We start from the raw sequence: 224,794 nt of genomic DNA on the forward strand, positions 1-224,794 counted from the left end.
TTTATTTTGTACTGTGTTTCCAAATTCCTTTGTTGAATATATATTTTTATTTTATTTTAAATTTCTTTTCCAATAAATTGTTCAGAGAGGATGATTACCTAGTTGTACTTCCTCTTAAAACAAAAATCACCACCACCACCACCACCACCACCTCTAGTCTGTCGAGGCATTTTTATATGGAAGTTATTCTAAATTTCATAGAGTCCCTGGTAATGATAGTAGAATGATGTGTCCCTTTGCAGATGATGTGCAAAGAAGAAACAACTCTAAACTATGAAATAAGGTCTTGTCCCTGCATTTCTTTGCTTATCAATTGGAGACATATGAAACGTATAGCCAGTTGTTGAAAGATAATGGATATGATACTGTGAAGAAGTCCATACCTTAGATGGTACAACCACCAATCAATTTGTGGATACTGTAGCAATGAAAAACCATTCTTAAAGTATCTATATTCTTGACCCAACAATATGACTTTTAATGTTGAATGTCCGAGAACATGATAGTAATTTGCTAAAAAAATTAAATGAAACAAACACAATCAATCAAGCTGAAAAGGTTGATAAAGAGAAAAAAAGAACGTCAACGAAAGCTGCATTCCTCTCTTAAAGTAGAAATATCACGGAAGTAATGGCAACAGAGACCATTGTTGTTCATGGCCTTCTGTTCAGTACAAGGGGAATGTTTTATCAATTGGTGGCAAATGTACAGTTTAGTTTAGTGTTATATAAGAATTTTTTTTTTTTCCTTAGTGAAACACATTGTTGCTGACTACAGCAATTGTTCAACACATTTATATACTGAGCAAATATCATTGTTATTTATGATGGATGTCATAAAATATGTCTCTGGCATGTTGTAGCAAAACAAGCAGCAACACTATACATTACCGAGCTCGATAGTTGCAGTTGCTTAAGTGCGGCCAGTATCCAGTATTTGGGAGATAGTGGGTTCAAATCCCACTGTCGGCAGCCCTGAAGATGGTTTTCCATGGTTTCCAATTTTCACACCAGGCAAATGCTGGGGCTGTACCTTAATTAAGGCCATGGCTGCTTCCTTCCCACTCCTAACCATTTCCCATCCCATTGTCGCCATAAGACATTTCTGTGTCGGTGCGACGTAAAGCAACTTGTAAAAAAAAACCTATACCATCGTTGCCGGGACAAAACCTCCTATGTGATAATATTTTTGGAGATATACTGACCCGCAGCACATACATTATGAAGAGCGAGAATGCCTTGAAAATGTTCACACAATATTGCACCTTAGATGACGGAACCTTACCGGCCAAAGTTCTAAGCTAAAATATTTCACATAGGAGGTTTTGTCCCGGCAGCGACGATATATTACATGTTCTCTCTCTGGAATGACAAAATTACAGAAAAACTGCCTACTTACCCTACAGAACAGAGGAACAATGGCTACTTAGCATATGAAGTAGCTAGTTAAAGATGTCCTAACAAGATTTTTTTTCTGTTTGCTTTACGTCGCACCGACACAGATAGGTCTTATGGCGAACTAACAAGATAAAGGTAATAAAGTAGCTAACAGTAGCTTGACTGTCCTCATTCTAGTCATCACAGACTCAGCAGGTGACCTACATTTCATGAGACATTTGTGACAAATTTGGGGTCCGTCCATTAATGAATCTATCCACAAAATTCACAAATTCACTTTTTAGCACAAATCAATTCTAAATGGGTAGACACACTGTTTACTGCTAAAAGGGAATTGCTGCCATCATTTTTATAGGTATTGCAAGAGTCTGAATTTTGCTTTTACTGTAGATAGGGAACATGTCCGGGACTTGTTCCTTTTCTGCTGTAAACAATAATTTTAAACCACTGGTTACTGTTCTAAACACCAGTGGCGCTAGTGGCAGCTACTATCTGCTGATAAATTATTCCATTTTCTCTCAATATTTCTACTTGCAGTCACTAATGGAGGTTTACCCAGTTGACCGTCAAAGGCCTAGACCAGGTTCTTCTTCAGCAAAACCTAAATGTTTCATAGTGAAGTATCACATTATGCACAAGGGGGTGTGTACTAAAGTGTGTAAAAATGGATTTATGAAATCATATGGGTGTACTTCCAAACAGTGTTACAGACTCTCACATTTTTTACAGCTAAACAAAACTCCAGTAGATAAGAGGCAGAAGTGTTTCCGGTAATGCCATTCCTGGCTCTGTAATCACTCGTTTGAGAGCTCATATTGAACAATATCCAACAGAAACTGAACACTATACTGGAAGAGATATGGAATACTTACCAACTAATTTGGATGTAAAAACCATGTATGAGATGTTTATAAACAAAGAGAAAGATTTTCTTTTAACTACACTTGGCAGTGAGAAGAGACTGTCATATAAATTTTTTGGCAATATTTCAAAGAAACTTACTCATTAGGTTTTGGTCATCCTGCAAAAGATGCATGTGTGACCTGTGAGGAGCTCAAGCTGAAAATAAAAAGTCCTTTTCTTAATGACAATGCAAAAAGAGCCGCAATAGCAGAGCTTATGGCCCACAATAGGAGGGCTAAAATGTTTTACAGAAAATTTTAAAAATACCACAGAGGAATGCAAAAAAAGGCCCTAAATAAATTGGATTATGTGGCTGATGTGGCATTACCATGCATACCAGTACAAGATACTTAATATTTCAAGCAACTCACAGTGAACGTCTTTGGAATTCACGACATTGCTTCCCGAAAAATGACTGTTTTTATTTATTATGAAGGGGAAGGCAGTAAAGGTTCGAATGAAGTATGCTCTATACTTATGTGGCACATACAAAACAAAATTTCAGATGAAGTTAAAACTTTGCACCTTTTTAGTGACAACTGTGCTGGTCAAAACAAGAACCACACCCTTGTTAGACTTATGATGGTTCTTTGTGAAACTAAGAGATTTGACAAAATAAATTCGGTGTTTCCTGTTAGGGGACATTTGTTTATGCCTAATGACCAAGATTTTGGAATTATAAGGAGAAAAATAAGGAAAGTAGAGAGGTATTATGAAACTGATGAAGTAATTGTACTGATTAACGCTTCCTCAAAAATTCCTGGAAAGTTAACAGTGAAAACAAATGTCATTTGAAGATTTCATTGACTATGGGGCTTAGTGGCCTAAGTTTTACAAGAGAACATGCTTAAGCAATGACTCTTATGGGGAAAATGTAGTAAAACCTAACAAAATAACATTTTTAATTTCAAAATACCGCGAGATGTCAGTTTCTTCTGAGATGTCGGGAGATAGAATGCAGTATGCATATTTCTGGATTGACAAGTGATATTTTTCGCTTATGAAACACTATAAATGGCTTGGAACTACCAAATAATAAAGCCTATTCAGCTGTATAACCCATCAACCACTCAAAAATTGTGGATATAAAGAAAACTTTGGTTTATATTCTGGATGAAAAGCTCCAATTTTGGAATGAACATCATGGCCTGTAACTACTGTGTCCACTCAAGAAGATCAACCAGCTGAATAAATGAAGCTCTTAAATAGTACTTAACATCAGTTATTATGATATTAAAACAACAAAATAACATTATAACAATAGTGTTGCATAAATAAAGCATTTTTCAAGATTTTAGAAAGTTTTTTCATTTTTAAACCTCATTTACTACAAAAATGGGGTCATGTCCATGTTTTAAAAACAATATTTATACTTAAAAACAAATGCTTAACAAATTATGTATATATCCCTTAGAACCAAACTAACTGTTGAATAACAATAAAAAAATTGAAAAACATGAGTTTGAAAATAAAGTGTCAAAACAGTTTTTTGTCATTCCTGTAAAATCAGGATTTGTGGACTTGTTGCCTTTCTGCAGTTAGCAATTCAATGAAGGTATTGGCCAAAGAAAGAAAAGGCCCACGAAGGGCATGAAAATGAAAGACTCTCTAGCCCGTGGAACCTAATAGCATTAAGAGAGGTTGGATAGAATAGATGAAAGTGAAGAGCGTGGCACAAGGAAATGGAAGCAATGCCAGAAGTCAGCTAAGAGCCCCATGGTCGCCAACCCACACTCCCAAGTTAAGAGCCCTGAGGCCCCTTTTAGTCACCTCTTATGACAGGCAGGGGTAATGTGGGTTTTATTCTACCACCACCCCACCTACAGGGGTTTCTTAAAACAACAACAACAACAACAACCATCATTCTATGCAGATTAGATTTGAGGAGCCAATGGCACATTTAATTATCTTTCATGTCACTTTTTTATTGGATACCTTTAAGGACCTGGCTAGCTGGCTATATAGTTCAGCTGCTGCAACTCTATTGCCAATGGCACTGAAAATGGTTTTCCATACTTTTCCACTTTGAAACTAGGCAAATTCTGGGGCTGTAACTTAACAGTTGCAATATTTCTCCAGCTCTAACTTGGTACTAATCCAGTGTCACCAAAAACCTATCTGTTAGAGCAACATGAAACAGCATAAAGGCATAAAGGAAATAAATGAAAATTATTTGAAGGTTGGAGCGCGCACACACACACACACACACACACACTCTCTCCTACTCCTACATGACCAAACGATCAGTGCGTGAAGCGCTATAATTGTGAAACAATTGTCACTCTCTCTCTCTCTCTCTCTCTCTCTCTCTCTCTCTCTTTTTTTTTGAACACATACCTTCTCCAAAAGTAACAGATAAAATGGGTAATAAAAATGTCTGGACTAACCTATATAATAAATTATGGGAATGCCCTACAACAACTTCTGAATACTTCTGTGCAAGTCTTAAAATGTTCATATACTGTGTGGTTCCTTGGTGGATATAATGCAGTTGATATTCCTGATGTTATTCTTGAGTTCCTCAATAGTATGAGCATTCTGCTTGCACACTTTTCCCTTCACATATCCCGTTAATTAAAACTCACGTCGACAAATCTGGTGACAGTGATGGCCATAAGCCTTTGCTTGCAGTCTGCTTAACAGTAAACATCTCATTAATAAGGGTAAGTAATCTCTCAGATATGTGACATGTTCCTATGTGACAATTGTTTCACAATTATAGCGCTCCACGCACTGATCGTTTGGTCACGTAGGAGTTGCTCATGCACTAGATTGGGATTTTCCATTGCTAAATACCTGCTGTTTTGGGAGGTTACAAATCCTGATAAATGTAACCGAGCCTTGTCAGTCATGATTAAAAATAAGGGGTCTAAATAACCATCTGTAACCATATTCAACAACCAGCAGCAGAAATTTACATGTTTATCCTTAGGATGAAATGAGAATTCATAGAGGTTAAAAGGAAAGACAGATTCATGTCCAGACCTTACCAACAGTTCTGCAAAATACTATATGTTTGTTGTCTTCAGCTAGTTGGGGAAATTCTTAATTTGCTACTGCATATCCCTGGACACTGGTATTACTGGGTGCAACTGACAAAATATGCCCCTTCTTGTTGCTGTGGGATGCTTTAATCACCAGTTCCTTGTACTTTTCCGATACTGTGCCACTGTGATGTCAGTACTGGTTTATGATACACAGAGGGTTATAATTGTGAAGAAAGCAGTCATGACTTACATCTTAGGTACCATTGTGACATTTATCTGTAGTCGAAGGAGGAAGACCATGGAAAACTACTACTAGGATGACTGAGAGTGAGATATGGATCTATTTCTCACTTAGGCTGCCTAATGTTGAGTCCACAATCATTCCTGTCAATCAAACCAATCTGAAAGTGAAGGGAGAACCTCAAATTAGACCTGCCCCAGTGGACAGGAGATATTCGTAAAATTCTTCCGTTGACATATTGTTGATAGTATAATTTCCATAATTTCCATTCCTTTTGTAACATAATCTGTTGATTATTTTCCTGTAAAACAGTAATTTTCCATAAGGGTTCATGATGTGTGCATTAGAATTATTTAAGGGGAATAATGAATTAAGTAAAAGGCCTAGGAATTATCTGCAGATTTTTTTTTTTATCCCTCCACCAATGGTGCTACAATCCTGAATGGCCTTGGCCTACTCTTGCAAACACTGCACAGCCAGAAGATCTGCAGATTAAGAAGTGATGCGTAATCAGCACGATGAATCCTCATGGCCATTATTCTTGTTTTTCTACACCGGGTCTACCATCTCATTGTCTGATTGCTCCTATGTTATAATCATGTAGGCTCAGTAGACTATGAACCAACCCTCAGAGCCAGGTAAAAATCCTCGACCTGGCCAGTAATCGAAACTGGGGCCTCCAGGTGAGATACAGAAATACTACCCCTAGACTGTGGGGCCAGCAAACATTTTAAAATATCTGCATATTATTTTTTTACAGCTAAATGGGGTGTATACTATCAATAGTATAGTTCACAGAATATTTACATTATTATTTTGCTGAGATGGTTTGAAGACATATCAAAAATATATTGTAGAAACTCCAGAATGTTTCTTAAAATTATATTGTTCATAATTATTACCTCATATTTTTCTTCAAGAGCTATGTTCGGTACACTGAACCTTGACTATCGCTATGCCGAACATGTTTCTGTCTTCTACTAACCTAAACAATTCTCCAGCAGAGTGAATCTGTGACCACTCCTTTCTACTTTGAAGCCAGGACATTTGTCTTCCATCACACACTTGTCTGCATTTTATTTTGTTTTTCAGTATTAGATGCAGCAGCTGTTATTTTTGGACTCTAGGCACGTCATAAATAGACAATTTTTCTTTGTTTATTGGCAGACAAGAGCTGGAGTTCATTATTTGCTCGTCCTAGGGCGTCTTTGTTCATCATTTCATCAGTCTAGGGTATTTTCAACTTTCTTCAAGAGATCTGTATTTCAAATGTTTCTAGTTTACTCATGGTAGTGTTAATAAATCTCATAAGTTTTTCTCATTTTTGCACTATTAGTTATGTTTCAAAGGTTAAGTTACTTCTAAAGAGCCTAGAGGATGTAATTTATACAAATAAATACATAAATACATACACAAATACATACAAATAAATAAATAATAAATACACATTTTGCCTCCCAAAGCAAATTATTCATACTCAACTGGAAGGATGGCTGACTACATCGGAAGGAAAAGGTTTAGGGACATACCAAAGTCAGACAAGAAGAAATGCTATATCAGCATTGTTAACTGGGGAAACTAATGCACTAAGCCTGACGCGTCATCTTCATATCCATTGAGTTCCTAAGAACATTGAACATTAATGTTGGATAATTAAAAACAAGAAGTGAAATGCTTGGAAAGAACAGGCATTCCTGAGGATGAGCAGCATTCCTGAAGATTTTGACTTTTGCAATTTTTGCTACCAATGTAGAAGAATTGGTGGATTGAGGATTGGCCTCTACAGTCACCTTAGAACTCGTAGACTCAATCACTGGTATTCAAGGAAGATAATCAAACTCATCAGTGAGTGATAAGATTACCAATATATTTTGAAATCATTAATATTTTTCATAATTCAGAGAATCATGTTAAATACTTATCGTAGGGTACAATGTTTGTGCCAGCCTCGTAAGCCTTAGTTAGGCATTTTTATGATGAATGAATAAGCGTATTACAATGAATACGTTTCTTAAAAAATTAATTAATTTAACGTTTTTCTTCTTCATCATAAAGTCAGACAAGATGGTTATGGATGTTGCAGGGCTGCACACGTGACAATCCATTATCTGCAGTCTTTCATCTTGGCAGGTTACGGCGTTCGGAGTTCTGTATTTGCTACGGTATACAGTATTTTAAATATCCTTATAAGGATTATTAAGTCAGCAACATTGTCACCGGCTTAGAGCTTAATGTATGATGTTAAAGCAGGAAATGTAATGAATGGCTGCTTAAAGAGATACAACCCAGAGTACGTTTTTCTTCATTACTTTCCACTTGGACTTTTGTTCAAATGTCTGATGCGAATCAAAGTCCTCGGCCTTATATATAAAACAGATTTTTCTATCGATTTCAGGAAATTTTGAGTGTGCAGGGTAGATGTTAATGCTTCCATCAGAGTAATTTGTTTCACTTTGAAATTCAATGTACATGGAAGGATGCAAAAAAATAACTTCAAATTCTATTTCTGTAGCCAACCACTCAGGGAAGGAAAAGTGAGCAATGAGAGTAAACAGAAATAATTGTGAACCAGTCTTGTTAAGAGGATAATCTCGGGTCAAGACAGCGATTTTCTGTTTGTGTTCCGAATGAATTGTCAATTCGTTTACACTTGAAGGCGACGTAGCCTTCCAAGTATTTTAAAGCATCGAACGTTACATCTTCATTGGGAATCGATAAATTGTGCAAGTCAGTATCCAATAGCAAGTTGTCATCACTTCCATCAGAACTAAAACCATAGGACATGTTTTCAGTCATTTTGATGCAAAGTTCGCTGGAAAGAAAATTCTGGAATTCTTCTTCAGTTTCTTCCTCAAGTGTATGGAATCAGAAAAGGTAGAAGGTTGAATTCTGTCCTCGGCAACAGAAGCTCCATGAGACAGAGGTAGATGGTTTGCATTCCCATTCTATTATTCACTTCAAAAGGAATGGGATTGTTATAAAATATACCGAGACCTCAAACTCTAGAAAAATAATTTTCTAGTCAGTTTAGAAGCCCAAAAGTATCCTTCTCCAGATATTTTCACCTCTCCAAAAAGTACAATAGGTGAGCTGATGGATAATAAAAATCCTTTCTGGAATGGGAAGATACTGCTCCTTTGTCCAGTCGCATACTCCAGCAAATGTCTAAAAATCATTTTAGGATGTTCTGTTAACTTTGATGGTAGAGGCCATAACCACAAGGGGAGCTTTTTCATCGTTAAGAACACTTGACCTCAAAACATCAAATATATCATTTGTTAGTTCAATAATTTTCCCCTCATGGTCATTGTGTATAATATATTTCTATTTACTTGGGCAGTGCGACATAAAAATAGGTGTCCATTCTGACATTTTGTTGAGGATCCCCAGTAACGTTCAGGTGAGCCAATTATATATGGTGTACGATATAGAGGACACTTTTCTGGTGCTTTAGGAGATCTTCTATTACATACTAAGTACCGGGCGAGTTGGCCGTGCGGTTAGGAGCGCGCAGCTGTGAGCTCGCATCCGGGAGATAGTGGGTTCGAACCCCACTGTCAGCAGCCCTGAAGATAGTTTTCCGTGGTTTCCCATTTTCACACCAGGCAAATGCTGGGTCTGTACCTTAATTAAGGCCATGGCCCTTCGCGATGGGAGTTACTACTACTATTCTATCCTCTTTGGTTACTACGCTCTCAAATAACACAAGAGGCTTGCCTCTCTGGGGTCTAGACCTTGCAGTGAGAGGAGAGCGGGCGGTAAACCTATCTTCCCTCCACCACTCCGCGCCAGTCGTCAAGCTGACTGAAGGGAAACAAAACAAAAAGTCCTTACAGACTGCCTCCCTGTCAGAACAAGTGGTCTGCTGTCGCCATCTAGCGGGGCGATCAGCGAAGCACATCATCTGCTGTCATCTTGTAGCACATATCAAAGAGATTACTGTTGATTTAATACAATAACAACAGCAGATAAATTTGTTACGATATTTATGTTTAATCGTATTTCTTAGGGTAGGCATTGCCTCAAATGACTCCAAGTAGTTTCGCCACTGATCAAACGTTTCTTACATTTAGCATTCTCAGCACAGAATATTTTGCTCCAGGAGAGGGTTTTTTTTTTTTTCCGCAGAATCAATCACTCATTCTTTCTTTAGCTCTGAACTTTCCTGGTCTTTAACTAATATAGCTGAATGAGGAGTGGGTTCTGTGTTTGTTGTCTGGTTACAGTTTCTACAAAGATCAGGAGTCTAGTGCTGTTACTGCCCTTTTCATTACCGGTCTTGTCACAAGGGCTCTTTCGCTCCGTTATACCCTGCACACAATAGAAAATTGCGCTAGGAAAATATTGTCAATTTCTGAGCATGTTAATGTTCATAGCCTAACCTAACCTAACCCCATGGCACTACAGCCCTTGAAGGGCCTTGCCCACCAAGCGACCGCTGCTCAGCCCGAAGGTCTGCAGATTACGAGGTGTCATGTGGTCAGCACAACGAATCCTCTCGGCCGTTATTCTTGGCTTTCTAGACCGGAATGTTCATAGCAAGCATTTCAATTTTGAAATGTTAGATTAAAAAAAAAAGATAATAAAATAAAATTTGCAATTTAAAAAGTTATTGTGACTTGTTGCCCTCAGTTTTACCTCCATGCCAGTTCGATATTTTCTGGGATGGACCAGCGTACTATTTCAATATCTTCCGTATTGGGACACTCACTAGTTCTGGTCTCCTTTATAATCATGTGAAAGAAAATGTTCTGAACATATTCTTGCATTATTAAAACTCATCTTGTCCATCCGCTTATACCGAGCTACCCATTTACTCTGGAGTGCCTCATTCTTTGGAAATGGACCGTGAACCATGTCCTGAGTTTCGTAATTAGTATTGTTACACAGAAAAACGGCATAATTCGTCCTTATTTTACTCACATTACTAACACAATTAGAATAAGTAAACCTATCGTCTGTTAAAAGAGAACTGAAGTGTTTTACTCCAGAAAGGTAGCTGTTATAATGCAGAACTCACTATTTGTCGCATACAAGTGGCGAGTTCAAAGCACACCGTATCTTTCCTGTGATGTTACGTTAAAGACTTTTCTAGTTGGCCGCCAAAAGTGGGGGAAGCCAGAATACACCCCCCTGGGATACAGTATTCAAAATATAAAAAGTAAAAAAAAGTGCTATAATCGCAAGAAAACTGTCTTTTTCAACATGTTCCGGGTTGATTTATACTGTGCTTGATATAAACAGTTGATTTTATTATATTTTATTATATTAATGAATTGAAATAAACCTGTCACATAATTTTTGTGTTACAATTTACAAAGATACAGGGTTTGAGCATACAAGCTATGATTTACAATTCCTTGGATAGAAATGACAGAATGTCCATTTAAAAAAAAAGTATATAATTCCTGTTATTCATTCAGCAAAACGTATTACAGTATAGTATGCCTTCAAATAAATAATACTGAGCTTGATAGCTGCAGTCACTGAAGTGCGACCAGTATCCAGTATTCGGGAGATAGTGAGTTCGAGCCTCACTGTCGGCAGCCCTGAAGATGGTTTTCCATGGTTTCCCCATTTTCACACCAGGCAAATGCCGGGGCTATACCTTAATTAAGGCCACGGCCGCTTCCTTCCACTTCCTAGGCCTTTCCTATCCCATCGTCGCCATAAGACCTATATGTGTCGGTGCGACGTAAAGCAAATAGCAAATAAATAATCTAATTGATGTTATTCCTGGTAAGCATTAGTTTGATATAGATGTTAATTTACCAGAAAATTTAAACCCAGGCAACCACAACACACAGCTTATCAACATTAACTCCGTATTATATTAGAAATGTTTCTAAAGTGTCCGCCTCTGTGGTGTAGTGGTTAGTGTGATTAGCTGCCATACCCAGAGGACCCGGGTAGATTCCCGGCTCTGCCACGAAATCTGAAAAGTGGTACCAGGGCTGGAACGGGGTCCGCTCAGCTTCGGGAGGTCAACTGAATAGAGGGGGAGTTCGATTCCCTCCTCAGCCATCCTCGAAGTGGTTTTCCGTGGTTTCCCACTTCTCCTCCAGGCAAATGCTGGGATGGTACCTAACTTAAGGCCACGGCCGTTTCCTTCCCTCTTCCTTGTCTATCTCTTCTAATCTCCCCATCCTTCCACAACGCCCCTGTTCAGCATAGCAGGTGAGGGCACCTGGGTGAGTACTGGTCCTCCTTCCCAGTTGTATCCCCGACCAAGTCTCTCACGCTCCAAGACACTGCCCTTGAGGCGGTAGAGGTGGGATCCCTTGCTGAGTCCGAGGGAAAAACCAACTCTGGAGGGTAAACAGATTAAGAAAGTTTCTAAAGTACCTCTTAAAATATAATATTGAAAATTGTAATTCATTATGTACCATACAAAAATAATTGAGGTGGTTGGCCTCTGTATTGTATCTGGTCAAAATGTATAAACTGCAATGAACATAACTTACTTCTTACAATGTAAATTGAAAGTGTCGACCTCGGTGGTGTAGTGGTTAACGTGATTAGCTGCCACCTTAATAGGCCCGGGTTCGATTCCTGGTTCTACCACGAAATTTGAAAAGTGGTACGAGGGCTGGAATGGGGTCCACTCAGCCTCGGGGGATCAACTGAGTAGAGGAGGGTTTGATTCCTACCTCAGCCATCCTCGAAGTGGTTTTCCATGGTTTCCCACTTCTTCTCCAGGCAAATGCTGCGATGGTACCTAACTTAAGGCCACGGCCGATTCCTTCCCTGTCTATCCCTTCCAATCTTCAAATCCCCTTCCCCCCCCCCCCCCCCCGAGGCCCCTGTTCAGCATAGCAGGTGAGGCCACCTGGGCGAGGTACTGGCCATCCTCGCCAGTTGTATCCCCTGACCCAGAGTCTGAAGCTCCAAGACACTGCCCTTGAGATGGTAGAGGTGGGATTCCACGCTGAGTCCGAGGGAAAAACCGACCCTGAAGTGTAAACAGATAAAAAAGAAGAAGATAACAAATGCATTTATATATACGATATTTTAATATAACACAAATCCCTGTTGAAAACTCACTCCACAAGCCACATGGTGGAGAGGGTTGCCAGTTCCCGTTCCTGCTACATAAGATTAGGCCTAAGTGGTGGTGCTGATTATTGTTTTAAGAGAAAGTACAACTTGGTAACCATCTTCTATTAACACTTATCAGAAGGAAAATGGGAGAGGTCTGACACAACGAAAAATGAAGTTATCGGCAAAATAAAGGAACGACATGAAAATAATTAACTCCCTAAGGTTTGAAAACCTAATACCGTTGGGTCGGAAAAGAACAAGAGTTGACCAAGTGAGTTCGGGTATGAAAGATAAGAAAGAGGAACCTGACACAAATAACTCAAAGAAACTCAGCTAGGAGAACCGTGGTTGCTAATCCACACTCCCAAGTTGAAAGTCCCTGTTCCCCTTATTTAGTCGCCTGTTAAACTGGCAGGGGGTACCGTTGATGTTATTCTATCACCCCCACCCACAGGGGGACGTAAGATTAAGTAGTAAAATGGGATGCAGATGTGCATTAAGTGACTTTCATCAAATCATCTTTATTATTTTAGGGCCCATTTTTGTCATTATAAATGCCTATTTTAATTATTTTACTTTGTATTTCCTAAAATTCAACTGCTTATTGTCCTCCACGAACCTACTGCGCTGACATAGTAGGGGGGGGAAGGTGATACTCCCACGTGGCTCGTCCCAGATGGCGGATAGGGGGTTTCTAACCAGCTTGCCGGCGGTTTTGAGGGAAATAAAATACCTCTCGCGGACCAAATACACAACCCCCGTGGGTGGGGATGCATATGAAGAATACATCCACATTAACCCTTGCCTGTCGTAAGAGGCAACTAGAAGGGGCGACCAAGGGATGAGCAAATTAGAACCATGATACTACTTGTATTTAGTACCACCACGCAGGGAACACCATGGGTAGCTTTTACTTACTCGTAGTACCACTATGTTAGGTACCAAATAGGTTTGTGATTAGTAGGAACAGAGCGCATTGCCAGCTTCTACAGTACCTGTGATTAGTACCCAACGAGTACCACTTTAGGAGCGACACCATGGTTCTGACTTGCCTATGATTAGTACCTACCCACTGTGTGAGGAACACCACGGGATAGTGCGGGTCCATGTGCTGTGATGAACACCTTAGGTTTGCGTTGCCTGTAAATGGCACCAAAATGTGCGAAACACCATAGGTCTGTATTCCATGTGCGAATTTCATTACCTGTAATACCATACTGTGTGGAACGCCGCGAGACTACACTACCTTTGACTAGTACTGCAACATGACAAGTACCATGGTTCTGCTTTCCTAGCGATAAGTACCATTATGAGGGGCCGATGACTTGAATTTTGGACCCCTTTAGACTAACAGCATCATTGATTCAGTATTATGCTATAGACGCAGTCCCTTGGTCAGTAATACTATTGTTTCACGTCAGTTTATGTGAATGCGAGACATTGCGGGTTGGATCCACTGATTGCTTTTTTTTAAATTCATATCCATCCATTCATTCTTCATCCTCACGTTTTGAATTCTGGTCAGTGGAGGATTTTGGACTTTTAATTTGTCATTCCATATCGTCTCATTTCGTACCATTAGGGCCGATGACCTAGTTGTTAGGCCCCTTTAAACAACAAGCATCAATCATCATCATCAAGCTTATTGTCCTGCCTATTTTAGTCAGAATAAATGCCTGAACTTCCGGGCTCCAATTATTACATTTCAGTCAGAGCCAGATTTAGACCGTGCCAGCTCGTAGGCTGAACACGTGATGCACCCCTTCTCCTCCCAGCGATGGATCCAAAAACATTTTAGTAGTGTACAAGGATCATATTTCATTTCCTTTTTCATAAATTTGTCCACTATAGGCTACGTAGCGTGTTTTTTCTTTGTAAAATATGCATGTTTAATGTAGTTCAGTAAGTTAATTACTTGTATTCTAAAACTCATTTTACATGTATGCCAAATCCAAGCGTCGCTAATATAAGTGAGCGAGCTTCTGAATGATTTCTTCGGCCAGTATCCAGTATTCGGGAGATAGTAGGTTCGAACCCCACTGTCGGCAGCCCTGAAGATGGTTTTCCGTGGTTTCCCATTTTCACACCTGGCAAATACTGGGGCTGTATCAATTAAGGCCATGGCCGCTTCCTTCCCACTCCTTGCCCTTTCCTGTCCCATCGTCGCCATAAGACCTAACTATGTCGGTGCGACGTAAAGCAACTAGCAAAAAAGAAATTATTTCTTGAGGATTAGTGTTGATGTGGGTTGAATGTGAAGAAACACTAACCCGTTCAGCAGTGGACGAAGCGTAAATTAAGTTCAAGCTGAAGGCATGAACAATTAAGTTAAGCCTACATCAATTCATATGCAGATTATAACAGGGCCTATTATAAATTTAATTTGAATTTTGTAATTAATATAATGTGAATATTATAATCTATACTAATATACTAATATATAAAGGGAGATTGTGAGTTTGATGTTATGTAAGGGGTAATTTCAGAAAGTGCCGGCCCCGTGGTGTAGGGGTAGCGTGTCTGCCTCTTACCCAGAGGCCTCGGGTTCGATTCCCAGCCAAGTCAGGGATTTTTACCTGGATCTGATGGCTGGTGATTACAATTGAGGAGCTATCTGACGGTGAGATAGCGGTCCTGGTCTAGAAATCCAAGAATAACGGCCGAGAGGATTCGTCGCACTGACCACACGACACCTCGTAATCTGCAGGCCTTCGGGCTGAGCAGCGGTCTCTTGGTAGGCCAAGGCCCTTCAGGGCTGTAGTGCCATGTGGTTAGTTAAATAGTTAGTTAGTTCGTGATCTCAGAAACGACAGGACCGAATTTGAAATTTCTTCTTCTTCTTTATCTGTTTACACTCCAGGGTCGGTTTTTCCCTCGGACTCAGCGAGGGATCCCACCTCTACCGCCTCAGGGGCAGTGTCCTGGAGCTTCAGACTCTGGGTCGGGGGCCTTGCGGGTGGATGGGAAGATTTGAAGGGACAAACAAGGAAGAGGGAAGGAAGCGGTCGTGGCCTTAAGTTAGGTACCATCCCGGCATTTGCCAGCAGGAGAAGTGGGAAACCAAGGAAAACCATTTCCAGGATGGCTGAGGTGGGAATCGAACCCACCTCTACTCAGTTTACCTCCGGAGGCTGAGTGGACTCCGTTCCAGCCCTCATACCACTTTTCAAATTTCGTGGCAGAGTCGGGAATCGAACCCGGGCCTCCGGAAATGACAGCTAATCTCACTAACCACTACACCACAGAGGCGGACGAAATTTATTTCACCATCTGAAATATCTTTTTCACATGCCGGTACCGTATTGACTCGGGATCCAACCCACCAACTTGACCACAGAAGGCCAGCGCTCTGAGCTACTCAGTCCAAGCAAAATTATTCTAAAAACCTACGCCTATAAGTATACAAAACATATAACATATAAAATTAAAAACCTTACAAAGGTCAGTGAAGTGTCATTCAAAGTCTTAACCTAGTGCCCACCTTTTCTAATGTTCAAGGACAAAACCTCAATGTGTTCAAAACATGACTAACATCTGCATGTCTACTTTCCTGGTCAGGAGTATACCTATCCGCCTGCTTTCATTATCGTAAAATGTATGTGCACGTAAGTGCCTCATCATATCTATGACGCCTACTTTCTAACATTGTAACCTTCAAAGTATTTTTCTACTTCGTATCGACACGGACATGGCTTAAGGTCAAAATGCGATAAATGAAAGTGCTAGTAGTGGGAAGAAAGTGGACTTATTTGAGGTGCAGCCCCAGCATTTGTCTGGTGTGAAATTGGGAAACCATGAAATACCATCTTCAATGCTGCCGACAGTGGGGTTCGAACCCACTTTCTTGCGAATGCAAGCTGATAGCTACGTGACCTAAACCGCACAGTTACTTGCTCGGTAGTCTCTCCGTACTTCCGCACCCATTCCTAAATCTCTTTCTGATCTGCACCTCCTCCTTAATCTCTTTACCTCCCTGTTATAATTGAAGAAATTCACCAGGAATTTAAGTTAGCGAAGAAACCAGCTAAGGATAACATGATGGCAAGCGTTATTGGTAGACATGAGTATTAGCGAAAAATGGAAGGGGATATACAGATACTTAAGGCCAGAAACTGGTTCCAGGAACGATATTCCGGGAATTATAAAAGACCAAGAGGAGTGTACATGTGAGGATTTAGGGAATGCAGAAGTATTTAGTCAACAGTATGTCAAGATAGTTGGATATAAAGATAAGGTCCAGGTACATAGAGGATGTGGCTAATATTGGTGAAGTACTGGAATTTTCCTTTGATAATAAAGATATTTACAAAAAATACAAAAAATTGAAAGCTAGATAAAACAGCTGGGATTAATAAGATTTCTGGGGAGATACAACAAGGCAATAGGTTGGGATATAGTGCCATATGTGAAATATTACTTCATTACTGTTTGCATGAAGGAGCTATACCATTTGAATGGAGAATTGTAATTGTATACCCAGTGTACAAAGAAAAGTGTGATAGACATAAAGCTGATAATTATAGACCAGTGTGTTACATGCAAGGTTTGGGGGAGTATACTTTTTGATTATATTAGACACGTTTCGGAAATTTCTAATTGGTTTGATAGAAGACAGTTCGGGTTTAGGAAAGGTTATTCCTGTGAGGCTCAACTTGTAGGATTTCAGCAAGATATAGCAGATACTTTAGATTCAGGAGGTCAAATTGACTGTATCGCTATTGTCCTATCCAATGTCTTTGATATGGTAGATCATGGAAGATGATTGACAAAAATTAGGGCTATTGGAATAGACAAAAGGAATTACTGAATGGTTGGCTAAATATCCCGAAATCAGAACTCTAGAGAATTAGAGTAAATGAAGCGTTATTGACCCTGTAATGATTAATAGGGGTGGTGCGTATGTTATTATACTGTGTGGAGTAATAAATAATTTACAGAATTGAGGATTCTGGGAGAGAATGGTACAAACAGTGAAAAGCTGTTTGAAGAAAGTCTTAGGAAGCAGGCGGTTCGATGATGAAGAAATTTACACAGTTCTCGTCGGAATTGAAGCAACAATCAACAGTAGACCCTTGACGTATGTGGAAAATGATCCTCAGCATTGTGCGCTAACACCAGCACATTTTCTTATTGGTGATAAGTGATAACACAACAAGGCTACCAGACAGAAAGACCAATGTTGAGGATAGTAACAAAACAAAAGAAGAAATGAATCAGATGTGGATAGAAAAACAGTCTGCACTGAACAGATTTTGGAAGCAGTGGAGGAACGAGTATCTATTGGATCTAAATCGTTTCCATGAAGTTCAGCAACGGAACCAGAATCGTCCACTTCTTCAACAAGGAGATCTGGCGCTGCTAAGCGACGATAAACTACCAAGGCAAATTTGGAAGCTAGCTAGAATCTCCAAACTCGTCAAGGGACGAGATGGGAAGATTAGGTCCTGTGAGCTGACTGACAAAGAGGGAAGCGTGTTTCGAAGACCCATTCAACTGGTACATCCATTGGAGTTGAGCAACCGTGATACGGCTCAAGGTGGGGAGTGTGGAGAATTATCTAATTGACAGTACCTGTTCGCTACACAGCTAAGGAGTTTGAGCCTCCATGGACGTTAATATACTCTTTGCTATCTGCTTAATATGGACTCCATGAAAGTAATAGTATAGTAGTCATTGTGATGTTTTGATGATGATGATGTTGTAGCAGAGGATAATTATTTTGTAAGAATAAATCAGCAACCTATGACATTTCAGTGTTCTTATGAAGTAAAACATTACATGATCTCGACAAAATTGTGAGATGGACTGCAGGCAATGGTATGATGGTTAACGGGGTGATAAGTCAGGTTGTCAGAGGCGAAGTCCTCTGAGTTCTAATTACTCTATTGATGGGATGACACATGGCAGTAACTCACGGGAATCACTAAGTACCTAGCTGTTAATATAACAAAATATCTTCATTGGGGTAATCACATAATTGGGTTTGTAAATAAAGGTTACAGATCTATTCATAAAGTTATGAGGGTACTTAGGGGTTGTAGTAAGGTTGTAAAGGAGAGGCCGTATAAGTCACTGGTAAGACCCCAATTGTGTTGTGGCTAGTTGCTTTACGTCGCACCGACACAGATAGTTCTTATGGCGACGATGGGACAGGGAAGGGCTGGGAGTGGGAAGGAAGCGGCCGTGGCCTTAATTAAGTTACAGCCCCAGCATTTGCCTGGTGTGAAAATGGGAAACCACGGAAAACCATTTTCAGGGCTGCCGATAGTGGGGTTCGAACCTACTATCTCCCGAATACTGGATACTGGCCGCACTTAAGCAACTGCAGCTATCGAGCTCGGTAAGACCCCAATTAGAGTATGGTTCTAGTGTATGGATTCCTCATCAGGATTACTTAATGCGAGAACTGGAAAAGATCCAAAGAAACGCAGCACAATGTGTTCTGGGTGATTTCCAACAAAAGAGTAGTGTTACGAAAAAAAATTCAAACTTTGGGCTGGGAAGATTTGGAAGTAAGGAGACGAGCTGCTCGACTAAGTGGAATGTTTCGAGCTGTCAGTGGTGAGATGGCTGGGAATTATATTAGAAGACGAATAAGCTTGAGTGGCGTTTTTAAGAGTAGAAAAGATCATAAAATGAAGAAAAAGTTAGAATTCAAAAGGACAATTTGGGGCAAATATTCGTTGACAGGAAGAAGAATTAGGAATTATAATAATGTATCTAGGGTGATGTTTGATAAATTTCCAACTTCTTTGAAATCATTTAAGAATCTGGGAATCTGCCACATGGGCGACAGCCCTAAATGCAGGTCAGTGATTGATTGATTGATTGATTGATCCTTACCATTCCTTACCACTTTTAAAGATACATATATGTTTTCACACTCCTCAACAATTGCTCACCGAGCTCGATAGCTACTGTCGCTTAAGTGCGGCCAGTATCCAGTGGGGTTCGAACCCCACTGTCGGCAGCCCTGAAGATGGCTTTCCATGGTTTCCCATTTTCACACCAGGCAAATGCTGGGGTTGTACCTTAATTAAGACCACGGCCGCTTCCTTTCCACTCCTAGGCCTTTCCTATCCCATCGTCGCCATAAGACCTATCTGTGTCGGTGCGATGTAAAACTTTTTTTGTCTGTGTGTTGAATAGCAGATAGGGAAAATGAACTACCGAGCATAGACATAATAAATAATGCTTAAAGAAAGCACGAGAACTCCAGCGACCTCATGTGAGGTCCTCATGCACGAGAATTCATTTTCCCTATAAGGTATTCAACTTCATAGGCAATCTTGTTGTTGCTAATTTGCTTTACGTCGCACCCACACAGATAGGTATTATGACGACGATGGGATAGGAAAGGTCTAGGAATGGGGATGAAGCGACGGTGGCCTTAATTAAGGTACAGCCCCAACATTTGCGTGGTGTGAAAATGGGGAACCACGGAAAACCATCTTCAGGCTGCCGACAGTGGGAGTCGAACCCACTATCTCCCGGATGCAAGCTAACAGCTGCGCGCTCCTAACCGCACGGCCAACTCGCCCGGTCTATAGTCAGTCTTAAGACTTACCAGTATATAAAGCCGCGTACTAAGCGGCTCCCTGACACGCTTCGTTTCTTTCTGACGTATTCCCATTTGTTTTTATATCTATAGGCTTACCGTAAATTAACTTATTAAACCGAATTAGTCATTGGAGCCATGAGCTAAATAACCATTATGACATGCTTGTTGACCAAGCTGAGTAGCTCTGGCGGTAGAACGCTGGCCTTCTACGCCTAGCTTGACAGGATCGATCCTGCCTCAATCAGGTGGCATCTGCAGGTGCTCAAGTACGTCAGCCTCGGGCCAGTAGATTTAACTGGCACGTAAAAGAACTCCTGCGGGACAAAATATCAGCACCTTGGCATCTTCGAAAACCATAAAAAATGTATTAAGTGGAACGTAAGCCAAATAATATTATTATTGACATTCGATGAAGTGGCTGACTTATGATTGGCCACGAAGTTGAATAAAAGGGCAGCATGCCTAGATGATAGTGTGAATCTCACTGCGTGACCCAGTGTAGCGAATCGAGGCTTGTAATGAATTGTTTTCTCTGTTAAAACAAAATAATGTCGCCATCATCGAAATGCTCGGTGCCATAGTAATCTTATACATGGTGGGGCTGTATTCGTATCCCATCATCGCCGTAAGACCTGTCTGTGTAGATGTGACGTAAAACCAAAAACAAACAAAAAACAAACAAATAAATAAACCAAAAACAAAAAAAGAAAACCTTATCACATGATCTCAAAATAAGACCTGGAGTCTTTTTGAATTTCACGTTACGTGGGTAACTGTACTTCCCAGTTTCGTATATCTGTCCTAGACTACCTAGCATGGTACAGTTGTACGGGGTTTTCCGAAACCGTCAGACTCACTCTTGTCTTCCTGAAGTGATAATAATAATAATAATAATAATAATAATAATAATAATAATAATAATAATAATAATAACAATAATAATAATAATCATAATAATCATAATAATCATAATAATCATAATCCGGTTCCTTGGCTGAATGATAAGCGTTCATAGGGTCTGTTTCAATTCTTGGCCAAGGCGAGGATTTGTCTGGTTAATTCTTCGGGGACTGGGTGTTTGCGTTCGTTTTAATACACATATTCATTTAAATACAACACATTGCTTAAACACGCAGTAGGTTATATCCTACATCTCTTCACATAAGTTTGGCGTCAGGAAGGACATCCATCCGTAAAACTGGGAATAATCCACATTAGTGCCGACCCCAGACAATTGGGGAAAAGACCAGGAATAATAATAGTAATAATCATCATCATCATTTTTGGCATGATCAGTTTCGCTGATAACATTCTCATCCTGGCAGACAACGAGTAGTTGATGAAAGTACTGAAAGAGATGAAGTCCACTCGGCACTTGGTACAACATGACAATTAGAGAGCAAAACTAAAATATGAGTAATAAGCAGCATAGACACACGTGCTGACCTGAGCGTGGAAGGAGGACACCTAGAAAACTGTATCATGATAGCATAATTAAATCGGATAAACACAGTACGGCCTCCGTGGCTCAGACGGCAGCGCGTCGGCCTCTCACCGCTGGATACCGTGGTTCAAATCCCGGTCGCTCCATGTGAGATTTGTGCTGGACAAAGCGGAGGCGGGACCGGTTTTCCCTGTCATCTTTCATTCCAGCAACACTCTCCATACTCATTTCATAGCATTTATCAGTCATTAATAAATCACTTTGGGAGTGGCGACCCCATCGTACTAATAGCCTATATCTGCTTCATTCATTCCATCCCTGACCCGGCCAATGACTGGAAAACAGGTTGTAGGTTTTCAAACACAGTACAAAGGAAGTAGTGAGTCTCATCCATCAGTAAAATGATCCTACAACTCACAAAGGGAAGTTCTTCGCCTCCACCAATAAACTCAATCTAAGGAAAAATCTGGTTGGGACCTTTGTGTGGAGCGTGTTACTGTAACTCAGATAGTAATTAAACTAGAAAGCTGAAGTTGGAGGCATTTGAGGTCTGATGTTACAGAAGGCTGTTCAAGATATCCTGGGAGGATCGAGTCACCAACGAAGAGGTACTTCGTAGAATTGCAGAGAAACCACAACTAAGTTACTTAGCATGTTACAGAAGAAAATAAGCGCCTCAATTGAATATATCATGAGGCACGAGGACTTGTTTACACCATTCTAGAGGGCTCAGTAGAGGGAAAGTAATGTATGGGAAGGGACCAGATTAGCTTACATCAGATAGCTAATGAAGGATGTACATTGCCGTTCGTACACAGACCTGAAAAGACTTGCTCAAGAGCCTATCTCTTCCAATCTTCCCATCCCCCACAAGGCCCCTGTTCAGCATAGTCGGTGAAGCCACCTGGGCGAGGTAATGGTCCTCCAGCGCATTTGTATCCCCTACCAAATGTCTCATGCTCCAGTACACAACCCTTGAGACGGTAGAGGTGGGATTCCTCGCTGAATCCGAGGGAAAAACAATGGACAGTAAACGCACTAAGAAAGAAAGAAGAAGAAAGTTGACCTGCTGAGGTGACACGCCTCCTGCATTGATGATTCCATCGTCTGGTAGTGTGATCAAGGAAATATGATGGCGTGAATCATTTAGAAAATTCCTCAACCGCATGGGCTTACCTTTAGACGTTCACCTTCCTACGAGATAATGGTCGCTATTACTTTCTATTACCTTCGTGCTGACAAAATCCTCGTCAAGAGCTTATCAGACGTCTCTGAGTACAACCCCGACCGCACCTTCACACGTAGCAGAAGGGATAATAGAGCGTCGTGAAAAACAAAAGTCCTCCGTCCGTTTTATAGCTATAAACGGCTTCCAGTGCTCTGATATAGGAATCTGTTATTTGTATCATCGTTCGTATTTTCCGTGTCCGACTGTGACGGCTATCGCCTGTGGGTGGAGGCGGTAGAATATATTCACGGTATCCCCTGTCTGCAGTAAGATGCTACTAAAAGGCGGAATCCCAGATACTCTCATCTTGCAGGCATAGATTGGTGAACAAGGGACCTTTAGCTGAGTCTGGCGTTGCTCCCCACGTACTTGTGCCAGCCTCCTCACTTTCATTTTTTCTAGCTTACCTCGCTCGGTCTACTCTTGTTCTATCTAACCCGACGGTATTACGTTTGCGAGGCCAGGGAGTCTTTTATTTCCATGTCCTTCGTGGCTCTTCCCTTTCTCTTGCCGATACCTTTATTGTTCGAATAATTGGACCTCTTCCTTTTTTCCTCTTCATTAGTCGCCCAGTTGTACTTCCTCCTGAAACAATAACAACCACCACCACCAAGCGATGTCTGTTTTTAGGCACATCACTTTCTAATTTATGTAGGCCTACGTCTTGACAGTGAGTATAGAACTATAACTGCTGCACAGAAAATGATTCATTCTTTATTTTACATGGCTATTGTTTGACTTATCTCTGTTTTCATTATCTTAGGCTATATCCTTCACAGAATTCAACACATCATGTCTGCCTGAGTAACTGCGGGAATCCCACCGGGAATTATCTCTAACTAGACTGCCATTATAGTTTATTTTCCCCTTACATAGTAGAAGATAACAAAGGGCTTATCTTTATGCAGTTATATTTACTAGAGCTTTGCATTTTCCGGGTAATGAATGCTTAAAATGGAACACTTCATGAAACACTATTAAAAAATGTCTGAAATAATTTAATATTTTTGAATGTTACTCTAATCTTCCAAGTAAGGTTTTTTCCTCAGAGCGGTCAAGTGAATTCCAGAGCAAGAATACTAACCACTACCGCCGCGACGGCTGTAGTGAAATAGTAACCTAACACTTGTTCATATTTCAGGCGAACTCCAAAAGAACACGCAGTACCATACTGTTGAGAAAGAGTTATGCTAATCTCGTTAATGCACTGGAGGAAATGCGGAGTATTTAAGAAGTGCGTTGCGTTACGTTTCATCAGCACAGTCAAACGTGAGAACTTTCGTCGTTGCAGTTGTCAACATGCGTCTTCAGTTTCTTGTACGCGATTAGATTGTTGTCAAATTCAAGACTTCAAAGAATGTTCAGTACTTCACAAGTTTACTTGTCAAATCGCTTGCAATACTTGTAAAGTCTTCTAGTCTTCAAAAGTCTTGAAAGTCAATTAGAACATGTTCTAATCGATCAAAAAGAATTGCCAGGTCTTTGACAGAATTGGCCAATGAAATTTTGAGTATTATCGGTGCGCACTAGGCATGCTGGGATTGCCGGGAATCCTCCTTGATCAAAATAACAAAACTGACTTCGTCTTTCAAACTGATGTTATGTGTGTACAGGAAGGTTTCCTATATCGGACCGCCAGTAGCCTATATGTTTGATAAAAGTGTGGATGGTATTGTGCCCTGGCGGCTAATAAATGAACCAGTGTATGTTCCCACCAGACCGGAAGAATAACACTGTGATGGACGCACGTTGTAAATCAATCAATCAATCAATCAATCAATCAATCAATCAATCAATCAATCAGCATTTAGGGCAGTTGCCCAGTTGGCAGATTATCGATCTGTTGTTTTCCTAGCCTTTTTTTTTTTTTTTTTTTAATGATTGCAAAGAATTTGGAAATTTATTGAACATCTCCCTTGGTAAATTATTCCACTCCCTAACTCCCCTACCTATAAACAAATGAAATTGAATGATAACCTACAACCTGTTTTTCAGTCATTGACCGGGTCAGGGATGTAATGAATGAATCATATACCGTATAGGCTATTAGTACGATGGGGTCGTCACTCCCAAAGTGATTTAGTAATGACTGATAGATGCTATGAAATGAGAATGGAGAGCATTTCAGATCCATTGGGACCCGAACCTCGGCCGTTTTAATGGAAGGCCGGCAGCTAAGCCAATTAGGTTAACTCCCTCCCACCCAATTACCCTGCGTCACAATACAACCTGGTTTTCACTATGTACTTGCCTAATCAGAGGTCTGGCTGAACGGTCAACGTAGTAGACTTCGGTTTGGAGGCCCTCGGGATCGATTTCCGACCGGGGATTTGGTCTGCATTTGGAAGGTTTCTCTATCTTGGAGGCTGGGTGTTTGTAACAGTCTTAAATACCTCTTCGTTTACGTAAAGCATATCGCACTACAACCCACCACAGGAAAACCCAGTAGTGAATACATTTCTCCACATAGGATTGACATCAGGAAGGGCATCCGGCCGTAAAACTGGACTTAATTCGTATTACTGACAACCCCAGATAGCACTGGGAAAGAAGAAGAGGAAGGTGATGATTCAGCTAATCAGAGGCCATAATTCATAGCTCGCAGACTAAACGGCAGTTTGCTTTATTTCAAATTCTTATAATAAAAACGATTATTGATAAACTGAAAAACATTGCCCAAGAAATTGCTCCTATTAGAAGGAGAAAGAAACACGCCTGGTGGAATGAGGAATGTGATATGGCAATACAGAAAAGGCACAAAGCATGGCTAAATTACCAACAAAAGAAAACCGAAAAATCTCGAGAAGAACTAACCATTGCTAGAAGACAAGCGGCCAAAGAAATTAGAAGAATCAAAAAAGCCCATCAAAAGAAAACCTAAACATCATAGATGAGTCATTCAAATAACATAAGACAAGGGACCATTACAGGACATTTATACAATATCAATCAAAGTATACTCCACCCACACTCGTGATGAAAAATAAACAAGGGAAACTAGCACACAATAATCAAGAGAATACCAACATTCTAGCCGATCACTTCAAAGAATTACTAAATGCTGAGGAACCAAAATAATACTTAGAATTTGAGCCTTATCCAAAAAATAAAACACGTTTAGAAATGGTTATGCCACCAGATTTCAATGAAGTAATCAAAGCGATTGGTTGGCTAAGGAATTACAAGGCAGCAGGAGAGAATCAAGGGTTGTGTCCCATTTGCGATCAGTCTCATTTGCGATCACAGCAAAAGTTGTCCCATTTGCGATCACTTCCATTAGAGTGGAAAACAAGAATGTGAAGAAAGACCGGTTCGTGTCCCATTTGCGACTACTGTAAAATTATCAGCAGCCTATCAGGGTTTCGTGGGTTCGAATCCCCCGTCAGGAAGTCGTAAAATTTAGGAAACGAGATTTCCACTTCCGGAGGTGCATACGGCCCTGAGGTTCACTCAGCCTACACCGAAGATGAGTACCAGGCTAATTCCTGGGGGCAAAGGCGGCGGGGCGTAGTGTTAACCACTCTACCCCCATCACGTGCCGAGGTTAGCAATGGTGGAAGCCTTTACCTTCCACTCCTCCAAGGGCCTTCATGGCCTGTACGGAGGTGACTTTGCTTTGCTTTGCTATCAGGGTTTCCCAACGTCCATGCAGCAGGGAGTCTGCTAATTAGGGCTTAGTCCATACCACCTCTCCCTTGAAGGTTTCTCGAGGTAATATTAGTCTGTTGTGATTAGCTGCCACCCCCGGAGGCCCGGGTTCGATTCCCGGCTCTGCCACGAAATTTGAAAAGTGGTACGAGGACTGGAACGGGGTCCACTCAGCATCGGGAGGTCAACTGAGTACAGGTTGGTTCGATTCCCACCTCAGCCATTCGGGAAGTGGTTTTCCGTGGTTTCCCACTTCTCCTCCAGGCACATGCCGGGATGCTACCTAACTTAAGGCCACGGCCGCTTCCTTCCCTCTTCCTTGTCTATCCCTTCCAATCATCCCACCCCCTACCAAGGCCCCTGTTCAGCACAGCTGGTGAGGCCACCAGGGCGAGGTACTGGTCATCCTCCCCAGTTGTATCCCCCGACCCAATGTCTCACGCTCCAGGACTCTGCCCTTGAGGCAGTAGAGGTGGGATCCCTCTCTGAGTCCGAGGGAAAAGCCAACCCTGGAGGGTAAGCAGATTAAAAAAAGAAAGAATATTAGTCTATAGTTTTTAAACATAAATTATTCCGCTGTAGACATCCATCGTTGATGTACCTTTTATTGTTATGTTGTTATCTGCGTATTTACTTACGACATGCATGTCATTGAGACGAAGAAAGGCAAGCCTTGTACTTTATATGATGGATACGCTTACATACATTTACGGAAAAGTCAGATGTTTGGCAAATAATAATTTCCCTCCGAAGAGGGTGGGCGGCATCTGCCTTGTGTAGGTAACTGCGTGCTATTGTGGTGGAGGATAGTGTTTTGTGTGGTGTGTGAGTTGCAGGGATGTTGGGGACGGCACAAACACCCAGCCCCCGGGTCATTGGAATTAACCAATGTAGGTTAAAATCCCCGACCCGGCCGGGAATCGAACCCAGGACCCTCTGAACCAAAGGCCAGTACGCTGACCATTCAGCCAACGAGTCGGACAGGGATGTTTGGTAACATGAGTTTTTTTATCGCTGGCTTTACGTCGCACCGATACAGATAGGTCTTATGGCGTTAATGTGATAGGAAAGGGCTAGGAGTGGGAAGGAAGCGGCCGTGGCCTTAAGGCACAGCCCCAGCCTTTGCTTGTAAAAATAGGAAACCCACGGAAAAACATTTTCAGGGCTTCCGATAATGGGATTCGAACCCACTATTTCCCTAATGCAGTCTCATCTTTTCGCGCTATCATTATAGAATTATAATTTCTTCAACTTATTTTAATCTAAACATTTTCTTAACATTAAGTTCCGGAATCTTGTACATCTAATCCGAACGTACAGACACAAATTAACTTATCATTTTATTTATATAGGTGAAAGTAGGCTGAGTGGCCGCGCGTTTTAACGCGCTATGGCTATGGCGCTATGCATTCGAGGAACGCGTGCGTTCGAACCCCACCGTCGGAAGTTCTCAGGATGGTTTTCTGTGGTTTAATATTTTCACTTCCAGGCAAATGCCGGTACAGTTCCTATTCATAGGCCAGAGGTGAGTCCTCCCACCCATTACCCAGTTTCATTCACCATAACACGTTTCATCTTCATTAGCTCCTCGACTGAGGTAGGTACCAGGAAGGGCATCCGGCCGTAGAAACATCCCCTATAAATTAATCTCACCTCATCCCGAACCAGTATGAAGAAATGAGACTTGGGCCTAGACAGACATACAGATAGATGAAAGTAGGCTAATTATATTTTGAGCAGCTGTTTACTTACTGTAAGTGTCACTATGAATGGTTGAACAGTTTGAGCATTATTTAAGCAGTAATTTAATAGTGTCCCCTATTGTATAAGAAAGTGTTAAGTCTGAGATGACCTACAATTGCTTCAAAAAGGGTAGCACTATCGAAGAAGCAAAGTGTTACAGCAAAAACTGTTGTTTTGAAATTGGAAAGTGTACGTATAATCCAACGGTTTTATTACGCCCATCATTTGTCTTACTTCTTAAAACTCATTTAACCGCCTTTACACCCACAACCATCTGGTAACTCTAAATAAAAGGTTCATTTTAGTCCTTTTTATTCTCTGCCAATCCCGATATTAATGCATCAGTCTCAAACGGTAAATATAAGTAATTTAATGAGTTTCAACATACGATTCGCAAGAATTCTAGTATGTAGTTTCGACATTTACTTGAGGGATGTCTTCCTTTACCAGTCCTTCAGTAGGGAATTCTCTGACAGCAACCTGACTGTTGGTATGTCACTGATAAGAGTGATCCCAAACGGGACAATGCTTAACCCGACAAAATAAATTAGTCTTGTATTCTACCTGAGTGATCGCAAATGGGACGACACCGAATCAAGTGGTTGCAGAGCTGTGGACGAATGCAAATAAACAAACATTTCAAAACCTCCACAAACACTTCGTACCGGTAGACATTTGGAATTCTGAAAAAACTGCCTGAAGAATGGAACACAGCTATACTTCATCCAATAAACAAAAAGGGTGACAGATTGGATCCAAATAATTACCGGGTGATTTCTTTACTTGATATCGGGTATAAGATACTGTCTAGAATTATCCTAACAATAATTCAGGAACAACTCGACCAAGAACTTGGAGAATATCAGGGAGGATTTCGACCTGGAAGGAGTTGTCCACATCAAATCATCAGTCTTAAGTGGATCATTAAACATCAAAGAGTGAGAAACAAAAAGTTAGTCATCACTTTTTTTGACTTCAAGAAAGCGTATGACAGTATCCACCGTGAGTCATTACTTAAAATCCTCAAGGAATTTGGATTACACCAGAAACGTATCAACCTTATTGGAATTACCATTAAGAACACTAAACCAAAAGTTAAATTCAGAGGGCAGTTGTCTGAATCACTTGAAATAACTTACGGACTGGACTTCGACAGGGTGACGATCTCTCACCATTACTATTTGACTGCACACTGGAGAAAATCATGCGAGAGTGGACTAAGATATGCCAACCAAACATCAAGATTTGCAAAAATATCAAACTTAATTGCCTGGCATTTGCAAATGACCTTGCGCTTCTCGCTAATAGTGTGAAATAGGCTTAACACCAAATTAAAGAACTCGAAAAAAATAGCAGCAAACGTCGGACTACAAATCTCGTTTTGAAAAGACGGAAATTATGCCATCTTTCAAGGTTGAAACACCAACTATCACAATGAATAATAACAAACAAATTAAGATTTGTAAATAAATTCAAGTATTTTGGGGAAATTATTACTTGGAACTTAAACGAAAAAGTATCAGTAGAAAATAGAACAACTAAATTGAAACAAGCACAACATATCACTCGGCCAACCTACAAGAAGAAATCTCTCTCGATAAATGCAAAATTCAAAGACTGCAACTCTGTTATTAAACCTGAAGCAACCTAAGTTAGTGAAACACTGTTCAATTTGAACACCAAATCAACAACATATAAATTACAGAAGACAGAAAGAAGAGTCATTAGAACAATCATAAACAAAAAACACCAAGTAGATGGACAATGGCGATTATTACCTAATGAAGTTTTATACGGTACCAGGAAACTGAGTCAATGATAGACACAATGCGGAAAAGGAGGGTTGCATTTTTTTCTGCCACATACCAAGACTACCAGAAACCAGGGTACTGAAACACCTTTTCAACTACTTTTGGAAAAGTGAAACCAAGAATAATTGGTTCAAAGAAATCCAAGATGAATTAGATGAGTTAGGCTTGACAATGCTACACATTGAAGACCGAGAAGGGAAGAGGATCCTGAGGAACTAAAAACTTTCACACGTACACGTACACCGTAACTGACGAAAGTTCAGGCAGGTCGGAAAGGATGAAGTAGTTCTGGGAGCAAAAGAAGAAACATAAGCCAAATTTGAAGCTAATACTCTTAAGACTTCAATGTATATGGATTGATTTAAGTGCTCCAATGTGGGCGTAAAATAATTAAAATATAGAGTAATCTTCTTTATCTGTTTTTTAACATAGCCTGATTTTCCCTACAAAACTTGCAGGGTATTTCTAACATACTCTATGACGTCACACGACCGAAGTATTAAAAGCGAAGCCGAGTGCTGGTGGGTATCAGTGTAGCAGAACCCAAGCCACACAATGAACACCAGGTAAGTGCAGCTTATCAAACTAGAGTTAAACCACTGCCTACATTGAGGGTTTACACTCTGTTCTCCTGCGTGTGTGATATCGCCAGTTTAAAATATTATTAGTCCATTGCTTGTAGGCATTTCCTGAAGTGAGACGTCATGCGAAAAATAGCTCAGGTGTTACTCGTATATCGACAAAGATTGCCTACGAATGACTCGGAGATTCCCCGCTGCATATTTTTAAAATGTAGGATACACCAATAGCATCAGTCACTTTTTGAGGTTTTATTGGGAACATTGAAAGCAGAGGAAGCTTGAAGGTTTACGTGATTGTTGATATCGTGATCATAGTCATGAAATATCAAGTTTTGCATGGAATCTGAACCATCGAGATATGTATCTTTTATTTAAAGTATTCCGTATACATTGGCTGGGTTTCGAACCACGGAAGTCTTGTTGAGAAATCAGAGACTACGCCTCTCGGCTATCAGAACCCTGGGAACATCCCTTTATGTTTTTCACGAGGGTAGATCTGTACATTGGCTTTGTTTTTATGATGGTGATGATAATGACATTAAAGCTGTAATAATAATAATAATAATAATAATAATAATAATAATAATAATAATAATAATAATAATGTCCGCCTCTGTGGTGGAGTTGTTAGTATAATTAGCTGCCACCCCCCGAAGGCCCGGGTTCGATTCCCGGCTCTTCCACGAAATTTAAAAAGTAGTACGAGGGCTGGAACGGGGTACACTGAGCCTCGGGAGGTCAACTGTGTAGAGGGGGGTTCGATTCACTTCTCAGCCATCCGTGGTTTCCCACTTCTCCTCCAGGCAAATGCCGGTATGGTACTTAATAATAATGCTATTTGCTTTACGTCCCACTAACTTCTTTTACGGTTTTCGGAGACGCCGAGGTGCCGGAATTTAGTCCCGCAGGAGTTCTTTTACGTGCCAGTAAATCTACCGACACGAGGCTGACGTATTTGAGCACCTTCAAATACGACCGGACTAGGCCAGGATCGAACCTGCCAAGTTGGGGTCAGAAGGCCAGCGCCTCAACCGTCTGAGCCACTCAGCCCGGCGGGATCGTACTTTAAGCCACGGCCGCTCCCTTCCCTCGTCCTTGTCTATCCCTTCCAAACAACCCATCCCCTCACAAGGCTCCTGTTTAGTATAGCAGGTGAGGCCGCCCTGGCGAGATACTGGTCTTCCTCCCCAGTTGTATCTCCCAGCCCAAAGTCACACGCGCCAGGACACTGCCCTTGAGGCGGTAGAGGTGGGATTCACCGCCGAGTCCGAGGGAAAACCCTGGAGGGTAAACAGATTAAGAAATAATAATAATAATAATAATAATAATAATAATAATAATAATAATAATAATAATAATAATAATAATACCGAGCTCGATAGCTGCAGTCGCTTAAGTGCGGCCAGTATCCAGTATTTGGGAGATAGTAGGTTCGAACCCCACTGTCGGCAGCCCTGAAAATGGTTTTCCGTGGTTTCCCATTTCTACACCAGGCAAATGCTGGGGCTGTACCTTAATTAAGGCCACGGCCGCTTCCTTCCCACTCCTAGCCCTTCCCTGTCTCATCGTCGCCATAAGACCTATCTGTGTCGGTGCGACGTAAAGCAACTAGCAATAATAATAATAATAATAATAATAATAATAATAATAATAATAATAATAATAATAATAATAATAATAATAATAATAATAATAATAATAATAATAATATCGGCATTGCCATATATCCATGTGTACGAAGAATCCACATTTCTTAAAAGTTTGCTCGTTGACTACTATAGTCTGATATTTATAAGAAGGCTCGTGGTAGAGGTCAGTACAATGACCGCTTGCTTGGTTCATATTGACTGTTAGGTGACAAGTGTGCCAGTGCGTGTATGCATGCTGCTGGTATCATGCAGTCACTCCATAATCACAGTTCCTATTTGCTCAAAGTCCGACTCATTGGCTGCATGGTCAGCGCACTGGCCTTCGGTTCAGAGGGTCCCGGGCTCGATTCCCGGCCGGGTCAGGGATTTTAACCTTCATTGGTTAATTCCAATGGCCCGGGGGCTGGCTGTTTGTGCTGTCCCCAACATCCCTGCAACTCACACACCACGCATAACACAATCCTCCACCACAATAACACGCAGTTACCTACACATGGCAGATGCCGCCCACCCTCATCGGAGGGTCTGCCTTACAAGGGCTGCACTCGGCTAGAAATAGCCACACGAAATTAATTTGCTCAAATAAATACCTGAAGTACAGTGCGGAAATAAATATAGACTGTATATTAATTACTGTTTGTATCGAAGGAAATTGCATTGGCTCTACGTCGCGAGACTTTTACTCGTGTGTTAACGATTAACAATATGTTCTTTTGAGCCCGTTGGTTTTTGCTGTAGTTATTTTATTTCTTGTTCTTAAGTAAAGTAAAACATACTATTCGTGAATATCTATCGTTGATATGATTGTGTGCAAACGATGCTTAGTTCAGTGTCTTAACTGATGGCTTCTCTCTCATCCAGAAGGCTGAGGTTCGAATCCCGGTCAGTCAATCAGTAAATACTGATCTGCCTGTAGGACTGTCACCCACGTGGCGTATTTCCTATCAGTTGTTTACTTAGTCCTTTCTTAAATGATTTCAAAACGTTGAAAATTTATCGGAACATCTCCCTTGGTAAATTTTTCCAATCCCTAATTCTTTGTTCTATAAACGATTATTGTTTCAGTTTTGAATTCCAAGTTCATCTTCATATTATGATCATTCTTACTTTTAAAAACTACATTCAAGCTCATTCGTGTATTAATGTCAGCCCATACCTTGCTGAGAAACCAGTGACTACGTCACTCGGCAATCACACTCCCGGGAATATCCTTTTGTTTGATGATGCTTGTTGTTTTAAGGGGCCTAACATCGAAGGTCATCGGCCCTATCCCTTTGTTTATTGACGACGATGATGATATTGAAATAATGATAATAATAATCGGGGTTATAATAGATCTATGCGCACAAAGAATCCTTATTTCTCAAAAGGACGTCGATCCTGGGATGACATTTTTAATCTCAAAAATCGCGTGGCATCAGGAGGGGCCAAAATCAGAATGTGCCTGGATGGCTTTAGCGACCCCGGACACAGCTGTGATAACGCGAATAAAGTTAGAATTTGATCTCTCCACGAGGAATCTTCCTCTGGCCGTGGTAGGTCTACCTAGATAAAACCAGGCCCCCATTTACAAATGGGCGGACTGGGCATTTGCCCAGGGCGCCAGGTTTTGAGGGGCGGCGGCCGGCGGATCGAGTAATTATGACCTGCGTGAATTACGTCGTAAATTCATTACACTCATATTACTTTTACATTCCAAAAATTATTCCAATTATTTTACTAGACTATATAAACCACTTTAAATTATTCTTTTAAACCTGAATTTAATATATATATATATATATATATATATATATATATATATATATATATATATATATATATATATATATATTTAAATTTTATGAAGAAAACGTGTCTTATTTCTAAAATTATTTACTTTGAATAACTGAACCAACGGCTTTAAAAAATAAAAAATTAAAACAGCCTCATTCTTATTTGGCTGTTATCTTTATTTGGCTTGATAACTTTAATTATGAGAATTAACTGTATTTGCATAATGTGCTGTTTTAAAACTCATAATCTTGAAAACTGCAATATTTAATTTGTAAACAATTATTTTTTAGAACGAGCAGAGGGGCGGGCGGCTAAATATTTTTTGCCCAGGGCTCTAACTACTTGAAATCGGGGCCTGGATAAAACACAACTTAAAAAAAAAAAGATGCGTTATGCAAAAGTTATGAGAAATATATAGGCCTGTTAAAATATTTCCTGCTTTCCGAGAATCTGATAAACAGAGTGATGCTTCCAATAACTTGCAAATAGTGGAAGCACTTGAAATGTGAATAACAATGCTGTGTTTGAGGATATTATGGCATTACTAGTGTGGCGGCATTGGGAAGAATGAACTCGCCCCACATACAGAACGCACCCTTGTGCACGATGCAACATTGCATCAGAAGCTTGCTAAACTAGCGTCATTCGGCTGCGTGGAGTGAGCATGAGCACCACGTCTCTTTGTGTCTGGTTGGTGTAATCAGTGTAACCTATCTCACATGCAAAGGTGTAGGCGTACTAAAACTGTATGTGGTGTAAATGAGGGATGATTTATTTATGGACGATGTGGAGCCGCCTACAACCAAGACTCCATACTAGTGTAGTCAGTGTTCTACAGCTGATTGGAGCAGAAATATCAGGCAAAGTTATTTATGTCTTGGTCTTGTTGACTATTCACTGAACTTTCCCCAATTACTGGAATATTATAGACACTGCGTCGTCATCGCCCAAATAGCGTGAAAAGTATGCAAGGGCTACTTATTCAAGGTCAGAGTTGGACAAAGTAGTTACTCCAACATTTGTGAGTAGGGCCTACTGTACTTATCATCAGTTACGGCACACTCGCTGGCTGAAGCTGCGAACTTGAGTCTGTCTTGAAGAGTCGACATATTGACGTACCTAGTACTGTCCGCACACTTTATCTTGATGCATTTGTGTACGGGGTGAGGAGTAAGGAGCGAGCTGTCCCGGTATCGATAGTGCTGCCTGGTGCTGCCAACTGAATGAAAATGAAATCTGAATTGAATCGAGAATATGATCTATCGATATGAAATTTCTAAACCGTTATCATCTTAAACCAACAACTATGTCACATACAAATTATATAACATTATAAAACATATCTCTCGATGCGAATCTTGTTCCTAGCATGAATTCTATACTTTGACTTTGATGTGTAAACAACAACAGTACTAGTACGTAAAGTTTACGCCAGATGTCGCACAATGATGCTTAAGCGATTCATAGTTTGTGTTGCAAAGGTTGCCAGTATGAATCTCGAAGATCGCCGAGGTCGACCGATTCAGCACTAGGATGTAAATGCACCAAGATAAAGTGTTAACCTCAAGATCAGCAAAAGTGCTCAAGAACCTCTACATGAACTTCTATTTTTTATTCAAGAAAAGTGTCATAAGTGCTACAATTGTGTTAACTTCTTGCCATTTTTGTGTAGGCTGATGATGACATGGACAGATGTCGAAACCGGTCCCTTAATAAATTAAATATGTTGCAACATTGATTTGTGCAACAGTGTTTTTGTATTGAAAAGGTGGAACATTTTTCTCTTTTTAGCATTGTAAAGTTTATTTAAAGTACAATGCGGTCATGAAAATTTAATATTCATTAATTCTTCTTCTACTCGTGGCTCAGTATGGATCATTAGCCTATTGTAATCTTGTTTTGCAGATCCTCAGAACAGCTAGGCAGAGGACAGTTCAAATCACCTACAGAAGTTTTTAGTCGGGAGATCCAATAACGTCCAGGGCCTCCTTTCTCAAAAATCTTGGCTTTCATGATAAGCTAGAGTATTTGGTATTTCCCCTCATTGTGCAAAACAACTGTCATGCTGTGATGCACAAGGCCAGGAAAAACCACTGCATTATTAATTTCCCTGGATAATCACCATGGCTGCAAAGTTTAACGACGGCCTTCATTACAGGTGCTAAGAAACTCATGGTCAGCCAGAAAGATATGTATCTGGAATGTCCATAGTATGTTCCAAACAGGCAAAATCCACAATAACACTCAGCAGATGCAATGCCTTGACATTGGCATGATGGAAATTGGTGAGATGAAATGGCCGTGTGCATAATGTTGGAGCAAACAGTGTGCTATGCAAGTAGGGCCTAATGATGATCAGGAACACAGGAAATAAATTATAAGAACAACAATGAATTATCATTATCATGTTATTAAAGTCTTAACATATTTTAAAATTATAATTTTGAACACTGTTAAATACCTAGGTGTACCAATTTTTTCACTTTCCCAAATGTATGCTGTTTAAATGTTATGTTAATCATTTATGGTCTTTTATATAAATTAAGTAAATTTGTGTGTTTTTGATGCCTGTTCTTGTATTTCTGAAGGGTATGGAATTTGCAATCATTTAAACAAAGCAACAAAATGTCAATGTGGCATTTAATAAAGAAAATTATAGTTACCGGTATTTTTAAATACCTACTTAATTGTTTAATTTGTCAGTGTTTTTCCAGTGGCAACATTGTTACATACACACACTGTTCCTATGCTGTTTACGCATAGATCCTAGAAAATCTTTCCACGTCAATGAATTAATTAAATATTCAACTTATAATAATGGTTTTCATTTTTAGAAACGTTTAGCAGTCTCTTAATAATCTAGCCTTACAAATAGAGATTTTATAGATCAATAATAAACTGCTCTTAATCCTTAAATATAGAGTTTTATTGTTCTCCTGTTGGCTTCATTTACTGTATAATACAATAGAAGGGGTGCCAAAATGGACTGTTGCCAGGTTTCCAAGGACCCTAAATCCAGACTTGACTGAGCTAACTTTGAAATCCAACCCTATGACTCTATCCAAGATCAAACTTTCTTTATCAAAGATAGAATTCACGAAGAGTAGCGACAAGCATATTCACTGGACTAGCAGATAGCAGGAAGTGGTTGCACAAATGAGAACACAAATATCTGCACTGTGATAATGGTAATTTGTCTGAAACATTTTGTTGAGAGAGTTGAGCTTGATTCATTTTCAGAATTGAAAGTCCTGTATTACTTCTTCGTCTCTCTATTCCACCTTTTATCTTGCATGCACCATAAGTTACTCTATACTGCAGATGACGGTATGGTAGCACCACACGAAGTGAGCTGGTAGAATTAGTTTATCAAGCTCATAGCTATATCATAGGCTACAGATAATAACTGATTATAGTTGACGAAAGTTTGGGACAGTCTGGTGCAAAAAGAAATTGGCCAGGGATTAATAAAAATGATCATGACATTGTATAAGGAATGTTGTAGTTGCGTGCAAACACAAGTTGGCAGGACAAGTTGGTTCAAAATAACTAGTGGGCTGAGACAGGGAAGTGTTCTATCACCAATCCTGTTTACAATAGTAATGGATGACATCATGAGAACGGCAAAAGCAGCATATGGAGGAAGAGAAATGAACATGATGTTATTTGCAGATGATATTGTGATTTGGGGAGAAGACGACAGGAAGGTTCAAGAACAGTTGAATGTGGTGAATGGGAAGATTGAAGAATGTGGATAGAAAATAAGTTTAGAAAAGAGTAAAACTCTTGTTATGACTAGAGGGGAGAAAGAAGGGAAAGGTCAGATTAGACTTGCAGACAAGCCCCTGGAAGTAGTGGAAACGTTTAAATACCTGGGGAGTGAATTAATGGAGAATGCTCGACTGGATGCTGAGATTAGTAAAAGGATTCAAGCTGGAAGTTGTTTCTATCATAGTGTAAGAAATATGTTATGGGACAAAGATGTGCCAATGGAAGCAAAGGATACTATGTACAAGATGTATTACGTACCCATAACAACTTACGGAGCAGAAACTTGGACAATGACAAAGAAGGATGAGAGTCGAATACAGGCAGCCGAAATGAAATTCTTGAGGAGTATGATACAGAAGAGTAGAAGAGACAAAATAAGGAATGAGAAAATCCGGGAAGAAATTGGAGTGGAAAAAATGAATGATAGAATAGAGAAGAGCCGACTAAGATGGTTTGGGCACATAAAGCGAATGAGCGACGAAAGAATGCCAAAAAAGGTGATGGAAATGCAAATCCAAGGAAGGAGAGGCCGTGGACGACCACGATTGAGATGGAAGGATACCATCCAACGCAGCATTATAGAAAGAAACCTGGACTGGGACACAGTGTTGGAGGAGGAGTGGTGGAAAGACCAAAGAAAGTGGAGAGGAACCATATTTGCCCCTACCCGGCTACAGCTGGATAAAGGGAAATGGTGATGATGATGATGATATAGTTGAGCAAAATTTAGGACAAAAGAATATGGAAATTAGTCTTCCGACAATATAATAATATATAACAATATTAAAACCATGTTTGGCACATGACTAAAATTGCTCACAATTTAGGTAAAACCAAGGAAAAGTTATCCCCACTATTACACCGTGAGGAGTACAAAATTCCCTGTACTTGCAGCAAAGTGTACATTGGCCAAACATGCCGGTCCATTGGTACTCGTATCAAGGAACATGGACAAAATATTCGCCTCAACCAGCCAGACAAATCAGTAATAGCTGAGCACGCCCTATCGTCGGGTCATGATATCATGTTCCAAGATGTTCAAGCTCTTACCCACACCAAACACTACAGATCTAGGAGTATACAGGAAGCTGTGGAAATATTTATAAATCCTAACCATTTCAACAGGGACACTGGCTATCAATTAAGTAATACGTGGTTGCCAGCCACTAAGGATCTACACAGGTAGTTCTCTTACCTGTCCTTTCACTACCGTTATTTTATTTCATTGTTTTCCAAATTGCCGGCCCCGTGGTGTAGGGGTAGCGTGCCTGCCTCTTACCCGGAGGCCCCGGGTTTGATTCCCGGCCAGGCCAGAGATTTTTACCTGGTCCTGAGGGCTGGTTCGAGGTCCACTCAGCCTACGTGATTAGAATTGAGGAGCTATCTGATGGTGAGATGGCGGCCCCGGTCTAGAAAGCCAAGAATAACGACCGAGAGGATTCGTCATGCTGACCACACGACACCTTGATATCTGCAGGGCTTCAGGCTGAGCAGCGGTCGCTTGGTAGGCCAAGGCCCTTCAAGGGCTGTAGTGCCATGGGGTTGGGTTTGGTTTGGTTTTCCAAATTTGTACGTTCCTAATCACCAGATGTTCCATTCCAGGCTTGTGTTAATGTCGTAGTTTCATAACGTATGGATACCTGTTATACCCCCCTCCCAGACCAACTACTGTATACGTCGATAGTGCTGTCAGCTGGCACTTGGAATGCTAGTGCTGTGCCAGCATACAGTGATCCATATGATGATGAATGAACATACCACTTCCTACAGCTAACAGCTAAATCAAACCTTCACTATTGGAGAAGTCTTCCTCATGAACAGTAAAGATTTTCCTGAAGATGTGGAGCAAAGTTCTCTGTGAAACGTAAAGACTTTCACCGTATTTTCTTGACATGGCATAAGCTCAAAAAGCCTACATCATGTCTACAGTATAATATATATATATTCGTTTACGGCCATTAGAGACCACGTTAGATAACAATTACATGTTTCTGGAAGCCTTCCTCACAGCCCAGAACTTCAGCATCCTCTCTCTGGCAGCCTGTCTTCTTTCGTCCGTCCACCCACGGTTAAGTTTTGGTTCATCATGGAATCCCTGAAATCTGTCGATCACTGACCTAAACTTTGTTCGGTTTGAGATGTCTTCCGAATTTAGTCCCACCTGTCTGAGATCCTTTCTCACCTCCCTGAACCATTTGTCCAACACTTTAGGTCTGCTGTCTAGTATTGTGAAAATCCTTTTCGTTAGTCTCTTCTCATCCATTCTAAATAAATGCCCATAGAATTTAAGTCTCCGTTTTCTCATGGACTCACTTAGCCTTTCATTGTCTCGGTAAAGTTCTTCCCTTCCTCGCAGCCTATACTGTCCATCCACAATCTTTGGACCCATTATTTTGCGAAGGATCTTTCTTTCAAATTTCTCAGCTTCTCTCAGTCCTGCTTTTCCTGTCATTTGGAGGCATAATTATACATCCTGAAACAATAAGGCAATTGGAGAGGAACTTCATTGCAGCTGAACTCTGGAAGTGTGTTGGTAGCAAGGCTTACCGAGATTGCTCAGAGCATCTGGGGAACAGAGGAACAGAGAAGTTGCCATCTGATTGGACCTCAGCTTTGATCCACCCTCTTCAACAAAAGAAGACCTTAAAGCTGCTAACAATTGCTTTCCATCCAATAACATACAAAAGACCTTACTAATGAGGGCAGGGAATCAACTGGGAGAATACTAGGGAAATCCTGTACTAAGCAGATCTTCAATCTCAAAACAGTACAAGCCTACTCCAAAATAGGAAGCCGCAAGGGGATAGTCACCTTTGTTGATTTTAGGAAGGTCTGTGACTCCATAGACAGACAAACCCTTTGTAAAAGGAACTAGGACTAAACAACAAAACCCAAAACCTCATTCCACAAATCCTTACTGACACACACTCCTAAGTTAAATTCAGAGGCAAAATCTTGGAAACCTTCAAGATCAAAATGGGTCAGTCAAGGGACAGACTTTCTCCACTCCGCTTCAACTGAGTGCTTGAAAAAGTTAAGAGAATGGTGCAAGAAACTGGTCAATTTGGGTGTCCACAGTGGGGTTTAACTGGGTCACAAGAGGAAGGGCTGACAGTAGATTCTACCACTACTAAAATGTTTTCATTCCTACCCTGAAGGGGGAGGTGGGCCTCTTAGATCGGGTCGTCATCTCTCAGGCCAGGAGATTTGTTATGGTGAAGGAGATACTTGGAGAACGTGAGGGCTTGGCGGCTGTGGCCTATATTAGGAACTATCCCGGTATTCGCCTTAGTGCAGGAAAATGGAAAACCATTCTCAGCACAGCCAACGGTTGGGGCAAGCTGTGAGATCCAGCCCTGTCCTGTCTCCCGAACGCAGAGGTGTAGAGCTACGGTAGAGTCATGGCCACCCCTCCTCTGCTCGGTTGGCCGGTCAGAGTGCAGAGCTGTTGAACCACGGTCCAGTCTTGGCCAATTATTGGCCGAGACCCACTCTGTATCTACTGACCCAGTAGATTCTCTGGCCTTTGCAGGTGATGTGGCACTGATTGCTGAATCTCTGGAATCCGGGTCAATCATTTCAGAAGACAAGCAGCCAAACTGGGGCTCCAAGAGTCACTGGAGAAAATAATCCTTTACCAACATCAAAGAGGCTAACACAGAGATGTCACTAGAAGAGTGTAAACTCAAATTAGGGGGAAAATTAAAGCACTTCATTGACTGGATTGAACCCAACTTGTCAGAGAAAGTAACTTTCTCCACACATAAGTGAGCTGGAATTGACCTATTGACTGACTCAAAACACCTACAACAAGTTATGCCTGTCATATAATCCGAAGCAGAATCACTATAAAAATCATCCACCTGGAAGTTCTGTATGCCTTGGAGTGTCAGAAGCTGTGTATGCCATGGAGCGTGTCACTAAACAGAAAAGGCTCAATTGTAAAATTGAAGGTCAAAGAGGGAGAATTCTTAGATAGATCCTTGGCCCTGTACTGGAAGAAGAGGAATGCTGGAAATGTCACAGTTCACAGCTCTACTCTCATATAGAGAGGCTTTGAAAAGAAACTTCCCCATAATTAGTAAGAATAGGCTATTTAGGATAACCTTTAACTTGGTATATTTAGGGAATATGTCATAGAGGAGTATAATTTTACCGACTGGTTTTCTTGTCTTGTTTCAGGGTTGCAGATTTTTGCCAATTTACTATCAATGGAAAGTTACACACAGGTAATGACAACTTCCTATTCAGGAAATTAACAAACACTCAACAGTGTTTATTTAGACTATACATTGTATAATGATGGCTGATCTGGTACAGGATGGCCATTCACAGTGGTCCAGAGACTCTGATAACCTGACCAAAACCTCTTTCTACTTGTTTGAATTAAATCCTGCAGTTTTTCTGGGCCAAAAATCTTTCTTTCTGGGCTGCTTTTGTCTCCTTTTGCCTCCCAGAGTATAATTTTATCAATTACTTCTTTGTTGTTTTGTACAGCATATCTGCAAACAGGAAGAAAAACTGTATTAGAGTAATATTATCTTTTCTTATTCTTCTTGAAAGAACTATTCTTGTTGTCTACCATCAAAATCTTGCTTATCATTGCTCTAAACAATGTACCATCCATGGTATTGTAAAATTTTAAACTATTATTAGAGCTGGTTTATGAACTATTTAATTTAAAACCATTATTAAAAATTGTATATGCTTTTGCTGGCTCTATATCTTCTGGTATGGGGTAGAGTAATTTTGTTACTTTCATTGATTTGTCTCAATCTGATCTGTGGCTTTGACAATATGAAAGTGCCTGAGGTATAAGCAATGATAGTATTGCCATTTCTTATGCAATCAGTCCCTGCTATGAAGAGTGAAAATGTTGCTCATAGGGTTGATTGGTGTATGCATTTCAGTGGGCTTGGTAGACTGATATGTAATAGCAACTTCTGGCTCAGTGAGGAAGGCAATGAAAAAAACTACCTCACTCCTAATTTATGTAGTATACCTCTTCAGTGATGCCTAGGCCATCTGTGACAGCTAATGGTGTAGCTGTTAAGGATCCAAACAGCCTGAGGACTGAATATACACACCAAAATTGTGTTTTCTCTAGTCAATAAAACTAAGGAAGTGGTTGTGTCTTTGAGTATGACCATGTGTAGCCCTTCTTCATCTCGGCACAGTATGGTAAATTATTTTAATTTCCTATGTGCCAGACCTCAAGTCAATCATCTTAAATCTAAAATGAAAACCCATAACAATTAGTGAACTATTTATGGACAAATAGAATTGGAGAGTCTGATGTAGATGCAGACTTACAGTAATGAAACTTTTGCTTGGCTGCATGCAGTGATTTAGTTGGAACAAAATATTTACAGGAACTCACCTTATTAATTCAGCAATTTCCAAATGGACTCGTATTGAGTGTCAAAATCAGCGGCCTCATGTTTCCGACAGGTTGTTTCATCAGCTGAACGTCTTCCCTTTCGTAGCCATGACTTGACATATGGTTGTGGGTTAAATATATGCACAGGAGATCGAACCCTACTTATGAAAATAAGTCCGCTTGAATTTGCAACCAGCAGCCTATTTCTCTTTTCGGTGTGGATTTCATTCATGGTACTTTAAGCTCTTTCAGCTTCTGCTGAAGAGATGGGAATGGTCTGTACAGTCTTGATTAAAGGCATTGGCTCCACTGGAATTTCCTTGGTCTCGACATACTTTTTAAAAGCATTAATGACCTCCTCTTGTCTTCTGTGTGGAAAAAGTCACAAAAGTTGCTAACACTCTCATCACCATATCAGATATCCAAAGTAGAAGTGGAGGGCCAATTATTTTTGTATAGTACCTTTGAATCACTGATAACTTTTGTCATTCTCTCATGTCTCTGCTGACTAGAGCTGGAACCAAGATGAGATGATGCGGACACATTTTCCATAAGCCTGTTACTTAAATTGTTTACAAAATTTCTAAAAATCTGTTTTTTCTCAATTTTTACAACTTTTTTAGAATCATGTAATCCTATGCTTCTAAACTTTTTGTTTTCTGCTGCTTTAAGAACTGTTCTGTAGTATTCTCCAGAAGCTGAGTTACACATAGATTCAAACACTTTTATAGTGCGCTTGACTGCATTTTGAGCCTCTCTTAGACTTGTCTCTCTTTTCTGCAACTATAATGACAAATCAGCTAACTCAACAAGAGCATCATACATAACTGCAATCTTTTCTAGAAATTTTACATATGTTAACATTTTTTCTAGACTTTGGAATTTTGCTCTTTCTTTAGAGTCTCTCTGGTGGTCATTTTTGGTCTAACTAAAATGTTTTACTAGTGCACTATAGTTTTTCCAGACAGCTTTTACAATTCTCTGGCTTGATGCTACCCATCTTATTGTAAATATTTTCCCAATCTTCTTAACTCTTTGTTCCAGTGAAGCAGCACAAATGTTGAGATCCCTTTGATTTTTGGGAGACATGCTGTATAAAGAATACACTTTGTCAAAGAAAGAATGGAAATGGTGAACACCTGTAACTTCATTTCTTGTATCAGAAACGGCCAATTCCAAGCAATGTTTTCAATAGTGTCAGATTACTATATCTGGAAATAACTTTAAAAACTGTGCTCCAACTCCATTTTTTCTACCTAACCTAAATGTTCTGCCAGAAAGTTTTCATTCATCCCATATGAAGAAATAATCTTAAATATCTCTCAAGTAATAACATCTGCTGTAGTTGATTCAAGTTCTATCAAGTCCCAGAAAAATGAAACAACTTCAGAATTATCTGAAAGAGCACATCTCAAACATAATACTAAAACAGATTTTACACTAACTGTTCTTGATTCGTCTATCATAATACTGATTCTCCTCTGATTTTCTGTTATAGATTTTTCTATTTTATTTCTCATTTCCAGTGAGATGTGTTCAATAATATTAGCACAACTAAAATTTGTATGAAGAACTCGTCCCATATCTAAACAATTTCATTGTTGAAGTTCATCATAAGCCTGTAGGTCTACGAAGGGTCTATTTCTTTTCACAATTGAGTATGCTGTTCGAAATACTCGAACGGTGGTTTCTAGGTGTTTGACATTCATAGTGTCCAAGGAATCTGCCACCTGGGCGGCTGTCCTAAATGCAGATCAGTATTGATTGATTGATTGATTGATTGATTGATTGCAACTTTCAAGTATCTTTTTATTAGATTCTGATTTTTGTAACATAGCTTTCTTGTGAGATTCTGAAATTTTGTGCTCAAATATTTTTTTCCCGAAGGCTTGTTTGTTGTTGATTAATATTATTTCCGTTGGGATGAACGTTGCATTCTACCCATACTTTCATTAGCTTAAGTCCTACCCCTTTAGCAACTCCTAATCCTAATTTACTTTCCTCCTTACATATATTGCAGCCTAAATTTTTATTTTCTGCAAATAACCACTTGTTCTGTGACAAAAAATAACGGTACCGAGACTTGTTCCAACAGTCTGGAAAATCTTGATTTCGGTAGCTAGGTCCTTGAATTTCACAGTCGATGGTAGAAGGTGTAGAACCATAACCTAGATTCTCCCTTGAATCTGCATCACACGTTTCAGCAACATTTAACCCAGGCTCTGTCTTCATACTCGCGTCTTTAATGAAACTAATGTTCTCGGAACTCCATTCAGTTTCGTTTTTACTTGAGCCATCACACGCCTTTTTAATATTCTTTGATTCTTCATCTTCATCCCCAGCACGTTTTTTTGAACCCAGTAAACTCATGGTCACACTCACAAATCACTTTCACAGCCACTGGAAAACTTGGAAGGTACTACGGTTCTACTGATGTTCATTAACTGCAAAGAGATTCCATAATATCTGCTTCACAGTAACACATTGAGCAAAACATGAAATAAAATTTGCATTCACACAAACATAACGAGTGGAAGAAAGTAGTCGTGCTCACTTCCTGCTCTCCGGATCCAATAGCAGTGTAGCCAACCTTAGAGAACCAGAAAACCGCCCAGGAGTGTAAAAGCGACCGCATCTTACGAACATAAAACCGTAAGGTTCGATATTAGTCCGCTAGAGTACACCCATGACGATTCAGCGCTATGTATAGATTATAAGATTTTGTTACTGAATGTAAAAATGTTACGTCATTCTAAAGTGGGAAAATATTTTCCGGAACGGCGTTCCGGCCCGTTCCGGTCCAACTAAACCACTGGCTGCATGGCTGCTGTTCGTCTTGTGGGCTATATAGGCACTGAATATGGTCAAGTTTATTAATTCACTGCTACTTGTCACAGTTTTTGGGAAAGTACATTTCAAAATAAATACTGAATCAATGAGATGATTGTCCTTCAATTATGGTAACAATATCTATAGTACCTAACGTCTATTTCGTTTTCTGTTACAAAATGCTGCAAACATGGAAAGTAGTCCATTTCTCCTCCTTAATTGATTTTTCACTTTTAAGAAGAAGACTGCATGTAGAAAAGGAAATTAGAGTAGCTTATCTCAGTTAGTACCAAGGTTTGACAAGCAGAAACTTTATCAATAAGCCCTTCCTTGCAGAGACTTATTTAACGAGTTCAATTTTGCAAAAATTATCACTTAAATAAGCAATTTTCAACAGAATGTCAGTGTCCAGAAAGCACTTACAGTCCCGTGCAAATTTATCTGAACACGGCAATAAAGTACACGTTTTTCATTTATTTTCATTTATTTACATAATACGTACCTTGAATACCTTCTAATAGCTAATATGTCCTCTTTTGTGTTTTATATGTTCTTTCACATGATATGGCATTGATTCCACATGCTTTGAGCACATATTTTTCAGTTCATCATCATGAAACCACACTTTAATTAATTTGATAGAAGGCAGTTAGGGTTTAGGAAAGGTTATTCCACTGAAGCTCAACTTGTAGGATTCCAGCAAGATATAGCAGATATCCTGGATTCAGGAGGTCAATTGGACTGTATCACGATTGACCTATCTAAGGCATTTGATAGGGTAGATAATGGGAGACTACTGGCAAAAATGAGTGCAATTGGACTTGACAAAAGAGTAGCAACTAAGATTCGTAAATGGAGCTAGTCATTCATGACTTCTGGGGTTACTTCCATACATGGCCAGTAACGAATTCACACCAAAAAAACAGCAATGCTTTGCCGCTTTTCTGATCACAGAAGTTTGTTTTTTGGTTCCCATCATGTTAGCTCCCAGCATCACTGTAGCCCATCCTTTACTTGTTAACTGCTCCTCACAGACTACAAATGCTGTATTGGACAGTCAATGTTGTACAAAATTCAAGTTACAGAGTATTTTTTGCTTCAAGTGAGGAAAAATTTGCTTCGAAAAATCAAGAAATTTGTGAAACCAAATTTCGAGTAATAGAGAAATAAATACACGTGAAGAATAGGACAAACAGCTGTAAAATTGAAGTTACTTTGATATCCTGAAAATTCGAGTAATGGAGGTTCGGGGTTCAACTGTACTACCACCTCAAAAATCCTCCAGAGTGACTCATCTCAAAATAAATACTGCTTTTATTCACAACAATCACAACACAAATTAAACAACGCTGAATAACAGTGGAAATAATGTATAGAGAGTGCAGGAACTAAGAATAAATCATGTGTAACACACTATCGCTAACCATTAGGAAAATAATGAAAAATGTTCCATTGTTCCAATTAATTCACACGGGATGTAGCACTGACATGATTTTCTTTTTCTAGATGACAATAGTTTTCTCACTAAATTTCAAAAATGCATGATAATGTATTTCTTCTGGGAAGCCTGCTGTGCTGCTATAAAATAAGAGAGACATATGCTCAGCCCTGTAATTTGGCACAGTTTTCTGAAAAATCTAACTTTAAGAAGTAGAGTTTTAAAGGAGTTCACCACATTTATGACAGTTTGGAGAACTTCATTCAAATTATCACTGCACAGGATTCTGAGGTAAGCTCACACATGATCCAATTCACACAAATATGCAAGTCCTTGAGAGCAGGCAAAGAAGGAAAATAAAATTGAAGGGGGGAAATAAAATATACAAATATTTGACAGTTTCACAAAGACGAGAAAAACTTATTTCTTTACAGTTTTCTTGTAAGTTTACACAGCTGTTTTCATCATTAATAAGGAAAACTCCATGGCACCTCTGGAGGTCATTCAAGCCGCCCGAGGGTGCCATGGCACAGCGGTTAAAAACCTATGCTCTAACAAAAATAAAAATTGAATGGAAGTTTTTGCCACAGCTTGCTTAAGTGTAACCTTCAGTAGAACAGTAAATTGAAATTGACAATTCAGAGTACAAAAACAAATGTATAAAAAATACATACTGTCTCTAAAGTCTTGAAACTCCAGTCACCAACTTGAAAAGCATAATTATTTGTGGTGTTCATGCAACATTTCACTTTCAAAGTCTCTGATGGACTAAACAGTGGGAACTTTGTGACTATTCTGTAGTTTGGAACATTGCAGGGCCTTAACTCCTAGAATTGTTTCCCTAGCAACTGGTTCTGAGAAGTTAGCATTTTGAGGTTTTACTCAGATTTTCAGAGTCTCTGGACCACTGTGGCATGGCAGCTTCAGAATTAGAGGGCCAAAAGAAAGGATTTTTGTTTCTTTTTTAGACTATTTTCCCTATAGGATGGTTCCACCTGAGGTGAGGATATCATTCACCTTCAACCTTTTGAGGACAGTGTTTCTGAGCAACAGACATGATCTTGGATACAACTGGGGATGATAAGTTCATCACCGCATATTTTACAATGAAATAGGGTTTTGTTTTTAATACTCATTGACTTGTTAGGTAATAAATAAGGAGAAAGAAGTGAGTTAACAGGCAGGCAGCCACAAGGACCTTGAGAAAAAGTCTTGCACTAAATCACGTACAATACATACTTTCGGAGGAAACAACTAATGTCATCTACAAGAAAATTTCATAAGGCTTATCACCATAAATTCCAAATTGCTCCCTTGGCTGGCCTATCAAAGATGATAATTGATCATTGTGGCTCAGTATTAGTGATTAGGGAACTTTTGTAAATTATGTGCGAGCAAAGCTATTATTCATAAGCATAGAAGTACACTAGGCAGACCTATCACATTGATTCTACAAACTTTGCTGTTCTAACTGAAAAGATAAACTTATACAAAATATTAATTTATGTGATATAATACACACAGTAAATGAACAAACAATAAACAGACTCAAGAAACTGGCAGTAAGTTAGCAATGCACATGCCTTAATACCCAGTACTAAACTGCATCTTTCTTCTATCATTCTTTGAAACAAAAATCATACCTCAGTATTGTTTCTACCTGGCACTTGGCATTGCCACCCAATGATCCCGAATTATTGGAAAGAAGTCATCAGAATCAAGTTTGATACAGACATGTCAAACCTCAATCAGCACATTAGAAGAAATAAAACATTAATATGAGACATGATGCAGAACAGGGTATGAAAATGAGATTGGTCCAAATGGCTTAAACAGGAACCAAGAAAGTAAAGATTTGCTGGACTTCTGTCTAAGGAATAACCTCATAATTAAGAACACTTTTTTCCAGAAGAGATCCAGCCATAAAGTAACAAGATACAGTTGAGATGGACAGCAGAAATCTTTAATCGATTATATTATCTCTGATAAGGAAGCTAGTTTGTTTATCACTAATGTGAAAGTATTGCCAGGAGAAAGCCTGGACAGTGACCACAGATTACTGATGGCAACCTTTAGAAACATCCCAGTGGAAAATGTGAAGACCAGGCAAAAACCCAAAATAGGGGTGTAGAAATTGGATGAACCTGAAGAAAAGGAAGAATTCCAAAGAAGGATTTGTGACCCGCTCCTGACAGATGAGATAGAAATGGGAGAAAAGGAATGGACCTGATTCAAGAAAATACTTGTGAGCTCACCTGTTGATATTGTAGGAAAAACAAGTTGTATACCAAAATAAAAGGAAACTTCTTATGTGCAGCAAGCATAAAATATAGCAATACGGCAAGACGAGAAAGAGATAAAGAGACCCTAAAAGGCGCAGATAAGAATTACGTAAAACTGAAAGAAGTAGAACTGAAGTATAGACACCTAAAAATCAGAGCAAGGAGAGTAATTAAATCTGAGAAAGAGTAAAACTGGTTTGAATTTACTGACAAATTAGTAGAAGACAGTAAATTATATAAGAAACTTCTGTACAGAATTGTGAAAAACAAAAGAACTATTCATCTACCAATTAAAGCATTGGAAAGATGATTGAATTATAACGTGGAGAGAGGAAGACATTAGGGAAGAGATGAGAAGGTATTTTTCTTCCTTGTACAATGGAACAGACCCAGCAGAAATCGCTCAAAGAGATTTGGAATTAGATACTGGGAACAAGGTTGGAAAAAGTTAATCCCCATTGACTTGGTTTGAGACTGAAAATGCTCTGAACAGTATGAGCAAAGGCAGATCACCTGGCCTCGATAAGGTGAGCTCAGGCGTGATTAAAGCTGCTGGAACTCATGGACTTCAGTGGCTATTTAGAGTGATGATTGTTGTGTGGAATGAAGAAAAAATCCTGATTGACTGGACTAAGGGTTGTATAGTCCCCCTTTTCAAGAAATGAAATAGATGGATATGTGGCAATTATAAAGGAATCGTACTCCTGTCTCATGAACTTAAGTTGATGGAGAAAGTGATAGAGAAAAGACTACGAATGATCATTGAACCACAGCTTGAGAAAGAACAATATGGGTTTCGAGGTAACAGATCAACAATGGAAAACCATTGGGAAAAGGGGGAAAATGTCATCTTTATCTTTCTGGACCTGGAAAAAGCCTATGACAGCATACTGAGGTATAAACTTCGTGCTTGCTTGGGAAGGAGAAATGTTCCAGTATCTCTCATCAGTAAAGTAAAAATATTGTATAAATAATGACAGAGCTGTGTAAGGATAGGAAATTGCTATTCCAACTGGTTTGTAACAAGTAAAGAAGTGCAAAAAAGCAGCACTTTGTCACCTCCACTATATATCACAGTGATGGATAAGATAATGAAAAGAGTGAAACAGCACAGCAAGAACAGTGCATTCAAGGCATTTGCATTTGACGTGGTGATTTGGGGTGGTAATGAGGAAGAAGTTCAAGGAAAGATTAATGCTTGGAATTGTCATTTTAAGGAATTTGGTCTTAAAATCAGCCTTAATATAACAGTTGATATGAAAGTCAACAGACAGAAGTCAGGAGCAAATATCACAGTAGACAGACAGAAATAGCAAGAAGAATATCTTTGTAGTGTCCTGACTGAAGATAACCAATCAAATGCTGAAATCACAAATAGAGTTCAAAGAGGAGCTGTCCTTTACTATCAGGTTAGAAGCCTTCTCTGGGACAGCCAAATTCCAATACTACCCAAACAAACACTTTATCAAGCTTATTTCTTGCCCATAACAACCTATGGCCTTGAAACTTGTTTCATCACAGGCAGGGGTAAAAGTAGACTCCAAGATGCAGAAATGAAATTCCTCCGGACAATGTTACAAAAAACCAGGAGAGATAAGGTCCACAATGAAAGGATTCGCCAAGAGATTCAAATAAGAAAGTCGTTATGTGATACTATAATCAGATTAAGATTGAAATGGTATGGCCATGTAATGAGAAAGGATTCTTGCTCAGCAGCTAAGGAATGGTTGTAAAAAACCTTAAACGGCAAAAGATCTAGAGGCAGACCTCGAAGCAGATGGATCGAACAAGTCAAACAAGATCTAGAACATAGAGGAGTGGATTGGAACCAAGTACAGGAAGAAGAATGGTACCTGAATTGACTGAATTGGTGAGCTCTCATACACCGCACCTAGGAAACTGGAGATGGTTAGCTGATGATAATGATGGTGATACAGAAAATTGAGTGGGACATGTGCTACCTGTTCCCATCTCTAACAATGCCCAGGGTTGTGTGGATGTCTGCATATTTGTGTCCTGCATTTACTAAGTGGTTGACAAAAGGAGATTTTGTATTATATTAGAGAACTCTGATGTGTTGTTCTGTGTACCTAATTTTGATTCGTTTGTCCAATGTAGAGATTTAGACATATATGGTAGGAAATGTGAGTTAGTAAGCATCAGGTAAGTAATATATCTCTGTTTAGTGGATGCTGTTACTAGGTTGAATTCTGTTAAGGGCACTGGTCTTTGTTATAGATACTGTCTTGTGTACTAATTTTCTGATCTCTTGACCAAGTTTTTGTGTACGAGGAATGAAATATGTTAGGTACCTGTATTGAAATAATTTGTAGATTGAAACCAGTAGCAACTGTCAAGCACATAATACTGTATATTGTTCATTTTAATTTATGGAGAGCAGAGTGGTGGTGGCGAGTCTGTATAATGCTTCTAGTAGCCTAAATCAGCACAATCACTGATAATTCTGATTCATGTTATAACAAAGTACACACTCTTAACACTATAGAACAGTATGAAATACAGTGTATCCCACTTGCTACTGAAACCAACATAAATAATTGTAACATTAATTAATATATTGCAATGCAATTTGAACATGAGTATGTTCATTGTGTAGGAAATGAAAAGGAATGTGTCTGTAATGTAGTAGTACATATGCTTTTGTAACATGGAGTAGCAGTCCAAAACCAGCAAATCACTATCCTGTTTCCTGCCTGATATAGTTCACACAGAATAACTGAAAAATGTATTGGTATACTTCAGAGGAGCGAGTGTTTATTGTTCACACTTGTAGGAAAATAGAATCAATTGAGTCATGTCAACAGCAATACTTGGAGAAGATTGGAGACAGACATCTATCGAGCAAGTCAGAACATTTGGAGCCTATCAAAGAAACTGGAAACTGAGGGAACTTCATTGGATGACCTTGCATGTCTATCCAGAATGAACAGGGCCAACTATTGGCATCTCCCAAGAAGTCACTGTGCCAACTTTCATGGGAATGAGTGTTAGCCACAAACACTTGTTAACATGCTATGATGGGCTGAGTAGCTCAAACGGTAGAGTGCTGATCTTCTGAACCCAACTGGCAGGTTCAATCCTGGTTCAGTCCGGTGGTATTTGAAGGTGCTCAAATACGTCAGCCTCATGTCTGTAAATTTACTGGTGCGCACAAGAACTCCTGCGGGAAAAAAGTCGTAGTTTGTGCAATGTAAAAACAATAACATTATCATTATTAACAAGCTATAAAGAACCTGAAACATAATGTGTACTATTATTCCATAGTCCATGAATTAAAAGAGTCTTATCAAGTGAAAAGAGTGGCATACTGTCGATTGATTCAGACATTTCTTCAGGAATATCCCTGCATTCTGGACAACACCTGGTTCCTGCTTGAGGCATGGTTGCACCTATCAGAATACATTTACTGTATTTACAAAATCTATGTGGCCGTGATTTGAATCCCAGCCAATGCATGTGGGAGTTTTGAAATGAAAAGTCACATCCTTGTGGTTCAGATTCCATGTAAAACTAGAGGTCCCATAGCTATGATCACCATATCAACAGCCACATAAACACTACAACTTGCTTTTCAAAATTTAGTGTTGTGTTTGGCAACTGCCCCTTTTTTTTTTTTTTTGCTATTTGCTTTACATCGCACCGACACAGAAATGTCTTATGGCGACGATGGAATAGGAAAGGCCTAGGAATTGGAAGGAAGCGGCCGTGGCCTTAATTAAGGTACAGCCCGGCATTTGCCTGGTGTGAAAATGGGAAACCACGGAAAATCATCTTCAGGGCTGCCGACAGTGGGGCTCGAACCCACTATCTCCCGATTACTGGATACTGGCCGCACTTAAGCGACTGCAGCTATCGAGCTCGGTACTGCCCCTTTTTGAGGGACTTTAGTCACTATGCTTTCCTAGTCTGATCCACATGGTTATTTTGTACAGGGATATCTGAAAGGGAGAGTTTACCAAAACAAACCACAGTTCACAGCAAACAAAGCATCAACCAAGAAATTCAGACAGTGACTTCACACAAACTTTCTAAAATATAGTATGCTGGCTTAATCTTGCGAGGACATGCATGGTGGCCTTTTCCAGCACATGTTATGATGTTATTGCATTTTACACAAAATGAAATAAGTCTGCTTCAGTTATTGTTACCATTATTAAAGAAATGTCAGGTTCAGTAGCAAGTGTGTAAGAAAAACCTAAATGGTAAGCTTACAAGCAAAACACATTAAGTTAGTTTTTGAGTTTTTGACATTTTCACAGTACCCTATGTGATTATTTTCCACTCTATTCACTAGTGATATCCATTAAGTCATACAAGGTCAATTTGATTACTAATTTTTTAATTTTTATTTTCCTGCTAAGTCTCAAGAGAGGTAAAATTAGGTAATTTAGGTAAAATATGTTAATACAGTTTCAGCCAGTCAATACTATTGCAGATACTCTAACAAGCCCAGTGCATAATTTTAAAGATAAATTCTGTATTCTTATTCTCAGAGCAGATATTGGCAATGTAAGACTGTGAAAACCTTCAAATACTTTTTAGTCAAGGGTAACATTATACAGTACTTAGGGTAATTTGTTTTGCTTGTAAACCAACATCATATAACAAAGCATCAACATTCTCAATGGACAAACAAATTTAAATTACATGCACAGTACAGCTACACCATACAAAACCGCCTTTCTAACCACAATGTTGGTAATCAACACAGGACATCAAGAGGTCCTGTCCTAGGAGTCAGTTGCTGAAGATGACCAATGAAAATCAATTCAAATGATTTTTATACAATATATTAACAAATATTAGCATGCAACGTAGGCAGCTGAAGTTTTGTGGGCATCATCTGAGAATGGTCAACGGCAGACTTACAAAGATCTTCTCACTTACCAAAAGTTACAAAACTGGAAGCATATGGTTCAATGAAGGAAAAAAAAAAGACAGCTTCTCAGGCCGCCCCAAATTTTGTAAAATGGTAATCTCGTGGCCTCCTCTACCAAAGCTTGTCAAATCTTGAAAAACTCTTTGGCAGGAAAGGAAGGAAAAACTAATAGCAGGGCTAAAGAGGTATTGGGAATGAAAACAAGCATCCAAAAAGAACTAGTCATAAGCGCTCCATAGTGGGCTTAATTAACTAATAATAACTAACAAGTATGAGACAAATGAAGTTAGAATATTTCCTTTTAATTAGTTTTTAGTATCTGAAATATTTAATCCTTATTAATGACATTTTATTCTAGTGGATAGCAGTGTGCCATTTGAAATGTCACTCAACACATACTTACGGGAGGTCTGTAACCTACGTGGGACCAAGTACATGTGCCAAGAGGGAGGCTGCGGTACATGTGTCGTGTCTCTAACTGTCCAGGACTCTACTACTGACAAGAGTAGAACCATTGCTGTCAACTCGGTAAGATTTTTTCCTAAAAGAGAATGTCTCTCTTTCTAGCTACAGTATCTAAGGGTCATTTCATTAGTCATGGAAACTTTGTTATAACTTCTAACAGAGGTGCAGCAATGAAAATCCACCATATGCATCTGAAGGTAAATGGAATGTGCTTCTCATTGCTAGCACCAAATAGGGCTCAGACACAGTAGCTGACAATAGGGGCTAATAGATCTTTTCCTTTTTGAAAAAATGTAAAAAATGTAAACCTACAACCTGTTTTCCAGTCTTTGACCGGGCCAGGGATGTAATGAATGAACGATATATATAGGCTATCAGTACAATGGGGTCGCCACTCCCAAAGTGATTTATGAATGACTGTTAAATGCTATGAAATGATAATGGAGAGTGTTGCTGGAATGAAAGATGACAGGGAAAACTGGAGTACCCGGAGAAAAACCTGTCCCACCTCCACTTTGTCCAGCACAAATCTCACATGGAGTGGCCGGGATTTGAACCACGGTATCCAGCAGTGTGAGGCTGATGTGCTGCCGTCTGAGCCACAGAGGCTCATTTGAAAAAATATATTCAACCATTATTTACAGTAGGCACAGTTGTTACTCAAATGCATAGCTTGGTGGTGCATCAAACTCCTGCCCTCGAACATGGCTTCTCACAGCGCAGTTTCATTTCAGAACAGAATATAGAAGATAAATATAGATGGGTAGAGAAGAACTTGGATTGATGAGGAGAGAGTCTATCTGTTTGAAGACAACAGTGCATGAAGATGTGAATATTGTTTTTGTCCTTTTGTGTTTTCATGTCTGTCCTTGCTTCCTATTTCTGACACTGACTGATCATTGTGTTTGTCCTATTGTATGTTCCTTCTCATATCCTTATCTTTCTATATATGCAACCAACACTAAAAACTTCATCTCTGGTCCATATTGAAAGGAGATAACATACAATAGAGGGAAATTTGATTGATTGGTGGTTAGTGGTGCGCAGCTGTGAGCTTGCATTCAAGGGATAATGGGTTCGAACCCCACTGTCGGCAGTCCTGAAGATGGTTTTCCATGGTTTCCTATTTTCACACCAGGCAAATGCTAGGGCTGTACCTTAATTAAGGCCACAGTCACTTCCTTCCCACTCCTAGCCCTTTCCTATCCCATAATCACAAAACCTAATGTACCTGTGTCGGTGTGACATAAAGCCGCTTGTGAAATAAAACTTTATATATGACCTTGTTTGCCACTTGTTTGTCCTTTCCCAGCACTTACAGTGACAAGTTAGCATAGGAATCCAAATTCCTACAATGGTGGGAGAAGGGGGTGAACACTATTTAACAGATACTGAGAAAGCAAACCTCTTTAGTAGGGAATTCAGAGATTCAGTAGAAGATTGTCAGGACTTGGAAACCGTAACAGAAGATAGAGAGGGAGAGACACACAGGGAGAAAAGAAGCTTCTCATTCACAAATGAAGATATTTTCAGAGAAATCCAACTGCTTCAGCAAGGAAAAGCAGCAGGAAGTGATCAAATTACTGGGGAGGTATTAAAGACAATGGGGTGGTATATAGTGCCTTATTTAAAATTTCTCTTTGACTATGTCATAAATAATAGTGTGATACCAAAGGAATGGAAGGAATCTATAATAATACCAATTTATAAAGGAAAGGGTGATAAAAGGAAACCAGAGAACTACAGACCAATCAGCCTGACCAGTATAGTTTGTAAAATACTGGAGAGTTTAATATCAAAGTACATCAGAGAGATATGTGATGATAAAAATTGGTTCATGAGGAGCCAGTATGGATTTAGAAAGAAATTTTCTTGCGAGGCACAACTGGTGGGATTTCAGCAGGACATATCAGATCAGTTGGATTCAGGAGGCCAGTTAGATTGCATAGCCATAGATCTTTCCAAAGCCTTTGATAGAGTGGAACATGGAATATTATTAAAGAAATTGGAGGGAATAGGATTGGACATAAGGGTTATACGTTGGATAAGAACATTTCTAAATTCAAGGGTTCAGAAAGTCAAAGTAGGAAATAATATATCACAGGAAGAGAAAGTTTGGAAGGGAATTGCACAGGGTAGTATAATCGGTCCATTACTTTTCTTAATATACGCAAATGATTTAGGGAACAATATAACATCGAAAATAAGATTGTATGCAGATGACATAATTGTTTATAGGGAAATAAATAACATTGAGGATTGTTCAGAATTACAAAGGGACCTTGAGAGTATCCAAGAATGGGTTGAAGAAAATAATATAAAGATTAATGGAGGCAAATCAACTGTTACAACATTTACAAACAGGAGCTTTAAAACTGAATTTGAATATACTTTGGATGAGGTAGTTATCCCAAAAGATGGCAAGTGCAAATACTTGGGTGTGAGATTTGAAAGTAATTTGCACTGGAAGGGTCATGTGGATGACATTGTTGGGAAAGCATACAGATCGTTACATGTCATAATGAGGCTACTTAAAGGATGCAACAAAGAATTAAAAGAAAAAAGTTACTTAAGTATGGTTCGTCCATTATTAGAATATGCAAACAGTGTTTGGGATCCTCACCAAGAATACCTAATAAAAGAACTAGATGGTGTGCAGAGGAAAGCAGCAAGGTTTGTAACAGGGGATTTCAGGAGAAAGAGTAGTGTATCAGAAATGTTAAAGGAACTTGGGTGGGAAACTTTAAGTAAGAGAAGAAATAAAACTAGACTGATAGGATTATATAGAGCCTATACAGGAGAAGAAGCATTGAGAGATATCCGTGAGAGGTTTCAGTTGGAAAATAATTATATTGGTAGAACTGACCACAAGTACAAAATTAGAAGGAATTTTAGCAGAAGCGATTGGGGTAAATTTTCATTCATTCGGAAGGGCGTGAAGGAGTGGAACAGTTTACCAGGGGTGGTGTTTGATCCTTTTCCAAAATCTGTACAGATATTCAAGAAGAGAATAAACAACAACAGAGAAAATAAATTAAATGTTAGAGGGCATTCAACCAGTGCAGAATATTGTAAATAAAAAATGTGTGTTTAAAAAAAAAGAATTAATTCCATCCCCTGGTCCATGGAGTTTGGACAGCCCAGGTAGGGGACTGCCTGTAGGGGTGAAGTACAGTGGGGAATTCGAGGACCCTGGGACCGCTACGGTAGCTGTGAAGGCCCTTCAGGAACTCTGAAAAGTGGTGGCAAAAGGGGCTCTGGTTAAGACACAGCAGGTCGTTATGCTACTTAGGTTGCAAAATGTGTAAAATATAAATATGTAAATAAATTCAATGTTAATTTTAATCTTATACCAGTTGTATAGTATTATTAGAAGTAATTTCACATACTGTATATGAGTTGACTATGTTTGTAAGATATTATAAGTAGAATTCTGTAAACAATATAAATTTATTAAGGATGATGTGTGTGTTTAATAGAAAAAATTATTAGCGTAAATTGTATAATATTGTATTCTAGGAAAATTTTCTTCGTCTCCTGTTAATTTAAAATTTAGTGCTTGACAATAATGTATTTTAGTATACCATTTGCCATGGAGGTGGACACCTCATTTGCAAATAAAGAGATTTTTTTTTTGAAGAGTGAGCCATAGAAAGAGCATACAAGGACGATAATGGAAACACAAAATGACAATTTCCATCTTCAGATAGGTGGATTTTTTTCTCATTAATCGCAGTTCTATAACTACTCTGCTTCCAATCAGCTTGTTTCTGCTTCCCAGCTTCATGAGGAGGGGAGGTATAAGCATTCATTGAAAAACATTTAATCTGGAGAGGTTGGGCATCTGATTTGGGTTCCAAGGGTGATAACTTTTTCATCTCTTTTGCCTTAGATTAATCCCATCCTCTAAAGCCATTTATACTGTAAACTATCACTTTATTTACAGTGTCTACTGCCTGTGTTCTCATGTAGTGGTAAGAGTGTTACCACAGTGGAAGGACTTGGTTCAAAGAAGACTGGTTACAGCCTAGAGCAGCGCACCCTTGCAGACTTCAATGGCTCCCAGTGCGGCTACTGCAGCCCTGGTATGGTCATGAACATGCATAGGTTGGTTTTCTTATATAAATTATCAGGTAAACAAATTAGGGGATGTATACTGCATGTACGTAAAATCATTGTTGAACAAGAATGAAGCTTTTAGGTAAGTTCAAGATCAGGCAGTGAATTCTCTCAGAGTGGTAGTAGGTACAGTACAATATCCAAAGTCAAATCATGATGTAACCAAGCTAATACTTAAGTTCTTAACTGTGTTCTGTTACACCTTTTTAGAAGGAATCGATTTTCAGCCATCCTAGGGTGCCACTAATAGTGTAGCATGCAAATTGATTCAAACACATTTGTTTTTAAGACGTTTTATAACTAACTAGAGGGCCCATGCTGCTCCACTGCATTTGTTGTGAATAGGTGAAATAATGTGTTTTGATATGAAACTGCTCCATGGGTACTTTCTTGAATATTTATTTTTCGGATTTATATTACCTGTTAATTTTGTGTCAAGTGAAGTGTTACAGATTTCTTTTTTGTGAGGCTGGTTGATATTTTATGAACTATTTTGTCATTTTAGAGTTGTTGTTGTTGTTGTTTGTTTGTTTTCAAGCTTGGTTAGCAGAAATAATGAGGATCCAGGGTGTTTTTTAATGTGTTATAATATCATTGATGAATTATGAAGGATTCTATCACGTCAGTGATCACTGATCTGCATTTAGTGCTTTAGCCCAGCTGGCAGATTCCCTATCATTTTACCTGTCTTTTCTTCAATTATTTCAAAGAACTTGGAAATCTATCAAACATTTCCCTCAATAAATTGATCCAATCCCTAACTCCTCTTCTTACAAATAAATATTTGCCCTAATTTGTCCTCTTGAATTCCTACTTTATCCTCATATTGTGATCTATCCTACCTTTATAAGCTCCACTCAAGCTTATTCGTCTACACGCCAATAGCAGATCAACTTATGGGAGGGGGCTTATGATAGAACATAATGAAGGTGCTTGTGCGTGTGCAGCGCACGCATTGCATGAGTGTCATTATAAATACATGAATACAAATTAATTACGTTGATATTCAGATTGCAGTACACTACAGAATCTTACATTAAAATACAGAAGAACAGTATGATCAAGCTCAGTAGTTTTACAGCGAATGGTATTTTCAGTTTGCAATCTAAAATCCAACTGTCAAGACTTCTTAGAAGATAGAATTAAGAGATTTGTCGGTTTTACAATTATGTCTCTGAATGTTCAAAAGAGTCAACTCACTGAGAACATGGGCCCCCATAGGATAGTTTGAGGGGGGGGGGGGGGGAGGGGGCTAGACCTGCGCGTCTGTAGTATTTTTAATATTTTGGAAGATGAATGGCGACTTGTATTCCATGGTAGAATACCACACACGGTATCCCCTACCACTTGTATGTAATACTGATTTTTAAATCATTTTCTTGAAAGAAAAACACCTGACCATATTAGATTCTTTTTTCCTTTCCCTTAGAGCTAGGGGGGGGGGGGGGCCTCCCCACCTTGCACCCGGGCATGGGCGCCCATGACTGATAATAAATGTATTGATTAGGTGGAAAGTTCCTGTCTTTATATTTGTAAATACACTACTCCTTTGTCGGAAATCACCAGAAGAAATTATGCTGTTTTACTTTGGATCTTCTCCAATTCTTGTATGAAGTAATCCTGGTGGGAGTCTCACACACTGAAACTATCCTCTGATTGGGGGTCTTACCCTCTGATTGACCTCCTTACTACAACTCGCAAATACCCTCATAACCATATGAGGGAATGTGTAACCTTTATGTACTACCCTATCTCATTAATGAATGAAGATCTTTCCTTACATTAACACCTAGATTTTGATTCCTATGAGGTACTATCATCTGATCAACAGTGTAATTAAATCTGAGAGGACTTTTCCTCTTTGTGAAATGAAAGACTTTTCATCCCATTTACCCCATCATACACTTGTCTGCTGTCCATCTCACAACATTGTTGATCTCTTTTTGAAGTCGCTTATAAACCTATAATGTATTTAACATACACAGTATAACATCAGAAAAAAAGCCTTATCTGTGATTCCAGATAACCATTTCAGGATCAGATAATGCTTCAACTACTCTAATTCTATGAGTTCTTTCTAAAAATTTAGCCCCCCCCCCCCCCCCATTCAACCACTCTTTTGTCCATTAGCCCTCATTTTCGTCAGTAATCTCTAATGAGCTACCCTATCAAAATCCTTGAATCGATACCCATGTGGGTGGGGGCAATAGAATACACCCATGGTATCCCCTGCCTGTCATAAGAGGCAAATAAACGGAGCCCAGGAACTCTCAACTTGCAAGCATGGGTTGGTGACCATGGGGACTTTGGCTGACTCCTGGCATCACTTCCCTTTTCTTGCAAACCATGTTCTTCACTTTCATTTAACCTGTCCAATCTCTCTTGGTCATTTCTTTCTCAACAATTGCTTTAAACCCATCCCAGAGTCTGTTTACATTTTTATTTACCGTTTTCCACCGATCATAGTTACTTTATAAAAACGCCCTCATGCCTGTTTTATGAGCCATATGGTACTACCTAATAGTTCTAATTTTAATACCTTCCTTTCTATCATATTTATTTTTAACTTCAATAAAAACAGCTTTGTGATCACTAATACCATCTATTACTTCGGTTTCTCTATAGAGCTCATCTGGCTTTACTAGCACCACATCCAAAATATTCTTCCCTCTAGTTGGTTCCATCACTTTTTGAATCAGCTGCCCTTCCCATATTAAATTATTTGCCATTTGATGGTCATGCTTCCTGTCATTCGCATCACCTTCCCAATTGACATTTAGTAAATTGAGATCACCCGCTACAATCACGTTCCTTTCCATATCGTTTCCCAAATAGCTGATTATCTTATAAAATAATTCTGAATCAGCGTCAGTGCTACCCTTTCCCGATATGTACACTCCAAAGACATCAAGTTGCCTATTATCTTTAGAGATGAGCCTTACACCCAGAATTTCATGTTTGTCATCTTTAAGTTAATTGTAGCTTACAAATTCTTCTTTCAACAGAATGAATACTCCCTCTCATACCATTCCTATCCTATCTCTATGATACACACTCCAGTCCTGTGAGAAAACTTCTGCATCCATTATATCTTTTCTCAGCCATGATTCAACTCCTATTTCAATATCTGGTAAGTATGTATCTATTAAATTACTTAATTCTATTCCTTTCTTTACAATACTTCTACAGTTCAGCACTAACATTTTTATGTCATCCCTACTTGATTTCCAGATCCTTGTACCATTATCACCATTTCCTAGACCACACTGTTTCCCTGAATGTACCTCTCTATAAACCTTCTAAATAAATTTCTTAACTTGTATGTACCACTGCGGTTTAAGTGAAGGCCATCTGAGCGCAGATCCCTATTTCCTACCCACCCATTAGGAACTAGAAATCTCACTCCCAGTTTCCCACATACCCACTCTATAGTCTCATTTAAATCCCCAATCACCTTCTAGTCAGTATCCCTCCTACACAGTATTCCACTGATAACAATATCCGCTTCCTTAAACTTTACCCGCGCTGCATTGACCACACATCCCCAACTATGTTGGTACTTATACTTGCTTGCCTTATGCTGTTAGTACCAATGTGAAACACTGCCACCTTCTCCTTTCCCTCCTCTTTCTCTTCTACTTTCCTCAACGTCTGCCTCAACCTAATTCCTGGATAACACTATACCCTGGTTCCCTTTCATCCACACACTTTCCCCTCATGTCTAACAATGGAATCCTCCATGACTAGAGACTCAACCTAACTCACCTCATTTGATCCCCTTCCTTCCTGGTCAGCCCAACTTTCTTCACTGCTGCAGAAGCTACTTCCTCCTCCCTTTCCTCCCTCCCATGATCCTGTTCCACCTATCTTTTCCTATCCTCTGTTCTACATTTCACTTTCCTACCTTTTACTTTCCTTTTATGTCCACACTTCTCAGCAATAGTTCCCTGTTCCTCATTTTCTCTCTGTTGTTCTACCTGCAGTGACATACTGATTTCTTACAGACACCTTTCCGGAATTATGATCTTGAATAGAGCACTTAGCCTGCAATTTCCTTCCCCTTAAAACATTAGACCATCTGTCTTTTACAATTCCCCCCCCCCCCCTTTCCTTCCCATCCCTCTTTTACACCTACAGTATCCTGTACATTGTTTGAGGGAGGCCTATTTTCCTTCCTGTCCTCTGAGAGAATCCTAATCATCTCCCTCAAACTCTCCAACTCCTCGCTCATACTCCTTAATGCCTGGCCACACCCACAGTTCCTACACTTGCACTCCTTAGCCATTCTTTACGGAATAGTGAAAAGAAAAAGAAAATAACTTATTCTGTGCTAAATAAAAATGAAAGGAAAGAAATATTGTCTGGGTTAGTACACAAAGATCACACGACAATAAGGTAATTAATATAGGCTACTACAGCACTACAGTACTACTTAGTTGCACTAAATTGTTATCCTATAGCACCCTAACTGCATGACCACTTACTCAGGAATAAACTAAGATGATTTGGACATGTAAAGATGGAGCAGAAAAGAATACCAAACAGATGATGGAGATGTAGTTCGAGGGAAAGGGAGTGAGAGGGAGACCTACAGTAGAACAAGGTGGATCAATTCAATCAAGAGGAGTGCAAGAAGAAGAAACTTGGACTGGGACAAAATGATGGAAGAGGAATTAAGGAAGTAGAGAGGAAGGTCGATAAATACCATAAATGCCCCGACCTGGCTGGATAAGTTGAAAGAAGGATGATGATGAAGATGATCATCTGAAATATTAACTTGTTTACTGTTTGCTTGAAGGAGCTATACCAAATGAATGGAGAGTAGCTCTTGTAGCCCCAGTGTATAAAAGGGTGATAAACATAAAGCAAATAATTACAGGCCACTCAGCTTGACATGTTGTTTGTATGCTCTGGGAAAGCACTCTTTCTTATTATATTACACGTTTGCAGAATTACTAACTAGTTTGATAGAAGGCAGTTCACGTTCCGGAAAGATTATTCCAGTGAAGTTCAATTTTCAGGATTCCAGCAAGATATAGTAGATATTTTAGATTCAGAAGGTCTAAATGGACTGTATCGCTATTCAGCTAAGGCTGTTGATAGAGTAGATCATGGAAGACTGCTTATGAAAGTGAGGGCTGTTGGATTAGGCAAAAGAGTGGTTGAATGGATGTCTAAATTTCTAGAATATAGAACTTGTAGAATTAGAGTAGGTGAAACATATCTGATCCTATGGTGATTAAGAGAGCAGGTTTTGCAAGGCAATGTTATTGGGCCTTTATGTTTTATTTTTATGTACATAAATGATACAATTCAAGAATTGGAAATCACTGATAATTGAGTTAATCACATTACCAGGGTTTGTAAATAAAGGTTTCAGATCTCTTCATATGGTTATGGGGGTATTTAGGGGTTGTAGTAATAATGTAAGGGGGCCGCCTAGCCGAGGCGGTAAAAGCGTGCTCGGTCCACCCGGAATGACGTGGGTCCGAATCCCCGTCAGGAAGTCGTAAAATTTAAGAAATGAGATTTCCACTTCCGGAGGTGCATATGGTCCTTAGGTTCACTCAGCCTACACCAAAAATGAGTACCAGGTTAATTCCTGGGAGCAAAGGCAGCCAGGCATAGAGCTAGCCACTCTACCCCATCAAGTGCTGAGGTTACGGAGAGTGGGAGCCTTTACTTTCCACCCCTCCAAGGGCCTTCATGGTCTGTACAGAGATGACATTTTTAGTAAGAATGTAAAGGAGAGGGTATTTAAGACATTTGTAAGACCCCAATTAGAGTATGGTTGCAGTGTATGGGACCCTCACGAGGATTATTTTATTCGAGAACTGGAAAAATTCCAAAGGAAAGCAGTGTGATTATTTTTGGGGTGATTTCTGACAAAAGAATAGAGTAGCACAAATGTTGCAAAATTGATCTGAGGAGACTTAGGAATAACATAGCAATCTGCTCAACTAACTGATATGTTCTGAGCATTCAGCAGAGAGATGACGTGGAATGACATTAGTGGATGATTAAGCTTGTGTGTTTTTAAAAGTAGAAAAGATTGTAATATGAAAATAAAACTGAAAATCAAGTGGAGAAACTGCGGTAAATATTCACTTATAGGAAGAGAAATTAGGGATTGGAATAATTTACCAATAGAGACATTTGCTAAATTTCCAACTTCTCTGAAATCATTTAAGAAAAGATTAGGATTGTATCACTATTGACCTATCCGATAGGGAATAGGCCCCATGGGTGACAACCCTAAATGCAGATCAGTGGCGACTGATTGATACTGTTGTGGCTTTCAAGTGAATTGTGTTATAGGTATATGGCAACATTATTGTTAATATTATTGGACATAACTGGATGTTCTTTACAATATAGTCATTAATTGAATGTCTCAGAGTAAGGTTGTATACACTTTCAGTATTTTGTCATGTTATTGTACTGCTAATTGATAATGGATACCACCTGTGGAAATGCACAAAAAGTGTGACGTTAGCTGAACAAACCTCTGTGATACTACGATACAAAGACAAATTGCTTCACAATGTGGTGTTGAGGTGGGTACTGTAAATTCAGTTTTGAAGAGATGCCAAAAAGCTGGGTCCTTTTCATCACTGAAGGTGGGTAACTGTGGTTGTAAGTGTGAATCTACACCATAAAGAACACTGTTCACTCATTAGGAAGAGTAAAATAAACCCCAGGCTCTCAGCCGTTGACCTAAACTGAGATTTAAGTCAGAGTAGGTGAAATGTTCACGTTATAAACAGTTCGCTTGCAGACTGTTGAAGGCAGGAAGAAGAGTACATAATCCAGCAAAGAAGGAGCTTTTGATGGACATAATGCACAAAAAGCAATTGATACTGTGTAAGATTGGAAGAAAGTCCTATTTTCAGATGAAAGCCATTTCGAATCTTTTTGCCAGCACATTCCATATGTGCATAAGAAACATCAGAGAAAACGTCACCGGTCCATATTCAATAAACACGTAAACATCCTCTAAAAGTTTTCTTCTGGGGATGTTTTATCTACAAGTTCCTGTTAAGGGTGTGGTGAAACATGACCAACACTCAGAAATCCTTTGGAGGAGAGTGGTACCCGACTCATAAAAATTCCCTCCAGATGATTTTAGTGTTTTTCAGCAAAATATTGTACTTTGTCACAGGTACAAAATAGAGAATGAATTCATTGTACAAAGACATTCAAGTGTTCCCTTAGCCCAGCAGCTTGCCCGATTTTAATTTCATAGAAAATTTATGAGCCATTTATAAGAAGAGAATGGTGTATTCTTCTTCAGATTAATTTGCATCTACTGCAGATCGGTATTAAGATCAAAACTGCTTGTAGGTGAGCAAAATCTAGTGGTTTAGGAATTAGGATATTTTATTCATAAGCTGGTGGTTGTGGACATAAAACTAGACAAAAGAAATGCAAGGATTAATTGGTGGAATTTTGGTAGAAGTGTATTTATTACAAGTAGGTAAAGACAAAGAATGGCATTCACTCCCTGGATGTTGTTTGAATGAGGAGGCTTGGATGTTGGATCCATGTAATTAGGAAGTATGTGATGAAAGTGTCTGGAAAAGTAAAAGAATGATATTGTATAAAGTAAAAGAGAATTAGGCTAGGAGATGATGGTTAGACACATTATTCACAATTTTTCATTTTTCCTCTTGTAAGAAACGTGTGTTCAAACTATACTGGGTGGGCCACTTGCCCATTGCAATCTAGTTTTATGCAGTCTGCCATGTTTACTACAATTCTGAAATACATTGGTCCCTCTCCTTAAACCAGAGTAATATATTGAGATGTATGATTATGGGCTAGAAGACTGCAGGAATCATGAGCACCACTTTTAATTCATTATAGATACGTCGAATGAATCCGTAAAACAAGCACAGAAATGAAGAACATGTACCTTATAACAGGAGGTGCACCCACAGACCAGGAACAGGTATTGTATAGGTTGGGAACTGCCTGCAACATCTCAAGCCATGCAATAGCTCACTTGGCAGGTACACGATTGAAGATGTGGTAGTGGACAGAGCTCAAAGGTGCAGAGGCTTGAATTCCATACAAGTTTTTTTTTTTTTTTTTTTTAACCGCCAATTGCCTGGAATGTGGTAAGGTTGCATACATAATCGATTCCACAGAATAATTTGTTTATTTAGCCCTGAAAAGGGCCGTTGGTATCATGGCATATGGTATGAAACTGGGTTGTAAGAGGGTTAGAAACATGACAGGATTTCAGTTACCTACGTTGTTCAGTGCGGCACCTGCTCGAACTGCTTCCCTCCTTGGTCAATGCAGAGCTGCGTGCAATGTTGTAAGAACCGTCTGGCATGTTGCAACATCTCCATGATGAGCTGTCTGAGGTGACCAGGATTGGCCAGCTCCTGTGCATACACCAGTTCTGAGTGACATGAAATGGTGCCAAAAATCAACTGTTATTTGGAAGGGTATATTGGTCCTTTCCCATGCTCATTTTTCATACACACTCATTGCGAAACAGTGCCATGAAAACGGGTTAATATTCAGGGTGAGTACTGCGAAAGCTATCAATGCCCATTATACTCAGCAGGACCCTTTAGTGAAAGACTCCCACAAAAACCACCAGGAAGAGGGCTCCAAAGAAAGTGTCACTTTTAAAGCTTTAGCGGATGTGCCAATTGGCACGCCAAGAAAATCTACTGGCCCAACATGATCGTTGACAACATGCAAGATTGAAAAACATGAAAGTGAATGTCAGATACTTCCAGGAATCCATTATGACACCTATCTTAACAGCCAGATATATCACAGTTGTACAGAGTGGACTCCAACCAGATGCAGATCCATATGGACAACGCCTCTGCTTATGCGTCTAGAAAAATCTCTGTATTTTTATTAGAAATGGAACAGCAATTAGGAATCTGTGTGATTCCATTTCAAGACATTGTCAGTGCAATGGATTTCTGTGTATTTGGAGTGTTGAAAAGACATCTCCAACATCGCTGTACGTGCACTCTGGATGGTTTATGAAGTTTGCAGGGTGGAATGGGACAGAATTCCCATGTCTGTACTCCACTAGAATTTAGTTCAAAGGGAACTTGCTGCCACTCATCTCCAATAGATGTGCATTGCTGCTGCATTTACAAAAACAAACCCATCAACAATGAATACACAATAACTAGTCTTAAATAATCCTATTTTCATATGATTAAAGGTCACCTTTGGTCTCATGATCACTTTTAATAATGGACATACGAAAGCAGCAATTCAAATGTTGCCAGAAATTATATCAGAAAGTTTACTAAATTATGAATTCTTTTTCCACGTTGTTATTTTCCTCCTTGCACAGTTTTCTTTACCCTTGCTACTGCTGACAAAAGATTAATACATTTGACTCATAGTTTTCCCAAATGAATTTTACTTCTGGAAGTTGACTGCTATAGTTTTCTTTTCTTATTTGTTCTTTATTGGTTTTGTGGTAACAAATACAGAAAAGGATTATTTGTTCCAGTTTGCTAGCTGATAAGAAAGTGACCATGGCTGAAGTAGAGAACTCTTTTGGAGGAAACATTTGTCGCTGTACAGGATATCGTCCCATCCTGTACGCTTTCAAGTCTCTGGCTTCAGATGCACCACCTGACCTTCGTTGCAAATGTCTGGATATAGAAGTAAGTGTCTCAAGCATTAGTCTTATTTTAAGGAATAAACTTGGTATGCATAAGTTAGTATCTGCAATGAGAATATGTTAGTTCTTAGCCATTTTACCTAACGTGTCTTTGTCATGCCACAAGCAAATTATGTGACGATATTGTTTCTTGAACCCAGATCTCTGATCCTCATCAAAAAAAGTTATCTACATCATCAATGTCCCTTCTCCAGCTCCTTCTTCTTCCTGACCTTTTCCCAATTATTTGGGGTCGGCACTTGATATGGGTGTGGCCTAGTTTTATGTTTGGATACCCTTCCTGACATCGACTCTATGTGGAGGAATGTATTCACTGTTGTGTATTTCTATGGTGACTGGTAATGTGGTGTGCATATGAAGAGAAGTGTATTGAGACAAAAACAAAATAAACCAAGCCCCAAATCAGAGGAATTAACCATACACAGTTAAAATCCTCAGCTCGGCCAGGAATTGAACCCAGGACCCTTTGAACTGAAGGCCAGTACACTGATCATTCAGCCAAGAAGCTGGATTTAATGGCATCTTTTCATCTTCCTCAATTCAACCACAGTTTCTGCTTCTCAACTCTGTTTCAATGCAGATTTCTTTTTGTTATACTGTTCTTGACAGTGCAACCTTAGTCTGGGACTACCTCTTGTCCTTCTTCCTTCAATTTTATCCTCCATCACCTGCTTTAGAATCCTTCCCTCTTTATCCTTTTAACATTTCCAAACCATCTCAATTTATTTCAATCCATTCTGCCTGAAGGAAACTATTGTTAAGAAAAAGATAAAAGATCAGTATGGGAAAAGGGAACAACAAAAGAAGAAACAGGCAAAAGAAGTTTGAGGAAAAGTATTCTTATGTTTCTCTATTTAACTTGATATGTCACTTGTTGGTTCCTTATCATTACTGGTACTTGTTTATCACAGAAAAGATAATAGGATTAATGCAATGACAGGGTAGTATGGGAAGAGGGAGCAATTAGAACACAAGATGAGGGCAAACTTGTAACACAAAAAAGGACAAGGGCAATCCCCACATCTTCCTTATCAATCCCAATTACTCTGCATCTTCAGCCCCCGATACGCTTGATTGTGTTTTTCACCTTCATGAGGAGGGTGGGCATAAACACTCATTGAGGGACCATCTTTATAAATCTTCAGTCTCAATGAGGGAATTGTAAGTAGGAAGAAAGCTGGGTAAAGATAGGATAAGGGCAGAGACAAAATTGATACAGAATACAGGTGTTAAAAGACCATGAATACAGGACAAACACAGGTTGATATAAATAATGGAATCGAGTCATATAGAGAAAGGTAGGAACAATGACTTAAAGATGCTAATATCAGATAAATTCCTTTTCTCCTTTTGTGTTTGTCCTGCGTTCCATCATTATCTTTCTGTCTCTTTATTTTTTCCTGTGTTTATCTAGCTTTGCCCTTATCCTACACTTCCCACATCAAGACTGAAGCTCTGACAATATTATATTATATTATATTATATTATATTATATTATATTATATTATATTATATTATATTATACTAGCAAGATACCCGTGCTTCGCTACGGTATTATACTGAAATTTATAATTGAATGCTTATTGTTTTAGATATATAATCCGCCGAAATTCGCGATCTGACTCGTTTTCTGCGAGAATCCACCAAAATTCCCGATCTGACTCGTTTTCTATTAGATTACGGCACGTTTCCTCAATCTTCCTTTCCAGCAATCGATTTCGTACTTCCCGGTCTAGGCTCAGTTATTCCTCCCGGTTAGGTGGGTCCGTAAATCTTTGCCATCTTTTCCTATAATCATTTTAATATGTATAAATTCCTTCAGGAGATCCGGCGTGGTGTCATATTGGGTGCTTTGGCGGCACTGAACCCGCGGCCGGACTGCATTCTTAGTCATTACCCGTCCAGGAGCCGTTTCCAGCGCGGTCCGCACATTTGACGACGGTCCGGAACATTATTATTATTATTATTATTATTATTATTATTATTATTATTATTATTATTACTATTACTATTATGTGTTGCTGGAATGGGTGATGACAGGGAAAACCGGAGTATCCAGAGAAAAACCTGTCCCGCCTCCATTTTTACCAGCACGAATGTCACATGGAGTGACCGGGATTTGAACCACGGAACCCAGCTGTGAGAGGCCGGCGCGCTGCCGCCTGAGCAACGGAGGATACTTATAAGTGCATTAAGAACAGTAAAATCAATTGGTCTCACCTCCTTCTACACCCCACCGCCGTTAAGTTTATTTACCGCCACCCCCGCCCCCCCCAAAAAAAATTAAAAGAAGGCTTGTTTCTTTATGTTTAAAGGAGATTCCAAACACCAATGTTCACGTCTATTGCCTTCAGTTTTGAGATATAAGTATCCCCATAAAAATTATTTATTTTTTTCACTTCATTTCACACTAATCTCCCCCCTCCCCAAGTGAATTTTCCCGCAAAAAATACATGTTTCTTTAATAGTAAAAGATCTTCTAAATACCAATTATCACGAGTCTAACTTCTTCAGTTTTTGATTTATGTGTCCCCATGAAAGGAATTCAACTCCTTTACACTCCCACCCTCCAAGATGGTTTCCCCACCGAAACGCGTTTATCTTTGTTTTTAAAGGAGACCTAAATACGAATTTTTCACGTCTGTAACAACTTTAGTTTTTATTAGATGTATGCATTCTCATACAATTAAGTCAATTAAATTTTCAATTCTTTCACCCCCCCCCCCCTTCATTGGATTTTCCGAGAATACGTCTTTCTTTACTTTTAAAGCAGATTGCAAATATCAAATTTCACGTCTGTAACATCTTCATTCTTGAGATATCAGTAGCCTAATTAAAAGAATTCAACACCATTTTCAGTCACTTTTACCCACCCCCCCCACCACCCAAGTGGTATTTCCGAAAACTAAAAATACACGATTCGTTATGTATAATAGAGATAAAAAATACCATTTTTCACTTCTGTAACATGTTAAGTTTTTTTAGATATACTGTAAAAATTCTCATTTTAAAATTTCACCCCTTTTGAGTTCCCCTTAAGAGGAGTTTCCAAAAACAAATCACCTATGTTTCTTTACATTTACAGGAGATTCCAAACACCCACTTTTTACGTCTTTAACATTTTACGTTTCCAAGATATTCTGTAGATATAGCCTTTCAAAAAATTCACCCCAATTTGTCACTCCTGTTTAACCGCCATTAATTGGATTTTCCAAAAACTAAAAAATACGTGTTTCTTTATTTTTAAAGGAGGTCCCATATACAAATTATCAGTTCTGTAATATCTTCAGGTTCTGAAATATAAGTATCCTCATTAAAGGCATTCAACCCATTTTTCACCCTTTTATACCCCTCCTAATAGGACTTACAGGAAACAAAAAAATATGTGTTCCTTTATTTTTAGAGGAGATTCTAACTACCAATTTTTACATCTGTAAATTTTAAAGTTTTAAGATGTAGACACACTCATTTTAAAAAATTCACCCCCCCTTTTCACCCCCCAATATTTGAATTTTCCAAAAACGAAAAAATATGTGTTTCTTTACTTTTAAAGTAGATCCCAAATACCAATTTTCAGGTCTGTAATATCTTCAGGTTCTGAAATATAAGTAGCCTCATTAAAGGCATTCAAATCATTATTCACCCTTTTACACCCTTCCTATTGGGATTTTCTGAAAACAAAAGAATATGTGTTTCTTTATTTTTAAAGGAGATTCTAAATACCAATTTTTATATCAATACACTTTAAAAGTTTTGAGATATAGATACACTCATTTTAAAAAATAACCCCCTTTTCACCCCCCCATTAATTGGATTTTCCAAAAACAAAAAAATGCGTGTTTCTTTATTTTTAAAAGAGATCCCAAACACCAATTTTCAGGTCTGTAATATCTTCAGGTTCTGAGATATAAGTAGCCTCATTAAAGGCATTCAACCCCTTTTTCACCCGTTTCACGATTCCTATTGCGATTTTCCGAAAACGAAAAAATGTGTGTTTCTTTATTTTTAATGAAGATTCTAAATACCAATTTTTACAACTGCAAACTTTAAAAGTTTGGAGATATAGATTCACTCATTTTTAAAATTCACCCCCTTTTCACCCTCCCATTAATTGGATTTTCCAAAAACAAAAAAATACGTATTTCTTTATTTTTAAAAGAGATCAAAAGTACCAATTTTCAGGTCTGTAATATCTTCAGTTTCTCAGATATAAACACCGGTATCCTGATTAGGCATTCAAACCCTTTTTCACCCTTTTTCACCCCTCCTATTGGGATTGTCTGAAAACAAAAAAATACGTGTTTCCTTATTTTTAAAGAAGATTCTAAATACCAATTTTCACATCTCTAAACTTTTAAAGTTTTGAGATATAAACACACTCATTTTAAAATTTCACCCCCCTTTTCACCTCCTTAGCGATGGAATATCCAAAAATCCTCTCTTAGCGAGCACCTACATCTTAATATGAATATATCCCCAAAATTTCATTTCTTTATGTCCAGTTGTTTTGGCTCGGCGATGATGAATCAGTCAGTCAGTCAGTCAGGACAAGCTACTTTATATATTATATTATATTATATTATATTATATTATATTATATTATATTATATTATATTATATTATATTATATTATATTATATTATATTATATTATTAACTTTATTACCACATTGGACCATGTGAGTCTTTCATATACACATTTTCTTTGAAGGTTGTACTGTTTAATTCTTCTTAACTGCCCAGTACTTCTTCATTCATTCTGATCGCAGTGTTCTTAATTTGTCTGAAATCTCTACAGGCCTTCTGTGCATCATTTCAGTTGAAAATTTGTGATTCTTAAGAAGGGTGGTAATTTTAATCTTGTTCTCTGCATCAATTCCAATAATAATAATAATAATAATAATAATAATAATAATAATAATAATAATAATAATAATAATAATAATAATAATAATAATAATAATAATAATAATAATAATAATAATAATAATAATAATAATGGTGTGTAGCCTTTAGAGTGGACTGGTGCAGGTCTTTTGATTTGACTCCCGTAGGCAACCTGCACGTCGTGCTGAGGATGAAGTGATGATGAAGATGATACACACTCAGTCCCCGTATCAGGGGAATTAACTAATTATGATTAAAATTCCCAACCCTGCCAGAAATTGAACCCAGAACCCCTCTGACCAAAGGCCAGCATGCAAACCATTTAGCCATGGAGCTGGACATTGGGATTGATAAACAGAGTGTATACCTATTTGAAGACGGTAGTTTATGAAGATGTGGAGATTGCCCTTATCATTTTTTGTGTTTTCATGTTTGTCCTTGTCTCCTTTTTTTATTGCTCCCTCCACTGATGCAGACCTGTCATTGTGTTTATCCTATTATGTGTTCCTCTTCATGTACCTATCATTCTATATATGCTTTAATATTGAGTAAGAGTGCAAACTGTATTTTAAAGAAAGTTTGTATCTTCAGGACCTATGCAGTGTTCCATGCAATAAGGAGTGTGTCTGGCAGCCTCACGAGGAAAGCGTTGTGCAGATAAAGAAGTCACAAGCTACTTGGAATAAGCCCAAAACAATAGATGAAATATTTACAATAATGAGCCAGATGCCACCTGGGCCCTATATGCTGGTTGGGGGAAACACTGCCCATGGTGAGTTATAATCATATTGGAAGTTTCTGCTGTTATGGAATTATTACCTGGGAGCCTTCATGGCTGAGGTGTTCAGTGCACCAGCCTCTCACCGCTTGGTTCCATGGTTCAAATCCCAATCACTCCATGTGAGATTTGTGCTGGACAAAGCGCAGGCAGGCCAGGCTTTCCTCCAGTTTTCTTATTTGTATTATATACTTTTTATTTCTGACTAGCAGTTACCCGCGGCTTCACTTGTATGAATTTCATAATTTGTTAAAAGTAATTGTTCCTCGGTACTGTACTAAGACATTATCTGAAATCCCTAAAGTATAAAATGTCACCGAAAAATGGAATTTCATTTACCCCAGAAAGTCTTTGTAAACCACGTTTGTAGTATTGCCTTTTGAGGCTAAGATGACCATGGGACATAGAACCGTACATGTGAAAAACAGTCTTCTCTCAAGTCAGAAAAATGTCTTTATTTTTAAAAGCGATTCCAAATACCTATTTCCACATCTGTAACATCTTCAGATATAAATATCCCCATAAAAGGAATTCAACCCCTTTACCAGTTCTTCCCCCACCACCAGAGTGGATTTTCCAAAGACAAAAAAATACATGTTTCTTTATTTATTTATTTATTTATTTTTTTTTTTTTTTTTTTGCTAGTTGTTTTACGGCGCACCGACACAGATAGGTCTTACAAGTAACAACTCTCATTATTGTTCCGTATTGAAGATGACGTTAGGCATAGATATCAAGGATAATTAAATAAAAAAACACCTATTCAATACTTTCCACGTTTAATGTGGTTATTATCTACATGATTTTATGTAGACTCATTTGGTCAGGTACATGTTTCACCCATTATTTTGGGCATCTTCAGCCTGTAAACAACCTTTAGGTCAAGGTTTGGGACCTTTTTAACTAATATAAACATACTAATATATACACTATATACAACATATACATTATATACAATATATACGAACATAAGTCAATACAGTAAAGTTTTTTGGTCCTAATCTATTTAATATGGAAAATGTCCAAAACTAAAATGGATCTTCTTTTCGGTGAAGAGGATTGCAAATCGGGGTTTATGTGACCCCTATATCATATTAAGTACTTGACGTATCGTGTCTGGTGACAGGATGTGTCGTCAACAATAAGAGGAGATTTGAACTGATTGTAGGTTGGTCAAGATTGAAAATATAAATTTAAATTGAATGTGTTTTAACTTGGCAGTTCTGGTTAACTTAAAATGTTCAAAACTAAAAATAAAATGAAACGGATCTTCTTTTTTCTTCTTGAGAAGGGGTGATATTAAAACTGGAGCTTGTTTGACCCACGATTTTCATTTTCATGTTCTTGACGTAACTAATATTTAAATGTGTTGTCGTGTACAAGTGGAGATTCAAAAGTCGATTGTTGTAGGTAGACTGGTCAAAAACGTTGTGAATGAAACTGTTAGCGTCTTGACTTTGGGTCTCATGTAACGTCAAGGAATTGACAAGAGTACAATATTTAGCTGTTTCATAGTTTTAGGCTGCTGCTTAATTGGGAAGAGACATCCTAGACACTTGATACAGTCTTGTGTGAAAATTGTTCCCGTTGATGTGTTGCTTGGTCTTTGGGAGGGATCTTAAGAATATCTGTAATGAAGTAGAAAATAATTTTGAATTAATTTTTTTTTTTTTTTTTTTCTTTTTTTTTTTGAGCACGCGTTGTGATAAAATGTATTAAATTAACACCTCTTAACTGTAAAGTGACTTACTTGTTCAGTTAATACTAGATGGATCTGTCTGTTCCGGCAGCGCCTGTCTTGTCACCATTTCTACTCCTGGTGTTGTAATGGTGCGGTAATGGAGGGGCGGGGCATGGAGGGAGAGTGGGGGTAGGCTGGTCTATGGGCGTGTGTGCTGTTGCTGGAGGGGAGTTTCTAGAAGCAATATGGGCGGGTTTAACTTTTGGCATGATGGATGAAGCATTTGAGTGTGGAGATTTAAATAATTGAGGGATTTTGTTTTGATCTGAATTCACGTTATTAATTAATCTAGGTGTTAATTCGTACAAAGGATTTTTAATTTCATTGACGTCGTTGAGATTTTTATTTTTATTGTAGGTTTGGTCTAAAAAGATGTGTAGGTTTTCCAGTTCATTCATTAATTTCCCTTTACCTATGCTTCTAATGATGGTAAGATCTTTCTCTATGGATGTAAAGTGGTGGCCCGTTTCTCTCATATGTTGGCTCATCGCTGAGTACTTATTGTGTTTTTGAGCGTTATAATGTTCCAGATATCTCGTGTTAAAGCTGCGGCCAGTCTGTCCGATATAAGAAAAACCACATTGTGTACATGTTAGTTTATATATGCCGGACCTTGAATAATGGTTGCTATTGTGATTGACCTTGTTGTGGTTAAAAAACATGTTTCGATTAGTGTTAACTGTCCTGAAGGCTATATTGATATTGTGCTTCTTTAAAGTATTTGCGATCTGATGGACGGCTGGGTTGTTATATGTAAATGTGGCGAAACTGGTTTTTTTAGGTTTTTCTGGGATGAGGTTAGTGGACAATTTAATTTTGATTTTGTTAATCAAACGGTTGACCATATCTATTTTAAACCCGTTCAGTTGAGCAAGATTCCTTATGTACTTCAGTTTTTGACCAGTCTACCTACAACAATCGACTTTTGAATCTCCACTTGTACACGACAACACATTTAAATATTAGTTACGTCAAGAACATGAAAATGAAAATCGTGGGTCAAACAAGCTCCAGTTTTAATATCACCCCTTCTCAAGAAGAAAAAAGAAGATCCGTTTCATTTTATTTTTAGTTTTGAACATTTTAAGTTAACCAGAACTGCCAAGTTAAAACACATTCAATTTAAATTTATATTTTCAATCTTGACCAACCTACAATCAGTTCAAATCTCCTCTTATTGTTGACGACACATCCTGTCACCAGACACGATACGTCAAGTACTTAATATGATATAGGGGTCACATAAACCCCGATTTGCAATCCTCTTCACCGAAAAGAAGATCCATTTTAGTTTTGGACATTTTCCATATTAAATAGATTAGGACCAAAAAACTTTACTGTATTGACTTATGTTTGTATATATTGTATATAATGTATATGTTGTATATAGTGTATATATTAGTATGTTTATATTAGTTAAAAAGGTCCCAAACCTTGACCTAAAGGTTGTTTACAGGCTGAAGATGCCCAAAATAATGGGTGAAACATGTACCTGACCAAATGAGTCTACATAAAATCATGTAGATAATAACCACATTAAACGTGGAAAGTATTGAATAGGTGTTTTTTTATTTAATTATCCTTGATATCTATGCCTAACAGATAGGTCTTACGGCAACGATGGGACAGGAAAGGGCTAGGAGTGGGAAGGAAGCGGCCGTGGCCTTAATTAAGGTACAGCCCCAGCATTTGCCTGGTGTGAAAATGGGAAACCACGGAAAAACATTTTCAGGGCTGCCGACAGTGGGGTTCGAACCTACTATCTCCCGAATACTGGATACTGGCCGCACTTAAGCGACTGCAGCTATCGAGCTCGGTCTTTATTTTTAAAGGAGATTCCAAGTACTAATTTTCACATCTGTAACATCTTCAGTTTTTGAGATATAAGTATCTTCATTTAAAAAATCAACTTTTTTTCACATTTTTCACCCCCGTAGAGTGCCTTTTCCGAAAACAAAAAAATGCATGTTGCTGTATTTTAAAGGACTCTCCAAATACCAAGTTTCACGCCTTAACATGTTAAGTTTTTGACATATACTGCAGATATACTGGTACTCATTTTAAAAATTAATCTGCTTTTGAAATTCTGTTCACCCCCTTAAATGGATTCTCCAAAAACAAAATAAAGTGCTTTTTTTTTTTTTGCTATTTGCTTTACGTTGCACCGACACAGATAGGTCTTACGGCGACGATGGGATAGGAAAGGCCTCGGAATTGGAAGGAAGCGGCCGTGGCCTTAATTAAGGTACAGCCCCGGCATTTGCCTGGTGTGGAAATGGGAAACTATGGAAAACCATCTTCAAGGCTGCCGACAGTGGGGCTCGAACCCACTATCTCCCGATTACTGGATACTGGCTGCACTTAAGCGACTGCAGCTATCGAGCTCGGTGTGTTTATTTTTAAAGGAGGTTCCAAACACCAATTTTCATGTCTGTAACATCTTTCATTTAGATGTAAGTATCCTCATACAAATAATTCAACTAATTTTTTCAATTCTTTCAACCCCCTTGAGTGGATTTTCCAAAAACAAAAGAATGCATGTTTCTTTATTTTTAATGGAGATTCCAAATACCAATTTTTCACACCTGCAACATCTTTAGTTTTTTAGATATAAGTATCCTCATACAAAGAATTGAACAAATTTTTTAAAGCTTTCGCCCCCCTTAAGTGGATTTTCCAAAACAAAGACATACTTATTTATTTTTAAAGGAGATTCCAAATACCAATTTTCACTGCTGTAACATCTTAATTCATTGAGATATCACTATCCTAATAAAAAGAATTCAACCCCCTTTTCAGTCCTTTTTATGCCCCCCCCTCCCTCAAGTTTTTTCTGAAACAAAAAAATAAAATTTCTTTATTTTTAAAAGATATTACAAATACCATTTTTCACATCCGTAACATGTTAAGTTTATGAGATGTTCGGTAGATATTCTCATTTTAAAACTTCACCCCCTTTTTCAATTCTCCTTAAGTGGATTTACCAAAAATAAACTATCTATGTTTCTTTACTTTTACAGGAGATTCCAAATACCAGTTTTCACGTCTTTAACAGTTTACATTTCTGAGGTATACTGTAAATATAGTCTTTTTTTTTAATTCACCTCCTTTGTCACTCCTGTTCACCCCCCCCCCCCCCACCCCCATTAATTGGATTTTCCAAAAACAAAATATATATGTTTCTTTATTTTTAAAGGAGATTCTAAATACCAGTTTTCATAGCTATAACGTCTTCATTTTTTTTAAGATACAAGTATCCTCAAAAAAGATATTCAACCCCTTTTCCACCTCCCTTAAGGGGATTTCCCAAAAACAAAAACAAAACATGTGTTTCTTTGTTTTTAAAGGAGATTCTAAATACCAATTTTTATGTCTGTAAACTTTTAAGTTTCTGAGATACAGATATGCTCATTTAAACAATTCAGCCCCCTTTTTCCCACCTTAGCGACAGAATATCCAAAAATCCTCCCTTAGTGAACACCTACACTCTAATATAAATGTATCCCCAAACCTTCATTTCTTTATGTCGAGTAGTTTTAACTCAGTCAGGACATATCTATCTATATATATATAAAGTAGCTTGTCCTGACTGACTGATTCATCATCGCCGAGCCAAAACTACTGGACATAAAGAAATGAAATTTTGGAGATATATTCATATTAAGATGTAGGTGCTCGCTAAGAGAGGATTTTTGGATATTCCGTCGCTAAGGGGGTGAAAAGGGGGGGTGAAATTTTAAAATTAGTGTGTCTATATCTCAAAACTTTAAAAGTTTACAGATGTGAAAATTTGTATTTAGAATCTCCTTTAAAAATAAGGAAACACGTATTTTTTTGTTTTCAGAAAATCCCAATAGGAGGGGTGAAAAGGGGTGAAAATGTGGAAAATGGGTTGAATGCCCTTAATCAGTATACCAGTACTTATATCTCAGAAACTGAAGATATTACAGAGCTGAAAATTGGTACTTTTGATCTCTTTTAAAAATAAAGAAACACGTATTTTTTTGTTTTTGGAAAATCCAATTAATGGGGGGGTGAAAAGGGGGTGATTTTTTAAAATGAGTGTATCTATATCTCAAAACTGTTACAGTTTATAGATGTAAAAATTGGTATTTAGAATCTCCTTTAAAAATAAAGAAACACGTATTTTTTTGTTTTCGGAAAATCGCAATAGGAGGGGTGAAAAGGGGTGAAAAAGTGGTTGAATGCCTTTGATGAGGCTACATATATTTCAGAAACTGAAGATATTACAGACCTGAAAATTGGTGTTTGGGATCTCCTTTAAAAATAAAGAAACACGTATTTTTTTGTTTTTGGAAAATCCAATTAAATGGGGGGGTGAAAAGGGGGTGATTTTTTAAAATGAGTGTATCCAAATCTCAAAACTGTTACAGTTTATAGATGTAAAAATTGGTATTTAGAATCTCCTTTAAAAATAAAGAAACACGCATTCTTTTGTTTTCGGAAAATCCCAGTAGGAAGGGTGTAAAAGGGTGAATAATGGGTTGAATGCCTTTAATGAGGCTACTTATATTTCAGAACCTGAAGATATTACAGACCTGAAAATTGGTATTTGGGATCTACTTTAAATGTAAAGAAACATGTATTTTTTCGTTTTTGGAAAATCCAAATATTGAGGGGTGAAAAGGGGGGTGAATTTTTTAAAATGAATGTGTCTACATCTTAAAACTTTAAAATTTACAGATGTAAAAATTGGTAGTTAGAATCTCCTCTAAAAATAAAGGAACACGTATTTTTTGTTTCCTGTAAATCCCAATAGGAGCGGTGTAAAAGGGTAAAAAATGGGTTGAATGCCTTTAATGAGGATACATATATCTCAGAAACGGAAGATATTACAGAACTGAAAATTTGTATATGGGATCTCCTTTAAAAATAAAGAAACACGTATTTTTTTAGTTTTTGGAAAATCCTATTAATGGCGGTTAAACAGAAGTGACAAATTGGGGTGAATTTTTTGAAAGATTATCTTGGAAACGTAAAATGTTAGAGACGTAAAAAGTGGGTGTTTGGAATCTCCTGTAAATGTAAAGGAACATAGGTGATTTGTTTTTGGAAACTCCACTTAAGGGGAACCCAAAAGGGGTGAAATTTTAAAATGAGAATTTTTACAGTATATCTAAAAAACTTAACATGTTACAGAAGTGAAAAATGGTATTTTTATCTCTATTAAACATAAAGAAACGTGTATTTTTAATTTTCGGAAATACCACTTGGGTGGAGGGGGGTGAAAGTGACTGAAAATGGTGTTGAATTCTTTTAATTAGGCTACTGATATCTTAAAAATGAAGATGTTACAGACGTGAAATTTGATATTTGCAATCTGCTTTAAAAGTAAAGAAACACGTATTCTCGGAAAATCCAATGAAGCGGGGGGAGGGGGGTGAAAGAATTGAAAAATTAATTGACTTTAATGGTATGAGAATATATACATCTAATAAAAACTAAAGTTGTTACAGACGTGAAAATTCGTATTTGGATCTCCTTTAAAAACAAAGAAAAACGCGTTTTGGGGGGGAAAGCATCTTGGGGGGCGGGAGTGTAAAGGAGTTGAATTCCTTTCATGAGGACACATAAATCTAAAAGTGAAGAAGTTAGAGTCGTGATAATTGGTATTTAGAAGATCCTTCACTATTAAAGAAACAAGTATTATTTGCGGGGAAATTCACTTATGGGGGGGGGGGGAGTAGTTTGAAATGAAGTGACAAAAGTAAATTATATTTATGGGGATACTTATATCTCAAAACTGAAGGTAATAGACGTGAACATTGGTGTTTGGAATCTCCCTTAAACATAAAGAAACACGCCTTCTTTTAATTTTTTTTTTTTGGGGGGGGTTGGCAGTAAAAACTGACGGCGGTGGGGTGTAAAAGGAGGTGAGGCCAATTGATTTTACTGTTCTTAATGTACTTATACGGATCCTCCGTTGCTCAGGCGGCAGCGCGCCGGCTTCTCACAGCTGGGTTCCGTGGTTCAAATCCCGGTCACTCCATGTGACATTCGTGCTGGACAAAACGGAGGCGGGACAGGTTTTTCTCCGGATACTCCGGTTTTCCCTGTCATCATTCATCCGAGCAACACATAATAGTAATAATAATAAGAATAAGAATAACATTAATAATAATAATAATAATAATAATAATAATGTTCCGGACCGTCGTCAAATATGCGGACCGCGCTGGAAACGGCTCCTGGACGGGTAATGACTAAGAATGAAGTCCGGCCGCGGGTTCATTGCCGCCAAGGCGCCCAATATGACACTACGCCGGATCTCCTGAAGGATTTTATCCAGATTAAAAATGATTATAGGAAAATACGGTATGGCAAAGATTTACGGACCCAACTGACCGGGAAGAATGCCTGAGCCTAGCCCGGGAAGTACGAAATCGATTGCTGGAAAGGAAGATAGAAAATTGGGAGGAAACGTGCCGTAATCTAATAGAAAACGAGTCAGATCGGGAATTTTGGTGGATTCTCGCTGAAAACGTGTCAAATCGCGAATTTCGGCGGATTATATATCTAAAACAATAAGCATTCAATTATAAATTTCAGTATAATACCGTAGCGAAGCACGGGTATCTTGCTAGTATATATATAAAATAACTTGTCCTGACTGACTGATTCATCATCGCCGAGCCAAAACTACTGGACATAAAGAGATGAAATTTTGGGGATATATTCATATTAAGACGTAGGTGCTCGCTAAGAGAGGATTTTGGGATATTCCTTCGCTAAGGGGGTGAAAACGGGGGTGAAATTTTAAAATTAGTTGCTCTATATCTCAAAACTTTAAAAGTTTACAGATGTAAAAATTGGTATTTAGAATCGTCTTTAAAAATAAGGAAACACGTATTTTTTTGTTTTCATAAAATCCCAATAGGAGGGGTGAAAAAGGGTGAAAATGGGGAAAATGGGTTGAATGCCTTTAATCAGGATACCGGTACCTATATCTCAGAAACTGAAGATATTACAGACCTGAAAATTGGTACGTTTGATCTCTTTTAAAAATAAAGAAACACGTATTTTTTTGTTTTTGGAAAATCCAATTAATGGGAGGGTGAAAAGGGGGTGAATTTTTAAAATGAGTGAATCTATATCTCCAAACTTTTAAAGTTTGCAGCTGTAAAAATTGGTATTTAGAACCTTCCTTAAAAATAAAGGAACACGTATTTTTTTGTTTTCAGAAAATCGCAATAGGAGGGATGAAAAAGGGTGAAAATGTGGGGAAATGGGTTGAATGCCTTTAATCAGGATACCGGTACTTATATCTCAGAAACTGAAGATGTTACAGACCTGAAACTTGGTACTTTTGATCTCTATTAAAAATAAAGAAACACGTATTTTTTTGTTTTTGGAAAATCCAATTAATGGGAGGGTGAAAAGGGGGCGAATTTTTAAAATGAGTGAATTTATATCTCCAAACTTTTAAAGTTTGCAGATGTAAAAATTGATATTTAGAATCTTCATTAAGAATAAAGAAACACGTATTTTTTGGTTTTTTGAAAATCGCAATAGGAATCGTAAAAATGGGTGAAAAAGGGGTTGAATGCCTTTAATGAGGCTACTTATATCTCAGAACCTGAAGATATTACAGACCTGAAAATTGATGTTTGGGATCTCTTTAAAAAATAAAGAATCACGTATTTTTTTGTTTTTCGAAAATCCAATTAATGGGGGGGGTGAAAAGGGGGTGATTTTTTAAAATGAGTGTATCTATATCTCAAAACTTTTAAAGTGTATGGATGTAAAAATTGGTATTTAGAATCTCCTTTAAAAATAAAGAAACGCGTAATCTTTTGTTCTCGGAAAATCCCAATAGGAAGGGTGTAAAAGGGTGAATAATGGGTTGAATGCCTTTAATGAGGCTTCTTATATTTCAGAACCTGAAGATATTACAGACCTGAAAATTGGTATGTGGTATCTACTTTAAAAGTAAAGAAACACGTATTTTTTCGTTTTTTGAAGATATAAATATTGGGGGTTGAAAGTGGGGGGTGAATTTTTAGAAATGAGTGTGTTTACATCTTAAAACTTAAAAATTTACAGATGTAAAAATTGGTAGTTAGAATCTCCTCTAAAAATAAAGGAACACGTATTTTTTTGTTTCCTGTAAATCCCAATAGGAGGGGTGTAAAAGGGTGAAAAATGGGTTGAATGCCTTTAATGAGGATACTTATATTTCAGAACCTGAAGATATTACAGAACCGAAAATTTGTATATGGGACCTCCTTTAAAAATAAAGAAACACGTATTTTTTAGTTTTTGGAAATCCAATTAATGGCGGTTAAACAGGAGTGACAAATTGGGTGAATTTTTTGAAAGACTATATCTACAGAATATCTTGGAAACGTAAAATGTTACAGACGTAAAAAGTGGGTGTTTGGAATCTCCTGTAAATGTAAAGAAACATAGGTGATTTGTTTTTGGAAATCCACCTAAGGGGAACTCAAAAGTGGTGAAATTTTAAAATGAGAATTTTTACAGTATATCTAAAAAAACTTAACATGTTACAGAAGTGAAAAATGGTATTTTTTATCTCTATTAAACATAACGAACCGTGTATTTTTATTTTTCGGAAATACCACTTGGGTGGTGGGGGGTGGGTAAGAGTGACTGAAAATGGTGTTGAATTCTTTTAATTAGGCTACTGATATCTCAAAAATGAAGATGTTACAGACGTGAAATTCGATATTTGCAATCTGCTTTAAAAGTAAAGAAACACGTATTCTCGCAAAATCCAATGAGGGGGGGGGGGGTGAAAGTATTGAAAATTTAATTGACTTAATTGTATGAGAATGCAAACATCTAATAAAAACTAAAGTTGTTACAGACGTGAAAATTCGTATTTAGATCTCCTTTAAAAACAAAGAAAAACGCGTTTCGGTGGGGAAACCATCTTGGAGGGTGGGAGTGTAAAGGAGTTGAATTCCTTTCATGACGACACATAAATCAAAAGCTGAAGAAGTTAGAGTCGTGATAATTGGTATTTAGAAGATCTTTTACTATTAAAGAAGCAAGTATTTTTTGCGTGAAAATTCACTTACGGGTGGGGGGGAGTAGTGTGAGATGAAGTGAAAAAAATAAATTATTTTTATGGGGATACTTATATCTCAAAACTGACGGCAATAGACGTGAACATTGGTGTTTGGAATCTCCTTTAAACATAAAGAAACAAGCCTTCTTTTAATTTTTTTTTTTTGGGGGGGGGGTTGCCGGTAAATAAACTTAACGGCGGTGGGGTGTAGAAGGAGGTGAACCCATTGATTTTACTGTTCTTAATGTACTTATAAGTATCCTCCTTTGCTAAGGCGGCAGCGCGCGGGCCTCTCTCACAGCTGGGTTCCGTGGTTCAAATCCCGGTCACTCCATGTGACATTCGTGCTGGAAAAAACGGAGGTGGGACAGGTTTTTCTCCGGATACTCCGGTTTTCCCTGTCATCAGCCTTTCCAGCAACACATAATAGTAATAATAATAATAATAATAATAATAATAATAATAATAATGTTCCGGACCGTCGTCAAATGTGCGGATCGCGCTGGAAACGGCTCCTGGACGGGTAATGACTAAGAATGCAGTCCGGCCGCGGGTTCAGTGCCGCCAAAGCACCCAATATGACACCACGCCGGATCTCCTGAAGGATTTTATACATATTAAAATGATTATAGGAAAAGATGGCAAAGATTTACGGAGCCAACTGACCGGGAGGAATACCTGAGCCTAGCCCGGGAAGTACGAAATCGATTGCTGGAAAGGAAGATTGAAAAATGGGAGGAAACGTGCCGTAATCTAATAGAAAACGAGTCAGATCGGGAATTTTGGTGGATTCTCACAGAAAACGAGTCAGATCGCGAATTTCGGCGGATTATATATCTAAAACAATAAGCATTCAATTATAAATTTCAGTACAATACCGTAGCGAAGCACGGGTATCTTGCTAGTAATCTATATATATATAAAGTAGCTTGTCCTGACTGACTGATTCATCATCGCCGAGCCAAAACTACTGGACATAAAGAAATGAAATTTTGGAGATATATTCATATTAAGATGTAGGTGCTCGCTAAGAGAGGATTTTTGGATATTCCGTCGCTAAGGGGGTGAAAAGGGGGGGTGAAATTTTAAAATTAGTGTGTCTATATCTCAAAACTTTAAAAGTTTACAGATGTGAAAATTTGTATTTAGAATCTCCTTTAAAAATAAGGAAACACGTATTTTTTTGTTTTCAGAAAATCCCAATAGGAGGGGTGAAAAGGGGTGAAAATGTGGAAAATGGGTTGAATGCCCTTAATCAGTATACCAGTACTTATATCTCAGAAACTGAAGATATTACAGAGCTGAAAATTGGTACTTTTGATCTCTTTTAAAAATAAAGAAACACGTATTTTTTTGTTTTTGGAAAATCCAATTAATGGGGGGGTGAAAAGGGGGTGATTTTTTAAAATGAGTGTATCTATATCTCAAAACTGTTACAGTTTATAGATGTAAAAATTGGTATTTAGAATCTCCTTTAAAAATAAAGAAACACGTATTTTTTTGTTTTCGGAAAATCGCAATAGGAGGGGTGAAAAGGGGTGAAAAAGTGGTTGAATGCCTTTGATGAGGCTACATATATTTCAGAAACTGAAGATATTACAGACCTGAAAATTGGTGTTTGGGATCTCCTTTAAAAATAAAGAAACACGTATTTTTTTGTTTTTGGAAAATCCAATTAAATGGGGGGGTGAAAAGGGGGTGATTTTTTAAAATGAGTGTATCCAAATCTCAAAACTGTTACAGTTTATAGATGTAAAAATTGGTATTTAGAATCTCCTTTAAAAATAAAGAAACACGCATTCTTTTGTTTTCGGAAAATCCCAGTAGGAAGGGTGTAAAAGGGTGAATAATGGGTTGAATGCCTTTAATGAGGCTACTTATATTTCAGAACCTGAAGATATTACAGACCTGAAAATTGGTATTTGGGATCTACTTTAAATGTAAAGAAACATGTATTTTTTCGTTTTTGGAAAATCCAAATATTGAGGGGTGAAAAGGGGGGTGAATTTTTTAAAATGAATGTGTCTACATCTTAAAACTTTAAAATTTACAGATGTAAAAATTGGTAGTTAGAATCTCCTCTAAAAATAAAGGAACACGTATTTTTTGTTTCCTGTAAATCCCAATAGGAGCGGTGTAAAAGGGTAAAAAATGGGTTGAATGCCTTTAATGAGGATACATATATCTCAGAAACGGAAGATATTACAGAACTGAAAATTTGTATATGGGATCTCCTTTAAAAATAAAGAAACACGTATTTTTTTAGTTTTTGGAAAATCCTATTAATGGCGGTTAAACAGAAGTGACAAATTGGGGTGAATTTTTTGAAAGATTATCTTGGAAACGTAAAATGTTAGAGACGTAAAAAGTGGGTGTTTGGAATCTCCTGTAAATGTAAAGGAACATAGGTGATTTGTTTTTGGAAACTCCACTTAAGGGGAACCCAAAAGGGGTGAAATTTTAAAATGAGAATTTTTACAGTATATCTAAAAAACTTAACATGTTACAGAAGTGAAAAATGGTATTTTTATCTCTATTAAACATAAAGAAACGTGTATTTTTAATTTTCGGAAATACCACTTGGGTGGAGGGGGGTGAAAGTGACTGAAAATGGTGTTGAATTCTTTTAATTAGGCTACTGATATCTTAAAAATGAAGATGTTACAGACGTGAAATTTGATATTTGCAATCTGCTTTAAAAGTAAAGAAACACGTATTCTCGGAAAATCCAATGAAGCGGGGGGAGGGGGGTGAAAGAATTGAAAAATTAATTGACTTTAATGGTATGAGAATATATACATCTAATAAAAACTAAAGTTGTTACAGACGTGAAAATTCGTATTTGGATCTCCTTTAAAAACAAAGAAAAACGCGTTTTGGGGGGGAAAGCATCTTGGGGGGCGGGAGTGTAAAGGAGTTGAATTCCTTTCATGAGGACACATAAATCTAAAAGTGAAGAAGTTAGAGTCGTGATAATTGGTATTTAGAAGATCCTTCACTATTAAAGAAACAAGTATTATTTGCGGGGAAATTCACTTATGGGGGGGGGGGGAGTAGTTTGAAATGAAGTGACAAAAGTAAATTATATTTATGGGGATACTTATATCTCAAAACTGAAGGTAATAGACGTGAACATTGGTGTTTGGAATCTCCCTTAAACATAAAGAAACACGCCTTCTTTTAATTTTTTTTTTTTGGGGGGGGTTGGCAGTAAAAACTGACGGCGGTGGGGTGTAAAAGGAGGTGAGGCCAATTGATTTTACTGTTCTTAATGTACTTATACGGATCCTCCGTTGCTCAGGCGGCAGCGCGCCGGCTTCTCACAGCTGGGTTCCGTGGTTCAAATCCCGGTCACTCCATGTGACATTCGTGCTGGACAAAACGGAGGCGGGACAGGTTTTTCTCCGGATACTCCGGTTTTCCCTGTCATCATTCATCCGAGCAACACATAATAGTAATAATAATAAGAATAAGAATAACATTAATAATAATAATAATAATAATAATAATAATGTTCCGGACCGTCGTCAAATATGCGGACCGCGCTGGAAACGGCTCCTGGACGGGTAATGACTAAGAATGAAGTCCGGCCGCGGGTTCATTGCCGCCAAGGCGCCCAATATGACACTACGCCGGATCTCCTGAAGGATTTTATCCAGATTAAAAATGATTATAGGAAAATACGGTATGGCAAAGATTTACGGACCCAACTGACCGGGAAGAATGCCTGAGCCTAGCCCGGGAAGTACGAAATCGATTGCTGGAAAGGAAGATAGAAAATTGGGAGGAAACGTGCCGTAATCTAATAGAAAACGAGTCAGATCGGGAATTTTGGTGGATTCTCGCTGAAAACGTGTCAAATCGCGAATTTCGGCGGATTATATATCTAAAACAATAAGCATTCAATTATAAATTTCAGTATAATACCGTAGCGAAGCACGGGTATCTTGCTAGTCTATATCTATATATATATAAAATAACTTGTCCTGACTGACTGATTCATCATCGCCGAGCCAAAACTACTGGACATAAAGAGATGAAATTTTGGGGATATATTCATATTAAGACGTAGGTGCTCGCTAAGAGAGGATTTTGGGATATTCCTTCGCTAAGGGGGTGAAAACGGGGGTGAAATTTTAAAATTAGTTGCTCTATATCTCAAAACTTTAAAAGTTTACAGATGTAAAAATTGGTATTTAGAATCGTCTTTAAAAATAAGGAAACACGTATTTTTTTGTTTTCATAAAATCCCAATAGGAGGGGTGAAAAAGGGTGAAAATGGGGAAAATGGGTTGAATGCCTTTAATCAGGATACCGGTACCTATATCTCAGAAACTGAAGATATTACAGACCTGAAAATTGGTACGTTTGATCTCTTTTAAAAATAAAGAAACACGTATTTTTTTGTTTTTGGAAAATCCAATTAATGGGAGGGTGAAAAGGGGGTGAATTTTTAAAATGAGTGAATCTATATCTCCAAACTTTTAAAGTTTGCAGCTGTAAAAATTGGTATTTAGAACCTTCCTTAAAAATAAAGGAACACGTATTTTTTTGTTTTCAGAAAATCGCAATAGGAGGGATGAAAAAGGGTGAAAATGTGGGGAAATGGGTTGAATGCCTTTAATCAGGATACCGGTACTTATATCTCAGAAACTGAAGATGTTACAGACCTGAAACTTGGTACTTTTGATCTCTATTAAAAATAAAGAAACACGTATTTTTTTGTTTTTGGAAAATCCAATTAATGGGAGGGTGAAAAGGGGGCGAATTTTTAAAATGAGTGAATTTATATCTCCAAACTTTTAAAGTTTGCAGATGTAAAAATTGATATTTAGAATCTTCATTAAGAATAAAGAAACACGTATTTTTTGGTTTTTTGAAAATCGCAATAGGAATCGTAAAAATGGGTGAAAAAGGGGTTGAATGCCTTTAATGAGGCTACTTATATCTCAGAACCTGAAGATATTACAGACCTGAAAATTGATGTTTGGGATCTCTTTAAAAAATAAAGAATCACGTATTTTTTTGTTTTTCGAAAATCCAATTAATGGGGGGGGTGAAAAGGGGGTGATTTTTTAAAATGAGTGTATCTATATCTCAAAACTTTTAAAGTGTATGGATGTAAAAATTGGTATTTAGAATCTCCTTTAAAAATAAAGAAACGCGTAATCTTTTGTTCTCGGAAAATCCCAATAGGAAGGGTGTAAAAGGGTGAATAATGGGTTGAATGCCTTTAATGAGGCTTCTTATATTTCAGAACCTGAAGATATTACAGACCTGAAAATTGGTATGTGGTATCTACTTTAAAAGTAAAGAAACACGTATTTTTTCGTTTTTTGAAGATATAAATATTGGGGGTTGAAAGTGGGGGGTGAATTTTTAGAAATGAGTGTGTTTACATCTTAAAACTTAAAAATTTACAGATGTAAAAATTGGTAGTTAGAATCTCCTCTAAAAATAAAGGAACACGTATTTTTTTGTTTCCTGTAAATCCCAATAGGAGGGGTGTAAAAGGGTGAAAAATGGGTTGAATGCCTTTAATGAGGATACTTATATTTCAGAACCTGAAGATATTACAGAACCGAAAATTTGTATATGGGACCTCCTTTAAAAATAAAGAAACACGTATTTTTTAGTTTTTGGAAATCCAATTAATGGCGGTTAAACAGGAGTGACAAATTGGGTGAATTTTTTGAAAGACTATATCTACAGAATATCTTGGAAACGTAAAATGTTACAGACGTAAAAAGTGGGTGTTTGGAATCTCCTGTAAATGTAAAGAAACATAGGTGATTTGTTTTTGGAAATCCACCTAAGGGGAACTCAAAAGTGGTGAAATTTTAAAATGAGAATTTTTACAGTATATCTAAAAAAACTTAACATGTTACAGAAGTGAAAAATGGTATTTTTTATCTCTATTAAACATAACGAACCGTGTATTTTTATTTTTCGGAAATACCACTTGGGTGGTGGGGGGTGGGTAAGAGTGACTGAAAATGGTGTTGAATTCTTTTAATTAGGCTACTGATATCTCAAAAATGAAGATGTTACAGACGTGAAATTCGATATTTGCAATCTGCTTTAAAAGTAAAGAAACACGTATTCTCGCAAAATCCAATGAGGGGGGGGGGGGGGTGAAAGTATTGAAAATTTAATTGACTTAATTGTATGAGAATGCAAACATCTAATAAAAACTAAAGTTGTTACAGACGTGAAAATTCGTATTTAGATCTCCTTTAAAAACAAAGAAAAACGCGTTTCGGTGGGGAAACCATCTTGGAGGGTGGGAGTGTAAAGGAGTTGAATTCCTTTCATGACGACACATAAATCAAAAGCTGAAGAAGTTAGAGTCGTGATAATTGGTATTTAGAAGATCTTTTACTATTAAAGAAGCAAGTATTTTTTGCGTGAAAATTCACTTACGGGTGGGGGGGAGTAGTGTGAGATGAAGTGAAAAAAATAAATTATTTTTATGGGGATACTTATATCTCAAAACTGACGGCAATAGACGTGAACATTGGTGTTTGGAATCTCCTTTAAACATAAAGAAACAAGCCTTCTTTTAATTTTTTTTTTGGGGGGGGGGGTTGCCGGTAAATAAACTTAACGGCGGTGGGGTGTAGAAGGAGGTGAACCCATTGATTTTACTGTTCTTAATGTACTTATAAGTATCCTCCTTTGCTAAGGCGGCAGCGCGCGGGCCTCTCTCACAGCTGGGTTCCGTGGTTCAAATCCCGGTCACTCCATGTGACATTCGTGCTGGAAAAAACGGAGGTGGGACAGGTTTTTCTCCGGATACTCCGGTTTTCCCTGTCATCAGCCTTTCCAGCAACACATAATAGTAATAATAATAATAATAATAATAATAATAATAATAATAATAATAATGTTCCGGACCGTCGTCAAATGTGCGGATCGCGCTGGAAACGGCTCCTGGACGGGTAATGACTAAGAATGCAGTCCGGCCGCGGGTTCAGTGCCGCCAAAGCACCCAATATGACACCACGCCGGATCTCCTGAAGGATTTTATACATATTAAAATGATTATAGGAAAAGATGGCAAAGATTTACGGAGCCAACTGACCGGGAGGAATACCTGAGCCTAGCCCGGGAAGTACGAAATCGATTGCTGGAAAGGAAGATTGAAAAATGGGAGGAAACGTGCCGTAATCTAATAGAAAACGAGTCAGATCGGGAATTTTGGTGGATTCTCACAGAAAACGAGTCAGATCGCGAATTTCGGCGGATTATATATCTAAAACAATAAGCATTCAATTATAAATTTCAGTACAATACCGTAGCGAAGCACGGGTATCTTGCTAGTATATATATATAACTTGTCCTGACTGACTGACTGATTCATCATCGCCGAGCCAAAACTACTGGACATAAAGAAATGAAATTTTGGGTATATATTCATATTAAGATGTAGGTGCTCACTAAGAGAGGGTTTTTGGATATTTCGTCGCTAAGGGGGTGAAAAGGGGGGTGAAATTTTAAAAAGAGTGTATCTATATCTCAAAACTTTCAAAGTTTACGGATGTAAAAATTGGTATTTAGAATCTTCTTTTAAAATAAGGATACACGTATTTTTTTGTTTTCTGAAAACCCCAATAGGAGGGGTGAAAAAGGGTGAAAATGGGGGAAAATGGGTTGAATGCCTTCAATCAGGATACCGGTACTTATATCTCAGAAAGTGAAGATATTACAGACCTGAAAATTGGTATTTTTGATCTCTTTTAAAAATAAAGAAACACGTATTTTTTTGTTTTTGGGAAATCCAGTTAATGGGAGGGTGAAAAGGGGGTGAATTTTTAAAATGAGTGAATCTATATCTCCAAACTTTTAAAGTTTGCAGATGTAAAAACTGGTATTTAGAATCTTCATTAAAAATAAAGAAACACGTATTTTTTTGTTTTCGGAAAATCGCAATAGGAGGAGTGAAAAGGGGGTGGAAAAAGAGTTGAATGCCTTTAATGAGACTACTTATATCTCAGAAACTGAAGATATCACAGACCTGAAAATCAGTGTTTGGGATCTCCTTTAAAAATAAAGAAACACGTATTATTTTGTTTCTGGAAAATCCAATTAAGGGAGGGGGTGAAAAGGGGGTAATATTTTAAAATGAGTGTATCTATATCTCAAAACTTTTAAAGGTCATAGATGTGAAAATTGGTATTTAGGATCTCCTTTAAAAATAAAGAAACACGTATATTTTGTTTTCGGAAAATCCTAATAGGAAGGATGGAAAAGGTTGAAGAAAGGGTCGAATGCCTTTCATGAGTCTACTTATATTTCAGAACCTGAAGATATTACAGACCTGAAAATTGGTGTTTGGGATCTCCTTTAAAAAAGAAACACATAATTTTTTTGTTTTTGGAAAATCCAATTAATGGGGGGGGGGGGGTGAAATGGGGGTGATTTTTTAAAATTTGTGTATCTATATCTCAAAACTTTTAAAGTTTATAGATGTAAAATGTGGTATTTGGAATCTCCTTTAAAAATAAAGAAACATGTATTCTTTTGTTTTCGGAAAATCCCAATAGGAAGGGTGTAAAATGGTGAATAATGGGTTGAATGCCTTTAACGAGGCTACTTATATTTCAGAACCTGAAGAGATTACAGACCTGAAAATTGGTATTTGGGATCTACTTTAAAAGTAAAGAAGCACGTATTTTTTGGAAAATCCAATTAATGGCGGTTAAACAGGAGTGACAAATTGGGGTGAATTATTTGAAAGACTATATCTACAGAATATCTTGGAAACGGATAATGTTACAGACGTAAAAAGTGGGTGTTTGGAATCTCCTGTAAATGTAAAGAAATATAGGTGATTTGTTTTTGGAAACTCCATTTAAGGGGAACTCAAAACGGGTGAAATTTTAAAATGAGAATTTTTACAGTATATCTAAAAAAACTTAACATGTTACAGAAGTGAAAAATGGTATTTTTTTCTCTATTAAACATAAAGAAACGTGTATTTTTAGTTTTCGGAAATATCACTTGGGTGGAGGGGTGGGGGGGTAAAAGTGACTGAAAATGGTGTTGAATTCTTTTAATTAGGCTACTGATATATCAAAAATGAAGATGTTAAGACGTGAAATTTGATATTTTCAATCTGCTTTAAAAGTAAAGAAAGACGTATTCTCGGAAAATCCAATGAATGGGGGGGGGGGTGAAAGAATTGAAAAATTAATTGGCTTAATTGTATGAGAATACATACATCTAATAAAAACTAAAGTTGTTACAGACGTGAAAATTCGTATTTGGATCTCCTTTAAAAACAAAAAACAAAAAAAACTGTTTTGGGCGGGAAACCATCTTGGAGGGCGGGAGTGTAAAGGAGTTGAATTCCTTTCATGAGGACACATAAATCAAAAACTGAAGAAGTTAGAGTCGTGCTAATTGGTATTTAGAAGATCCTTTACTATTAAAGAAACGAGTATTTTTTGCGTGAAAGTTCACTTAGAGGGGGGGGGGGGAGTAGTGTGAAATGAAGTGAAAAAAGTAAATTACTTTTATGGGGATACTTATATCTCAAAACTGAAGGTAATAGACGTGAACATTGGTGTTTGGAATCTCCCTTAAACATAAAGAAACAAGCCTTCTTTTAATTATTTTTTTTGGGGGGGTGGCGGTAAATAAACTTAACGGCGGTGGGGTGTAGAAGGAGGTGAGACCAATTGATTTTACTGTTATTAATGTACTTATAAGGATCCTCCGTTGCTCAGGCGGCAGCGCGCCGGCCTCTCACAGCTGGGTTCCGTGGTTCAAATCCCGGTCACTCCATGTGACATTCGTGGTGGACAAAATGGAGGCGGGACAGGTTTTCTCCGGATACTCCGGTTTTTCCTGTCATCAGCCATTCTAGCAACACATAATAATAATAATAATAATAATAATAATTGTTACCGTGTTTTTGTGGTAGTTAGAGGTGAAAGAAGGTGCGGGGTGGTGAACAGGTCTCAAGCTACGAAAGTAAAATTAATTTAAAATTTAACAAGGTTATATTTTCTTTTCAAACTCAGAAATAACAAGAATGGCAGGTACAGAGAAGCAAGGCAACAAAGAGCAACAATAGTATTTACAGGTTTTGGGCTTCGGGCCCCGAACTTCCAATTCTCGAGCAGTTAGCCCGAATTTACATGTACATAAGGTTTAGCAAAGGGGCAGAAAACCCCAATCATGCCCAGGAGCACTTGCTCCGAATTACACAGTAATACCTCCTAGAGGCACGCAGAAACAAATTGCAAAAGAGCGATCCGCTCTCAAAGTTTTAAGCCTATCACAAGGCCACACCTAACTCTACTTTCAAGCTGTCCTCTAAGGACGTAAGCACAGGGGTAAAATACCCAACCTACTGAGGTCTATTAAGCGATAAAAGGATAATTACATGACCTCTAAAATAACAATTTGAGAGGAGGCGATCTGCACTCCTAATGTATTTGTTTCAAAACCTAATTTGGCTCTAGGCCACTGATGCAAGGGCTAATCCCATACTAACGAGGTGACTTTAGAAAGAAACAAATTTACATAATGTTAAGGAAGAATAGGTTGAGAAAATAAGTTCACCTCAAAACAATATGAGGTCTATTAAGCGATAAAAGGATAATTACATGACCTCTAAAATAACAATTTGAGAGGAGGCGATCTGCACTCCTAATGTATTTGTTTCAAAACCTAATTTGGCTCTAGGCCACTGATGCAAGGGCTAATCCCATACTAACGAGGTGACTTTAGAAAGAAACAAATTTACATAATGTTAAGGAAGAATAGGTTGAGAAAATAAGTTCACCTCAAAACAATATGAGTGGGAGCTCGAGAGGGTTAAGCACTCTCTATCCCAATATGTAGTTTAAAAGATAGAATAGATACAAGTTTCTTTACATTTTAAGGAAGGTTACATAATGGAAAAACTTCGGACCCGCCCCGAGAGTTAAACTGCTGAGCAAGCAAGAAAAGAAGTAATTAATCGGCCATTACCTGGTTGTTGACTGCCGCCGAAGAAAGAGGTGCTTCCCGCCCCCTGCTATGTACTTTACACACGAAAAGATGGAACAGAAGTCGCGCAGAGACCCTAAAATCAGCAGTTTATATACTCTCGCGGAAAGTTCGAGGCGTTTTAGGAAGGAAAACACCCGCCCACAATCTTTTATTGGTGGTTAAAGAAAACCCCTACACAAGATGAAGAAGAAACACATCATTGGTGGAAAATTAATTTAAGAAATTCGGGATTGGCTAAATTCAAAACAAGGGGAAAGAAAGGGTTAATATTGCCAACTTAAACAATGACTGAAGGAAATTTAGCAAAGAACAAACTTTTGAAATTAAATTTTCTTCAAAAAAAAACCAGTTCTTTCACTCCGCACTAGGGTGCACTATTGTTGATCTTCAGTAGTGTCCTCTAGAAGAGAAAGTTCACACTTCTTACTACAAGCAAAACAAAAATACGTCGAAAATGACACAGTTCAAAAACTCCAAAATTTCCAGGTAGTGACATCTTCTGAGAAAGTAGAAAATTAATACCGTAGATAAAGTTCAGACTTCCTCCAGCAGAGGAGTTTCAACTGGCGCAAATTTTAAATAAGCGGCGTGGAGGTGTCCCGCCCGGTACAATAATAATAATAATAATAATGTTCCGGACCGTCGTCAAATGTGCGGACCGCGCTGGTAACGGCTCCTGGACGGGTAATGACTAAGAATGCAGTCCGGCCGCGGATTCAGTGCCGCCAAGGCACCCAATATGACACCACGCCGGATCTCCTGAAGGATTTTATCCATATTAAAAATGATTAAAGGAAAGGATAGCAAAGATTTACGGACCCAACTGACCAGGAGGAATACCTGAGCCTAGCCCGGGAAGTACGAAATCGATTGCTGGAAAGGAAGATTGAAAAATGGGAGGAAACGTGCTGTAAAATAATAGAAAACGAGTCAGATCGGGAATTTTGGTGGATTCTCGCAGAAAACGAGTCAGATCGCGAATTTCGGCGGATTATATATCTAAAACAATAAGCATTCAATTATAAATTTCAGTATAATACCGTAGCGAAGCACGGGTATCTTGCTAGTTTTATATATATAGATTTACATATGTCATTATTACTTTCATCTGTTCTTATGCATGAAAGAGATATTATTATCTTCACATTTCAGAATTTCATTGGGCCTTGGAAGAAGTATTCTTTCTGTTATACAGATTAGGATGTATAAATACTCAATGAACTGATCCTTACATGTTGTTCACTTCTGCAGGTGTATACAGGAGAACTGTGAATCCTCACACGTACATAGATATATCTAGCGTAGACAAACTACGCAGCTATACTGTTGATACTATGTTGAAACTGGGAGCAAACATGACTTTGACAGATGCTATAAGCACTTTACATTCAGTGAGCAAAGAGCATAGCAATCTATACAGCTACACTGATGAACTCTCCAAACATATTGATCTCGTGGCAAATGTTCCTGTTAGAAATGTAAGTAAAATTATCTTTATAGCTTTTCTATTCAAGAAACATCATATTTACTTATTGAAAGTTTGTTAAGAAGGAAGCCATACTTTTCAATGTAGACTCAGTTTCAATGTAAACTTAAAAGCTTTCCAGTATGCTGAACACACAAGTTCAATATAAATATTATGCTGTAACATACCTGTAAAGAAAAACATTATTATCCAAAGAATAAATACACACTATTAAACAAAGACTGACATGTTTCATTCTTAAAAAAACATCACAAGATTCTATCAAGTCACATTCAGTATTTGGAAATATTGATGTTTATCTCTGTGCAAACATCTATTTTTATGATTGTAAAATTGTACAATTTTTCAAATTTCCCCCTTATTCGCCCTACTTAATCAACATCTGAACAACATTTTACACTTTTTGCATTAGTGCTTAATGAATCCCACAGGAATTAATCTCTGACTTAAAGGTCTGGAACATGGGTTTGGATATTCTTTGCTGCTTGAGATTTAAGTAGATTATCATTTATCACTAAAAATGATATCTCACAAGAATAAAAATCAGTAATAATAATTTTAAAATTACCAGTATATTAGGCATTAAGGCATTAGGCATTAAGGACCTTAACATAGTTTTTAAGGAATAAAATACAAGAAATAATAATAATGATAATACAGATAGCAATACCAGTGATAATATTAAGGGAACGTTAAGGGTAAAGCACCTGTAGGGGAAGTGCAGCATGTCATTGACCTGACCAGGGTGGGGAAGTGTGACATAATGGAGGGACAGCGGACTGACAGATTTTGGATTCGAGCCAATGAAGGAGCAATGGTTTTTTTTTTTAACACCTTGCATTGTATGCTGGAGTGGTGACAAAGCAGGGCTTCATTAAGATAAGTTACAAATTTCAGATTCATAGATGTTTGGACAGAAATAATCACAAATATTTTGAAATATTGAACGTGACTTGATAGAATCTGATGATGTTCTTTTAAGAACAAAACATGTCGTTCTTTGTTTAATAGTGTATTTATTCCTTGTTTAATAATGTGATTTTTTACAGGCATGTTATAGGGTAAATTTATATTGAAATTGTGTGTTTGGCAGGCTGGAAAGCTTTTAAGTTTACATTTAATACTGAAATTATTCTTCTGCATATAAGTACTCAGATAAGAAAACCAAGTATCTGTGGCTTAATGCAAGGAAAGGCAACAGGTAGGCTACTGTAAGGTTGCTAGATTTGTTTTGCAAAATAAAGGAAGATTTTCACAAATAATAAGGAAGATACATGCAAACTTCAAAGGAATGCAGTAGTTATCAGATCATTGTATTTTACTTAATTTTTCAGCTATGAAATCAATGAAAATAGTCACCTTCCACAAACTCGGTTGGCAATGCTGTATTGTTTGGTTCCACACACTGCATTTCTTTTGTTTCTTACATACAACAATAAACCACTGCTGCCAATTTCAGAGACAAGCCACTAAATCAGTTACCTACTGAAGTGTTATAAATTGCAAAATCCACGTATTATTATATTTTGTAGGAAAAGGCGTAAAGAACCTTCAAATTATGGAAGTTGTATTTTCAAGTAGGGAAAGAGTGAAAATAGGGAAAAAACATACAAAATGACAACCCTAGCAACAGAAAGGATCTACTTAACTGGCAAGAATGTGGCTGATGGTAGAATAGATATTGGAACAGCCTTCATTTGTGGGGGAGGGAAGAATGGTTCCCATTTGACTCCTTGGCTGAATGGCACAAGGACGTGCATCCAGCCATAAAACTAGGACTAATCCACACAAAATTCCAAACCCAAGTAATTGGGAAAAGGCCAGGGAAGGAAGAGTGGTTCTTTACATATTTGTATTGTTGGATACTAATGGGATGGTGGAGTGAGAGCAGCGGGAGTGTGAAAGGACAATAGAAGAGAGAAGAGAGCCAACTAGAATTAATTTGGTATGGAGCTGTTTGAAACATGCCTGTTAGCTATCATGTTCATACCTGATATTTTGCTATTCTCCAGCTATTTTCAAAAATTATACTCTATGTTTAGACTAATTGTTTTGTACCAAATTAGAAACTGCAATGCCTTTTAGACCTTGTGAAACATACAAACATTAAGTTACTAGTTGGGGGTTTGTCTGTGTAACCACACTGGACCTATATGAAACATTAAGTAATCTTTAATTCTAGAATCTATTGTATTTCCTTAGTATTAATAACTAGCAAATGTACCCGTGCTTCGTTACGGTATTCTACATTGTATTCGAATATCGAAGTAAATAAGATTGTTATAAAATTGCGTGTCTCTTAGCATTATCCGAGAAACCGTATGGGGAGAGAAACAGCATGGGGAGGTCCCCATATGCTGTTTCCAATGTAAAGTGTTTGTTACGGATTTGTGATATAACGGCTGGCTCAGTTGCCTACTGCCATTCACAATCGAGTTGGGAAGTTCACATTATAATTGCAGGCCCCATTGCCTACTGTGCAGTCACAATCGATTTGGGGAGTCTTTGTTACAATGGCAGACCCCTTTCCTACTTCCAGACAGATAACAGTTGAGGAGTTTTTATTATAATGGCAGGCAACTACCCTATCAGTCAAAAATTAATTGTGCAGTTATCGTTATAATGTCAGGCCCCTTTTCCTGCTGCCAGCCAGCTCACTGCCAGTCACACCAAGCTGGTGAGTTTCTGTCAAAATAGCAGGCCACTATGCCTAATGCCAGTCACATTTTAGATGAGGACATTTGTTTATAATTGTGGGCACCCTTGCCTACTGCCAAACACAATCGGGTAGGGGAGTTTGAAACAAAACTGCATGCTTCCTTTCCTTCTGCAAGTTTAATTGAGAAGTGAACTATTCAATACAATGGTAGTCCTTCCTTACTACTGCCAGTTACACAGGATTTGGAGAAGGACCCCATTCCTACTGCCAGTCAAAGTCGGTGTGGGGAGTAATGATTACAATAGCAGACACACCCTTTCTCGATCGCTACAAATCGACATCAGTGAATATGTATAGATCAACGTATGAAAGTATATATGTGCGTTTACAATATTGCAGACCTTCATTTACAGATTAACTGCTGTGAGCTTGCATCCAGAAGATAGTAGGTTCGAATCCCACTATCGGCAGCCCTGAAGATGGTTTTCCGTGGTTTCCCATTTTCACACCAGGCAAATGCTGGGGCTGTACCTTAATTAAGGCCACGGCCGCTTCCTTCCAACTCTTAGGCCTTTCCTATCCCATCATCGCCATAAGACCTATCTGTGTCGGTGCGACGTAAAGCCCCTAGCAAAAAAAAAACAAAAACATATTAACTGTTGCTAAACGTACATCATATTGATAAAGGATTGTACTATAAGACGCCGGATTTAGTGGCCTGAATGGCTGGTCCTATGATATCTTATCTATTCTTGGGTCAGATTGAGTTAGAAACATTGAACAGGGTAAAGTTTTTGTAAGATTATGTCACGTTGCATTACTTTTCGGATAATTATGTGACAGCTACATACCATCTGGCTCATATATGGCTACTGGGTGGGCCAATTTTTGTGAAGAGTTTGATGATCCTATATTTCCTATAAGTGATTGAAAGTATGAATTATGCATGTGAAAAGTCCAAATTTACTTAACATCGATTAATAGAGAAAAATCAAATGTAGAAAGGATACAGATACAACAAAAAGTCATAAGAGCAAGGTTGTAGATCATTCCAAATTGAACCGAGGTTGTGCAATCCGTTATGTGATGGTACTTCCCGAAGGTCTGCACCATCATTAAAATTGCCTCCATATTTCAATATTCTTCGAGGATAAAAAGTGAAAAGCCGGGCTGAGTGGCTCAGACAGTTAAGGCGCTGGCCTTCTAACCCCATCTTGGCAGGTTCGATCCTGGCTCAGTCCGGTGGTATTTGAAGGTGCTCAAATACGACAGCCCCGTGTCGGTAGATTTACTGGCACGTAAAAGAACTCCTGCGGGACTAAATTCCGGCACCTCGGAGTCTCCGAAGACCTTAAAAAGGTAGTTAGTGGGATGTAAAGCAAATAACATTATTATTAAAAAGTGAAAAATTTAAAGACCTTGGAAGTTTTCCATCCGTTACAGGCTAAAACGTATTTTGTCAAACTTCCATTTTCTTTTTCATCTGGCAGATTATGCCACAATCTGGATTTTGGGCGAGGAGGGTAAAAATTAGGACTTTCAGGAAACTAAACCAAAAAAATATGCAGATGGTCATTATCCCTTAAACAGGTACCTGTGCAAAAATTTTGCCAAAATAGTCAATGTAGAAGCACACAGTTGTTACGATAGATAAGGAATCTGCTCCACGTATGACACCTTTTGGGCTATGTCTGCTGGACTTCACCTGCAAAATGACCATTCATGAAAAAATGCACATGAAAAAAAGTTTTAAAGATGGAATTGCATCATGTTTGATCAATTTCCGGTCAGGTTGGTCTTGTACTGTATATATTGTAGAAGAGTAAAATCACCATTTCGGTTCCCTATCAACCATCAGTCCATTCCGGGAACATGAAATGTTATTGACCTTTAAAACCTACCTTTGGTCAGGTGGATGCTAAATATAAAGTTTGGTTTGAATATCTTCAGTAGTTTTCAAGTTGTAAGAAATACGCTTTACACGCACCCGCTCTTGAGTTAAGTCCGGAGGGACTTGTACCGATAAACGGTCCGTTAATGATATCTCCCTTATTAATCCTCGTATCAAAATGATGCACATGTGAAAAGAGGTTTAGAAATTAATTTCCATTAAGGCAGGTAGATTTCCATTAAGTTTGGTTGTGTATATTTTGTGGGAGCACAAAATCACGGCTTCGGTTTCATATAAACCCCCAGTCATTTCAGGGATTCAGAATCAATATTTGCCCTAAAACCTATCCAAGGACAGGTGGATTCTAAATGTGAAGTTTGGTGGATATATATCTAGTAGATTCTAGCACTCGCGTACATACGGAGTTATTAAGGAAGAAAATAATACAGTTTAGAAAATTGAAATTAATAGAAAATGGATTATAACTGAGGACAGCTGGATAACGACAAATATGTAAAAGATATAGATGTTGATTCCCATAGGGAATCTGAAATATCTGTTCCAAATGAGTAAATTTATAATACCAACTAGCTGATGTACCCGTGCTTCGCTGCGGGATTCTCAGAAAGACTGACTTTGTGGTTTTCCTAACCTGAAATCAACACAGGTCATTACAAAAACGTAAGTATGAATGTAGCGATTAAAAGCAATGCTATCATATAAAATACTCGATCAAATGGAAAGCCACACATTTTATCACTTTTAACGAACAATGCTGCGGTTAGATTGCGGTGGCAAAGTTCCAGAGCTGGGATGACCAGGCCACAGTAGCCCAAATGCTATGATGATCCAGTGTGTTACGTACCAGTAGTATCAGAAAATTTATAAAGCAGGGGAATGGCATGCTAAAGAAGAAAGTTATCTGACTCCCCAGCTACTTCCCATCAATATTCAGGCAGGCTTTTACACTCTGTATGAATGGGCGAGTTGACCGTGTGGTTAGCGGTGCACAGCTGTCAGCTTGCATCCGAGAGATAGTGGATTCGAACCCCATTGTCGGCAGTGCTGAAGATGGTATTCCGTGGTTTCCCCACTTTCACACCAGTCAAATGCTGGGCCTGTACCTTAATTAAGGCCTAAGGCACTCCTAGCCCTTTCCTATCCCATCGTCGCCATAAAACCTATATATGTCGGTGCGACGTAAATCAAATAAAAATACTCTGTACGCAGCAGTAATCCTATCTACCGGAGATGAGGGGCAACAGAAGACACAAAGCACATCACGACAAACAATGGTCAATGTAATGTTATTGTTGATCAATGTTATGAGCTTTCTATATTGTAGGCCTTCACATTTAGTTTTCTTTCGACTCTGTGATTTGTAAAATATTTTATACCATAAACTGTAGTTTCTTATTCTCCGACTTTACACACCGATTTTCATTAAATACTGTTTACCCATTTTCTCGTTACTTTGCACAGATATGGACTTCATGAATATCTTTGTGATCATAGCCAGTACGGTAACAATGTATAAGACATGAATAATAGGAAATTTAATACTATATAACCCTTGTTATGTAAGATTCATAGATTACACCTCTAATAAGAAATATTTGAGAATTGAATTTTAGGCCTTCCCCTAAACTACCATTTCACTCAGCGTGAATAAAATAATTTACAGCCTAGACTATAGCGACTTATTTCTTGACTTTGCATACCGATTTTCATCAAGATAGGACTACTAATAACAACAATATTTGAGAATTATATTTTAGGCCTTCCCCTAAACTACCATTTTTCTCAGCGTGAATACAATTATTGATACCCTAGATTGTAGCAACTTATTCTCCAACTTTGCACACCCATTTTCTTTAAAATACGACCACTCATAACATAAATAGTTGAGAATTCAATTTTAGGCCTTCCCCTAAACTACCATTGTACTCAGCGTGAGTAAAACAATTTATAGCCTAGATTGTAGAGGCTCATCCCCCGACTTCACATACCTATTTTCATTAGACCACTAATAACATAAATAGTTGAGAATTCAATTTTAGGCCTTCCCCTAAACTACCATTTCACTCAGCGTGAGTAAAATGATTTATAGCCTAGATTGTAGAGGCTCATCCCCCGACTTCACATACCGATTTTCATTAGACCACTAATAACATAAATAGTTGAGAATTCAATTTTAGGCCTTCCCCTAAACTACCATTTCACTCAGCGTGAGTAAAATGATTTATAGCCTAGATTGTAGAGGCTCATCCGCCGACTTCACATACCGATTTTCATTAAATTATCTTCAACCGTCTTCTCGTGATGCGTGTACATACATACAGACAGACAGACGGACAAACAGACAGACAGAAATTAAGGAAAAGTAAAAAGTGAATTTTCTTGTTACTATGGACATGACCGATACAGAAATACCATTATTTTCAAATTCTGAGCAATGTACAGACAAAACTCTTATTTTATATATATAGATATAAATGGTCCGTTATTGGACATTATAAATTTTCCAGCTATCTCATTCCTGGCTGTGTCCGCCTCCGTAGCGTAACGGTTAGTGCTATTAGCTACCGTCCTCGGGGGCCCGGGTTCGATTCCCGGTACTGCCAGAAATTTAAGAATGGCAGGAGGGCTGGTATGTGATTCAAATGGTACACACAGCTCACCTCCAATGGGGGTGTGCCTGAAAAGAGCTGCACCACCTCGGGATGAGGACACGAGTTTCCGGAGGGTCTGCCTTACAAGGGCTGCACTCGGCTAGAAATAGCCACACGAAATTATCATTCCTGGCTGTCAGCATTTCGCCCCTGTATGCTAGGCTGGGCTCATCAGTTGGTACCTAGCACACCTACCAAGGCGCTGGCTAGTGCATACCGTGGAGGACAATGCGTAGGCTAATTGTAGCCACCGACAGTGCCAATGCTCTATGAGAGACTTTGTCTCATTATCAAGAATTGATGCCTGCTTCGCCATCAGATGATATAGATAACAGACCATTTATATTGGTATTATAAATTTACTCATTTGGAACAAATATTTCAGATTCCCTATGGGAATCAACATCTATATCATCTCATGGCCAAGCAGGCATCAATTCTTGATAATGAGACAAAGTCTCTCATAGTGCATTGGCACTGCCGGTGGCTACAATTAGCCTACGCAGTGGCCTCCACAGTATGCACTAGCCAGTGTCTTGGTAGGTGTGCTAGGTACCAACTGATGAGCCCAGCGTAGCACACAGGGCGAAACGCTGACAGCCAGGAATGAGTTAGCTGGAAAGTTTATAATGTCCAATAACGGACCATTTATATTGGTATTTTAAATATGTAAATGCCAAGTGAATGAATTGGAAAATCAAATGCCCCTCAATAAATTATGATGGTGTGAGTCATGGATATAATAAAGCAGTAACAGAGGAGAAATTTAAGCGCAGTGATTCTTAAGTAAACCGATGAGAAGATGACTAATGGTGTTATTACTTAATCTCTTCGAGGTCAGTTATAAACTCCAACGATATTCCACCAATATCCCACAGACAGGCCAATTGACGCCTCTTTTGCCGTCTACTGAAGGAACAACCACAAATTTTAAAGCATGATGAGGAAAATAGCAATACGTTAGTTCCCTGCTGGCAAGCAGTCAGAGACATTGCCATGGTAACCTGTAGGTTTGTTGTCGGTCTGTCGGTCACTCAATGCAGAGAATGATACCTGCAGAAAATAGTAAATTTTTCCGTCATGTGAAGAGTAAAGTAAATTATGAACATAACAAAAGTTGTTTATAATGAAGAGACGTTTCACATACAGTCCACAGAGTTTACAGAAAATCAATAGTATAAGAGAAAATGGAGGAAAACCGTTGTAGTTTTTCAAAGATTTGAAAATGATATGCATATGGAAACCTTCCCTGGGATAAGTATACTCTAAATATGAAGTTTGGTTGAGATCTATCCAGCCGTTTCGATGTGATGGTGGAACAGACAAACAGACACGAAAAGTAAAAAAACACCGATTCGGTCTTGAGTTGACCTAAAACAGATAAATATCTGAAAAATTGGCAAAACAAAAGAAATTACAGACAGCAGACACCCTACAACTTTATTGATATAGATAATGATAAACCTACTAAACATGATTTTAACCAAGTGCTAGGCCAGGAAATTAAATGATTCCCTAGAAGTAATATTTCAGAAATGTTCCATTACTGCAGTGAATTTAACAGAGGAAGTATTTTTTTCTTCCACTTTTGTCCTAACAATTTCTGTCTTCAATTCATATTTTTTCAGTACAAAAATATATGGGATTCCAGGTAGGTGGATAAGATTATACGCTAAGATAAACACTGTGACACACCAACCGAGTAGGCTATGCTGGTTGGGTCACATAGCTGTGAGCTTGCATTCAGGAGATAGTGCGTTCAAATGAAAGATTTTTGGAACATTGTGTATAGGTAATCCTTCCTTCCTTTTTTTCTCCTGAATGTACAGTTCTTTGTGTACTATTTTCTTGTAATGGTGATATTCCACTCATAGAAGTCCAACTCGTTGACTGAATGGTCAGCGTACTGGCCTTTGGTTCAGAGGTTCCCGGGTTCGATTCCCTGCCGGGTCGGGGATTTTAACCTTTATTGGTTAATTCCAATGGCCCGGGGGCTGGGTGTTTGTGTTGTCCTCAACATCCCTGCAACACACACACACCACACATATCTCTATTATCCACCACAATAATACGCAGTTACCTACACATGGCAGATGCCGCCCACCTCATCGGAGGGTCTGCCTTGCAAGGGCTGCACTCAGCTAGAAATAGCCACACGAAATTATTATTATTATTATTATTATTATACTCATAGAAGAAGTTATATTATGTTTACATTAAAATTGGATCATTAAAGTTAAAATCTCTTCCTATAAGCTATTAATTTGTGCTTGATGTTGAAGTGAAGATTATAGGTTTAGCCTATCAAGGGAAACTCCTCTCAATATTAACTGTATTGCAGTACAGATGTTACAGATTCACTGGTATAGCTTGAATATTTTCCAAGATATTTGTTGAGGAGTTTCCCTGCTGGTCCCTGGCAACATGATATAAGGATGAGAATGGGCACTAAGTCCTGCTGGAGTATCAAGTGCTTACTCATGAAGAAGCTTGTGCTTAAGTCCTCACTTCTCCGGTCAATGGACTGACTAGCCAGCTGGAGTCTCACCAACGACAGAGTAACGGTATTGCAACAATTCATATTCTGTGCTAGAGTAAAGAGAAGTGAGGACTTTGTTAAGTTCCAAATCTTTAGATTTTAAGGATTTAGACAGAAATAAACGTAAATGTTTATACATTTTTCAGTATGATTTCATTGAATCTGATGATGGTCTTTTAAGAACAAAACATGTCTTTTTATTTTAATTAAGTCTCTTTCCTTTTCAGGTAGTTTATACATTTATTTATTCAAAATTAATTTTGGTGGACAGAAGAGCGTAACAGTTATCTGTATAAATAAAATCGTAATGACCATGTGTCTGTACATTGACTATTTTGGCAAAGTTTCCGTGCAGTTATCCGTTTCAGTTGTAATAATGTCCATCTGCATATTTTTTAGCTTTGATGTTGTTTTTTTGTCTGTTTGTCTATAACTTGAAAAATACTGGATATATTTCTACCAAACTTCATATTCAGAATCCACCTGTCCTTGGGTAGGTTTTAGGGTCAATATTGTTTCTAAATCCCTGAAATGACTGGGGGTTTATACAAAACCAAAACCGTGATATTGCACCCCCACAAAATATACACAACCATACTTAATGGAAATCAGTTTCTAAACCTCCTTTCTCATATGCATCATTTCAATATGAGGATTAATAAGGGAGATATCATTAACGGACCATTTTTCGGTACGTAGGAGCGGGTGCGTGTAAAGCGTATTTCTTATAACTTGAAAACTACTGGAGATATTTCAACCAAACTTCATATTTAGCATCCAGCTGTCTAAAGGTAAGTTTTTAGGTCCATACCATGTCAGATTCCTGGAATGGACTGGGGGTTTATAGGGAACCGTAACAGTGTTTTACTCTCCCGCAATATACAAGACCAGCCTGACTGGAAATCGACCAACCATGATGAAAATACATTTCTAAACCTTTCTTTTCATGTGCATTTTTTTGATAGGAGGATTAATAGGGGAGATATCATTAATGAACGATTTTTCAGTACAAGTCCCATTGGACTTAACTAAAAAACAGGGGCGTGTAAAGCCTATTTCTTATAACTTGAAAACTACTGGAGATATGTCAACCAAACTTCATATTTAGCATCCACCTGTCCATAGGTAGGTTTTTAGGTCCATACAATTTCAAATTCCCGGAATCCATACCATTTCAAATTCCCAGAATGGACTGGGGATTAATAGGGAACCAAAATAGTGATTTTACTCTCCCACAATATATACCAGAGCAACCTGACTGGAAATCGACCAACTTTGATGGGAATCCATTTCTAAAACTTTTTCTCGTGTGCATTTTCTCAATAGGAGGATTAATAAGGGAGATATCATGAACGGTCGGTTTTGCTGGTTAAGTCCAGCAAATATAGCCCAAAAGATGTTGTACACAGAGCAGATTCCTTATGTGTATAAATAAAATCATAATGACCATGTGTCTGTACACTGACTATTTTGGCGAAATGTTCATACAGTTATCTGTTTCAGGTGTAATAATGACCATCTGCATATTTGTTAGCTTTAGTTTCCTGAAAGTCTCATTTTTAACCCCCCTCCCCCAAAGCAAGATCGAGGTACAATCTGCCAGACGAGCAAGAAAACTGAAATTAGCCAAAATTATATGTCTTAGCCTGCAATCGATGGAAAGCTCCCAGGATATTTAAATATTTCATTTTCTACTCCCGAAAAATATTGGAATGTTGAGGCAATTTTAATGTCACTGCAGACCTTTGTTTTGAGGTATTTCGTGGCTAAACTGTAAGTCATATCAAAATAATGATGGCACAATCTCAGTTCAATTTGGAGTGATCTACAACTTTGGTCCTATGATGTTTCGTCGTATCTCTATTCTTGTATGTTAGATTTGTCTCTATTTCTCGATTATACCTACATTTTGCTCTTTGTACATGTATAATTCGTAGTTCGAATAACTTATACGAAAGTTAAAATCATCTGATTCTACACGAACATTTGTCCACCCAGTATCCATACGTAAGCCAAATTCAATGTTTGTAGCTGTCATATTAGTACCCAAAAGTAATGCACTGTGAGAAAACTGTACCAAAATTTTACCTATTCAATGTTTCTAACTCAATTTTACCCATAAATAGAAGAGACAGGAGAAAATATCTTAAGACCAGCCATTTAGACCGCTAAATGAGGCATCTTATGGTACAATCTGTTTGTCGATATGATGTATCGTTTAGCAGCAGTTAATCTGTAAATGAAGGTTTGCAATAAAGTAAACATGCATATACTTTGAATGTCGATCTATATATATTCATTGAAGTCAATTTGTAACCATGTAAAAAGGGTGTGTTTACCATTATATTTAATATTTTACATCGATAGTGACTCTCAGCAGGAGGGTGTCTGCTTTTGTAATCATTACTCTCCACATCGACTTTGACTGGCAGTAGGAATGAGATCCTTCTCCAACTCCTTTGAAACTAACATTAGTAAGGAGGGACTACCATTGTAATTAATAATTGCCTTCTCAATTTGACTGGCAGAAGTCAAGGGAGCATGCAATTTTTTCAAAACTCCCCTAACCAAGTGTGTTTGGAAGTAGGCAAGTGTGCCCAACATTATAAACAAATTTACCCATATAAAATGTGACTGGCATTGGGCATAGTGGCCTTGCTATTATAATGGAAACTCACCAACTCGGTGTGATTGTCATTAAGAAAAGGGGCCTGTCATTATAATGATAACAGCACAACTCAATTTTGACTGGCAGTAGGGAAGGTGCCTGCTATTATAATAAAAATTCCTCAACTGTAATCTGTCTGGAAGTAGAAAAAGGTGCTTGCCATTGTAATGAAAACTCTCCAAATCTATTGTGACTGCACAGTAGGTAATAGGGCCTCCCATTATAATGAAAACTTACCTACTCGATTGTGAATGGCAGTAGGCAAGTGAGCTACACGTAGGTTTAACCTCATATTACCCTACACGTGACCCCTGCGTGGTGTTAAGAGAGCAACAACTTTGGCTGCTGGACCCTAAGCTCTTCTTTGTGGATATCCCAGCAATTCAGAGTATTCATTAACTCAATATGAGAAAAATGATTAAAATCGTAAATGGCCCTTTTCAGAGCCCCACTGAAAATCATGATTCTACTTTAAACATTCTGCAGCTCAATATCGAAGGAGCAAGTCGACCAAAAAGTGACTATCTAACAAAAATACTGACTGATCACAAGGTGGATATTGTTCTATTGCAAGAGACCCATTGTGAAAACCAGGACCAGCTTTATGCCAGATGTAGGATTCCCGGATACAATCTGCTCAATGCAACGTTTCATAAACAGTACGGAACAGCAACATATGTAAAAAATGATATAGAGGAAGCTGAAATAATAAGCACAAATACTGATAACAACATGTTTTGCTCTAAAACAAAGATTGCAAATACAGAAATTGTAAACATCTACAAACCACCTTGTCAACCTTGGAGCCTAAACGAGACCATCCTGAATATACAGCACCCAGCCGTAATCCTTGGAGATTTTAACAGTCAGAACACTAAATGGGGTTATAACTATACCAACAAAGAGGGACAAGATGTGTCTGAATGGGCTGATGCCGAAGATCTTTTTCTATTGTTTGATGCCAAAGAAAAGGGCTCCTTCCACTCTACCAGATGGAATAAGGACTATAACCCTGATCTGTGTTTTGTATCAAAAGACTCTCTTGGAAGACCTCTACACTGTACTAGGAAAATTCTGAACAACTTTCCCCGAAGCCAACACAGACCAGTGCTTGTCAAAGTCGGCCTGGAAATACCTGCCATCAGATCAGTCCCACTTCCCCGCTGGAATTTTTCCAAAGCCAACTGGTCTAAATTCACCAGCGAACTGGAACATAATGTACAGTTGATTCCTCCTACAACAGGAAATTACGAGCGCTTTGTCAAACTAACATCCGCCATCGCGAAAAAGCATATCCCAAGAGGATACAGGAAGGATTATATTCCTGGATGGAACCCACAATGCAAAGAGCTATACGAGGAATATATGCTCAGCAGTGACCCTGAAATTGCAGATGAACTGATCCAGTCTCTAGATTCATCTAGAAAAGAAAAATGGTTCAATCTCATGGAAAATATGAGTTTTCAACATTCCAGTCGAAAAGCATGGTCACTTCTAAGGAAACTTGGCAACAGCACTCCCAAATTCGGTCCCAAGAGCTCTAAGATAAAACCAAACGAGGTGGCAAACAGATTAGTTAACCTGACAAGAAAACCAGTCGGCACAAATAAGAAAGAGTCAAAAAGAATTCAACAAGAGCTAAAATCGAGGATAGCCCAGGCCAAAGCAGTCTCTCAGTTTTCCTCTGATTTCACAGCTGCTGAGATCTCAACTGCGCTAAAAGAAATAAAGTCAGGAAAAGCAGCCGGATTGGATGGAATATACCCAGAATTCCTTATACATTGTGGCCCCCGAACAACCGAATGGCTTGCCAAATTTTACAGCAATATCTTACATGTTGGACAACTACCATCAATACTCAAAAGAACAAAAATAGTAGCAATCCTTAAATCAGGGAAAAGTGGAGACAATGCAGAAGATTACAGACCCATAGCCCTTTTAAGTGTCTGCTACAAACTACTGGAGAGAGTAATATACAATAGAATCTCAGCCAAAATCCTAGAGCACATACCACTTGAACAAGCTGGCTTCAGAACAAGCCGCAGCTGTACCGACCAGGTGTTAGCCCTAACCACCCATATTGAGAGGGGATTTCAAGATCGAAAGAAGACCGTAGCAGTGTTCGTAGATCTGTCATCAGCATATGACACAGTCTGGCGAAAAGGAATGATCCTCAAATTCCTGAAGTTAATCCCTTGTAAGACGCTTGCCACCCTGCTGAATAATATGTTGGCTAATAGAATGATTGAAGTACACCTACATGGCAACATAAGTAAAACTTACAAACTGAGTGACGGATTACCACAGGGATCGGTATTGGCCACGCATATACAGCAGATCTACCTTCAACTAATGCTAGGAAGTTTATATACGCTGACGACATCTGTTTGGCAGCCCAGTCTAGTGATTTTACTGGAGCAGAAACCACACTCACTAAAGATCTCTGCAGAATTGATAATTATTTTAAAACCTGGCGACTGAAACCAAACATAACAAAAACAGAGGTCAGCTGCTTTCATTTGAGCAACAGACAAGCTAATTATGCCCCTCAGGTTCAATTCAGAGGTCATATACTGAAGTTCAATCCTCATCCAAAATATCTAGGCGTTACCTTGGATCGATCTTTGACTTACAGCGAACATGTACGCAAAACATCTGCCAAGATCAAAACCCGCAATAACATCCTGCACAAACTCACAGGAACAAGCTGGGGCCCATCTGCATCCACCCTCCGAACTACAGCACTTGCGTTAGTATACCCAGTAGCCGAATACTGCTGCCCAGTATGGCTCAACAGTGCCCATACAAAGATGATAGACACTCAGTTAAACGATACAATGAGGGCTATATCAGGAACCATCCAATCCACACCTTTGGAGTGGTTACCAGTTCTTTCAAATATTCCACCTCCTCATCTCCGAAGACAAATGGCACTGAAGAAAGAATGGGTTAAATGCTGTGACAATCCTCTTCTACCAATACATCAAGACTGCCTACGTGAAGATCTCAGGCTGAAATCTAGGAAACCTTCTTGGTTACTAGGAAAGAGGCTAGTCCAAGATGAATTTCATACTAACACTGCCTGGCGCTATGGGTGGGCAGCTTCAAACCCTGACAGATTAGGTCTAATTTCGGATCCAGTTATGCAACCTCCTGGTTTCAACTTACCCAGAAAAATCTGGTCATCACTTAATCGGATCAGAACTCAACATGGCAGATGCAACTTCTGGAAACACAAGTGGAAGATTACCAGCGATCCTTATTGCGACTGCTCTGATGTGCCTCAGACCGTTCAACATATCGTCACAGAGTGCCCACTCCGAAGATTCAGTGGGACAATAAAGGATATCCACGAGGCCAGTGATGAAGCTGTGAGTTGGCTAACAAAACTGGACATTCAGCTTTAGCAGCAATGCAGATATTGATGAGCTCAAATGTATAAATATAGTTAATAACCAAATTGTAACAATGTATCCTCATGCCATACGAAATAAATAAATAAATAAATCAAAACTCCACAACTCGCACTTTACATTGGAAACAACATATGGCAACCTCCTCCTGCTGTTTCTGGATAATGCTAAGAGACATGAAATTTTAAAAAATCTTATTCACTGCATGTACAGTAATTTACTTCGATATCCGTATACAATGTAGAATTCCATATTGAAGCACGGGTACATTTGCTAGTATATTAATATAATCTGGCTCCTCGGCTGAATGATCAATGTAGTGGCATTTGGTTTTAAGGGCTCTGGGTTTGATTCCAATGGAGTTGGGATTTTAGCTGTGTTTGGTTCAAGGACTGTATGTGTGAGTGTCAGTTTTATACACTTCTTCATTTACCCCCTACACTACCAACCATTACAGCGAGTACATCCCTCTACATAGAATGAGAATCAGGAAGGGCATCCAGCCATAAATCTAGCCTAAAATCTATACATGGTGCCATTTCCAAGTAACTAAGAGGGCACAGAAATTTGGCTAACTGGTACTAGCCACATAGCCATTATCCTAATATCAATTTATTGTGTGTTGTAGGCTGAGCAACCAAGAGTCATCCTCCATTCAAGTGGGAGTTTTGTTTGATGGTGAATTACACCCCTGACCTTTGTATTGAACCAAACTCATATTGATCAACTTATACAGAGAGTCCCTATACAACACAGTAGTTTATGTGTAAGAAAGAAAAATAATATTAAATAATTCTAACTCATACTCAGCTTCATTATGAATATAACTTTGTGCCTTTCATAGATTTTGATCAATGTGTTCTCAATCTGACACTGTTTGACAAGTTCTTTGAACTTCCTAATAATCTCAAGATATCTCTTGAAAAGTATTTTGGAGTTTTGATAGTGAGGCACAAGGGAAGCAAGTTATACCATTACTATGTAATATACTTTTATAACTTTGTATTTAGAAGAATATTGTTTTTATCTTTAATTCAGACTGGTACTCTAGCAGGCAACCTCTCCATCAAACACCAGCACAGAGAGTTCCCATCTGATATCTTCCTAACCATGGAGACAGTGGGGGCTAAGCTTGAGATAGGTGAGTGCAATCTAAACATTTTACTTTCCCTGTCCAAGTGTAATAAGGTTGCAAGTCATTCCAATGCATTCATTACCACTGTCCTCTTAATAGTACCTGGTAAATGTCATGTTTCAACAGGTTCATCACGCAGTTCTATCCAGACAGTGACATTACCTGAATTCTTGGATATGGAAATGGATCGGAAGGTTATGCTCAGTTTGAATTTGCCTCCGTTAGATTCATCTTATGTAGTACGCACATACAAGGTAAGTTAAGAATAGTTATGGCCACTGAAATAACTATTAATTTATTAGCTCAACATTATACTGGGTATTTAACTTGTGTTCATTCACCTTGATCATTCCAGTACGACAATAGGAGCTGTGGTTTGTTTGGAGTCGCAAGCAATATCAGTTTCCCCATTCGCAACTTGGCTTCACCAAGGAAGATGTAAACCTTAATACCAAGTGAGCTGGCTGTGCAGTTAGGGTTGCATACCTGTGAACTTGCATTTAGGAGATGGTGGGTTCGAATTCCACCATCAGCAGTCCTGAATATGGTTTTCCATGTTTTCTCATTTTCACAACAGGCAAATGTTGGGGCTGTAGCCCTTTCCCATCCTTGCATCGCAGAAAACCTTTTGTGTGTTAGTGCAACGCAAACCACTAGTAAATAAGAAGAAAACCTTAACCGCCCCTATTTCTTCCTCATTAATTTTAATGTCTGTATTTTCTGCTCTCACCATGATTTTATTCTTGACATCTAAGTACAGTCCAAACTTCTCATTTTTGTCCTTTACCATCCTGAACAAATATTCAAGGTCCTTCTTGCTCTCTGTCAGTCAGTCAGCAAGGTGGTATCATCAGTATAGGTGGCAAGGGAAGTGTTACATCCTTCATGCTGAAACAGAGGATTCCAACTTTGATGAAATAATTGATGTGTTATGGGAGGAGCACATGCAAACATTACCGGTTTGTTTCCAATGCATGGCTCCAAAATAAACCCCTGAATTACACATATTAGCAACAGCAAAGTTGCCATAGGTTTTATTGTACAGCCCTCACTGTGGGTAAGCCAGCACAGGAGCGGTAAACCTGCAAGTCAAGGTCATTAATACAAGTGGACAGCAGTGAGCAAGTGAGACAGGAATGTCAGCTGCACCTGATTATCATCTGGCCATGTGGAATTCCAGCTTTAATTTCAGAGCCTTGCATTGGAAATAGGCAGGTAATTATTTTTCATGTGGTCTTCTTATAGCAAATTGGTAATACACCAAAGTTTCAAGATAAATTTCAGTATGAAGGGTGTGAAACTTCCTTTGTGAAGATTTTAATATTTCTACCACCATTTTCATACCCATCCTAGACTCAGTCAGACCAGCCAACGCTGAGTGTTTGATTGATCTGAGGAGCCTTCTTAAATATTTAACTTTCCTTTTACTGCACTGGTGATATTGTTGTATTTGCTAGACATTGATCATTATGTCAATTGGGATTATAGTATTTGCATCACCTGTATACAGTAGACCAGGCTCATGATATCCCTCACAAACTTGAATCATATCAAACTTTATTTTTTGTGTTGTAGATCATGCCTAGAGCACAGAATGCTCATGCTTATGTGAATGCTGGCTTCTGCTTCAAACTGAATAGGAAAAATAGAGGACAGGTGTTAGAGAGGCCTCGTATTGTCTTTGGAGGAATCAACCCTGCATTTGTGAGTACAAATATATTTTCATAATAATTTACCTCTGATGAGTAATCCATAAAGGAGGAAAAATAGAAAATTACCAATTATTCATTTTTCTACTTGTGACAAAGCTAGATCAGATTAATAAAATTTTCAAGAATATCAAATGTTGACGACTGTGCATTACATTACTAAGCATGTCCATTTTTTAATTTTTATTTTATTTTTTTATTTTTTACTTTTAAGAAGGGTATCTTTTATGTTATGATACAGCACTGTGTTGTATTTTTTTCAGTTTGCAAGTTTTGAAGACTTTTCCTACATAAAAGTCTTGCAGTAAAGAAATGAAACAATATTATATACTAGGCTTATTAAAAGAATAACCCAACTTTGAATAACTCTTCAGAGCAGGCTAAAACTGTTCCAGCTTGAGTGCTAGCCAAAGGGCAGCAGAGTACTCACACTTTGCAGGAATCTGCCTGCAGCATGCAATACAGCTCAGCACTGGGGCAAGCTGTCTTCACGGCCCGGTGGATAGTGGTGCAGACTGGTGATAGGAAATACCATTGAAAGGAATTAGGAGTAGAGAAGATATTTAACAAAAAATTCCAAGATACAGAGTACAATATATTTACTGTATTGGGTATCAGAACATACATGGTTTACTTTGAAAACAAGTGCTGATATATTGGGAGTCAATCATTTGCTGATGTGATGCGTAGAGCACTCTAATTTGTTGGATCTCTGAAAATTGATCTGTCTTTGCTTTTTATTCTGTTCATGGTCGAGAAAAGTGCTCACAGCAGTATGTGGACCCAAACATACATATGATCTATGCTGCATTCATGTGCAGCCTAGGAAAGGTGTAATAAATGATACCATCGTGGCAGATCCAGAGTGTTGTAATATCTGTCTTTTAGTATGGTAGAATTCTGTTAGTCTGTTTCCAGTTGCGTTGACGGCAGGAAGTCATCAGTGGTGCTGAACCATCTCATTTCTTTTTCCAAAACATCAAGTTCTTAGAAGTTCTCTTCAAAGGACTGGATAAACTGAATGATCTTCTTTACTTAATTGTTCAAAAAGGTCTTAGGAAGAAAGTTTAAAGAGGCGAGACAATTGAAAAATGTAAATCTTCATTTTGAATTTGCCGCTCAGACAAACGGAATTGTCCTGTGAATGCTCTGACTTTATCATGGATTTCTATGATTACTAGATCTTTCCCTTGCAGTGACTTATTCAGGTGATTTAGGATCAGACAGACATTGGTTTGCTTGTCCTTCCATTTCCAGCAAAAGGGTGATTTTTTTGCGAACAGCAAAGTCACATTAAGTTTTCTCTGACTTAGGCAGCGAACAGTGCTGTGGTAGGGTATATTACCATAAGCCACTTTGAGATATTGTAAAAACCCTTTGAACTGACAATGATTAACACTGACACCGGACAAAATGTGCATGTCACGACAACTTTCATAACAGATTCCATTCTACTGCTGCAGCACGAAGTGCCTCTGGGTGAATAATACCGTGATTACTCACCACGTCCTTCCTGCAAGAACTTATGCTATGGCCTTCACTCAGTGACATATTGTCCATCATGCTTCCCCTTCAACCATACTCCAAAGTACTCGTACTCAATCGAGCAGAGTTGGAACAGGCTGCTTTAGAGGGTGCTTACCTGCAGCCTAGTTAGCTTTGTCTCCTTTGAAGTACATCCCTTCTCTATTATACAGTGCTCTCAATGCAGTTTTCACTAACACGCAGATTAGGGATCACGTACGGTTCTGTGAGCGGTTTCAGTTTAATCTCTTCAGTCGAGTTGTTTGTCCACAAAATTATGTTCTTCTTCTGGCAAACTTCTCAAGACTTCAAGATAATACCAGCAGTTTGCTGTTTGACCCTCGGGTAGGAATTCATGTTGCACGAAATTTTCTTTCTCTTGGCCTTTTTCCCAATTTATTATGGTTGGCACTTTTGCCCAGTTTTACAACCAGATGCCCTTCCTGATTCCAAACCTATGTAGAAGGATGTACCCGTTATTGTACTTTTCTGTGGTGATTGATACAGTGGTGTGTTGTATGAAGATCAGTGCATTAAGATGAATAAAAATATCCAGTTTCCAAACCATAGAAGTGAACTATATGCAATTAAAATCCCCAGCCTGACCAGAAATCAATCCTAGAACCTTCTGAACTGAAGGCCATTATGCTAAACATCCAACCAAGGAGTTAGATGCTACACAACATCATTGACATAAAGAAAGACCATCAACAACACTTTCATGTTCCACCTGACCTCCTGTGATTTCTATGGTCTTGCAGTGAATTTTTTCCACACAATTAAGTGTCTCTGTAAATACTTCCTTCAGTCTAAAGCAGAAGCGATTGTTGGTACACTTCTTGTAATGTTCAGTCATTTTGATAATTGCAAGCAACATGCGGACTAACAGCGATAACTAATTGTTTCAGAAATGTGTAGAAAATGGTTAGTCACATAGGAAGGATATCACTACACAGTGTCAACAGAGCCACTTACCGGAATCTGTTAAGACTTCATATTTGTGTAATATATTCAAAGTTTGGTTATTTCTTGTACAGCACTTGTATGTATGTTGCTTCCATATCTCTGACATCTTAAATGTTCTGATACTGCTGCTATTTATTGACCAAGTTTGAAACATTATCATAATTCTCCAAAAAATCTTTAATAGAACATGAGTATTGAGTTGCTTGGGAATTTTGATCATCACATTTGAGAATTAAAACAAATAGAATGAAATACAGAGAAATGGGGTCTTTTTGCTGAGCCATTACAGTAAGATTGCCTTCAACAGATCCATGCTGTTCGCACTGAGGAGTACCTCCAGGGAAAGCAACTCTTCAATGAGAATGTGCTGAAGGCTGCTCTGCATACTCTTAATTCTGAACTGACTCCAGATCATGTCCTGCCTGATGCATCACCAGAGTATCGCAAAGGATTGGCTCTAGCTCTCTTCTATAAGGTAAGAACAAATACAGCAGCACAAATTGAGTTGTAGAACACTGAAAGAAGTATAGGAGTAATGGAAAGAAGAAACAAGTAATACAGCAAGTCATCGGTAGAGAGATATGCCTTTATTAGTGTTTACAGTGCAATATGTCTTCTGGTAGGGTGTAGAACAAATTTGTTATTTTCATAGACATATCTCAGTTTGACAAGAAGAAAGTGATTGAAGTATGAGTGATGCTAGTATTGGCACTCCTTATGTAGTCAGTCCCCATTTTTAATGGCATGAAAATTTTGCTCTTATGGTCAGTTTATGCATGTATTCCAGTGGGCTTGGCAGACTGATTTGTGATGGCAACTTCCAGCCTTGTGAGGAAAGCAACAGTTAATTTTCTCACTCTTCATTTCCTTTGTATGCCTCGTCAGTGCCACCTAAGTCATCTATGACAGCTGATGGCAGAGAGGTTGAGGATCTAACCAGCCTTTCGACTGAATACTCAATAAACAAACAGAGAGATAGGTTCATAAATAGGAACACATAATAGGATTAACAAAAATGACAGATCAGCATTAGGGAGGGAGCAATTGGAAAGGAGTAAAGGACAAACATGAAAACAAACAATCTGTTACAATATGTATTAATCTTCATCTTTTTGTCTGTTCCCTTCTCCTGTATTTATCTGTTTTTCTTCTCATGCCACATATCAAAACTAAAATTCTGTCAGTATAGTCCCTGAGTGAGCATTGAAGTCCACCTTCTTGATAAAGTTAGGAAGCAGAAAAGGGTTCAGAAGTAATGTATTATGACCATAAATGCTGTACTTGGGCTAGAAGAGGATAAAATTCAATGAAGGGTGTGTACAGTACAGAAATGGAGTGCTACAGAGGGAGAGAGGTTTGTTGAAATAATGTCTGATTCAAAGAAAACTGAGTTTATTAACAAAAGTTCAAATTTCATATCACCTCTGCACAGAAGAAATACCGTACTGAGAAGTAATCTTTCCTTGTCCTGCAGCTGGCAATGTTCCTTGATATTGGTCACGTATAGGATGAACATGAATACGTGCACTAATGCTCTGGACGTGTTCATTTGGAAAGCAGCTTCTGCACAGATGAGAAAGAGATATAATAATCTTAAACAAAGATTATAGAACGTAGAAATCGTGTACTCAAAAAATTAATAAATAACTATCACACGGTAGAATGTCACTGGAATCTACTCCGTATTCTATCACTAATCATTTAATGCAGCCGAATGTCAGTAAAATCGAACACGCAATTCAGTCATAACACTTGAAAGATAAGTAAGTGGAGTTGAATGTCAATAAAATCAAACTTGCAAAATAAATAGCCACTTAGAATGATATGATAATGTAACTTCACATTGTCGAATGTCAATGAAATTGTCCTAGTAAGTTCGAAGAATGTGACACTTGGCATAGTTGAAGTTTTTCACTTGATAAATATTTCTAAGTTTTTACACAGTTTTGAAGACAATCACTTTGATCGGATGGAAACAAAAATATTGTATTTGTGAAATTATTCCTGTTCACACATGTTAATTGGAAAATAAATTGAAACTGACTCTGTTCGTTAACAGTCCTTGGTTCGATCACTCATAAGGTTGATAAATACAAGTTCAGTTATGCAGTTCACAGTCTATCACCTACGAAAATATTCCCAAGTGTTTGAGAATTATTTACACGTGCAAAAATTGCAAGCCTGGCGACATAGATACAGGGTTTAATTTAACGTGATAATCAATCACCTGTCCATGTTCGACACTTGAGAAATTATAAGTCTTATAGCACCATTATGTCAATGAAGACTCTCGAAATATTTTAATCACTTGACGAAACACAAGCATTGGGCAATAATTTATCACTGTTCAGAACATCTCATTCACTTTGAAATATGAGCACTTGGAAAATAAACACAAGTTCTAAACACTCATCCTAAATAATCAATCACATGTAAATGTTAATGTCGGCGAAGCACAAGTTGTATTCTATCACTCACGAACTGAAGAAAATTGATAAGTTCTACTGTCAACACTGAAGAACTTAAACTATCACTTGATGCTCCATCATGACTGCCACGAGACGACCAACCAGGTTCGACCGTGGTTACTGACACATTGATCTGCCTTGGGAATTAGCCCTCCTTCTATACACAAATCGTGAAGATAGCAGTAATTGTACCTCATTGAATATCTCCTTTAGCTTTCATCGAATTTGCACCAAACTTGGTGGAAATGGAGACAAAAACTTCAGCAACATGATGATGTTGTTCTCATAATATAATTCTTATCCTAAAGAAAGTTATGAGGCATAGAACATTTCAAATGTTCTCTGGCTGATGCAATCTTTCTGTCACAAGGGGAGGTGGACTATGATATCATAAGCTCCACGTCACACACGAACTTCATGCTGTAGCTAGCTGTTGAGTCAGTGCGCAGTGCATAATTCAAATTTGAAGTGCGGGGACTCTATCTTGGACCAGCGTTCCTGGTACAATATATAGGATTGGAATCGGTGATCAGAGAGCCTATCAATTTGAAGATGGCACTGTATGTATGTGTGGAAATTGTCCTTCACCTTTTGTATTGCATGTTTGTTCTTGTTTCAGTTTCTATTACTCCCTCTTTCTGATGCTGACCTGTCATTGTGTTTGTGTTGCTATTCTTATTTCTATCTTACTATGTATGGCTTGAAATAAGTAAATGCTTAGGCAAAATGGTCAATGAAGAGCTCTGTTACATTAAGAATATATATCTCTTGATAGTTAAGGCATTACAAAAAAGAAATTGGAATATGTAATCATAATTATCACCACAATCATCATCATCATAATCATCATCATCATCATCATCAACATCATCATAATCCTTTCTATTTTCTAGCCAGTCATTGTAAGGGAAAGTTGCTATCTTCACCGTTTGAGCGCGTTCTGTTTCAGGGTTTCATATTAACTTAGTCCACCTTCATGATTTGTGTATCATCAGAGAACCAGAAGGGCAAATTGATTGACTTGGTCTTGAACCAGAGCAAATTTTGGCAGCTTACCAAAGGTTTCATTTACTCTCATTACAGGCAAATATACTTTATTGCAAATCCTTATGCACTTTTTTCATCATATTCCACAAATGAACAGAATATGTAACATAAATTTGTATTCTCATCCTGACGTGGTGTAGCTCCTTTCAGGCACACCATCAATGGAGGTGGGCTACATGCACCTTTTTAACCACATATTAGCTCTCCTGCCAATCTTAAATTTCTCACAGTACTGGGAATCGAACCAAGGCCCTGGAGGATGGCAGCTAGTAGTGCTAACCTTTACACTATAGAAGAATTGCACACATCTAAAGCAAAGAGCTTGATATTCCTAGAACATGAAGAAATAAATTGATATCTTTTTATATCAAACCGACAGAATGACCACTGTCTCTTTTTGTCTTAGGACTTGAATAAAGTAATTTCTTCTCATCAGTAGTGGTGAAAGATTTCAGTCATAATTGGAACATCAAGAATAATACTGCTATAAAGTGTAAATGAGAAAAGAATCAAATGTAGAGCTTCAAAACAATGGTAAGACTTTGATGTCTGTTGAGATGTGTAGAATACTGGTATATTCCAAGTTGGAGGTTGTGGAGATACAACATTCCTTCATTGAGGTTTGTAAGTGAGTATTGAAAGAAATGATACTACTGTATTTTTAAAATAACTGTGTGTTTGGCTGCCTGAAAACCCCCAACAGTTGCATATTTTTCAGTTGATCAAAATCAAATTAATCTAGTCAGTAGTGAGAATTGGGTTAATTCCTGGAGGCAAAAGCAGCCTGGCATAGAGCTAATTGCTCTATTCCACTGCCAAGGTTAAAGACTGTGCAAGCTTTTACATTGTACTCATCCAAGAGACTTTCAAGGCATGTGCGGAAATGGCTGGCAAGTTTAACTTAAAATTCACTTTAGTGTAAAAGCTCTTTTAAAAGTAAAGGTTTCAATACTGAATAGAAATTTCCTAGAAACACTTTATTTTTTTAAAATTTCAGTCTCCAGTATTTTCTACTGTTTTCAATCAAATGAAATCCAGAAGAGTAGAATTTTCTGAATTAAGTTGAAGTTTCCCAGGTAGTCTCCCAAGTTTAAAATGAAAACATGACGTATTTTCTAATTTCTCAGTTCTTTCATTATTTTGAGTAATGTTGTGCTTCAGTGGCTTATAAAATGCAGTGATTTCACAAATAAACATACTGTCTATTATGACTGGAATATCCTCTTAAGAATAAGGTATTAACCAAAAATAATATTTCATAACCATCACACAAGAAATGCTGCAGAGGTACAATGAAATAATATTCAGCTCAGAAAATATGGCCAGATTGCTCGGAATGAGAGTGCTTCCTTACCTAATACCGCAAACTTCCTGGCACAAGAAGTGGTGAGTTGAAAAGTTCAAGTCCCAGAGTACAAGGACAATAGAATGAAAGGATCATGGCAGTATTATCATGGTGGTTTCTTGGTTTTTAATACTCAGAGGTTCGTCCACACATCGCCAAAAAACAGGTGAACTTTGGTACTTTCTAGAATGAGTTTAAATAATAATATTTCACTGCAAAATGCTCTAATGCTGCTTATCACTTTCCTAACATGATAGAACTATGCAAGCTTATTGGAAAAGTGCATATTGTACAGATGTATTTTAAATAGTGATATGAGAAACATTTTATTGTATTTATCCTACAACATGGGATAAAATATATAGAGTTTGATTTTCCATACAAGAGTCTGCTCAGTTTTTGTGTCAGAAAGTGTGCGCTATATCAGCATCCTTTTAAAACAATGTGGTAATTGGCTGAGTACTGCATTCCAACAGGAGCCTGTATCCTGAGTTCAGTTCCAAAACTGTAGGTTGACATTTGATTGAAAGTAAGAGATGCATGATTTACAATACCATTTGTCTTGTCATTTGTTTTTATATGGGGATAGCACTGCAAGCTCAAGTTTTTGATGCTCCCATAGCTATCTCATTTGTTCTGAAGATATACTTTTAGTCTTTGAGTCTAGTTTCCTCTTGTATATGCTCTATAGACTTTTACTTGCGTATTAGTCAAATATTTAACATTTTGGTCACATTTTAGTTTTGGTGTTTTCTAATGTATTCTGTCAAGTCAAATCAAATTTTTCCCCACTTGTGTCTATACATCAACACGAAGCTACAGTATACTGCATGGTAACTGACTTACAACTGCCAAAATCATACCTTAAGTGAGTGGCCATCTTGTGATGACATCATGCTAATTATGTCAGCAACTGTGGTCCTGTCTCGTGAATTCTTCCTTCTGCTTTAAATACAAATCATCCCCATGTACGTAACACTTTTGAGCTATAAGGCATGATCAAAGAGTTTCCGTTTGAGGGCGTTGCTGCAGCAGATACACAACGTGCCGCTTCTCCGATGTGGGTACATAAGTACGGACATTTAGGCAAAGGGTTTAATGTGTCAGTTGTGTTATACCGAGATGCATGAGTTAAATGCAGCCACGTGAACTACGGCGACATTATTACCAAATGCGTCCAAACAGGACCTACGTGCTGTTATTCTCTTCTTGGCTGCCAAAGGACAAGCACCGGTGGACATCCATTGAAGAATGAAGACTGCGTATGAGGCAGCATGTCTGTCAAAAACGACCGTTGTGGAATGGTGCACCAAGTTCGGTGCAGGTTGCGTTTCGACACAACGCCGGTCAATCTGTGAGGCCAGCCTCATCCATTACAGATAACAGCAAGTGGGCAAGCACCCGCCCTATAGTCCTAATCTCTCCCCATGTGATTATCATGGCTTCGGTCCCTTCAAAAATGCCTTGAAAGGTCGACGCTTCCTGTCAAATGAGGATGTGCAGCAGGCAGTTACGGAGTTCTTCATGCGCAGGACATGGTGTTTTACCACATGGGGATCTTCAACCTGGTGCATCGGTGGGATGAGTGCCTTAATGCTCACGGCAATTTTGTCTGATGTACATCCCAATTCTAGACTGCATGGCTATCAAACGGGAACTTTTTGATTGCCCCTTATATAATAACGTTTTGTGTTACATGAAGAGCCTTCGCAACCATTTTTCACCAGAGAACCCGTCCCCAGTTTGAACTATTTTTCACATCAGAAAAGAAACTAATAATGTTATTGGGTTAGCGTCCTACTAAGTACATTTTTACAGATTTTGGAAAAGCCAAGGTGCCAGAATTTTATGCTGCAGGATGTTTTTTACATGCCAGTAAATCTACCGACACAACAAGGCTGATGTATTTGAGCACCTTCAAATGCCTCTAGACTGAGCCAGGATCGAACTCACCAAGTTGAAATCAAGAGGCTCTATCGTCTGAGCTAGTCAGCCAATCAGAACAGAAACTATCTATGAAGAGGCGGAGATGGAGCTGCAAAATTCTTAACAGAATGGAAACAATCTAATTTGAATTTCTGTACCTATGCACCAAGCAAGTGCCAACAAAGTGCTCTTAGTAATGCAGGCCTTTTTTTTAATTTACAGTTTGTTCTGAGCCTGAGACCACAAGGCCTCAAAACATCCCTAGTGAGCGGTGGTGAACTCCTGACAAGAGGCTTGTCTTCTGGGAGACAAAAATACCAGACTGATCACTCGGAGTGGCCAGTCAACAAACCTGTCATCAAGTTGGAAGCACATAGACAAACTTCAGGTAATAAATAATAATACCCAGTACACGTATGGCCTCAGCTACCATGTGCAGACATTTTTTTAATTTGAGGCCATCTGACTGTCTATTTTGATGTTATGTTTTACTCTAGGCCTACTAGATAGCAGAATAAACCAAACCTCTCTTGGGCATTTATGGCAGAGTTTTAATTAATTTTATTGGGTAAACACCAAGTGTCACACCAGAGATCTTATATGTGTCGACATCATATGACATGGAGTGTCAAATGGACTTTTTTCCACCCTTCAAAAATCCGACTACCTCTGCCAGGTTTGAACTTGCTATCTGGGGATATGGAGGCTGACACTTTACCACTGATCCACAGAGGCAGGTAATATAATATAATGTTCGTGTACAAATATGCACATTCCAAAAATAAAATTGAAGGTCTGTTTGTTTGTTTGTTTGTTTGTTCCTATACTATCCTATACTGTCCCTCTGATCACAACTAAATTTTGAAATATAAAGTTTTACATTATTTACACCTGAGCTTTGATATTTTGGCAGTATTAGACTGAAGTGTGAAAGTTGCCATTGAAGAATGATCAAAATCTCGTTTTAATCCCTGTGATGTGACAAGAGTGATGTGACTCTACAAACCATGTTTTAAGGTCATATCATACATAGTTTCCAAGAAAATCATCTATAAATGTATGCCACCAGCTCTCAGTCCCTTTCATACTGCAACATTGAGGATTCCCATCTCCACCACTCCAAGACTAGCACAGACATTATGCTTCCTATGCTAGGTTTACAAGCAAAACACATTAAGTCAGTGTTGTAGTTTCTTACATTTTCACACTGTCTTACGGTGCTGCTTTAAATACTCTAACAAACACATTGGATAATTTTAAAGATAAATATTCTTATTCTGAGAGCCGATATAGGCAAAGAAAGACTGAAAACTTTCAATTTTATTTTTTTCTCACCATAAGATTTTTGACATGAAATGCTCTTTACTCAAGTCTTAACCTTTCAGCTGGTTCAAAGTACCAGTGAATATTGAGAACATCAGAATATAAAAAGAAGGCTCTTGAAGACTGATTTACAATATATAAAACACAAATTGAAAATTAACATGACCAAAAGATTTGGCCATGTGGTTAGGGTCATGCAGCTATGAGCTTCCATTCAGGAGATAATGAGTTCAAACACCACTGTTGGCAGCCCAGAAGATGGTTTTCTGTGGTTCCCATTTTTACACCAGGCAAATGTTGGGACTGTAGGCCTATCTTAATTAAGACCGTGGCCACTTCCTTGCCAATCCAAAAGAGCATTATGATAATTGTCATTATTAGGAATCATTGTTTCTGTAACAGCATAAGAAATAAATTAGCTTTGAAAGCTGAGTATCAGTCAATCAAGCAATCAAGCAATCAATCAATCACCACTGATCTGCATTTAATGCACCTGTTGTTTACCTAATCTTTTATTAAATAAATGCAAAGAATTTGGATTTTTTTTTAAAATTTAACATCCCAATTGGTAAATTATTCCAGTCCATCACTCCTCTTCCTATGAATGAATATTTGTCCCAATATGTCCTCTTCATATTATGATCCTTCTTACTTTTAAAAACACCACTCAAAACTTATTCCTCTACTAATGTCACTCCACACCATCTCTCCACTGACTGCTCAGAACATACTACTTAGTCAAGCAGCTTGTCTCCTTTCTCCTAAGTCTTCCCAGTCCAAACTTTGTAACATTTTCGTAAATCTGCTCTTTTGTCAGAAATCGCCCAGAACAAATTTGAGCTGCTTTCCTTTGGATTTTTTCCAATTCTCGATTCAAGTAATCCTGGTGAGAGTCCCATGCATAAGAACCATACTCTAGTTGGGGTCTTCACAGAGACTTATATGCCCTCTCCTTTACATCCTTACTACAACACCTAAATACCCTCATAACCATGTGCAGAGATCTGTACCCTTTATTTACGATACTGGTTATGTGATTACCTCAATGAAGATCTTTCCTTATATTAACACCTGGGTACTTACAGTGATCCCCATAAGGACCTTTCACCCCATCAATGCAGGAATAAAAACTGAGTGGACTTTTCCTCTTAATGAAACTCCTGTTCATAGGAATGACGATGATGTAGGTGAGCACTCATTCAACAAATAAATTACTTCTTAAGAAAGTGACCCACAATTAAGAGGCTGTCTGAATGGTATGGTTGCCTTCTTTAATTCCATTAGCAGTTATCTTCTTTAAAATAGTGGTAAGTTTTATAAATAAAATCTGAATATAGTTGAGTGTTAAATTTAAACTTATTCCTTGTTTCAGGTGAGGCCCAGTATGTGGATGACATGCCAACAATATCTGGGGAGTTGTTTGCTAGTTTCGTTCTAGCTAAAGAAGGACCAGGGACCATTGCAAAGATCGATACGTCTGCAGCTCTGGTGAGTTGTGGTGTTTTAAGTTCTTTCTCTTCGGTTTTAAATACATATAAAAGCTATGCAAAAGTACTAGATCTCAGAGATACAGTGTAGTTGGCCCTAAGAAAATGGATGTTGACTGATGTAAAACAGAGAAAAGGAATTACGTCTTCATCAATATGATGTGGCCTATCAGAGCAACAGTGATCTCTCATTTTTAATATAGGAAGATATTCGATTTACAGCTGATGATCTCAATGTCAGGCACCTTAAAACAACCATAATCATCATCAACATCATTGGTCTTTGATTTACAATATTACTTCCTTTGAAATGCAGGGATGTTGTTTGTATCAAAATGTATTAGACTGAAGTGATCATATCTGAAGCCCTTTCAGATATGGCTACTTTATATTAAGATTGCTGAAGGAATATTACTCTTTTACAGATATCTTAATATAATCTCTATATAACTTGCTTTAATTAATACAATAATATATATATTGTCCATATTTAGTATATTACAGCCATGCAATATCTGAATATACTTCTGAAAAATTATCATCCTAACATGTAAAAAGAAAGAAAAAAAAAAGTACTTGTCACTTTACAGAAAAGCCATTGTATATGAAATGTAATTATTGTGTTGCCTTAAAAAAGTATGTACTGTATTGTCCCTATCACGAGCCAGAGGCTCATGGGACCTTTTATCACCAATAAATAAAAAAAAAATAAAAAAAAAAAGATTAACTAAAAGAACTGGGCTAATGATAAATTGCTAATAAGCACTCAGATACAGAGTTTTAAATATATTCCAGTTTTGTGTGTTTTTCTGAATCAAAAGCCTACTTTTATACGAAAAGTCTATTTGTATACAGTTATCAAGAATTATATGGTTTGTCAAAAAATTATTTAAGTGCACAGAAAACATAAATCAATTTCTCCTCTTGAATTCCAACTTGATCTTCATATTATTATCCTCCCTACTTTTAAACACTCCAGTCAACATGAGAAACTAAACCCATAAAATTCCTCATAAGAAATCTATTGTCCTTCAAAACTCTTCAGTTTCTTTGATATTATATTGTCTGCCATAAAGTTAGCACTATTTTATAATTTATCGTAACTTCAGTTTTCTATATTTCCTTCAGGCAGTACCTGGTGTGGTCTCTTTCTATGCAGCTGATGACATCCCAGGAAAAAATAACTACACCTTATTTTCTCCAGAACTCTACGATATGCCAGATGCTGAGGAGGTAACATTTTCATCTTTGCTGATTATTCTGATGTTAGAAACACATGTATACAAAGTTAAATCAGTTTTAACGTTACATTATTTCTGACTAAAACTTGGCCTCATTCAGTGTATTTTGGCTGTCTTGAAGTAGGTTATCTTCTGTACTTGAAGGTGAGCACTAAAACATGTGCTTGAGAGCTGCATTCAAATAATAATAATAATAATAATAATAATAATAATAATAATAATAATAATAATAATAATAATAATAATAATAATAATAATAATAATAATAATAATAATAATAACAATAATAACAACAACAACAACAACAACAACAACAACAACAACAACGACGACGACGACGACGACGACGACGTTTTTATGTTCCACTGACTACCAGTACTTTTGATGGTTTTTGGAGATGCCAAAGTGCTAGAATTTTGTCCTGCAGAAGTTCTTTTACGTGCCAGTAAATCTACCGACACAAAGCTGACGTATTTGAGCCCCTTCAAGTACCACCGGACTGAGGCAGGATCCAACCTGCCAAGATGGGGTCAGAAGGCTACTGCCTCAAATATCATAGCCACTCAGCCCAGCCATTCAAACTCAATCGTGGCTTAACCGTACGGCACATGTTCATAGAGACTTTTGCATTTGTTTGAAACGTACAGTTCACCCCTTGATTGATCTTCCCATATGTTTGGGAACACTCTCTGTAGCCTAGTGCAAAGTTTGGGAAAGCCTGACACACAGAAGCATTGACAAGGAACTGATAACAATGACAGAAACAATATATGATAACTGTTACAGCTGTGTGAAGAAGACAATGGGTAGAACAGAATAGTTTGGAATCAACAATGGGCAAAAGCAAAGGAGTGTGTTGTCATCCTTCCTGTTCATAATGGCAATGGATGACAACATAAAACCAGCAAGGGAAGATTATAGAGGGGAAAGAATAAGTGTAATGATGTTTGCAGGTGATTTTGTGATCTGAGGAGAAGATGAGGAGGAGGTATAACAACAGCTGAATGTACTGAATAGAAGGATTGAACAATGGGGATTGAGGATCAGGGTGGAGAAGAGTGAGACAATGGTGATTAGTACAGGAAATAAAGAAAGAAAAGCAGCTGTCAAAATTGGAAACAAGGAACTGGAAATAGTAGAACACTTCAAATACTTGGGAAGTGAACTTGCAAAAAATGGAAGACTGAACTTGGAAATTAGTAGAAGGGTACAACTGGGGAATGCCTTTTATCACTAAGTACAGCCATTAATATGGAATGAAGATATACCAATGAAAGTTAAAAATGTAATGTACAAGGAATATTAGTACTTACCTATAATTACAATGTGCAGCAGAAACCCAAACAATGACTCTGAGAGAAGAAAGTAGAGTACAAGCAGCTGAGAAATGAAGATATATGAAAAGAGCTAAATGTGCAAAAACTAAATGACAAACTGGGGCAGGTGAGATTGAGTGGTTTGGACAAGAGAAGCATGTATGAAAGAAGATAGACTGCAAAGTCAAGCACTGTACAGAGGACTGGGAAGAGAGGATGAGGGATATTGAGATAACGATAGATGGACTCTGTGAAGAACAGCATAGGACAATGGAGCCTGGACTGGAACAGAGTACTGGATGAGGAATGGTGGAGAGACAAGACGAAGTGGAGAGGAACCATATTTACCCCCACCCAGTGTCAGCTGGAAAGGGGGAATTGTTGATGATGATGTTTGGGAACACTTTGTGTAGCTTAGTGCACACCCCAGCTGTCCCTGAACCTAAATACCAAGTTGCAAGAAATTTTGTTTAGCTGTGTTCCCTTGATATTGACACAGACAGACATTGAACTGAATGTATTTTTGACTTCGATGTGTCAAGTGTGACGTTACACCATCAGTAAAAAAAAAAAAATCAAAACAAAACAAATCTGTCACCAGATATCTCTTACATGCCAACATTGTATGACATGGAGTGTTGAATGGACTTTTTTCCACCCTTCAAAACTCTGACTGCCTCTGCCAGGTTTGATCCGAGGATTTGAAGGCAGACACTCTACTGTACCACTGATCAACATAGGAAGCTACAGTAATGATAATGATAATAATGAGAGACTAAAATATGTTTACATAGCCTATAGCTTTACTGTGAGTGAATCAGCCCTGATGTACTTGGAGAAACTTAATTATGAAAATCAATTCTATTTTTCATGTTGTAGATCTTTAGTTCAGGCAAGGTTTTGTTTGCTGGTCAGCCAGTGGGTGTGATAGTAGCTACCACCCAGGAAGTGGCAAGAGCTGCTGCAGATATGGTGATAGTAAACATCACAGACTTGCAGAAACCTGTCCTGACAATCGAAGACGCTATTGCATCAGGAGACAAATCTCGTTTTAAAGAGGAAGTGAAACCCACATCCATAAATAACACATCAGCAGGTTAGAATTCATCCTATCTTACTAATATAAAAGAATGTAGCATCTATCCATGTTCAGGATTTATTTCTTATTTTTTCAAGTTTGAGAGGGTTAATAGTATTTACAACGTGGAGATGATATCAATCATTTTTGAAAGTTTTGTGTATCTGTCTGTCACTCTGTTTCTATTTATAATTAACATTTCCTATATTAAAGTAGAGAATCCAGAATTTCTCTGCACTTGGTTGTACCTCAGTCTATTTAAAAGGAGTTAAAAAATATCACTTTAATATTGAGAATACCATCTTCGAGCCAGATAGGAGCAAACAATTAGTTCAGTGACTTCTCTTGGGGAACACGAATGCTACGCACAGGTCCACAGTTGTTTTCTTGCTAATAATAATGGTTGGTACATTCTTGCTTTCTCTTTATTGTTTAGAATACAAAGTCATTAGAACTAAACTGTGTAATGTCCTTCACATGCCAGACAAACCAAACCCTATGGCACAACAGCTCCAAAGGGCCATGCCCTACCAAGCGATCGCTACTCAGCCTGAAGGCCTGCAGATTATGAGGTGTTGTGTGGTCAGCATGATGATCCCTCCTGGCTGTTATTCTTGGCTTCCTAGACTGGATCCCTCACATGCACAATACCAATAAAATTACTCCTGTAATGTCAAGTAAAGAGTCTAATGATAGGTAATTAGAGAATAAAACCAATAATAGCAACTGACTACAAAAACTTGTCTGAAAATATGTTATATGAAATGTTATTTCAAAATATATTAAGTGGTACAGTTATGGAGCCTCATTTGTCATATGGAATAAGAAAAGCATATAAATGTGATTTTCATGTAAAAACCAGTGTGTGATGATATGGAGTTTATCTTTAGTATATCCTACACTTGTCTCTACATTTTATGCGGGTTTGCTGCATATACCAAAAAGAAGAAGATAGAATGGATAAAATAATCAATTCATATATTTTTACAAAGTAAAAAATGAGAAAGTAACTACATGTTTTATTATTAGTAGTAGTCTCCAAAAACCATAAAAGTAGTTACCGGGACGTAAAGCAAATATTATTATTATTATTATTATTATTATTATTATTATTATTATTATTATTATTATTATTATTATTATTATTATTATTATTATTACATTACGCAACTATTGATGGGTCACGGATACTTCCGGCAATTTCTACATAGAGTAGGTAGAGCGAGCGACTCAGTGTGTATTTATTGCAATGATGTAGACGATGTATTTCACACATCCTTCGTATGCTATCATTGGTCAACTCAGAGAAGATGTTTAGATACTGAGCAAGGAGAGTTGATGCCAGAAACTATTGTGCAGGTGATGCTACAAAACCAAGAATGTTGGGATCAGGTAGCAGTATATGTAGAAGGCATCCTGCATCAGAAAAAGAGGGATATAAATGCTCATGAATGGCAGTAAGGAGAAATACAAGAAGAAGAAACCTGAGAAATTAGCACGACACCACCCTGAAGTAATGTGAGAGCGGTCCTGGGGTGGAGATATAAATCGTGGGAAAAGGGTGTGTGGGTTTTAGTGAGTAGGAATCTCACACGCTTGTGGAGTGCGGACCCTCACAAGTATCTAATGAAAGATTTCCCACACTTCCCCGTAAAGAAATCTTTATTATTATTATTATTATTATTATTATTATTATTATTATTATTATTATTATTATCATCATCATCATCATCATCATCATCACCATCATCATCATCATCATATCATCATCATCATCATCATCATCATTATTATTATTATTATTATTATTATTATTATTATTATTATTATTATTATTATTATTAGAGGAAGAATACCCTCTATCACAACGACACGTCTCTGATTGATTTTCTGCATCTATGCATATCCCCCATACCCTGCTATTTCTAGAAAGGCAGTACTGCGTTTAACAACTTACTTGTTTATTTTACATTTTCTGCTTGCACACAAATGAAAATGAAGTAAAGAAACAGAGCTAATATAGAAGCTGATCTTCGGCTTTGAGTAACTATGCTTGAAACAGACCCAAAACACTTGGCCTCTGGAAAATAGCATCATCTGCCCATTCATTCAACAACTTCTTCTTCTGTGATGTTCAATCCGAAGACTGGTTTGTAGTGGCTTTCTATGAACTCCGGTCTGTGGCTAGTCTCTTCAAGTCCAAGTAATTATTACAATGAATGATTTGTTTTATATATCATAGCTGTGGTATACCTCTACAGTTCTTTCCTTCCACACTGCTCTCCAGTATTCTGTGCAATCCAATTGTCTCTTCAGTGAGTAAGCATATCCCATAAACATAGACTTCTCTCCAATCCTTTTTAGCATTTCTTCATTGGTGATTTTGTCCACCCATGGATTTTCCTGTAGCACTATATTTCAAAGGCTACTATACATTTCTTATCACCCAAGCCAAGAGTCCAGGTTTCACTACCATACAACAGTACGCTTCACACACATATATATCTTCACAAGACGTTTCCTGAGGCTCATATTAGCTTTCCTTTTCTGTTGAATACTATTTTGACTTGGTTAATGCAGCTGACTATTTCTCTTCTACTTCTTCCATCTGCTGTTATTTTGCTACCAAGATAAGTGAACTCCTGTACATTTGCCAACTGTTCTTCATTTAAAGTACAGTGAGAAGGTTCATACTGCTGGCTACAGAGAAGGACTTTGGTTTTCATTTTGTTGATCTTCATGTTATAATTGTTGAAGGTGGATTCCATTTCTGCTAATGTATAATTCAGATCATCTTCGTTTTCTGACAGGACTGCGATATCATCTGCAAAGCAAAACATGGTAATTCTTTCTTCTCGAGACCTCCAGTCATTGGCAAATTATAATTTACTTCATCTATTGCTGTTTGAATGTATGCATTAAAAAGAATTGGTGAGAGCAAACAACCTTGCCAAACTCCTTGCTTAATGTTGGCCTCTGTTTCCAAATTGTCCTCCTGTCCTTGTACTTGACACCCAATTCTTTCGACACCATGAATAGTTTATTCCACTCAACCTTATCAAATGCCTTCTCCAAGTCTATGAAAGCAATGAATGTATCAAGATCTTTTCATAGTCGTTTCTCTATAATCATTCTTAAAGCCAGAATTGCTTCTCGAGTCGCTCTACCCTTTCTAAATCCAAATTGATCTTCTGTCAATGCCAACTCCACTTTACCTTCAATGCGTCTCAAGGTAATACTGGTGAGTATTTTAGAGGCTTGGGTTACAAGGCTCGGTGTGTGATATTGGTCACATTTATTAGCAGATGCTTTCTTTGGAATGGTCACTATGACACACTTCCTAAAGTCCGATGGGATATGTCCCGTGTTATACATTTTGAAAATCAGATCAAAGAGGGCTTTCTTCACATTGTCCCCAGTGGCTTTTATCAGCTTTTCTGGTACATCATCAACCCCAGAGGCCTTTCCGTCTTTCAGCCTTTCCATTGCTTTATTAAATTTATCCAAGAGTAGTTCATCTCCTTCATCTTCTTTATCTACTAACTCTTCATTTTCTAGTATTTCACAAGGTGTACGTCTTCCTCCATATACATTTTCAATGTATTCCTTTCATTTTGAGGCAATTTCAGAATCTTCATACACCAGTTCTCCATTATCTGTCTTCAGTCAATTGCACCTAATCCTCTTGCCCCTGAAGAACCTTTTGACTACCTTAAATGCTGTCTCAAACTGATTATTCTTAACTAGTTCTTCTACTTCGATGCATTGCAATTCCAGAAATTTTTCTCTGGCTGCCTTTCCCTCTTGATTTATTTTGTTTCTCATTTTCCTGTATTGTTGTCCTTCTTCAATCACAGAGTTCTTTCTTCTTGTGTCTATCTTTTCAATGATTTCATTAGTTATCCAGGCACTGGACGAGTCGGCCGTGTGGTTAGGAGCACGCAGCTGTGAGCTTGCATCCGGGAGATAATGGGTTCGAACTCCACTGTCGGCAGCCCTGAAGATGGTTTTCCATGGTTTCCCATTTTCACACTAGGCAAATGCTGGGACTGTGCCTTAATTAAGGCCACAGCCGCTTCCTTCCCATTCCTAGGTCTCTCCTATCCCATCGTCGCCATAAGACCTATCTGTGTCAGTGCAACGTAAAACAAATAGCAAAAAAAAAAAAAAGTTATCCTGGCTTTTCTATTCTGTGGTTTCAGCTTTCCCACAATATCTGTTGCTGCTGTTAGAACACTTCCCTTCCAAGCATTCCACTTATTCTCCATACTTCCTAAGTCTATTGCTGATATTTCTGCCAGAAGTTCAGTTGTCTTCTTCTTAAAATCTATAGCAAGGTTTTGATCTCTGAGAGTTTCAGTATTCCATTTTTGACTGTTATTCTTTCTCAGTTTCTTCAGTTTTAGTTGACATTTGCTCAAAACCATGTTGTGGTCGCTACCAATATCTGGACCAGGGCAGCTTCTACAGTCCTTCAGCTGTGTCTTAAACAGCCGCTTTACTAAAATGTAATTGATTTGAAATCGATTCCCACCACCTGGCATTGTCCAAGTATAATGTCTTCATGCATGGTGTTGAAATAATGTATTTGCAACCACCAGCTGATTGTAAGCACAGAATTCTAATAAATGGTTTCCTCGATGATTCCGTGTGCCAAGCCCAAATTGGCCCACAACCATTCCATCTTTACCCTCTCCAATAACAGCATTTCAGTCTCCAAGGATTTTCAGATTCTCATCTCCTTTAAAACCTTCAATTCTGTCAGATCATCATACACTCTTTCCACTTCTTCATCTTCGTGGGCAGTGGTTGGCATGTAAACTTGAAAGATCATGGTGTCCTTTGGTTTAGTATCTAATTTCACTAAAATCAGTCCACCACTCTGCTGAATGTATCCTTTAACTCGGTGACCCATTTCCTTTATCAGCACCACTCCAACTTCTGCCTCTCCTGGTTTGTCCATAATGATTCCCGTGTGGATTATTCTGTAATCTCCACTCCAAAAATCTCCATTATCAGGCCACCTCGCTTATGCTATTCCTAACACATCTACATTCATCCTTCCAATGTCCGGCTCTATGGCTAAATGGTTAGCATGCTGGCCTTTGGTCACAGGGGTCCTGGGTTTGATTCCCGGCAGGGTCAGGAATTTTAACCATAATTGGTTAATTCCCCTTGCATGGGGACTGGGTGTATGTGTCGTCTTCATCATCATTTCATCCTCATCACGACATGTAGGTCGCCTACAGGCGTGAAATCAAAAGACCTGCACCTGGCAAGCTGAAGTCCTCGGACACATCCCGGTACTAAAAGCCATATGCCATTTCATTTCATTTCATTTCATTTCATTTCATTTCATTTCATTTCATTTCATTTCATTTCATCCTTCCAATCTCAAGCTTTAAGTTTTCCAGCTTTCCACATTGTAGAAGTGATCAAACATTCCATGTTGCAATGGGTCTCCTACGTTGAACACTTGTACAAGCACACCCCGCCCAGAGATCCGATTGTGGGGCTAATCTGGAAACTTTTATGAGTACAGGTTTCGTGACATGAGCTGCTATTCCTCGGGATATACAGAGGATCCTTAATGCAGTGGTTTCTGGTTGCCATCTGCATTCTATGCTGTTGACGATTCCTTGTTCGTTCATCCGCATTTAGGGGTGATTTCTCACCCCAAGGACAGGAGGGTGCCCTGTACCTCTTCCACACTTGAAAGAGGGAGACCACTTATACCAGTGGTCACTCAGTCGGACGCAGTTTAACGTCATACCCGAGGCAAAAACAAATATAATCACTGAAGCCAGCAGCAACCATCACGCATCACAAACAAATTCACATTTAAAACAGAGTATAATTCTTAGTTCAAACAATTTTGCACTTACTAAGTTGTAAAAACATATGAATTCACTATTTTGAAACATAATTGTTTGTTCCGAGCAGAAGAAATATATATTTTAAAAGTAACCATTCAATAACTGTACCAAGTGAATGTTCTCAAGTAAGTTCAAATTATTAACCAAATGTCACAATGTTTTATAATTTGTATGTAATTAGGAAGTATGTTGATGAACTTTAAATTAGCATAAGTTAAATTAAAGTTTAAAGGAAAATAAATATGAGGTTTATATTATACGAATAAAATTAAACATTACAAAATTCTCTCTTTTGCACACTGAACTAAGTATTATGTTCTGTGGCTAGGGGGTTCTTGGACATGCATGCGATAAGCTGTGGGGTTCTCAGATACAAAACGTTTGGGAAACCCTGGTCTAGAGTAATAAATTAATTACAGGCTTCTGAGCAACTGCAAAATGAGCTCAACAATGTTGTGAGTTGGACAGCAAACAATGGTATGATGGTAAATGGAATAAAAAGTCAAGTTGTAAGTTTCACGAACAGGAGAAGTCCTTTCAGTTTTTAATTACTGTGTTGACAGAGTGAGAGTACTTCATAGGGATCGCTGCATGTACCTAGGTGTTAAAAAGAATGATCATCATTAGCGTAATCACATTAACAAGGTTGTAAAGAAAGGATACAGATCTCTTAACATGGTTACGAGGACATTTAAGGGTTGTAGAAAGAATGTGTAGGAGAGGGCTTATAAGTCTTTGCAAGACCTTAATTAGAGTATGGTTCTATTATATGGGACCCACACCAGGATTACTTGATACGAGAACTGGATAAGATCCAAAGGAAAGCAGCACAATTTGTTCTGGATGCATTCCAACAAAAGAGTAGTGTTACAAGAACATTGCAAACCTTGAGCTGGGAAGACTTGGGAGTAAGGAAACAAGCTGCTTGACTAAGCAGCACATTCTGAGCTGTCATTGAAGAGCTGACATGGAATGACATTAGTAAACAAGTAAGCTTGATGGAGCTTTCAAAAGTAGGAATGATCATAATATTATGAAGATAAAGTTGGAATTCAAGAGGACAGATTGGGGCAAATATTAATTTATAGGGCGAGGAGTAATTTATTGCAGGTAATGTTCGATAGAGTTCAATGTTCTTTGAAAACATTTAAGAAAATTCTAGGTAAACAATTTTGATATGGAATTTTCCACCTGGTGACTAAATGCAAATCATTAATGACTGTTGGTAGGGTAAAACAAAACATCAAAATTGATGTGCAGGCAGTCTGGATGCTGTTAAGTAAAATACCTGTGCATAATGATAGCTAAGGCCATATGATCATTAATAATAATAATTGCGTGTGGCTATTTCTAGCCAAGTGCAGCCCTTGTGAGGCAGACCCTCCGATGAGGGTGGGATTATTACCTATTTATTTAAAATAGTGAAATGCCCTTTTAGTTGAGATCATTAAACAATGCTACTGCTTCCTGCCCAATTCTGACCTTTTACAATTCTTTCACTGCTGAAAACCTTCTATGTGTTAGTTTGATGTTAAACCACTAGGAAAGAAAAGCCCTTGAAATTTATTATGTGATGCGTAAGTTGTTGATCAAATGTATGATGCACTGAATAAGCCTTTAAACAAGGTTAAATATGCCTACTTAAATAAATAATACAGTACTTAATATTATTGATTGGTTATAAGAATTCATCCTTTTTCTAACACTCCAATGTTACATAGGTAGAGAAAACTTTGTAGTACCTAACTATAAAGATGATTCTTGCAGGTGGTGGTATCATGGACTTGATGACAAGCTGGTGGTCAAGTGCAGAAGCAGCAACCCATGTTCTCAAAGGAAATTTCCATGTTAACACCCAGTACCACTTCACTATGGAGACACAGACTTGTGTCTGTGTGCCTGTAGAGGATGGGATTGATGTATATTCTTCAACACAGTGGATGGACCTTGTGAACTGTTCAGTTTCAGAATGCTTGAACATCCCCGAGAACAGGTGAGCAGTTCAATACATCCCTCAGTGCATATAATGTACAGTATTTGCTATACTGTATTCCTTCCAATCAATAGTAAATAAACAGGTTTATTAGTAAAAAATTGCACTTCAAAATAACCTTTTGTGCAGAAGATATTACTAAATAGTAATGAATAAATGAACATTTGATGCTCTGGACTGAATGAGTTGGCTGTGCAGTTTGAGTCGCATAGCTGTGCGCTTACATTTGGGAGATGGTAGGTTTGAACTCTGCCATCAGCAGCACTGAAGATGGTTTCCCATTTTTACACCAGGCAAATGCCTTCATGTTTGTGCAATGTTAAATCACTAGGAAAAAAATAAAGCACTTGAAATTTGTTTGTTGATGGAAGAATTATTTAAGTTTGAATACTAGGGTTTCTACATTGTATGCTTATTTCTATGTTAAAATGTTTGCTTAAAAAGGGCTCCTTTCTAGTGATGGTTCTGGCTTTCTTCTGGTGTAGCAAGAATTCTAAAATAAACTGGAAATATGGTGGCACAGTTCAAGATTTTTACCTACACTCACATTTCATATCCAGCTATTTACCTAAGAGTCAAAGTGAGGGCCTTTCATGCATGGGTTCTTCTTCTTCTTCTTCTTCTTCTTCTTCTTCTTCTTCTTCTTCTTCTTCTTCTTCTTCTTCTTCTTCTCCTTTTTCTTCTTCTAGTTCATATCCACTATCCAGTTCTCTGACTTCTACATTTCTAATCTTATCTCTTCATGTCTTCCCAATTATTCCTTTAGGGAACTCCATCTCAGCTGCTTGAATTCTGCATTTGTCCATGTGCCCGCTGCGTGCAATTCGCAGAGTACAGAACTTTGTTACACATCTATGGGACTTCCTGATTCTACACTTTATATCTCGCACACTGGTAAAACCCATTGGTTTCTTTCCAATTTCTCCATTTATTTTTCCATCTTTTGCAAGTATATTTTCCAAACATTATTATCATAGAATATTACTAATCAGAAGACATGTTTTGCAGCATTAATATTTTTGTGCGTCGCATGGGCGGTGCATATGGCTGCAAAGTGTCAAGAGCTGCTCAGGTAGCCTGTGCCTGTGCCCTAGCTGCTTACAAATTGAACAGACCTGTTCGTTTGACCATGTCCATTGAACATAATATGGAGGCAATGGGTAAACGTTTTCCAGGACTTGTTGAGTACGAGGTAAGTGAAGTTTAAAAAACAAGAGTCCTTATTAGCCTAAGCATAGTCTTAAGAAAGATTCTCAGTTGAGTTTCTAAATTTTAAAGATATTCTACTAAACTGTCTTGTGTTACTTTATTATTACCTGTTTTATAATGCTACAAAGAAATTAACAATCCTCTGCAATAAAACCTGTATAAACCATACTTTTTTTCCTGATAATGGAGGTTTCTAGTTTACAAAAGGTTGTGTTTTAAGACTATTGTATCACTCTAAAACGTGGGAGTATAAGTCACTGGTAAGACCCCAATTAGAGTATGGTTCTAGTATAAAGAACCCTTACAAGGATTACCATATTTCTCTGAATCCAAGGCGATGCTTTTTCTTAGAAACTCATGTGACAAGTCAAGGGTTGTCTTGCATTTGTGACCTAACAGTAATGAACACCATCAGCAGCTACCATGGAAACCATGCTGCTTCCCTTCATCTCCCTACCCCTGCATGCACATTAAACTCTACCTTCAATGTCCATGTCCTTATTAGGCCTATAGGTTACATCGCTAGCCACAGCAACCAGTTTTACAGTGCCTCTGTGTAATGTCATTGATTCTCGGGAAATAGTGAAGAGAGAATGACATTCTACTTGGTGGGAAACAGGCTCACAGTGCAGGCAACCGGGCAAGTGACAATTGCCTGAATAAATTTTAAAATGTCCCTGTATTAGCCTTTACAAAAACGTTTCTCAAATCGGCAGTATGACATCAAAGTATGCAAGCCTTCAAATTCTTAGAAAGGCCATGGCTACTCAGTGCCAGAGTTATAACATGTCTACGGTACCTGACACTCAGTAAAATTAACAGTTTTACAGACAGCAGGAATATTTTCGTGATGGATCGTTGTATTGTGAAGACATGTGGAACAGGTTTTGCTGGCATATTTTCAATGGGTTCTTGTCACTATTATGATGGAAATTTTAAATTAATGAATATGCAGAAATGAAGAATAATTGTGCAGCCACAAGAAAATACGGCACAACTAAAGCCAGTGTTCTGTGTTAGCATAAAGATGAAGATAGCTTAAAAATGCATAATGTACAAAAAATTTCATTCAGTTGCCTGCAACAAGGACTCTTTAAAAAAGTCAAAGATTAAATTGTGAGGTATGTGCGTGATAAATTCAATGGTGGAATGGCCATACCACAGCGCAATAAACTCGTTGACCTTCAACGTCCACGTCTTCATTACTCATCACTAGCCGCTGAAGTCGGCCGAAGCCGGCAAGCGAGATGTGCATCTAGCAGCAGTCAGTGTACTTGACACTTAGTAAAAGTAACAGTTTTATAGACAGCAGGAATATTTTCCTGATGGATCGTCGTATTGTAGTGACGTGGAACAGGTATTGCCGACAAATTTTCAACAGGTTCTCTTTGATATTATGATGCCAATTTTAACTTAATGGTTATGAAACTTGCAGAAATAAAGAATAATTGTGCAGCAAAAAGAAAATACAGCATAACTAAAGCTAATGTTCGGTGTTGGGGTGAAGATAAAGATAGTCTAAAAATGTGTACTGTACAAGAAAGGCATTCATATGATTTCACAAAGCACTTTTTAAGTATGATTTAATTTTTTTGAAGGAAAAGGTGGGGGTTGTCTTTTATTCGGGGTCGTCTTGGATTAGGAGAAATACAGTACTTGATTAAAGAACAGGAAAAGATCCAAAGGAAAATAGTCCAATTTGTTCTGGGTGATTTTCAATGAGAGCAGTGTTACGAAAATGTTGTACACTTTGGGCTGGGATGACTTTGGGGTAAGGATGGGCAAGGAAACAAACATCTCGACTAAATGGAATGTTAATTAAGAACTAGTGTTAGGTTTAATGGTCCACCCAATCAATACACTTCATTTTACAAGTGAGAACACTCCATGTTAAAATATGTTGAATAAGCTGACAGCGGAGTGATGGCTTGGAATGACATTGATGGACAAATAAGCTTAAGTAAAGTTTTTAAAAGTACATAGGAAAGATCATAACAGTAAGATAAAGCTGGAATTCAAGAGGACAAATTGGGGCAAATATTCATTTATAGAAAGAGGAATTGGGGGTTGAAATAATTTACCAAGCGAGATGTTTGATAAATTTCAGACTTTAAAATCATTTAAGAAAAGACTATCTGCTTCCTGGGGAAGTGCCCTAAATGCAAATTAATGGTGACTGATTGATGAAGAAAATGGAAAAAAAATTCCTAAATCAACTTGCATGGTTGCAGTCTCTCCCAGTTTCTATGTTATGTTATGTTTTAAGACATTTTTTTTTTTCTTAAAAAAATACAGTACAAAGTCGAATTGACTACAGTTCACAGTTCACTGTTATTCCACTCATTGCAAGAGACATAGAAGGATTAACAGTACACTATTTACATCCAGGAGGGATCAGGAATATTTTGTAACCTTGTGTAGCACAAAAGAGGAAGTACTCTGCCAGGGATCTTGAAGAAGACAGTCACCAAGGGTGGGGTTAATGATTCCTAGAAGTCGAGTACACCCAGACTGAAAAATACCTTGCTTGCTATCTTTGTTACACAATTAAAAATGATTTGATAGGATTTAGTAGCAGTTATGCTTAAATTGTTCAGTTTTGATCAGGTTATTTACACAAATGGTACAAAAAAATGTTTCTATTTCTGTGTTAGGCAGTTTTGTTTTTGAAATATTATTTTACATAGGAAAATTTTATTCCTCTATTTAAAATTTATTTTCCATTTTTACAGATTTCTGGTATATGTGAGGTATGGTTTCAACAGGTTTTACTGTAATACCAGAGGGAATATCGAATTGCCTGTGCATATATATGAGGTGGCCAACTGTTTCCAATTCCAACTTCTCATGATATAGTAAGGGTTTATTTTCTTTGATGAATGATAATAAAGTGTGCATGAAATAACTTGCAGTGTTTCTCCAATGCTAGAATAATCACTGGAGTAGTAACACCAACTTATTATTTTTTTAAATGGATTTATACTAATTTCTGTTAGCTACCCAGTAGGATTTTGATAGCCACTGCATCAACATATGTTGTAATATAATCGGACAACATGCATTAGCCCATATTGAATCGGCAAACATATAGGCTTTCCTTGAGATATATATCTTTTAACAATAAGTATATATATATCACTTAGGTGGTTTCTGCATGATGGATGTCTGACCCATACTTTAGTTGCACAAACTGCACTAAACTTGCTATTCCCAAATCAATCTTAGATTTCCTGTGCAATCAGCTGATCTAACCCCATCAATTTTTTTTTCTGGAGACATAAAGAATGTGGTTTATGTGGTAGTTCCTGTTTGAGCAGCGCGAGCTACGAGCTCCAGGTGACATTCAAGCAGTTGGGTGTGACATAGGCTGGTACGTCACATCATCCTGTGTGTACATGTATATGGAGACATGCAGCAGGGACAGCAGATCGTCTCACCAAGGCGAGTGGGCATGCCGGTCCAGCGATACCCTTATACTTGACGACTCATGGTCGAGTAAAAATGTGCACCAGCTAGGTGGACGGAGTGGTTGTCATGGGAGTTCCACTCCGGGACATAGTACAACTTGTTTTACTTATAAGCTGAAGAGTATTGGAGTGTAATCTATTGGTGGACTTATAGGACTTGGTTTGTCAAATATTTCTGCGCTTAGACTGCCTGACTTTTGGACAGTTTTCCTTTTAGACTGAAGGTTATCTTTCAACTAAAGCTGAATGTTAGTGCTTATCTTGTCAGACTCTTGTATAAGAATACACTTTTGTTCCTTTTCGTTCTGAATGTGTGCAAGAAAGAAGTGATTTTAGTTCATTCCAGCACAGAAACTCTTATAAGTTATGGTTAAAGTGATTTCTCCATTGGAAGAAGTGTACGTGATTGTATCACTATTGTTTAATATTCAAGAAACGCATAACAGTTTAGCAACAGATTACTGTGGAAGGCATGAAAGACGATATTGCTACTGCATGTGCTGTAATACCCCCAGAAGTGCACTGAGAATGGGGAGTCAGTCAGTAATTGAGCATACACAGCAAGCTGCAGTGCAAATCTCTGAAACAACCACTATGAGAAAGAAAGTCTGCATACTGCAAAGATTTCCAATTCTTTATAAAGGTCTAAACCAGTTAAATTAACATTCTTGTAGCCAACAATGTAACAAATATAAAATGACATAAAGTAACCAGTACTTAGGAAATAAGCATGTCATTTACTAGATTTCAACCAACCTGTTATATTACTAGATTTTACATAACATTTCTCTATGCTTTTATTGCAAACATTGATGAGTTCTGGTTCAGACAGCTACACCACCAAAATAATCAATTGGGCCGATGACCTTCGATGTTAGGCCCCTTTAAACAACAAGCATCATCATCATCATCACAAAATAATCAATTATGTTAACTAGCTAACATAGAGTCCAATGCTTCCCCTCTCCAGATTATTAGTTTTGGTAAAATACAAATATTACCAATTCTCATCTCGTCTTTGTCCCACTCGTTGGCTGAATGGTCAGCATAATGGCCTTCGGTTCAGAGGTTCCCGGGTTCAATTCCCAGCCGGGCCGGGGATTTTAACCTTGATTGGTTAATTCCAATGTCCCAGGAGCTAGGTGTTTGTGCTGTCCCCAACATCCCTGCAACTCACACACCACACATAACACTATTCTCCACCACAATAACACGCAGTTACCTACACATGGCAGATGCCGCCCAGCCTCATCGGAAGGTCTGCCTTACAAGGGCTGCACTCAGCTAGAAATAGCCACACGAAATTAAAAATCTTGTCTTTCCTCATCATCTGGAACTGGCTTCTGAACAAATACACCTTTAAGTAATAAATCGTTTTTGTCATCCTTCGAGCTCAAAGAAGACCACTAGATACTCTGAAAGATTTACAAGGACTACTTCCAAAAAAGATAATGATGGCAAGGTTTAGCAATTCCTTGTTGTCATATCAAGATTGGCAATCTTCATGTTATCTCTGCATAAAAGTGATTGTGTTGTTCACAATATTCATAACTTTATCTGAATCATAAATACTGGAATCAGCAATTTCATAATCCATATGCTGAACAGTACTTCAGACACACTGTAATAGCTCTGGCATGAGAAAGCACCCAACTGCAAAATAACTATGCACTGCTTCTAGAACTGATCATCCCATCATGCTACCACCACTGCCACCACCACCACTGTTTCTAGCATGATCTCTATGATAAGATGATGACAGACCATTTTCTCTTGCTTGAGTAGATACATGCTCTACTCCTCAGGTCATTGTTTACAGCAGTTGTCAAATCGTGTTTATTTTATTTTGTCACAAAGTTCCCTGGATAATCTGTTTCATAAATGACCAAAGCTGTTGATTCTCCAGTTCTAGAAATAAGTTTTGGAACTGTGAGGAGTTAGTCAACATTGCTCCCAGGTATCAGAATGGTTATGTGATTATGCAGGGTGTCCGAGAAGTCCCTGTACCCCTAGTTTCATACGTTTCATATTATAGTGGAGTACTTACATATAAAAACTATGAATCCAGGGAATCTGTATGTGCACCATCATGCCTTACACAGAGTTCTATCTGTCTCTAAGTCCTCATTGACATCTTGCGGAGCATCTCAGGAGTTATGGAACGAAAGGCTTCCTCCACACTTTGGCGCAATTCTTCATTAGTCATGTACCGACGTTGAGCCACATGGGACTTGATTATTCCCCATAATGAGTTGTCTGGCGTGGTAAGGTCTGGGCTTCGTGGTGGCCATTTCAACAGGGCTGGAGATGTTGGTGAGCCACAGCCAATCCAGCGGCCTTGAAATTGTTCATCAAGGAACTCGTGCACCTGAATAACAAAATGTGCTTTAGCCCCATCCTGCTGTAACCACATATAACCCATGATTCCCTTGTCTTGAAGCTGAGGTATTAACCAAGATTGTAACATATGCAAATAAGATTTTCCATTCACATACCCATCAAAAAAATATGGTCCGCACAAGTGATATGAAGATATCCCGCCCCATACCATAACATGAAGGGGGTTCCTTTCCAACTCTTGCACATAATGAGGATTTCCCTTAGACCAGAAAACCACATTCCTCCTATGTGAACTACGATATATCGCACATTCATTAGAAAATAACACTCTTGAGCGAGACACGGCAGTTGGGAATTGTTTCAACAAAGCACGGCAGGCTGCAACTCGTTGCTCCATGTCATTGTCAGATAATTTATTCACATGCATCGGCCTAAATCCTTTCATTTTCAAATCTCTTTCAATGTGGTCATTCATTGTTGACCACGGTACTTGAAGTTCAGCTGCTCTTTTGCGAAAGGATCAATGGAGACTGCTCAATTGATTGAGCGATGGCGGCACACGTTTCTTCCCGCGTCTTCTTACATCCACTACACGGCCTGTCTTTGACACTGCCTGAAGCAAACGCACGTTTCTCCCAATCGAGCATAGTAGCTTTACGAGGTGGAGGTTTACCAAAGCGATCTCTAAATGCACTCATTATCACTGTCATTGTTTGCCCCGTATGTGCTCGTTCGTGCACCTACACACATGCTGCTAATCGCTCCTCAACAGTGTAGCTGTGTCCGCTCACGTCTGCCATGACTTAACAACTGAAATGAGACTGACAACAATGCTAGCAGCAGGGATACCAATACCAATAAAAGAACTATTGAATTCCCCAATTATACAAACTCAATTGTCCATGCCATAATGTAACAAAATAATAATATGAAATGTATGAAACTAGGGGTACGGGGACTTCTCAGACATCCTCTACAGCAATATATTCTATTAATTATTTTATCCATACATCCACAGAAACAAAATACAAAATTCTTCTGCTTTGCACTTGGCTCTGTGTTCATGTTGGGCAACCTAAATATTTTCCTGATCATACTGAACATAATATTTTACATGTGCAATCAATGAATAGATCCCAAAAACATTATACATGCTGAAATCCAAAAATAAAATACATACTTTCATTATAATTGATTTCATAAAATAGCTCTATTTCTGTTAGCAAGATGATGTGCAAGTGGCTATATAGTGAACATATTGTTCTTTTCCTTGTAGCCTCTTGTGTGTGGTACTAAACACTTCAAGTGTTTACTATTACAACTAATTTGTGTTGTGAGCCTGCCTTACCCTAGCTAGCTGATCTGTTGCCATAAGATTCTGTGAACCTCCAGACAGGCCCACACTCCACACCATGGCTTACCAGGACAAGGTAGCTTAAAACGCATGCTTCAACTCAGCAACTTGAATTCTGCTAGGGTAGCTCTCTTCCTTACCTGCAAATAAACCCAGCTCATGGGGAGTGAGAGCTGGACTTCTGTATATCAAGTTGAAAACAGCTTTACTTAGCTTGACTTAGCTGTTTGAACTTCTTTAAACTTTCTTAAAAACATTATAAGGAATAACATGAAAATGTAAATAAAAAATTATTTGCCCTAGCAGATGGGATACAGTGCATGCCACTGCTTTTCCCTTGGCAAAAGAAGCTAAAGCTAGAGCTATGTCTGCAAGGCAATTAGCTGAATCTCCTGCCCAACGCGAGGCTCACCTTGTCAGACAGGCTTCTAGACAGGCTGAATTGCAGGGATCTGAAACTCCCGATCAACACAAAGTTTGTCTTGCAAATCAAGCCTTGAGACAGGCTAAATTATGGGTATCTGAAACCCATGGCCAACATGAGGTTCATCTTGCCAGTCAGGCCTCGAGAAAGACTGAATTGCATGCAACTGAAAATCTTGACCATAGCCAAGCCCTCCTCACAATTTGTGCTGCAAGTCATTCTTCACAATAAATGTCTTGGTATCAGGAGGAGCATTAATACCAGCTCCTTGACAGAACGGAGCACTGAGCTAACTCCATACGTATGACATGTGATACTTTCAGGAGCTTAGGGTTTTGTTATGATCCTGAAATCCTGAACAATACATATGGAATGCTCCAGGTAGGCAGTATGTCTGTAAGCTGCAGACGAGAGAGCATAGATGTGCTGTACTGTTGGAAAAGTGAAACTTCCTTATTGAAAGAGCCATTAGAGCTACTAAAGACATTGCATATCAGAGAAACATCTCCGTCCAAAGAGTTTCTGAAGAAAATACAACAGTATAACACTTGCTTTCATATTGCAGCATTCAAAACAAGTGGCCAGATCATGTCTTACAACTATCTCACCACTGCTACTGTTCAAGGAAAGATATTTCACTGCTTCTGTTCATTATTGCCTCAATCTAATAAACAATACAATTGTTTGGTTTTTTACTTTTTTATTTCATGGGTGATCATCACGCCAAGACTGTCAGATGATACAACAGTATTCATACCGATATGTATCCTGATAACTTAAGAATGCTTTTGTCAGCTCTTGCATATTGATGCGTAGCCCCACATCCTTCCAAGACTTGAGAACTATAGGGAATACAGTCTATAACACCTACAGGGAGACGTGTAAAACTTTGGGTCTTCTGGTAAGCGGTTATCACTGGGACACAGTGGCGTATACTGAGGGCTACCAAGGCTATCAGTGAAGCCCAAACCTCAATTGAGAATGATGGAAGTTTAAAGCACATTATAATGTAATCATCTGATACACTGCTCCATTTACAAAACTTGAAAACAGTGAGAAAAAACGTCGCACATATTCCTGAGAGGAAGGCATCGGAGACTGAAATTGCAGCCCAGACTCTCGCGTCTCTCCCCTCGACACGCCATGCGTGACTTGCTGCTGTATATCAGTTTAGGAGTGGGGACCGGGGCAGACAGATCACCACTGCTATCAACCGTGCGTTACTCATCGTATATACTTCCTCACCTCATACTTCTGACTTAATTATATAGATAACAGAGTGCTGGTATGTCACTTCCATTTACTTCTGCATCCTTGTAGGAAGACAGTGCAGGGCTGCTGTTATAGGAGTAATGTAGTTTTCATTTTATTCGTAGATCTTGCTAAAATGAAATGCAATCTTTCAGGTTAAGTGTTCTCTTTTGTTGGTTGGAATCGAACCCGTGATCATGGATTGGACACCACCACTTATCTCCCAATTAAGCTAATTAACCAGTGAATGATGGGCATGACCGCTGTAAAATTCAACATTTTTATTTATTAATAATAATAATAATAATTTTTTTTTTTTTTTTTGCGAGGGAGTGTGGAAAATCTTTCATAAGACGCTTGTGAGGGTCCTCACTCAACAAGTGTGTGGAGATTCTTACCCACTAAAAACCACACTCCCTTTTCCCACGACGTTTATCTCCGCCCTGGAAACCGCTCTCGCATTACTTCAGGGCGGATGTCGTGCTTAATGCATCTTGTGCTTCATCTTCCTTCTTCTGCTTTACTATCTGTTGTAATCGTCCAGGTCCTTCTTCTTCTGACGCAAAATATTTTCTACGTAGACTGCCACCTGGTCCCAAGATTCTCGACTTCATAGCATTACTGACACGATCCCTTCTGGCGTCAATTCTCCGTGCATAACTCCTAAGCATCTTCTTTGTGGCAGCCAATGAACACACACAAAGAAAGTATGTGATACGTCATCGATATCGCCGCAGTATATGCACACCGGACTAGTTGCTAGCCCTAGCCTATGAAGAAATTTTCGGAAGTATCCATGACCTGTCAAGAACTGTGTGAGATAGTAGTTCACTTCACCATGATTTCGGGCAACCCATACGCCCAGAGAAGGTATCAGTCTTTTCGTCCATTTCCCTCTAGAATCATCTTCCCATCTTGTTTGCCATCGTTGCATTCTGCGACTATGAGCCAAAGCCTTTGCCCTTTTCCTTCCTAGCTCTTCTTGTGTGAGCCAAATTTCTTGTCTTTCGAAGGCCAACAAGTCAATGGGAGCTACTGCTGCTACTACTAGAATCGCGGGTTCTGATACTGTGCAATATGCGCAAGCAATTCGTAAAGCTGCTCTCCGTTGTACAGCCGCAATTCTTCTCCGATATTTCACAATTTTTTAACGATTCAGCCCAAATTTCCGAACCGTATAGCAGTATCGATTGAACAATCGACATGAGAAGCCGCCTTTTACTAGATATCGGTCCCTTGATATTTCCCATGAGTCTGCTCAGTGCAGTCATGGTTTTCGCTGCTTTATCTGTTACCCGTTGGATGTGGTCCCAATATGTAAGGTTAGTATCAAGCGTTACACCAAGATATTTTGTGCTCCTAGTTGTTTCAATGGCTATCTGTCCGATCTGCATCGGTACAACAGTATTAATCCTTTTCCTCGTCAGGAGGACAATTTCCGTTTTGTGATCTGCGAGTTCTAACTTGTGATTTATCATCCATTCTTTGACACGTCGCATCACCTGATTCAATTTAAATTGAGCCAGCTCTAGGTTACGGGTTACTATCACAGCAGCCACATCAACGGCATAACCCACAAGTTTTACATCTTCTGGCATCTCCAGCCGTAATAAATCATCATACATGATGTTCCAAAGGTGTGGTCCGAGAATTGAGCCTTGCGCTGCACCAGCTGTGAGCCGTTTTCTTCTCTGACCGTCTTCCGTGTTGTATAACAATGTACGGTCTTTCAAATAGTCTCACAGTATATACATGAGATATTCTGGTAGCTTGAAAGTTTCTTCTAGAGCTTCCAAAATATCACTCCATCTTGCCGAGTTGAAGGCATTTTTAACATCTAGAGTCACAAGAAGCGTCAGTTTCCTAGAATAATGATTACCCCTTTGAGCTCGTTCTGCTGTCTTCACCACTTCCTTCACAGCATCTAGCGTTGAGTGACCTCTGCGAAATCCATGTTGTTGGTCGGATAGGTCGCCAGCTAATCGGACTGCTGCTAGTATTCTCGGTTGTAGGAGCTTCTCTAAACCTTTCCCGGCAGTGTCCAGCATACATAATAATAATAATAATAATAATAATAATAATAATAATAATAATAATAATAATAATAATAATAATAATAATAATAATAATAATAATAATAATAATAATAATAATAATAATAATAATAATAATAATAATAATAATAATAATAATAATAATAATAATAATAATAATAATAATAATAATAATAATAATAATAATAATAATAATAATAATAATAATAATAATAATAATAATAATAATAATAATAATAATAATAATAATAATAATAATAATAATAATAATAATAATAATAATAATAATAATAATAATAATAATAATAATAATAATAATAATAATAATAATAATAATAATAATAATAATAATAATAATAATAATAATAATAATAATAATAATAATAATAATAATAATAATAATAATAATAATAATAATAATAATAATAATAATAATAATAATAATAATAATAATAATAATAATAATAATAATAATAATAATAATAATAATAATAATAATAATAATAATAATAATAATAATAATAATAATAATAATAATAATAATAATAATAATAATAATAATAATAATAATAATAATAATAATAATAATAATAATAATAATAATAATAATAATAATAATAATAATAATAATAATAATAATAATAATAATAATAATGGCATCTGTATAGGCTTGGAGGTGACTTAATGAGGATAAAATGACTGGCAAAGACGTCATAAATACCCAATCCCCAAGCCAGGGGAATTAACAGTATGAGGGGGTTGATTTTGTAAATTGAACCAGAGCCATCGGACCAAAGGCAAGCATTTTATCCATTTAGCCACAAAGCTGAACTTAAAACTGCTAAACCTTAGGCTACCATCTCCCAGAGGCCTTGGCAGTAGCTTGTGAAGCAGCCTTTACAACACAGCAGGCTACTTGCGGTGGCTATTGGCTGGATCTCAAAACGCTGAATACTTGATGTTCACTAAACCAACCATCGAAAAGGGGTAACCTAAGTCTAGTGGTAGCCCACGTCTTGATCCCAGCATACGCCACTGCTGGGACAGCACCTTGGAAGAAGTAGTCTTGATTTTGTTAGTCTCCTACGTAAGCTAACTGTTTACAATCCTCCTCGGTTCATGTGGCCACAACCCTCAAAACTTCTGTGACAAATTCAAAGATCGCATGACAGAAGACATTCTCAACAGGTTCGGAAATGAAGCATCTAAAGTGGAAGCAAATGACATGATATATAATGAAGCACTTCTTGACATTGAGCAGAGAGTTATGGCAAGATGTGGGAAAGACCTGAGTGACTTTGGGTTACCAACACCTCAAGAGGGTGAGTAACCCAACACTGAAGTACAAAAAGAATTAATGTTGTATAACACAATTCAACTTAAGCTGCTTCATGAGCAGCAGGTTGTCTTCAACTGTGTTATTGGTAAAATCTCAAAGTCAAGAGGGTGCTGTCTACTCTAGTTGCCCCAAGAGGAACTAGCAAAACTTTTGTCATTAACTTTTTTTTTTAATGCTATTTGTTAGGGGCATTGACCCATGTGGATCTTTTGCTCCTACTGGTACCATATTGTATGAACCTGCATGTAATTGGAATGGCGGTAGTGTGGAATGTTGTGTGTGAGGATAGGAATATTAAGGATGTCACAGACACCCAGTCCCCAGGCCAGGGATATTAATGTTTACGATGAAAAACCCCTGACCCAGCCGGGAATCGAACCCGGGGCTGCCGGGTGACAGGTGGACTCGTTGCCCCCTAAACCGCAGGGCCGGACTGTCATTAACCTACTGCTGGCTCAAGTTAGGAAATTGCATTCACACTGATACCTGGTGGAAGAACAGCACAGTCTACCTTCAAAATGCTGCTGAATTTGATCAAGACCAAGATGGCTACATGCAATATCAGCCAGCTGAAGGGAGGCCTGGTAGTTCTGTTGGCAGGGGACTTCAGACAGACATTGCCAATAATACAGAAAGGTACCCCTGCTGATGAGATCAACACCTGTCTGAGAATGTCTGTCCTGCATGCGTGTTGTTTTGGCGCATGAATCAAATGAATTGTTGCACAACAGTTTATTTCCATCAGTATTCAGTAATCATTATGCAGTACAACTGGTATCGCAATAATGACGACAAGTTTGAAAGTGCTTGTAGACAGTGTTTTAGATGATGATTATGGCAGTAATGAGTTTTGGGAAAATTAATCCGAGTTTGAGGGTGGCGATAGCAACAGTGAAAGTTACTCGAGTGCAAAGAGCATTGAAGAAAGTGAGAGTGCTGCACCAGGTCCTTTAAAACGCATGAAGCCAGTGACACAAAATAACCGTAGTGGCTAGAAATTTGAGAATAAAGGCAAAAATCCTGATACATATCCGTTGCGTGGATACAGCAGTGTTTCAGAAATACAAAAAATTTAGATTGTGGTCACCATTAAATTTTGTGATATTTTCAGAGTACATGGATCTGCTCTTTTTAAAATTATTTCAAATGAAACATTTGTACCACAATCAGCAGTCATTCAAGGATTAAAGTATGGGTAAGTCATAACTTTCAATGGCATGAATGAAAAATTTGAGGGAATAATCTTCATTATTGAGTATTTTATGCAGATATTTGTGTGACATTTACGCTCAAACTACTGGTGGGCAGATTAAATCTGATACCACAATGTGGCCATTTATTGTGGCTTGAAAGGGTTAAGATAGACAGAGGGAAATTTGCTGCTGATGACCAGCAGAGAATAATACTCATTCTGAACTTTGGCACCTTGGTCAATTCTACCAATAACCTTATTTTCTCCATGTTTTCTGATGTACGTCACAACTACCTATCATCTGACTGGTTGTGTGATTTGGCAATACTCCAAAATATGAGCACATGAACTCAACCAACAAGATCATCAAGCTGTTACCCACCTTCCTCTCCATTGACACCATTATGGATGATGACCAGGCCATTAGTTATCCAATGGAATTTTTAACTCATTGGAAATATCTGGGGTTCTATCCCACAAACTCCATCTCAAAGTGGGCATACTGGTCATGTTGACCCACAGTTTGGATGCACCCAGATTGTGTAATGACACCAGATGTTTTGTCAAAGACATCACGCTTAAAATCATCAAGAGTATTATTTTGACAGGCTGTGCTGAAGACCAGTGTGTTTTCATTCCATGCATCCCATTAATACCATCAGACTTGCCATTCAACTTCAAGAGATTGAATTTCCCTGTCAGATTGACCTTTGCAGTGTCAATAAACAAGTCTCATGGTCAGACATTGAAGGTAGTAGGACTGTATCAAAAGAACCAGTATTTCAGTTATGGCCAGTTGTATGTGGGGTGCTGTCAAGTGTCGAGTTGGCATAACCTATATATTTATGTACCCGATGAGAAGGTTGTGAATATTGTCTACAAGAGCATGTTGTTAGACACACACATACTTGTGGTCCACCTTAAATCCTTGCTCATAAATCCATACAAAGAATGAGTACATAAGTTCATAAATGAATGAATACTCTTATCTTCACCTGCGGGGGCTGTGTTTTCATGTACTGTCCTGCATATTGGTAATTTGTGAATTATGAGAATTCCACGAATTGCTCATTTTGTAGCCTTTCTCTAAATTAATATTGTTTAAGTGTTTAGTTATTTCTATGGCTTCTCCAATATTTCTACTGAGATTTCAGGACAAAGTTGCTAAAATCTTAGTTTAAAAAATATATATTTTGTGATTTGTTTTGAAGGAATGCTTAGCCATATCTGAAATTTCTGTTTCATGATTCTTGGTGTGACAGTTAAGTTCTTTGAGTCTGGTAGATATCAGTTACTTCATTTCACCAATGTACCGGATACCACAGCTACATTTAACATGGTAGACTCAAGGAGAATGTAATTTATAGTATCTTTAACTGGCTACAGATAAGGAGCCATCTTCCTGTGTGACTTGTAAATGGTCCTGATAGTATATATGCCCAATATTTTCCTGATTTTTCTCTGTTACAATTTTCTTATTTAGGGTAGTATCGGTGTCTTCATATGGCTCTGTTCCTCTCCTTATATGTTTGTTTCTGAAGTGACCTTTCCTTTACATAGCTATTCTAGTTTCTTTATGATACATCCAGTATTGTTTACTTAGTGTCCATTTCTTTTAAGGCTTCTGGTTCAGTGGTTTTACTCTTGTACATAGAGTTCTAGAGAGAGAGAGTTTTTTACTGTATGGCTCAAAGTCTCATGGAGGTTCCATTTCACCAAGACATCCAGAGGAATGATAACTTCCCATCTCCCATCTATCTTAATTTTCATGCTGCACTGAATATTCCCATTAATGAAGTTTAGATGGTTCAGAAATGATTGAGTATTATTATTACTATCAGACCAAATGACAGGTGTGTCTTTGGCTAAAAGTATTATGTTTTATAACTCATTGATCAATCGGTCACTACTGATATGCATTTAGGGAATTTGATGATGAGTTTTGTGAATTTACGTAGTTGTTTATTGATGAGTGGCAGACTAGCTATATGAATTAATACTACAATATCCCCCAAATCACTGTCATCAAAGAAATAAGAAAGTTCATAGCATTAATTATTTCCAAGAATTGTGTAAGGAAAGAGACATGGGATTACTAGACCCCAAAGAAATGTACTCGGATGCCTAGTTTGGTAAAATTATGAATTGGAATAGCTTTGAACAAATTTTGTATTTTGGACATTTTAATAGCAATTCACCCAACATACTCTACATAATCTAAAACATCCGACTCATTGGCTGAACGGTCAGCGTTGAGGCCTTCGGTTCAGAGGGTCCCGGGTTCGATTCCCGGCTGGGTCAGGGATTTTAATCACCTCTGATTATTTCTTCTGGCCCGGGGACTGGGTGTTTGTGTTTGTCCCAACACTTTCCTCTTCATATTCAGACAACACACTACACTACCAACCACCACAGAAACACACAATAGTGATTACATCCTTTTATATAGGGTTGGCATCAGGAAGGGCATCCAACCGTAAAACAGGGCAAAACCCCCATTTGCAACACAGTTTGCACCCATGACCCCACAGTTGTGTGAAAAGCAGTATAAGAAGAAGAAGACTCTACATAATCTAAAACATTATATCTATTTTAGATAATTTAGTAGCTGTCTTCATCTATCATAAGAAATACTCCACCATGCTGGTTTACAGAAGATATAGTGATGCCAAGTTCAGTCAACAAAGTGTTACATCTTTTGAGTATTCTAGTTGGATTTATTTAATTTACTCGAATAGCACATATAAAATCACTTTACTCTTTGAACAAAAAAGTGAATACTTGTTTTAAAACAAGTGTAAATTACAATTATAAGCAAACAAAACTAGACATCTTGGCTACAATAGTATGAAATCATTATTTGCACTGTCAAGACAAGAAAAGTCTGCTAATGTGGTCTGTTGATGGCAGGCAGCCAGCATATTATTGAACACAAGGGAAGAAAATGGGATGAATCACCAGATATGACTTACAAGGGAAGGGTTTTGTATTATGGTTCCATCATGTGTGTAACTCAGATTCTTTGTGGCAGTGGAACACAGCCTTACATGTGCTTATAAATGTTAGAAAATTTTATATTTGGTAGCAACATCTAAAATCTAATGAAATGTAATTCAATTTTAATTTTTTTGTTTTCCAATGAAGAGAATCAAATGAAAGGGTGCCTTAGTTTTAGAAATCTAAACTTAGACTTTATACACTACTGTAATATATGAGTGTTGTTGTGGTGCCCGTCATGAAACTGGTGTGCTACAAAGAAAGTTCCAGTTTGTGCCAGCTTGTGAGCAGTCGGCTGCGCTCACATCATTGCTTAGCCCGGTATATAAAGAAGAAGCACAACAGGAGAGAGCAGATACTCGTCCAATGGTTGACTATACTGTACTGTACTGCAGATGCATAGGGCTACTCCCTATTCTGAAGTGTCTGCACAGGTGATTGAAAGTCAACCGAGAGGTTTCACCTCAAGGTGTGCTCATTTTCAACAAAAAATAACTTACCTTTCTAGATTTCATCTTGACCTGCAAGCTAGTTTTTGAAACATCTAACTAAATTGATAGTAATGCGTTCACCAAATATTTCCTTCCAGAGACTTCATACTTTAGCTACAAAACTTTAGTTTGTGTTCTGGCAACATCGAATTGTGTACATTATATATATCATTTGAGAGAAGTTGCAGATGACAGCAGTTTGTGTCACATTTATAGAACTTTAATTAGTATGTAGAAAATAATTTTTTGTGTTGTACTTTGAACATTTGTATACAACACATGTGAATACATTGATTAATATTTACTTTTACAGGTTCATTGCGATAGTAAAGGAAAGATTACTTCCTTGAAGGCTGATATGTTTGAGAACAATGGCATTAATTTCAATGAAACTAGTCTATCAAGCCACACAGTGACCGCTATCAAGAGCGGGTACAATGCCTCAAAGTGGTTGATATCAGGAACTGGAGTAAGGACTGATATCCCTAGCAACACTATGACTAGAGCACCAGGGTCATTCGAGGGAACTGCTTTTGTTGAAGCTATCATGGAGCACATTGCCCAGGAATTGGACCTTGATCCTATCCAAGTGAGACTTACAAACATGGATCCAGAAGAAACTAATATACCGCGACTAATGCAGGAGTTGCGCACCTCTAGCAACTTTGACAAGCGTAAACAAGCTGTAGAGAACTTCAATAAGGTAAGAAAAGAAGTTTCTAAGATTGTTGAGCAAAGGAAAATGAAATAATCAACTCCTTTTGTATATCAGAGGCTGAAATTTATAGTTGTTGATCCTTCAGTACAAAGTAGTTTCTGCTGTCCATATATTTAAAATACTAAACTATTTAAATACCTAATCATGTATTTCTGACATCCTAATCAACTAATTTAAATTATTCTCTCTGTGATTAAACTCTTTAGTTGAGTATTTTTGTAAACATTTCCTAGAATGCCACTTTCATTGGCCCTTTATTTTTGTCAAGGAAGCTTACATTTTAGTTAGCCCGTTTCCCTCCTCCTGGCTCAGTAGGATAACATGCATATGTGTGACACTGAACTGAGCATGTACAATCCATTCGCGCATACAAATGTGTCAGTGCTTCTCTTGAAACTTTGTAGTTATTCTTTCACAACTTCTGGAAATACTTTCTATCCTTTACTACAACCTTAATTTACATTTTGTAATCTTTTTTCCTAACATAAACGTTCTTATAACATGCGTGATCAGTCATGCATAGTTTTCTTCCTTTCAACAGATTATTTCAATTATATGAATCACAATAGAGCATAAGCTAGGAAGGAGAATACAAAGACAGCTAACGCTAAATAAATTGTTTGGCTGATGTGAGCTGAGAGAGCAACAAAGAGTGACAAGGATAAACATAAGAATGCAAAAGGACAAATACAAGCTCCATACTACAATGAAAAATTGTCTTCTTCTTCTTCTTCTTCTTCTTCTTCTTCTGTCCGGCTCCATGGCTAAATGGTTAGCGTGCTGGCCTTTGATCACTGGGGTCCCAGGTTCAATTCCTGGCAGGGTCAGGAATTTTAGCCATAATTGTTTAAATTCGCTGGCACTGGGGCTGGGTGTATGTGTCGTCTTCATCATAATTTCATCCTCATCATGATGCGCAAGTCGCCTGTGGGTGTCAATTCAAAAGACCTGCACCTGGCAAGCCGAACTTGTCTTCGGACACTCCCGGCACTAAAAGCCATACACCATTTCTTTTCATTTCATTTCATTTCTTCTACTTCTGCCTGGTCTGGATGTTGGCAGTCATCACAGCAATCCTACTCCTCTGAAAATTTCAGCGGACAGTCTTAACTATTGGTAAGATGCCTGAGCCTTGAAATGTGGTGATGCCCTGGGCCTCTTCTCTCGAATATTTTTCTCTGGATCACAAGTTGAAGTATGCAGTATCACTCTTCATTCTGTATGATATGACCAAAATCTTCCAGTTTGACAGCATTCATAAGCTCTTTTCCTTTATTGATCTGCTGTAATGTTTCTATAGTAATCACATGATCCATCCGGGATATTCTCAGTAGTCTTCTATACATTTAAAATGAGTCAATTTTCTTCTTTGATACTTCAGTTACTCCAGGCTTCAACTCCATACACTAAGACGAAACCTAGAGAGTCAGATCTCTGCAGCACAGCAGTCATTTCAACTAGATAAATAGTTTGTTGAAAACTCACTTATTTATTGTTAATTTTTATAATATATTATAGTATGATAGAGATCATTGCTTCCAGTTGTCTGGTCACATATTATAAAACCCTGTGTATTTCCATGAAGTGACAATGACTGACAAGGTCATAGATCTTGAATATGTAAACATCATAGAGAGTGAAGAGACTTAAGTGGTTAAAATTTTAATCCATTCATCATAGAAAATAGTTTTGAAAGAGAAATTATAACAAGAATTTTTGTGATAAAATAACCAATAATAAGTAATGCAGATAGAAAAATTGTGCAAGAATTGTATGAATTATTGACAAAATACATTACAATTAATACTATGATCTTCAAAGACAACTTGCTTGGTGTGATAGTGACAAAGACACAACACATAAGGATGAAATGGAAATGTTATAACTACTCAAGGACAGCAGTTCTAGCTCATATCATACTTAATTTTATAATATGCAATGTTAGTTACTGAAATTCTTGTGTCTGTGAATACAATGGAAATTGTTTTCCAGGTTATAAAATAAGAAACGGTGTATTTCTGCTATAGGCATAATAAATCTGATTCTATTCTATATCCTCACTTGAGAAATTCACAACTTATTGACCAACTGGTTTATGTCAAGTGAAGATGGTTCCACTCTGAAGCACACTCTTGGAAATGACAGTTCCGCAACATCTGGTGAAACTCATGTGGAATCTGTATGTAAACAATAAGGCAGCAGTCATGGTAAACCAAACCATCTCCAACAACCTGACAGCAAAAGCTGGCACTAGACAGGGATGCATCCTCTCCCAGACATTGTTCAATGTCTACACAGAAAAGATCATGTAGGAAGTCTTGAAGAGTTGGAAAGGAGGATTAATCAGTTAGTGGAAAGAGATCAACAACTTATGGTACACCAACTACACTCTCATGATAGGAACCAGTGCTGAGGAACTGAAGACCATAATGGGAGCTTTGGAGTGGATGAGTAGGGAATATGACCTTGATATCAACAGAGGCAAAACCAAGGTGATGATCATTGACAGAACAGCAGATAACCAGCCCAGTCTACAAGAGATGGAAAATTTTCAGGTTGTAGAGAAGTACGGTATGTGATGGAATAGTAAATAGCACATTTAGCTTGTTTGTACTTGGTGCAAGGCTTAATTGGGACCAGGCATATCTGTTGTGCCATCTGTAAGAATGAGGTAGATGCTAATTAAACAACATTTAGCTTATCTCAAGTTATGTTTTGACTGTAATTGTTATGTACGAAGTAAATATATTATATGATTTAATGTAGGATAATAAATTTGAGTTATAGGCAATATAGTGTTCTATATTATTTCTGTCACTGAATAACAACAGTATGTATACCTGGGCTTCCTTATGTCCAATTAGGAGGAAACTCTGAAGAAATCCAGAGAAGAACAGCTATGATGAGATTGGGAACCTCTAAGCTGAATCAGATTTAGAAAGACACAATACAGTAATAACAAAGAACACCAAACTCCATCTGGTCATCTGGTCTTCCCAGTCTCAACTCTAACTGTGAACACGGGTGGTAGAATACATCCACGGCATCTCCTGCCTGCCGTAAGAGGAAGATAAAAGGGGACCCAGGAACTTTCAGTTTTGGAGCATGGGTTGGCAACCATAAATCCTCTAGCAAAGTCTAGTATGGCTTACACTTACCTGTGCCAAGCTCCTTACCTTCATCTTGCCTATCTAATCTCCCTCAGTCAATGCTCATTCTTTTCTGACCCTGATGGTATCAGGTTTGCATGCCTTCATAGCCCTTTTTTTTACCGATACCTTCATTCTTTGAAGGATTGAGCCTTTTCCTTTTTTCCCCTCTGATTAGTGTTAAGAGAGGATGATAGCCCAGTTGTACTTCCTCTTGAAACTATAATCACCACCACTTTCCCAGTTGTGACTTACATTGTTGAGACCTTGACCCTGAGAAAAGCCAATAGGAACAAGATCTTACCTTTGAGGTGTGGATGATCTAATGCGTCCCGAGTGTTTCTTGGACCAAACGTTGTGCTAATATAATTATCCTGGAAGATGTATGAGTTAGAAGTAAGACTCTTGAACCAAATCCAAATGACCTACTACCGATATCATGGGCACGTCACCTGAAGAACAGATGCAATGGAAAACTAATTGTTCAGGGGAAGATTGGTGGCAAGAGACCCAAAGGCTGGACGCCAATGAGATGGGTGAACCAGCTACAGTCCCTAATTAGGAAGTATCTACATGAAGCAATGGTAGCGGCAAGGAAAGAGGCAATGGGTGTGAGAGAATAAGACAATTGCCAGACTGAAGAGCCACCACACCCTTCAAAACCAGGTCTGTGCTTTGTTCAAAAAGTGGTGCACAGTGGGATCTGTCTCAAACAGAAAAGGCATTATGAAAAAGGATCTTAAGTGATGGAAACCTTGAAGATATGCAGAGCCACACTTCAAGTTCACTCTTTTTAACCATGTAGTTATTTAGCACAGGACACACCTCCACAAGAATAGTGACACAACTCAAACAATGAATGATTTTGAGAATACAAATATAAAAGTTTAAAACACCATATGGAATCAACGGTAATATTTTATCTGACTATTTCTACATGATAAAATTGAACATTTGTATTACATCACGTTTGCACACAGTTTCAATGAAATAAATCAACAAAAGTCAGTATTCTCGAATGACGATGTTCAGTATGCTCAAGTGGTATAACAGCATTTGTGATTTTTCCGAGAAAGAATTTACACTTATGACAGTTTTCTAGATTGAAAGAGAGATTATTTTTGCATATGGAGCATATCATAACTAAAAATGACATTTTTTGAGTTGTGCTACTATTCTTGTGGGGGCGCGAGGAGTGTGGTGTCTAACACATCTCAGTGCTGAGAGGGCTTAAAATTCTAAAAAAAAATTCCGATAAGGTTTTGGTAGTGCACAAGTTAAATGTAGCAGATCCTATCTCTCAGAAAATTCTATGTACAGCTGAAGCAAATCCTTGGAAAACTAAATTAGGAGAGTGATAATTGAAATAACAGAAGACTTTTTTTGCTAGTTGCTTTACGTCGCACTGACACAGTTAGATCTTATGGCAACGATGGGATAGGCCTAGGAGTTGGAAGGAAGCAGCGGTGGCCTTAATTAAGCTACAGCCCCGGCATTTGCCTGGTGTGAAAATGGGAAACCACGTAAAACCATCTTCAGGGCTGCCGATAGTGAGATTCGAACACACGATCTCCCAGATGCAAACTTACAGCCAAGCGCTCCTAACCGCATGGCCAAATCGCCAGGTAACAGAAGACTAATGACAATGTTGTCCGGCCCTGCGATGTAGGGAGCAACGTGTTCGCCTGTCACCCGACGGCCCCAGGTTCGATTCCCGGCTGGGTCAGGGGTTTTAAATTGTAAATGATTAATATCCCTGGCCTGGGGACTGGGTATTTGTGTCGTCCTTAACGTTCATTTCCTCACATTCAACACTCTACACTGCCACAATTCCACTTACATGCAGGTTCCTCTCAAATAATGAAAGTAGTGGCAAAAGATCTATAGAGGTCGACGCCATGAACAATATATTTTTTAAAAAAATTATGATGTTCATCACAGAATTTCCTTCGAAGATGTCAGATCTACATAAATGAAAATGGAAATAATTTTCAGCAGCTGCTATAACGTTAAGATAAGAAAAAGAAAATCATTGCATGCTTTTCATTTCTTTCCTGCGTTTTAAATGATAATAAGCTGTTTCCTAATTTCTTCTTGTTGAGGAGGACAGTAGCTGTGTCCAGCAGGGAGGACCGGTAGGGCTCTGGGGAAATACAGCCTTTCCTTCCCATCTGGAGTTTTTCATTAACTACTGTTTGGGGGGCACTGTATTACCCAGAAACAATGTGTGTGGTAAATCTAAATAAATCTAAATTATAGAAGGGAAAGATAGATTATTACTATTTTTTTTTTTTTGCTAATTGCTTTACGTCGCACCGACACAGATAGGTCTTATGGCGATGACGGGACAGTAAATGGCTGGGAGTGGGAAGGAAGTGGCCGTGGCCTTAATTAAGGTACAGCCTGGTGTGAAAATGGGAAACCACGGAAAACTATTTTCAGGGCTGCCGACAGTGGGGTTCGAACCTACTATCTCCCGAATACTGGGTACTGGCTGCACTTAAGCAACTGCAGCCATCGAGCTCGGTATTATTATTATTATTATTATTATTATTATTATTATTATTATTATTATTATTATTATTATTATTATTATTATTATTATTCCTGGCCTTTTCTCAGCTACATGGGGTGGTACTATGTCTAGATTTGTTCCAGTTTTACAGCTGGTTGACTTTCCTGTTGCCAACCCTATGTGGAGGGATGAATACATTATTGGGTGTTTGTAGTCTAATGTGCTGTATGTAGATGAAGATTGAGATGAACACAAACACCTAGCCCTCAACAAGAATAATTAACAATATATAAAGTTATAATCCCTGACCCCACCAGGAATCAAACCCAGGGACCCCTGAACTGAAAACCGGTATGCTGACCATTTAACCAAGGAGCTGGAGATGTTTTTTTTTTTTTTGTTACAATTTGTTTTACGTTGCACCGACACAGATAGGTCATATGGCAATGATGGGATAGAAAGGCCTGGGAGTGGGAAGGAAGCAACCGTGACCTTAATTAAGGTATAACCCCAGCATTTGCCTGGTGTGAAAATGGGAAACCATGGATAAAAACCATCTTCAGGGTTGCCGACAGTGGGATTTGAACCCACCATCTCCCGGATGGAAGCTCACAGCTACGTGCCCCTAACCGCATGGCCAACTCGCCCAGTAGGTCATTGCTGTTTTTATTTTTATTTTTATTATTATTATTATTATTATTATTATTATTATTATTGTTGTTGTTGTTATTGTTTACTTGATCTGTTTTGTACCTTTTCAAATATTGCTTCATATTTATAAGATTAACCGGTACATTTTTCTTGAATAGGAGAATCGATGGAAGAAACGAGGAATATCATTCACAATCATGAAGTTCCCCATAATCAGTTTTGGAGGTTTCTATTCATTGGTTTCAATATATCATCAGGACGGCACAGTGTCTGTGTGTCATGGTGGCTTAGAGTGTGGTCAGGGAATCAATACAAAGGTGAGTACCGGGTACCTTCAGAGTTTGATATTAATCAATTCATGGATGTACTGAGAGCATAATCTTGTATTTTCATATTGCAGGTGGCTCAAGTTGCTGCTAAGTTCCTGGGTATTGACTTGGATATGGTGAAAGTGAAGCCTTCTAACAACCTGACAGCTCCTAATAGCATGGCTACTGGAGGCAGCATTGCCAGCGAGTCTTGTGCATATGTAAGGATAGAAATACATTACATATTCTAAAGTTAAGGAGAAGTGCTCACAATGGTTATGGAAAGTTACATAGACACAATTCCTTCCTTCTACTTTGCAGCAGTTCTGGGCAAACTGTCAACGGTTGTTGGGTTTCCCCTACATCTCTGTCATATGTGTGTGCATTTGTTGCCATGTCATAGTACATAGATTAACTAAAGAAATTAGAATATTCAAACATATTAATGATGATAATAATAATAATAATAATAATAATAATAATAATAATAATAATAATAATAAATATTATATATTATAATATTACATTATGAAAATTTATTATTATTATTATTATTATTATTATTATTATTATTATTATTATTTTTTTTTTTTTTTTTTTTTTTTTTTTTTTTTTTTTTTTTTTTTTTTTTTTCATGGCATGATTCAGGCTATGAAGTCTGCTATTCTGCCAAACCATGTCTTGCAACACTACAGTGTAGCCTACATAGAGTTTAATAATGTTTTGCACATATTACATTTCCTACTATAATAGGAAATTCTACATAGCTACACAAAAAAACATTAAAGGAAAGAAAAGGAAAAAAACTTATATGAAATATCCCAGAATGAAGAAAATTGTCCTAATTTGTTAATAAAAATGAATTTAACACAAAACTTAGTAACACGCGGAATGAAATAAAACACACAAACTCAATTCATGTATTTACACTCAACTTAATCTAAGTACCGTTGCCAACATTTAAAAAAATATATCAGTTCAGATATGGTGTCCCAGGCATCACAGGGCAATGAATTCTATGTTTGACTCGTACTAACAACAAAAGAATTATAGTAGACGGTGGATGTGTGATTCAGTGTTTTGAGGATTATGTTAGCAGCAGTTCTGGTTGGGTATGAATGGTTGAAAGCAAATGGGAAGTATGTGCTAGATAAGAAGGGGCTACTTGTATATTATTTTATAGAGTAGAAGCAAAGAGTGATAGCTACGATGCTGATTTAGTTAAAGTCAATTTAGCTCATGGAATTCATGAGTTATATGATGAAATTTTGGAATGTTCATTATAAGTAGACACAAGCATCCTGAGCTCTCTGAAATCTATTAGATAGGGTGCACTTAGTTTGCTGTTCACGATGTCACAATAGTCAAACAGAGGCATTATTAGCTGTTGAACCCCAACAATTTTCTGACCTTCAAAGGAAGTAAATCTTTCCTTGTTTTAAGTGAGTAAAGGGAGGAAAAATTCTTGTTGGCATATAACTGTTATGTGTTCTGTCCAGTCAAGGTTTTTGTCCAGTATTAATTGTAAATATTAATAGTAAGTGGAGGCTGGATCACTAGTTATGTTTCATGCCTACTATATTTGTAAGCTAAGCTAAATTGCATCCATTATGCCACCCAGTATTAGGGGGCTCAGGGTACAAATTCATGTTTAAGTGAAGAACTTGATACATTTGATTTCTCTAGCCTTGTGTTTAATGTGAATAAGTGGTAGCTTGGATACAAGTGTCTTACAGTTTTTTGGCATAGATGGATTACAGATTTACAACATAACATGTGAATACCAACAATTCTAAAATGTAAATGTTAAGGTTGAATAACCAACATCACTAGTATCAGCATCTCTACATAAGAAGGACATGTATTCCTTCTTTAGTTACTGTAATTTCCTTTACATACTAGTAGAGTCAAAAAGTAACCAAACATGTAGAACTTTTATTACAAAAACATGGAACCTTTTACACAACATCACCTTCAAGGTAATCCTTTTGGCCAGTCACACGCACTTCTGCAAGCGTCTGTACCAGTTTTGGAAACAGTCCTGCAGTCCATCATTGGTTACTTCCCACAGAGCATGCATCACTTCAGCACCTTGATTAGGATTTTGACTTAACAGTTTGTAAGCCTCTGGAGCAGGTCTGGAAAATATAGAGAATGTGGAAGGACTTACTGAGTATCCCATGTGCAGGGGTGTTGTATGATTGCTGTCCTTGCCACAAAAATTAGACAGTTTTCATCACATCATCATCATCATCATCATCATCATCATCATCATCATCATCATCATCATCAATCATCATAATCATCATCATCATCAGTTTGCCCTTCCAGCGAGCCAGGTAGGTTTCATTACACTTCATCAAAAAGGATGTAAAACATGTATCCCTAGCGATGATTAGACATTCAGGAATGAATTCAAAACGTACCTCTCTCTGCATAATGAAGAACACTTCGAGCATAGCTTTTCCCTTTGATTGGTCTGCATGAAATTGTTTTTAATGTGGTGAGGCAAGTGATTTCCACATTGATGACTACTGTTTTGATTGAGTGTCATAGCAAAATTGCTACCTCTTCATCTGTAATTGCCCTCTAAAGAAATTCTAGTCTGTTAATCAGTTTTCTCCTAACTAGTTGTTCCTCTTCCCCTTGCTTATCAGTTAGGCTTTCTGGAACAACACATTCACACACATGTTGTATCTTCAAATATTGTGAAGGATGGACTGTGTAGAATCATGTGAAATGTCTGATACATATGTCATGGCATCTATCAACTGTCGTGTGTTGCCTTCATAGCAAGGTGTAGCCGGTGAAAGTTTTGTTACTTTTTGATTCTACTGGTATAAGGTTTAATCAGAACCATTTCAGTCGAAACCATTTCACACTGAAAGAAAATTTAAGACTACATTTATTTTAACTCCATTAACACAATACAGAGGTACTGAAGTAAACTGTTCTTAACTCCTGTGACTCATTCAGACCTTAAGAAGGCCTAGGTCCTCCTAAGACAACTACTGTTCAATAATGATGTTACTGGTTTTTCAACCTACTAATTATTTTTACAGTTTTTGGAGATGCAAACTATTGATCTGTAAAAAGACCTGCAGCTAGTGATTTGGCAACTCCCTTATCCATACATACCCTCTGTCCTAAGCTCAAATAATATCCCTAATGTATTTACTCAGAAATAGGATAATGAGTTGTTGTTCTTCCTTTGGATGACTAATTGCAGAAGTTAGTTGTTTTTGTTTTTCTTTTTCTCCTCATTATATGCCTATTTGTATATACTAAATTGCTTGAGTTAATGGAGTGAATAATCTCAGTTCCTTTATTCATCCTTTCCATCATCTCTCTGTACTACTCTTATCAATCCATGAGATCCAAAGCATGCATACCTGTAATGTCATATTTCAAACGAGTCTTGGTATTTACGGCCATTCTGTGTGCTGCATTTCAACTTTCTGTACTATACAGCAATGGTGGAAAGACATAACATTGAAGAATGTGAACTCTAAGATCTTGGCTTAGTAGTTTACTCCATAGTAAATATTGATTCTAACAAATGTGCTTGTTGCTGCCAAACAATCATTCACTACTGATCTGCATTTAGGGCAGTCGCCCAGGTGGCAGATTCCCTATCCGTTGTTTTCCTAGCCTTTTCTTAAATGATTGCAAAGAAACTGGAAATTTATTGAACATTTCCCTTGGTAAGTTATTCCAATCCCTAACTCCCCTTCCTATAAACGAATATTTGCCCCAATTTGTCCTCTTGAATTCCATCTTCTGCTTCCAACATCTGCTTGATATTGATATTTCTCTCTCTTCTTTCTGAAAATGAGCTTTGTCCTTTTAATATTACTGTTACAGGCAAGATTAACTTTATCATGCAATGCTTGTAAAACTTCTGTTTTTTCAGCCTTCACTGCAATATCATCTGCGTAAGAATGTTGTTATGTTCATCATTCACTCTGATGCCTTCAGTTGAGGATGTTTTAGGTGCATCAGTTATCATTGCCTTGTAGTAGAAGTTAAACAAAAGGGCGAACAAAATACACCCTGACACACTCCACGACATACTTAATTTTCCAGAGGTACATGTCTTTCAGTTCTGACATTGATCTTTTCATGACAGTAAAGACTGACAATGATTTGTATATCTCTAAGTCTGACCTTTTAAAGAATTTTGACTGAGCTCGATAGCTGCAGTCGCTTAAGTGCGGCCAGTATCCAGTATTTGGGAGATAGTAGGTTCGAACCCCACTATCGGCAGCCCTGAAGATGGTTTTCCGTGGTTTCCCATTTTCACACCAGGCGAATGCTGGGGCTGTACCTTAATTAAGGCCACGGCCACTTCCTTCCCACTCCTAGCCCTTTCCTCTCCCATCGTCGCCATAAGACCTATTTGTGTCGGTGCGACGTAAAGCAACTAGCAAAAAAAAAACATTTTGACAACATTCTCATGCTGAATCCCATCAAATGCTCTCTTGTAATCTACAAGGTGAGCATACACATCATTGCTTTATGTCTTGATATCACTGAACTGACTTTGCATAATCATTCTTGTTTTTTTATAAATGTCACAAATGAATAGATTGAAGGATTGGATCAAATTTGCAGAGAGGCATGGAAAAGATTAATATAAATTGGATAAATGTATTGTGATTAAAATATGTAATAATGATGGTTCTTTTGCACTTACAGGCTACAATGATGTGCTGTCAGGAACTGCTGAAACGTTTAGAGCCAGTGAGGAAAAGTCTCCATGAACCGACATGGAAAGAGCTTGTTGGTAAAGCTTATGAAGAGAATATAGATATGTGCGCTAGCTACATGTGAGTGAATTAGAAAATAATCTTTTTTAGTGATTGTTCAAACAATAGTTGCTTATACAATACACACACCAGAAAGAGAAGCAGTTCAATGTATTGATAGCTGCCATAACTCTACTTTTATATTTTACATGGGTTTTTCTACATTCACTCATGTGGTTAGTGGCTGCAGCTGGAAGTTTGCATTTGGAAGATATTGGATTCAAACTCCACTGTTGGCAGCCCTGAATATGGTTTTCTGTGGTTTCCCATTTTCACATCAGTCAAATTCTGGGGCTGTACCTTAATTAAGGCCATGGCCGCTTCCTTCCTACTCCTAGCCATTCCTATTCCATCATCTCCATAAGACCTCTCTGTGACATAAAGCAGATTGTAAAAACCTACATTTACTGGGAGTATTACATTTCAAACTGTAGGTCAACTTCTCCATGTCTGACCTCAATTACCGTGTATCTTTTAGTATAAATCCAACACACCGAGCAATTTGGTTGCATGGTGTGGGCTATGTAGCTGTTAGCTTGGTCAGTGTGAACCCTCTTAAACCCACTGTCAGTCGACCTGAAGATGGTTTTCTGTGGTTTCCCATTTTCACAAGAGGCAAATGCTGAGGCTGTACCTTTATTAAAGCAATGATCACTTCCTTCTCAACCTTAGCACTTAGTTATCCCACTCTGACATAACACCTGTCTGAGTTGCTGCAACATTAAGTTAAATGGAAAGAAAACTATAGTTCACATGAACAAAATTAGAAATGTTACTGCATGCTATAAATGAAGCAGTTTTTGAAGGAAGCTTTAGTAGAACAGACTGTTCAATCAACCTCTTATTTCAGGTCTAACGGTACTGATATCAAACCATATTCTGTGGAAGGAGCAGCTGTTGCTGAGGTGGAGGTAGATGTCCTGACTGGTCAGATGATAGTGAGTTTACTTTCTTGTTATATTATTACAGTTATAATGAATGAAATTTTTTGTTTTGCTACCATCACAATATCAAGGTAAGCTGATTTAAGGAAAGAAACTAGAAAGCACAAAACATCAGCCTTGAACTTTTGTTTCCAAAATATTGGTAGCTCACAAAGTTCAGTAGCGGTGATTAGGGGGGGCGAGGGGGGGCAGTCGCCCACCTACTTTGTGGAGAAAACTTTGCATTTGTATTCCATTTTAGCTGGATGAAACAAGGAATTATAGGAATTATTAAAACAAGCTATTTGTACAAGCCCTGTTGTCTTATCAGCTAATTATTTGCTTTAATTAATAACAAAATTATTAGCGGAAATACGCAACAAAGTCGTTCACGCGGTTAACCGATTTGTATAGCGCCACAGAGAGTACTGTAGTGTAGACTTTGTATGTGCTGTGAGGAAGGGTACACGTGCATTCATTAGTCTGGCAGTCTATTTAGTGTCAGTGTTTTTAATATAATCACGCCGTACGTCTATTTAATTGTAATACATGTGTAATATTGTTCCTCTCGTGAAAGTTTTATTGTACAGTATTGAATCAACAGGTAAGTTGGTAGGCTGAGAATCTTTACCTCTCTGTCGAAATTTCATTTAGTAGTTTTTTTTTTTTTCTTCAGTTTTAATGTATAATGTATATACTCCCCATCCCCACCCCACCCACTATATCCCACAAACTGGGGTACTTTGTTGTCTTTACATTTTTTTGCCCCCCTACTTCTAATTCCCAATCGCCGCTACTGACAAAGTTATCTTTAGCCATATTACTTACATCATTATAATCATTATCATCCTCATCCTCACTGATGCATTTTATTATAAATATACCATGAACACAATGACCATCCTTGAATCTGCTTCACGCATCAGTCTCACGACCACTTCCTTCTACTGGTTGCCTGGCTTAGCTGCACAAACTCTCTCCTTCTTCCTATATCTCTTCAGCAAACAGGGACTGTAAGTGATAATTGATCAATCAATCAATCAATCAATCAATCAATCAATCAATCAATCAATCAATCAATCAATCAATCCTGATTGGCATTTAGGGCAGTCGCCCTGGTGGCAAATTCCCCATCTGTTGTTTTTCTATCCATTTTTGAATGAATTCAAAGAAATTGGAAATTTATTGAACATCTCCCTTGGTAAGTTATTCTAATCCTCAACTCCCATTCCTATAAACGAATATTTGCTCAAATTTGTCCTCTTGAATTCCAACTTCATCTTCATATTGTGATCTTTCTTACTTTTAAAGACGCCACTCAACATATTCGTCTATTGATGTCATTGCATACCATCTCTCCACTGACAGCTTGGAACATACCACTTAGTCGAGCAGCTCATCTTCTTTCTCCCAAGTCTTCCCAGCCCAAACTTTGGACCATTTTTGTAACGCTACTCTTTTGTCAGAAATCACCCAGTACAAATTGAGCTGCTTTTCTTTGGATTTTTTCCAGTTCTTGAATCAAGTAATCGTGGTGAGGGTCCCATACACTGGAACCATACTCTAGTTGGGGTCTTACCAGAAACTTATATGCCCTCTCCTGTACATCCTTACTGCAACCTCTAAACACCCTCATAACCATATGCAGATATCTGTACCCTTTATTTACAATCCCATTTATGTGATTACCCCAATGAAGATCTCTCCTTATATTATGACCTAGGTACTTACAATGATCCCCATAGGGAACTTTCACCCTATCAACACAGTAATTAAAACTGAGAGGACTTTCCCTATTTTTGAAACTTACAACCTGACTTTTAACCCCTTTTTTCACCATATCATTGCCTGCTGTCCATCTTACAACATTATATAGGTCATTTTGCAGTTGCTCACAAACTTGTAACTTATTTATCACTCTATACAGAATAACATCATCTGCAAAAAGCCTTATATCTAATTCACTTTTCTATTCATATCATTTATATTCTAAAACAAATAAAATTTTCTGTAAAAGATGCCCTTAACATTACAGTTAAGAGAATTCTGTAATCATAGTACCAAGCATTTCATGACAACAAACACGCAGAGTGCTTGATTCTGGGACTACCGAGTTTACAGATACTGAAATTCTACAAGATTGACAACAGATGCTTAACATGTCCATTAAACTTACAAAAGTTTTGTTTGGTACAAGTAAATATCAGTCAGTCAGTCAGTCATCTGCATTTAGGGCTGTTGCCCAGGTGGCAGATTCCCTATCAGTTATTTACCTCATATTTACATGTATTTACAACTAGCGAATGTACCCGTGCTTCGCTACGGTATTCTACATTGTATTCGGTTATCGAAGTAAATAGTGTACATGCAGTAAATAAGATTGTTTTAAAATTGCATGTCTCTTAGCGTTATCCGAGAAAGAGCATGGGGAGTTCCCCGTACGTTGTTTCCAATGTAAAGTGTTTGTTACGGATTTGTGATATAGCGGCAGACTCACTTGCCTACTGCCATTCACAATCGAGTTGGGATGATTACGTAATAATTGCAGGCCCCATTGCCTACTACGCGGACAAAATCGATTTGGGGAGTTTTCGTTAATATGGCAGCCCCCTTCCTACTTCCAGACAGATTTCAGTTGAGGAGTTTTTATTATAATGGCAGGCAATTACCCTACTATCACTCGAAATTGAGTTGTGCAGTTATCATTATAATGCCAGGCCCATTTTCCTACTGCCAGTCAGCTTACTGCCAGTCACACCAAGTTGGTGAGTTTCCATCAAAATAGCAGGCCACTATGCCTAATGCCAGTCACATTTTAGATGAGGACATTTCTTTATAATGATAGGCACCCTTGCCTACTGCCAAACACAATCGGGTAGGGGAGTTTTAAACAAAACTGCATGCTCACTTGCCTTCTGCAAGTCAAATCGAGAAGGGAACTATTCATTATAATTGTAGGCTTTCCTTACTAATGACAGTTACACAGGAGTTGGAGAAGGAACCCTTTCCTACTGCCAGTCAAAGTCGGTGTGGGGAGTACTTATTACAATAGCAGACCCACCCTTTCTCGATCGCTAAAAATCGACATCAGTGAATATATATAGATCGACATACGAAAGTATATGCGTATTTACAATATTGAAGACCTTCATTTACAGATTAACTGCTACTAAACGTACGTCATATCGACAAAGGATTATACCATAAGACACGCCGGATTTAGTGGCCTAAATGGCTGGTCCTATGATATGTCATCTATTCTTGGGTCAGATTGAATTAGAAACGTGGAACAGGGTAAAGGTTTTGTAAGATTATCTCACATTACATTACTTTTCGGATACATACATAGCATTTGGCTCACATATGGCTACTGGGTGGGCCAATTTTCGTGAAGAGTTTAATGATTCTGTATTTCATATAAGTAAATGAAAGTATGAATTATGCATGTGAAAATTCCAAATTGACTTAACATCGATTAAAGAGAAAAATCAAACGTAAAAGGGATACAGATACGGCAAAAAGTCATAAGACCACGGTTGTAGATCATTCCAAATTGAACGGAGATTGTGCAATCCGTTATAGGATAGGAATTTCCGAAGGTCTGCACCATCATTAAAATTGCCTGCGTATTTCGATATTCTTCGGGGATTCAAAGTGAAAAATTTAATGATCTAGGAAGTTTTCCGTTCGTTACAGGCTTAAACGTATAATTTTGTCTAATTTCAATTATCTTCTTTTTCTTCTGGCAGATTATGGCGCAATTTGGATTTTGGGCGAGGCGGGTAAAAATTAGTACTTTCAGGAAACTAAACCAAAAATTATGGAGATGGTCATTATTACCCCTTAAACGGAAAGCTGTACGAAAATTTCGCCAAAATAGTCAGTGTAGAGGCACACAGTCGTTACGATTTGATTTATATAGATAAGGAATCTGCTCCATGTAAAACACCTTTTGGGCTATGTCCGCTGGACTTAACCTGCAAAAGTGACCATTCATGATATCTCCCTTAGTAATCCTCCTGACGAAAGAATGCACATGAAAAAAAGGTTTAGAGGTGGAATTCCATCACGTTTGGTCGATTTCCAGTCAGGTTGGTCTTGTTCTGTATATGTTGTGGAAGAGTAAAATCACCATTTCGGTTCCCTATAAACCGCCAGTCCATTCCGGAACATGAAATGTTATTTACGTTTAAAACCTACCTTTGGACAGGTGGATGCTAAATATAAATTTTGGTTCGAATGTCTTCAGTAGTTTTCAAATTGTAAGGAGTACGCTTTACACGCACCCGCTCGCGAGTTAAGTCCGATGGGACTTGTACAGATAAACGGTCCGTTAATGATATCTCCCTTATTAATCCTCGTATCGAAATGATGCACATGAGAAAAAAGGTTTAGAAATTATTATCTACCAAGGTAGGTAGATTTCCATTAAGTTTGGTTGTGTATATTTTGTGGAAGTGCAAAATCACTGTTTCGGTTTCGTATAAACCCCCAGTCAGTTCAGGGATTTAGAAACAATATTTGCCCAAAACCTATCAAGGACAGGTGTATTCTAAATATGAGTCTTGGTGGAAATACATCCAGTAGTTTGTAGCATTCGCGTACATACGGCGTAATTAAGGAAGAAATAATACAGTTAAGAAAGTTGAAAGTAATAGAAAATGGATTATAACTGCGGACAGCCGGATAACGACAAATATGTAAATGCCAAGTGAATGTATTGGAAAATCAAATGCCCCTCAATAAATTATGCTAGTGTGAGTAATGGATATAATAAAGCAGTAACAGAGGAGAAATTTAGGTCAGTGATTCTTAGGTAAACAAATAATAAGAAGATGACTAATGGTGTTATTACTTAATCTATTCGAGGGCAGTTATAATATCCAACGATATTCCGCCAATATCCCGCAAATAGGCCGATTGACGCCTCTCTTGCCTTCTACCCAAGGAACAACCACGAATTTAAAAGCATGATGAGGAAAATGGCAATACGTTACTTCCCTGCTGGCATGCAGTCAGAGACGTTGCCATGGTAACCTGTAGTTTCGTTGTCGGTCTGTCGGTCACTCAATGCAGAGCATGATACCAGCGGAAAATTGTAAATTTCTCCGTCATGTGAAGAGTAAGGTAAATTATGAACATAACGAAAGTTGTTTATAATGAAGAGACGTTTCACGTACGGTAAACGAAGTTTACAGAAAATCAATAGTATAAGAGAAAATGGAGGAAACCCATTCTGGTTTTCCTATAAACCACCCTTCTATTCGACGATTGTAAAATAATATGCATATAGAAACCTTCCCTGAGATGAGTATTCTGTAAATATGAAGTTTGGTTGAGATCTATCCAGCCGTTTCGAAGTGATGGTGGAAAAACCACTCAGGTTTTCCTATAAACCCCCGTCTATTGAAAGATTTTAAAATGATATGCATATCGAAACCTTCCCCGGGATGAGTATACTCTAAATATGAAGTTTGGTTGAGATCTATCCAGCCGTTTCGAAGTGATGGTGGAAAAACCATTCTGGTTTTCCTATAAACCCCCGGTCTATTCAAAGATTTTAAAATAATATGCATATCGAAACCTTCCCCGAGATGAGTATACTCTAGATATGAAGTTTAGTTGAGATCTATCCAGCCGTTTCAACGTGATGGTGGAAAAACCATTCTGGTTTTCCTATAAACCCCCCGAGTATTGAAAGATTTTAAAATGATATGCATATCAAAACCATCCCCGGGATGAGTTTACTCTAAATATGAAGTTTGGTTGAGATCTATCCAGCCGTTTCGACGTGATGGTGGAACAGACAAACAAACAGACAGACAAACAGACAAACAGACAAACAAACAGACACGAAACGTAAAAACCACCGATTCGGTCTTGAGTTGACCTAAAACGGATAAATATCTGAAAAATTGGCAAAACAAAAGAAATTACAGACAGCGGACCCCCTACAATTTTATTTATATAGATTGTTTACCTTGCTTTATTATCAAATTTTGCTTGGGATAATTTATTCCGTCCTATAAACGAATATTTTCCCCAATCTGTCCTCTTCAATTCCAACTTAATCTTCCTCCTTTTAAAAGCTCCACTCAAGCTTCCTCTTCTTCTTCTTCTTATTCTTCTTCTTCTTCCGTCATTTCATGCCAACTCACCACATTCTCATGGAAAGAGAGTCAACTTGATCAGAGTATTGTCTATTCAACTTCTTTTAAAAATGTTCCACTTGGTACTGTATAAGTAAATAGAAGGTCACACAACTCCCCTTTTTCTATGGAAGTCATCTGAGAGGTATAGATGACGTTGTCAGCAAGAGAGAGGGTTTGGGAGAGTGGAATGTACATGAATAGGTTCTTGATATCAAAAGACACTAGTTTATGGGAAGATGGAGCAGGGTATTCTGTTTTTTAGAGGTGAGTTCTAAGGTGATTTTGATGCTGTGTTTAGATCTGAACTGAATTTGCTCTTGGAAGATAGTATCCACTCAGTGGGCTAATTTTGTCCAAGGAGTTTCTGAATATGATACCATTGATCTGATGGGAATTCCAGGTTTGTGTAATTTCGGCTGATCGTATAACCCTCAGCAAGCGTTGTGAGGTCCCTGAGACCTCCCGTAGATTTGTTTGTTTGCTCTGTCCCATTCCTTTCGCTCAGTGACCCTGGCAGTTCTTGTACCTTCAAGCTACTCAGGTTCAGGCAGCTGTTGCGGTAACATTGAAATGTGCTCTGTTGTACTAACTGCAGAACTCGAGCAGTCTGCTGGACCTCGTAATGTCAGTTATGTACTGTAAGCAGGGGTGTAGCCAAGTGAGGGTTACTGGGGGTTTAGACCCTGCCACCCCCCACCATAGAAATTTTATAAAAAGAAAATAAACAAACTAACAATAAACTAAATAAATATTCAGAGACATAATTGTAGGACCAACAGATCTGTTGAATATATTTTCTAAGAAACTTTGAAAGTTGGATTTTAGATTGTAAACTGAACATACCATTCACTGTAAAACTGTCCACCTTGATCATATTGTTCTTGTTCTGTATTTTAATGTAAGATTTTGTAGTGTACTGCTGTATGAATATCAACATAATTCACTTGTATCAGTGTCCTTATAATGACGAGTCTTTTATGCATGCACCACATGCACTTTAACTCCCCACCATCGGCCAATCCCAGCTATGCTACTGACTGTAAGTTTTTTGTTCTGGTGCAACTTTCTTTCTTGTTGTACGAAAATCGTTTTGAAGTTATAACTATGGCTAAACCAGGACCATCAAAGTTGTGTATTGGCAGTGCTTCTTATGTAGATGTGTTAGCGATATTGATGAATGCACCAGTGGTGTAGAGGATTCTGACAATACTATACAAAGTGACCGTGGGTCAAGTTCAGACTTATACATGATCTTCAAATTAAATGATATTTTAACTTTTGACTGAAGTAAATGGGGAAAGATCATATATACACATTTCACCTTGGTGTTATGAGTAATATCGATTTTAATTTTTCAAGTGTTTGCATGAATGACTATGTAAAATAGGTTTCAGAAGTACCTAAAATGTAAGATCTGCTGGTTTTGACATAACTATGGTTTTTGAATAAATAATTTCATAATTTCATTGTTGGGACCTTTGTTGATATTTCAATTGCACAGTTAGACATCTTTTATATGTCTTTAATCACTTCATTTCATTTTTGACGTACTTGATTGAAGTAGACATTAGGTACATGGTATTTCAAAAACGTATTAATAACTGCCCTACAGAGTTATTTCTTTATGAAATTAGGACAAATTATGAATTAATAATAAGTAAAACACAGCATTGTTGAGCTAATTATGTTTTTTCAGAAATTACAAACCTTATTTGGCCTTAAACAGCCGGACCTCACAACACCGGTTATGTTCCACATGTGTCACACGATGCTTGCTGAGGGGTATTCATGGAGAGTTAGGATTCATTGGAACTATGGTTTTCTACTCTTGTTCGCTTAGGAGGTAATTTACATTACTAACAACCAAAAACTTCACTAACTCATAAACAGTTCACAGTCACATACTGATAAACCTAATGTCTGTAAGTTTAGCGCAATATGTTATATGAATTCCCTAATGTTTCTTTTACTGCTTCAGAAAACTAACTTCTTGAGAAATCTACCAAATTCAACCCTCCAGATTCTGATATACCAAACCTAGAAAGACTAACTGCACACATAGATACTCATTTTATCTGCAACCATGACCAAACACTAGAAGTTAAGTTCACATCACTCATCCAGGCAGCTAAGAAGCAGCAGCAATCATTTAATTACAATAGTACTGGTACTGAATATAGCAAATTGAAGAATAATATCAGCAATAACAATCTCATAATTATCAAGGCTGATAAAGGGAATTCCTGTGTCATTCTAGAGAAAAACAACTATGTTGAGAAAGTTGAAGAGTTTATTCCTTCTAAAAACTCAGACTACTTAACAACACATTACCTTAGTGTCACCAAGATACAGAATCAATGCCACAGTCGGCAGCCCTGAAGATGGTTTTCTGTGGTTTCACATTTTCACACCAGGCAAATGCTGGGGCTGTACCTTAATTAAGGCCATGGCCACTTCCTTCCAATTCCTAGGCCTTTCCTATCCCATCGTCACCATAAGACCTTTCTGTGTCGGTGTGACATAAAGCCACTAGCAAAAAAAAAAAAAAAAAACTACAGTTAGTAATGTAAATTACTTCCTGAGCAACAGAGAGAAGAAAACCATACTTTCAATTAATCCTAACCCTCTATGATTATATGGTTAACCGAAAATACACAAACCTGGAATTCCTATCAGATCATATTTTTCAGATTACTATCAAAGGGTAGAGAAGGGTCCACCTATTCAATACCATTAGCTAATTATCAATGAAATTCATAACTTATGATATATTAAGATTATACGAGGGGGTACCCAAAAAGACCAGAATTATTTTTTAAAAGCTATGTATTTTTTAAATTTTTTGGCAAAACAACTTTATCCCCTCAAAATACTTTCCATTACAACTAATAAATTTGTCCTACTGGTGCTTCCACTGTTTGAAACCATTTTTGTAGTCATCTTTACAAATGGCTGACAGCTGACAGCTCTCAAAATATCCACACCTTAGAATCTACAGGAAACCCACTTCTACAAATTTAATAATTCTATATAGTTCATGCCACCCCTCATGTCACCCTTTCCATAGCATGATTCATATACTTCTTTCTGTACCTCATAATCAAGCAGATTTTGATAAAGTACTTCAAATTATTAAAGAAATCGCTGTGAATTACAGCTGTAAGATGAACCTCATTGACAAATTAGCAACACAAGAACAGAAGAAATTAAATGTGATTTCAGTGTACTCATCACTCCATCAAGAAAAGAAGCTCTACCATATTATCTGCACACTTCTTGGTGCATTTACACCCTAGTGCTGAATCGGTCGACCTCGGCGATCTTCGAGATTCGTACTGGCAACCTTTGAAACAGAGATTATGAATCGCTTAAACATCGTTGTGCGACATCTGGCGTACACTTTACGTACTAGTACTGTTGTTGTTTACACAACAAAGCCAAAGTATAGAATTCATGCTAGGAACAAGATTCGCATCGAGAAATGTTTTATAATGTTATATAATGTGTATGTGACATAGTTGTTGGCTTAAGATGATAACGGTTTAGAAATTTCATATCGATCGATCATATTCTCGATTCAATTCAGATTTCATTTTCATTCAGTTGGCAGCACCAGGCAGCACTATCGATACCGGGACAGCTCCCTCCTTACTCCTCACCCCCGTACACAAATGCACCAAGATAAAGTGTGCGGATAATACTATGGTCTAGTTTCTGAAAAACTAGGAATCTGCTACAAAGACAGAGTTACTCTGTAGCATGTAAATGTAGTTCTTATTTCTCAAAATTATCTAAAACAAAGGACATCATCAGTGGTGTTTATAATTTACAGTGCAGTGACTGCAACTCTGTTTATGTCGGTCAAACAGGATGAAACTTTTAAATCAGGACGAAAGAATATATTAGATCATGGAAATTACATAAGCCTACAGAGTCATGGTTTTCCAAATACCTTGTAACAAACAATCATTTCTTCAATTTGGATCAGCACCTTAAAATTTTTCGTGTTGAAATCAGGGGCTCCATATTAAATTCTTTAGAATTATAGAAATACAAAAGTGTGTAAAAAATAAACAAGAGGCTCATATAAATGAGCAAACATTCTTCTCTGAACACTTGTACAGTTCCACCCTTTAACTTATTTCTGGTACCGGATTCTCACTTGTCTGTAACTTGTATTGACGTCTAACATTCACAATACAAAAGGTTTATCCACTGATTGATTGATTGATTGATTGATTGATTGATTGATTGATTGATTGATTGATTGATTGATTGATTCATTCATTCATTCATTCATTCATTCATTCATTCATTCATTCATTCATTCATTTTCAAAATATGTTTCTTATTTTATGTTTGATATTTATATGCACCTTAGGTTGTAATACTAATCTATATTGTCTGTATTTATGTAACAAAACTTAGCATGTTCTGTTGATTTATAGGCTGAAGATGACTTTGAACCCATGAGCAAATCCACAAACATACACTTCTAACAGCAAATGCTTTCATTAACATTTTTTTTCATTTTCAGTGCCAAAATAGGTAGGTGTGAGAATATGATGATATGTGTGGTGGTGGTGGTGGTGGTGGTGGTGGTGGTGGTGGTGGTGGTGATTGTTTTAAGAGGAAGTACAACTGGGCAAGCATCTCCTATTAACACTAATCAGAGAGAAAAAATGGAAGGATTCCCACACTTCGAAAAATAAAGGTATCGGCCAAAGAAAGATAAGGGCCATGAAGGGTGTGAAAATGGAAGTCTCCCTGAGCCTCAATACCTAATACTGTCAGGGTCAGAAAAGAACAAATTGACCAAGGCAGGTCAGATAGGGTAGATGAAAGTGAGGACCCTAGCACAAGTAAGTGGAAGTAATGCCAGGACTCTGCTAAGGGCCCCATAGTTGCCAACCCATGCTACCAAGTTGAGGGCCCCTGGGGCCCCTTTTAGTTTGTGTGTGAAGAAGGTTGGAAAATTCCCCATTACATTTCTCAGCTAGTATAGGAGTAGCTGCTTTGAATTATTTCTTTAAACAAATTTGATGTTACACTTGAAAATAGACTAGGCCTATGTACATTTGGTTCATCAGTCCATGGACTGGTTTGTCATAGGTACATATCGTCGTTGCTCCTGCAAAAACCACTATGTGAAATATTGTAGCTTAGAACATTGGCCGGTGATGTGATGTCATCTAAGGTTCAGTATTGGCCGAATATTGAAGAATTCTCGTTCTTCGTAATATATGTGCTGCAGGTCAGTATTTTTCCAAAAATATTATAACATAGTGGTTTTCGCAGATGCAATGATGATATAAAGTAGCTTATGCATCCTACATCTACTCTAATATGATTGTCATATTCATATATTGGCCTGTTTAATGACCCCCACTATTCTTTATGGAAAAATAATTATACATATCCAATAACAAACATAAAACTGAAGGATATCCATCTCCAGGTCCAGCGAGTGGACATCCTGGAAAATGCTGGCAAAAGCCTTAGTCCTGAGGTGGACATAGGACAAGTTGAAGGAGCCTTCATCATGGGGATGGGATGTTTTACTTCTGAAGAGATCATCCTTGATCCAGATACAGGCCGTCTCCTCACTAATCGGACCTGGGTAAGTCACTGTATATACCTAAACAAATTGAAGGGAAATGTATTTTCTTCTGTCGCAAAGTGCCTGTGTTAACTCTCTCCATTTCTGCCATTGTGCATCTGTCCATTGTTTGATTTCAGAGTTAATGAATCCATCACTTGAGAGTATGCTGTCTACATATTTAAAAGCATCAACAAATTCAAGCACAGTGTTTTGAAGGTTCATTGTGTATTGGTTGTTGGTGTGTGAAAAATTGCAGTACATGTATTCTGTCTTTCCCTGCTGACCCTCAATCCAGTTGTTTCCAAAGATGATCTTCATTTCTCCAAAGTATGTTGGAGGTTCACTGGGTCATGACTTATGGGAACTATGCCATCTGCATACAAGATATTACAAGGAGAAGATTTTTGTATATCAGCAATTAAGTATAGCAATTGAGGCTCTCATGACCGGCGTTACAAATCATGCCAGTGTTTTCCGGGCTTGTAGGCTGTGATCCAGGAGCATGTGATGGTTCCTACATTTCACCGAAGACTGCGCTCAGCATTATCAAGGCTATGTCTGTTATGTGAGCCGCCTGGGACAAGCAGACAGATCATCAGTCGCTGAACATTCACTGCTAGCAGGCCATGATATAGAGTACAGCAACACCAAAGTAATGTGAACCACTGTAGCTTATCACACCCAGCTACAAAGGGAAACCATTGAAATCCTTAAGCACACCAACCCCACCGTAAGGAGGAATCTGAACGGGTAAACAAAGCGTGGTTTCCAGTCCTGAAAGCCTTAAATCCTGGAAGATATGATGGTCGTGGTAGACCAGAAAAAGCAATGGGTGATCAGTTGCTTGTCTCTGCCAAGGGAGGTTGACGTACAGGGCTCTTTCATGCTTCAATCATTGGCCAAAGAACAGCCAGTCAGCGACCGCCCCTCAAACATGGCAGACCAATAGGTGAGCAGCTTACTGTAGCCTGCACTGTATAATGAGGTGTAATTGCAATACCACTCCATTCCACTGTGAGCTTCGCTACAATCAAAGCCAGTCAGAATCCTTGATTATGCCGAGCACAGTCTTTGGTGAAACGTCAGGGACCATCACATGCTCCTGGACCACAGCCTACAAGCCCAGAAAACACTGACATGATTAACAGTTAGACAGTTCAATAGAAGGTTGAAGAGTAAGGGGCCAAAGGCCAATTTTTTCAAGTCTTGTACCACATAAATTACCATTGGGCTACTCAATTTGTGTTGTACTTGAGAATATGGTTTCAAATATAAGTACCAATTCTCAAAATTTCTCAAATGCATTGTATTTGATTCTTGAAAGTGATTCTGCCAAACACTAATCACAAGCCACAAACTAAGAAAAGCCACCAAAGCTTGAAACATTTCACTTTATTCATATTTAAAAATATTGTTTTATATTCGGGTCAATATAGCAACCTTCTTTATTTGTGTCAGAAGTATCAACTTTACTTACAGATATTACACAAAAACATGATATCTACATTCCTACTATACAAATATACAGGTCTATTATACAATCACAGATAAAGCAACAATATTCGAGAGCTAGATGATTCTTGCCTGGTATTGGGCAACGTCAATAGCGTTGGGAAGGCTGCAGTCAAGTCTTTCATAGTGCACATTGAAGGACATAAAACACACTGACATAGATGTTGGATTGTCTGCTGCTCTCCACAATCACAATGTGATGAATCACTTGAAGAGCCCCACTTCCACAAATTTACTTTTGTTCTGCCGACTTCTGTACGAAGTCTGTTAAGGGCTTTCCATACTGTCCACTTCTCCTGGTGTCCACATGGAAGACTTTCCTTCAGCTCTATCCAGTTGGAAAGGTGGTTGATTCTTTCTTTCCACATTGTGACTCTAGCATTCTCTGATTTCCCCTCAAGGTTAACTGATGTGTGGAGAAAACTTTTTCTAGATTTTAGCCTCTGTGTGGCTGTGTGGCTGGGTGGTATCCATAGAGAGGATGTGCTTCTGAAGAAGATGACTGGAGTCTTTCTTTGTTAGCTGCTACCTCGCTACGAATCTCACCGGGAGCAATACCAGTTAAAAGTTGGACCTTCTCGATGGGTGTAGGTTTCAAACATCCAGTGATGATCTTGCAGCTTTCGTTTAAAGCAGGGCCTGTCAGGGTGCATGCACCAAGTGCATGCACTGTGCACGGTGCAAAAGATGACTTCGCTTGGTTGACCAGAGTGCAGACCCCCCACTCCTCGATTTGGAGCAATAGCGCTTACACTCTCTTTCCTCACGCCTGTCTTGCTCGCTCACCCGTCTCCCTCTTCCACACTTGCCCCGTAGCGCTCCAAATACGAGCTGAGTTGCGCAGAGTAGAGCCGAGCTTAGCCGAGTAGCCCAGAGACGAAGCGTTGGTCCGAGACAAGCCGAGTACGACCGATGCACAGTGCACGGAGCTCTTGCGCCTCGAATTGCACACGTGAGATTTTGGGCATTTGAGAGGCCCTGGTTTAGAGTGATGTCGACCTGCTTTGTATGAGCTGACCTGTACCAAACTGGGGAGGCATATTCTCCTGCAGAGTAGCATAGAGCTAGAGCTGATGTTCTAATTGTTTGTGGTTGTGTTCCCCAACTTGTTCCTGATAATTTTTGTAGAATGTTTCTAGCAGATATCTTCTGTTTTAAGTTTTGGCAATGTTTCTTGTATGTTAATGTGCAATCCAGCATAACTCCCAGGTACTTTGGTGTAAAGCAGTGTTCCAGTAAGTTCCCTTTCCATAGTACTTTGAATTTCTGAGAGGCCTGTGCATGCCGCAGATGGAACGCACAAAATTGAGTCTTTGCTGGATTTGGTTTGAGTTGGTTTTTCTCATAATAGGTTCCTAGCTCTTCTAATGCAGCAATTAAAGAGATCTCTGCTTCATCAAAGGTATCAGTTTGAGTAGTAAGTGCAAGATCATCGGCATAGATAAAGCTTTTAGTATTTTCTGGTAATGGCTGGTCATTAGTGTAGATGTTGAAAAGAATAGGAGCCTGTACAATGCCTTGAGGTAGTCCATTCCTTTAGTTTCTCCATCTGCTTTGGCGTCCTTGGAATTCAACAAAAAAGCGACGATTTTCCAGGAGACTAGCAATAAGCAATAAGATAAGCTGATGTTATTAGAATACCATCATAGGCTATAATTTATGTCCTCAGAATGAAAATGAAAAACCACAGCCTGTTTTCAGTCAGTTGGGTCAGGGATGGAATGAATGAAGCCCCTACCTAGCGGCAAGGATAGGAATTGTGCCGGCTGATGAAGCCTGTTGCATTCCTCTGGGGCAATGATTAATGACTGACAGATGAAATGAAATTATATTTGAGAGTGTTGCTGGAATGAATTATGACAGGGGAAACCAGAGTACCCAGAGAGAAAACCTGTCCTGCCTCTGCTTTGTCCAGCACAAATTTCACATTGAGTGACTGGGATTTGAACCACAGAACCCAGCAGTGAGAGGCTGGCGTGCTGCTGCCTGAGCCATGGAGGTTTCTCATGTCCTCAGAATGCATAACCTAAACACCAGTCCTATTATGTTTTAAATCATTTTAATTGTTGTCATTTAGTCCAAGGACAGGTATGTTGAAGCAAATTGACTCCAACAGTCTTCTTATTGCTATGAGATTCTCTATTCAAAATCTTGTAAGACCTCTTTTAGTAAGGTTTATTTGGTCTTTCCAGGGATCATATTTCATTAACCTAATCTTTATCTTCTACAGAAATGAGTCACATTCTGATAAACTCCAGCTAATATCCTGAGTAAATGCCATGTGCAATACAGACAGCAGCTACATGGGCTTGTAGTAACTCAATAAGGTGCTGGTAGGTTGTCACAGGTACCTGGAGCAATCTACCAGCAGTGCATCAAACAGTTTGTGAGGGTGTGTAGTGGAGGATCCATATAGCAGACATGTTGATCAAGATGGTCCCACAGATGCTCAGCTGAATTAAATCTGGAAAATATATGGGGTCAGGAAAGTCTTGGTTTTCCTCTTCTGACCACTATTGGACATTTTGGGTCATGTGACATGTTGCACTGTCTTGTTTGAAGATCCTGTTTATCTCAGGAAAGACAGTCATCATGTATGGGTGTACATGATCTGCAGGGATATATTCATAAAAAGATTAGTGAGAGTGCCTTCCACATGGTTTTGTGATTCTAGAATGCCACAGAAGCATTCTCCAGACAATAACACTGCTGCCACCAACTTGTGTCCTTCCAACAATTGTTGCAGAGTGTTCTCTATTATTTCACACCTGACATGCCAATGTCCGTCTGGTTGATGAAGCAGAAAATGGGACTCATCTGAGAAAATCAGTGGAGGTCTCCAATTGTGATACTGTCATGCATATCGAAGCATTTTCTGCCAATGATCCTTTATTAATGGAGCAGCAATGACCAATGCTTACTTCAGAGATTCTTACAGAATATGATTCACTGAACTATTGTTTTATACACATAGTTGGTAGCTCCCTAGTTCATTTTGAAAATGAGCTGCTCCGTTGTAATGTGTCTAATGGCGCTCACTCACTGTCATAACTGACATTCACCTCTCACATCAATCTTGCATTGTGCTCTCTTGACTGCACATAATTTATTCATGAAGGTACCTTTTGTCCACTCATAAGAGTGTGCAAACACTTCACAATCTATGCTGTTTCAGAACTACTGCCAACTTTGACCCAAAAGCCAATAATAGTCTCTGTTGTTGACTTAGGTAAAATCGCTCCTTATACCCAAGACAGCAACATGTGATATGTGTATGCAGGTGGCCTACCTACCTTGCCAGATCACAACTTTGTGGACTACACACTATAAATATATCAATTGTAGGAAATGATCACAATAATATGACCCAACTGTATATGATTGACATTGGTAGACACAATGTGTACCACTTTAAAAAAGAAATTATTTTATTATTACTGTACCTAAGTATGAGCCGGCCCCGTGGTGTAGGGGTAGCGTGCCTGCCTCTTACCCGGAGGCCCCGGGTTCGATTCCCGGCCAGGTCAGGGATTTTTACCTGGACCTGAGGGCTGGTTCGAGGTCCACTCAGCCTACGTGATTAGAATTGAGGAGCTATCTGACGGTGAGATAGCGGCCCCGGTCTAGAAAGCCAAGAATAACGGCCGAGGGGATTCGTTGTGCTGACCACACGACACCTCGTAATCTGCAGGCCTTCGGGCTGAGCAGCGGTCGCTTGGTAGGCCAAGGCCCTTCATGGGCTGTAGTGCCATGGGGTTTGTTTGTTTGTTTGTACCTAAGTATGAGGCATGTTTTGTAAGCAAGTGCTGTTTTGATGTAGGAAAAAAGTAATGGAGTTTATTTGAACAATTCTTTTTTTTACATGTAAACCTTTATCTTAAACTATTTCTCAACCTAAGTTCCAAGCATATTAAGGCACACGTCATATCATGAAACCAGCTTCTGAATTCCATCCCACTGAGCTCGATAGCTGCAGTCGTTTAAGTGCGGCCAGTATCCAGTATTTGGGAGATAGTAGGTTCGAACCCAACTGTCGGCAGCCCTGAAAATGGTTTTCCGTGGTTTCCCATTTTCACACCAGGCAAATGCTGGAGTTGTACCTTAATTAAGGCCACGGCCGCTTCCTTCCCACTCCTATTCCTTCCTTGTCCCATCGTCGCCATAAGACCTATCTGTGTCGGTGCGACGTAAAGCAACTAGCAAAAAAAAAAAAAAAAAAGAATTCCATCCTCGTAGAAATCTGCTGCCAGATGTGTCAGCCACTGTAGCATTGTCATTTTTATGTCATCATCATCATCATCATTGTGGCATTGACCTCCTAAATGCTTTTCCAAGTGCAGGAACAAGTGGTAGTCACTAGGCACTAGGTTAGGACTTTTTGATTCCGGCGTAACATAAGCTACCTATGTTTTGTTGCTGATGACAATTCAGCTTAGAAACGCACCACCTTCATTATTGTACCACTCAAGAAAAGTCGAAGTACTGCCTCTGTCAGCATTCTCGGTACCCAGCATGAGCACAACTTCTGATAATCTAAGCATCCTGATACAATTTCATAATGAACACTCCTTGAAATTTCAGGAAACTCATAACTTAATGACGAAAACTTAAAACGCCTGTATTCTCGAACCTCTACATCAACTCTTTTGGCACCAAGTCTTTGGTAATGACAGATGGTCGCTCACTAAGCTTCTCCTCATTGACATTAGTACGGCCTTCTTTAAATGCTCTAACCCATTTTCTTATCATTCCTTCACTCATAATGTGTTCTCCATACACTTAACTAATCTGCCAATGAATTTCAAAAGCTTTCATGCCTTCTACATTTAGAAAATGAATCACAGCCCGTGCTTCACACTCGGTGGGACCGTTAATTGTAGAGGCATTTTCAGTATAGACAAACAAACATAAATACAGGCAAATGCTTCTGTAATGGCATTTGTGGCTAGCCTACATATGTACGTACTGATCACGCCTGCTCTGATTGATGACCAAAGCACTGCAGCGGCCATATTTAAAAACAGTACTTACTTAAAGAAACATGCTTTGTATATTCCTAAAGAAGGTTATGACTGAAAGTTTTCTTTTTGATTTCAGAACTACAAACCTCCAGGAGCTCGGGATATCCCTGTTGAATTTAATGTGGAATTGCAGGGTAATTCTCCTAATCCAGTAGGAGTGCTTCGCTCTAAAAGTAAGTAAAATGTTTCAGGTGATTCATGACCCTTTGAAAGTTTCAAATAGAAAAATAGTTTGTTTGTTAGTTGGTTGGTTAGGTAAATTCATTCATTCGTTTATTTATTTATTTTTGGAGTGAACACACTGACAGGTTAACAATGGAAGAGAGAGCAACAGAAAGATGAAATGAGGAAGAAAACATGAAAACACAAAGGGACAAGAACAATATCCGCATGTTTATACACTGCCGCTTTGAAATTGATTGGTTCTCTCTGCCTTAATCTGAATTTTTTGACATCCATTTCTCAGCCCCCAAGGAGTTAATTTCTGCACCATCAGGAAGGAAGGCTTCAACACTCGCTGAAGGGCTATCTCGACATATCTTCAGCCTTGGTGTGGGAAGTGTAGATTAAGAAGAAAGCGGGATGAATACAGGAAAATGGAAGAATACAGGTGGTTAAAGGCTTAGAACACAGGGCAAGCACAAAAGAAGAAAAGGATCCCTATGGGTTAACATATAAACAAGTGACAAACTAAATTATTTATAGAATGGAAACATGAATAGGAACACATTCAGAAATAGGAAAATGCAATGACAATCAATCAATCAATCAATCAATCAATCAATCAATCAATCAATCAATCAATCAATCAATCAATCAATCAATCAATCAATCAATCAATCAATCAATCAATCAATCAATCAATCATATTATGAAGATAAACAGAAAGAGGAAACAAGGACAAACATGAAAATGCTAAGGAATAAGGATAGCCTCCACATCTACATACGTGAACAAGAGCACCACATCTTCAAGGTCTTCAAGAGCAATAATTAGGTTACTAAGTGCAGACTATGAGATAAGCAAGTGAAGTAAGTTGTATGCAGTCAAAGAACTACAAACAAAATGATTAACTTTGAGAGCACTGCATGTAGGCCTGCGCTGAACTTAAACAAACCCTTGTGATAAACATTGGAAGGTGGCATCGGATGTTTGGCGTGTCACTGTGGTAGATTTTGAGAGATCAGTGGAGACACATGAACAGAGCCATCTACCAGAGAATGCAGTTATATAGAAATTCAATGCCTGCAGCATCATATTTTATAAATAAATGACTTTTTTTAGTCAAATAAAGGACTTGCTGAAATATATATTTTCTTTTTGGTGATGCCAAGATTCAGATCTTTCTGTTGATATATAGCACATATGGATTAGCATCAGTTTTCTCAAAATTTTGTGTTACATGCTCAGATTTAATATACCTACAGTGAAGATAGATTGTTATTGAAAAAAATAAGCAAAATTTATGGACAATGTGCCTGACTCTACCGGCAGGACGACCCAAGGGAGAGCAGGCCAGGGATCTGGATTAATAAATGTAAGGTCCAACCCAGAGGTATAATGTCAAGACGAAGTTTTCGAACAGCTTGACTAGTACATTTATTTTACACATAATTAAAAATAAACATATTCGGAAGCGTTTGAGTTCTAACATGGTTAAGAGGAGGGTTTTGACCCGTTTCCATCATTCATCCTAGGTAAAACTGCTCCTACAAGAGGGGTAATGTGAACACAAACTGTGCGCCTTGGTACTAAATAAATGACAAACATATCACAACTGGGCTGCAATGTATATACAGCTCAGTAACTACAAAAGGTTAAGAAAAATCCTCTAAAGGAGAACGAAAAATTAACATCCCATATGGGCACTGTTACAAACATAAACCATCACTTCTCGAACTACACGCCCAGAACATTCTGGCACCTTCATCTCATTTCCGTGAGCTCTTTCCTTATGATACAACAAACATAGAAAATAAGGGCTAGAATACTTCAAGTTAATTTCTCAATAATACCTCGGCACCAAGCCTTCTGTTATCAGTATACAACTTCTTAGTTCCTCCCATCATCCTACCAACATGTAGAAAACCTGCAGATCTTACCTCCCATGCCCCCCTCACAGTCCTTGGTTCAATGAAAGAGAAGTGCTCTGCACCAAGAGCAGCAGGTGAGTCAGTCCGTCCACCGCTCGGCGAGCCGCACAGCTCGCTGGGAGGGGAAGGACTCAAGTCCAACGTCAGCACGCCCCCTCTCTCGGAGAAGCCGGGAGGGGGTAACTGCATGCAAGAGGCATGACAGAAGATCGAGATACCAAAATTAATGCAAGAAAGAAGGGACACCCCAGGACGGAACCAAGTCCTTGCCCATGGAGCCATAAGTGAGGAACAGGGAGCGAACACATTTATTACAACATCTCAATGGCTAAGATAGACAGAAACACGCACAATTAATTACAAGAAATGTCAGTGAGCTCACTAGTAGCGCTGCGCATTTATCAAGTTCATTAAGGCGGGGGAAGATAAAACTCACGGTTCAGACAACATCAAAATTAGATTTGCCTCATATTTTATTCATTTTGTCCCAATGTGTGAAGGCATTAGAAATAAAGTGCCTGATGGATTCTGAAGCTTTGCATTGCTTTGTATTTTACATGCATGTAATAAAGCTTTAAAATGTTGTTTTTGGTTAGAACTGTCCTATAGTTTCACCAGTTTTGCAATATTAAGCTCTCCTATGTTATTTTACTGTATTCTTCTGATATTTGCTTATTATAATCACTCCAGCCTGAAGAAACTATACAGTTAAATCAGCCTGGGACAACACTCTTCAGAGTTTAACAATAAACTTGTTGCTGTGACAGTAGTTAAATTCTCCTCAAAAATGGCTAAATAATGTATTCTATATGATAATTACATGGAACTCAACAACATTCAATTATTTGCATGAGAAAATACTGAAGATTTTAATAACTATGGTACTTATAATGATACAATTTGTGTACATATAAAATAAATTTACAATTGATGATCTCACATGTTTGAACATTATATCTTCCAGCAACTGGGGAGCCTGCCGTTTGTCTCAGCTGCTCTGTATTCTTTGCGATAAAAAATGCATTGTCATCAGCAAGGAAGGATGCTGGACTTACTGAGAAACATTTTGAAATGGGTAGGTATCTGCACCTTTGACATAGATGTAATATTTTTCAAAATGTGAAGTATTGGTGCCAGTAGTAGTAATAATAATAATTGTTATTATTTATTCATGAAAAATCTAGCTTCTTTTAAACAAATAATACTACAAATTTAGGGAAAGTGGTTTAGGCAACTAATTATTTTTCAGTTGCAATAAAACTGGGTAGAAGATATATTTTTCCAATATATTCTCATTGCTTTAAACATAACACACAAAAAATTTCCATTATCTTTTCCCTCTGTTCTTCACACAGTGTCCACGCCCAGATCATTTAGCCATCACAAATGATCTCTCACTTCTTTCTTCTTAGTGGACTTCTCACTCCCATGACCAAAGTGCCTCTTCTTTGTATCATACTCTAAAACTCTTCAAGTTCTTGGTACGGTACTTTGTTTAGAATTCTAAAAAAACAATATTCATTGCAGTCTTTGTAACAAGAGAATATCAGTAGGAGCCCCCTGCCTTTAACAAGAAATATCATAGGCATACAACTTCTCAGTGTGTTATAAAGAAAGTACGGTAATAGGCTACTTTAAATTCATTTTACTGAGGTTTCAGCAAGCAGTGAACTCCAAAAAAACTGATTTTTTCTATTTCTTTCACCATGCAGTAAAGATGTTATGCAGTTAAAGTTATTGAGATCTAAAATTTGACTCTAGACATGTTAGACAAAAGATATGGAGAACACTCGAGGCACAAAAATATTATTTAACATTTTTTAAATACTTAATAGAAGATTCAGTGCAGATAGTACTTGATTGATTGATTGATTGATTGATTGATTGATTGATTGATTGATTGATTGATTGATTGATTGATTGATTGATTGATTGATTGATTGATTGATTGATTGATTGATTACCGGGCGAGTAGGCTGTGTAGTTAGAGGTGCGCGGCTGTGAGCTTGCATCCAGGAGACAGTGGGTTCAAATCCCACTGTCGGCAGCCCTGAAGATGGTTTTCCGTGGTTTCCCATTTTCACACCAGGCTAATGCTGCGACTGTTCCGTAATTAAGGCAATGGCAGCTTCCTTCCAACTCCTAGGCCTTTCCTATACCATCGTCACCATAAGACCTATCTGTGTCAGTGCGACGTAAAGCCACTAGTATGATTGATTGATTGATTGATTGATTGATTACCGGGCGAGTAGGCCATGCGGTTAGGGATGCGCGGCTGTGAGCTTGCATCCAGGAGATAGTGGGTTCAAATCCATCTGTCGGCAGCCCTATTAAAATTATTTCATTTTTGTGCTCACCTAGGAACTTTAATTTTTTTCCTAATTTGTCCCATGCCTTATGCCGCATTTATTGGTTTCTATAGTTAATTGAACCTACTGTATGTCATAGAGATTCTCATGTATCATCACCAATTCAATTTACATTTCTTACATAGCGCTGAAGGAAGCTACTTTTATCCATATGTCACGTTGCCACATACAGTATGTGCTACAGCAGAAAATTGTGCTCCACGTGAGGAACGTTCTCACCTAATTCTATGTCACAATGACATCAGGCAACGTGGACAGCCGTGAGATGAGCTACATTTTTTACATTGTGGAAAAGGCTTAGTACATCTTTCTGGACAGGTTAGATTGCGACATGATACACACGAGCTCACGGAACATGACGATAGTGTGTTTCCACCTGTATGTAAACTATTTTTTTAAATTTTCTTAAATATTGCAATTTCAAAACTGTATTTCTCTCCAAGAATTTAATTTTATTGAAATATTAGAAATATTAAAAGTGTGAATTTTTCCTTACATGTGCAGTTGTGAATGATTTATTACATATTTACGTTTTGGCCACAACTTCAAATCCATGAACCTTCCTTAATTTATTTCTTTTCTGAGTTGTTCAATATCCAGAAGAGATTTGTTTTTCACTTGTTGTTTATTCCTCATAGACAGTGAATATTATTTGTCTCGTAATCCATATCAGAGTGGCACTTCATCTACTTGTTGACATTAGTGGCATCAGGTAACAGTCTGATGTAATCACGGCAATAGGATGAGGCAGTGACAGTTCCTAGACAAATCCACGTGGCTCTTGCCATGTGTTTGGAAGTAGCCCGGTGATTCTCCAGTCAACATGGAGACCGCAGATGGATACATGATATTCTTTATTTACATCAATTTCAGTTCTCTTGATTACAGCAAAATAGAATGCCTGCAGTAGTCGGTTGTGTTGATAAACTACTACTTGCTCTTTTTTTTTTTGCAATGGATAGGAATAAGTCAAAATATTCAACTCTCTCTTTTTTTGCTTCAATATCTGATCATGTTTTATTGCAAATTAAGCTCTTTGGCTGCTGGCTTCGCACCTTGCTTTTCTGCGAAAGAACACAGGTGTTAATTTAAGCTGTGGTAAAACTACACTTCTTGTTTTTTGTGTTATTCAAATCCATAATTTAAAAAAATCCTCACTTAGCATAAGGCTGTTGCTATGAAAAGAAAATTATGGCATTGTTGTTGTTAATTCATTAACACTTGAAATAATAAAATTTTGCACTGTTATTGTTGAAGCCTCCGTGACTCATGTGGCAGCGCGCCGGCCTCTCACCACTGGGTTCCGTGGTTCAAATCCTGGTCGCTCCAAGTGAGATTTGTACTGGACAAAGCAGAGGCAGGGCAGATTTTTCTCTGGGTACTCCGGTTTTTCCTGTCATCTTTCATTCCAGCAACACTCTCCAATATTATTTCATTTCATCTGTCAGTCATTAATCATTGCCCCAGAGGAATGCGACAGGCTTTGGCAGCCGGCACAATTCGTATCCTCGCTGCTAGATGGGGGCTTCATTCATTCCATTCCTGACCCAGTCAAATGACTTCCTTCAGCTTCCTTGCTGCAGTAGAAATTGGTTTACACAAAATTCAAGGAGAACAATTTTAACTTCTTATAACTCAGAAATAGGCCTACTGATAGTTGAGTTTGTTTCTTAAAAAGAAATCATCTTAATAAAATATATATATATCATTATTATTATTATTATTATTATTATTATTATTATTATTATTATTATTATTATTATTATTATTATTATTATTATTATTATTATTGTAGTACCAGGAGGTACACCTCAATGTCGCGCATTTAAAACTAGCACCTAAATGAACTCCTCTATTGGTGAAACAGTGAAACTGAAACTACTCCAAGTTAGAAATTTACTCAGAAGATGTCACCACAGAAATAAGATGTATTTTTGTTATTGTGAAGTTTCCTGAACTGACTGAATTTCTACTAGTTTTGTATGCTATCCATCAAGAAATTTGGACATTCTTCTACAGATGACACCACTAAAATCTATGATCATGCACCCTGGTGCGAGGTATAAGAACTTATAATTCAAAGAAGTTTCGTATTCATAAGTTTATTTTTATTGATTGATGTTCATTTATTTTTGGGTTGGCAATATTTCCTTTTATTTCCGCCAGTTTTGAATCTAACCAATCCCTAATTTCTGTAATTAATTTTCTACCAGTCACTGGCTTCTTGTTTGATCCTGAAGTGTAACTTTGAATTGGACCAATTAAATTGAGAGGGTGTGGCTGGTTTATTCCTGAATGATCTCAAACCTTCCCTGAGGGTTTATAAACTGCGGCTTTTCACGTCTCTTGGCCAATTGATCGTCATCTTACTGAGCGTGTGTGTCAAAGCAGGAGGCGGGCGGCCTTTTCGTCGGCAGCTAGAACTGCCACCAGGTACGGCCACATAATTCCATCTTTCTTGTTGTAGCTACCTCCGCAGATTATTCCAAGGGGAAGGTCCGAATCGTTAATGATGTAACCTACTTTTCTAAAACTGTAACTTTCTGCCGTTTAATGTATAAACTTCATAAAATCTTTAACTGGAAATCGGGGATAGATAGTGATGTACCCTCTCGAGCTCCCCTTCATCTTGGTTTGAGGTGACTACGTTTTCCAACTGTTTTTTCTTTCTTTCCGTAATGCATTAATTTATCCTTACACGAGTTACCTCCATAGTTTGGGAATAGCCCCTGTTTCATCGGCCTAGTGCCCTTTAGGTTTTAAGTGTCCATATCTAGGAGTGCAAGTATTCGCCTCCATTCATTTTGTGTTTGGGCCATTAATTGAACCTGTTATTCTTATCCCACGAAGACCCAGTAGGTTGGGTATTTAATACCCCTGTAAAAATAAGTTCCATTTGTAAATAGTGCCTTGAGAGGCCTGTAATTGTAAGTTGAGGTTGCCTCGAGTAGGCTTGGAAAACTGAGAGCCTGTTCGCTCTTTTTCAAGGTTTTGTAAGATTTATGAATGCCCCTTGAAGGCTAGATGTTGTAATTTTGGGAGCAGGTGCTCTTTGAATTAGGGGATTTCTGCCCTTGTATGAATTTGTGTTCTTTTGTAAATTTGAGCTAGTAGCTCAGGAAATGTAAAGCTAGGGGCTTAAAGCCCAAAGCCCAAAGTGTTAAGATTCTGAATCTTGGATTTTTCCCCATCTTGTTTAATGATTGCTACTTGTACCTGTAATATTGTCATGAAAAAATTGTTATGTTTGAAGTTCTAAAAATATAACCTTCAGTTTAAGTTCTAAATTCAATTCTTGACATTGTAGTTAGACCCATTCACCCCCAGCACCTTCTTTCACCTCTGTGTTCCACAAAAACTCCGGAACAATAATAATAATAATAATAATAATAATAATAATAATAATAATAATAATAATAATAACAATAACAATAATAATAATAATCAAGAAAGAAGAAAACTTAAGGAAAACTTTTGGACCAGTCGGTACAGGGGGAATTGGAATGATAAGGAAATCTCATGACCTGTACAACACTCAGAGAAAATCTCAGACACATTTAGGAACAACATTTGAAGTTTTACGGGCATATTCTAAAAATGAGTAATCAGACCAAAAGAATTCTGAATCTTGCTCTATCAATGAAAGTAAAAAACAATTGGAAGTTGGAAAAGATCTTCAGGAAATAGGCATCACAGATGACATTGTATTAGACAGATCTAAGTTCAAAAAATTAGTTAACATTCACTGCTTTACACACCATCCAAGCACTACCACCAACAAAATCTGGTCAGAAGATCACAAGAAAATCCACAGTGAGATGATAAAGTGATTTTGGGAGAAGAAAAAGGCAACATCATCAGCTAAATCAGTTGTCGCACTCCTTAATCGGGCATAACGAAGAAAGAAAGAAAGAAAGAAGGAAAGAAAGAAAGAAAGAAAGAAAGAAGGAAGGAGGGAAGGAATAATAATATGTGTAAGAAATAAATTCCTAAGTAAAATGTAAAAATAATCTTATACTATGCAATATCAGACTTGACAGATGCTAGATTTCACTGTCTCTCATCTTGTAAAAAATGGATGTTATAATGTACAACAGTGATACCTTTTAACATATATATTACTGAACATTCCTCATTATTCCTCCTTATTGAATTCTAATTTTTTTTAAATGTATTTCACTTATAATATTACTCTGTAATTCTGCATAAGATTTTCTTTCTATTTTCAGATGCTCCTGCCACTGTCGAGAAAACATTCCTGTTCTGCAAAACAAATTATGAGCAATTTTCCTTATGAGATGTCTTGTTAAGTTGAATATGATATGTTACGTTATATGTTAATAATATTCTTCCAGTTTTATTTCATTCACCTCTTATGTTAATTGTTCATTACTTCTTTTGGACCACACTTACTTACCTGGGCCACGACAACTAAGTGATATTGACACTAGCTTCCTCCAAGGCTGCTGTGGTTCAAATCTTGTCCTCTGCATATAGGATTTTTTAAATGAAAAGAAGCGTATCCGCATGGTTCAAATTCTCTGAGACTGGAAGCCCTGTGGTTATGATCACAGTATCAAAAGTCACGTAAAGCAATAGGCTAGCTTGCTTGCTGCAGTAGAAATTGGTTTACACAAAATTCAAGGAGAACAATTTTAACTTCTTATAACTCAGAAATAGGCCTACTGATAGTTGAGTTTGTTTCTTAAAAGAAATTATCTTAATAAAATATAAAATTGAACAAAAATGTTGCTTTAATTAATATTTTAAGAATATGTTTACAACTCTGACGCTATAATGGACATTTATTTCTTAACTTCGATATTTTTAACTGGAAAATTTCTGTAAACAGTACTTAATTCTTAAAAATGTATAAAGTTGCTATTTATAAATCTTTTTTAAATTTATAAATATGCCCCTTAGTTGAAGGTTGCTGCAATGGACAAAGCATAATGAGTCAATGAAGTTTATCATTTCAACTTGCAATGATAATTTTGATTACATTGTTCTTAGAATGCCGTTAAAGTATTAGAATTTGAAGGTAATGATTTCTAAGCAATGAAATGGAACTTCATAAAGCTAACAACAACATTCTAGGAAGTCTAAATGAAACTCATCTTCCTGGTCAAATTATAACAATGAACCAGTTGGCATCCAGCTTGATGAATGAAATGAAATGGCGTATGGCTTTCAGTGCCGGGAGTGTCCGAGGACATGTTCAGCTCGCCAGGTGTAGATCTTTCGATGTGACTCCCATAGGCGACCTGCGCATCATGATAAGGGTGAAATGATGATGAAGACAACACATACGCCCAGCCCCTTTGCCAGCAAAATTAACCAATAACGGTTTCAATTCCCGACCCTGCCGGGAATCAAACCCGGGACCCCTGTGACCAAAGGCCAGCACACTAACCATTTAGTCATGGAGCCGGATATCCAACTTTATGAAAGTAGGTAAAGTATGTTTCTGAGCAGGAATGAATCTACCAGATGAACTGTCATATTTGTTCGTTCTGTGTCTTGCAAAAGGGTGCTGCCCATTCAGAAGTCATCTTCAGAAAACTGTGTGATGGGGATTCTTCTTTCTAACCATGACCCTTCATTAAAGGAACATCTGATGAACAGGCCAAGAAAATGCATGCTATGTCAGCCCTAACATACAAAATGACCCTCATTACCTGCTTTAAAAATCATCATCATTGAAAATTAAAACCATAATTGATATCCATAATCTTTTATTGCTGATGACACAAGTGATTGCTCATGCCATAAACAAATGTGGGAGGTTGTTCAGGTAGTTGATGAAGAAAAGAAGTGTGCAAGTTAACATTTTATAGATCTTCAAGTAATACCTGCCTTAGATATGTAATCAGTTTTCAGTCAGTTAGATTTGGTGGTGTGAGAACTTGGTATTGATTGGCAGAATGTTTTCCATTTTTTTTTTTTTTTTTTTTTTTTTTTTTTTTTTTTTTTTTTTTTGTTTTTTACAATTTGGTTTACGTCACACAGACACAGATAGGTCTTATAGCGACGATGGGATAAGAAAGGTCTAGGAATGAGAAGGAAGCGGCCGTGGCCTTAATTAAGGTACAGCCCAGCATTTGCCTGGTGTGAAAATGGGAAACCATGGAAACCCATCTTCGGGGCTGTCACCAGTGGAGTTTAAACTCTCCATTTCCCGAATGCAAGCTCACAGCTGCACGCCCCTAACTGCACAACCAACTCACCCGTTCAGTATGTTTTATTGGTGTTGCAACCATGTCTGGGGCATTCAAACAAAATGCAAGGGAAAGAATTGTGGCATAATGTGTTTTCATTGCTACACACCTTGTTTGATTCTTGTATTGGTAGATGTGTGTAATCCAAAGTCACAAAATAGACCAATTTCTAATTTTTTTGGTGCTGTGCTATTCCTCTATTCCTTCCATGAAGGAAGCTATCAGATATACTGTTTTTAAAAAGGTTTGTAAAGAAGTTGGTATTTTCCTCAAGACTGCGAAAGTCTTGTCTATGACTAGGTGGGCTTGCCACGCTGAAGCTGTTTCTGCAGCACAAAGCTATTTAGGTGCAGTCAATTACACTAATCACAGTCATGTTAGATCCAAAGACATGGAACTGGAATACCAATCTTTTGATTTATGCCTTTCTGTGATTAACTCGCTCTTAACAAAGATACTGAAAGTAAACAAAGTGATCCAGAGTCAAAAAATGCTATTATTATTATGCTATTTTGCTTTACGTCGCACCGACACAGATATGTCTTATGGCGATGATGGGATAGGAATGGCCTAGGAATTGGAAGGAAGCGGCCGTGGCCTTAATTAAGGTACAGCCCCGGCATTTGCCTGGTGTGAAAATGGGAAACCACGGAAAACCATCTTCAGGGCTGCCGACAGTGGGGCTCGAACCCACTATCTCCCGATTACTGGATACTGGCCGCACTTAAGCGACTGCAGCTATCGAGCTCGGTAGAGTCAAAAAAGTAACCTTATTTCAGTAATGTAGAGTGTTAAGACACTACACATGTTGTTAATATCCTTGAGAATCTATGATGAAAATCTGTAGTACAACATTAGAGATTTGTGAAGAAGAATATATCTCGGTTCCTTCTGTAAAGAAATGTAGGGTGTCAACCATTAATGACTAATAGCCAAGTTCCCAATTCTGTGAAATTAAGAGGAAGAAATGAGAGTAACTTTTTATTACCCATTGTTCAACTCATTAGTTTCTAACATTGAAAAAAGATATCAATAAAGAACTGTAGATATTAATGCCATCTATTAATTGTTGGATTTGAGCATAACAGTTGAAGAAACAACTATTGTATTGTGCCCGTTCGCATCTCGAAGACCAATAACAAAATGGCGGCGTAGGAAGGTATGGCCCATGTGATCTACTAAGGCAATGAACTTCACATCAATGCAGCATATAGGAGGCTATGTACGTCACGGAAAGGATAAATTTCGAAGACACTGCAGAACAGTAGAGGTTCATTTTGAATTGTTTTAAAAAAAATATAGCAGCGGGAGGATTGTTTAACGAGATTCTCTAAAAAATTTACTTTCGGAAGCAAGACGCAAATACGAGCGGAGCTACAAGTTGGAGGATATTCTGAATAATTGAGAAGAATATTAACCATATATAACGGAGACAACGTGAGAATAAGTTATTCACCGGCGTATGCTACTGAAGAGGCGAGAGAAATATATATAATAATTAATTTTTGGTGATATACGACGGACTTGGTTTATCCAACAGCAACTCAGCGACTGAAAGAATCGGAATTCACCATTTTATAAGAATAAATAACTGCATATGAGAAGATAGGAATTACAGTAGCAGTAAATCAAACAATTATTTACGGAGAAATATTTTCACAGAAAGGAAAACTTCGACGATTGCCTAAGATAAAAAGAAATATGCATAATATCATGATTAATTACTGCGCATATGGAATTCTTTTCGTTGTCTTCAGATACAAGATGATGACTGTTTGCTAATTTGACAAGATGGACTGAACTGGGGATATGTACTGTCGAGCCAGATGACCAGCTGTGGAGGATTGGACCGGCCAACCAGTGGACATGATGACGTGGATGAGCACCCGCCAGCCAATAGACCGGACGAGATGGAGAGGTCCGACGAGCTATGTGACCAGCTGATGACCATGAGCGTCCAACCCAACCAGAGATCCAGATCCGATCTGAGGGTCTAGCCGCAGCCGAAGGATGGAACAACAACCAGATCAGACGTAGCAACTGACGAGCTAAGTCCATACATTTCTTTAGTAGAGTAGTTTCTTATAATCTGCACCCTCAATCTAATTTGGCATGTGCTGAACATATGGTGAATTTATGAAGTAATTAAGAACGTGTGTGTAATATAAGTAAAGTGTGAAATACTTAAGGAATAAGATTAGATGGAAGTGTGGAATTAGAATGCTTATATGACATATACAGGTTACCGCACTAGCATATCAACAGTGAAATTAGTATCGGATAAGAGAAATGTGTGTTACTTGTGTAGACTTAGAAGCAATGAGTCTAATTTACTAGTAAGATTTCGATTAATCTCGCTTACCTGAATATAGATTACGTCACGAAATACCTGCGCGATACGATAATGATTGTCAAAATTAAGTATTCCTTTCATCCGTGAAAGAGGGCATTGAACTCGTACTACAGTTGTTAAGATGAAGGTTATTGACTATGTATTTTTACAAGGCAATTCTAGAATATTTAGCATATAGTTTGGAGTTATGGCTACGTGCGTTCGGCTATATAAAAGCCGATATTATGTTGAAGTGTCTATGGAATAGTGTTGAGATGTGGTTATTTAATGAAGCATATTGATGAATGATTATAGTAAAAGTGATTAGTTTATGTTCTACGGAAAGTGTAAGAATTGCTATACGACGTGTTAATGTTATATTGGTAATACGAGGTGAGTTTCTGTGCCAAGTTTGAGAATATATGACAAGGAGAGATTGTCGCGCAGATGACCATCTCAAGGTAAGATGAATATGTATTATGTAGAATTGTGTGTCGTGACAGTTATATTTATGTCTGACTTTGGTGAATAACAGGTACTGCGTATGAGAGAGTGTACTAATATACGATTCGTTAGACTCATGACTGAGTATACATTTAATATTTCATGATGCGGTGACGTAACTCGATTAGGCGAAATAACTTCATTCTATGCTATCCATACAAGTCCGGTAGCACATATATATACGAAATATTGAGACAGTGCGGATTAAAAGAGTACATTGAGCCAATTATAGAGGAGTGTGCGGATTAGAAACTACTTGAAATATTAGTTAGATGTTTATTTTTATTCATGCAAATATGATTTTAACTCAAGTAATTTGAATATGAAGTATATTACAATGGTTAGTTAGGAGCCATATGTCCTAGGCACGAGGGTGGTATTGCTTTAGCTCGAAAGTGGTTACCTGTGCGTACTCGAAATATGTGACCAATGATTCAGAGTTCAAACTTATGAAAGACTATAACTTATGAATGGAAACTTGGAGGACACTTTTACAATTTTATACTCACAAGAGAGTATATTTGGGAAATAATTATGTAAAGATAATAGCTGATTTGAGTTTATAATTTAACCTTTTTCCCATGTAATTTCATTACGTTTTCAAGTTAACAAATCATTCATTTTTGCTCGGTGATCTCGAATATTATGAGAAAAATGTAAGATTTTCGGAACATGGCTACGAACATTCAGTTATGTATTAATTACAATTCAAACATTGGTTATGAGAATATGTTAACAGTTATGAGCTTTAATTATTTTATTTTTGTTTGAGACAGCGCTGACTCAAGTCTTTTAATGATTAAATATCAGACAATTGAAACTACCCAGATTTCACTATATCCAACATCGACATTATTTTAATCAATAAATATTCTTACATTTATTTTCTTAGTAAGTGACTGTGTTTTAATTTTTACTCGAGTAAGGTCTAGTTGTAAGGTAGTTGATAAGTTTTCTTGATGCAAGCAATTGATAAGTTTTCAAACGTAATGCGAGATTTCTTTGAAGGTATCGGTCATAGGTCTCTACTTTGGCGTATAGATACTCCCATGAAGCGTATCCCAGCGACCAATTTCTCTTCGAATCCACGTAAAATAATTACATATAAAATCTCAGATTTTATGGGCGGAAAATGGACACCCTGAGAAGAAACCAAGAGCTACCGGGAAAACTTAGCACTGACCGCTGCATGAGCGGGTGCAGTATCTACTATATATTCCTTATACTTCTAGTGAAGAATTATCTGCAAATATTCTATTACTGAAAGGAGAAAGTACTATGTCAAAGGGGAGTTTATCTTCATCTCTTAAGGAAGAAATAGCTTCTGTGGATGGAGAAAAACAATAGATATTATGTGTTCTCTAGTGGACTTCAGTAGTCTATGACAGTTGCAGAGATCAGTTGTTCTTGTGAGTGTGTTTACAAATGTTAAAACTAAATTAATAGAAACCTAGGGTCAAGATAGATTAATGAATTTGAAAGTATGGTTGCCTTTCATAGATGCCTATTGCTGTACCATATTTCCAGAAATCAAAATCAAAAGATAAAGTGACTAACATATGCAATGTAAAATCTATTGTATAATGAAAAACTTAAAAGAAAACTTGAATTTTTAATGATATAGTGTGTATCACCAACAATGAAATTTTAATATTGTAGGTATGTAACACTTATTAATGTCAGAAAGAAGCTAATAATTGTTTTCGTTTGTACTTGCTAAGTTTTATTATTATTTGGAAAGTTCAAATATTGGTATACCCTAATGGAAAAGTTCCAATTATGCTGCTGGAAATAATGTTTATTTTAGTCTTAGTAGCAGGCTATTTCAATTAGACTAATATTAAGGGAGAAGTGAGATATTTTTGTTCACCTTGTGTTCAGGCTTTGCTCTCGACCCCTCCCCCTCCGCACTTCCTTTTAACACCAATAGCAATTAGAATAGGTAACATTTACCCTTAACATAAATGTCAAGTTTCATGAAATTCCGCCCAGTCGTTTTCCCATGATGCTGTAACAAATTGACAAAATTGTCGAAACTGAACTTGATATTGGCCATTACTTACATCTAAAAATAATGTCCTTCCTCTGCTATGTTTTCCTATACCCTGGTGGGGTTTCAGATGCAAACTATGTTTGACATATGGACTTGGACCTGTTGTACGGCTGGATGCCCTTCCTGACGCCAACCCTATCTTTATCTCTTCCTGTGATGGTGTATTGAGTGTGTATGAAGAGGAGTGTGTTGGTTCAAACACAAACACCCAGCCCCCGAGTCTGGGGAATTAACCAGACAGGATTAAAATCCCCTACCCACCTGAGAATTGAACCCAGTACCCTTTAGGCCAAATGCGTCAATGCTGATCATTCAGCACAGGAGCTAGACCTACAGGTAAATAATAAAAAAAAGATTACATAAAAAATTATTGAAAATATAATTTTCTGATCTTTCATATCCAATACATTTTTACCATACCGGCCATATGTCCGACACAGTTCACACTTGCAACCCCACCAAGATGTGGGAAAACATAGCAGAAGAAGAACGTTCTTCTTAGATTTACGGTAAGTAATGTAGGTGTTCATGAATTTATATTTTTATTGCAAAAAGCACCTACAGCCAGCATTGCTGACTTGGAAATGCTGTTGAACCTTCATGATAACAAAGTAACTGGTGATGGTGATGGTTGTCATTGTGATTGTGTTTGTAAGCTCAAACCCGTGTGGTCATTAGTCCCTACTGATAAGGAAGATAATGAAGTTGAAGATGACCATCAAAATGAGAAGATGAACTTGAAGGAACTATCACTCAAAGAATGAGAGAAAGAAAAATCATAGAGTGGTTTGAATGCCATAATATCACCAATCTGGAAGAAAACAAAATTGATGGCCTACAATTAAAGATTTTGCCATTATAATTGAGGGGTCTAGTGTGAGTGGTAGCTATGCCATTTCAACAAGAAATAAAAATAAATTGAGTTTTCTAAAGCATTCTGTTGAATTATTATTCATACAATAAAGGAGTAACTTATTCTTAGGTAAATTATGCAAAAGGAAAAAGATGGCAAAGGAAGTCTGGAAATGGCCAAAAATCAATTATTTGTGGTTTCTGCATTAGTTCCCTCTGTCACTTGATCCCTCAATTGTTATTACTGTATTATTGTTTGTTATTTTGTGTTATTTGTAGGTATTCATGATATTTTACAGTGGTTGAGTGGTTAAGTGTAAGAGGTAGTGGTGGTGGTAGTGGTGATTATAGTTTAAAAAGGAAGTACAAATAGGCAATAATTCTCTATTAAGTGTAAGAGAGGACCTTGAGTCCTAACTTTGCCAAAAAGTAAAGGTATTATCTATCTATCTATCTACTAAGTTCCAAGCTTCTAAAACTTACCAACAGTAGCATTACGCTGACTGAATATTTTTGTTAATTAAGGTATACTTTGTCTCTTGCTGTCACTCACCTTCACTAGATGTAGATGGCATTACTACCACAATTACAAAAAACTAGCCCTCAATGACAGGTGCATTACAGCTACAGTGTGTTAGAAATGAGTCTCTGCAGTGGCCTTCGCTGGTGATGATATTATGTATGCTGGCAACGCTCCAGCCGAGTGGGACGCAATGGTGTTAAATGTTAAAGTCAGGGAAGGTGGACAATAGCAGGTGAGACTTAAGATACTTATTACAAAGGAACAAATATTTTCAGTAAAGTGGGTTTTCCAGGAAGGTGAAAATTACACGGATGCGGTGAAAAGACTATTTTGCAAACTGTTTCCCAACTCTGTTCTACCGCACTATGATACTATGAGAGATTTAATAAGTAAATTTCATAGCTGCAGTGCCGTATTCAGTGCTTCGATCAGCAGTAGATCATTAAATGAAATAAGTTTCATTATGATAGATCCGTATTGAACTGTGATTACAATGTATTATTAAGGCCCACCTTTTCAATACAAAATGTATAGAGTTTAAATCATAAATAAGGGTGCCAGTGGCCCGGTTTCTCTGTTTTCGGGACTAACTTCACAAAAGGGCTTTTAATCATGTCTTCTCTTTACAAACCAACAAGCCATAGAACAAATCAGGCTATAATAACTGACCACCACGGGCCTAATTTATCTCATATAAGTACTATACCGTGCTACTTCTCATACAATTACCATCGTCTATACTTATGACGTGCTCTTGGTAGCCTCTAGGTCCAAGTTTCAAGTCCATGTTTGGCAGAGTAAAACAGAGTCAAAGATTTTAATGACACAGCCTACGATGTGGTTTTAATTTCACCCGGAGTCGATCAAATAAATACATGCCTATAAATCATATTCAGGCAGCATGCAAACACTACGTTACGCAGATCTATCTATCCTTCCAAATAGAGAGAATGATAAACTGCTCCAAATAATCCTTACTTACAAGAAAATTTTATCTGATGACAGACACTAAGGAATATACTGATCTAATATCCACTAAACAACCTTAATAACCTTAGACACTCTTCTTCCCACCACGTAACATACGTCGCTATCTGCTACATAAATTATTTATACTTTATAGTTTTAGTACTTTTAAAACCATCTTAATAAATATCTTGATGGGCTACAATCAAGTCATATACTAATATTTACAAATTTAACTACTACATTTCTGCATAACGAACCCCCAATCTCAACACATGCCTACAAATACGGTTCACTTATCTGGCATTTGAAGACCTCCTTATCCCTCTGTCAGGGTTAGGCTGTGCCTGCTCAGCCCATCATGGTAGCAATGTGGTCCTGGGTCGATCCTCTGGGTCCAGTCTCCATGGGTAGCTCGTTCATGAGGCCGTCTTCTTGAAGGATGGCTCGTTCATGAGATCGTCTTCTTGCGGTTGTGGTCGGAAGGTCTCGTATCACACGTCTCTCGAAACACGGCACAAGTCTTTACTAGAATGAAATGCCTCATTTATTAACAGCACATCACTCCCGGTACTTTTATTTAATTTTTGAGACAGAAATCAGTACTGGCGATCTGCGACGTTAAAAATCATTGTTCCCCTTTAGCTGTTTAACCACGCACGGATGTATGTTGGCAATATATCTACTATCTGGAATCAGCAACTTAATCGGTCGAACAAATTGTCATTATCTCATGCTCGACTGATTCAGACTCATAAGTCTATTGGGAATAACACCAGTGGCCTTAGTTCATACTTGCACTTCCTCCGCACTTCGCAATATATTTGCGGAGTTATCCGTACCGCTTCATGATGAAGTCTATAAGTACGGCATTGTCTACAGTCGGTTAATTAGGCACTTGCAACCTCACTGTACAGCATCTAAATACCATCATACGATTGAATAATTACTGGAAAGTTTATGGATCACCGATTCACCGAATAAACGTTAGCACAACGTCACTAAAATAATCACAGTCTTTGTCCTAAACAAAGGTTTCTGGCGCAAATATAGACAGACACGCGACACGCACTAGCAGCAATCTCACCATCGAATGAACAACCTCCCTCAACATCTCTCATCTCTTATAGGGGGCAAAAAGCGAAGCAACGTGAGGGAAAGTCCGTCGAAACACTCTTGAGTTTGGTATGCAGCCACTGAACAGTTTCCCACGGTGGTCGGATTATTACGTAGTTATTAATCTCATTACTTGTTAACAGCATTAAACGTATCATTAGCTTCATAAATTTCTGGAGATAATTTTCGTCTTTTTATCATTCTGGAAAGCCTTCAGATAGAGGAGATATCACGATTCCCGTGATGTGGTAAACCTGGCTATTCCCGCTTAAAATATTGTTAGGGTGGTATGGTACTTCCCAAAACAAAATTCTTATCTTTCTTTCCTTCTCCCACATATCTTCTGTTTCACTGTTTCACTTCGTAAATAATAACTCAAAAAATAACCTACAGAATGTAAGTTTTCACGGTAAAAAATCTACCCCTAATTAAAACGAATGTTATAATGCACCGTAACAAAAGAACACTATCCCAATCTGCACAGTTTTATGTTATGCGAAAATAGACACGATATCACAACTTAACAATCTTTACTGACCTGAGTTATTTTTTCCAAGACATACAAAACTTTTCCAAGTATTTATACAGATTTTCGAAAAAGTATATTTATTTTCAAGCCAAAAAACAGAGACCAGAGAACTGGTGTTGCCTGCGGCGATTGCCAGGCACAACAGCCTGAATCGCTACAGCCCTGGTTGCAAAAGTCTACGAACCAATGCATGGACAGGTCCTCGTGAAGCATGCTTTATTGGCCATTAAAAAAAAAAAAAAAGAATCAGTTGCCTCGAAGTCGAAGCCGAAATCCTGCAACGACAACTCTGTGTGCTGTGCAAATGGACATACCTGCTTCAAGTGGGGTGGAGTGCGGAATTCCAATACACTGCACAGGTTTCAGTCAGCGATAATAGAAAAGCAAAAACGAATACTGTTACAATTTTTTTTTCAACTGGCCTTACGTCGCACCGACACAGATAGGTCTTATGACGACGATGGGATAGGAAAGGCCTAGGAGTGGGAAGGAAGCGGCCGTAGCCTTAATTAAGTTACAGCCCCAGCATTTATCTGGTGTGAAAATGGGAAACTACGGAAAACCATCTTCAGGACTGCCGACAGTGGGGTTCGAACCCACTGTCTCCCGGATGCAAGCTCACAGCTGCGCACACTTAACCGGACGGGCAAATCGCCCGGTCGACTAATGTTAACTGAATGGTCTATCTGTCTATCGTATGGCTTTTAGTGCCGGGTGTTTCCGAGGATATGTTCGGCTCTTCTGATACCCGTGGGTGACATACGAATCTGGATGTGGGATGATGTACGGATAGAGGGAAGCCCGGTGTCGGCATATAGCCTACTCTTGTCTGCTCAAGGCTTATCGTCTCCATCCGGGTGACGAATCGCCATCAACAGCCTCACTCCATATGAACATTGGGAGGAGGTTTTGAACTGAATCCAATCTTTTGGCACGCAATCTAGTGATTAGAAATTGTATGCCACACCTCTCCTACCATGCCGTCCAACATTAGGATGGTGATTTATTTTCTACCAACGGTACTAAAACCGGTTAACCAAAGTGTCAGACCATATAGAACTGACGCTTTAACGATCATGGCCATCAGGCTGGCAATTAAATAGTGAGAACGCAAATTATTTTTGCACAATGCAGAACGTATAATCACTTCATAGAACCGCACTGTTTTTCATTTGTTTCCAGGCTATATTTCACACGAACTACGAACTCGCAAGGTCGGTTTTATTTTTTTAATTTTTATTACAAGTTGCTTTACGTCTCACCGACACAGATAGGGCTTATGGCGACGATGTGATAGGAAAGGGCTAAGAGTGCGAAGGAAGTGGCCGTGACCTTAATTAAGGTACAGCCTGATGTGAAAGTGGAAAACCAACGGAAAACCATCTTCAGGGCTGCCGACAGTGGGGTTCGAACCTATTATCTCCCGAATACTGGATACTGGCCGCATGCGACTGCAGCTATCGTGCTTGGTATGGCTTGTTGTTTATCTGCTTGCAAATAAGTAATATTTTATTATGTCCCAGAACCTTGAGAATTAAAACTGATCGTATACAGAGTGCAGGAAAAGTTCGCTTCGCAAATGAAAGAAGTGTTAGATCAGGGCCTCTCAGGGTGCATGCGCTTGGTGCATGCACTGTGCACGGTGCAAAAGACGACTGCGCTTGGTTGACCAGAGTGCAGCCCCCCCCCCCCACTCCTCGATTTGGAGCAATAGCGCTGTCTCTCTCTTTCCCCACGCATGTCTCGCTCGCTCTCCCTGTCTCCCTCTTCCTCACTTGCTCCGTAGCGTTCCAAATCCGAGCCGAGTTGAGACGAGTTGAGCCGAGCTTAGCCGAGTAGCCCAGAGACGAAGCGTTGGTCCGAGTCGAGCCGAGCGGGAGCGATGCACAGTGCACGAAGCTCTTGCGCCTCCATTTGCACGCATGGGATTTTGGGCGTTTGAGAGGCCCTGTGTTAGATGATACAAATACAGGTATTGTGAACATAGGAAGCATAGGTCTGTGGTGATTAGATTCGGTGCTACACGTGCTTAAGAGTCTCAGTTCGGCTGCCAACCTCCCAGGTGTTCGAGCGTGAACGTGACACACTGTTTACTTTTGGTTTACATTTTAGCTGCACGCATTGAAAAGGGACAAACGAACAGTACCTCAGAGCAGATGTTCGAAATGTTTTTTCTCCAACTTTGCGGCACAGTTCACATCAACGCGGCAATTATTCGCATATTCTTTGGAAAATTCCTGGTGCTTCTTGGACACGCGATGTGCAGGAGTAGCGCCGGGCAGCACAATAATTATTTTGGGAAATACAGATCATCCATGCTGACTGTGGGCGTTTCGTGAACGAATGTACCAACGCACTGATTGGGCTATTGTGTGAGTGTTTCATTTTCCCAACCAAAGACAGTCATTTTTGATCGCATTTCACATTCAAATCCACTTTAGTCAGCGTTGTAAATATAGGAGGGAGTGTAATGGGTAAATCGCTCCCTGCGAGATTGGAAACATTACCCTGCATCCTTCTCCTTTTCTGCTGCGTCGCAAACTTGAAAGTGGAGTACGAATTTCGTATTCTATTCTGCTCTTGATTTTCTTTCTTTTCCTTGAATCAACTGACCTTAGCGTGTGATGCAACATCCCTGCAACTCACACTCCACACATAACACTATCCTCCACCACAATAACACGCAGTTACCTACACATGGCAGATGCCGCCCACCCTCATCGGAGGGTCTGCCTTACAAGGGCTGCACTCGGCTAAAAATAGCCACACGAAATTATTATATTAGCATGTGATGCACAAAAATCTGTATTTTTGGTAATTCTTATGGAATTGACAAGGCCAGCTAAGTATTCATCGCTCACACTTCGTTCTGCTGTTCTAATTTCCTGAAAGCGAGTGTACAGTTTTTCATTAATTGTTTCTTTTTACGTTCTGTATGATTGAGTAGGTTACCATAGTTTTCCTCTTGTATTCAGTACTGATGCCCACATTAATATTCTTACTAGGCTCGCAACATAACTACAGAAAGATTTTTTCGGGATCTCTGGTGACGAGTTTAAGGCCTCTGGCGGTGCTGTTATCAACTTGAGCACATCGAAACGGGGAGTGATGATTCAAGTCAGTACTGAGAGCGTGTGTGTAGAGTTTCGTGACATTAGCTGCAACGATGCCGAAGCGGATTGACCCTTACAGGGTGGGCTACATAACAGCCCTTTACGATGCTAAATATAGCTATTCTGCAATCCAAGGAATGTTCAAGAAGCGTGATATCTTGATATCAAAGAACGGGATCAGTGCTGCATTGAATAAAAAAACGGCAAAGGCCGACTGGGCTTAATTCCAGAGGGGAAAAAAACAGGCAAATCCACGACCAGCCACCAGTCGTATACCACAAGTGGTGAGTAAAGTGAAGGCCCTTGTCTCAGGTGGTAACCCTGCTCCCCAAAGGACTATCGCACGTAAGTTAGGGATGTCTGCTTCAGCAGTTAACACCATAACCAACACGAGCCTGCAATTAGAAAAGCGGCATAAGCACCGAGTTCACAAACTGTTGCCTCGTCACATTTTGGAACGTCGCACTAACGCAAGAAAGCTGTATGAGGGCTATCTAGCAGGTGACAGACGGAAAAATGTGGTGGCATTAGACGAAGAAGAACCTTAGTGACAAACCCCGCTCGATTTTATACCACCCTAGAGAATTTTTTAAAAATCAAACATTATATAAAGAATCCCAGGGAAGTTTTCCAAGGGGTTTCATGATCTGGATACTGCTACAACGCAAAGTTAACCATTTCACTGTGTCGTTAATAATGTGAAGGTGAACTCCACATACTAACAGCAAGAGGTTTTAACACCTGTTTACAACACAGATATCCCAGCACTGTACGGAAGGGCGAACAATCAAATATGGGTACATCAAGATTAAGCATTCAGCCACACCTCTCGTTTGAATCGTCTGTTCTTAGAGAGGATAGAGATGGAAATTGGAATCCGTGCTATTCCTTTTTACTGACATTCCTGTGAAGGCACCCGATGGGTCACCCATGGGCTCCTGTGCATTTGGAGTCCTAAAAATAACCGTCGGGAAAAGACGTCCACGCACTATCAAATGGCCTCTGGAAAGTCTGTCAGGAGGAGTGGGGTAAGATAGACAAGCTAACTCTGCCGAAACGTCTGCTGTAATGGAAATTGTGTTGTCGGGCTACAGCTAGAAATGCTGGCTTTCCAAGTGAGCATGATCGTTGGAGGAGGCATGGCTTTTGATAAGCTAATTTCCCTTCAAAGTTCGTCCCCAGAGATTCCGAATTACCTTCAGTAGAACTAGAGGATTTGCAGAGTGACTGGATTGCAGGATTACATCTCTGACTTGGAACTCCCACTCTAACCCACAACATCACATTCGGTCGCAGAATTGGCTACAAAGATCACGTTCCTTAGACAATTGGAAACAATTTACGTACCGGTATCCTTCTATTTTCAACTAGCATATGGATAGATAGATAGATAGATAGATAGATAGATAGATAGATAGATAGATAGTCTTTATTGGCGTGATTAAGGTCATTAGGCCTTCTCCTACACTAAACCAATCGTTTAGCATATCATACATCTATCTGGCACGATTATAGAAATTTCACATTAGCACAGACACCATAATAATGGAAATATCGGTACAGATATATAAGCGTGGATAGTGTCTTACATTCATAAGGTACTTTAGTCAGCTGAACGGACGAGCTGCGTCGTTGACGCATTTAGCACGAACCAGCCAAGTCTACAGACAGCCGTGGCAAAACTTGTGCAGTTTGGCTGGAAGGTGCTCCAGCATACCAACATGCAGTCCACACCTCGCACCATCGGACTTCCACATATTAAAAAAAAAAATAGTCAACCAATGCATTCATTCGAACGAAGAAGTCACATAGATTGTGTGCAGATGGTTATATACCCCAGAAAACGGAGTTCTATGGTTGACATATATCGAAAATGATGCGACGATGGAAGACATTGTATATGCCGAGAGATTTGGATCTAATATTGAAGAATAACTAACAAGTGAAGCTTCATCGCGTAAAATTCCTCTTTTCCTCCTATTAACTTTTCTTCAAAACATGTTACCCCCACAAAGTCTGGCTTCATGGCTAAATGGTTAGCGTGTTGGCCTTTGGTCACAGGGGTCCCGGGTTAGATTACCGGCAGGGTCAGGAATTTTAACCATCATTAATTAATTTCACTGGCACGGGGGCTGTGTGTATGCGTCATCTTCATTATCATTTCATCCTCATCACGACACGCAGGTCGCCTACGGGAGTCAAATCACAAGACCTGCACCTGGCGAGCCGAACATGTCCTCGGACACTCCCGGCACTAAAAGCCATACCCCATTTCATTTACCCCCATAAAATGGCAAAATGGCTGGTTGATTGTCTTAAAATTGTTTTATTTTATACGTTCTAACTCGATATGATAAACTTCGTTCCGATATGATTCTCTGCACCACGTCTTTTCATACACTACGTATATTTTTAAACTGATATGATTCGTCATATAATTAGACATTTTTTCACCTCGGAATAATTTCTTCAGTAGCCTGTGTTCTGCTTCGGCTGGGGAATTGAATATCAGCAGCATATATATCAAATTGTACAATGATGTGTGATGAGTTTATCTGTGAGTTCTTGTGTCGTTGATGTGACATAACACTTCTATTAAAATTATACAGTATTAATCTGTGCCAGTCTGTCATTCGCTCAGTTTTGAAGTAACTCATTAGTTCCAGTCAGGTACTTCATATCATACCAGTTTGAAAGTGTCAACGGTCTGTGTAATTAGTACCATGTTATTTCATGTTATGTTTAATTTTTTCTTTAAATGTCCTAGATGATGTGTTCTATTTATATCGTACATTTTATGATTACATACTTTTAAACAATTTAAATTTGCTTTAAGTTTTATGTGATTGTTTATATCTTTAACATAGCCACGGATCTTCCAGTAAAATACACCAGCAAAGAAGAGAATTTTGAATTTAAAAATGCTGCGTTCATTGATCGGTATTCGAACTGCAGCCGCCTTTAAGAAGCCAGTCATTTATTTTTCACCCTCTCCGTTATGCGCTTGAAATCGGATGGTTTAGATATAAAAGGTATCAAGCGTCATCCAATCACAACTGAGAAAAAGCTGTTAAAAGTTATCTTAATTTTTTTAAAATACAAATCACATATGTTAGTAAAACATTGCAAGGTAACTTCAGGTATCTAACTAAGCTGTGCTACCATTATGTATTACATGAAATATTCCCCTCTCTTCATAAGTTCATGAATGAAAAAGGCTGTTGTTTCTAGTGATGGGCAACGGTCTCGCTCGAGACTTTCGAGACTGACGTCGCAGATCTCGACTCTCGCGAGAATTTTGAGACCGATTCTTCTGTAGTGCAAGCTGTGCGACGTACCAGTAACTACGAGTGTAAACTTGATAGTATATCATTAGCAGTTATAATTGCATGTTCAACAATGAACTCCTTAATACCATTAACGAAAGTGAAAACAGAATGTCAGTATCTTAAACTGTTCACGACTTATTTGGGGTGGACATATTAGCTGGATAAGCCTGCATAATTTGTGAATAACTGTAGATAGGATGTACACCATCTTGGATGCTAGAGGCGTGCATTATTCGAACTTGAGACGGGGAAGATGTGCTTTGCTACATATGCAACCCCCATTACACATGAGTGGCACGTGTAATCTAAAATGCCCGAGTTTGCTCCAATTCTGTCGACAAGGGTGATGGCAACGCTCTCGAGACCGATTCTCGTGTGCTGCGAGCTTTGCGACGTCCCAGTAACTACGAGTGTACGCTTCATTGTATATTATCTGCAGTTCTCATATGGAAACGTGTATGACGAATGACGATACATTTTGTCAAAAGCATAGGAAAGCACTGCATGTTGAACTATGAGCTCCTTAATACCATTAACTTAAGTGAAAACAGAATGTCAGTATCTTAAACTGTTCACGAGTTATTTCAGGTGGACTTCTTAGCTGAATAACCCGTATCATTTGTTAATAACCGTAGATAGGATCTACACCTACCTGTATACCTCGCAAGCGTTGTTGACAGGGTAGCTTCTTGTGATGCAGACCGGGCCGGAGGTGTTCTGCGACGATTCCTCTTCATTGATGTTATGCGTTTGCAAGTGCCGGATCATCCCAGAATGATTTCTGCCGACGTATTTTACTTCTTTTGAACAAGAAACACAGCGGGTTGTGCTATGCGACATCTCTTCAAAGTAACCGACATCCACAACTTACGTTGTGTTTCGGACATCGTCTTCAAGTTGTCGCGTACAAATCGACACAATTACATATTGTACCGTCATATATCGAAGTACCTAATTATAATGCGAATACTCTACAACATTGTCAGGAATTATTTCCTTCGTCACCAAAATATCGGTAAACACAAGCAGTGGTCATATGATATTGAATATTGAACACCTACCTGTCGAAAGAATTGGAGCAAACTGAAGCATTTTAGATTTCACATTCCACTCATGCGTAATAGTAGTTGCATATGCAGCAAGGCTCATCTTGCCTCGTCTCGAGCTCGAATAATGCACGCCTCTAGTATCCAGGTACGTGCACATGTAGTAGCCGTCAGTTTCTCTCCTTAGCTTATTCATTCGTGTACCTGCCACTGAATACGATGCCTGAATGTGTATCCTTTATAATTATGTTATACTGCGTCAAAATAGTCCTCAGTAGAAATGAACGCCCTGGTCGCTTGTTGACACGTGTTTATGGAATGGAGAAGGCGCGTGGTTTGCTGTTCGCATACGCGGCACAAATAACATTCAGTTCCGACTACCTGTAGGCCTACGACACGCTGCTCTCCACACAATGCGGGGACAACGCTCTCGAGATCTCTCGAAATTTCTCGCGCGAAATAGTGCCTGCGCTAGTCTCGAGAAATCTCGAGAAATCTCGAGACCTCGTCTCAGACTGCCCATCACTAGTTGTTTCCCTTTAAATAAATTCAAATTATATTTCTTTAGAAAGAAACTAGTACAAATTAACAAGTTTTCTGGATGGTAACATATGAGTTGGTAAATATAAAATACGGTAGATAAAAATGTGCTCCTTTAACAATTTAATATGCGAAAGTAATGAATACAGCTTTTGAAATAATACAAAATAGCACTCATTCTTCATCCACTACGAAGTCTAAAAAATTGTCGAATCCATCTATTTCATCTTCAAACTTTGTACTGGAATAAAGTTTGATTTAAAAAAAGGCCAGATATCCTCGGTATAGTATGATGCACAGATTCAATATCCTTATGTTTTTCCTTGGTTTTAGGCTTTCCATTAGGTCATAAGGAAATTAAGATTCTTGATAGACGTGATAATGGACCCTAGTGATGAGGCTAATTAACACAGGATAGTGGAGAATAAGGAATATAAATATTTAGATATTCGATCCGTTGGTTATGATATCACAGAAAATAGTATTTGGTCGATGACAAAGACTACAACCCATTTGATCGTGAATATGGGACATTTGGTATATTTCAAGGGAATCGGGGTAAAGTTTCATTACAATAAAGGAACGGAGACAATTCTTATTAAATCAGGGAAGCCAAGAATACCGTAACCTCAAAGAGCTAGAAGAAGACTACGTTTCGTCTCCTGAAACTTACCTCACTGTAGGACACGAGAAATGATTAGCACAGTTAGTGGTAGAGATATGGCGGTGTTCATACATCAAACTGGTAACTTATTAGTCTACTTAGACAATCTATGTTACTGGTGACTTACCGCAATTAACTCTTGTTTTCAAAAACTTATCAGTGACGTCAGCTAGAAATTATGCACTGAACAATGAAACTGCAAAAATAAGTACAGGGTATGCTATCAGTGTCTAAGTACGAATATAAGGAGGAACCAAGGACAAATAAGAAGACATTAACAAAACAAAAATGGAAACAGGGAAGCACTTTTAAATTATTTAAACTATAAAGCCACCTGAAGCCAATAATAATAATAATAAGAAGAAGAAGAAGAAGAAGATCTCCTGCAGATTTTCCCAAATCCCGGTCAGATTGCGAGTGTGAATCCCATTGTACATATGGATTTTGGCCTATTTTATGGCCAGAGGTCCATCCTGACGCCAACCACATATGGAGGATTGTATTAATTCACTATTGTGTGAGTCTGTGGTGTTTTGTAGTGTGGTGTATTGTTTTGTGAGAGTATGAAGAGGTGTGTACTGAGATAAACACAAACATCTGGTTTCCAAGTCAGAGGAATTAGCCAAATGAACCTAAAAACTAGACCTGTCCGAGAATCGAACGTGTGTCCTTCTGAGTTGAAGGCCACGACACTGCCTTGGTGGCTAAGCAATACCAGATGGCAGAATAAACCAGAACTTAGGTGGGAGATCTGTGACTGGGATTTAATTACTCTTTGTCGGTAAACACCAAATGTATCACCTGAGATCTTTATATACCGGCATCGTACGGCATAGGGTATCGAATAGACTTTTATTTCATAATATGATGTAATTGCCTTCCTACCGTACTCAAAATAGTAGGTCCCTACTATAATGATCACTCACTCGCATATGACTTCTTCTCTGCAAACAACTGGCTTCCTACTAGGCTTTCTGCACCTGTTCGCTTCCGGCGTCTGGGATTTTGCATTTCCGCAATACGCACACTTATCAGTTCTGCTTCTGCGCCTATGAAAATGAAATGGCGTATGGATTTTAGTGCTGGGAGTGTCCGAGGAGGAGTTCGGCTCGCCAGATGCAGGCCTTTTGATTTGGCGCCTGTAGGCGACCTCCGCGTCGTGATGAGGATGAAATGATGATACAGACAACACTTACACTCAGTCCCCGTGCCAGCGAAATTAACCAATTATGATTAAAATTCCCGGCATTATGAAGATGCTACGCAGCTAGAAGGAGAGTGCGAAATCAGAAAGAAATGATGGTGGGGAAGAATGACCACAGAGCTTAATTTCAGGCAGTACCCGGCGAGAGAGGGGGTATATAATTTCCCCTTAAGTAAACACCCCCGCTCCCCCAGAAAGTTGTCAATTTGTACACTTCTTAAGTGAATATTGTCCTATGGGCTACCTGTCGGAAACACACCCTCTCCAAGAAATACAGGCGTGTTGTAAGCTCGAGCTACAAGGGATGTGGGCTTCAAGTAAGTTATATTTTCCCCCGGGTTTCAGATGGTCTTGCCAGAGTAAAACATGCTTTATTGCTCAAGGTTTGTCAGTAATTCTATTATTTCTATATTAAGTGTATTATTGCTGATATTTTTATGAAAATATGCACAGTAAAAACATTAATTTTAATAATATATGTGTTATGCATTTTCCTCATTATTTTATGATGAAAGTCCCCCCGGTAAACTTTAGTGGGGAGGAACCTTTGAGATAAAATCGTCGGTGGGGAGAAAACCCTCCCTCCCCGCGATTTCGCACCCTGTCTGGAAGGAATGTACGCTCACCTAACCACAAAATACTGTGCTTACTTTTCTCGTCAACTTGGTGCTTGCCTGCCCACGCCATTTGACCTTTACGTCACTGGGCTTCTCATTGGACAATTCTGACATCGTACGGGTAACCCTCCCGTATATTCGTACCGTCCCGTTTTCATATTCAGTATAAATACTGAGGTAAATGCCCATGAAACTGTTCAGCATCGTGTGGTGATTAACGAGTAGAGAACAGTCTGCAGGTTGTGCTGTTTCCTTCCTCACTTTCTACGTCAGGTGAGTCAGGGCCTCTGTTAACAACGGCTTAGTCCATATGTTATTAAACACTTTAACTCTCGCAGTTATAGTTCTCTCAATTTTGTCGTTAACGCCCGGCGACTCAAACGTTAAGCAGGACCAACCTCCGACAGTAACCAGATTCATGTCTGCCTACAGTCATCTTTGTCGTGACCGATAGCAGATGGCTTTTGACCAATAGAATGCTTGCTTTGTCAGTGGCAGTCCACGTGGAATACTTCAAAAGCGTGCCGGTCCTGAAGCCGGCTTGCTTGTCGGGTTTCCAGTGGTGCACAGTTCTGTCCTCTCTCACTGCTCGCTCTCAGAGGTTAAGCAGTTGGAAGGGAGAGTTGACAACGCTGTGTCTCGAGTTGAGGAACCGCGGACAAAGAATGTAAACACAGCCGGCCAGCCAGGCTTCAAAAGCTTGCCGGCCGTTAACGAGGAAATAGCAAGAATTCTATCACACAACCTGATCCAGCGAGTGTTCTTGCCTGCTAAGGGACGGTTCAACCATCTGCTGGTAAACTAGATGGCAGCTACGCGGAAGCTAAACTGCTCGGGTGTGTAAATTAGCTAGTACTTTGGTTTGTGCGCTACCACATCCGCGTAAGCGCTAGGTAGCTACCACGCTACCCAGGGATAGACACCGAAATGCGGGGTTGGCTAGACTGATTTTCAGCGACTTCTCGCTTTCGAATGAGGTGCTGTCTATCGTTAGATGTATGAAGCTCATTTCGATTATCTTATTTTCCTGTGCAAACATCAACCAACAAGCCTAATAAATGGAGTCTGTGGAGTTATGGAGAACGATTTATGCCAAACTTTCGTGAGGTTAATCTATGAGGTTAAAGATCAATACCTAATTGGGCGTAAAATCTCTAGATTTTAGTGTTTACATTTTCTTTCTCCAGTTATAAGCTGCCATGTAAGGCAAGTATTCTCGTAGTAGAGTGGTCAAGGCGCTCGCTCCGAAATGGAAGGTACGCAGGTTCTCTTTGTCTTTTTAATTTAAATTTAAATTTATTTTCATTCCCTGCAGATGTTCTTAACTCTCTTTTGCGTGCTTCCATACACGAAAATACACACATCTTCCTTATGGACTTATGTCACTATCTGAAAGCTTGTGAATAGATTAAGTATCTCCACGATTCCCTATTTGCAGCTAGCTCTGTGACCTCGTTTAGTTCCACGTGCTCTATTTATTAATAATATATTTCATTCTAATGTTTAACTTTATGAAGATAAAGTTGGAAGAAAATGAACAAATTGAGGAAAATGTCCATTTAGAGAAAAAGGAATTCGGGAATGGAATAGTTTATCAATTGGGCTGCGTTCACAAAATACGACTCCGAGTAGAGTAGAGCAGGCATCGTCAATTGGGAGCAAAATGCCTTCGGAGCCAGTTTGCTCCCCTCATTCGAGGAAAGAGAGCAGCTTAGCGAGCAAGTAGGGAAAGAAGTAGGGAAAGTGTATGACGTAATACATACTAAAGGCCAGTGACTCGAAGGTATAGCACATCTTTCTGGACAGGTTAGATTGCGACACGATACGCGTGAACTCATGTGAGGTGACAATAGTGCGTTTTTTCGCATCACACGGCGTTCAAGCCTAGTCGGTTTTAATATCACTATATGAATAATTTGAAAGTAGGTTTTCACGATATTCAAGCATTAGAAAAGGATCTGCAGGTGTTCGCTACGCCCTTCTCAGTGGATGTGCGAACTGTTAGACCAAAATTGCAGCTAGATCTGATTGATTTACAGTACGATATCCAGATGAAAGATAGGTTTGCGAACACAAACAGTTTGACTGAATTTTATGTTCGTTTGCCTCGGGAGAGATTTCCAAGACTGCACAAATTTTATGCGCGTGTTTTAAGTATATTCGAATCATCTTATTTATGTGAACAGATGTTTTCGTTAATCAAGATTTGTAAATCTAGACACAGAAGTAGGCTCACCGATGAAAACATGAAATGTGCTTTGCGACTTGCCAGTACACAAACGATAGTACCAGACATTGATACAATACTACCTAAACGAGCCAAAATGTCCTGTGAAGGAGCAACACACCAGTGATATGTTTCAATTCTTGTTTAATTTGTTGACGTAGTCATAAATACCTTAAAAATATTGAAATGTATGTTAATAAGAGTGCAAAGAATGTGTACAAATCACACAAATTGTGTTTTATTTCGGTAAGTTAAATGTACGTGTCCCAAAAGCTTCAGTTAATCGTGAAAATGTATTTATTCAGAACATATTGCACACTGCTGTATATGTCCGACTCGTTGGCTGAATGGTCAGCGTACTAGCCTTCGGTTCAGAGGGTCCCGGGTTCGATTCCCGGCCGGGTCGGGGATTTTAATCTTCATTGGTTAATTCCAATGGCTCGGGGGCTGGGTGTTTGTGCTGTCCCCAACATCCCTGCAACTCACACACCACACATAACACTATCCTCCACCACAATAACACGCAGTTACCTACACATGGCAGATGCCGCCCACCCTCATCGGAGGGTCTGCCTTACAAGGGCTGCACTCGGCTAGAAATAGCCACACGAAATTAATTACTGCTGTATATTCCTTTGTCAATGAATAATTTTCTTGTCCTGTTATATAATCTGTGTCCCGTTCGTCTCACATGATCCATGCTCCAAATTATTATTATTATTATTATTATTATTATTATTATTATTATTATTATTATTATTATTATTATTATTATTATTATTATTATTATTATTATAGCTGTTGTTTATATGGTAACATTTCCGAGCGGCAAGTACTATCTGCGCACTTTTTATCGATAGATTTGCGTACGGGTTTGAAGAGTAAGGAGGGAGCAATTCCGGTTCCAGTAGTACTGCCAACTGAATGGAAATGAAATCTGAATTGAATCGAGAATATGATCGATCGATATGAATTTTGCTAAACCTTTGTTATCTTAAGCCAACAACTGTGTCACACATACATTATATAACATTATATAACATTTCTCGATGCGAATCTTATTCCTAGAGTGAATTCTATAGTTTGGCTTTGCTGTGTAAATAACAACAGTACTAGTACGTAAAGTGTACGCCAGATGTCGCACAGCAATGCATAAGCGATTCATAGTTTGTGTTTTAAAGGTTGCCAGTACGAATCTCGAAGATTGCTGAGGTCGACCAATTCAGCACTAGGGTGTAAATCTATCCAGAAAAGGTGCGCAGATAGTACACTACGGGCACGGTATGCAACCCGCCTGTCCGCTGCTCTCTCGTCACGTGACAGACAGCCGTCCCGAGCGGAGCAAGTAACACCAGCTCCCTAGAGCAACTACGAGATGACATCTGGAGAAGAGTATTGCGGAGTAACCAGTAAGGTTCACTCTGAGTAACACTCGGAGTGAGTACAGAGTGACAGAACATGGGTAATTACTTAAGAAGGTTGTTTGTTTTACCATAACCTCATTTACGAGGAATTTAATGACTAATTTTCAGGCGAGTTCCTTCATGGCAGTGTGCTGTATGAGTTGTTACTACTTTCCTCACCTAATTATGCCTTAAAACAGTATCCGTTATTCTTTATTTCGTAGAAACAATCTGATGACGATCTTGGTGAATACCAATAACTTATATCGGCCCTCCCCTGGTGCACGTCAAGCCATTTAGAATAACTGGATATGCAGATTATGTTGTTAACAACCACGACAAAATTGAATTTAAACAACTTTTCCGATTGCCTAGATCAGCACCCGAACATCTTCTGAGAGTCGTTGTGCCTAAACTTCCTAAATTCAAAATCGGGGAACAAGGAAGACCATTGCAAGACATATGAAAGCAACTTCTGACCGTAATTTGGCTCTTAGCAACGCCTGATTCATACAGATCGGTTTCATGTGAATTATAAATGCATTACGTGGTATTTATGAAATAGAATTAAATGGTCTCATTCAGAAGGTCGTCTAAAATAAAAACAAATTTACATATTATACATTTACCAAATAAATCTTAGAAATTTGAGGTTAATAAATCAGTTGCAATAAATCAGCTGATCATTCATAACATGGGTATTCTTATAAAAAGTCAACCATGTTATTCCCGGCGATTATCAAATTTTCCTGTTTTGAACGCAAATATCTCCTTCATTATTCAATACACAACGTCATTCTTTGTTGACAACTAGAACAAAATTTTAATTCATTGCCATGTCAATATACTCGTACTTGTATTTTAATATTTTTCACCGGCACCAATGCATTACTGCGCATGTCGACTTAAATATACCTACTGTAGCGGTTCAAATCTCGTTACAATATGGTATCTGTATTTATTATTATTATTATTATTATTATTATTATTATTATTATTATTATTATTATTATTATTATTATTATTATTATTATTATTATCTGTGAGATTACGATTATTGTATTATTGTTATTATTGTTTAATTCAATTCTGCAATGATTGTCGCTTGCGTGATTGGAGTCAAATTGTTATGTATATAATTATGTGTGTGAATATTAGCATTTAACCATATAAAGTAAGACTTGCTGCGTAATATCATATGTAGATATGCATTGTAATAAGTTTTGACATAGCAACGCACATGTTGCAATACTGCTGGAGTAACTGCCGGGTCATCGCTCTGTCATCGTGCGTATTTAGCGGTGAGCTCACTTTGTTTGAGAAACCCAGGGTGCCGCAGGGAATTTCGCCATAGTGTGTAACAGTTTGAGCTGGGTGGGAGTAGATCATAGTTATTTCTGGAGATTGCGTAGGTGTGTCAACTAACGTCTATATAAGCTGGCTGTAGTGGTTTTGTCCTGACCCTTATCACCCGATTACACCGCTATTTGATACCCATCACCACATCTGCCTGGTAACATGCTAAGCAT

At 38.2% G+C, this 224,794-nt stretch overlaps 1 protein-coding gene across 2 annotated transcripts; it reads left to right on the plus strand.

Moving 5' to 3' along the window:
* The first annotated feature begins 30,547 nt into the window (after positions 1 to 30,547).
* On the plus strand, positions 30,548 to 199,974 carry LOC136877471 (uncharacterized). 2 transcript variants are annotated; one of them, XM_067151530.2, is made up of 26 exons: positions 30,548 to 30,570; positions 41,964 to 42,010; positions 54,969 to 55,138; positions 59,022 to 59,182; positions 68,694 to 68,850; positions 74,345 to 74,525; positions 97,580 to 97,806; positions 114,695 to 114,797; positions 114,918 to 115,045; positions 116,367 to 116,495; positions 119,298 to 119,465; positions 125,999 to 126,164; positions 128,472 to 128,587; positions 129,715 to 129,819; positions 132,023 to 132,239; positions 139,865 to 140,090; positions 141,099 to 141,282; positions 158,522 to 158,911; positions 165,400 to 165,558; positions 165,642 to 165,770; positions 170,248 to 170,378; positions 171,208 to 171,295; positions 182,891 to 183,052; positions 189,644 to 189,740; positions 192,625 to 192,735; positions 198,259 to 199,974. In XM_067151530.2, the coding sequence occupies exons 1-26, from the start codon at positions 30,560 to 30,562 to the stop codon at positions 198,324 to 198,326; spliced, it is 3,831 nt and encodes a 1,276-aa protein (XP_067007631.2). In that variant the 5' UTR covers positions 30,548 to 30,559; the 3' UTR covers positions 198,327 to 199,974. The 2 variants fall into 2 exon arrangements, with proteins under 2 accessions (XP_067007631.2, XP_067007633.2); XM_067151532.2 differs by lacking the exons at positions 74,345 to 74,525; positions 97,580 to 97,806.
* The last annotated feature ends 24,820 nt before the right edge of the window (positions 199,975 to 224,794 follow it).

The sequence above is a fragment of the Anabrus simplex genome, chromosome 7 (genome assembly GCF_040414725.1).
Source record: "Anabrus simplex isolate iqAnaSimp1 chromosome 7, ASM4041472v1, whole genome shotgun sequence".
Classification (NCBI taxonomy): domain Eukaryota; kingdom Metazoa; phylum Arthropoda; class Insecta; order Orthoptera; family Tettigoniidae; genus Anabrus; species Anabrus simplex.

Coding starts and splice junctions, on each gene's coding strand:
- LOC136877471 (XM_067151530.2), top strand. Junction 55,139..59,021: donor GAACCATTGCTGTCAACTCG/GTAAGATTTTTT, acceptor CTTTATTTACAG/TGTCTACTGCCTGTGTTCTC. Junction 165,559..165,641: donor GTCAGGGAATCAATACAAAG/GTGAGTACCGGG, acceptor TTCATATTGCAG/GTGGCTCAAGTTGCTGCTAA.